The sequence below is a fragment of the Lynx canadensis genome, chromosome A3 (assembly GCF_007474595.2).
Source record: "Lynx canadensis isolate LIC74 chromosome A3, mLynCan4.pri.v2, whole genome shotgun sequence".
NCBI classification, from domain to species: Eukaryota; Metazoa; Chordata; class Mammalia; order Carnivora; family Felidae; genus Lynx; species Lynx canadensis.
This window is the reverse complement of record NC_044305.1, coordinates 109,824,623-110,109,442: the sequence shown is the minus strand read 5'-3', so window position 1 is coordinate 110,109,442 and position 284,820 is coordinate 109,824,623. Positions and strand designations below refer to the sequence as shown.

General features: G+C 38.0%; 4 protein-coding genes, 1 long non-coding RNA gene, 1 other non-coding gene and 2 pseudogenes across 12 annotated transcripts; 3 read left to right on the top strand and 5 right to left on the bottom strand.

Annotated features, from left to right (window-relative positions):
- Nucleotides 1-4,756: 4,756 nt before the first annotated feature.
- On the bottom strand, nt 4,757-15,683 carry LOC115510938. The gene is made up of 3 exons (XR_003967896.1): nt 13,548-15,683; nt 12,788-12,881; nt 4,757-4,985 (listed from the first exon to the last, which is right to left on the bottom strand). It is a non-coding gene; the product is annotated as an uncharacterized LOC115510938 (long non-coding RNA).
- Nucleotides 15,684-26,529: 10,846 nt separating this feature from the next.
- On the bottom strand, nt 26,530-117,883 carry STRN (striatin). 4 transcript variants are annotated; one of them, XM_030311312.1, is made up of 19 exons: nt 117,545-117,883; nt 87,126-87,229; nt 78,974-79,047; nt 70,336-70,414; nt 67,336-67,503; nt 65,326-65,461; nt 60,069-60,204; nt 57,179-57,289; nt 55,023-55,109; nt 54,415-54,558; nt 49,807-49,943; nt 44,285-44,460; nt 42,128-42,175; nt 41,219-41,340; nt 37,726-37,893; nt 35,883-36,023; nt 31,343-31,447; nt 29,636-29,722; nt 26,530-29,521 (listed from the first exon to the last, which is right to left on the bottom strand). In XM_030311312.1, exons 1-19 carry the CDS (start codon nt 117,776-117,778, stop codon nt 29,352-29,354), a joined length of 2,427 nt encoding a protein of 808 aa, XP_030167172.1. In that variant the 5' UTR covers nt 117,779-117,883; the 3' UTR covers nt 26,530-29,351. The 4 variants fall into 4 exon arrangements, with proteins under 4 accessions (XP_030167172.1, XP_030167174.1, XP_030167173.1 ...); XM_030311314.1 differs by lacking the exon at nt 117,545-117,883 and adding an exon at nt 97,261-97,323; XM_030311313.1 differs by lacking the exon at nt 55,023-55,109 and having other exon boundaries at nt 117,545-117,882.
- Nucleotides 117,884-133,019: 15,136 nt separating this feature from the next.
- On the bottom strand, nt 133,020-232,326 carry HEATR5B (HEAT repeat containing 5B). Of its 2 annotated transcripts, XM_030311309.1 has the most exons (36): nt 232,270-232,326; nt 231,151-231,298; nt 228,040-228,251; nt 225,558-225,666; nt 223,849-223,998; nt 218,262-218,433; nt 216,464-216,621; nt 215,284-215,533; nt 211,835-211,990; nt 211,090-211,340; nt 209,391-209,502; nt 208,070-208,222; nt 206,799-206,898; nt 206,377-206,486; nt 204,293-204,456; nt 203,564-203,739; nt 199,891-199,996; nt 197,085-197,275; nt 192,718-192,877; nt 190,918-191,107; nt 188,680-188,849; nt 181,235-181,379; nt 176,059-176,298; nt 175,310-175,561; nt 169,938-170,119; nt 167,368-167,436; nt 161,563-161,742; nt 156,436-156,673; nt 154,500-154,754; nt 152,147-152,274; nt 148,583-148,727; nt 147,132-147,398; nt 145,844-146,068; nt 139,729-139,880; nt 138,308-138,521; nt 133,020-133,932 (listed from the first exon to the last, which is right to left on the bottom strand). In XM_030311309.1, exons 2-36 carry the CDS (start codon nt 231,274-231,276, stop codon nt 133,628-133,630), a joined length of 6,213 nt encoding a protein of 2,070 aa, XP_030167169.1. In that variant the 5' UTR covers nt 231,277-231,298; nt 232,270-232,326; the 3' UTR covers nt 133,020-133,627. The 2 variants fall into 2 exon arrangements, 1 of the variants encoding a protein (XP_030167169.1); XR_003967895.1 differs by lacking the exons at nt 133,020-133,932; nt 138,308-138,521 and adding an exon at nt 144,647-144,743 and having other exon boundaries at nt 139,794-139,880.
- LOC115510933 lies at nt 194,830-195,371 on the top strand (annotated as a pseudogene).
- LOC115510934 lies at nt 213,362-213,771 on the bottom strand (annotated as a pseudogene).
- A 108-nt stretch (nt 232,327-232,434) lies between the features above and the next one.
- On the top strand, nt 232,435-244,483 carry GPATCH11 (G-patch domain containing 11). 2 transcript variants are annotated; one of them, XM_030311310.2, is made up of 9 exons: nt 232,435-232,572; nt 236,777-236,848; nt 237,403-237,629; nt 238,433-238,474; nt 239,325-239,445; nt 239,574-239,664; nt 240,740-240,856; nt 241,766-241,847; nt 242,546-244,483. In XM_030311310.2, the coding sequence occupies exons 2-9, from the start codon at nt 236,790-236,792 to the stop codon at nt 242,599-242,601; spliced, it is 795 nt and encodes a 264-aa protein (XP_030167170.1). In that variant the 5' UTR covers nt 232,435-232,572; nt 236,777-236,789; the 3' UTR covers nt 242,602-244,483. The 2 variants fall into 2 exon arrangements, with proteins under 2 accessions (XP_030167170.1, XP_030167171.1); XM_030311311.2 differs by having other exon boundaries at nt 232,439-232,509.
- A 6,765-nt stretch (nt 244,484-251,248) lies between these two features.
- Nucleotides 251,249-284,577, bottom strand: EIF2AK2 (eukaryotic translation initiation factor 2 alpha kinase 2). Of its 2 annotated transcripts, none has more exons than XM_030311297.2 (16): nt 284,522-284,577; nt 278,318-278,449; nt 277,334-277,454; nt 274,247-274,404; nt 271,729-271,855; nt 270,427-270,506; nt 270,173-270,266; nt 267,501-267,535; nt 265,903-265,965; nt 263,728-263,850; nt 260,676-260,792; nt 258,537-258,717; nt 255,910-256,038; nt 253,465-253,566; nt 252,397-252,450; nt 251,249-252,320 (listed from the first exon to the last, which is right to left on the bottom strand). In XM_030311297.2, the coding sequence occupies exons 2-16, from the start codon at nt 278,434-278,436 to the stop codon at nt 252,198-252,200; spliced, it is 1,626 nt and encodes a 541-aa protein (XP_030167157.1). In that variant the 5' UTR covers nt 278,437-278,449; nt 284,522-284,577; the 3' UTR covers nt 251,249-252,197. The 2 variants fall into 2 exon arrangements, with proteins under 2 accessions (XP_030167157.1, XP_030167158.1); XM_030311298.2 differs by lacking the exon at nt 284,522-284,577 and adding an exon at nt 284,310-284,397.
- On the top strand, nt 259,990-260,062 carry TRNAK-UUU. The gene has a single exon. It is a non-coding gene; the product is annotated as a tRNA-Lys (tRNA).
- Nucleotides 284,578-284,820: the final 243 nt, after the last annotated feature.

The window sequence follows — 284,820 nt, the reverse complement described above, 5'->3', positions numbered from 1 at the left end:
TTTCAAATTCATTAACCCTAAATTTTACTTCAAAAGCGATTACAAACAGATTTGTTCAAAAACCTCCAAATTCAAAAACATTTTCAAAAAGGAAATTATTTATAAAGATACCAGTGACACACACAATTAGTGAGAACTTCAGCTAAGAAACTAATTAAAGAAGTTAAAACAAGTACAAGGAAGTCTTATTCTGCCTGTTTTGAATATGCAGATAATCAATACAAAAGAGTTTTGTTTAATGTCCCTTCAATGTACATACATAAAAATATGTACACATACAAGTGTTTTTAAATTTTTTGTCTTTTTAAAAAAAATGTTTATTTTTGAGAGAGAGCACGCGTGTGCAAGAGAGCATGAGTGGGGGAGGGGCAGAGAGAGAGGAAGACAGGATCTGAAGCGGCCTCAGTGCTGAGAGCAGAGAGCCTGATGCAGGGCTGGAACTCAGGAACCGTGAGATCATGACCCGAGCCGAAGTCAGACGCTTAACCAACTGAGCCACCCAGGCGCCCAGTTATTTTTTAATTTTTGAGGAAAAACTTATTTTGGGAAAATAGTTTTTGAATATAATTATTTCATAGGGGCCTTAATATAAAAGCCAATTTGTCATCAATACGTAAATATTTGCAAAAATAATATAATCTAAACCACTTTGGTGTCCTCTTTCATTCACAATACTGTCCCAGTTTGGAAAATAAATTATATGATCACTCTAATTTAGGTATCATAGTTTTCAAGATAAATGAAACTTCTCCACGTGGGCGCATTGTCTACATGTTGCCAACAAATATTTGAGTGTATGTGTGTGGAGGAAGGGAGCATCAGAGGTGAGGTCGTCGAGGAACCTGGAGACTATGGAGTTGCCAGAATCATCTGAGTGGATGTTCAAATCGCCAAATTTGGTGGCGTGAGTCAGGATGGAGAGACCAGTAGTGAGCCAAGCTTCACCATCTTCGGCGAACGAGAGGTGATCCAGTTGGGAGAAGACAGCAGTGATGAGGGTGGAGGGCTGAGGTCAGATCTCCAAGGGAGCTGGAGACATTGCAGAAGGAAGGAGGGAGACTGGAAGGGCAAAGGAGGTGAGGAGCAGGCCTCTCCCCACCCTAGGCGTGAAGATCAAGGGATGAGAGAGCACGAAGAGCCTCCCCTTAGGGTGCAGATGAGCAGGGGCAAGAAAGCCCTGAGGCTTCTGGGAGCTTGCTGGCAACAGAGAGGAGTGGCCCCATGATGCAGTGGGCAGGCTGGCGTGGGAGTGGGCTGGGTCAGGTCAGGGTTGCACAGAGCAGTTTGGAGATAAGGGTCCTGGTGGTGATGGATGATGTGGGAAGCTCGGAAGTAAATGCTACCTTGCTCCACCCAGACTGTGCCCAACACTGCTGGGGCCAAGCCAGAATCTGAACACCGGGAACAGAACCTTACAGACAACTCACGTCAAACCCTCCTATGGCAAAAGAGAAAAACCAGTCTCGAGGAAGGTCATGCAGATACAAAGGGAATTCAGATCTCTGTCTTCCAACTGACTTATTTGACTGCCTTCCTGAGTGGGGGAGGGTTAGAAGTTAGAACCCCCACCCTCACCTCCATCTCTCTCTCTCTCTCTCTCTCTCTCTCACACACACACACACACACACACACACACACACACACACAATCTGGGTCTGCCCTCTGGGCTATGGTCCAGCCTTTGCAGAGCTCCTGGGTCCTGCAGACTCAGAGCCAATCTCCTAAGGCAACTTTAACTTTCATTCCGTGGTCTCAGCAGAAAAGCTTCTCTGTGCCCTTTCTCCTCCAAGGCAATCAAAACAAGCCGAGAAGGAGCATCAGGCCAGTTTCTCTGGGTGCGTGTGATGTCTAAACTCCACTTAACTTAATTTTCCCACCTTTCAGGAGTTAGGGCCCTTTGAAAGAAGTTTCTTTGCTAAAAGTTTTATAACAAGGCTCTGCTAAAAATGTCCAGCCAAATGGACAAGGTTCAGGGTTCAGATATTTCTTATTTCTCTGGGCTCCTTAAACCCTTTTGAATAGGACAAAACCTCCATGAAGCAAGTTTTCCAGCAACAATCTCAAGGGGCTGGCCTGGGTCCATAAAGAAGACAATGCTTCTGTGTGCAAAGATTTTCCCGCCTCGCAAAGGAGTTTCCAACTAAGAATGTTATTTCCCCCTCACAATCCTAAGGAAAGTTCTCCCCTTAGATTACCAACACATAAATGTAGTAAGTAGGAAATACGCTTGAAAGCATGAATTCAATTACTTTGGAAAGAGACATTTATTCAGCTAATGCCTTTGAGGAATTCACAGTCCAGCGGGAAACACCACCAAATGAACAACTAAAACCATGTAATTACTATCATGGGATCATGCACTAAGTGCACGGTTGGTGATTGCAAACAACCTTATGAGAAATGAAATCATACTAGTGCCTGACAGTTCGTGAGTGTTTGCTGCGCACTGGGCACTATTCTGCGGGCTTCTCATGTATTAACTCACTCATCTTACCCCTATGACTTGCTGAGAGAGGTACTATTATGCTCGATTTACAGACCATGCAACCAAGGCATGGAGGCGTCAAATAACTTGCCCAAGGTCACAGAGCTGGTAGAGGCAGATCTGGGAATTAAAGCCAGACAATCTGACTCCAGGGTCTATATACTTAACCACTTTGCTTCTTGTTAATGGTGGCTGCATAGAAGGTTCTCTACCAAGCTTAACAGTTTAAAGTATATGTATAATTCTGCAAAGTGTGCTCCCAGGGTCTATTAAATGTACAAAGTGAAGAGTCTGTTAAATGTCCAAGGTACACTGCACTTCTCCCCATTCCTACACCTGATTCTCTGGCCGGCCACCTTGCCCTCACTTAAGATGAGTGATTTTTTTTTTTTTTTTTTTTTTTTTGAGAGAGAGAGAGAGAGATAGGGGCGGGGGAGGGGCAGAGAGAGAGAGAGAGAGAGAGAGAGAGAGAGAGAGAGAATCTTAAGCAGTCTCCATGCTCAGCAAAAGCCCGACACAGGGCTCCATCCCACAACCCTGGGATTATGATCTGAGCAGAAAATCGAAAGTCAGATGTTCAACCAACTGAGCCACCCAGGAGACCTGAGATGAGTGATTTTAACCTATTATCCGCAGTCCCTGTAGCTCCCTGAACACACTGGGCTCGCCATCCTCTTGTTAAACTCCTCATTATGCTTCAAGTCTCAGGCCAAATGCCACCTCTTCTTTGGAGCCCTCTCCGATTTGCTCAGATAGATTTAGACTCTCTGGATACAAAATCCTGACCCACCCATTTTCCAGCAACCTCCTGAGTCCCTCTCTTTAGGGGATACAATTCACACATGTCACTAGGGACATGGAACACAGGAAATGAGAACTTTGAATGTAAATCACCCAAACAGTGTCAACCCCTAATACAATGGCGCTGGTAGAATGGGAGGCGGAGATATTTCAGGAAGAGAGAAACATGATACGATGGCAAGCGAAAAAGAAGATCTAATTCCGTCCAGTCTGCACCACTGTTTAGAACGCCCTTCCGACGTCTACTACTGTATGTTACAATCGCTCTTTTTCTAGGGCTAGGGCCAAAATCCTCTCCAGGGACCCACCCACAGGGTAACTCTTCTCCTCACCTTCTGCTCTCACTTCTGCAGAAACGGAAACCCTTTTTTTAGTTTACCCTCTTGAATCTCTTTCAACAAATATGTTTTCTTCCAACAAACACCTATCATGCACCAGGCACGGTAATAGACACCAGGGTACAGAGATGATGAATAAGATCTGGTCTCTGCCCAAGGAGCTTAGAGGCCAGTGTGGGAGACACAAAGATAAACAGCTAACATCTGACTGATAGGATAGTTGACAGGCACGCTTGGGGAGGCTTCCTGAGCTGGGTTTGTCTGTTTTAGCCAGACAAAGATGGAAAAGATATCCCAGCAGGGGGAATGACAGGAGCAAAGGCAAGGAGGCAGGAAGCAGCAATGCACAGAGAGAGTGACAGCATGAAATGTGAGGTGTCCAGGAACAGAGCTGGGGAGCAAGGCAGGGGCCAGGCCACAGGAGGCTGCATTGGTTAACACTCTCTCAGTTGCAAGTAACAGGAACTCAATTCACAGTAGCTCAAGCAAAGGGGCAGTTTTTGGAAGGAAACTGGAGTAACTCATGAAGTCCAGGGTTAGGGAGGCAGCAGTCACAGAAAGGGGAGGAAGGTCAGGAGCAGAATAGAACCAGGCAGCCCTCTCCCTCTGCTCTCCTCCAGAAAGATCTTCATCTGGAAAGTGTTGGGCAACCCTGCAGAGAGGGAACAGAGTGAAGCTTCCTGCCCATTAAGGATTGACCCCCTGCAGCAGCTTTCTTCAGCAAGGCCACTCAGGGAACCACACTGATGTGGCTGGTTGGGGACAAGCACCTCCACTGTTCTTTCTGATCACCTTACAGGTAGTAACCTCTTGAAGTTCCTTCATCAAGTTGTTTGGAATGCTAGTGACTGTGTGTCCACAAGTTCCTGCATTGGGAAAGAACCAACGACAGGCTGAATAAAAGCCTTCCAGCAGTGCAGTCTCCTTCTGTCTTGTTTAGAAGTTTTACCCCAGAGGGGTGCCTGGGTGGCTCAGTTGGCTAAGCATCTGATTTCAGCTCAGGTCGTGATCTCACGGTTCCTGGGGTTAAGCCCCACGTCAGGGTCTGTGCTGACAGCTCAGAGCCTGGAGCCTGCTTCAGATTCTGTGTCTCCCTCTCTCTCTCCCCATCCCTTGCTCATGCTCTGCCTCTCTGTCTCTCTCTCTCAAAAATGAATAACCATAAAAAAAATAAAAAATAAAAAAAAAGAAGTTTCACCCCAGAAAACCAATGACTGTCTTGCTAAGACTTTCACTTCCTTCTGCCTGGATGGCTACACTTACATTACTTGTTTACAGGCTGCAGCCTTCGAAGACTGTTATGACTGTCAGAGAGGCACAGCACTGCTTCCGGGATCCACTTCTGTTTTCAGTAGGAAGGCCTGACCAAGGAGAAATGTGTTGTTTAAATAACCATCTACATGGAAAACAAATCGGATTGAAAGACCACAGTTTCAGTGCAAGCTTTTTCTTTCTCTTTCTCCTTTCCTTCTTTCCTTCCTTCCCCCCTCCCTCCTTTCTTCCTTCCTCTCTTTTCTTTTCTTTTTTCTTTTCTTTTCTTTCTCCTGTAACTGAAAAATACTGAGCTTAGCTTTATTCCTGCCATCCCTTTTACACAAACGGGGCCTGCAGGCTAGAGGCTGCCCAAGTAAGCAAATCCTAAACTCGGCTTGGCAGCTGAGGCTTTCTTATAAAAAGTACAATCCCAGCTGAATGGCTTCTTTCTGTGCCTCCTCTAGTTTCACACTCAGTTGAGGTGAGCAGGGTGTATTCAGGTTAATGGCAAATTTGAATCTGGGTTCTCAACAAAGAGCCTTTACATGGCTGCCCAGGGCACAGAAACAGGGAAGGTCTGGAAGCCATGGAAACTGCAAACACCAAAACCAGACCCCAAATCAATTTAATTGTTGTTAGCCTGACATCCCCAAGGCATCTGTAAACCTGTATCCTGATATTACAATATCGATTTTTTTTTTCAATTACCCTAATAGTCTGCAGGTTTCTCCTTGAAACCCCAGTGAAAGGGAGTTTCTTTCCAACCTCAATAGGCGGGGGTGTGTGTGGCGTTTGAAAGCCAAAGAGGGAACAGGGGCAAGTCGAAGGCTACAAACCACTGTGGTAATAACTGTCTAAGATATGCACCAAGCAAAATAAATGAGCAGACAGAAATTTCTAAAGGGCAAAGCGGCAGTACAGTTTGGTTCTCTCCTAAGAGAATACCCTCATTGAACCAGGAGACAACCAGAGTGTGGAAACCACAGGGGACCCTTCCAGCTCCTATGACCTACATGCAAGGCCTGGAACACCCACAGGCCTGTTTCTCTCTGCAGAGAGGGGGCATTCTCCTGAAGTGAAAAATCAACCTTTTCATCTGGGAGCTGCTCCCATCCTGGACATCAAATGCTGGTGGAGCTGTGGCAGCCTCAGGGGGGAGGGAGGGATGCCCACAGGGGCAGCGGCCAAGAGTGTCTTGGCTGGACCACAGGCTTGCTCATGAGAAGATCTGAGACAACCCTCAAGACCCCAGAAATGCTTGGTCCTGCAGCATGCCCATGAGGATAAGCCAGTACTACGGAGCAGTTATGTTCCTATGATTGCCTTCATACACACAGGCTGAGGAGGCCTAGGGAAATTCCGGTGACAGAAGGAAAACCAACCATTAGACATCAATGACAAAGTCCCAATGTGCCACCAATTGTGCTAGCAGATTTATATTCACCACATCATGCCTAGGACTTACTTTCCACCTGGGCCCTCCCTAGGGTTGAGCCATAGCTTATAAAGAGAATCCACTGCCCTCTGGTATTGGTGTCCTGCCATGCACGTTGATGTCCCGTGGGACAAGACAGCCTATGTAGTAGGCTGTCTTAAGCCACTTGGGCCATTTGTGTCCTTACCTGCCAAACCTGTTGCAGTGTGGCAAGCCCACCTGGCCCTGGCAGTAATTGCGGCTGCCTGGGGCCTGCTGGCCACTTGACAGCTGCTGTTTTTTTCAAGTTGCCCTAGGAAGCCCTTCCTACCGCAGTATCACCCTCAAAGAGGTTTCTAGATGCCCCAGATCTTCCACACCCACAACAATGCCAAGGCCTACCCCAGTCACCTGTCCCAGTTCCCAGTTGCAAATGCTCTGCCAGGGGTTGGGGAACTTTTTCTTCCTAAGAGTAAAGTACAGAACAAAGAGTTCTCTTTTCAGATATACACATGTTTGCAACCACACCACCTTCACCACACTGGGTTGATACCCTGAAAGCTTTGGGCTGGGATGGTATATAGGTTTCGTCTGGGTGTCTGGTAGGAGTGACTGCCTAACGGAGCATATGAAGAGAGACTCTGAGGCCAAAGGGCCCTTAAAGAAAGAGACACTAGAATCAATTCGTGGTATCTGTCACGGCAGTGGGATGGGGGAGTTGGGATCTATCCATCTCCATAGTTTAAAGAGCAAAGCTGCATCTTGAAAAGCACACTTGGGGAATTAAAAGGGAGCGGTTTTAGATTTTTGCTCCTAAATGTGGCATTGCCTATAAATTCTTTTGAATAAATCTCATCATTTTCTGGGGAAAATTAGGAATGGAGAAAATTAGTTTTATTTTAGTGTGACTCCTTTCCTAAGAAGGTTTCTAAATAAATCACCTGGAAAGATTCAGGTTACGAATGTTTTTAAACCAAGAGGTCTTTGTAATGTGTTGCTTTTGGTTACCAGGTCCAGAATTCTCCACAGCAAAGCTTCTTGCAGCAGGCTGGACACTGTGAGCAGCTACCCTAGGTTTGCTGGGGTGGGAATAGGAAAGAGCAGAGAACCTGGCCCTCCTGAGGGGCTTTCAGATGCCTGCTACTATCTTTGCAGGACTTAAGTGGGATAAGAGATGTGAAGCCACCATTTCTTAGAGGGAAAAATAGACTCTCAGAGAATCTCTTGTCTGGGCCCACATATTGGATAAATGGCTGGTTTAAACGCAAATCTGCCTCAAGAAAAAAAAATCATTTAAGTAAATACAACATACTTTAAGTAAATGCAATAAAATTATGCACCAATACTTTGGGGGGAAACAATTATTTAAGGTTTGCTACCTATAGAAGAAAACAGAAAGCCAATAAGCTGAAAAGCCATGGAACAAAATAAAGTGAAGATACGAAGAAAGCTCAAAGTTATAAATTCTGAATAAGAGGGAGGATGAGAGAAAGATGTCTACCATGAAGTCGGAAATACAGAATTATTTGAAGAAATATTGTTTTCAAACTTTCAGGCATATATAGAAACTTCTCAAATGACTAGATAAGAACAAGTTTCCTGGATGAAAAAAGAAATCCTGTGTTTTTCCCTCACTGAAGAACACAGATCTTACTTGATTTTAGAAGATCAGCCACCCACAGAGATGGCAGTGGGTATTTCTCATCACCCAGAGACCTTTTTTGTCATCTTTCTTGGGTGTGAGAAGGCATTGCAAGTCCCTGCCTCCACCTATTCAGGTAGGAGCTCCCTGGAGAACCTGCCAGAATAACCATTTTATTCATCTTCTCAAAAATACAGCTTATGTTTTCATTGACTTTCTCTTCTGTTTTTCTGTTTTACATGTTACTGATTTCTGCTTTTATTTCCATCATTCCCTTTGTTCAACTAACTTTGGGTTTATTTTACTCCTCTTTGTCTAGAGTCTTAATGTGAAAGCTGAGGTCATTTAATTGAAAGCTTTCTTCTTTTCTCATATAGGGGTTCAGTGCTATAAATTTCCCTCTGAGTACTCTTTATTTTGTATCTCACAAATGTTGTTGCATTTTCATTTTCATTCAGATCAAAATATTTGTTCACAATATTTTTAATAGACTTTATTTTTTTTAGAGCAGTTTTAGGCTCACAATAAAATTGAGCAGAAAGTATAGAAATTTCTTATATACTCCCTGCCCCCCACCCTCCACAGCCTCCCCCACTATCAAGATCTCATAGCCAGGTGGTACATTTATCAAAATAGATGAGCCTACTCTGACACATCGTTATTACCCAAAGCTCACAGTTTACCTCAGAGTTCACACATGTATAATGACATATATCCACCATTATAGTATCATACAAATAGTTTCACTGTCCTAAAAATTTTCTGGGCTGTCTATTCATCTCTCCCCTCTCCCAAGTCCCTGAAAAACACTGATATTTTTACTATCTCTATAGTTTCCAGATTATCATATAATTGGAATCATATAGTAGGTAGCCTTTTCAGGTTCATTCTTTCACTTAGTAATATGCATTTAAGTTTCCACCATGTCTTTTCATGGCTTGACAATTCTTTTTTTTTTAAATAAATTTTTAATGTTTATTTTTTAATTTTCTGATAGAAACAAAGAGAGAGCAAGCCAGGGAGGGGCAGACAGAGAGGGAGAGAGGGAGAGAGATAATCTCAAGCAGGCTCCTCACTGTCAGTACTGAACCCAATGCGGGCCTCAAACTCACAAACCATGAGATCATGACCTGAGCTGAAACTAAGAGCTGGACGCTTAACTGATTGAGCCACTCAGGCACCCCAACAATTCATTTCTTTTTAGTGCTGAATAATATTCCATTTTCTGGATGTACCACTATTTATTTATCCATTCACTTACCAAAGGACATCTTGATTGCTTCTAAGTTTTGGCAATTATGAGTAAAGCTTCTATAATATCCTTATTCAGGCTTTTGTGTGATTATAACCTGTCCACTCATTTGGGTAAACACCAAGGAGCATGACTGCTGAATTGTATACTAAGAGTAGGTCTAGTTTTATAAGAAACTGTCAAACTGTCTCCCAAAGTAGTGGTACCATTTGCATTCCCATCATCAGTGAATGAGATTTCTTGTTCCACATCCTCACCAGGCAAAATACTTTTTAATTTTCCTTTGACCCTTTGGTTATTTAGAAGTGTGTTATTTGGTTTCCAAATATTTGGAGATTTTCCAGACACCTTTCTTTTATTGGCTTCTAATTTAATTTTACTGTGGTCAGTGAACATACTTTGTATGATTTGGATCCTCTTCAATTTATCAAGACTTGTCTTATGGCTCTGAATATGGTCTATCTTAGTAAATGTTCTTGGCACTTGGGGAAAAAAAAAAAAAAGGTGTTTTCTGCTGTTGTTGGGTAGAATGTTCCATAAAATGTTAATTAAGTTGGTACTGTTACCCAAGTCTTCCATATCCCAGTTGCTTTTCTGTCTACTTGTTCTTAGTTATTCCAAGAAGACGTTTGAAATCCCCAACTATAATTGTAGATTTGTCTATTTCTCCCTTCATTCTATTAGCTTTTGCTCCACTTATTTTGAAGCTCTGCCATTAAGGGCATACACTTGCAGGACTGTTATGTTCTCTTGATGAATTAACCTCTTAATCATTATGAAATAAACCTCTTTATCCCTGGAAATATTCTTTTCTCTGAAATCTATGTTGTCTGATGTTAATATAGTCACTAAGCTTTCTTTTGGTATGGCATATCTTTTTCTATCCTTTTACTTGTAACCTATTTGAATCTTTATATTTAAAGTGGATTTCTTGTATGCAGCATTTCATGTAGGCAAGGTCTCATTATTTGTATATAATCTGTCAGTTGTGCCTTTTAATTATGGTGTTTACACCATTTACATTTAATGTTACTTATGTCGTTGGGTGTAAATCTACCATCTTGATATTTGTTTTCTATTTGTCATACTTGTTCTTTGTTCCTCTTTTCCTTTTCCTGTCTTCTTTTGGATTAATTGAATTATTCTGTTATTCTATTTTGTCTCCTTTATTGGCTTTTTTAAAATGGTTGCCTTAGATTCAATGGTATACATCTATAATTTATATTATACTACTTCAGAAATAGTATAAGAACCTTGCAGTCTATTTCTATTACCCTCTTCTAGCCTTTGTGTTATTTTCATTTGTTTCCTTCTACATTTGTTTTATAACCCTCTGTATATAATTTTTTGCTTTACTTTTTAAAATAGAGAGAGAGGGGCCAAGTGAGCAAGGGCCAGAGAGAGAGAGAGAGAGAGAGAGAGAGAGAGAATCCCATGAGGGACAGAGAGAGACAGAGAGAAGTGGGGCTCACCCAAAGCAGGACTCAAACTGACAAGCCGTGAGATTATGACCTGAGCCTATGTCAGATGCTTAACGACTGAGCCACCCAGGCGCCTTATTTTTTGCTTTAAACTGTCAATTGTCATTTAGCAATTTAAGAAGTAGAAAGAGTAATTTTTTATGTTATTATCTTGCATCAATTACATTTGCTATCAATTTCCTCCTGCCTGAAGGACTTGCTTTAGTATATCTGCTAGTCATGAATACTTTTGGCACTTATGTGTCTTTGCCTTTGTTTTTCAAAGATATTCTTATTGGGTATAGAATTGAAAGTTTACAGAGTTTTTTCTTTTCAGTGTTTTAAAGATTCTTCTCTGTCTTCTAGCATATCAACATAGTTATAAAAACAATTAAATGGGGGCGCCTGGGTGGCGCAGTCGGTTAAGCGTCCGACTTCAGCCAGGTCACGATCTCGCGGTCCGTGAGTTCGAGCCCCGCGTCAGGCTCTGGGCTGATGGCTCAGAGCCTGGAGCCTGCTTCCGATTCTGTGTCTCCCTCTCTCTCTGCCCCTCCCCCATTCATGCTCTGTCTCTCTCTGTCCCAAAAATAAATAAACGTTGGAAAAAAAAAAAACAAAAAAACAAAAAAAAAACAATTAAATGCTATTGTTTACTAATTCTGTATGTATTCATTCTGGGTTATTTTTAATTTATTACATTCCCTCCTCATTTGGGGTTGTGTTTTCCTGCTTCTTTGCATTCCAGATAATTGGATTCCAAACATTCTGAATTTTACCTTTTGGGGAACTAGATATTCAGGGTGTGTGTGTGTGTGTGTGTGTGTGTGTGTGTGTGTGTTTGAGCTTTCCAGATCTTACTTTTAAGCTTTAAGACAGAGTCAAAGCAACCTTAAGCCGAGGGCTGAGTTTTTCCACAGTGATAAGACAATAATATCCTTCTGAGCCCTCTACCTAATGCCTCACATTTTATATTATTCCACTGTGCCTGGTGGAAACAAACTATTCCCAACCCTGTGTAACACCAGAGGATTGTTCTGCCTATATGCTGGGTGACTCTTTCCTCAGCCTCTCATAGTTTCCTCACATGCTTGTACATACCAATAGTCAGCTGAAGAGTTGGAGAAGACCCAGTTCAGATCTCCAGAGCTTTCCTGTAGTATTTTGTCCTGCAAACTCTAACTATCTTGGACTTACCAAACTCCCAACTCTGAGATCTCTAAGCTCTGCCTGGGTTGCCCCTCCTTGCACTGATCATGGACACTCTCTCTAGGACACTCTCTCTAGGCAAGAAATTTGTTTTCCTCTCTCTCAGGGATTATTGCCTTGTGCTGGCTGTTGTTCAATGTCTGAAAACTACTGGGGTTTTTTTCCCCTCTATTGCTTAAAGGGGGACGGTAAATCTGATCTCTGTTACTTCACTTAGTCAGAAGCATAATTTGGTCTTCAATTTTAAAGAGCAAAGGAGGGGTACACTTTTTATATCAGAAGGTTGAAATTTAGGGGGTTTTTTGGTACTGGTTGGCCCAAGAATTTATGTGTAAGGATGTTTATTTTTTATGACATTTCTTAAGGGTTTTTTTTTTTTTTTTTTATAGCATCTTTAGGAAAACAAACCGACTTCTTCTAAGATGTAAAAGGTAATCCTCTTGGAGCAGAAAGAATTCAAGAAGAGTTATGTACCAACTGATATGAAACTTAACCTTAGAGACAAACTCCAGGCTATATCTAAGACAACAGGGTTCTTCAGGATTTGTGTGAAAGGAAGCCTACTTATCAGGGTTTGTTTGATGGTTCTTCAGAGAGTGAGTGAATTCAAAACCGGGAATGAACAAACAAGATTAGAATGACTGTAATATCCCATGGAGAAAGCAAATGTCTCATTTGGAAGGTGATTTGAGGCACTGTTCTCAAGAATTGGAAAATTAGGACTCAGCATCCACAAACCACATATATTTCTTTTCATAATCAGGGTGAGAGAGGAGAAACGAGGGCAAATGCAAAATAGAAATGAGTGATTAAAGAGGTTCCTGGCCAATGGGGTAGTTGTGAGAGGGAACATTTGTTGTCTAACCCAAAAGCCATTTGAAATTGACTTCTCACTGCCATCTCCTACTACAGAAGCTGAACAGTGAGATACTCACTTTCTCAACATCCATTAAAGGTAGAGAGGCAATGTTGTGGCCAGTGAGATACATGGAGAAATCTGCTGGAGGGCCACTGGGCAGATTTCCTTTGCTGTCAAAAAAAGAAAAGTCCTAATTAGTTCTGCCCTTCCCCCCTTTTTACCTTCTTCTTGCCTTGAACTTGGATAATATGACTGGTATTGTGGGCGCCATCTTGAGACCAAACAATAGATGAAAATCCAATACTCTCAGAAGGGGCAAAGAGAAATAAAAAGAGCCTGGGTCCTTCTTGACATTTTGAACAGTTGGACTAATGCCAACAACTCCCTTACACTGGGCTTCTTATAGGAGGGAAACAAACCCTATTTTTTAGGCCATTATTTGTTGGGTTTTCTCAAACTTAAAAGCTAATTCCATTTCTTGCTGATACAGAAGCAAAAGGCAAATTGGCAGGGCTGTACTTTGTACATTGACAGCAAATAGGCCCCAGTAACAATGACCAAACACAAAGGGAATAAGATAGGAAAGGTGGCTAATATCCATAGCCGATTCCTAATTATTCCTTGCCATTTGTTTCACATGTTTGTACCTAGAAAGACTGTTTACGTTAGTGGAAACAGACCACTGACTATAATATCAGGAGCCACACTACTCTTCCAACTGACACACAAAAAAGAGATGTTTGGGTAAAGCAATAGACTTGGGGAGAGGGGAAAAAAGAATTGGTGTCCTGTTTTTCCAGGAAAGGTAAGGGACATGGAGAAGCTCAGTAACACACCTCCTCTGATCCAGGAATCTTCAGATGGGATTCTGAGCAAATTCTTGATCCACCTTGATTGTTTCCTCCTCACCCTTCAACTTGCCAAGAGGAACTGAATGTGAAAAATTAGTACTGCTTTTCCTGAACTCCTTGAAAATTAAGAAACACAGATAGATAATCTTTGGATAAAAAGAATAAAAACCATAATACCACACACTGAAGAAATTACAAGAAACATAAAAACACAGATCTATAGAAAATGTGAAAACCTACAAAAAAATGAAGTATTTCCTACAAAATATAAATTATCAGAATTAATTCAAGAAGTGAATATTTTGAACCAAAGGTATTAGAAAAGCAATGAAAAATCCTACCTCTAAACAAGAAGGCCTCAGGACCGAAAGTCTCTCAGCCAAGTTTCATCTAATCTTTAACATATAATTTCAAAGACCTCTTAAACAATTCTAAACTGTAGAAAAAGATGAAATCTCCCCAATTCATTCTATGAAACAAGTATTGCTTTCTAAAAACATTTTATTCAAGTATAAAATACATACAGAAAAGTGTACATGTAAGTGTAAAGTAGATGAGTTTCCATGACCTAAACAATCGAACATAAACAGGCACCTAGACAAAGACACAAAATGTTACCAGCACTGCAGAATCCCCCTCAAACTCTTTCAGACACTACCTCCCCCTCTACTTATCTCTCACTGAAGATAACCACGTTCCTGTCTTCTAACAGTTAACAGATTAGTTTTGCCTGTTTTTGCACTTATAAAAAGGCAAGCACACAGTATTCTTTTTATATCTGCCTTTTAAGGCTCGACATAACATTTCTGAGATTCATCCATATATTGCATGTGCTTATAAACTGTTCATTCTTGTTGCTGTATAATATTCCACTGTATGAACACAAAAATGTATTTATCCATGCTATAGTAGATGGACTTTTAGGTAGTTCCTGGTTTGAAGCTATTGCTAATAATGTTGCTATAAACATTCTAGAACATGTCTTTTGGTAAACATATGTATGCATTTTATTGGGTGTTTGCCCAGAAGCAGAATTACTAGATTTTATATTTTCACGTTAGTAGATTCAGCCAAGTGGTTTTCTAACACATTTGAATAAATTTGCATTCTCACCCACAGTGGGCGAGCCTTCTGATTAGTCCCACATTTTGTCAACCTGCATAACTTTTTATACCTAATAAAAACAGACCACTAAAGAAACCTATAGACTAATCTCATGTATGAATATGCATGCTGAAATTCTAAATAAAATATTAGCAACTGGAATACTGATTTATAAAAAAAAAAAAAAAAAGAATAACACATTATGACCAAGTAGGTTTTATTCCAAGGAGACAAGAGTGGCTTAATATCAGCAGCTCCAATGTAATCTAAGTAGTCAACAGATTAAAGAAGACTAACACAAAACCACATCAAAAAAGGCTGAAAAGGCATTTGACAAAATTCAGCAGCATTTTCTGATAAAACGTCTTGGTAAAACAAGAATTTGTTTAGATAAGATTATTTACCAAATAGCAACATGAATATTCGAAACAGCTCAATAAACTACTTCAATTAAAATCCGTGACAGGTGCTGGCTATCACCATTACCATTCAACACTATAATAGAGTTTCTAGACATTAAAGATTCTAGAGAGGAAAAGAATATTTCAAATATTTAAAAAAAACGAGTTATTTTTGTGATTTCGTGTATCATAATATTTGTATCATCATTATATTTCTAAAAGTTCCAAGAGACTAGTGAAAACTTCATGAGAAAATTTAGTAAGTATATATATTTGTTACATATAAGGTTTAAGCACACAGAAAAAAAAAATAGGCTTTTTATTTGTAATAAGCCTTTAGAAATGAAAATGGGAAAAAAAATCTGTTCTTAATAATGACCAAAAAACTAAGGAACAAGACTACATTTAGTAAAAAAAAGACACAGGGCTTAAGTGAAGAAAACTCTCAAATCTTAATCATACTAATGATATAGACAAGATCTGAGCAAACAGAAAATGATATAATTTTGTTAGTTCTTAGAAGACAATATCATATGGCGGGGAGCCTGGGTGGCTCAGTCGGCTGAGCGTCCGACTTTGGCTCAGGTCATGATCTCACAATTTGTGGGTTCTGGCCCCGCATCAGGCTCTGTGCTGACAGCTCAGAGCCTGGAGCCTGCTTTGGATTCTGTGTCTCCTTCTCTCTCTGCCCCTCCCCCACTTGTGCTCTGTCCCTCTCTATCAAAAATAAATCAAATTTAAAAATAAAAATAAAAACAGAAGACAATATCATATGTCAAATTTCCCCAAATTAATTTTTAAATTTAATGGAATTTCAACCCCTAATTGGATAAAATGATCACAAACTTGAAATGCCTGATAATAGCCAAGAAAGGTAGTAAAAAGAACAGTATGCAGGACCGTGGGGTGGGAAAAAGTTCTGCCTGACCATTTTATGAAGCCACTGTATGACTATACATAAAGCCACTGTAATTAAATCAGTGTGATATTGCCACATATAAAGAGTACTATAAGTGAAACAGCACAGTATATTGAGAAATCTCATTATATATGAAAATTTAATATATGACAAAGTTGGTATTTCATTTCATTGTTAAAGGATAATTTAATAAAAAGTGCTGGAACAACTGGCAACCCACGTGGAAGAAAGGAGAGTTGGGTCCATAGCTGGCGTTCTATACAAAACCAAATTCCAAATGGAGTAAAAACAATGTGAAAAAACACTAACAACAACAATGAAATGTAGAGGACATTCTAGGAGACTACACACGTCACCCAGAAGTGAAGGCCTTAATCAATACAGAATACTTTGAAATTTTTATGTATTTACAAGTGTTCACATTTCATAAATTAATATACTTGAGTATATACTAATATAAAGTTTTTAATGGGAAAATGTATTATAAATATGGTAAATGATGACAGATTTGGAGAAAATTTGCAAATAATATGATGAAGCATTTACATATAATGATTGAAAGAGTGCTTAAAATTTTTTTAAAAGACAGTGCACATATGGGCAAAATGTTAATAAAAAATCAAGTAAATGAAAAAATGAGTAAAAATTTTAAATGTGAATTAAAAAATACAAATATGCAATTCACCTTAAGAGGGAAATCCAAATGGCTAAGTTTTCTGTGGAAAAAGTACTTAATAATATTAGTGGTCAATAGACAACTTATAAATGAGTTGGTAAAACTATTTGCAACCAAGAGTAGGAAGGCTTAATATATGTAATATACAAAAACCTCCTACAAACTAAATAAAAAGGCAAACACAATAGAAACATGGACACAAATATAAAGATATAAATAAAAATATGAAGATTTGTGGTAGGGCAGAATTCTAAGATGGCCCCCATAATCTTTCACCCTGATGTTCCTCCCATGATAATGCTACATTTACAGAGCAAAGGGAGTCTGTAGACTTAATTAAGGTTACTAACCAGTAGACCTTAACATACAGAAATTATCTGGGTGGGTTCACCCTAGGTACATAAGTCCTTTAAAAGCAGAGTTTTCTCTGGCTTGCAGCAGAAGAAAAAGCAGAGAAAGTCAAGCATGAGAAGGATCTTGATAAATCCTTGCTAACTTGGAAGATGGGAGGGGTCATGTACAAGGACTGGAGAGTAACGTCTAAAAGCTGAGATCAACCTCTGGCTGACAGCCTGCAAGAAAACAGAGCCCTCCATCTACAACCGTCCTACAGTTTTAAGGATTCAGATTCTGCCAACAACATGAATGAGCTTGGAAGTGAATTCTTCCCCAGATCCTTCAGTTAAGAGCTCAGACTGGCACCCACCTTCATTTCAGCCTTATCAGACAGTAAACAAAGAGCCCAGTCAAGCCTGCTTGAAGTTCTAACCCATATAACTGTGAGATAATAAACAGGTATCACTTTAAGCTGCTAAATTGGTGCTAATCGGTTATACAGCAATAGAAAATACAAAAGGTAATTTAATTATGAGTGAAACCCAAATAACCAAAGAACATATGAAAAGTTATGCAGATTTACAATAATTAGGTAAAATGCAAATAAAGTAATACTGAGAAATCATACACACCACCAGTCTTTTTTTTTCTTCTATTTTTTTAAAAATGATACAACATCCCAAGTGGGGATGAAGGGCATGGGTAATTTTTATACTGTACATTTACTGATGAAGACATAAATTGCTCCAGCCTTTTTGGGAAATAATCTGTCAATAGTTATTTAAAAAATTTAAATCTATGTAGCTGTCAACCAGCAATCCTACTGCAGGCAATCTACTTCACAGAAGTGACACCATCATGGTCATGAGTATGTGCACAGGCATAGTTACCATAATAGTGAAAATCCAGTAGCAAAGTAAATGTCCATTAATTAGAGAAGAAGTTTAAGTCATCATCATAGAGTATTATACAGCATTCAGAAGAATGAAATAACAGCTATGAGACAGACTTGGAGGGATTTCCATCACACATTTTTGGATGAGAAAAGATGCAGAGGGTATGTGTTATCCCACTTATTTACAGCAAACAGACGCACCAAAAAAAAATCTCATTTCATTTACACGAGAGTGTGTGTGTGTAGATTAAGGAATTTAAAAGAAGTCTATGTATGGACTTGAAGGTGCTCAAAATACACATTAAATTTTAAAAGCAAGTTGCAGAGAACATGTAGAGTAAGACAAAACCCTGTGTAGTATTTGTGTACACCTATCTGGATGAACAAATATAGGGATACATAGATCAGGCTGTTACAAAATGGGGTGGGAGTAGAGTGGTATGGTGGGATATGAGTTCTGCCATTATGTCTCTTCATTACTTCACTTGTTGCTTTTTTTTTTTTTAATTAAGTAATCTCTACAGCCAACACGGGGCTCAAACTCATGACCTCGAGATCAAGAGTCGCATGCTCTTCCAACTGAGCCAGCCACATGCCCCTTGTTTCTCTTTTAGTTAATTGCAGTAATTTAAATTGTACCCCTATTTACATCTGTGAAACACCCATCTCCTTTCCTTTTAGCACTTATCACCAATATTCGATATTTTTTATTGATATTATTTGTTCCTCCCAACTGGAACGTAAGCTGTATCACGTAAAGGGCTTTGTCTACTGCTGAATGTCAGCACCTCGAACTGATTGACACACAGCAGGCACTCAAATATTGAGGAAAGTAATATTTTAGGAGTAACTTCTTTAGGGCTACTCAATGTTCATTTTAACCTCATTTCTCCTAAAACTCTGATATTCTAGAAGTTACCAGGAGTGTGACAGAATTACATGGACAAGAAGTCTGAACTCAGGGTGTGAATAATTATTTGTTGGATGCTTATTAAGACTGCCCAACATTTTATCAGGTGTTTTTATCTCTTTTCTCAAACCAATCTATCAGGCAGATGTATAATCCCCTTTTCATAGATGAGAAACCAATTCATAAGAGTTAGTCTCACTAAAGTTTCACCGACAATGTCCTGTGTCCAGGTCAAAATCCTGTTCTTTCCTTTGTCCTGGATTGATCTTAAAATAATCCTCTTTTAATAATTTGAAGAGCTAATAGTTCTTACATAATATATAGATTTAACATTATTTTGAGATTTAATTGAACATTTCACACTCAATTTTATTTATAATAAACCTTTAGAAATGGAAATGTGAAAAATTCAATTCACTACTCTTCTGATGATTCTCTTAATTATTTAAAAGTCATTTGAGGGGCGCCTGGGTGGCGCAGTCGGTTAAAGCGCCCGACTTCAGCCAGGTCACGATCTCGCGGTCCGTGAGTTCGAGCCCCGCATCGGGCTCTGGGCTGATGGCTCAGAGCCTGGAGCCTGTTTCCGATTCTGTGTCTCCCTCTCTCTCTGCCCCTCCCCTGTTCATGCTCTGTCTCTCTCTGTCCCAAAAATAAATTAAAAAAAAAAAAAAAAAAGTTGAAAAAAAAATAAAAGTCATTTGATTGTTAAAATATAGTCTGTCTCTAACTTGTTGACTATTTTGCTCCTGAAGCAATTCAGCTTTTCAGCTCAAGGCTGCAAGCCACTTGGGCCTTGGTGGAATGGTAGCTGCAAAGCAAGACAACACAGAGCTCGGTCCCAGGAGAGTTAATAAACATTTAGATAATTACCATCAAATCTTCTAGGCAAAAAGCAGCCCTGAAAACATCCCGAGGGATTTGTCCTAGATTCTTCAAATCCAAGGCAAGTTCCCGCAGAGGAATGCCTTTCTTGACAATCTTCTACTGGGAGGTACTTCCTACTTCTTTGGGGAAAAAAACAGCCAGTTAGGAATAGCTGGACCGTCTGAGGGTTGCAAGGAAAGGGTGGTGGATCTGGCCTGGGCCCAAGACAGTCCCGGCAGGTTTAAGTTCCAGACTGGAGGAGCTGCCCCACAAGAGATCAAAGGCCAGTGGGTTGGTGCTAGAGAGGTTAGGGAAAGAAGATGCACCATTAACAGTGTTCAGACACATGTCCTTATCCCCCACATGCTCTGCTTAATTCCCACGTAGGCAGGACTGGAAGTGTGCAGGAGGGTGGTGTCTTGGCCATTCTGCTGCCACCTTCCAGGTGAGATCCAAATTCCTCCTCAGTTAGGGTACAGACCTCAATCTTAGGATCAGCCTCACAGATCTAAATATATCTGCGATCGGCTAGGAACCTGCAGGGATGATTTATTTGTTTTTGAAGATCTGGATAGATTTAGAGTTTTGAAAATGTGCTTTCTAATTTCTCAACCCACAGATAGTATTTGAGTACTTTTTATATGGGAAGGCACCAGGAGAGGTGCTAAGCAGAATATAAGAAAAACAAATGAGCTTATAGAGACTGAAGCAATCATTTACCTGTTTTAGTTACGTGACACTGAGCAATACATGATATGTAAAATGTGAGTTGAGGATGGGGTAGAAACAAGGCATTCATAATAAAATTCATCACTACATGCTTCCCATGCAACACAAAAAATCTAAGATTTTGAAAGACAGTATATAAAATAAACTTATCACATCTTCCTTGCTGATTTTTGTACTTCCAAAATAACTTTTAAAAATCATACAAAATAAAATTTGTGTTTTTCTGCAGAGGCAAGCTGTACATAACTTGCATATATCAAGGAGACAAAACTGCATGGATCTCTCACCTTCATTTTCTGAAGTAAAATAATTTCTCCTCCAGAAAGCAATGATGTTCCTAAAGACGGGGAGGGAGGGTGGGGGGAAGCCTGCTTGCAGGGTTTATTTTTTCTTAATTGGAATCATTAGATGTGTATTCCCAAGTATAGTAGGATATGAGAAATAGGAGTTTATTGTCTTGCTTATTTAAAAGGCTGACCAAAATGAATAAAAGAAAGCCTGAATGTTTTAGAGTTGGGAGAAAGCCTGATTTCTTCTGACCCTGAGATCTACAAGGAAACTGAACACGTACTGTTTCACTGAAAAATAAAGTTTCCATTTAAATGAATTAAGTGGTATTTTAGCTCAATGTGCATACTTTCAAAACTCCTGAGTGGTAATTGGCAGAATCTAACCTTAATGTTGTTAGCTGAGGGGACACTGCTAATTAACATTATTTACATGATATTCACAATCATTTTGACATGTATCAAATATACAAGGCTCCATGTTTATCTGCAAACTATACAACATGCTGTTTTTCCAGGCAGCCAAAACATGGAGACATATGCTACTGGTCTACATACCAATGAGTTCCAGCGGGGAGGGGAGGAAAAGGGGAGGGAGTGTCAGGAGTTTGATCATTAATAACTGTCAAAAGATGTGAGACCATTGAATTCTTTTTCTAAAATACACACTGAATAAAATTATTCCACCAACAGGATATTCTGAAATATATGGGCTCAAAAGTCTGTAGAGAAACATGCAAATATATTTTTAAATGGTTTTGAAAGCATAGTAAAATCACTCAAAACAACTCATCCTACAAAAATGACTTTCTGATCTTTTCATGGGATTATCACTTGGCCTCATGAGAACATTTTTACATTTCTGGTCGTCATTCTGACATATACAAGTGGCACAACATACTTGGGTCTATGTTAATATGGCTTCCTAAAATATAATAAAAGCTATGCTGACACTTTACCTGGGAGCTCTAGAATACTTTTGATGTACTTCCTAAAAATCTTTCATTTAGGTAACAGGGAGCAATGACAAGGCAGAATTGGAACTATTCACTTTTAGAGGTCAAAAGATCTCAGAGGTCATCGTTCCAAGTCATTTAAAGAAAAAAGGGAGCCAATGGGTGGTGGGTCCAGATGGCAGGGCTGGTGGCTTTTCCTTCTTGGTACGGTAGTTTTCCCCCACACTCTCACCCAAGTTAGCCAGCACCCAAAGTAAACTTTCTGATGAGATTTCTTTTGCTCTAAGTAAGTTAATCTTACTTATGAAAAACTACTGCCTTGGTCCATTTCACTCAGAAAATAGCTAGATGTCAGTGTACTTTAACATTTCAGCACATCTTACACAAGTCACAAACTCCTTGTTTTTACAACTCATACTAAACATAAAATTTTTGCATTCCATGCAGTGTTTAATTAAAGGAAGTTTTTCAGTTTGGGAAATTTCATTTGTAAATGATGGATTTCCCTTACCATTACCCTTAACTTGGTGATGCTATTATATGAGGTAATTCAAAAATATCTGTGGTTTGAGGTTAGAGATTGGGAACCTGGTATATATACTGCAGTTTATGAGAGCACAGAAAACTTTGGCACATGAATTAGCCATACTCATTCCAGTGCTCCAAGTGCTATTTAACAGATGTTTTATGGTGGGTTCTCCTTTACATTACTGGATTAATTATATCTTTAAAGAGGCACACAGGGAAAGTCAATGCAGAGTTAGCATCTGGACCAGCCTGCAATGTAAGGTGAATGGCTAAATCATCGAGGACAAGGGAATTTTCTACAAAACAGGCCCTTCCTGTTAGCAGGATATTGCAGATTTTGTTCACTCAAATAGATCCTTCTTCAAGTCTGACTAAAACCACCATTACCCTTAATTAAACCACTAGGATGGAGAAAGGACTTGGGGTTGTAGGATCTAAGTGAAATGCAAAGTGAGTCATTTTGTGGTTGGTGAACTTTGAATTCTGTGGTTTTGAAAGTATACAAACTATACTAAGTTAGTGTTCCAGAAGACAGGGTTTCCAATTTTTAGAGGTGCATAACAGTGATTCCCCATAAAATCAGAGTATCCCGATCACTGTAAGCAACAGGTGTTAACTAATAAGGAACAAGTGGAGGGGCACTTCATAGCCACAGTGTTTGAGTTACATGGCGCTGCCAGATTCCTAGGTGTTCCTGGGGACTATCCTAAGTGCCAGAACATCTCTGGGGCCCCTCAAAACCTCGGTGATGGTTTTGGGGAACCCAATGCAGGTCAGAGGAACACTCTGGGGCACCCCAGAGGGCCCGTTAATCCATGAAAAAACTTTTGGCATCTTCCTAGCCTTCTGTACTAGATTACTCAAAAATTACTCCAGCAATGTCTCAGTTCTTATTAAAAGGCACAAAAAGGGGTATTTCTGACGCTGCTGAAGAATGTGCACGTGCTAAAGGATATAAACTCATCACTACAGCAGAATACAAAAACATCAGAGAACAGCAGATAGTTTCAAGGACACTTTCAGATTCCACATAGTATGGTGGCTTCAGATTGGAACAAAGAGACTGTGAGCTGTGGGCAGAGAGAGCTCTTGAAAACTAATGTTGATCTGAAAAGGCAAGGGGGAGGGGAGGGCTTATGTTTGTTAAGTAGCCAAACAAAAAATTAAATAAAAATAAAAACACATTAAATTTATATATGTGTGTGTCATTTTTAAAAAATATATAACTAAACACTTGAAAAATATATGTGTGTCCCTGAAAGTATCAATTATCCAATCTCATGGGGTATTTTAATTTTACTGGCTTTCCAAAGGTTCACACTCTATAATGATAAATTTCTCTATCTTCCTCACAATCAATAATTAAGACTGGCTTATTACTTTGGACTCACATCTACTTTGTCTAATACTCCTTCATTCCTCTGCATGCCTCTTCTGCCCCACCCCTACTGGAAAAAACAAAATCAAGTTGTATTAAAGTATTTTATAATAAACTGCAAATCCACTAGATTCCAAAATATTTCAATTCATGAGACACCTATAGCACATTATCTATATTTGTACACTTTATTTAAAAACAAATAATACACTTAGAGCCACCAAATAAAGATATCTTAATTAGCTTATCCATACCCTGAATTTACAAAAGAAACTTCTTGCACCACAAAAATTAGCATTTGGATTAATTTACATTAATTGATATTATAACTAAATTTAAAAATACCTGAAGATCAAACAATCTGGTCCAGGGCCCACCAGTTGCGGGGAGGGGGTGGGGGGGAGGTGGAGAAAAGAAGTTAGTAGGAATCTAAACTGATGATGCCCTGGAGTCAGCTCTAGTAAACTGAAGTTAAGAAGGACATAAAGTAACCAGTAGATTTCAGGATTACAAAGAAGTGGTTCCTCCTAAAAACAGATATTAGATCATACAGTTGGAATGCATGTAGGGAATACCTCTTAATCTGGATTGAAAAAAGTGTGTGGAGAGGGGGGTCGAATTTGTTTCTCACAAGAGGCAAACTTCAGCCAAACAATGAGAAGAAAGTAGGGAGGGAGGTACATGGTAGACTGAAGGCTTTCTGACTGCTGATAATACCGAACTTAGCAGATCTGTACAAGTCAACTAAAATACCATTCTCTGAGACATTTTCAGAAAGGAGCTAACAACCAGGGAAAATCATTCTACATTAACAAGGCACTCACTGGTTCACAGCCTGTTAAAAATCCAGGCAGACATTAAAGTTAATCTAAATTAAAATGAACTTTCTAATTTGCATCACAGGGATGGCAACCATGTGGTCCCAGTTAAATCAAATCTAAAGCTTAACTAGCAAAGATCCAGAAAATTCTGACCCCTAAGCACCACTTCAGGAATACTGCTAGAATAAGTAAGTGGAATCTAGGGATCTCTGTTTGGCCTAGATTAGTTTTTTGGTTTTTGTTTTTTTGTGTTTTTTTTTTTTTTCCGATTAAGAAAAAAAACGAAAACAGAAAAACAAAAACAAAACTGATGCAATCTGCTAAATACTTTGTCAATCTGGTGTCCCTTACACTGACATGGAGGTCCAGCTAGATGATGGATACGGCCAATTAAAAAGCTTCCAGTGCTGAAAGTAAAAATGATTCAAATCATTTACCAATGACCTGTCCTTTGTTTTTAAAGATGGACATGTTTTCTGGACCTTCCCCTAAAAGGAACTTCTGGAATTGATACATTTCACAAAAATATACATATAATTTTCGGTCAGCTACTACTTTTATACAACCTGAATCCCAGTGTCAAACACATAAAGTACTGCAATTATATAAATAACTAGACAAGTAACAGTAACAAAGGCAACTTCTGAGTACATAAAATTAATGATTATGTACTTAATAGCCTTGAAATAGCTTTCAAAGAATAAAGTAAGCTGAAGAAAACTGTACTTAGAGCTCTTTTTCCATGTAAATTCAGTAACAGTTTGGCTCTTGGCTGAAAATATCACAGACGTATACTAACCAGAATTGAACTATATCCACTCACTATCAACACTGATGATAAATTTTAAGCAGTTCTTTCAAAAGAAAACCAAAACTCTGAGTCTTTCAATCTGATTTGTGACATCTTAGTTCAATATAACTTAAATGACAAAGCCTGAGAAAAGCACCAACAGAGAAATTGCATCCAGTCATTTCTGATGTCATAAAGATTTGCTTTCATTAAAATGGCAGCAATGACAACGAGGTAGATATGAAAGATGCCATTTAAACACTATTCTTAGGTGGTATTTTAACTAGTTCAGGTGTTTAATCTAAAAATAATTTTTACTAGTTGGATCTTCATCACAGAAGAATTTCATGGCATGCTCTTGTGTAAGAGGGAAATATATGAAGTACTAAAAAAGTAAGCCTTTAAAAATTACATTTTTACAAAATTACCTAGCCAACATTAGAAGATCCCATAATTTTGGTGAATCAATAATTTCTCCTTTTACCTGAACTTAACTATCATGAAAGAATAGTTATTTTCCTGTCTACTGAAATTTCTAGGAATTCACATTCAAAATCCTTGGAAAGTACACGTGGTGCTCAGAAGAGCACGAAGACAGTGCATGAAATGTCCCTTGAAATCCTAGAAGTTGAGCAGATACACTGAAAAGACATTGATGGTCACAAATCAGGATCTTCACAGACTGGCAAACACACACGCACACGTGCACACACACATTCACTCTCTCTCTGTCTCTCAATCTCTCTCTGCCATAGCCCCCCCCCCCCCCAGCTCAATCCTCATCCTCACTGTAAGGCTGCATTTGTATTTTATTTTAAAGGCACCTCTCATTCTCTAGCTATTGCCTTCTTGATGATATCTGTTTTGTTAAAAAAAATCCTGAATGTTCAATGGAAATAGTTCAGTACTGAGAATGAAATATTTTTCAATTCACATTTGAATAGCCAGGTTTTCTTACATTCAGATTTTAATAAACTAGAATGACAGTCTTTAAAACAAGCATGCTAGCCTATAATGAATATAGTATATACAGTAATTGAAACATTTAGAACTATATATTATACTGCAAAAGCAAACAGCACAACACTCATCATACTCATCATTACCTGTGGTGTACACGACCTCTAAGAATGAAAATACAAAACAGTAAAATGCACCTATGGTTTATATATATATATATATATATATATATATATATAAAATATATATATAATATATATAGTCTATATATATTATATATATTCCTACAATATATATAATATATATTTATAAAATATACATACATTTTAGACATTTTCAAATAAATCTTTATCATTATCTCCAAAAGAAATTTATAGCAAGAATACTGAAGGAATGAAAGTCAGATAAACAAAAATTTTTCACAAAGTTCATTATCAGTGATGCAGCATAATTTCCCCCCTTTTAGTCATAACTAAAATGATTATAAAAGCTAAATACTTTGCATAACTAATTATCTGTTTAATGGCAAAAATCGCTAAACTTGTTCAATAGAAAAATACTGAAGGTCATTATATCACCTATGTTAAATACCTGTCTAGGGTTCGAGTAGCAAATGAGCTCCATATGACATCTGGGTTTTGAGAAGGGTGCTGCAAGTCCCAGAGATGTATTCATAGCATATGAAAATAAGGCAGGGACCATGTCTCCTGCTGATTTTCATACTCTCCCAATACATTTCACCCAAAATATTTACAAACCAAGCACTATGAAAGCATTTCAATGACTGTGTGAATCTTGAATTTGTTCATTTGGGGGATTAAATTTCTGACAGGCTGGCGGGGAAAGCAGATACATGTCTATGCTTCTCTCTGGCTGGAAGACAGCTTTGGCTCATTTCTAGGCTGTGATCACACAGTGCTAGTGGAGAGGAATCTGTTTCTGTCTAGGGTCTCCAATGGCCCGGCACTGGCTGGCTAAAGAACTTCCAAAGCTCCATCATCTGCACCACAGTTTACCTATCTCATGGTCATTTTCCACTCACGAAGAGAGAAATTTCAACCAGGAGGTATAAAACGTAAGGGAAGAGACTTTCTTGGTTTTGAGAATTTCAGTGATGTAAGTAAAGCAGGCACTGGAGACCTTGCGAGGTAATTTAAGCAGTAAGTGGTAAAACAATAGCTTAGTCCATCATAAACATGCCAAGTAAGGGCACCCGACTGGATTTTCCAGTATACTTATATAAATGTTAGGTTAGCAACACCATTTTTTTTTACTCACTGAAGAACCAAAAAGAGGAATGAACCAAACACAATGTGGACTTCTATATCTGCATGGGAATATAAACATTCACCTGGGAGTTCAAGTCCAGGTCAATTCATTCGATTATAGAAAGGAGTCCCTTGAGCCCACTGTGAACCAAAGCACAGATGAAATGACAAGGTAGCTGTGTCAAAATATTAAAGTATATCTGTCTATCAACCAGGCAAATCTAGCTTGTATGCTGCAAAACTCTAGAGGCAGAAAAGCAGAAATTTTAAAGAAAAATTGTCAATTACTATCCATATCACCACCAGAATACTTTTTCAGAGTAAATATACATATCATCAGAAGTGTCATTGTTACGACAATGGAATATGTTGGGAGAGGAATGTAGGAATTATATTAAAAGATTAAAACATTTATGGATATGGATTTTAAGTATGAAAACTACTATATATACATTTTGCTGAAAAGTTGGGCATTAATAATTTATTCCTAATTTCTACACTGGTCTCTGACATTTGGGGCAAACAAAAGAATGTGAAGACACTAGGTCCAAAGAGTGGGGTCATGGGAATCTTAAGAGCTGGTCACATGTGGGTCACAGGCTAGGTGAGCTCAAGGAACCTAGGTGAGCTCAAGGAACCCTGGTCCTTTATGACAGTTTTCCACAGAAACAATACTGACACACTGCCTATTAAAACACGCTGTGTACTCCAATTAAAGAATGGAGGGGTAGGGGAAGGGAAAGAGAAAACTCTTTAACCAAGGGATGCACTGAACTCTTCCATCCAGATTTCCAGCGGGCTCTTCTTCTTGGATAGATTAATGGAAGACTTCTGGGGCACAAACCAGGTGCTTTATTTAGTACTGCAAAAGCAGCTGCCTGACCTTAACCATACCCTTTGGACTGTCAAAACATAATTATAAACTGTTTTTGGTAGGTGTCAGATAATTTGAATATGAGAGACAAAGAAAAAGCAAGAGGTCATCCGAAGCATGGTTATGTGGATTTTGAAAAACAAGTACTCACAGATAACTTCCATCTTTTCAACCACTAAAAGGTAAGATTTCATCAATATGAGATAACCACTCTGGTACTAGAAATATCACATGAATAAAGTGAATTTTAAAATTAATAGAAATTATCAAGATATGCCCTGCTTGCCCTTAAAAATAAACAGAATCTTGAACCTGAATAAGTTAAATTATTTAGTAAAAGCAGACTCTACTGACTATTGATAATGGTGACTGTTTTTGACAGCTTAACTTTACAATGGTACCAAATCTATTTTCAAAAAGGTAATACAATATAGAAATCTGCTTACAAACTAAATATTTGTTTAGCATTTTTGAATAATAATATATTTAACATATTATTGCATTTCTTTTTTTCCCCTAATGGTAAAATGCTTTGCCAGGTGCTTTTATGTGCACAGATGAAAGGAGAGCTAAATTAAAAACTCATTTGAACACTGCCTGCTCATTATGCACATCGGGGTTAGTACAGCAGATATGGTAAAGATTACTGTTTTGACTACCTAATGTGGTTAACAAGATTTCTCAGGGGAGAACTGGGTCTAAATTTCTGTTCTTCCTCTATCATTCCCAGTCATCAAGCTTTTTAATTATCCCTTATAGCATGCCCTATTTACTCAATAGGGACAGGCTAAACCTATGTTCGCTCAGGCCTGCCTAGCGAATTAGAACAACCTCAGAAATAATAGCTCCTATTGGGGGAAATTTTGAAACAGGTTTCAGGCTCACAGATTCAGCTGAGCTTGCAGCAACCAGAACAAACCTTAGTTTTAGAAAACAGTATACGAATTGCAAAACTATACTTTAACAAATGTTCTCTGTGCTCCTTCGGCAGAACAAAAGGGCAGGACAGGTTGATTCTTGCCCTGGTCTTCTGTATCTCTTTTGTGCAGTTGATTATTTATAAAGAGCTAGAAGGTGAAGATGATGCATTGTGTCATACAAAGACTTTGGCCAGTGCATCAGCCCCAGCACTGGCTATATAGCATTTGGATGGGTGGAAAGCTACATCGTGAATTGATTCTTCAAACTTTTTCCGATGAGCTGTAAACTCTTGGATACACGTCTTACTTTCTAGGTTCCATAAACGTATTGAACAGTCATGACCTGTATCAAAAGAAAAGAAAAAAAAAGAAGAAAAGAAAAAGAAATTGAAAGGAAAAATTACATTAACATGAAAATAGTAAGGATAAATAAATAATCCATAGTTGATGTACTTACTCCCAGACATCAAGTACAGGCCATTGGGATCAACTGCTAAACTTGTAACAGCTTCTAGATGGGCTACCATGGAGTGGATGAGTTTGCCTTTGGGAAAAAGAGATTGTTACTCTTTATTAACAGCTTTCCTCATCCTGAACATACGCCAGTTACCATGTTACACTGATTTCTCCAGTCACCCCTCTCTGTGTACTTACTGCATCAATAGCTTTTTCCATCACAGCTAAAACAATGGGTCTCCCTCCTGCTCTAGCCATGGTAATGAGAAACAAAAGCTTAAATTTCAGATTATACTTCTGTCATTCAAATAGCAATATAAAAGTCAGTCATTTATACACAAATATTCCCTTAAGCCATGTTCATTAACTAAGACTAAGACATGAATCACCTACTTTGCATCCTTTAGCTACAGGCAAATTATATGGGTTGTGAGAACAGAAGAGACGGGAAGACAAAGGAACGGAGGGAAAACCTGGCCACAATATTGGTGGAAACAACATATAGAAAGGGATTAAAATATTAAATTACTCATTACTCACAGCTAAGCAAAGTCAGCAAAAGTTAATATATCTACAAAGCTAATAGCAGATACTCAGGTAAATATGGCTGCCAATATGGAGTGTTTTCCTCTGAACACAGCTCTTCAGGAATTTCCTTCTGACTAGTGAATGAAAGCTAATAAAAAATGGGAAAGCCCACATACCCTCCCCACCTTACATATAGTAATTCAAATCAATCAGGACCAGACAGTCAATATTATAATACTGAAAAGAGTAGTCTATGGAAAACTGAATCAAAAAAACAAATGACTTAGGGGTTTCTATCTCCAACACTAAGGCTCTCCAACATTGGACAATTTTAAAGTTTATTTATTTACAGAGAAACTGTGAGCTGGGGAGGGGCAGAGAGAAAGAGAGAGAGAGAGAGGGAGGGAGAGAGTGAGGATCCCAAGCAGGCTCCGCAGTGTCAGTGTGGAGCCTGACATGGGGCTCAAACTCATGAACCGAGGCTCAAACTCAAGAACTGTGAAATCATGACCAGAGCTGAAATCAAGAGTCAGATGCTTAACTGACTGAGCCACCCAGGCACCCCAAACTTGAACAATTTTAAACAAAATATAATGATCATATGCCTCTTACTTCTAACATGTTTCTACTTTTCCCCAACATATTCACAGCAAGAGATCAATTTTATTGGTATTTGAATGACCTTTTCAATTGTGTCCCTAGTGATAACCTTGGTGCTAGGGCCAAAACATAGTATCTACTTATTATTAAATAAACTAAGATGAGGGGCGCCTGGATGGCTCAGTTGGTTAAGCATCCAACTTTGGCTCAGGTCGTGAATCTCACTGTTCGTGGGTTCAAGCCCTACATCGGGCTCTGTGCTGACAGCTCAGAGCCTGGAGCCTTCTTTGGATTCTGTGTCTCCCTCTCTCTCTGCCCCTCCCCTGTTTGTACTCTGTCTCTCAAAAATAAATAAAACATTAAGTAAATGACTTAAATAACCTAAGATGATTTTATATGCTATCATGAAGACTAGTTCTTAGCAGATTTGGACAGAATGAACAGAAACTGAGCTGGAAGAGTGTTTGTTTCCATGCTTATTCCTAGACTATATAGCCACTAACAGACACCCAAGTCAGCCTACTTACAGTGGGTTTTATTTATTTATCTTAACACTGATCACTCTGTAATAAACACTTACCTGTGTTGTTATCATAGAATTTGATGTGCCTGTCTTCATGAGCAGTGATGCTGATGGGAAGAGTAGGATGGCTGATGACTCTATTTATTTGACAGGAAGAGGTGGCTGCGAAAAAGAAAAAAAAAAAAGAGCAACAAAGTTAGTTAACGCTACTATTTCTTCATTTAAGAGGACTGAATGCTCACCTATGAGACTTTGTGACTTTAATATGTCTTTAGTTAATTTATTCTGTGACTGTATTCTCAATATCAATGTTAGGAAAGAAAAAGTGCCTGAACAATACCATACTGACAAATGTAGAGGTACTTACAAATGAGAATTTTCTTTTCCACCACCTGCAATCAATGGGTGCCACCTAGCGCTGAGCGTGGGGCCACAGACATTTCTCATTCTCTGATGATCTATGATATTTCTGCAGCTTTAATAAAGTTCCATCATTACTTACAAGTAGATGATAACCAAATTTAAATCTCCACTCTTTCTAGATATTCTTTATCACATGGTTATCATCTGAAGACAAATATGACAAAGAGAGCTTCTGAAATGTATAATCTTCTCTTTCTCATCATAATAGAAATGGTTATCATTTGACAGTCTACCGTGTTTGGAATCTTCAAATAGTCAGCATCCTAACAGTATTTTTTGTGCCCTATACAGTAACTTTCAAAGAATTTCAATTATACGCACAATGAGAGAAGCAGGCCACATGTCATTAGGCCCGTATCACAGTACATGAACTGTTTCATGGTAGAAACTGATGAATCCGTGTGAAATGTAACTAGTTCTTGTACTATTTTTGAAACTCTGCATATTTAAAATTATTTCAAAAAGAGTTAAACTTTTTTAAATCTTAGTAAAGTTATTACGAATTTACATTCACATAATAGAAAATATAGCTAAATATAGATAAAAATAATGGTAATATTAGGGTACTCTATTGGATTTTCTTGTGGTCCCTAAAAATATGACATCTTAAAAACTGAAGGTAATCTTTTTCCAGTACTAAGAGCCTGTTATCTAAGAATAAAAGAAAAAGTCACTTGACCACGTGGAGTAAGCTCAGTCAGTTATACTCAATTTAAATGGTCCTTAACAAAGACTTTAGTTTCAAAGCTCAGCCTGTAGTTGTTGTTTTTTTTTTTCTTTCCTCCAGAGATAACATACCACTGAGCATTATCCTCTGTAGGATCTAGCAGGAGAGTAACAAAAGAAAAGAAATACTTTAAGTAAAATATCCCATGTATTCTGAGAGAGAGGTTTCTGAGAATAGCTTCAATTACGCTGAGATCTAGAAAATAATTATGATAGAAATCAAATGATGGAAGGAAGCAAAAGAGTTTTTACTTAGTAATACTTTTAAGGAAGTTTCTCCACTTAATGGTAAATCAGACATGTAAGCAAAATGCAAAGAACACTAGGAATAAATTGAGCAATGAATCTAAAAAACTCCTGCAAGTATTTGTATTCAGCTTGTAATGTAGAAATGGCTTACTTTTCACTGGACTGACAAGACCTCAATTACCTGCTTCAAATACCTTTGACTTTATCACAAATCACCACTGACATTAATGAACAGAAAGTGAGTCTACTCTGATTTTTAAAACAAAAACCTCCATCCTTTTTAATTCTATAAGAAATTTACTTTTACCTTGAAACATGTTTTTGGTCTGAACTTTAATTTTTTAAAAATCTGCTAAATTACAGAAAAGAACAATGTAGTAAAAAAATAAACAAGCAGGGGTAGTCACAGTAGAAAAGAATAAAAGTACAGCTCTGAAGTAATAAAACTGATAATTTATACAACTCTAAAGTAATCAAACTGATAATTTAGGAAATGTCAGGACAGGGGCACCTGGGGTGGCTCAGTCAGTTAAGCGTCCGACTTAGGCTCAGGTCATGATCTTGCGGTTCGTGGATTTGAGCCCCATGTCGGGATTTGTGCTGACAGCTCGGAGCCTGGAGCCTGCTTTGGATTCTGTGTGTGTCTCTCTCTCATTTCTCTCTGCCCCTCCCCTGCCTGTGTTCTCACACTCACTCGCTCTCTCTCAAAAGTAAATAAACATTTAAAAAAAAAAAAGGATATATTTAAAAAAGAAAATGTCAGGACATTATTATTATAACTCAAAGTAATTATCACTTATTCCAATAATGTTGCCTTTGTTCAAAACATTTTTGGCAGTTTTCTTCAGAAAATGTTTCTAGTATCAGGCAAAAAGTCACATGACTTTATTGTCACACACTTAAAGAGAAAATTGGGATTGCCGAGTTTAGTTCATCCATCTCATCCACCAGACTTGACATCTTATTAATTTGTAGCAGTCATTAAAGTCAGTATTTACCACTCAGGACATTCTAAGAATTGACTACAATTTCTGAAGGTAATTCCAAAAATGTTCACATCCTTCTTAGTTTCATATTGTTATCTGTATTTTACTACTGTACCTTTAAGTCATATATTTAAATTGATTTTAAATTTATTGAGAGTCTAAAACCTATTATTTCTTGACAAAAAAAAGTTTCTCCTTTTCTTATTCCATAATATCAGTTTTTATTTTTTCACCCCTCTCTTTTACATCCAAATAGTTCAAAACTCTATTCGTGTGTATTTCTCCAAACAATTCTCCTAAGACCTCAGAAAAAAACAAAGGCCAACAGATCGGGAAGAGAAAATGAAGAAAGCCAAAATGGAATGAGGGAAATTTTTGCAAGGAAAAGAGTGGGGGGAGGGAGGGAGGGAGAGGGAGAGGGAGAGGGAGAAGGAGAGACAGACAGACAGACAGACACACACACACACACACACACACACACACACAAACACACCATGGTAATTATTTTTAAAGCTAGTTCTCAGATTAAAACAACAATATATATGTACACAGCTTCCTTTGTCAACTGCAACCTAAAATGTAATTGTCTGGATTAAGCCTAAAGACAGAAAGCAGTGGTTAAAAAGCCAAAAATCAAAAAGATTCTATAGTATCTTTTTCACAATCTGAGAAATTATTTCCTGACTTTCTGTATCCAATGAGAAGCTTCATATTTGAGATTTTAAGAGACACAACTTGATTTACAGTCTAATCAGTAGTGAGCTGTGTCAAATAATATTATTAATACAAAACTAAATTGATTTAAAAAATGAAATTATGAGAAATGAAAAACAGATTTATTTTATATTCAGAATAAATATTACTTTCTTCAAACAGAATTGAAAACTAATCATTTGGTATAAAACTTGACTCCTCTTTGTTTTTTTATCCCCATATTATTTTTTAATATGAAATTTATTATCAAATTGGTTACCATACAACACCCAGTGCTCATCCCTCCCTGCCTGCCCACCCCCCATCAACCCTCAGTTTATTCTCAGTTTTTAAGAGTCTCTTATGTTTTGGCTCCCTCCCTCTCTACCCTTTTTTTTTTTCTTCCTCCCCCCTCCCCCCCCCCCCGGCTTTGGTCTTCTGTTAAGTTTCTCAGGATCCACATAAGAGTGAAAACATATGGTATCTGTCTTTCTCTGTATGACTTATTTCACTTAGCATAAAACTCTCCAGTTCCATCCACGTTGCTATAAAAGGCCATATTTCATTCTTTCTCATTGCCACGTACTATTCCATTGTGTATATAAACCACAACTTCTTTATCCATTCATCAGTTGATGGACAGTGAGGCTCTTTCCATAATTTGGCTTTTGTTGAGAGTGCTGCTATAAACATTGGGGTACAAGTGTCCCTATGCATCAGTACTCCTGTATCCCTTGGGTAAATTCCTAGCAGTGCTATTGCCGGGTCATAGGGTAGATCTATTTTTAATATTTTGAGGAACCTCCACACTGTTTTCCAGAGCGGCTGCACTAGTTTGCATTCCCACCAACAGTGCAAGAGGGTTCCCGTTTCTCCACATCCTCGCCAGCATCTATAGTCTCCTGATTTGTTCATTTTAGCTACTCTGACTGGAGTGAGGTGATATCTGAGTGTGGTTTTGATTTGTATTTCCCTGATGAGCATCTTTTCATGTGCCTGTTGGCCATCTGGATGTCTTCTTTAGAGAAGTGTCTATTCATGTTTTCTGCCCATTTCTTCACTGGATTATTTGTTTTTCAGGTGTGGAGTTTGGTGAGTTCTTTATAGATTTTGGATACTAGCCCTTTGTCCGATATGTCATTTGCAAATATCTTTTGCCATTCTGTCGGTTGCCTTTTAGTTTTGTTGATTGTTTCCTTTGCAGTGCAGAAGCTTTTTATCTTCATGAGGTCCCAACAGTTCATTTTTGCTTTTAATTCCTTTGCCTTTGGGGATGTGACTTGACTCCTCTTTGGAAAAGCTCAAATGCTATTCCAAACAGTATAGTTATAAATGTGCATAAATTTAAAGTCTTAAAATCAATTGTAAATCATTTTATCCAAGTAACTGTGTTCTGTGATTTAAAAGGCAGAACTCTTTATAATAACAAGTATTTTTTGTAGTTGACTCTAGTAATTATAATTTTGAGAAAGTTTAAAAATTTGACCCAAACAAAGAATACTTAAAATTGGTATACATACTTGTATCTAGGTTGGATTCTAAAGTGAGAATGCGCTGTTGCGTTTCCATGTTAAAGATGCTTGTATATCCTTTGCTGAACGATGCTACCATATGGCTCGGGTCACTGCTCACTAGATCCACAGACGCAGGGATTCCCAATTCTAAGAGAGTCAGAACATATTCAGAGAATGGCGATCAGAGGGTCTAGTTGAAAATGTCCTTATAATATAGCAAAACAAATAGTCACAAGATTTCCTTAAGAAGTAAAGAAGGCTCAACATTAGAATAAAAATTAGCTCATTAGCCATTCAGTAGAGATTATTTCTTTTTTTACTGTTAGCCCTAGCCTATTTTATTATCTTTACCTGTTCAGCAAGTCTTCTACCTGTTACTCAGCTAATATATTCACAGAATGCAGGCCTTTACTCAGAAAATAAATGGAAAACATTCCTGGACTACAAGTTTTGTTGCTTACACTTTTACCTGAGGCTTAGAGTGGCATTGTGGGAATTCTTTAAGAGACCATCTCTTATGAGGAATTCTAACTCATCAAAAATACGGAATTAAAAAAATAAAATTTCAAATTATTATTTACTGGTAGAGTCATGCAAATATCAAATGCAGGCAACTCATCAAAACCCAGACACAAGTTAAAACAGCTCAAGAATAAAGAAGGTACTTTATTTATCATCTAGAATAGGATAAAACTTGGTTAAACTTACAGTGTACTTACAAACATAAAAGAATAGAATGATATGTATACATATCATGTATACATATACATGAATATAATCTGATTTTTTTATATGGTTGAAAATCTAAAGCAAGCAAGCAGTTAAAAAATCTGTATATTATAGAAGAAGATACATTAATAGCTAATAAGCACACACACACAAAAGTGCTCACAATAATTAGCCACCAAAGCGATGCAAATTAAAACCACAATGAAACACTGCTACACACCCGCCAGAGTGGCTAAAACTAAATGAACTGATAACACCAAATGCTAATTAATTAAGAATGAAGCGCAGCTGGAATTCTCATACATGCTGTCAGTGGTATAACATGGCACAACCACTCTGGATAAGTTTGGCAATTTCACATAAAGTTGAACACACAAAACCACTTCTAACTCCCAGCAATTCTACTTCTAGCTCTTTACTAGCTCAATAAATAAATAAATAAATAAATAAATAAATAAATAAATAAAGAATGTTCATAGTAGTTTTGTTCATAATACTCAAAAACTGGAAACAACCCACATGTCCATCAAAAGGTAAATAAATAAACACACTGGTTTAATGAAATACTATTAAACATAAAAAAAAATAAGTTGATATGTAGAACACAGATGAATCACAAAAACATTAGAGAGTAAAAAGCCAGATACAAAAAGAGTACATATTATATGATTTCACTTCTATGAAATTTTAGAACAGATAAAACTTATTTGTAATGAAAGAAATCATACCGCTGGTTGGAAATGGGAAGAGGGGCTGGGAAGGACCCAAAGACACTTTGAAGAGGTGAAGGAAAGGTTCTAGATCTTGAGAGGTGTAAGAGTTATATATTTGTCAAACCCAGTAAGACATGTCTTCAATATCCATTTTTACTGTAGATGTTATATTTTGATTTAAAAAACATTTTTTAATGTGTGTTCTTTCACTGAACACTATGCTTTTAAAAATCATAAGTTGGAAGTTCAAACAAATACGCTTTCATTACTTTAAAAAAAACCCTTCAAATTAAATTTAAACTCTAAGAGTTTATAGAATCCTTTACTTATTTATTTGCTTGTTGTTAGAATTAGACACTTTATAAAAGATTCAGTTGAATGATAAAAAAAAAAAAAAAAGCATATACCTTGATTATCATTAAATACACTTAGGGCTGGAGCAGCCTCGGCTGTATTCCATAATCGGAGAGTGCCATCTGCTGAACAGGACAACAGGCGCTGATGGGCAGCACTGTAAGCCAAGCCCCAGACAGCATCGGTGTGGCCCAGCAGAGGGCCCCTTAAAACAGAAGGATCTACACAAAATAGCAAGAATGCAAAATCAGGAGAAAAAAACAAGTCATAAAGGTAACTCAGATTCCAGAGAAAGGAAATACAAACAAAAGCGTCTAATAACAGCACAAAATATGCTTCCTAGTTTCTATTACTCTTCTGAAATGTTGCAGTAACTAAAAACAGGCTTGGAAATACGCACATGCAGAGTCTAGGACTTATAAATTAAAATTTTAAAGTACATATTTCTCTCCTTAAAAAAAATCAGGTATTTCCTTCTCCTTCCCTTCTTTCCATTTGTCTAGATTTTTTAAAAAGCACGTTAACACACATCATTTGAATTTAATCTGCGTTCAGAGAAGTCACAACTATTCCTCGAGGAAATGAACAGAGATCCTTTCCTCGTTGAGCTCTGTCAGCACTTTGGATACGCTTCTTCAGACCAGCCTCCTGTACCTCCGCAATACGAATGGCAGTTATTCCTGGGAGCAACAGGTCCCTGGAATTCACGGTGGACACGAACTGAGACATACAGGTATTCCCCTCTAACAGCACTAACCGACATGTGAATGATGTGCATGAAGGGAAGGAGGCTCACTTAGCACGGTTTCGTGACAAAAGTCAAACTGGAAACTGTAATTATCAATCCTCACAGTGACTCTATGAAGCAGTACTTTCAAGATGGCTCACACATGTTAAGTTTAAAATGTCAATGTTATCTGTCCTCTACTCTCTGTCATATCATAAAATAATTATTGTAGGGGCGCCTGGGTGGCGCAGTTGGTTAAGCGTCCGACTTCAGCCAGGTCACGATCTCGCGGTCCGTGAGTTCGGGCCCTGCGTCGGGCTCTGGGCTGATGGTTTGGAGCCTGGAGCCTGTTTCTGATTCTGTGTCTCCCTCTCTCTCTGCCCCTCCCCCGTTCATGCTCTGTCTCTCTCTGTCCCAAAAATAAATAAAAAAAACGTTGGAAAAAAAAAATTTTTTTTTAAATAAAATAATTATTGAAGACACGGTGTGTTAGGCACTATGCTAGATGCTGGGGCCACACAGATAATTAAGACACAGTGCTATCCTGGTCTCAAAAGATGTTGTGATAAGTACAATAACAGTGACTGACATTGTATCCATGGAGAGTAACAGGGTTGAGTGAAAGCTTCCTGGAGAGAATGACACCTAGAGTCTACAGGGGCTGGCCAGTCAAAACTAGAGGGAAGCCACTACTGGCAAAGGAGGCGGCACCTGCAAAATCACAAAGGAAGGAAAGCACGACATGTGAGGAAATTTACAAGCAATTCAGCACCACTGAAGTGTGAAGTTGGAGACAGAAAGATGAGAGGAGAGCGGCTACTTTAAGGTGGGATTTCTACAGCATATCAAGGTAGTTAGGAGTTATTCTGAAAGCAAAATGAACCACTACGGGGTTTTCCAGGAGCAGTAGGATGAAGTAGGTATTTAATAAGGTAGCCTTCACTGTAGTGCAGAAGACAGACTGGACAGAATCCAGATGACGGCAAGGGAACAGTTCCAGCAGTCTGGGGGGGGTGATGATGAACACCTAGGGGAGGGCATTGGGAAAGGGGGCAAAGCAGAAGGGCTATATTCAAGGAGTATTTAGGTAATTAATATTAGGTAAATACTAGTTACTAGGAAATTAATAAGGTGCAGATAGCAAACAGAACAAGGCAACAAGGATAACTGTTAGGTTTCTAGCTTGGGTAACTGTGGTGGTGCCACCATCTCATAAAGAATATATGGGAGAAGAAACACAGCACTTGCGGGGATTTATGGACAATGAGATGGTGACTTTGAAATGTTCTGTAGGCAGTCTGAGGCTTACAGAAGATATTTATGAGTCAACAGCATATAAAACCATAGAGGTGGATTCAGTCTACCAAAGAATATGCATACAAAAGAAGGAATGAATAGGGTGTGGGCCTTGATAAATGCCAGTATCTAAGGTAAGAAAAATAAAAGTTTATGAAGGATAGGAAACAAATTGTCACAGAAGCCAATAGTGGACAAATTTCAACAAGGATGGAATGTTCTACAGTTTCAGATAGCCAATACGTCTAGAAAAACAAGGACTGGAAAATACCCCTTGGATCAGCCAATCAGGTAGTCACTGATAATCTTGGTATATTTAAGGGGAATGACCAGAAGACAGACTGCAGAGGGATGATGCCCGGGGAAAGGACATGGAATTAGTAACTCCAAATTGTGTATTCTAGTCACAACCCCCAAAGAGACACACACACAGATGATGAGGGAAACAGAGACTAAACAGAAGCCAGGGAGGGAAATGAAGTCAAGAAAAGGCTTCCCCTTGCCCAGGAGAGGAGCTAGCTGGATTTACTTATATGTGGAGGGGGTGGAAAGGAGAAAAGAGGGCAAGGCTTAAGATGAGAGCAAGAGAGACAGCAAGAACGAATCAAGTGCAGTCTCAAAAGAAACAAGAGAGAATGAGGTCAAGAGCCAAAGGAGAAGGGCTGGTTGCCTTGGGACAGAACAACTGATCCTCTCATAGAGAGATAAAGGAAGTAAGGAAAAATATGGAACAGATCAATTTTTAAGAGACCCGGGGAGAGAGAGGGGGTTTACCTTTCACAAAATACATGTTAAATGTTTATTAAATATATGTTGGGAAAATTTTTTGTTTATCGAATTTATCTTTACTTAGGTTTGGTGGCAAAATTAATCTAAAGTGAAGAGGAAAATATGGTTTTAGGACAAATATGACACTTCATACCATTCTAAAATCTGAGAATATAAGAGGAAACCAAAAGAGTCAATTCCTAAACAGTTTTTGCAAAAAAATTTATGGTAAAATCTAGAGATAGATTATCATGTGGATTTATGTTTCACAGCACTGTTCCCAAGACTAAAGGCACTTCTTAATTTTTAAGGCCTTTCAAGTATTTTGGTGTCATGGAGCTTAAAAATCATTACCCTCTACACACTCCAGTAACTGATCAAGAAGATGATGCCAACATTAATTTTCCTTAGGCTGTTTGTCAAGAACAGTAATGAAATGTGTAATAATGTCTCAAGTAATGTACAGATGCCCAAAATGAAGAAAACGATGGTCAGTCATAGCCACCATTTCCAATCAACAAAACTCTGGGAGGGTGGGAACTGTTTTTTTGCAGGAATAACCCATTTTGTTTCTTTTTTCTTTTAACATCATATATCAAATTGATTCCTAAATACAAGAGTCCTTTTCAACCATATAAAGACCTTGTTGTCTTTTACCAATTTATTAACATATCTCATTTTATCCTTATATATGCTATGTAAAATGTGTAAAAGGAAGACAAGTTATTCTTGCATATCCTGGGGGAAACACCTACCGTAGGAGTCATAGGGATCGACGTTGGGGTTGGTGGTATTCCAGCCTTGGATCAGTCCGTCGGCACCCCCACTGTAGCACTGCTCGCCGCTGCTGCTCAGCACCACACAGAGCACTGGTCCTCTGGGAGAGAAAAAGCAATTTCTATTCCCCCAAATCAATCTGATAATAGGACTTGTTAGAAATAAGAGTGCTTAATTAATATGGTTTCTATGTTTCAGCTTTTTACGATGAATAAAAATACTATCGAAGCATCGCACATCTCTCTTCTGCTGCTAAACCAGAGGTTGGCAAACTATGGCCTGTGGGCCAAATCCAGCCAATGGTCTGTTTTTGTACAGTCCTCAAGCTAAAAATGGTTTTTACATTTTTTTTAAAGGGTTGTAAAAAAAAACTGAACTAAAAACAAAAATATACAACAGAAAATATATGGCCTACAAAGCTGAAAAAGTATTTACTATCCGACCCTTTCTATAAAAAATGCCAATCTCTGTGTTAAATCAAGTGAATAAGTATAACCCTTAAGCTTATGTGGAAATATGAGCAGCATGCAATATGTGTTCATAATTTTAAAATTCTTGGGTTTTTTTAATCTATATTATCTTTAAGGAAAACAAAGGTCAGGATTTGTAATATTTAACCCTTACTGCATCAACTTATTTTAAGCAAGAGAGAGATCATATTTAAACATTATCCAAATAAAACCTAATTTTAGCAAGGATCTCTGGTAGTGATAAACTTGTTTTTAACACTGTATTATCTGCCAGTTTCTTTTACATTTACAAAAGAAAAAAGCTACTAAATACAAAAAATATATAACACAAATATTTAAGGGAAAGAAAATAAAATACTCTAATCAGGCTGATGTACAGTGATGCTGACTTAAAACAAAGAAAAAGCATATACTTACTTATGAGCCCTGAATGTATAGATAGGCTCCACATCAAGAGATGTACTCCTAAATCCAAGAGAGAGAGGACTTTTACCACTCTAAGTTTCAGTAGTAAACAGTAGCCCTGAATATATGCCACAAAATTGCCTTTAGAAATACCAACACTGTGGTAATATACCATTCTCAACCTAGGACACCTAAGACAGCTTATCTGATATCAATCACATATTTTTGTGGCCTCAAGAAACACTTGTTTAGTAGTAGTTTAGTAATAATACCTGATTGTAGTGTTCTCAGCATTATCATAGTCTATTTGACTAAAGGAAGAGAGAGTCACACTCAAAGAGCATCATAGGCTTTGAGGAGATACATTTCTGGATTCAATTAGCTGGCTAACTTCAGGCAAATTATTTATTCTTTTGGAACTTCAGATTCCTCTACATATTTAAAACAAAACTGAAAAATCAGGATAATACCAAATACTCACAGGATTAAATAAAAGTCTACATGTAAAACAGACTAGGCTAGAAACAGGCATTAGCAGGATTTCAGCACATGGCACTTTAATTTCTTTGCATTTCCATAAAGGTTAAGGTATCTGTCCTCGATACTTGTAAAAGTTGTCCAAGTCATCAGTTTATTCATTAATCAGAACACTGAACATATAGATACTCTACACTAATACTGGCCATGACTGTTAATGGAAACTGGATGTAAAGTCAATTACTTACCATTTCTTATATTGTATTACAGTTTTTTATATGATTCTCTCCTCAAGCATTTCCAAAATTTTATGCTCAAAGGTAAGCAGGTCACTGTTATTTACATGTGGAGATATTGTTCCTAAGCTATCACCAGCTAAGAAACTTGTTTCAATATTTTTCTAAGTTTTAGTCAAGAATATATGAGACATTGACATTCTTTGGTCGAATGAGATGCCCATTGTGGCCAGAGAACTAAAAAGACAAAAGGCATGATTTATAACAAAGAAATAATTACTCTCTGCTGAAGATACCTGATCCTTATGAGAAGTCACTTGGTTTTAGCAAGATCTGGTTGAACTGGTTGATGAAGACTGATAAATCAAGTATTTTATCAAGTTTATGTAGGACTCACAGCAGGAATGTTCACTGATCTCGTTTAAACTTGGCAATAGATATCCTCTATCAGTAGTAAAACTTCTATAATCTTTGCCAGTTCATGTTTATTTCTCCTTCCAATAACAGAAGTGCCTGACACCAGAGAAGGGCCATTACTGGCACATGCTAGGTTTGGACCATCTGATTCAAGGACACAGGAGAGCGACCTCCAGTAAGTACCCTACCAAGTGGGACCCGGACTAGCTTGGTCACTGATAAAAGAGATTATAACAACTCATGTCTGTTCATGCTTAAGAGAGGAACCGAGGGGCTGAGGGAAGAAATAGCAGTTAAGTGACAGGAATAACAGTGCTTTTCAGTCTATACATGTTGGTAGGTATGGAAAGTACCTAAAAGGTCAAGGCCAAAAGACAATACCAAAGAACAGTCCTTCACCCCTCAATCAGCCTCCCTTCCACATCATTAAGTCCAAACCTAATAAATAATATGGCAAGGTTGTGCTGGGGAATGATGACACGCCTACACCTCTTTACAACAACAGTAGAAACCTTCAATATAGACAAGGGAATCCACAAATATGACAACCATTTAAAATACTGTGTAAGTATTGTAAACAGCATTCACAAGCTCTGGGAAACTATCAGATAATACTATTTCTCCCTCAGTGTCAGTTTTCCAACCTGATATCAGATTGTGAGTAAGAAGGGAAAAATTCTAATTATGTGACATGGTAAAGAAGAAAAAGCTGGAAGGTATACTTGAGAAATTTAATAGCAAATAATTAAGTACTTTTCTGCTGAAAACTGATAATTAAAATACTCAAATACAGGGCGTCTGGGTGGCTCAGCTGGTTGAGCATCTGACTCTTGATTTCGTTTCAGATCATGATCTCACCTTTTGTGGGTTCGAGCCCTGTGTTGGGCTCTGTGCTGACAGTGTGGAGCCTACTAGGGATTCTCTCTCTCCCTCTCTCTCTGCCCCTCCCATGAACGCTCTCTCTCTCTCTCAAAATAAATAAATAAACTGAAAAAAAAAAAAAAAACCCTCAAATACAGTTAAAGTAGAATATTCTCACTTTTTGGCTGGGGCTGTTTTCTGCAAATTCCACATTTTTAATGTGTGATCCTCTGATGCTGTTATCAAAACGGGCTCAGTGGGGTGGAAAGCAAGGGCTCGAATGCCATCGAAGTGACTTCGTAATGTAAACTTAGGGTTCCATGTCTTCCTCAATGCATCTTTATTGTTTGCTATCTATTAAGGAAACAAAAGAAAGATACCCGGACATCTGGTTCAGGACATGAAAAAAATTATATTTCAACATTAATTCCTGCTGATTTGTCATTAAATCATCACATTGTGCAATTGTCAAAACAATATAATTTCTAAATGCAAATAATCAAATCAAAAGGCAAAATTAACAGTACGTCAACAGTGGTTTTCTTTGAAGAAATATGAATGAATACACAACATAAAAACAAGTAACATAATTCAAAATTGAAAGAAGACTAAATAACAAGAATGGGTCTTTACTAGGATGACTTAAAAAAACAGACAAGTAATTTCAACCTAAATTATAGAACAGAAACTATTTTGGGATAAAACCTGAAAACTAAGTTACCTTTAATAACCTATTAACATTATAGAATATGATCCTACTTCTAGATTTTCAGTACTTTCTATGAAAAGCTAAATTTTCTTTGTCAAATTGGTAACAACGTTTATAAACTGGAAACATAAAATGTTAACCCTGGAAGAGACAATCAGATGTTACAAAACAATAAATTCCATTTGCAAAACACAACATTATCTTGCTTTTCTCCACACAGACTCCATCTCAACAACTTAAAAAATGCAGTTTTTCATTCCAAGAATATTCCAACTTTTTTTTTCATTTCCAACTAACAGCAAAGCCAAAGAGGTTCATGTTTAACTTTACACTAGCACCACATATCCTATCACATATTACTTTACACTCCATGACTAACAAGCATTCTAGATTTAAGCACGAGTAGGGCACATATTGGTTAACACACTGAAGAAATATTGCCATACTTACAATGACAAAAAAAACCAATACTAATAATAAGTGCTATTTTGAGCATTATTCATTACTTTATACATTTTTCAAAAACTTAACACGCATTAACTCACTTAAGTGTCACAACAGCTCTATGAAGGAATCAACATTATCCCCACTTTAAGGACCAGACATGTAAAGAAAAGAGAAGCTGAATGAGTTCCCTCTAGTAAGTGGAAGACTCAGGATTCAAAACCAAATAGCCTGACTTAAGAGGCTACACTCGTAATACAAACTATTAACTTAGGACCCAGAAGTTTAAAAGTCTGCAGAAAAATTTGGATAGAGCAGGTCACAATTGGAGCAGTAAGAAGACAGAACACACGATGCAAGGAACTACTATAAGATCTGGGGCTGGTTATCTTTGCGTGGGGGTTGGGGGTGCGTGGAGCAGGGGGAGAAGCAGAACAACTAAGTTGACTCTTGTCTGCTCTTATTGAAGAGCTGAAAAGATTTTCATATACAAAAACAATTAGATTCCTTCTGAATGTCTTAATGTGGTAGACAGCCACTAAGATGGTTCCTGATCAGCCCTACGTCCTCATATTTACACCTTGTGAAGTCCCCTGCCACAATACAGGGTTGCTCTGTGTGACCAATAACATATAGCAAAAGTGGTGGCAAATTACTTCCAAAATCAGGTCATAAAACCTTGCATCTTGGGTGTTCTTGCTCACTCTCTTTTCAAGTACACCCACACTGGGAGAAGCCAGCTGCTCCACCGAGAACGCCACACAGAGGCTCCTGGGTGAGAAACTAGTCCCCAGCCAATAGCCAGCAAGGAACCAAGGCTTTTGAACAACTGCATGAGAGAGCCTGGAAGGAGATCTTCCCAAGTCTTCATTTAAGACTGCAACCCCTGCTACATGCTTACTATAACCACATGACAGACCAGAACCACACAGCTATGCTGCCCCAGATTGCTGGCCTCCAGAAACTGTAACAAATGTTGTTTTAAGCTGTGTCGTGTGCAATTTGTTACACAGCGGTAGGTTACTAATATGTTTATTAGAACTAGAGACTTCTTTTAGAAACACAGACATAACACTAAGTTTTTAACAACAGCTAAAAAAAAAAAAAAGAAGAATGACATTTGTCTAGAGACATGACTGAATTCTGTAACATATGGGACAAAATCTTTGTGAGGTACGTATAGAGAGGACAAAAGTATCTCATGGGAACTTCTGCTTTTAGCCATGATGTAGACTAGACCATTAGGATCAAGTCTGTACTGAGGACAAGTAGAAAAGCAGAGCTAATAATTTTTAAATGGAGAACCAGAAAAATAGTGAAGAAAAAGGAGGCCAGGATTTAGGGGAAGACAGAAATCTAAAAAGGTGAGCCTGATATTTGGAGTTGTTTCTCCCCAGAGGGTATTTACTGATTCCAGAGGGGATGGTTGAGAGGTCAGGCTGTGCTTTTGACGCTTGGGCAGTGCAAGGAGATACAGACTGGTGTCCAGGGCCTGCCAAGAAGGTGGGGCTTGGTGAACCACTGTGCTTTGGGTTTTGAGTCCAAAGGGTTGCATCCTAGACAGAAGCGTGAACTAGAACAAAAGCCCTTGCAGAGACTGCAGATCAGCTTTAAATCATCTGAAAAACTGAAACTGAAATGAGGTGATCCAGATTTCTACTGGCTACAGACATTTGAGAGAAGCAAATTAAAATATACTCCCTGGGGGAAGGTATCATCCTAGGCCTAAAGTTATTTCTATAGACATTTTTTCAAGTATGGCTATTTGGACACAATAAAAAATAACCATGCCCACACAAGATTATACAGCTTAATGAAAACCACTGGGAACATAATCATGCTTACTGTGTTCAAGAAGATAAAAGACAACATTGTAAATTTTGGAATAAATCTATAGAAAAAGAATTCTAGAAGCAAACAAAGTAAGACCTAAGTAGATAGGTTTAATTACACATTACACATAACTGAAGAAAGAATTAGTTAACCAGAAGATGGGTCATAAAAACATCTAGAGTGAAGTACAGAGACAAAAGATGGAAAATACATAACAAAGGGAGCAGGAGACAGAGGATGTAGAGAGTTCTAACAATATAACTAGAGTTCCAGAAGGAGAAGAAAGAGAGATGTGTAAAAGCAGTATTTGAAGATAAATAGCTGAGAACTTTATATAAAACTGAGAAAAACATACTAAGCCAAGAAGGTCTAAGAACTTCATGAAGGTTAAATAAAAAGAAAACTAATCCTTGGCTAACAGTCAAGACATAGGAAGATTATGAGTCATAGAAGAAAAAAAAAAATCAGACTAACATTGAACGACCAATAAAAGAAATGACAGCTGACTTTAGCAGAAAACAAAGGAAGAAAATGAAGTAATATATTTAGAATGTTTAAAGTGAAACTAAATACAAAACAAAACAAAACAAAACAAAAACCTTGCCAACTGGAACTCAATACCAGAGATAAAAGTTAACCCACTTTTATTTTTTTTTTTTTTCAACGTTTATTTATTTTTGGGACAGAGAGAGACAGAGCATGAACGGGCGAGGGGCAGAGAGAGAGGGAGACACAGAATTGGAAACAGGCTCCAGGCTCTGAGCCATCAGCCCAGAGCCCGACGCGGGGCTCGAACTCACGGACCGCGAGATCGTAACCTGGCTGAAGTCGGACGCTTAACCGACTGCGCCACCCAGGCGCCCCAAAAGTTAACCCACTTTTAAATAACAATTAAATAAACAATTTAATAAAACCAGAAACTGAGGGAATTGGGAATTCCGAAAACCGAGGGAATTTCTTAGAGTAAAAGAAAAGTGTTCCAGATGGACAGTCAGATGCGCAGGGGAGAACAGAATAAAGCAAAATGAATCATGTAAAACGGATAACCCTAACTGAATGTTGAGTGTATAAAACGTTATCTTGTAGGAGATAAATGTCGAGACAAAATATATAGTAATAGTAACATATATGTACAGTAGGAATTTTTTAAGTATAGTTAAAAGTGTTCTAAAGGTCTGTGCATTAAAATTTTGATAAGGATATGTGTGGTAATCTCTAGGGTAACAATAGAAAGAGTAATGAAAGACTGCATAATCTCCAAATAATGGAGTGGGGGTGACTTATAAAAAAGAATCCCAATATAGCTAAAAATAGGAGAAAAAAGAACACAGAACAGGTAGCACAAATAAACAGTGGGTTTAAATCCAAATATATCAGCAATTACTTTAAAAAGAAATGGACTCAATGCTCCAATTAAAAACGTTGTCAGGGGCACCTGGGTGGCTCAGCTGGTTAAGCATCCGACGTCTGCTCAGATCATGATCTTGTGACTCAGGAGTTCCAGCCCCTTATGGGGCGAGCGTGAGCCCCGCTTCTCTCTCTCTCGCTCGCTCTCTCTCCCTCGCTCTCTGCCCCTCATGGGATTCTGTCTCTCTCTCTCTCTGCCCCTTGCTCATTTGCGCCCTCTCAAAAATAAGTACATACATACATAAAAATTAAATAAAATTAAAAAAATAAAAAGGTTGTCAAATATTAGATGAAAAAACAAAAGTCAACTAAGTTGTGTTTTTATACACAACAGATGTAGAATATAAGGATACAAAACTACTGGAAACAAATATTTTTTAAAAACCTGTATCATATATGCAGAGAATGGGGAACCAAGAGCCCATTTAGATGAGGTTATTGTAGTAGTTCCAGGTGAAGAAAACAATGGAGTAGGATGAAAAGTAAAAAACAGCTAACGATTTTAGGTATTTTTGGAGGAAGAACCCAAAAGACTTACTAATGGACTTAGCAAAGAGTGAGAATTTTGATTTGTAGGAAGAGGAGTGAGTGGTGAGGTTCCTCTTTGGAGCACATCCTTCTCATATCCATGGTTTGCTTAAGCATCCATCTTTACAGCCCCCATGTGGTAGGAGCTATACTGTGTTCTCCAACAAAGATAATGAGGTATCAAAGTGAGACCATTTTCATCAAGACAAGACAGGTTGTAAATACTTTATAAAACAAGCAACTGTTTTTCTGACAATTTAAATGTAGTTATAAAACAACTGTGTTTGGGATTAAGTAAACGCATGCATGTGTAAAGGTATGACGATTTCAGTTTTGGTCTAAATCACTGATGGGTCGGCCTTAACATCTGCAAGACACCCTGTAGACATCCCTGCCTAACAATAACTAAAATCTCCTGTAGACCAAGTATTCACTGATAATGTACTGGAGAAGAAACTCAAATGTTGCCATTAGGGAGGCATGAATTTCAAGTGATCTCTGGTGCCTTAAAACATAAAACCCAAACTTGGTAACAGAAAGGGAATTCTTTCCCTTAATCTAAAACCAATAAACAAGATATAAAAACTTACGGATTTAGGCAAAGACCATAATTTTAATCTCTACACAATGTGAAAAATACTGTATTTTCAAAGTTTGCAATTAAAACAGAACCAAATTCTATACCTGTAAAGAAATTTTACCACTGTTATCTTTTTCTATTAGGTTAACTTTTTATTTTTAAGAAATGAAAAAACAACAAAAATAAAAGCATGACTCACATCATAAGTTAGTGAATCTGCTTCATTGGCCACTGTAAGTCCAGCCAATTCTCCAAGTCCCAGTTCACTTTCAAGGGCTTCATCTGCTCCCATGATGAAGGACTTCCCAGAAGAAGGAGGAAAGGTCAATGCTTCCACTGAAGGGGGAAGACAGAAGACACATAAAAAAACTTCTAAAGCGTAAACAGTCTCTTAAGGGCATGTCTATATTTGATTATTTTTAAATGCATTCAAACACAGTAAAATTCAGTGAGCAGAAAATCCTCAAGAACTGGTTGCTTTTTCCGTATCTTAACCATAGGCAAAGGTATCTAATTTGAAAAGTACAACACAAGGGGCCTGTGGGTGGCTCAGTCGGTTAAGCATCTGACTTTGGTTCAGATCATGATCTTGCTGTTTGTGGGTTCGAGCCCCACATTGGGCTCTCCGCAGCCCCTGTAGATCCCACATTGGATCCTCTGGCTCCCTCTCTCCTCTCTCTCAAAAATAAATAAACATTAAAAAAAAAGAAAGAGAAAAAAGAAAAGTACAACAGGAAACAAATCCAATAGACCATTGTCCCTTCTTTTTCAATATACAAAAATATAATACGACTAAAGCAAAGTAGGCTTACCTCGTTTGCTATTTCATGTTAATTACTCAAATTACTTCTATCAAATATTAAACATAAGTAACAAGTGATCTGAACACTCCTGATCTTATTCAAAATAAAATTGCTTAATTCTGTAACTTGGAAGAATACAGAAAATTTCAAACGAAAATGGTTATTACAACTGGGGTGCGTGGGTGGCTCAGTTAAGCGTCTGATTCTTGATTTCAGCTCAGGTCATGATCTCACAGTTCGTGAATTTGAGCCCCACATTAGGCTCCATGCTGACAGCACAGAGTCTGCTTGGGATTCTCTCTCTCCCTTTCTCTCTGCCTCTCCCCTGCTCATGGTGCATTCTCTCTCTCTCTCTCAAAATAAATCAACATTAAAAAAAAAAGAAAGAAGTAAAATAGTTACAACTATAAAATATGCCTATATGAGGCAAACTTAATGTTGGTGTTAGAACTCAGGACTGTGTCTGGAGAGAAGAGGAGAAGCAGTAACTTGAAGCCCAAGCAGCCCTTCAAGACCCTGGTAATGTTCGGATTCTGACCGAGGGAGTGGTAACACAGCTGGGTTCACTTTGTGATAATTCACTGACCTGCTCCCTTACCACTTCTACAGTTTTCCACAGGTATAGTTCAGTTAAAAATGTCTGCTTCAAAGACATTTTCTTTTCACTATAAGTGGATTTTTATTTCAAAGACGTTTTTTTAACGAAGTGTCCGTTTGAACAGTTTCATTAGCCGCGAGCTGACGCCATATCTTCTTTGTAATAGATGACACTGAACATACCAATCCAATTCCTCCAATCACCATCATAGAAGAATCAGTTAAAAGCAAAATGCCAGGGGCGCCTGGGTGGCGCAGTCGGTTAAGCGTCCGACTTCAGCCAGGTCACGATCTCGCGGTCCGTGAGTTCGAGCCCCGCGTCAGGCTCTGGGCTGATGGCTCAGAGCCTGGAGCCTGTTTCCAATTCTGTGTCTCCCTGTCTCTCTGCCCCTCCCCCGTTCATGCTCTATCTCTCTCTGTCCCAAAAATAAATAAACGTTGGAAAAAAAAAAAAAAGCAAAATGCCAAAGTAAAACAGGAGTTTTACCTAATTTGGTCAATAGTAAATTGTTGATTTTTATAAATGCAATTATGCTGGCAAACTGTCAAAGATAGTCTTTGAGTAGTTTTCTAGAGGTGGTTACTTTACTAATAACAAACATTTATAAGTTGATAAGACGAATTTAACAGTTTAAACTCCGGCTGCTAAAAAATGTTTTGTTTCCTTAAGAGAAACAAGTCAATATATTAATTAGCATATGTAGAAAACTGGATTTAAAGGTGTTTTTCAGCTTTAAATTATGTAAGTTTACATTCAATCATAAGTATTTGTTGAAGAAATGAAAGAATAGTTATGTCTTAAAAATAGTAGACATAAGAGTTATGTCTTAAAACCCTTGTAAGAACAAAGGAGAACATAAATTAAGACCTTATGCAATTAAAACCACCATGCAATAAAGCAGCAATAATAAAAATGGGTTTTACCCAAACATACCACATATCCTCTGAGGGGTTCGAGCAGCTCTCACATTAACTACTGCAGGGTGGAGACTGTTTAGGTTAGAATAGCAATTTTCATGCCAAATTTCAATCAAATGACTCACAGGAGACTATGAGACTGGGTCTTCAGCCAGGTGTTTTGTTTGTTTTCATTTCTACTGTATCCAGACAACTTTGTTCAGGTGTGAAATAAAAAGGACTCTTAAAAACAAGACTAAGATTCATGGGATTTGAGCATACACTCTGTTTGGGCTAATTTAAACAATGCTCTAAAAATGGCCATGTAAAACCTTGAAACAAAGGCAGAGCTCCTTCCAGCACACTCCCTGGCTAAGCCAGCAGACCCGAGGGCCAGAGGGAGCGACCATGGGCAGAACTCTAAGACTCCTTACAACTTGAGACGATAGGCCACATTTCTTCAGCTTTTACAAAATTATTTAACTGTGCCTCTTTACTATTTACAGTTAAATAATTAAAACAAAACCATTAAAACAAAAATAAAGTGATAAATATTTAAAGCACACACAGGCTATGGACACTTTTTCTGAAACTAAACTGGAGACCAAGAGGCATCATTCATGGGCAATTAAATACACCGTGTATTTCTTACATACTTCTTATATTTTTGAAAACCTTTCACTGAGGAAGAAAGCTTATAGGACCCATGTTAGAGACAGTAAGTTAGATATTCAACGCTTCAGTTTTAAGGTTCTTCAATATTTTTTTCCATGAAGGGCACTTTCTGTGGCTTATGTAATGCTTCTATACATTTGTCATTTAGTATATAGTACTTATTCTGCCTCTGTTATTAGAATTCTGCAAGATGAAATCTCTGATAAAACTCTTTAGGAGTTACTAGAACAAAAGAAAAATGAACCTCTTATCTAGACTTGATCTTAGAATAACAAACTGATTAAAATTCTCACATGGATAGTGTCAAGTGAATGTATCTCCTAGAGGACAACAAACACACCTAATGAGGTCCATGACTTCACATCTTTAATTCAAAAGACGTCTCTATATCAAAGAAATTGTGTATTTAGAGTATAAAGGTGTAATGTACAAGTCTTCATTATTTAATGTATGAGTAATCAATTCCAGGTATACTATGAATAAAATTAACTCTAATAAATAATTAACCATGTGATGGTCAAAAGTTTCATTTAAAAAGTACTCCGACCATGAAAATCTGTCCATCAAGGTTCTATCAGTTTATGTCTCTCTAAAATGTAACTGAATTTAAAACCCAAGAAGGAAAAACACTTATGATTTTTCTGTGGCTTTTTCCCAGTCTGTTTTATTCAATAAATAGTAATTTGAAGAAGCATATTCACTGCAAACAATTACAGTATTTAAATTCAAGGCAATTTTAAAAAATAAATATTGAAAGATATTTATTAATCATTAGGTTCCTTTTACATCATACTGGATTTTCAGCTAATGTAAATACATACTTTAAAATCAATTTCTAGGGGTGCCTGGGTGGCTCAGTCAGTTAAGCATCTGACTCTTGGTTTCGGGTCAGGTCATGATCTCATGGTTCGTGGGTTCAAGCCCCCACATCATGCTTTGTGTTGACAGCATGCAGAGCCTGCTTGGAATTCTCTCTGCCCCTCCCCCCACTTGCACATACACTTTCTCTCTCTCTCTCAAAATAAATAAATAAACATTAAAAAAAAGTTTAGATCAATTTCTACATATAAGCATTTTATCTATTTATAAATAGATAAGTCAGAGCTTATGTCTAGAAAACAGGCAGAATTGTATTTAAATATCGTAAGACGGTACTGTAAAAAACTGGGAACCTAAATATCCAAAAGGGATATGGTGAAGTATCAAGTCTAAAATATAATGTGTAATCTCAAAATTATAATTATGAAAGTTGTTTTGGGACTTTGTTACATAAATAAAACAAGATAGAATTATTCTACGTGGTGACTGTAACTTTGTAAAAAAAAATACACACAGTTAGACAAGGACTGAAAGGGAACAAAGAAACACAGTTGCAAGTGTGAGTAGACTTTCAGGTGTCCTTTCCCCCCCCCCCCACCCCGCCCCGTTTTCACTTATCAATGACAGACTTTAAAGAAAACATCTGAAAATATTTATGTGAATCTCGAAGTAAACATTTACTACCTATCATATGGACTTAATTTTCTTCTTGTTGCAGTAGGGTGAATAAAACAGCCTGTACATACCAAATACACGGCTTCTAGGGAGGTGGACTAGAATCTGGAGTTGGACTTGCCGTTTATCCACCCTTTTCAAGTCTAACAGATTGAAGGGGGAATCAAACCCCTTGAATGTAAGAAAGCCTACATTTGGGGAACACCATGTCGATCAAACATACGTAAAATAAAGTTATTTTCTTAGGAAAGCCTTTCTAATAACTGAATTTAGATATGCATTTCCCAGTAGTGTGTGTGTGTGTGTATGTATGCGCGCACTCGGGAGTGTCATATACTTACCTTCGTCTGCCCTATTTATTTCGTGTTCTGGAAGCCTGGAGCTGGTGGGTCTGGAAGGTGAACCCACAGATGGCTGTAACGAGGGAAGTTCATCAACATCTCTCAAGTTAGCAAGCATATCTTGTAGTTTTGACCTATTGGGCCCTAGCCCAGAAACAGGGAGGAAGAGAACAAAAAAGAATGGAATTATCCAACTGTATCAAAATGGTGCCATAAACCTTATTCACATTTGCTTACATTCACCTTTAAAACTACCCTACTATGTTAAAAAGTAATTACTTTCCAAGTTTTCAAATTATTTTAAAAGTTTATCTCTTGAGAAGAATTATGTTTTACATATATTTTAAAAATTAAGCTAATGGAATAATATCGCTATTTCAATAAAAAATCATGTTCATATGCAATTTGGACCATTAAAAATAATAGCATTCTTTTAATCCTTATATATTGCTCTAAATGACGACAGATACCAGGGATTGTGAAGCTACTGTGTACTGAGTTAAACGGCAACATTCCTTTTTGTCCATTTATGTGAAGTTGCATTCACTGCCTTACATCCTGAAGCTATGGTACCCGAGGTGAAGTCTCATACCCTACTGATTACTTACCTGAACTTTGATTCTTCATTCTCCCACATCCCTGTTTTGACTGTTTTATATAGGATAGAGGCTGAAACAGATCTTCGGTAGTTTTTCCTGTTACAAGTTTAATTAAGAATGGGAAAATCTTACCCATAGTCCATTATGGTTTTTTTTCCTATACCAGCAAAGAATACAACTATTTTTAAGCAATTTTAACTACTACCTAGAAATATATTTCAAGACCGTATGATTGGAGTACACGATTTGACTGGAAATATTTCTACTGGCCCATATCAATAGGAATCAAATTTTTCCAACAGTAAACGTTCAATTAAAAAAATATTTGTGGGGGTTTGTAAATTTCTGCTTCATACCAGGTCAAAGTTTTGCTTCAGTTCTGTTTTTACCATGTCTTCACTTGTTCCCAGATCACCATTTTATGAAAACAGTGTGAACTGATGATGATAAACAAAATGTGTGGAGCCTCACCCTGCAGTCCCTCTACCCTAAGATATTAAAATTTCTCCCCCTGTAGTCATTTTTCTTTGTCATACGAAAAAACTATGTGCTATATACCTGCATGCTGATCATAATCTCCAGATTCAGGAAAGCCAATAGCTTCCATTAGTAGGAATACGGTTCCAGTCAAATGGTGCCATTTTAGATCGTAAGTGCTAAATGCCAACTATAGCAATGTCTTGATATTTGACAAGAACTGAATAACCAGTATAATAGTAGGTGGATTCTACGTAAATCTTGGATACACTTCCAAATGAGAGATTTTTTACATTTCAAAACATTATTGTAGCATAATTACTTAAAGAAATATCAACTTATGTCAACCTGAAAATTAAAATATTCTCCTTTCTCATTTATGACATTTGCATTAAAATTTCAGTGTAACTGGTTTTGCCATGGCTCTGAAAAGCCCTAGTAAATCATGTCTCATTACTGTTCAAGATCACATTTATTATCCATACATTTGGATAAAAAGTACAAAATGCTCTTAATGTTTTAATATTAATATTTCTCATTATAATTTAATTTATATTGAGAAGGCATCAAATAATAGTTCTTAGTTATGTAATCGTTACAAGTATAACATCAAAAATAGCCACTGACTTTTTAATCCATTCAAGTTAAATACTTGTAACTCCTAGCATATTTTAAATAAAGATTTGAATTGTTTATCAATAACAACTACGCTTTTTCCAACTTTTAAATACATGTTTCACCAAACTGGATTTTAATCCCACTTTAAACTACTTTAATATCCCAAAGGATGCAATTCCTTTTGCCATAAAAGGGAGACCCATGTGCATATGGTCAACGGGAGTGGAAGCACAGGAGGTAGTTTAGCTTTGCTGTCCTAAAAAGGTGTTTTAGATGGTTTTCAGGGATGCTTGAAAGCTTCTTCAAGGTTTCTACTTTACATACTTAATTAGACCTACTGCTAAACCTAGTAATTTGCATAATGATATATATATATATAGATATATAGATATATATATGGTTATATATGGTTCACAGGGCTAGCAATTTCATTTTAGCTTTCAGTTTTTATATGGCAGACATCTTATTAAAAAGAAAAAAGCTAATTGGCAATATTATTATAAATGAAATTGGCCAAAATTCTTAAATTAGAAAATAAATACTTTTAAAAGTTGTGTATTTGACTCTCTGCCCTGTATAGCATACAGTAGTGAGAGCAAATGAACTGTGTGTTATGAACACACAGAATATTCAGGGGTAGAAATTAACTTTCTGTCTCCAAGGTCTAAAATTATATGCAGTAATTTTGGTGGATTGCCAGAGGGTCAAACTAGATGAGATTTAAAACTGTCAACAGTGAAAAATCATTGTGGTAATTAAGCACATATACTTTAAAGATGAAATTATCACTATGTTTTGAATATATAGTTCCATATTCTCACAAGGCTCTAGATTTATTATTGGGATATATTATGATTCCATAATCAGAAGCATGGTTGTTTTTATTTTTTTAAGGTCACAATCAAATAACTAACCACTTAATTTCAACCCCTGAGAGCAGATGAAAACGAAAGAGACCAGGAGCAGAAAAGAAAAAGAGTAAGTGGTTTTAGGAAAACATTGGGGAAAAAAATTGGGGGATATAAAAAAGGAAAGATTTATGGTTTACAGATACAATGTTTTCCACTTACTCTTCACCCCCTTTTTCCCCTTTCTCTCCTTTTTGTATTGTTCCTTGAGTTTGGTAATTACTCCCTGGTCCACATTCCAGGCTTCAGGCATGAGACACTGGTCTTCCTTTTCTAAATAGAGTAAAACAAATGAAATAGCCTTTTTAAATAAAATATTGAACGCTATAAGTCAATTCACTGTTGTGTCACTGAATGACAACAACCATTTTCTTCAATGTAACACTAATTTTAAAGTTATTGCTTATTCTTTAGATATATAAGTCATACAAAATGTAATATCTAAGAAACGACAATTCAATTTCCTAGGTAATAATATTAAATTTCTCTTGAAAGAAACAGAAAAAAACACTAGAAGATTTGAGTGACTTTTATTAAATTAAGCCCCACAACTCTATAATGAGAAGCCCTCATTTTCATTCCATTTTCTGAATTCAGTTATGACTGACTCACAAAAAAAAACACTTATTAATTTATGTAATGAGAGAAGATTATTATTAAGAGATTATACAAAACAGTCTTCAATGATCTTTCCATTTCAAAAATTTTATATTTTTGGCATGTGTTCATCAACTAATCATTTTTTTTTACAGGCCTTATAAACAGCACTTTGTAAACTTATCAATCAACCTTCATTCAAAATTTAAAGCAATTTAAGTGATTTGTTAGCCTATAAGTTCTTAAACAGGAAACTGAGCTTCTAGCAGATAAGAAATTCAATCATTAATTTTCACTATTTCAAGAGAAGAAAATTTAAGGAGTAAATATGTTACATATTTTATACTTAGTATAAATTTATATACTATATAACATTATGTGTTAGCTCAGAACTCTTGCTTGAACTCAAGACTCATATCCAACTGCTCACTCTACATTTCCACGAGAAATTCTAAAAGATATCTCCAACTAAACATATAAAATCAAATTCCCTCCTTTTCCAAATCCAATGTTTCATCCTGCCATTTGCTCAGACCAAAAAACTCCCTTTCTTTCACACCTCACATCAAATATTTCAGGAAATACTGTTTTTTCTACCTTCCAAACACATCCAGAATCTGACTACTTAGCACATACACTACTTTTCTAATCACTCTGTCTCTTGCTAGAATTACTACAATAATTGCCCCCTTTCCCCTAACATCAAGATTATTACCAAAAATGGCTACTATAGGTAGTCTTTCTCAATACAGCAGCCAGAATGATGCTTTAAAAAAGTCAGACCATGTCACCCTTCTGCTCAAATTCCCCTGTGGTTCCCCATCTCACCAGTGGTCTATGGCCCTACACGATTTGATCATTTGTTACCATATTCCCCTTAGAATCACTCTGCTTCAGCCATTCTGGTGTCCCAGAATTCCTCAAGCATATGAGGGCTACTGCTATCCTGGGGCATTTGCTGTAGCTTTTTTTTCCCTGAATATTCCTCCCCTAGATATCTTACTGTCAACCCATCAATCCACTTCAAGTCTTTTGTCCAGATGTTACCCCTCAATGGGGCCTACCCCATTACAATTTTAAATTGTAATCTGTCTCCTCCAGGCCACCCTGAGCCCAGCACTCCCTATCTCCTTTACTCTGTTCTACTTTTTCTATTCCCATAACACTTATCACCTTCTGACATGCTCTATCATTTATGTGTATTGCTTACTGGCTATATTCCCTTAGCAGACTATACGGACCACAAGGGTAAGGATCTTCACCAAATGACTTGGCACATAGAAGGCACTTTATCAATATTTGTTGGATGACTGGAATAAATCTAAATGAATCAGAACAAACAGGAATCTATTTTTAACAAGTTTAAATTTCAATCTACAGTTTTAAAAACTTTACTGGGCCTCTGAATATACTAAACACAATAAATTTTAAAACTCTCAACATTTTTATAGCTCTAACTATAATCTATCAATAATAAAAATACTCTATTTTTCCAGAAAGATCTAACAATTTAAAATGTTAATATTTCAGGGCGCCTGGGTGGCTCAGTCGGTTGGGCATCCGACTTCGGCTCAGGTCATGATCTCACGGTTCGTGGGTTTGAGCCCCGCATCAGGCTCTGTGCTGACAACTCAGAGCCTGGAGCCTGTTTCAGATTCTGTGTCTCCCTCTCTATCTGCCCCTCCCCCACTCCAGCTTTGTCTCCCTCTGTCTCAAAAAAAACATTAAAAAAAATGTTAATATTTCATCAATCAGCTCTTAGTAATAAATTAAACTGGGTAGCTTTTGGATCCTAGAGTGTCTTCCATTTTTTTTTTAATTAAAAGTTAAACCTTATTGTTATCTTCACTAGACTCACAACAATAGTAATGGAAGGTCACAGAAGATGTGTGGTGAAATCTATTACTTGCCAGAAACTAACAAGATTCTTTTTTTTTTTTTAATATATGAAATTTATTGTCAAATTGATTTCCATACAATTGGTTTCTATGCCTTGTACAAACTGATGAAATCTGCCTAGAATGAGTAACTACAATTTTTTAAATCTGTACTTCTTTTTGCACAGAAGATGCCAGAGATGAGTCTCTAAAACCCTCTATTACATTCTCATACTCAATTTCTACAAAATCTAGATTTACAAGTTCTACTATCTAGGCAGAAAACACAGAACAGTCTGTATACAGATTCAAATTATTTTCATGGATATTGCTTATATTTAAAAAAAGAAATAAGATAACCAATACAACTTTCTTTAAACAGACACACACATGCACACACACACACACACACACAGATATATACACCGGATAAAAGGTGACAATAGTAAAAAGTTCATAGGATGTTCAACATTTCAACATTATGAGAAATTTACAGTGTTCTTCAAGATGTTGCCCTGCTGGTAAAATACTGGTTTCTTTTACTTAACGTCTCTGGTGGGATCCATATGCTTCCTTACCCCATTCTGTTCCATCGCCTGCACTTCTAGACTCACTGTCTCCTTCCTCTGACGTAACCAAGAAGTCAAACTCCTTTAGGGCTTCTTTTGTATCTCGATCTTCACTGCTATCAGGCAATGCTTTTTTCCTAACAATCTAACGAAAAAAACATGCTAAATTAAAATTTTAGGATATATTATGGAATTTCTTTATTTTTTTTAACGTTTATTTATTTTTGAGACAGAGAGAAACAGAGCATGAACGGGGGAGGGTCAGAGAGAGGGAGACACAGAATCTGAAACAGGCTCTAGGCTCTGAGCTGTCAGCACAGAGCCCGACGCGGGGCTTGAACTCACTGACCGCGAGATCATGACCTGAGCCGAAGTCAGCCGCTTAACTGACTGAGCCACCGAGGTGCCCCTGGAATTAATTTAAATAAAGAAAAACAGTATCCCTTTCTCATCGAATGAGAAAACCCAACTATTGGTTTCTTCAGAAAGTAGATCTTTGTTATGTTAAATAGCTGCAATAACCTAACCAAATCAATGGAAAACAGGGGTCATTTTGAAAAGATACACATTACACATTTAAACTTTGTTCAATGATGGCTTGTTTTAAATAAACGAATGAAATCAGATATTGAAAACATTGTTATAGTCGATGAAAAATGTCCCTGACATACTACAGTACTAGGAGAACTACAACCATCTCTTACATTTCTTGGATGCAGCCTGTGTAACGTGTAGACATTCTATTCTAACCAAAATGAGAAACATTTCACACAACAATGCAAAGGTTTTACAGAATATAACCATGATAAAGGTTAGCTCTACTACATCATTCCCTTAAAAATCTAAAATCCCAAAATGCATGCCTTAAGACTTAGAAAGTATTTGGTTAGAGGGGGAAAAAAGGTTCCCATTACTATTTCTACTGTTCCAACCTGGCATCAGTTTTCTCCAATAACTCTCTACATACTTAAACTTTTTCTAAAACCTTGATCTTTCAGAATGTGACTTAACTTAGATTTACTAGAAAATCTGGCAAGGGCTGTTATGTCTCATTCTATCTATTTAGGAATGTCTCTGGAATCACAAATCCAGTTGAAGGATTAAAATTTAGGCTTAAGGCATGCAGCGGTAATTTTTGAGATCTATATGCCAATACTCGTTATGAATCATCTTCTTTTTAGTCACCTGCACCACTAAGAGCCCAAAGAAATTAGGATGACTGGTTTGCAGTTTCTTTTGCTACAATGGACTCGGTATGTCAACTTCTCCAGACCTCAGCTTCTTCATTTCATGCAAAATGGAAATAGCATGAGCTGATCAAACTGTATCAGTGGGTTATTGTGAGTGGTTTAAAATTTTAAGGGTTCAACAGACTCATCAATAGGACAGACTAGAGTCTAGAAACAGACTCTAAGAGATAACAAATACCTGACTTGTATTACCCTATTCTCCTGCTCATTCCTGGTATCAGTTACCAATCATAGTGCTTTTCATCTAAGATCAGATACAGTCTCAAAAGTCCTTCTCAGTGCAGCACTCCAGGAAGCCACTATCAGAAGAAGAAAGCTGGTGCAATGAATGAAACCTTATCTGCCTTAACTGTCCTGGTGTGTGTGTGTGTGTGTGTGTGTGTGTGTGTGTGTGTGTGTGTGTGTGTAAACTGAATAGGAGAAATCAAGGATTCTTTAATGCTGCTAGAATAAGTGGTTTAACTATTCAGAATATTTCCCTAAAATCAAGACATACTTTTATGTTTACAGCATATTCCAATCTCCCATCTACGAATCTATTAAACAAACAAAAAAAGCAAGACCAGTTTGACATACTGTGGAACAGAAAACCCATGCTGAAGGTGAATTCTTTTGTAACCACATGCCAATAATTTGTTCTAATTTTCCCTGGGCGGCCAGACCAAGGTCAAAAAGTATCTCTCAAGAGTTATGCCAAGAGAAGATGCTAACCTTCATTGCTCCACAAACACACTGCCTAATCCCTCTTCTTTTACCCTAGAGGCTTGATCCCTCTCTTTCCTTGACCCTAATGGGACACCAGATATAAATTAGATAGGCCATCACCAACATCTTGTAGATAGAGAATTCTTGTTCTCGATGCTTGACAAAAAGGGCAGAGAAAATACAGACTTACATTGAAAGTCTGAATGTATTTTCAACATTCTTATTACTAAATATGGTATTAAGTCACAAAATTAACTCCTAATCTGTTCTAGGTTTCATCTCCTCCACATAACCTTATGAATGAAAATATGGCAACCTGCAGATCACTGTCTATCAAGTCTCCCCAACCTAAATAAATTAAAACTCCTCTCGGGTTTTTTGTTGTTGTTGTTCTTACTTTTTTTTTTAATGTTTATTTATTTTTGAGAGGGAGAGAAACAGAGTATGAGCGGGGGAGGGGCAGAGAGAGAGGGAGACACAGAATCGGAAGCAGGCTTCAGGCTCTGCACTGTCAACACAGAGCCTGACGAGGGGCTCGAACTCACGAACTACGAGATCATGACCTGAGCCGAAGTCGGATGCTCAACCAAATGAGCCACCCAGGCACCCCAAAACTCCTGTGTTTTTAATGGTTAGGCATAGAAGAAAAGTATGGTTACCAACAAAGAGTAGGATTAGTAAATGGGAAGGGGTGGGGTTTGTTGTAATAAGCACGTATTACTTTTCCTTACATCTAAGGTTCCACTCCACTCTTACCTTCAGTGAGTTTACAAATCAGCTTAAGAAATTAAGGCAGATACAAAAAAGTTAGGAGTTGTACAGGGTGCCACAAAGATTAGAAAAAGGGATAGAAGGTCCCTTTTCAAATCATTAGAAGAAATATAACATAAATAGGGACAAGACTGTGACTAACACAACAGTTAATGATTCTTAATCCCATTACTTTTCTTCCTAAGTATCTGAATGTGGAGACTAAATCTTGCTGGTGAAGTTACCCTTCAAAATTTTAAAGATAATCACTTTATATATACGTGTATAATTTCAAGATCATTATTACACATAACTAATGGTACTATGATAAGAATGAAGACCATGATGGTAAAGAAAAATAAGATGAAGAGGTTGATCATGAGGAAGAAGAAGGAAAGAGGAGGAAATGATCCAGAATGTAACTCAAAGAACAATCAAACTGTAATAGAGGGTAAAGAGCAAGATAAGAGAACACAGCAGTTTTTTGAAGATACCACAATACTATTTTATAGCCTACACACAAATAAAAGTTACTAATGGCTTTGTTCCTATATTTTTGTAGTTGAATCTATTAAACGATTTTGATTAAAGAAATAACAGTTTAAAAACCTGTTTGTTCACGAAACATTTTAATAGAATAATTTTCAGCCATTCTCTATATAGCTTCATGATACGTTTTCTAAGTCATGCTTATTCATTGCTACATAGAGTTAGACTTTGAAAGTCCTTTTGGTATGTGGCTATTAACCTGCAGCCATGAAAATGAGTGTACAGTATCCTAAAAATTAGCAAAGCTTTACAAAGAAATGATTTGTTTAGAGATGTTTTTTCCTGAAAAGCTAAAAGGATTTTTGAATCCAGTGCTTAAGTGGGGTTAAGTATTTTATATTAGCTGTGCCTTCACTGCTTGGTCACAGAATTGCTACAATCTGCACTAACTGGAAGATAGGAGATCTTTATGAATTTGATTACTTAAAAATTCTTGAAACCAGTTTACGGTTAGGAATTTCTAGGAAGACCATACTTAATACTTAGAATAATCAACTTACAGATTTTCTTAATATTTAAATCAATATAATGGCTAACAAATAATGTAAAGCATCATAATCAGCGATCATTTACCACTGAGTTACAAATAAAGTATTTTGATGGGAAAATATGATCTCAATGCAATCAGCCCATAAAAATCACAAGGCAGTAGAAAATTTCCAAATGACTAGGACAGAGAAAAGGGATCATACAAGTTTAGGCATTTTCTTTTCATATAGGAAATTAAAACACATGCTATTACTACGTATTTGCATACGAAAAATTGGGGGTGACTACTTGAAGTTCAAATAATGCCCATGACAAGCCTGTACCAGCAGAATGCTACTGAACAGTGGCTCAGGGAAATAAGAATCCGGAAGTAATAATTTGAGAGTCTCTGATGGAAGCAAACGGCATCAAGAACAGAGGAGTTACACCCAGAAAGCGTATACATCATTTTCATATACACCATCTCATTTATTCCTCACAAAATCCTCTGAGGATAAGATGGGTATTATGACCTCTGTTTTACAAAGTATAAAACTAAGCCTGAAGGATAAGAAGCACAGGTAACTAGTAACAGAAATGGAACTTAACCCCAAGGCTTTCAATTCTAGGTCCAGTCAGCTTCCCTACCTTGCTTTCTACCTTACTCTTCTTAAATACACATGGAAGAGGAAATGTAAACATTTTTCTAAACAAAGCATGACCTCATCTATTACTTAAAAGAGGAGAAGGATGGGAAGAAGAAGAGAGAGAAGAGAGGAGGAGGAGGAAAAAGAAGGGAGGAAAAAAGAAGAGAGGGAAAATAACAAGAGGGGCTGAAGGTGACAGAACGGAGAAGGGAAGAGAAGGGAGAAGAAGCAAGAGACACTTCTTATTCCAGGAAACTACCATGGGAAAGTCAATAAATTTATGAAGATCTAAACAAAACTGCAGAATAACTTAAATCTGTTTGAAGAAATCTAATGGAAGAGTTCTGAGAGTCTGTAACATTTGTCTACCAAAGCAACCCAGGCAAAAGTCACAAAAACCTCATCAATTAGAGGTGATACCAGTCGCCATCAGGCACCATAATGGGTCTGTCAGTTCTATTGTCTTATAGCACCAATAACGCTGCACTGGTATAACACACACATTTTTACCACATTCACCAGCTCTGCAGAAATACTGAAATGTTTAATGAGCTAACAAGTCAAAGAGTAAGGACATTTCAAGATTTTTTTTTTATATTTTAAGTAATCTCTCCACCCAACATGGGGCTCAAACTCACAACCCTGAGATCAAGAGTCACATGTACTACTAACTGAGCCAGCCAGGTGCCCCAAAGAGTGAGGACCTTCAAGAGAAAGCTGCCATCCTAAAAATATTCTTGAATTTTAACTCAATACTAAAACTAAAACCTCTTAGATTAAATGTCCCCAAATTCACACACACAAAAAAAGTTAAGAGTTTAGGTTGAAGAACACAGATTATTTTTAAAGTACACATAATGATCCCTAAAAATATTAATATCTGAGTAACCAACTCACCGTTGAAGTATCAATGATGCTTTTTTCTCTTCCATCAATGTCATCATCTTCATCTTCATCACTGAAATCTGCAGCTGCACTTTCAAGGAATTTGAAATTATCCAGCACGGAGGCAGAATCTGTTAACTCGGATTTTCTGGTTTAAAACATGTACGTCTTGCTCAGTTCATTTTTTAAACTTAACATAAGAATTAATCCATGATATGCTGCATTAACTTGTCTATATTATAACTATGACCCCTCAAATCATGTTATGAACGACACTGATTCTTATCCATTACATTTCCATGGATTTTAATTGGAAAAGCACTATAGGAAGTGGTTACTCTTAAAGTACTTTACAATCATAACTATTCAGACTAATGGCCCCTCCTGATTCAGTATTCTTTTGATCCTTAAGTCAAACTTAATGTATTTCTTTTTAAAAATATTTTCTTTTTAAACATTTAAAAATATTTTCTATTTTTCTCTATTCTTTTACTCTCTGCAACTCTTCCTCCAACAATATAAATTTCTATAACTAAAAAAATAACTAGTAGGTCAATTTTCTCTGATGCAATCTTACATTTCTGCTGAACAGCTAAGGAGCTGAAAAAAGTAAATGTGCACATGAAATAACTTATTAGTCAAACTAATATTACTACAAAACTTGATCGTGTTAATGAATAAACCATTCATTTTCAAAATGACTGACTTTTCAAACATATACAATTTTAATTTAGTCCCTCAAAATAAATCTAGTAAATAATTTTCTAATAGCCAGAATAGAATGATTTCTCTCCAGTTCATTAGGAAATGTTTTAGATAAAAGGCATTTTCTTAAAAAAAAAAAAAAATTAACCAAAACTATGGACAAAATTTTCAAAACAGATACATCTCAAATTTCAAATCTGTTGAGAGCTATGTTTTTGGTTTTTTTCCACCCTATTCTCTATCCCTACATAAATCAGACAGATTCAGAATAATACCCTTTTCAGTTTCAAAACACAGGTCAAGGACAAAACACAAGACAATTAGAGTGGTCTTTTCTGAACATCTTTACAATGACTTACAATAACCCTTTAGGTAAAACTATAATCAGGAATAAGGCCTGCATTGTTTGTATCTACACAAAGAAACAATCTAATCTTACATTTATAAAAACAAGTTAATGTAGTCTTAGTTATTACTGAATACATTTAAGAAGGCTCCAATGACATTTCTTTAGAGAACTTATAAGTCCTATTTTTGAGCCTTTATACCCATATCCCATAATTTTAACGTTCCAACTAACAGAAACGATGTTCCTACTAGAAAACGTATAGAGTTCAATTTAAACCATTCTTATGGCTTTAACATGCATTAAAATGAAGTAACATAATATTTAGACTTTCATAGAATCTTTGGCTTTTTATTTAAGAATCATGCCAACATTTTGTTCAATAAAGAATCTCCTTATTTAACTGTTCATGTTCATTTTAAACAAAATTACGTGTAATTGTATGACATATGATCCAAAATGCAAAACAAAATATTTCAAATAGCTATTGAATTTCTCACACTGATTCTATCAATTAAAAACATAAACTTAAAATAGATAATTTTTCAAAAGAAAGAGGGGTTACAGTATTATTAAATACACAAACATGGTTAAAAGTTTTACTTCTAAAAAATTTGAGGAATTTATAGGAGTTCTAGATCACCAGGAATGAAATTTCATTTTTACAGATTTGAACTGAATTTTGAAAGATGATCTTTTGTGAAGTTCTAACAGTAAGTGACTGAGCTTCAAGATATTAAAATCTGTATTAAATCTATAAATTTCAAGCAAATAAAAATATCTTAAACAAAAAATATTATAATAATCACAAATAACTCTAATCCCTATAGGTTATCTTCTACCAAATGAAATTTCCATTTTTTAATTAAACTTTATAAAAAAATTATTCCTGTAACAGTATCTAAAATTGCAAGTATCACAAGTGTCACCCATAAACCAAAATTATTTAGTAACCCAGACAAAATACTCACCCAATCATTGCTGTCTCTTTAACTTCAGCCTCTGTGCCATTTATAACTGAGTCCTGATTTCTGTCATCTTCCCTGTCCGTGACGTCACTTGAAAAGCCCAAGAGAGCTCGTACTCGTTTAGATTTCACATCTAGAATAGTATCCGTGTAACCCACCTCCTGTAGATACCTGTGTGCGAAGAGGATTCTTACAATCCAGTCATTTTGGAATCAGTATTCTATAACTTAACATGTAAATAAAAGTATTTCTTTAAATCCATTGCCTGCAGAAGACTTAACAGTACAGTACTATGCTGGTAAGACTGGCTAATAAATAATCTTCCAGCTGCCAGATGGAGATGTCTCTTGCAGTACCAGCCTCTACGGTCACTGAAAAAAATCAAAGAACTATACAATACACTATTCATTACATTTATCATAAGAAGAAGCTGTTCCTTAATATACCTAATAGCACATTCTTTCTTCTAGGCAGGATTGGAGCAAACTCACTCTCAGGTCCTTAATAAATTACTATTTTATAACAGTAATTATTATAACCAGTACTCTTTTTACATTTCTGCTATAAAGTGTTTTTGGATCAACTGTCTGAGAGCTAGAGAGAATATTTCTAGCATATCTGCTTTCCTCCAAGACATACAAGAAGAGTACATTCCAAAGAGTCATTTCTACAGAAAGGAAGCTTTTATCCTAAGCCAACTCTAAAGTAAAAATAGCCCACAATTCAATTGTGGATGTGGGATGCGTGTGTGCACGTGGGTGTGTGTGATACTGAGAGCCAGCGGCACAGAAAAAATAGGTTTGTACTGAGAGCTAGACCTGGTTCTAAAGCCCATTTCTGCCACTTTCTTCCTGTGTAACTTTAATTCTCCTGAACTTCAGCTTTCTTCCCTCCTAAGAGTGACACATCTAGTACATTGGGTGGCATACAGAAGGCATTCGTTATCCTTTAACAGCAAAGATCGATCAAAAAAGACCAAAAACGGTAGCAGCAAAAACATGAAAAAGGCAAACGTCATGCCAAAATACTGTCATTAACAAATGTGACAGACAAATATTAGGCATGAACCTATAAGTAAGCATCAAGTCTATGAAATGAAAGAGAAAACAAAGGTGGACAAGATAATTAGTTTCGGGTCAGTTTATTTCAAGATCAGGTATTAACAGATTACAGCTCAAAGAGATATTTCACAAAGATGTGTGACTGAAATGGAGTAAGTGTATCTTACCAAATCAAGACACTCATTTTTCAATACTATCCAATATTTATAGAAAGGTTTTGATGAGGGGCACTCAGGTGGCTCAGTAGGTTAAGCGTCTGACTCTCGGTGTCAGTTCAGGCAATGATCTCACGGTTAGTGAGATCAAGCCCCGCATCAGGCTCCATGTTGGCGGCACAGAGCCTGCTTGGGATTCTGTCTCTCCCTCCCTTTCTGCTCTTTTCCTGTATGTGCACGTGCACACTCTTGTTCTCTCTTTTAAAATAAAATAAACTTAAAAAAAAAAAGGTTTTGATTAAAATCTGAATAAATGTTTAACTTTCCTGAATTTAATTAGTTGTTCTTACAAACCAATACAAAGGTGTTATATTTTTCTGTTTTTAACACTTGATACATACCTATCTTTGTCAACAAAATCACATTACAAGTAACTGTTTTAAAAACTGCTCTTTCCATAGGTAAGTTGGCTTTACTAAAGAAAACCTCTTTATTCATTGATAGAATGTCACCTTTTCTTTGAGGGGGCAGATTGTGAATCTTTTAAAAGTTTTTGAAAATTCTCTCTCAGATTGCTCACTATGATAACCACTTCTCATTTAAAAAATCATCACTTTAAGAACACTCATTTATAAAAAGAAAAATTCATAATCATATTTAAGACCAAAGTGAGGGCACCAGTGAAAACCACTTATTAAATATTAGTGAATTCTCATTTTCTTTAACTTTGAATAGATAACAAATACATAAAAGGACACATTTTAATATTCTCTCTGCCATTAGTCAAAAGGAATGGCCGGCACAAATCCACTCTGGAAACCATAGATGTAGACTATTCACAGGAAACCCCAAAATCCAAAACAGGTAGTAAATTTCATTTTACTCAAGCACAAATTAGAATACCAATTTCAAATGTGATATGCAAGAACCAGGCAGTGAGCTGGTAAAGCGGGTTATAGCCTACCACCTGACATCTGAACCTCATTCCAGCTTTGTTTCCTCTTTATAGTCTCAAAACACATTTTATAGGAGAAAGTACATGTTAGTGCAATATCTGCAAATTGGGAAAATTAAAGAAGTTCTTCAATTTATTTAAAATAGAAAGTTTAAAAAACAACCCAAAATTTTACATCTTAATATTGATTAGACTTCTATTAGGACACACGTATATTCACGTACAAAAGATGCAAAAATAACTTTAGGAATACAGAATTCTTTAAAATGTAAACATAAGCATATATTAAAATTTAGAAGCTTAAAATTAATCTCTGAGGGATGCCTGGGTGGCTCACTCGGTTAAGCATCCAACTCGATTTTGGCTCAGGTCATGATCTCACGGTTTGTGGAATTAAGCCCCAGGTCAGGCTCTGCTCCCAGTGTGGAGCCTGCTTGGGATTCTCCCTCTCTCTCTGCCCCTCCCCAACCCCCCTCAAAATAAATAAATAAACACTTATTAGATATACTCTTTGATAAAGCTAAAATTATAAAATAAAAGAATTTATTCTTGGTAATTCTTGTTATATTTAATAAAAAATGAATTCTACCACAGGGGGAAAATGTATAATATGAAAAAGGAACAGTAATTCAATTAAGTTTTTTCATACCAGCAGTCTAACAATAAAAGAGATAATATTGTACTGAGTTGCAAATGCAAAAAAAATATATGCATATATCTATATATATATCTATATATAGATATATCTATAGATACATATATAGATATATAGATATATATACGTGTACCCTGATGAAATATACTTCTCTTTGTTTAACCACAGGATACTTACTGTCTGAGTAGTTGTCGACCTTGTTTCCACATTAACTGGCTGTTTTGTTGTGGCTGTACCTCTGTTTCATTACCTTCATCTGGAAAACATTAAATCATAATAAAAATGCCTTGCTTTGTACATTAGAGAGTATCTCAATTCATAAAATATGTCCAATAAAAATTTATTAGATCAGAATATGCAAAACTACACTGTAAGGTATGTTTTAGGACAATGTAAATTCTGTTTTTTAAATCTAATTTCCATAACAAAATATAAATTCATTATAGCTACTAGATTCCCCTGAGAGTAGCAGAACTAAAATAATGACATTTTCCCAATCTCTAGTAGCCTAAGAATTTTCCTCCAGGACAAAGACTGACTCAAATCAAGTCATACAATAGGAGTCCAATGAAAGTATTATGGAGCACCACATCAGAACTAGAACAAAGTACTCAGGAATGATGACAGAAAAGCCAGTCTGGTAAAGAGTAGATATAGGTAAGAAATAATTTCAATCCACATCTATTTCCTTCACTAGTTATTAAGTAAAAACCTCAAGTATTCTTTTGAAGACGTTCCTTGAATGAAAACCACCTAAGCCCCGTAAAGCTTTAATTCATCATTTGGTAGACGCTGAACCCTTTTAAGATAGTAAAATGAAAAGAGCCCTCTCTGTGATAAATCTGGACTACAGAATTTCCAAACTATACTGACTCAACTTTAAAAATACAAAAAAAAAAAAAAAAAAAAAACCAAAAAGTTCACACTGTTCATCAGCCCTTGATCAAACTGCAAGAAACTGTGATCTCTTACAGGGTTTTATTCAAGTGGAGATATAAGAGAGATTGGGAAAATTTGTTTTATGATTTTGATGTTAAGCATTTACTATGTTCCAGATGCTATGTTAAAAACACATATGTTATCTTTTTTAATCTTTACAACCCCAAATCCCCATTTTAAAGATGAGCAAGATGAGTTTTACAAGTTAACTGTAAGATTCCCAAGTTAGAAACACAGTTGTAAGGTGCTGAAATCACATGTGACTCCAGAGTTCTGTTTCCCTCTACATGCTCTCACTACAGCGAGAAGAAATTAAAGAAATAAGTAAATGAGAATCTGGTCTTCCATTTTCGATTTTCTCCTAAAATAGTTAGGCCAAGCTCTGTGATATACCAAAGAAATAGCAGTCCAGTGGGGGGTGGGAGGGATTAAGATACCTTAAAAAGATAAGAGTACTGTGGGATAGGATGACTTCAGAGGGTATACTTTAAAAAAAAAAAAAAGAGGGCAAAATGATGTCCCAATATTAAGGAAAAACAACACATCTGCTTCCATTGACCCACAAATTCAGGAACTATGGTTCACAAATGGTTCCACAAATTCAGGAATACACTATGGTATGTTCTAAATATATCCCCTTTTTAAGTGAAGTAAGTAACCTATACCTGCCAAGTGAGAACATGTGCATTGGCATTTCAAAAGACTAAAAATTTCAGATGTGAAAGAACTTTTGAGATCATTTAATTTCCCATCATGGCCCGAATTCTTTCTATACTATCCTCAGATATACTCAACTGTCTTTGCCTACTTTGGCAGCTCATGATGTTATTACCAAAGTGTGACACATGCACTCAATGGAATACTACTCAACAAGGAATGAACACACCAACAGGAATGAATCTCAAATGCATTGTGCTAAGTGAGAAAAGCTAGAATCAAAAGGCTATATTTATTCTGTATGATCCTGGAATTCATATGAGTTTCTGGAAAAGGCAAAACTACAGGAACATAAAACAGATTAGCGGCTGCTCAGGGATTAGAGTGGGGAAGAAGGGTAGTAGGAACAAGACCATATATGTTTGTGAAAACACTAAAAAAGGTAAATTTTGCTTATGTAAATTATATCTTAATAAAAAATAAATTAAGCCAAATCAAATAAGAATGCATCTTCACCCTCTTTAAAAAAAAAAGTGTATTTGTATACTGATATAAAATTTGACTCCCTGGGTAACGTATTTTTTTTTAAAGTCTTGGATTAAAATAAAACTTCTGTACATGTGAACCTAAATTTTCCCACCGTTCTTTATCCAAGTTAAAACTCACAGTTCTCTCAATCAACTATCAGAGTCACTCTTACCTTACCAAGTTTAAAAAAAAATGACATCAAAAAAAGTGAGGATTTTATCTAAAGTGGTAAGAGTTGAATTGCTTGGTAATATTAAAAGTACTTGAGTCGTACTTCCAGTGCAGTTGGAGAAGAGGGACCCAATTTACCCTCCTGCTTGTAACAAGTACAAAACAAATTAGATGAAATCATGGTTAAGACACTGGACATCAGGCAACAGAGGAAGATGATCCCTGAGAGAAGAGAAGCACGGTGAGCCCTGTGATTATTCCCGCTCACTGCCTGGACAGCGTTTCTAGATCACAGCATAGGGAGGGAGAACAAAAAACAGTATCTGAAGAAATGATGAATGAAAAGTTCCAAGTTTCATGAAAACTATAAACCCACAGATCCAAGAGACTCCACAAATCCCAAGCACAAGAAATATAATTGGGGGGGGGGGGGGACTATACCATAGCACATCATAATGAAATTGCTTAAAACCAATGATCAAATGAAAACTCTTCAAAGCAGCCAGAGAAAAAGGTCACATTCTACATACAGAGGAATAAAGGTAAGTTTGATAGAAGGTATCTCATCAGAAACAATGCAAGCAAGGAAAATAAAGATGTTTCAGACACACAAAGGCTGGAAGAAGTCATCAGCAACAGCCCATACTACAGGATACATAAAAGCCCTTGAGGCAGATGGAATATGATGCCAGAAAATATGGATCCCCACAAAGGAATGAGGAGCACTGGAAATGTATACTTTTTGTATTATTTAAATCCCTTTAAAAGAGAATCGATTGTTTCAACAAATAATGAATGTAGTGTGTGACTTATAATATAATACAAGAAAATATGTGAGAACAACTACCAAAGAGAAATGGAAATACGTGGGTTCTCACGCTACAAAAGAAGTGGTATACTGTCACTCAAAGATAGATGGCGGTTTAAAAAAAAAAAAAAAAGAAGTATACTATTAACCCTAAAGCAACCACCAAACCAGCAAAGAGTTATAGCTAATAAGTGAGCAAGAATTTCTTGGGGCGCCTGGGTGGCTCAGTCGGTTAAGCGGCCGACTTCGGCTCAGGTCATGATCTTGCGGTCAGTGAGTTCGAGCCCCGCGTCGGGCTCTGTGCTGACAGCTCAGAGCCTGGAGCCTGTTTCAGATTCTGTGTCTCCCTCTCTCTGACCCTCCCCCGTTCATACTCTGTCTCTCTCTCTGTCTCAAAAATAAAAATAAAAAAAAAAAAAAAAAAAAACTTTAATAAGTGAGCAAGAGAGAAAATAGAACCATAAAAAAAAAAAAAAAAAACTAGATGAATCCAAAAGAAATCTAAAAGGAAAAGGGAGCAAAGAACAGACTGAACAAACAAAACAAACAGCCAAGGTGGGAACTTTAAATCTAACCATATCGATAGTCACGTGAAATGTAAATGGTCTTAAACATCGTGATGAAAAGGTAGAATCTGTCACTCTGGATAAAAATACTCTATTTTGGGGGCGCCTGGGTGGCGCAGTCGGTTAAGCGTCCGACTTCAGCCAGGTCACGATCTCGCGGTCCGTGAGTTCGAGCCCCGCGTCGGGCTCTGGGCTGATGGCTCAGAGCCTGGAGCCTGCTTCCGATTCTGTGTCTCCCTCTCTCTCTGCGCCTCCCCCGTTCATGCTCTGTCTCTCTCTGTCCCAAAAATAAATAAACGTTGAAAAAAAAAAAATTTTAAAAATACTCTATTTTTAATAAGTACCTGCCTTCTAATATTAAATAGAAGAAACTGAACTATGGAAAGATAAATAAGATTAACATAATCTGGGGTAATATTCTCCTAAAACAGAAATGTGAAGGTTTGGAAATAGAACAAAACAGGAAAAAAAAAAAAAAAAGGCAGAAAGGAAACGAATTTTACAGTGAAAAATGTTTCAGAAAATGTCTGGATTATCAGTTTGAACAAAAGTAGTATAAATGGATAAAAGATCAAGCACTAGGAAAATTCCTGCTTCTTTAAAGTTTACCCTGTGGTGAACACACCACCTTCGACCCTCTCCTCGTCACTGTCCTCATCACTGTCACCTACGAATCCCTCGATAACGCTCAGAACCAGGCTTACATGCTTCCTCTGCAACCAAACGTTTACATCATCTTGAGCAGTTAACATTCGTGTGGGTGATCCACCTTAGCCTCCCCACAACCACCACCCTCTCTAGCTGTCAGACCTCAGATCCTGTCATTATGAAGAACAGACACAGATGCAAACTCACTCTCTGAGCATATCCTTCAGGCTCATACTCCCACCTCACTAGTTCTTTCATTTAGCTGGGACCTCAGATCAGGGGCCAGCAAATTACAGCCTGCAGGTCAAACGTGGCCCGCTGCACTCATTCATTTCTATGTTGTGGCTACTTTCATGTTAGGATGTCAGAGCTCAGTAGCTGCAACAGGTAACATATGGCCTAGAAAGCCCAAACATTACTACTTGGCCCTTTACGGGACACCAGTGTGCTGGCCTGCTCCAGACAACAGCCCATCCCCTTACTTTTACCCATTAGCCTCCTTTTTGTCTTCACTTCCTTCCCTCCCTAGTTTTAGTTCACGGTCTATCACTGCAACTGTTCTTTAGCCAATATCCTCAAGTTACTCCTTCCTTTTGTCTCTCCATAAATTCAATGAATTCCATTATTAACTATTTTCATCCTACTTAACTTCCACCCAAGCTGTCAAGGGTGTAAACCAATGCTTCTATATAAACTCATGATCACACACCTTGACTGGACCCTTAGCTTTTCTCAATCCTACTATTTGTTATCAGTTTGTCCTCCTGCTCACTATTATGTTAAACCTTCTCTACTTTTCTTAAACCTGTCATACACTCTTAGCAGATAATCCAGTCTTACACATAAAGCTATCATATTAAATACCCACCACCAAACTGAAACCCAAACTCACAAACCCAACACCTAACTTCTAAATTCGTTCTTGGGAACAATAAAAGACATACTCCTCCCAGCATTGTCCAGCTAATTCAGAATCCAGTCCCTATCACTTCTTCAGATACCTTCCTATTTTAAATACCTCTTCTCTTTCCTTTTTATTTGCTCCTCTTCTAAGAAACACTTGCACACATGTACACACACACACACACACACACACTTTCCTTGACCCCATGGATCCTTTCAGCTGTCCCTGTTCTTCACCTTCACAATCTAAACTTCCTGAAAGATGACTACACGGAGTCTTCATTTTCCATTCATGTCTTTGTTTCTGCCCTCACCCTTCTCCTAAAACTGCCCAAAATAATGACCCATGTATCACTAAATCTTAAGGCTACTTCTTCAGAACCTCTGGCCATTACTCACAGTGCTGTAGAGTCCTTTCCTGTGAAATCCCTCCGTTCTCCTGGTTTCCTTCCCACCATTAAGATAATTCTTATCAGTTTCCTTTCCAGCTTTCTACTCTTCTACCAGTTTTGTATTAGAGATCCTGGTCCTCCTCTTACTGTGCCTTAAGTCCCTGGGTGAGTTCTTCCTCTCCAGCGACCTGAGTGCCCTTGGTACTGCATGCTGAGGCCTCCCAAATCTACATATCCAACCCAGACCTCTGGTTGGAGCTTCAGACCCACACAGCCAGCTGTCTACCAGCCAGCTTCACTTGACTGCCTGACAAATAAATCCAAGAGTGAACCCATCATTTTCCAAATCTACATCTGAGCTAGTTCGCAAAACTGGCAGTGTGGGGGCCATCTTTGAGTTTTGAGTGTCCCTGTTTTTCATCCCTAACGTAGAAACAAGAACGAATTCCTGCAGATTTTACTTCCTAAGTACTTCCTGAACACACCCACCCTCCTCATCTCCACTGTCAGTGCCCTGTGAAGGCAGCTTTCCACACTCAGCCAGGTGTGTCCCATCACCCATCCAGATCCTCTCTCATATGCCTGCTACACCTGCCGCCCGTGGGGTATAAGAGCAAATCTGATCACAAGAGTTAAGATCCTTCAAATGCCTTCTCAAAACTCTTAGGATAAAATGAGAATCCTTAACATATTTTACGAGACGCGTGTAACATACTTTACCATCTGCCCCTCTGGTTAACTCTCTAGCTGCATCTAGAAACACTCCTTCCCCGGCCTTCCTCTACTAGCCGGTTATTTTATTTCTCAAATGTGCCATATATCTTCCCTCTGTCTTTCTCCTACCTCTCATTCAACAATAATTTAGTAAGTTCACTTTCCCTGGCCAGTTCTTACTTGTCCTTCAGACGCTAACTGTTCATTTCCTGCAAAAAAGCCTTTCTTGACTGCTTAAGCCTAGACTTGGTTCCCCTGCTATTGTGCTTCTTAACACCTATTACCTTCCCCATTATACAGGTCATTTTATTGTAATCACTTTTTTCTTATCTCCCCTGTAAAAATCCAGTAAGGCACTGTTATCTCATTCACTGAATCTGGTGCTAGGTCTGACAAGCACTACATATTTAATATTTGTAAATAAATAGTTTGAAAGATCAGTAGATGAACTCACCCTTGGTACTATGTGTTGTATACTAAGAAAATAAACCTGAAAGTTAGGAATTATTTCCTCTATTTTTCCCAGTTTCAGATAAGGAACAGAACAATCTCAGAAAGATTAATACCACAGGTATTTAAAGTGTCAGGGCAGAGTTAAGAACTTACACGCATAAAAGTCAAACTTCTTCTAGAGCCACTTGTTCACTTATAAACATGTTGTATATATTGCAACTAGACCTTTACTAGGTGCAAGTTTACTCCTAAATTAATATTGAAAACATTAACTAAATTAAAAGTTTACTCCTAAATTAGTATTGAAAACTTAGGAAATAAACTACTTTATATAAAAGTACTGATTGTATCCCTTCTGTGAATCAGACAAGGTAACTTTTAGGACAGCCTTTAACAAATAGCCTACATTTAAAAAAAGAAAACAAAATTAATTTAAGTGTATCTCAAGTCAAAAGAAGAGACACCAGAGTAAGACAGAACAATTTAAAAAAACAAAGCAAAAAAACCAAACCAATGATCAACTGGTACCACTCTAAATCTCAAGGACTCAATATTCAGCTGTGGAAATGCGTACACTGAATTCAATTATAAAATCAGTGGCACGTTCAGAACTTACTTTGTAAATTTTTTTTCATACATTGTCAAATATACGAGCAGTGTGGTTGGGGCGCCTGGGTGGCTCAGTGGTTAAGCATCAGACTCTTGATTTCGACTCAGGTCGTGATCAAACGGTTCGTGAGTTCAAGCCCCACATCGGCCTCTGCGCTGACAGTGCAGAGCCTGCTTGGGATTCTCTCTCTCTTTGTCCCTCCCCTGCTCATGCTCGCTCGCTCACTCTCTCTCTCTCTCTCTCTCTCTCTCAAAATAAATAAACAAACAAAAAAAAGCAGTGTGGTAAAATAGGACTAATATGAATTTTGGATTCTATACATATGGGGCACCTGGCTGTCTCAGCGGAAAAAACATGCAACTCTTGACCTTGGGGTCATGAGTTCAAGCCTCATGCTGGGTATAGAGATTACATACATTAAATAAATAAACTTAAAAAATATATATGTGAATTTTCGAGTCAACAGACCAGGGCTCAGATCCATATTCCCATTACTTAATAGTTGTGTGACCTTGTACAAGTTTCTCCACTTCTCGGGGTTCAAATTTCACTTAGGTAAAATTAGAGACATGTCATCTTTACGAGTAACTATTTTATGAGTAACTATCTGAAGCTAATATACACAAAGCACCTAGCCCAAGGCATGTATTTCAGCAAATGATATAAACAATAATTGAGATCTTCAGATATTTGATCTTGAAATTTAATCTGAAATTATGTCAAAACATTCTCATTTGAAACATAGTAACTTTTGAACAACTTTTCTTACTATCCCTTATACCTACTAATGTGTCATTTACATCTATATTCCTTAATATCTGATTGCTTACAAAGTGCTATTTTTGTAGGGATGAAAAGACAGGAAAAGAAAAAAGAAGAAATAACACAAAAAGATAATAAAAGTTTTAGCTGTTAAAAGATGGTCTGGCTGCAGAAAACTCCCATGGGTAAGAGAGTCCAAAAACAATCTTGCACCTGCAGCTGAGGGATGAGGTTGAGGAGATTAGGAATTCTCTGTTACTTGAGAAGTCTCTGAACTCCATCATCCCTTCTCTTTCTCTCAGGATTTCAAGGGCATGATGTACTTTAAAAAGCACATCTCAAAGTTCCCATTAACATCGGGGAAACCCAACAAGACACAGTTATGTCAGTGCATTACTCCATGAATTCTGGTCCTTCCAGTAAGTGGAGAACAAAGGAGAAAATGGGAGGACGAGGAGGAAGAAAGGGGAAGAGGGAAAAGGAAGGAAGGTGTTGGAAAATAATCTAAATGACACTAAATGTTTGGTGCCAAAAATGAGGTCAGAAAAAATAACTAATATGCAAATAATTAGAAATTAACTTGCCATCGTAAGTATTATTGCTACAAAAAAACTAGGTATCAACTTCTTTTTAATCACTTAAACTTCCTTTAAAATTAGCTTACCAGAATCATAGCTTGGAGGCTTCATATCTCCCTGATTCAATTCTGTCCCATATTTCAACTTGTGGTATTTGGCTCTAACAAAGAAATAAGAAAATACAAACCATCTTAAAATATATTTAAATTAACTTTAGGATATGTAATAGGAGTAGTCATCATAGCCTTCCATGGTGTCAAAGTAGTAATAAAAAGTGCTTGTCATTATTATTATTTTATTGTTGTCATACCATCAAGTGCCATCATAACAAATAGAATAACACTGAGAACCACAAATCTTTGTATAATTACAAATGAACGATATAACATTCTAATTTCTATAGTATTCAAATTTTCTTGATGATCGCCAAAGTACAATTCTATTATAAAAGCAGTAGATAAGTTTGGATTGTGAAATAAGCCTATAGAAGACTAACCTTTCTCAAAATTTACATATTTAAAAAGAAAAGTCATCTAGTGGTATGCATATACAATGGAATATTATGCGGCCATAAAAAAGGATGGGATATTGCCATTTGCAACAACATGGATGGACCCTAGAGGGTATTATGCTAAGTGAAATAAATCAGACTGAGAAAGACAAATATGGTTTCACTCCTATGTGAAATTTAAAAAACAAGTGAGTAAACAACAAAAAGCAGACTCAGACCTATAAATACAGAGAACAAACTGAGGATTATCAGAGGAAAGGGGGCTGGAGGCATGGGCAAAATGAGTGAAGGGGAGTAGGAGATACAGGCTTCCAGTTATGGAATGAATAAGTCACAGGAATAAAAGGCACACCACAGGGAATATAGTCAATGATATTGTAACACCATTTATGGTGACACATGGTAGCTACAAATGTAGTGAACATAGCATAACATATAGAGATGGTGAATTACTATATTGTACACCTGAAACTAATGCACCATTGTGTATCAACTATACCCAAAAAGTGTTTTAAATCATCTGTAATACCCCTTGCCTTATCAGGCAATTATGATTTGCCAAGTATGCATTATAGTAAACAATCCAAAGGAAGGAGGGGGAACCAGCCCAAATCACTCATGTTGAATAAGCTATTTCAGTAGGAATGAATAAATTTTTTTTTAATAGTCAAGATATCCTTTGCCTTTTCAGGAAGCAATCAGGAAGAATTATAAACAGAAATTCTTATCTATTCCCCTTTAAAAGCTAGCTAAATGTAATTATTTATGGCTAACCTGATTTCACTATCTCAGATTTAATCATCTGAGATCAGAAAAATAATGCAGATAAGGTAAAAATTGTAAAGGTCAACAAAAATGTCCATACTTACTTTGTGTACTTCTATATTTTGATTGGTTTGCTTCCCGAAAATATTGAGGCCATTTGTAATATTCAATGTAAAAAGGTTACACAATAATTTGAAAAACCAAAGTAATGAAGAAGGAATGAAGGGATAATATAGCCAAATTGAAAGTTAACTTTTTTATAAAACTAATTGAGTACTTAACATAAAGAAGTTTAAATATTTCAATATTTAAATTTAAAGTTTCAATATTTCAATATTTAATATTTAAAGTTTCAATATTTCAGTATCATTTCAAAAATGATATAAAGGAAAATTATTTACTCAAACGTGCAAAGTACTGGATTCATATTCATTTGCAGTTACAACAGAAAAATCAAAGTTTATATAGAGGGGAATCTTAAGAAAACGTGAAAATTACAACAGCTGATGTTCTATATAAGGTAGGCGGTGGGTATATGAATAGATTTTATAATAGTCTTTATATGTTTTACATATGTATAAAATGTTTTGTGATAATATATACCCATTAGAAATAAAAAAAGGATATTTGGTTTATATATGTATGTTCTATGTATTTAATATGCATAGAAAAGTTCTGGAAGTATACACAATACATAAGCCATTAGTTACTAAGATTTCCTTTTGGAAAGGAAATCAATGAACTGATACATAAAGGAGACCAAATTGTATTATTTGCTTAATTAACAATATGCATATATTTCTTTTTTTAAATTTTAGTAAATATTTTTGTTCCAAATTAACTAGAGTATGTTTTTCTCTATTCCTAATGCTTCTGTGAGTCACAAAGATTTCATCACCAGATTAAACATTTCCCAGTCTATTTCAATGTATTTGTAATAATGTTGATTATTAGACAGTGATATTTAAAGCCACTTTACTTACAGTTACCAGAAAGTAAATAAGGTTCTTAATGTAACTGTCAAGTTTCAGATTTTTCATCTACAATGAAACAAAATAACAATACCTCCTAGAAGCCAAATAGCAATTGAAAGTATCTGGTCTGAGGGCAGAATAAAAGCATCAACAAAGTATTACGGAGTACATTTATATACATATATAGAAAAACATTTCAAACGCAAAATACTACACTATAGTGCATTCTAGTGGTCTTAGGAAAAACTGCAACAGAGTTTATGTAAAAAAGGGAATAGAAAATATTCTTTACAATATACGTAACAAAAACAACATATTATAAACTGACATTTCATAAAAAATTAGACAAAATAAATAAAGAACTGTTGTGTTTACCACAGGCTGTGTTCCCTTAAAGCAGGGTCTCTCTACTGAACTGTTAAATTCACTGAAAAATAATTTACTCCCAGAACTCTTCTCAACTTAGTAACATTCCTTTTGAAGCCAATATGCTAAATTCACTCATATTGTTTCCTACAGTTTTAATACTTGATCTGTGTTACCTACCAATCCTCTTGTTCCCTAATCTTTTTGTCTAAATCAGATTGTAAATAAATAGCAGATCTCCTATCTAAGAACTCTACGTACGATACGTGGCTAGGCCTTCCAACTGGCCTTTATTGGGTTAAAAAAGCATAAAAATTGTATAGTAATTAAAGAAGTCCCATTATACTTTTGTTTCAAAGTCTATTATAATGTGCTAGGAATATGACATAGCATCCAAATCACATTTTAAATGTTCATGCTCAGAATAACTTGATTAAATCAACGGACAGGTTCTGAATTCTCGTGACAGGTCCGGTGGTGTGCTGGCTGATGGGAAAGACCTGCAGTTTACAGTCAGTTTAGGGCAGAGCAAGGAGATGCCTAAGAGACAGAGATTAAAATAACTACAGCACATTGTGTTAAGAGTTAGGAGTCATATCAGGGGCGCCTGGGTGGCTCAGGCGGTTAATCATGTCATGATCTCATGCTTAGTGAGTTCAAGCCCCACATGGGGCTCTGTGCTGACAGCTCAGAGCCTGGGGCCTGCTTCAGATTCTGTATCTCCCTCGCTCTCTGCCCTCCCCCGCTTGCGCTCTCTCGCTCTCAAAACTAAATAAACATTTTTTAAAAAAGAGTTATGCGTTACATCAAATGTTATAGGAATTCAGAAAAGGGATTATCTAATTCTGTCAAAGGTGGTGTCAAGGAGAGCTACCAAAAAGGAGGTAACATAAGAGATTTTAGCTAAACCTTAAAAAACCAGTGGTTTTAGTCAGACAAATAAATTGATGAAGAGTATTTCTGTCAGAAGAAAAAGTGGGGGAAAAATACACAATGGGTCAAAAAAAATGTGTGTGTGTGTGTGTGTGTGTGTGTGTGTGTACAGGACTAGAAAGGGGCCTGGCTGTAAAAGGTTCTACTAAGAACTTGGGAAGGAAAAAACAAAATTCAATCTGGAACTTGAAGTCCCAAATAAAAAAAATAAAAAAATAAAAAAAAAAGAACTTGGAAATTAGCTAGATATTTTAAAGCAGGGATAGAACAACCTGTATTTCAAAAAGTGAATCCTGTGAACGTGGAAGATGAATTAGAATATGGAATTATTACAGGCAAAGAGGACATATGGGTTTTTACAGTAGTGCAGATGTAAGAGAGAAACAGGGAAAAATGGAATGTTTCAGAATTGTATTTTATATAGTATTTAAGGTTTTTCAGTATAGAAGTTCCAGAGTAAATCTTGAATTACACACTGTGTACTCTTGAAAAATTAGATATACATTTGCTCATTTTGCATATTCTATTATACTTTAGGGAATGCCTTAAATAAATTCATTGCTAGGTGAGTAATCTTTCTGTAATGTTAAAGATTCAGTTTCACTTAATTTTGGATCTTTTTAAATGGGACTACTCAGAAAATCAATAACACAGCAATTCTAAATTATGATCCTTACACTTAGGTGTGTCAGGTTAAATGACAATGTGTCAGGTTAAAAGACGTCTAGAATTTGCTGTTCTAAAATAGATCAGGATGAAGCAAGACTGACAGGAACATTAACTGCTAAGGCTTGGAGGTGTATATAGAAGATATTACTCTCTTTACATTTATGTTTCAAGTTTTCCTCAAAAAAAAACTTCTTAAAAATTCTTTGCTTAAAGCATTAGAAAAATAATTTCAGAATCAAAAGAACTGAAATGTTCTACAACTCCAAAATCTGTAAAACTTCCTGGCGTTAGGGCATTAGAAAAATAATTTCAGAGTTAAAGAACTGAAATGTTTAAGACTCTAATCCACAAAGAAATGCTCTGTTACTCCTTAATTTATTACACTTAAATAGTGCCATAGGATCAGGAATAACCTCAAATCATTCCATAAATCTCAGAAGATACAAAATCTTTTCCAGGAGAACTCCATTAGTTGAAAGAAAACAAAATGTCTTCCCCAGACCCACCCAGTTCTTTATCTCTTCTGTTCTTCAAAGTCAAACTACTTGAAAAAATAAGCGACTATATCTGTCTCCACTTTATCTGACCTTCTCACCCCTCAAGCCCCTGTGATCTGGTTTGTGTTCCTGCTACCTCCCTGAAGCTCTTCTGGCAAGGCCATTTACAAGCTCTGACCTGGCAAATCTGGATGACTACTTTCAGGTTACAGCTTACTCAGAGTCGGTGTGGCATCTACAGTTGTCAAACCCCCACTTTCTTTAGCTTGCTTGCAATATACTGCTCTCTCCTTCCTTCTCCAACTGTTCCTTTGCTGGTTCTTCTTCCTCTCCCTTTTCCTCAAACTTTTCCATTTCCTGGGGCTCTGGCTGATTCTTCTCTTCCCACAACACTTGTTTCAACTACTTGTTGAACTTGTTCAACTGCTTGTTTCAACTACTCCTGCAACTTTATCCACAGTATTAATGAGCCCCAAGTATACATCTCTAGTCATGAGCCTTACTCTCATATCTGCTTTTCAACCCTTCTTTTTTCTTTTTTTTAATGTTTATTTATTTTTGAGAGAGAAAGAAAGAGACAGAGCACGAGCAGGGGAGGGGCAGAGAGGGAGGTACAGAATCCAAAGCAGGCTCCAGGCTCTGAGCTGTCAGCACAGAGCCTGATGCAGGGCTCGAACCCACAAACTGTGAGATCACGACCTGAGCCAAAGTCAGATGCTCAACCGACTGAGCCACCCAGGCGCCCCTCAACCCTCATTTCTTAATCTTTAATTCATTTGATAATTTAACAAAACTTTGACTCAAGCCAGGAACCTGGGAATCATTCTTGAATCATCTTTCTTCCTCATCCCCTATATCCAGTCATCTCCAATTTTTATGGATTCTACTTAAAATGTTTCATAGCTGATGCCTCTTCTATTCTAGCAGCTACTATGTTATAATCTCTCATCCTAGACTATTAGAATCTTCCTGGTTCTACTAACAGATCTTTCCAGTCCATCCCCATATTGAGGTCAGGGTGATCTTTCTAAAATCTACTTCACACTATTCCATGCTCCTTTCAACTGCACAACAACTAAATGCAACATGCATTCCTAGACCAGGAAAAAAAATACTATAAAAATCATTACTGGGGTATTTGGTGGAAAAAAATGCTATAAAGATCATCACCAGAACATATGAATATGGGCTATATTAAACAATAGAACTATATCAACACTGAGTTTCCTTAATTTTGATAATGAGTTGTAATTATAAAAGGGAATGTCCCTGTCCCTGTTCGCAGAAGATATATACGGAGGTATTTAGAGGCATGAGGGGTATAATGTCTTCATCTAAGTAGCAAATGATCCAGGAAAAAAGCAGTATGTCTACAGAATGAGCATACCAGTAAATATAGCAAAATGTCAACTGGTGAATCTGGGTAAAGGGCATGTAGTTCTTGAAACTTCTATAAGCTTGAGAAATTTTATAATAAAAGGTTTTGAAAAACCTTCAATGTTTCCTATTATATGTAAGATAAAATTTTGAACTCCTTAGGCTCTCCATGATCTGGTTCTTGCCCACATCTATCATTATCACTTATCAAATCACAACTAACATCTTACCCTCCTCCATACACCGTGACTGTAAATTTCTGAACGCACCAAACTGCTTTGTTCCCTGCCAAACATACACTCTCTACTTCCTGAACCTTGCTTATCTGGCAAACACCTGCTGTTCAAGTCTCACCTCCTCTTGTTACATCCTCACTTCTACTTACTTCTACCTTCCAGATCCAAATAACCACTCCCTTCTTTGTGACCCCACTGTACCCTGTACAGACATCTTCCATAGCACTCATGATACTGCACTGCACTTTTGTGGTTTACAAGTCTGTTTCGGGCTACTCTGAGCCCTTAAGGACAAGGACAATGACCTTGTTTATACTCAGCTCCAACACAGTGCTTAAGTTGGATGGATAGAGCAATGACTATATTTAATGAGGAGGGCCTCTCTCTCTCTCTCTCACACACACACACACACACGCCTCGCACATGCAATATCCTTGGTTACTTGAGTACCTGTATATTTTAATTCTACTGTATTATGATAGATGGTACAGAGTACAGACTTCAGAATCAGACAGACCTGCAGGATCTGAATCACAGCTGTACTACAACTTTGCAACTCTACATACTCAAGTTACTTAGTTTTTAAACCTCAGGGCCTGGTGCACAGTACTTAATAAAGTTGCCATTAATGTTATTATTCTTTCTCTTTGATGACACCTGTAATTTAAATTGCTTAAAATCTCAAATATTCCCAAATTGCACACTTTTAAAAGTAGTTCCTCACCCACACCATCTCTCCAATACAGCTTTCAATCAACCTCTCAAGGAATAAAAAAGAATCATCTCTTTTTTACCAAGAGGTCAATGTGTTTTCAATTTCTTGTGCCATTTAAAGATCTCACGTAAAGGTGAAAATGAGTTCTAATAAAGTTTAATCTATTTCTTGATATCCATAAATATTATCTGTTAAATGCTATTTTATGACAGTTTTGCAAACAGCCCATTCATCAACTTAAAAAAAAGTGAGAAAAGCATGTGATCAAAACAAGCAAAATAGAGAATTTCAGTATCGCCTATCAAGTACTCAATTACCTAAAACAAAAAAACTGTCTCATGTTGCTGACAAAAAATTCCAAAGACCACCTGTTAAAACATATACACTTATAATTCACACAAAAATCTCCTAAACTCTCATCTATGACCTATTGTCCTTTCCCTGTGAACCAAGGTTAAACACTAGCAACATAGAAAGAGAAGATTCACTTCTGGAGAGATATGAATAGCTCATAGCAAAGGAACAAAATACCAAAAAAGTCTAGAAAAGGTTCTCAATCCAGTCTGCTTTTTCCCCAAAGAAAATACACCGAACTGAATACCAGATGATGAGGAAAAGGCATTAGAGAAATTTCCTTTACAACTCAAAAACGAGTTCAATCCCATAAAGAAATGGATCATGACAGCTCAGGAAGCACATAAGTTTCCTTAGAAAGGACAGGGCAGGGGGAAAATGTTACTAAACTTTTAAAAAAATCATACAAGGGGCGCCTGGGTGGCGCAGTCGGTTAAGCGTCCGACTTCAGCCAGGTCACGATCTCGCGGTCCGTGAGTTCGAGCCCCGCGTCAGGCTCTGGGCTGATGGCTCAGAGCCTGGAGCCTGTTTCCGATTCTGTGTCTCCCTCTCTCTCTGCCCCTCCCCCGTTCATGCTCTGTCTCTCTCTGTCCCAAAAATAAATAAACGTTGAAAAAATAAATAAATAAAAATAAAAAAATCATACAAATCGATTTATTGTTCATGACCATTAAACAGTCACGATAACATTCAATATTACAACCATTTGTAAATGTGCATTACAGGTACTATTTCTTTAATTCAAAAGTATAAAGTATTAACATTTGGATTAGTTTTAGGAATAACAGAAAAATTAGTCCAGTCTTTAAAGAGAACACAGCCTTCCATCCCACTGAATTACCTTTCCTGTTTAAGAGCATACTCCAGCATTTTGATCCTCCTCACAAGATCCTTCTTCAAATTTTCTTGACCTTTTCTTTCCCCCTGAAGGAAGGCAATCTGGGCCTGAGTAGATAAAAAAGAAGAAGACAAAACTCAGTTTGGACCAAACAAAAAAAGTTTTTAACTCAGCTGAAGAAAGAACCCTTGGAAGATAGGGCACTTAGAGACAAATATGCTTCCTTTACATACATGTCACAAAATATGTAAGCATATAGAAAGGCACTGATTGCAAGGGGGAAAAACTTTTTTTTAAATACACATTTTACTTCAGACTAGGGATGTTAAAACAGGTAATGTATATCCTCTAAGAGTCCATAATCTAAAACAATCAATATAAATGCAGACATATGCAAAGGATACAGTATAGTTTGCTCAAATGTTTGTGGCATTAAGGGGATTTCTCTTTTATAAAAAATGAAGATGGGGAAAGTGGGAAAATAAAATCATGAGTTCTTATAATATCATCGCAAAGTAACAGTTCTCACAGCTTCACTACATATTTAAATCTTATGATGGATTTCAGATTGTCTTGAAAGACTTTATTCTGGACCTCCCCTACAAATGAAAAGTAGCTGCCTTTTCTCAATCCCTACCTTTCACCCCACCTCCTTTTAAGAGATTTAATATGCAAGGTAAAAAGTGAAAGTTCAAAAAAGGAAAATCAGAGACAATGGCCCTCCAGAGGTTCCTAGCCCCTCCAAGGAATAAAGACAAAAACAAAAACAAAAACAAAAACAAACCCTACGGTTTAATATGTAAACAAACTGTAAAACTCATGTCTTCAGAAACACAGCTTGGGCAGAATGGCTCTCCAGAATATCTAAAAAGACATGTAGAATTGAAATAGTAACTTCCACTTAAGGAACTGAAACTGTGTTGCAAACACTAACTAGTTAAAATAATACATAGGGCATTTAAGGGCCCTCAAGGATTGCTATATCAATTTCACTGTTCTCATGTTTTCCCCTCCCATTTCTATTACATTAACCCAGATGACAATGTTATTTATATTTCCACAGTGCTTTAACAAGCAATAACTTGTATCTAATGATGACCTTACCACACCCCTAAGAAATTGTGGATTGTCCAACCAAGGTTTAGTGAGTGAGCCACTAAACTTACTTCTACTCCATTTGAATAACATTCCTTTCTGGTTTTTCAATGCCATAATGAACATAAAATCCAATTTACCAAGCATCTTATAACCTTCAAAATGAAGGTAGTGCTGTTTTTGTTCTCGTTTCAGTAAGCTCTTAAAAGTTACAAAGCCTAAATAAAAACATTGAAAAAAAATTAAAAAAAAAAAAAAAGTTACAGAGCCTAAATGTCCATCAACTGATGAATGGATAAAGAAGATGTGGTTTATATATACCACAGAATACTACTTGGCAATGAGAAAGAATGAAATCCTGCCATTTGCAGTAACGTGGATGGAACTGGAGAGTATTATGCTAAGTGAAATAAGTCAGTCAGAGAAAGACACCATATGTTTTCACTCATATGTGGTACTTGAGAAACTTAACAGAAGACCATGTGGGAAGGGAAGTGGGGGGGGGGGGGGGGAGTGACAAACAGAGAGGGAGGGAGGCAAACCATAAGAGACTTAAATACAGAGAGCAAACTGAGGGTTGATGGGGGTGGGGAAGAGGAGAAAGTGGGTGATGGGCATTGAGGAGGGCACTTGTTGGGATGAGCACTGGGTGTTGCATGAAAGCCAATTTAACAATAAATTATATTTTTTAAAAAGTTACATTGCAATTAAAAGGATTATTTCCATCTTATTGAATTAAAAATTGTCCAAAAACAATTGTATACACAAGGAAAAGGCATCAAATATCTACACTACCTACACTTAATGATCATAAAACCTTTTGAAATTATGTACTCTACAAGGCAATCATTATTTTATGTAAGCATAATAATAATTTCATCTAAAGCTGACAAAAATGGAAGTCCTGACAAAAGGATATGATAGTCCAACTGCTTTGACCAAACAGTGCTTTGGCATAGAATTCTTCATACTCTTCAAAATGGCTTTAATAAAAATAATAATCTAATCAGCATAATTATGTAATCAAAGTAATAATAACATCAACGATCAACGTCTTCCACTATATATCCTTCGGCAAGTTTTATACTTCTGTCTCCATCGTGGTCCCTGGATGCTTCTCAAACTTCAGTCCATAATACTGGAAAAGTCTTTACTGTGACTCATTTCTGAACCCACCAGCCACTCCTTGTGTTCCCAGTACACTTGCTTCTCCATCTTCCTGTCAATTCACATATCGGATTAAATATTTAATAAAAATAAAAGACCCAGAACTGTTAAAGAGAAAGATTGCAGAGAAGATAGAGTTACCTGGAAAGAAAAACAAAAAAGATTAACAGGAATATCTGTGTTATTTCTTGGTGATCACAGAACACCTATGTGGTATTTCTGCCGAAGATGCATAACCCGAAATGCATCATAAGGAAACACAGGCAAACTCAACTTGAGGGACATTTTACAGTAGATTTCTTGTAATGTTCAAAAGTGTCAAGTCATAAAAGTCAAGGAAAGACTGTTTTAGATTGAAGGAGACTAAAAAGGCATGAAAGCCAAGTATAATGTATGATTCTAAACTGGATTTGGCTATAAAAGGACATTATTAGGACAACTGATGAAACATGAACGGGGTCTGAGGATTAGATGGTAGTAATATATCCAGTGTTAACTTCCTGATTTTGATGGTTATATGTTGTTACATAAGATAGTACTTATTTATAGGAAATAAACACTTTTAAAGTATTTGGTGGGAAACAACAGGCTATCAGATTACCTGACAACTTGTCCTCAAATGGTTTCTGTGGGGGCGTCTGGGTGGCTCAGTCGGTTAAGTGTCCGACTTCAGCTCAGGTCATGATCTCACAGTTTGTGAGTTCGAGCCCCACATCGGGCTCTGTGCTGACAACTCAGAGCCTGTGGCCTGCTTTGGATTCTGTGTCTCCCTCTCACTCTGCCCCTCTCCCGCTCACGCTCTTACTCTTTCTGTCTCTCAAAAATAAATAAATGTTAAAAAAAAATTTTTTTTAATTCTGTGTATTACCCTTGCGACAGTTCTGTCAATACAAGATCTAAATTTTCTTCTTAATTTTGAAACACTATGCCAACTTCCTTAATATGATAAGATACAAGTTCAATTCAAAGTTAGCATCATGCATAATGGAAAAACCCAAGAGGTACTGACAATCAGGAACAAAACAAGGATGTCCATTTTTCATCACAAATATTTAACCATATTCTGGAGGTGGTGGCCAATGCCATTAGTCAAGAAAGAAATGTTTAAAAACAGAAAAGAGGAAATAAAATCATCATTATTTGCAAATGATACAAGTGGATACATGGAAAATCCAAGGCAACTGACTACAAACGTATTTAAGAAAATAGAGGAATTTTAGTAAATTGGCTACGTATTAAAATAAATTAAAACCCATAAAGGGCACCTGGGTGGCTCGGTCGGTAAAGCATCCAACTCTTGCAGGTCATGATCTCACTGGTTCATGAGTTTGAGCCCTGCATTGATTGAACTCTGCGCTCAGAGTACAGAACCTGCTTGGGATTCTGTCTCTCCCTCTCTCTAGCCCTCCCCTGCTTGTGCATGCATGCACATGCTCTCTCTCTCTCTCTCAAAATAAATAAATAAACTTTAAAAAAGTTAAAAAAAAATTAAAACGAATGAGCTTCTATAAAAAGTTAACATAATTATAGAAAACAATCCTATTTATAACAAAAATAAGCTGATTACAATAAATCTTTCAATAAAAAAATAAAAGCCATGCAAAGAATACAGCACACAATGACTCTAAAGTATAAGTGGAAAACTAAATAAGCAAAATAAACAAATTATTTAAAATTCCTGAAATATTTTAAAACATATTTCTATAGTCACTTAAATGGTGGTACTGATGCATGAACAGAGAGCTATGGTATGGGCAATCAAAAAAAAAAAACCTAATATATATAGGAATTTGGTATAAGCTAAAGGGGACACTGCAGATCACTGGCGGAAACATGGATTATTCAATAAATGTTGATGGGCAGCTATCTGGAAAATATTTCTCACATCAAAATATTAAAAATTTTTCAAAGAACCCCGAAGTATGTGAAAAAAAGGTAGGGTTTGCTTTTGTTTTAATAATCTCAGGGTTAGGAATGCCTTTCTGAGGATAAGACAAAACCCAAAGCCATAAAAGACTAATAAATTTTATCTCAAAAAATATTTACACATATAGCAATTAAAAAGTTACTGAAAAACTATTATGAGAAATAAGATAATTCTTTTTTTGACAAATGTCAAAACAAAATAGAAAATGTAGTCATATCACAAATCACGAGAGTTTGCTTTTCTTAATATAGTAAGAGCACCTACCAATAAGATAAAAATCAAGGACTCCAAGGACTCAACAGAAAAACATACAAAGGACATATTGATAGAAAGGAAATACAAAAAGCTCAAACTTATTAAAAAGATGTTTAACGTCACATGTACGAGAATACCAATTGAAATTATAATCAGATTTGCCCTTTTCTATCAGACTAAGTTCAATAATGTAATAAAACAATATGTCAGGGGAAAAAGGCATTTGTCAGTTTCACTACAGTGGACAATTTGGTAACATCCATCCACTCTGCAAATGCACACACTCTTTACTCAGCAATTCTAATTCTAGATCATTACCCTTCAAATATATTTGCACATGTGTGAAATGATATATTGAAAAATTACACCCAAAAATGTATGCATAATCCAAATGTCCATCTACAGGGAACTGGTTAAATTAATTATGAGTAAAACTAATAGAAAATCAGGTCCTCAACTAATATCTTAAAAAAAAAAAAAAAAAAAAAGGGGGCGCCTGGGTGGCGCAGTCGGTTGAGCGTCCAACTTCAGCCAGGTCACGATCTCGCGGTCCGTGAGTTCGAGCCCCGCGTCGGGCTCTGGGCTGATGGCTCAGAGCCTGGAGCCTGTTTCCGATTCTGTGTCTCCCTCTCTCTCTGCCCCTCCCCCGTTCATGCTCTGTCTCTCTCTGTCCCAAAAATAAATAAACGTTGAAAAAAAAAAAAAGAGGAAGAAAAAGCCAATGTCTTAAATTTTTTTCCCTCTGGAAAACGCTACTCAAAAAGTTAGAAACAAAAGATCTGAAAACACATGTTCTGACAGACTAATTTCTTCTATAAAAATCACCTGAGTCTAAAACATAATAACTGGCATAAATTCTACCCTTTCAAAATAAAAGGTAAATCCCAGGTAAAGGTTTTTCTAATATGGTAAGATACTATTGTTTGAATTGGATTATTTAACTGAAAAAGGCAGGAGGAAGACGGAGACTGAAGGGAAGAAAAGACTGAAAGAACGGAAGGGAAGGAAGAAAGGAAAAAACAAAGAAAATAGGAAAAAAAGTGGGCTACATCTATACAAAGGAAAGCTACGCATTTGTTACAAAGAAGACAGTTCTTATTATATTGATATAGAATGAATTCCAAGATAGATTAAATGAAAATAAAAGCAAAACACAGAACAACGTATGTAGTTTGCAACCATTTGGCTTAAAAAAAAAAAAGGTAAATATACTATTATGCTTCTCTGTATAAGTAATAACCCTGGAATGATTCACAAATATGTATCCATTCTGAAGGTCCTCAAAGAAAACAACCGGGTGGCTGAAAGAAGAATAGAGCTAAAACTACCTTTAAATGTACATGTCCCTCCTTACGCCTTCTGAATGCTGTCCTATAGGCATGTTACTATGCATAAAAGTCCCTTAACTGAAAAACTTAAAACGATTACAGCCAAACTAGTTCACTAGATCTGGCTCCACAAGCCACCAGTTTGTAGACTTGGTCTTGGATGTTTCAATCCAAATACATTATTTTTATAAAAGAGAAAAAAAAAAAAGCACCAAGAGATTGAGTTTATGCCCCTAAAGAGCACAGCATTCTCACAAATGAACTAAGATGACAGTCCAAGACCATAAATGAATCACCACCTGGAAAACTCAAGGCACACATGCAACATAGAGGGAGTATTACAACAAGGATATGACAGACAATACATTGTCCAAAGGGCCCCTTAAAAGTTCTCCCTGCACACCACTATAGAAGAATTCCTTCTAAACTAAGAGAGACAGATTTCTAGGGAGCAAATATATTCCGATACTGTCCAGTAATATGGAAGTGATGCATTCAGTTATTGAATTTTTCATTGCATAGGTTCACTTCTCTCTGAACTACGTAAGCTACAACTTGCCTACTTTCTAAAACTCTCACTTCTGCCTTCACTAATGTCACCTCAACATTCTTGGAGTGAACTCTTTTGAACTTTCCAGAGTTCCAGGAACAAAAGATTATGACATGCAATTGAAATCTTAAGAAAAAAAGTAGAAAAATGAAGTAAATTCAACATGATCAAGTAGATAAAGTATGAAAATAGCTTTCAAGTATTACAGATAGAATATTTTTTAAATTGTAAATCATCATACATCCATTTATGTGTACAGGGAAACCTAATGGTAATGGCACATATTTGTGAAAAGAAAACTTTGGAATTACCTTCAAGGAAAATAAAAGTTAGAACGCATACAAGCCTTATTAAGATTTTACATTATTTACCTAAAATTAGGTCTTCATTTCCTAACCATTAGAAATACAAAACATAAAAACAGCAATAACTGGATATTTTACAACTTAAGTCTACATGGTAAACAAAAATTAATTTCTGTATTACTTTCCAATTCCAATTTGTCAAGAGGACATATATAAGGAATATAAACCTGCTATATCTAAGGTTTATCTGCACACACAGGAATATCTAAAAACAAATTATTTTAAATGTACCATTTAATTTATTGAAACCATTTAAACTATCTTGTACTCTAAATCTTAAAAGGTTTCAAATTCAAAACTGAAATCACTGTAAAGCATATTCAAAAAAGAAAAATACGCAAAATATTAGCTTGGGTTGGACACTTTTCAGTTGTTTCTTGCTCATCTGCAATGGGCAGAGCACTCACTTTTGCAAAAATCTGAAGTATGAGAAAACTTGACCAATTTAAGCTTCTCACTTTCCATTTGAGCATAAACTCACAAATAACAAGAGAAATCCTTGAAAAATAAAAGTGAATAATACAGTTTACTTAAGCTAAGTAAAAGCATACAATGAAGTTTCAATAATTTGCTTTATATCCTAACACCTTTATAAACTACACTTGTTCCCTCTGAAAAACTTTGGATTACATTGCTCTCTTAAATTCTGGCTGCAAGTTGGTTTTCTTTGGCACACAACTGTTGCCTCTAGCAGCCCTCTCTCCTAAAGACAGTGTGACCACTCAGAGACATCAAACTGTACTGCAAAGGAATCAAAGAGAGGACTTGCTATAACACACATTGCTCGGGCCAGGCTCCACCCTCAGTCTGGAATGGGCCTGAGAATTTGCATTTCTAGCAAGTACCCAGGTGATGCTAATGCTGCTATTCTGGGACAACACTTGGAGAACCACTGACCTACACCATCTGTGACATAGTTAGAAAGCCAAAAATAAAGCAAATAGGCCGTTAAAGAGCAAGAAACAGAGCTGTCCCAGAACCCCAGCTCTCTATGCCACAGAAGTACAAAGTGTTATATAGGCCCTCAAGCTGACAGACAAAGACACATTAGCTGTTTTCTCTGCCAAATTTCTTGTTTATGACTGTATTTTTGTAGTCTCGTGATAAAAAAAATAAAATTGATCATTTTTCATTCAGTTAAAATCACATCTTTAGAGAATACCTATTACCCACCACAGTCCAAATTATTGTAAAGAAAAAAGGAAAAACAAATAAAACCAGGTTCCTACTCACAGTGCGCTTCCAATCTAGTGATGGTGCAAGACCAGAACACGTATGTATAGAAAAAAGCTAAGGGGCACCTGGGTGGCTCAGTCAGTTGGGCATCCGACTTTGGTTCAGGTCATGATCTCACAGTTTGTGAGTTTAAGACCTGCATCAGGCTCTGTCCTGACAGCTCAGAGCCTGGAGCCTGCTTCAGATGCTGTGTCTCCCTCTCTCTCTGCCCCTCCCCTGCTTGTGCCCTCTCTCTCTATCTCAAAAGTAAATAAACATTTAAAAAAAAATTTTAAAGAAAAAAGCTAAGACCAGAAAATGAGGTCTCCTAGTAACTGAGGATTTGAGTAGTAAATTTAGTAAAATATTCACATTTATTCATTTAACAATATTAACTGAGCACCTACCTTGCACCAGGCACAGTTATTGACACTAGGGCTATGATAGTAACAAAACAACAAAACAGTCTAGTAGAAGAACCATTGTATGCCGAATACAACACAGATGGACCAGTAGCATATGTTGTATGTAACTAGAACCAGAAACACAATTATAGGCAAAAGCATTGAATATAAAAAATAAACACAAAATACAGTGGGACGCCTATTCAATTCTGGGGTCAAGTACAAAACTGATGTTCATCTCAGAAACTGTATTTTAATCTAGTATTAACTTTACAGCTAGCTTTATCTTTTAACAAATGAATGAGTTTCCTGAAATTTTCCTCATAAAAGCTCCATGCTATTATTTTTACTTATCTAGTATTCCTTTCCAGAAAAGATGAGGAATTTTTTCTAGATGACAGATTATGTCTGAAGTTCTACAAGAGACAGGGGTGTATTCTTTCACAGCAATCCCACCATCCCTAAATACATGATTACAAATATAAACTGTCCTACACAAGAAACTCTCCACTGGTCAAATTCACATTTAAAACACTAAATTAATTACATACACATTATCAGGTGATGGCAAAATATAAATAATCGTACATCAGGTTTCTTGACTCCTTATAAAGTTTCCTCTATCCTTCAACCAATCAATTCTCATGGCATGTCCTCCTATATCTCAAATCTTTACAAATGTTTCTAACATTTGCACAAAGAAATGGAAACTTCATCTACATATATATGTGTGTATATATACATGTGTATATTACATGTGTAGACACACATACATGTATATGTAATATACAAGTGTATTAGATCAACATATTGTGCACTATAACTTGCACAATGTTATATGTCAATTATATCTCAATAAAGCTGGAAAAAGGAAAAAGAAAAATATGTACATATTCATATACATACACAGAGTGAAGTGAGAGAATAAGATATCAGTCAAGGGATAGATCTGTGAATGTGCAGTATAATAAACTTGACATTCAAAGATGTAATATTCACAGTTATCATTGTTTGAGAACCACCCAGAAAACATTCCATTAAGACGATGTGAGGCTAGAGGCCAGATCCAGAGTAAATGCTAGCCTAAACAAGCATTCACATCTCAAAGGTCGAAAGCAATAACTCTAAAATAATTTTTTAAAAACTAAGCTTATCAAAAATGTCTCCTCCCAACCCCAAAGAAAGCCAAACGGCTAGCAGTGGTGTTGGAAGTGAAGAAAAACATAAGTACTAAGAAAGTGACAGCTCTTAGTCAGAAAATGTCAAATTTGGTAACAGCTTGTAAGTATGAATGTGAACAAGTCCACCAACTGTTCTATACAAAAAAGAAAAAAAATCATTAAACTGACTCAGCAAGTGTTCCAACCTGAGCAAAATCGATTCATCAAAAGAAATAAAACTTTCATTAACACTGAGAAGACTATTAACTTAACAGGAATTCATATATACATATGAAACGTGACTCTCAAAGGAAATAAAATTCAGAGGAAGCAAGGATCCCACACAAAGAGGTCTGAATTTTAAAACCTGAGGATTCACAAAAAGTCTCAGAAAGTATTCCTTGCATATGAAAAGTTTTCTATAATGTATCATTTTCTTTATGGTCAGAAAACTTCAAAGCAGTTCTGAACATGTTTTACACCAATCGAATTCCCTTTTGATTGATATATAATCTCTAAAGAAACAGTCTTCAAGAGGCAACACTTTTCATATTTAAAACATTCATTCATTATGTCTACATTGTGGACCTATAAATCTACAATGCTATGTAACTAAAGCCCAAAATCTTCCCAATGGAATTTAAGGCTATCTACAATCTGTTCCCACCTCACCTGTCCAGCTTTGTCTTCCACATTCCCTTCTCCTGAACACATCCTGTATTCCAATCAAAGGGGACAGTATTTTAGTCTTCAAATATGGCCTGAACTTTCCCAGTCCCACACTTTGGCTAATGTTCCTCTCTTCATCCCCACTACCTCCCCAAACGCTCTTCTGAAATTTCAAATTCTACCAATGCCAAGTCTTGGCCTATTTAGCTCAAAGTAATCTCTCCCTTCTCTGAAGCCCAAGAGTACTTATTATTTTCTATTAAAGAAAAACTCCTCTGTATGTAAATACTGTTTTACTACTTTATGGCACTTAAATTAATGTTCAGTCAGGAGGCAAGAAAATAAGGGTTTTTGAGAACCAGGCATTCTGCTAAACACAGTATGTAACTAATCTAATTTTCTGTGTTATTACTGTTTTTATACCATCATTTTCATGGAGTTTATTACAGACCTTCAAGTTACCATACTTACTTAACCATTGCAACAGATCTTCTGGACTGGCTACTCAAAATACACACTTCCAACCCCTTTCTACCTTGTAACTTCCCACTACAGAGTCTAGAAAGCAAAAGTCATGCTTTCTTAGATTCTGTTGTGGCCAAACATGGCTATGCAACCAATGAGATATATATATATGGATACCTGCTGGGCATGGGGATGGTACTTATGGGGAAGTTTATCATTCACTGATAAAGGAGACACAACAAAAAACACCCAAGCAAACCTTTTTGCTACTTTTCACTTGATGTCTGTAACTATGGCAATTTTATAACCATAATGCAACAAAGAAGACAATAAGCCAACACACTGGGGGTGAAGGATGGCAGAAGAGAATAACAGAAAAAAGCCTAGTTTCTTTACGTCATCGCTGAATAACTGCACCAGCTTATGTCAGAGAAAAAGACTACCCACCACCAGACTTGTGACCTTTGTTAGGTCACTGTTAAAAGGGTTTACTTCCTAATACTCATTTCACTATAGTTGGACATTCAGACTGTAACTTTTCACTATTACAAAATAAATTGCTAATGATGTTCTTCATGCATATAGACTTTTTTTAAGCTTTTAATTTTAATTCCAGTGTAGTTAACATAGTGTTCTATTAGTTTCAGGTGTACAATATAGTGATTTAACAGTTCTACATAATACTCAGTGCTCACTATGATAAGTGTACTCTTTAATCCCTATCACCTATTCACCCATCCCCACATACCTCCCTCTGGTAACCATCAGTTTGTTCTCTTATAAAGAGCCTGTTTCTTGGTTTGTCTCTTTTTCTTTGCTTTGCTCATTTTGTTTTGTTTCTTAAATTCCACATATAAGTGAAATCATATGGTATTTGTCTTTCTCCGACTTTTTTCACTTAACTTTATACTCTTTTTTCACTTAACTCCATCTATGTTGTTGCAGCTTTCATTCTTTTTTATGGTTGAAAATATTCCACTGTGTTTACATATATATAAACACATCTTCTTTATCCATCATCTACTGATGCACAGTTGGGCTGCTTCCATAATTTGGCTATTGTAGACAATGCTACAACAAACATAGGAGTGCATGTATCCCTTTGAGTTAGTTTTTGTATTTTGGGGGGTATATGCCTAGCAGTGCGATTAGTGGATCATAAGATAGTTCTATTTTTAACTTTTTGAGAAATCTCCACACTGTTTTCCACTGTGGCTATACCGGTCTGCATTCCCACCAACAGTCCAAGAGGGTTCCTTTTACTCCACATCCTTGCCAACATCTGTTGTTTCCTGTATTTTTGATTTTAGTCATTCTGACAGGTGTGAGGTGATATCTCATTGTGGTTTTGATTTGCACTTCCCTGATGATGAGTGATGTTAAGCATCTTTTCATGTGTCCATTGGCCATCTGTACATCTTCTTTGGAGAAACATCTGTTCATGTCTTGTGCCTATTTTTAATTAGATTATTTGTTTTTTGAATGTTTAATTGCATAAGTTCTTTATATATTCTGGACATTAACCCTTTATTAGATATGCCATTTGCAAATATCCTCTCCAATTCAGTAGGCTACCTTTCATGCTTATAGACTTTTAAGGGAATTATTTATTTCTCTGGGATAGACCACAACCAACTGAATTACTAGGTCAAAGTATGTTTCCTAAGAGATACTGACCAGATAGATACTGTTGATAATACCAACAACAATGTATGAAAGTGAAGTTTAACACCTCTCCCCCCGAGCATTGGGTGCTGTCATTGATCTTTAAAAATTCATAGATAGAAAGAAGTATCTCATTGCTTTAATGAGTACTTCTTTGATGACAATTATTAATATTGACTATTTTGCCATATGTTGACTATTGTCCTATAACAGAACCATCCAAGTACTCATTAAGAGAGTAGTTCAATAAGCTGTATTTTGATAGCTTTAAAAAAAAAATTCTTCTTCCTCATTAAAAATACCAAAACCTGGGGGAAAATATTCAAACTTTACATGAACATATAAAGGCAAAACCAGCAAATCCATTCCTTTACCCCCATTCCACTACCTAGAGATAATCTTACAGACCGTGAGATCATGACCTGAGCTGAAATTGGACACTTAACCAACTGAGCCACCCAGGTGCCCCCAAACCAATCACATTTAAAACATAAATGTGTACACTAACAGAGATCTGAAGAAAACACAGATGCTAGAGAGTTAAATTTAAAGACCTTGTAGTGAAGTAGGGTAAGACTGAAATGTAAATTTATATGTTGCTGATTGTATTATTAAGGTGGTCACGCCCTACAGGCAGTAGGCAAGGCAGGACTGCAGCTTTCAGACTAGAAATATATTTTGGTAACCTTGATTTTCATATACACAAACCTATGACATGTCCCAAATCAGCTAAAGTAGCTACAAGTATGTGTGTGTCTACAGATATATGTATGTAGATACCTCTATGAGTGTGTTTATATATATTCCTTCTTTAATTTGTAAGAGAATAAGATCCAGAAAACATGCCTTTTTAGAATTAAATCCATCACATAAAACAATGCCTATTATTTTAAGTAATATTCCTAATATAAATACAAATCCCAATGACTTTATCTTAACCTACTCTACAAGTATTAGATTTATTTAGCTTTAATAAATAGAACTACCATTCTGTTTCCTGCTAAAACTGTAACACTAACCTGAAAAATTACCAAAATTATAGAAAAAGAAGAAAAACTAATCCTACTTTTAATATAGACAGAAGATGATCTCAAGAAATAGATATTCCATGCTCTCATAAAGGATATGAATAAGCAATTTAGAGAAGAGGAAACCCAAAAGGCTAACAAGCTCAGAAAGAGATGCCTGATCTTGGTGATAACCAGAAAAATGCAAGCTAATATAAGTAGGAGATATAACTTTATATTTATGAGATTAGCAAAAAAGTAGAATTCTAGATAATGCCAAGCTATATGTGATCATGCTCTGGTAGGTAATGTAGAAAGGGCAGTCATTCTCAAAAGCAATCGGCAATTTAGCCAAATTAGGTTTATGCATGCCCAACAAACCATTACTATGTTAAAGAAATTCTCAAACAGTTCAAAGTAACACAGTTAATGTATACAAAATATCACAAATGGATATTTCTAAAAAGAGGAAAAAATGACATAGTTTGATTTTTGTAAATAAAAAGCACATGTACAGAAAAAATATTTTACAAAGATAAAGAAAAATGAAAGGAGAATACGAGAATGGAGATAAAAATAGATTAAACAAGAAAGGCAGTAAGTGATCATTGCCAAGTAAATGCAAGTTCAATGAAAAGCCCAAGTGTGTGTTTGTGTGTGCATACACATAAAATTCTGTAGGGACACAAACTAAATTGTTAGTAGAATTTACCTCTAAAGAGTACATTTGTGACAAGGACTAGAACGAGGGAGATACCAGAGATATGGCTGAGTATCTTGTATTTCACATGTACACCTAGTCTTATTTTAAAGAAATCATTTCTTCTGACAAAGAGTCTCTCCTCAACCAAACTTCAGTCAGGCTCCTGTGAGCCCTCTGCTCCACGAGGCCAGATCTTTAGACTTCCACGTCCACCTTCACATCCCCCAATTTTTGCAGCAATCTCACTGTAAGTCATTTTGGCAAGAATCCCTCACCTTCAATATCTCCTCACCCTCAATATATCTGATCAAATGCCTCAACCCCCCCGGTACCCCAGGTGACATTTGGTCACTCTGGCCTGGATTCAGCAAGAATCCTGTCAGATTCTGTCAGTTTAGCCAGAATCCCCCTACCTCTGATGTTTACTCTTCATAATTTACATCCACTGACACCACCACCACCTGGCCCTGGCTATAAATTCCCAATTTTCCTTGTTGTATTCAGAATTGGGCCCATTGAGATCTCTTTCCCCCTATTACAATAGTCTCTGATTAAAATCTGCTTTTACCACCTTAACCACTGTCCAGCTCTCGATTTTTTTTAGTATTGCCACATGTAAAATTTAGACAGTTTCTAAAAATAAAGTCTAAGTTTAACTCTGAATTCTAAATAAAGTTTAAAACTCTCTTTTTGGGGGGCACCTGGGTGGCTCAGTTGGTTAAAAGTGTCAAAGTCTTGATTTGGGCTCAGGTCATGATCTTACAGTTTGTGGGTTTGAGCTCAACGTCGGACTTTGCATTGATGGTGTGGAGCCTGCTTGGGATTCTCTCTCCGCCTCTTCCCTCCCACTCTCTCTCTTTCTCAAAATAAATAAACTAAAAAAAAAAACTTTCTTGGGGTGCCTGGGTGGCTCAGTCGGTTAAACATCCGACTTTTGCTCAAATCATGATCTCACAGTCGAGAATTCAAGACCCATGTTGGGCTCTGTGCTGTCAGCTCAGAGCCTGGAGCCTCCTTTGGATTCTATGTCTCCCTCGCTCTCTGCCCCTGCCCCACCCTCTCTCTCTCTCAAAAATAAATAAACATTAAAAAAATTAATAAAAATTTAAAACTTAAAACTTTTTTTATAGAAAAATTGGTGGTTTTTAGTCAGTGATTCATGCTCTAAATCTCTAATTCACAATATAGCAAACTTACAAAAACATTTAAAAAAAATCAGCATAGACTCCTTAACTAGGGAAGTCAAGTTTATTAAAAACAAGCTTTTATTAACAACTACCTGATTTTCATAAAACACTCATTTCCTGATTTAAAAAATGTATATATAAAATAAGGTCAAAATATCAGTAACCATTTTTATTCAAACAAGAAACCAAGAGAACACAAAGTAGGGAAAATAGTAAAGACTTACTAGACACACATAAAAAATACCTGGGATAAACTTAAGCTTTGATGTACACTGAATCTTAAAGATCAACAAATTCCTGCTTTTGTTTTGGGGGAAAAAAAAAAAGCCAGGGAACATAATTTTTCTTGGTAACTCAGGACCAGAACTACACACATCAATTATTAAAATATACTATACAAAACTTCAATGTTCTTTGATATGGGAATTGGGAGATTCCTACTCCTGGTTCTCTCACTAATCTGTATGATCTTATTAAACTTTTCTGAGCCTCAGTTTCCTTAACTATACAAGGAAACAGTTTAACACTCTGTGATTATACGGAACTGAAGGTGATATGTGGAAAACAAAATGATATGTGAGTTAAGTCCTGATTCCAAGACAATGAGTATTTTTTTCTATTTCTGTTTGCATTCTGTTTATTTGTATGGGGGACTAATAATATACAGTTGAATTACTATCTTCAAAGGCAGTATTACTTTGGCCAATTTTTAAAAAAACTTATAATTGAATTCAAAGAGAACAGCCACCTTCCAAAAGATATCCTCACTCTCCAGAAAAATTATCGATTTCTCTATAGTTATCAGTGGTTTCTGGTTGGCAGCAAGGCAGGGTTTTTTTGTTTTATTAGTTGGGCTCCGTTTTGCAAAACTGAACTCAACTGTAATATTATCACTATTAACACATAATGTTAATACATACTGCACTAGGTATTAGAAGTAAATTAAAAAAAAAAAAATGTGGTACAAAGGAAGCTGCTAAAGCTCCAAGAGGGCAGAGACTGTGCAAGTGATTGCTATATTCCCAATGCCTACAACAATCACTTGCATGTGGAAGATGCCCAATAAACATTTGTTAAATTAATCGAACAGATTCATAAAAAGCAGTAAACAGTAAAAGATAGCACATCCTAAGTGCCAAATGACAAAGCAAGTATTAAAAAAGGAACAATCGGGGCGCCTGGGTGGCGCAGTCGGTTAAGCGTCCGACTTCAGCCAGGTCACGATCTTGCGGTCCTCTTGCGGTCCGGGAGTTCGAGCCCCACGTCAGGCTCTGGGCTGATGGCTCAGAGCCTGGAGCCTGTTTCCGATTCTGTGTCTCCCTCTCTCTCTGCCCCTCCCCCGTTCATGCTCTGTCTCTCTCTGTCCCAAAAATAAATAAACGTTGAAAAAAAAAAAATTTTTTTAAATAAAAAAGGAACAATCAAAACCAAAACCAAAAACTTTTCATGTTGGAAATGAGATTAAGCTAAATCTGAATAAAGAAATATATAAATCTGAAAGAATAATACAAACTATGAGGTGGTGGAAGGACATTCCAGAATGATGAAACTTTTTGAGCAATGATTAAAAAAAAAAAAAAAAAGTAGACGTGGCTTATGTGCAAAGCAAGATTAAACTATGTTGGTTTAGGAACAGTACCCTAATAGGTAGGAAATATAAACAGTCTAATCATGGAAGAGATTTGAAACCTACTATAGGCAAAAAGAAAAAAGAGTACCTTTTTTTTAATGTTTATTTATTTTGAGAGAGAGGGAGACACCGACTCCAAAGAAGGCTCTAGGCTCCGAGTTGTCAGCACAGAGCCCGATGCAGGGCTCAAACCCACAAACCACGAGATCATAACCTGAGCCAAAGTCGGATGCTTAACCAACTGAGCCAGCCACCTAGGCGCCCCTAGAGATATAATTTTATAAGACATCTATCTATATAAAAGCAATCAATTGGAGTGGGAAGATTCAAATCAAAGAGAAACAGCTGGGTGGGGGGGTGGGGGACAAAAAACAAACAAACAAAAAAACAAACAGTATAATCTGGCAAACAAGTATCTGAACAGTGGCCTGAAAGCAAGATCATAAGAGACTGAGGAATAAATAACCCAAGAGAGAGAAAGAGAACAAAGAAACTGAGAGGGAGGAAAATGAGACTAGTAGAAAACCAAAGGTCCTAAATGTGGTCTGTACAGAGAAATTAACAGCGAAATGAAAGAGAACAAGATAGGATGTTGAGAACATCCTATCGAAATGAAAGAGAACAAGATAGTCTACTAATGGGTAAGACTGCTGACAAAGGGGTTTCTTTTATTATCCCTATCGGCTTGGTTGGTTTTTAAATGGGAAAAACTAAAATGGCCTTGCCACAGTGGATACTACCACTGGAATAATGGATTCAGGTCTATCTAAATTTAAGAATCATCACTTGATGATAAGCTCTACAGGAGCTGGAACTATATCTGCTTGTTTTCCACTGTTAAACCACAACGTATTTTCTATGAAGCTTTGGCAACTTTGGTATTTCCATACTTCAGCTTTTTTGTGTTCATTCTCACTTGGCTAGCTATAAGGATCTGGAAAACCAAACGTTCATCTTTGATGAAAAGAAGCAGGCTTAGGGGTTAAAAAAAAAAAAAAAAAAAAGTCCGAATTTTAATTCTAAATTATGGATAACTGGGGCATTTCTATTTTATTAAAGTAGCAGAGTTCAAAAAAGTTTAAAATCACAGTATATTAATAATGCAACTATAAATACAACTGGAAAAGTAGAATACAAAGTAATGAAAACTATATATTTTATTTAAAGCAAGATTCATCTTCACAGAAAAAAAATAATTCCTTATTTATTTAGAAGGAATAAGGAACGTGTATAAAATTTGAACGCATGGATTTTAGAAAAGAAAAAAATGTTATGTGACCCTGCTGATTGTAAAGACTTTTCAGGACACCATGCCAAAGACACTTCCTGGCAGTCAGTGTTTAACACACAAAGGGAAAAGAAAACAAACCTACACTCACAACTACCAAAACCCAAGCACCATTTGCTGCAGCTAACATCAACCTGCAATTATGAAGCCAGTGGCATCCCTAAAAATGAGCTCTGTCAGAATGACTTGGCAGGGCCCAGGCAATGCTCTCTACACAACAGAATACAGACACTACTTGCTCTAAAAGGCCCTTTCCAAGGGAAGTCATAAGACAGAACTAGCTAGCAGAAAGAGGGACAGACCCTCTGCTCCCATATACGCCAACATATATTGTACACTCACAAAATTGACAAATGCTGTAAATATCAAAGATGTCTGAGTCACAGGACCTGCCCTTATGACAATTTAGCTGAGAGACATAATATACATATTTAAACACATATATTTAATACATATTCAGTAACAGTGTAGTCTAATATATGATTCGTTCATTCAAGAACCATTTAGTAAGCAGCTACTATGTGCCGGTAACTGCTAGACCTTAAAACACCCTTAAGTGACTCAAAACCTAGTGAGGAAACAAACACACAAAGCAGGAGACAGGTGGTATAACTGAGACACAGAAGTTCTCAACACTAATCCTCTCTTAACCAAACCTCTGGATTAACCAGTATTCTTCAGTCCCTTGGTAAAACACTGCCCAACGCCCAGGGCACATTAAGTATTCACAGCTAGAGTATGCTATTCTTTATAATTCACCCATACACTGCGTTTTCAGTCAAGTTGTATAAGCTCACCAAGAGTCAACCTGGTTTCCTCCCAAACCTGTTTATGCCAATTGCACTTGTTGCTTTGATTACATAATTCAATTAAACATTACATAAACCAATAAAACATACGTATGAAAAGAAAAACTAAGTTGAATGCTTTGGGAAGACAACACAACAAAGGAGACCTACTAAGCAGGAGACCTGCTATCAAATTAAATGTGGGTGACACAACTGTGAAAGACTAGGGAAAAGTCATAAAAATCGAGGATTCTGTACTGTATACTTTACTCAAGGAAAACCAAAACCAGAAATCATAACCAATGTATTGTAATTGTAGCTTTTTCAAGAAAGACAACACACAACTCCAATCAGTGTTCTTAAAAAAAAAAAGTGAAGGGCAGGTGGGCTTGGTCTTACAGTGACAAATGACTATGCGTTTATATTATTTTTAACTTAAATGACTTGGTATCATTTCAACCAGATTAACTGCCCAACCACTGATCAGGATGGTGTTTCTGTTATTTATACAAGCTCTTAGGGGAGCATGAAACTTCACTGTGTCTGGAGGTTTCCCAAAGACAGTAAAATGAAACTTGGAAGAGGATTAGAAATTCACCAGGCAGACAAGGGAGTGAAAATATCCCAACCCTATACATTGACTCAAAAGCATGAGAACAAGAAAAGTGTCAAAATATTTTTCCTTCCATTTACCATGCCCAGTCCCACCACTCAAACTTTTCTTATGGCAAATTATTTATCTTTTCTATGAGTTAGGGAATAATTATTACCTACCACAAAGAGCTTTGTAAAGATTAAAATCGATCACACGTGTAAAGTGCTCTACACTGTACCCAGCACATGGTAAGGGATCAACAACAACAATAAAAACTGTTATTATTGTTGGAGGGGAAAGAAGAGGAAACAAAAGCTAAAGTACTGGGACCATGGTACCATCTTCCCCAAGTAAGGACTCTTTGAAGTTCAATAAGTGTGCTGACCCAGATCTCCAGGCTCCTCCTTGTTCCCTTTTAGCTTTACATGAATCCACATTCCTCAGGAGCAGGTTTTGGTTGTGCATATAATTTAGGCTTTGCTTACTGCTGAACCTTCTCATTTAGGAAATACAAACAAAAAAACTGAGAGCAAGTCCCAGACTGGGCTGTAATTTTCCATCAGGTGAAATTGTTATCACCCTTATGGAATCTGACATCTTACTTATTTCTCCTAACTAGATATGCTGGTATTGGATCCAATTTCTGTCATATGTAAATGAGTGCTAATGAAGCCTGTGTGTAACACTCCCCCGGCCCTTTCCTTGGATCTCTGTAGTGCAGTCATGCCAAGAACCTATTCACCACACCCAAAATACCTATTCCACCCAACCTTCTTCAACATTTCCCAGCGCTCCCGTTAATTCCAGGGCTTCTACTCCTTATTCTTCTCCTGTTCTTATCTAAAACAAAACAAAACAAAACAAAACAAAACAAAACAAAACAAAACAAAACAAAACAAAACAGGGGCGCCTGGGTGGCTCAGTCAGTTAAGCGTCCGACTTCGGCTCAGGTCACGATCTCACGGTCCGTGAGTTCGAGCTCCGCCTCGGGCTCTGTGCTGACTGCTCAGAACCTGGAGCCTGTTTCAGATTCTGTGTCTCCCTCTCTCTCTGACCCTGCCCCGTTCATGCTCTGTCTCTCCCTGTCTCAAAAATAAATAAAACGTTAAAAAAAAAAAATTAAAAAAAAAAATAAAACAAAACAGAACACTACTCATTTTTCCTTGAGCCATACTGCTTCTAAGCCAGTCTACAATAAAATTTCCTTCTTGCATATCAGTATTTTCGAATATTCCATCATCTTATTTAGATAAGGTACTTTTGTTATAAAAGTTAAATAGCACTGTCTGCCAAAGAAAGTGATTTTATTTCTTTAAATACCTTAATGCATAACAGCAAATACATGGTTGACATTATTATTCTGTTCAAACAGCATATGTAAAACAGATGGGCTGAGAATAACCTAATAACAAAAGCACTACACAAAAGGTGATATACAATCAATAAACACTAACTATATTAAAATATACATACATATGTATAAAATATGTATAAAATATACATGTATACATATTTTAATATAATGTTTAGTATATATAGTATAGCATATATAGTTAGTATATACATATATGTGCCTGTATATAGCATAGTTAGTATATATATGTATGTATATAGAGATATACACATACACACACACAGACACACACACACACACAACATAATTAGGCTACCCTCAGAACAAGCTGGAAAAGATCCGAATTTGCAGACTTTTTTAAAGAAATAAACATTTTACATCAGTATTCTCTACACAAAAATAAAACGATTCGAAGAAACTAGAGTGACACATTGTTAAACACCTTTGAGGAACACAAATCATTGAAAACTTTCCTGAGCCCCTTAAAATGCAATCATTTCACTAAGTTGTTCTGCTTGAAGTTTGAAATATATAAGAATTTACATTATGACAGCTACTCAAAGCATACTTAATCATCTAAATATTGTAATTCACTTGGCTACTTCAGATCAGAAGCAGCTACACAGGGTAAGGGACCAATAAAAGGAGATGATGTATGGAGAACAATGTCTGGGCTTGGGTAGTACGACTCGTGGGTTCTAAAGTCAATCCCCACCAATTCAGAGTGATCAAGGACCATTTACTTATTCTCTCTGTGGCCCTAACTGATACAACAAGAGATGAGATGGGAATGCAAGCTGGTGCAGCCACTCTGGAAAACAGTATGGAGGGTCCTCAAAAAACTAAAAATAGAACTACCCTACAACCCAGCAATTGCACTACTAGGCATTTATCCATGGGATACAGGTGTGCTGTTTCGAAGGGATACATGCACCCCCATGTTTATAGCAACACTATCAACAATAGCCAAAGTATGGAAAGAGCCCAAATGTCCATCAATGGATGAATGGATACAGAAGATGTGGTATATATATTCAATGGAGTATCACTCGGCAATCAAAAAGAATGAAATCTTGCCATTTGCAACTACATGGATGGAAATGGAGGCTATTATGCTAAGTGAAATTAGTCCATCAGAGAAAGACAAAAATCATATGACTTCACTCATATGAGGACTTTAAGAGACAAAACAGATGAACATAAGGGAAGGGAAACAAAAATAATATAAAAACAGGGAGGGGACAAAACAGAAGAGACTCATAAATATGGAGAACAAACTGAGGGTTACGGGAGGGGTTGTGGGGGGGATGGGCTAAATGGGTAAGGGACACTAAGGAATCTACTCCTGAAATCATTGTTGCACTATATGCTAACTAATTTGGATGCAAATTTTAAAAAATAAATAAATAAAATTAAGTAGAAAAAAATATATATCACTTTTGTAAACCACACCAAAAAAAAAAAAAAAAAAAAAAACAAGGGATGAGACTATGCAAGTTCTAAGGTCCCACAGGAGGTAAAATATTCTTAGTCTAATGAAGGGAATAGAAAATTGGGAGTCGAGCTATGCAGGGCAAAGAGAGGGGACGTGCACACGCGCATCCCTGTCAGCCCTAGAATTCTACAGTTACATGTGCTAAGATGAAGACTACAGACAATACATACTCTAGGAATTAACAACAGGTTCATGTGTACAGTTTCTTCCTCCTGTCTGTCTCTGCTCTCCCCATCTCTCTTCCCTCTCTGTCTCTTCTTTTCTTCTACCCCCTTCCTTAGCTTCTTCTCCTGCCTCAGGTTTCTCTCCTGAACTGCAAAGTTCCTCTGTTCCTATCTCCAGTCCTCAATGCTTTCCAGTTATTACCATCTACTACTGCATCTCTAGCCTGCTCCTTACTTCCGATACTGTCGGTTTATTGTCAGTATTATTAAACTGTCAGTTTTACTATCACTATTAACAGTGGCATAAGTAGCCACTATGCCAAATGCATCACTTAAACTAGTTCTTGGCTCCTAAAGTTTAATTTAAATAAATAATACCAAATAAGTAAATAAATAAATAAATAAATAAATAAAACACTTAAAAGTATTCTCTCCACAGAAATCTCAACCAGCAAAAGCAAACCACTTATTGGACATTTATTATAGGTCACAAACTTTGCATACTCTATCTTTTTAAAATTACAACTACTCTGTTTGGTGGCTATATTTACAAACAAAGATGGGGCCCAGAAAAATTATATACTGGAAATGATGGAACTAAGGCCCATACTTTCCACAGCCACACTGCAAGAGACAATGACAATAGACTGTTGTGTCAAATTGACCACTAAAGCAAGAAACTCCAAAGATCCCAAGGGCAAGTTTATTTCTAATGGCCCAGAATTGAAACCTGGAATCCATTAATAACATTCATAAATCAAAAAGTATGCTGGGGCACCTGGGTGGCTCAGTCGGTTAAGCATCCGACTTCGGCTGAGGTCATGATCTCATGGTTTGTGGGTTTGAGCCCCACGTTGGGCTTTGTGCTGACAGCTCAGAGCCTGGAGTCTGCCTCAAACTCTATGTCTCCCTCTCTCTCTCTCTCTGCCCCTCTCCTACTCACGCTCTGTCTCTCTCTCTAAAAAAATAAACATTAAAAATTTTTGAAAAAATTTTTAAGTAAAAATAATTAAAATAAAATAAAATAAAACAAAATAAAATAAAATAAGCCTGACATCAAGTAGAGAGTAAGCTGCTGACAAAGGGAAATCAGTCCAGATTATTTGGACTTTCAAACACCAATCAAGGGCTGATTAATAAAGGGGTTGGTTTGTTTGTTTTAAATTCTGCTTTAATTTTACCAAGATTTTGGAGAGAAGTTGTAGTCTCCCCCCCACCACTGGGACTCAAAGAAAAGTAAACTTAGATAGTAAATAAAGTTTAGGGTCAAATAAGGATATCTCTTAATAGAGAAAAAGTATCAATTATATTTCTCTACAGATAATTACTGGGCCATTCTTATTTGTCAATTTTTCAAAGTAAGATAATTCAGTTTTCAGTAATAGTGCCTCAAATTAACTCTTCTACTGAAAACAGTTAAATATTCTGGACAAAATATTTTTACATATTTAAAAGGCAAAGCTGATAAGAAGTAAGGAATTATTTGGCCAAAATTGAAAGGAAAATGGGAACCTAGTAAGGTAAGAGAACAAAAGCCACTTTTGCTCTAGAGGTACTAGCCAATCAGAACAAATCTGAACCTTAAGTTTGGACAGCCTTATAGGACCCAAAGAGCAAAAACTAAAGACCAGGACCATCCGGAGTAAAAAGTCTAACAGGTGATATGTCCCACATTTAGCTAAGACCCTGTAGCATATTCCTTCAAGGCAAAGGTGAAGGATGCTGGTCCTCAAATGTATTTGTGGCCAAAATTTGCATCAGCTGGGTGGTCCAAAACCTCAAGCAATGAATTGGTTTTAAAATGGTTGTGGATTGTTAATGCCTCCAAAAACCCATCAGAGCAAATGCAAAGACCTTCTAAAGAAGACACCTTTTTTGAGACCTCAGATTAGTCTTAACACCTTTCCAAGGACAGTGAGCAGCACACAAAAATAACTATGCATACAAAGAAATAAGTTACCATGAACAAGGACCGGCAAAAACAAGAGACCACAGAAAGAGATCTCCAAGACTTCATGCAGAGGAAGTACAGATATACCACCTATAAAAACAACTATACTCACTCGGTTTAAAGAAAAAGAAACTTGAAGATATCTTCAGGGAACAGGAAACTATTAAGAAAAAATCCAGCAGATTTAAAATGCAACCAAACTGAACTTCAGTAATAATTAAAATTAGAAACTTATCAGATGGCTTTAAAAGATTAAATTCAACTGAAGAGAAAATTAATGGACTGCAAATAAGTCAGAATAAACAGATAAAGAAGGTCTAAAATACATGTAATCAGAGACCTAAAGATTAAAGAAAACAGATTGGGATAAAGCAGAAATCTAAAGAGATAGTGACTGATGATTTTGCAGAAATCTAGAGATAATGATTGAGGATCATGTAGATTTTTCAAAGAGCCTAACAAAGTCACAAATAAAATAAAAAGAAATATATACCCTGAAACATCATAATGAAACTCAGAACACAAAGTCCAGAAAAAAATATTAAATGTAGACAATAAAATAAGCTAGAAAACAGTGGAACAGAGTAAAATCTCCAGGTCTGTTGTTTTAAATAAAAAGAAAAATGATAAGTAAGCATTAGTGTGACTGATTATCTCAGAAGGGTCTAAGGATCAAGCAAGATAATGAATTTAAGGGCTTGGAAAAAACTGTACAGGTATCTGGAGACTTAAGTGACAGTCTGTACAAAAACCTGTTTCATTCTCGGTCATTCAACCTCTCTGTGGGCCTCACTTTACCTGCGGAAGAAGGTTGCAGCTGATTTTTTCCAAAGTTCATTCCAGCTCAGAAATTACTCTATCATTATCTCTCTCAGTCAGAGGGAGGTGAATCAAATTATAATATTCTACTGGCTAAAAATAAAATGCTAGCTATCATCAGAAAGAATAATAGAAACGTAACAAAAATTATATCCCAATTCTATAAAAAGCCATCCATATCTGGAATACTAACAGATGTGTCCAAACAATACATGTAAAATCAGAAACAAACAACTAAAGCAGTGGTTCTCAATCCGTGCTCCCTTGAGGGAGCTCAAAAAAACACTAATACCAGGGGCACTAAATCCTAAAATTCTGATTAAACTGGTCTGGGGTAGAGCACAGGAAATGAAGATTTTTAAAAGTTCCCCCAGATTATTCTAAGGTTGAGCTAAAGCTAAGAAATACTGAACTAAAGTGACAAAATAATTTTGAGTCATACTTGACTCCTTTTTCCTCAAACGTCACATCCTATCCTTCAGCACATCTTGTTGGTTCTACCTTCAAAAATGCATTCAGAATCCATTAGATTTTGAATACGTATCAAAATAGACATTCACATATCTCATCACTACCAGCTTAGTTCATCTCCAGCCTGGATTATTAACTAGACTCCATGACTCTCTTACCATTGTCTTCCGTCCAAGTGCATTCTAAACCCTTGCGATGCTGTTCCTTTACTCAAAACATTTCAACTGTCACCCATCTGGCTGAGGTACAATCTAAAATCCTTACAATGGGCAAGACCCAGTATGGCATTTCTTCCATTCTTCTCCTCTACTCTAGCCACATGTGCCTCGTTATTCCTCAAACATTCCAAGCATGCTCCTTTCCCCCCTACTGTTCTCTCTGCCCTCCCAGAACACCCCCTCCTTAATTTCACCTTTTCAGGTCTTGCTCAAATGGCATCTCATCAGGTAAGCCTTTCTTCCCCACTCTACCCCACCAAGCACTCCATATCCCCCTTATACCAACCACATGACTGTGGTGCTTACTACCACCTAACATTTTATGTATGTAAGTATTCATTATTGTCTGCCTGTAGGATCTATTTTAACCATCTTGTTTCTCCAGTGCCTAGAACAGGAGCTGGCATAAAATGGGTGAATAACATTTGCTGACTGAAAATATGAATCAATAATGCCAAAATCCAGATTAATAAATACTCCAGTCTCTATGCCACATGCCCTAAGCTACTCAATCATATCACCTTTTTCATACAATTCTAACATTTCCAGGTAAATAACAGAGCCTCCCCTACTACACACACCCCCCAAAATCTAGGGCCAATAGTTTTTGTTTTGTATTTACATGCCTGCTTTCTATTAAGTCAGTAATTTTCAAATAGGTTCTCATTACTTCATTAAGTTCTTTCTTCTTGCTATTCTCCCTATTCACTGCTAGCTCTCTTTTGTGCTATTCTAAGAAAATCTAAGCCCCCACAATGATAAACACTCTGATTTTTCTACATCTTGCTTGTCTATCACTCCAACTAGACTGCATACTTCTTGAAGGTCATCTAGCTCAATGTCTCACATAAAGAAATTTCCCTCGATTGTTATGATTAGTATTCCAACTCCAATTCCTTTCACAAATATAAAGCTCAGTAATAACCCTAACCATTCTTTTCCCACGAACTGCCTATTCTCATCTGAATGGTGGTAGTGAGGCAGGAGGGGGATTATCAAAAATAAAGAGAATTCTAGGGATACCTGGGTGGCTCCGTTGGTTGAGCATCTGACTTCGGCTCAGGTCATGATCTCATGGTCCGTGGGTTCGAGCCCCACGCCGGACACTGTGCTGACAGAGCCTGGGGAGCCTGCTTCAGATTCTGTGTCTCCCTCTCTCTCTGCCTCTCCCCTGCTCCCGTTCTGTCTCTCTCTCTCAAAAATAAATAAACATTAAAAAAATTTTTTTAAAAAGAGAGAGAGAATTCTACATTAACTGAGATGGGCAAGGAGGGGAAAATGACAAGTTTACAGCACAGTATAACTGGTTCCTTCCTCCCAAGACCTGAAGAAGGGAGGAAGTGGTAAAGGCAGACCAGGTAGGTGACAGCTTGGATTGCCTTGCACAACTCTGTCCTGACAATCTGAAAGAGCAAGACTAACAGGTTCCTGAAGAGACCAATTAGACTTAATCTTAAAGGTATTTTTGTTGACTTCGGTGTTAATGACTTGAGAAGAGATTTAAAAACCAAAGAGAGGACATCAATTAATCCAAATTTCATCACCACTCATTCTCTGACTTCCGGATTTCTTCTAGAAAAATTTAAATGGCAAAAGAAAAATGAAGGGGTATGTTCACATTTAATGATGTTGATAAAAAGAAATTACTTTAAAAATATGTTTTCAGGGGCCCCTGGGTGGCTCAGTCGGTTGAGCGGCCGACTTCGGCTCAGGTCATGATTTCACAGTCCGTGAGTTCGATTCCCGCATCGGGCTCTGTGCTGACAGCTCAGAGCCTGGAGCCTGTTTCGGATTCTGTGTCTCCCTCTCTCTGACCCTCCCCCGTTCATGCTCTGTCTCTCTCTCTCTCTGTCTCAAAAATAAATAAACGATAAAAAAATATATATATATGTTTTCAGTTGTGAGATTCCCACAAACTCTCTTCCCAAAAAGTATGTTATTTGTTCTGTTTGGAAAATATGACACATTTTTAAAGTTCCTCCCTGGATGCTTAATTTAGTGTAAGCACAAACGAAAAGATACTGTAAAAATGTAGTGCTTTCAGTGTGAGGAGCACCAATTGGAAACCTACCTGAGCTTTAACATTTGCCATTAAAAATCCCAGAAATAGCATGTGTGCGCGTGTGTGTGTAAAACTGAAGAGTGACTACAATTATAGGTAAATTGAAAAGTTGAAATGGAGGGGTGGAAGGGGAGAACTGGGAGATAGGGCAAAGGTTAGACGAGCTGCAAACTCCCGAACCTCCACAAGTAAAAAGGGAAGAGTTATTATCTTGTTTGTTTTTGACCAAATTAGTGTGACTCACCTTCCCTAAACTGGAAATTAAAATTTAAGCAGCCACATAAAAAAATCATTCTCCACACCCGAACAACGTTAACGCTAAAGCCTGCCTTTAACACTTCCTTGAAGTCTGAAATCCACAATTTCATTTATGGAATGCACTGTCTAATAAAGTGAATTACTAATAAATTTAAATGAAGCATTCAAGTCTGCTTATCACTATACAGACATGGTCAGATTCATTTTGAGAAAAGTTACAAATACCAACAGACTAGATACTAAAGTACATAACGGCAGACATAAAAAAAGTTGCCAAAGAATACACACATAGAACTGTGGAAATAAAGAATGAGAAGAAATTTTAGAAACTATGGGTCACTGCCTCGCTTCACTCAACTCCTCCCAAAGGCCTTCCTCACCCACCCCATCTAAAATAAAAAAGCCGCGGGGAGCCTGGGTGCTCCATCAGTTAAGCATCTGACTCTTGGCTTCAGCTCAGGTCATGATCTCACAGTCTGTGAGTTCGAACCCCAGATGGGGCTCAGTGCTGACTTGAGATTCTCACGATCTTACAGTTTGTGAGTTCGAACCCCAGATCGGGCTCCGCGCTGACGGGATTCTCTCTCTCTCTCTCTCTCTGCCCCTCCCCTGCTCACTCGCTCTCTCAAAATAAATAAACAACCTTAATAAAAAAAATAAACAAATAAAATAGCTGTCCCTATCACATTCTATTTCTGTACCTGATTTATTTTCCTCATCCAAGGTGCCATTATGGTTCGGTACATTATGTACTTACATTTGCTGCTTCTTTGCCTGCCGACTAAAACGTAAGCTCTATGAGGGCCGAAGCTCTGTCAGTTGTGTTCATCCCAGGCCCTCGAGGCACACAGCTGGCACTCAATAAAGTGCTGAATAAATAAATGATGAACCTGAAGTTCACAGAGGTTAAAGGATTTCCTCAAGGTCACAGCCAGCAGTAAGCACAGCTGGTACTAAAACGCTGTCTACTCCCTCTTTCCATAGCCACTTCCACGAGGCCAAAGCACCCTGCTCCAGCACATGATTTTCTATTTAACAGATTCCTTCTTTTCTTTTTTTAAGTGCCAAAGAAAATACCCGTTACCAAAAAAAGTGACACGCTGGGTAGCATTTTAACTTCAAGTGTTTCACCAACCAAAACTATACTCAGATTTCAGAAGTGTACAAGATTAGCCAGTAAAACAGCAAGGCACAGCCACTCAGTTCTTCGAGTTCCTTGTGAAATTGGTGTGTGCCTTGGAAGTTTTAAGATCAGCTTCGGAAACACACTTAGCAATTCAGAATGGCCTGTAAAGTATCAGCCTCACTTTCTTCTAAGAGCCCACAACAGCTCCTTCCTGGATATGCTTTATCTTGCAGATTATGCAAGGAAATGTAACCAACTTTAAAGTCCCTTTTAGTTCCTTTCAAAGTACAAGGCAATCTCACAAAACATTGGGCACAAAATTAACCCTTAGGAAGTTTCAGATTCTGAGAATAGGAAACCATCTCCGAACCATCACCTGACGGTGATCATCTAGGTTCTTCATGATCTGAAATACCTAAAAGAAACGCGGAGGTGGGGGGTTGGGGGGGGTGGAGGAAGAGGAAAAGAGAAGAAACGTTTACATACATCAAAAAGGAGCTGATATCCCTCATAATACTTTAGCCCAACATCAGCTTCTTGCCTAAAGTCAAGGCCCCACGCACACAACTTCGGTTGTCTGCTTTGGTCACCTCCCTTTCAGAGAGACAGGAGCCAACTACCAATACCTTTCGCAGGGAACATCTCTAGACCTAGGATGGGACTCACTAGGGCAGAGGATGATTTGCTAGACGTCTCTCAAAACTACTGTCAGCCCAATTAGTTAACTGAAAGGGACGACCTAAAATGTGGGACGGCAAGAGAGTTGAAATGAGACTGAGTTAAGAGTGTGAAGGAGCAGACGAAAAGGAACGGGGAGGGTAAACAACGCATCAGGGGCTGGAGTGGGAACCTAGGTCAAGGCAGCGGGGTCAGGGAAAGGCAAAGGTGAAGGGGGGAAAGATGCGGTTTCTGAGTGGGATGGGCGGGAGCAAAGGGGGAGGGGACGAGGGGGGCCGAAGGGGGAGGGGGGGAAGGGTCCTGGGCGGGGCGGAAGGGAGCGAAGAGGCGGGATGAAGAGGGCCAGGCCGGGAGGGTCTTTACCTGCAGCTCCGCCCGCTCCACCTCCCACTGGGCTCTCTCCACCTCGAAGCGGGCCCACTCGTGCTGCAGGAAGTGCAGGATCCCAGGGAGGCTGTATTGGGCTCGCGCCGCCCCCGCCGCAGCCGCCCCGTCGCCGGCCGCGGCAGCCTCCGCCAGAGGCCCGAGACCCTTGGCACCGCCGGCGCCCGGGTGGTTGTTGCTGAAGAAGACGCCGGGACCCGCCTGCTCGTCCATGGCGGCCGCAGAAACCCCGGGAGCTGCCCAGGAGCCCAGCAGCGGAGGCAACGGCGGCGGCCAGCAGCGCCTCCTCCTGCCTCCGCCGCTCCCCGCCCACACCCCAGTCAGCAGGGAGCAGCCGCCTGGGCGCGGGGGCCGGCCGAGCCCGGGACGGGCCGGGAAATGGGTCAACTGCGGCGCGCGGGCGGCCCAGGGCTTGCTGGGAGTTGTAGTCGCGGGGCGGGGCGGCGGCAAGCGCGGTCGCGGCGGCCTGTGGGGCTGCGAGAGACTCGGGCGCGGCCGCAGCTCCGCCCCCGGCCCGCCCCTGCCCGCCCCTGCCCGCGGCGGTGGGGGCCGACTGGGCCGGGAGCGCGGGTTTCCTCACCCGCCGGTCGGGCGCGAGCGGGCTGCGCGCCAGTGCCCCCCTCGCACGCGGAAGTTCTCGGGCGGCGCGCCCTGTTGCATACACACACACATACACACACACGGAAGTTATCGCGCCAAGATACCAGTCCGAGCAGCACATCTTTCAGGGCTTCCTGGTGGTTGTGCTAAGAAACAAGCTCAAAGCGAGGTTCGGAGGTCCAGCTCCTGGACGGCTCCAGCTAGTTGGATCTAACCCTCTCCCTTTGGCTCCAACTTAAGTGTTTCTCTGGCCCCAGACACTCCTCAAGTTCTGGCAATCTGCTTATCGCTATCGCTCCTCCCTTTTTTTTTTTTTTTTTTTTTCTCCCTTACGGATTCAAACCTGTTGCCTGATCAGTTTTCACTTATAAGGAACTCTGATCACCTCTCTCTCCTGGACCAGCCCTTTTCAGCTTCTACATTCTGGATTGTTGGCACTTCATCTGAAACACTGCTCCGCTGAAGTCCCTTTCTCCTGCAGTAAATCTTGCAGTAGTAAGTCCTGTAGACGTTTCAGATATCCAAGGGTGTTATTTCGGTGTCCTTTTTTTCTACCTTTTCCCGCGCAGTTTTTACTCAGTTCAACTCAACAAATATTTGATTGTCAGTTATTTCTGTCGCTGGGGACATAAAGATAAATGGCACAGTTCCTGTCATCAAAGGGAGATTGGCAAGTATATAATCAATTCTCACAGTGCCTTAAATCAACACCACCTGAAGGAACAAAGTCCCTTTCTCTTCCCTAGAACTGTCTTAGGTATCCAGGCACTTCTCCCTTTTCACTTGTCCCGGTCCCAGTTTCGTCCACGGTTCACCTGCAAACCCGCCGCAGTATTAGCCTTCAAAAGCACATCAAAGTCCTCTCAAGTGTTTCTCCAAATCTTATCCTCCGAAGTCCCTGAAAATATGTCACTATGAAGTCACACTACAACAATAATGAAAGGAAGGCGCCTGAAAAAAATTTAACAAATGAAAATGAAATGAAGCACTTATCTTGTCCCCATAACGAGTTATCTGTAATTCTTTTATTTTGTGGGATGGATTTCCGGGATATCAGACCTGATGGCCATGAAAAAAAATGTAAAGATTTAAGCTGCCTGGTGACATGTCAGGGAAGGACATCCTGTTCCTGTCCTCCCCCAACCCTTCCCTTCCCATGGCTGCTTGTGGAAAAGACAGGAAACACACTGTATCTGCCCTGGTTGCAAATAAAGATGGCAAGCTCTCTTTTCTCATTTATTGAATGTTTCTGCTTCATGAATTCATTCTTTATTATAATAAAAGTGTGATCCAGGCTTGGCCAAATTCCCTGTGTCATAAAGTAGTTTGGCTGTTCAGTGTCCTTTGAGACACTGCCCAATCCTCTCATTTTACAGCTCAAGAAACTTAAGTCCAAAGAAGTTGAAACTTGTCCACAATGAGGCTTTGAGTGAGTGGCACAGTCCAAATGAGAAACTAGAATTCCTGACTGCTAGTTCATTGATCTTTCCATTAACACGTTGCCTCCTCTCTTATCAGACCTACCAGAATGTGGAAGGGACAATAATGCCACTATGGCATATTTTCTCATCTGGAAGATTTAAGTACTCTCACAAGTTTAAAATGTTAGAAAGTTGTTTTTTTTCTCTAATAGAAGACATGGCTGACAATTCCCTGAAATAAATTCATAACACACTACAAAACAATTACATTTAATGGTAGCTGTCGAAGAACCCATAAGTCCTTTAGCTAGACTATCAAGAAAAAGGGAGAGGACTCAAATAAATAAAGTCAGAAATGAAAGAGGAGATATTACAACTGATACCATAGAAATACAAAGGGTCAGGGGTGCCTGGGTGGCTTGGTCGGTTAAGCGTCCGACTTCGGCTCGAGTCATGATCTCACGGTCCGTGAGTTTGAGCCCCGCGTCGGGTTCTGTGCTGACAGCTCAGAGCCTGGAGCCTGTTTCAGATTCTGTGTCTCCCTCTCTCTCTGCCCCTCCCCTGTTCATGCTCTGTCTCTCTCTGTCTCAAAAATAAATAAAAGTTAAAAAAAATTAAAAAAAAAAAAGAAATACAAAGGGTCATAGGAGACTGCTATAAATAATTCTATAACCTAGAAGAAATGAATAGATTCCTAGAAAACTACAACCTATCAAGACTGAATTGTGAAAAAATAGAAAGTCTGAATAGACTGATTACAGTAAGGAGAAGCAGTAATCAAAAACATTCCAACAAACAAAAGTCTAGGACCAGATGGCTGCACTGGTGATTTCTATCAAACATTCAAAGAAAGATTAATACCAATCTTCAAACTCTTCCAAAAAAAAAAAAAAAAAAAAAAAAAACAGAAAAGGGGAGAATTTTCCCAAACTCATTTTATGGGGCCAGCGTTACCCTGATACCAAAACCAGACAAGTATGCCACCAAAAAGAGAAAATTATAGGGGCACTTGGGTGCCTCAGTCAGTTAAGTGCCTGACTGCGGCTCAGGTCATGATCTCGTGGTTTGTGGGTTCGAGCCCCACGTAAGGCTCTGTGCTGACAGCTTGGAGCCTGAAGCCTGCTTCAGATTCTGTCTCTCCCTCTCTCTATGCCCCTCCTCTGCTCACGCTCTGCCTGTCTCTCTCTCTCTCTCTCTCTCTCTAAGAATAAATAAGCATTAAAACAATTCTTAATAAAAGAAATTATAGGCCAATATCCCTGATGAGCATAGATGCAAAAATCATTGACAAAATATTAGCAAACCAAATTTAACAAGACATTAAAAGGATCATACACCATGGTCAAGTGACATTCATGCTAGGGATGCAAGGATAGTTCAACATCTGCAAATCAATAAGTGTGATACATCATGTTAACACTCAACAAGGCAGGTATAGAGGGAGTGTACCTCAACATAATAAAGGTTACCTATGACAAACCCACAGCTAACATCATATACTCAATGATGAAAAGATGAAAGCTTTGGGGCGCTTAGGTGGCTCAGTCGGTTGAGCGTCTGGCTTCAGCTCAGGTCATGATCTCGTGGTTTGTGAGTTCGACCCCTGCATCCGGCTCTGTGCTGATAGCTTGGAGCCTGGAGCCTGCTTCGGATTCTGTGTCTCCCTCTCTCTCTGTTCCTCCCCCGCTCATGCTCTGTCTCTCTTGCTTTCAAAAATAAATAAACACTTAAAAAGTTTTTTTAAAAAATGAAAGCTTTTCCTCTAGGATCAGGAACAGACAAGGATGTCTACTCTCAACACCTGTATTCAACCCAGCACTGGAAGCCCTAAACAGAGCAATTAGGCAAGAAAGAGAAATAAAAGTCATCCAAATTGGAAAGGAAGAGGTAAAACTGTCACTATATACGTGACATTATATATAGAAAACCCTAAATACTCCATCAAAAAACTGTTAGAATAAATGAATCCAGTAAAGTTGCAGAATACAGTCAATACACTAAGACATGTTGCATTTCTACACACTAACAATGAACTATCAGAAAGAGAAATTATGAAAAAGATCTCATTTATAAGTGCATCCAAAAAAATAAAATACCTAGGAATAAACTTGACCAATGAGGTGAAAAACCTGTATGCTGAAAACTACCAGATACTAGGAAGTTGAAGAAGACATAAAAACATGGGAAGATATTCCATGCTTATGGATTGGAAGAATTAATATTTGTTAAATCTCCATACTACTCAAAGCAATCTACAGATTCAATGCAATCCTTATCAAAATTCTAAAGGCACTCTTCCCAGAAATAGAACAATGAATCCTAAAATTTGTATGGAACAATAAAAGACCCCAAATAGCCAAAGCAATCTTGAGAAAGAAGAACCTCAATTTTATTCCTCACTCTACAATTATCTAAATCTGGAAATCTTGGACAAATGGTTTAACTTTTTTGATTCACTATTCTGTCACTTTTAATATGAGAATAATATTCAGCTTTTAAGTTACCACAAAGATTAGACAAGAGAAAAAATGTAAAGCCCTTAGCATAGTGCTTGACCAATAGCATATACCAAATAATGATAGCTATTATTATAACAGAGTTCACAAGACTGAGTAACATATAAAGACGATAAATACTGGGGGGAAAATAATTGTTCTTTTTTCTTTCTAATCCCCTATGTAGAAATTCAATTCAGCAGAGTTAAAATAATCTTTAAAAAATATTAATGTCTATGCCTTACCCTTAAGCCTCAGACCTTAAGGTGGTACTGATTTCCTGATCATTTCATTTGATAATTGATAAAACCTATGACACAAGAAATAAAGTTTCATTTCCAAGCACAGAGAGAGCTGTCAAAATGTTGTTTCATGTATCAGTATAACCAGTATAAAGTGAAAAATCGTGAAATGCTAAATGTTTATTTAGATAATTAGAGTGTTGGCTTTTAAAATGAGTGGGTATTTTTAAAAAACTGTGCAGGAGACTGACCGGCTCCGTGGTAGAACATGTGACTCTTGATCTCAGGGGTTGTGAGTTTGAGTCCCATGTTGAGTGTAGAGTTTACTCAAAAAAAATTTTTAAATAAAATAAATAAATAAATGACAAGTCACTTGGGTCTCTGATTTTTTAACTGCTCCAAGAATAGTCTTCAAATTGAGCTTCATGGCTTTTTCAGGATTCTGGCCAGAGAATAGAGTGGACCACTTGAGTAGAGATAGGCCTCCACTAGCATGAAGAGAACTTTGGGGAACAGACATGTTCAACAGCTCACTGTTTGCCAGCCTCTGTACTATCTGGCCACTACCTAATTTCCCTCACCTCTCCTTTCTGCCTACCCTGCTTCTACTTTTCCTCAGCTTCCAAGCTCCCTCTTAGATTGGAAGTCTGAAAAATGACTGGGTTGGGAGAACAGCCAATAAAAAATTGGGCAGTAAAGGAACTCCGTTATTTGAAAATGTTCTTGGAGTCCAAGAATTAAATCTACCTCACAGTCACGTGATAGGATGGGGAAAATCGCCTCTACTATTATTTATTATTACTACTATTATTTTCTTTTGGAAGAGTGTGGTTGAAATTAGAGAGTTGCCGGGGCGCCTGGATGGTTCAGTTGGTTGAGCATCCAACTTCGGCTCAGGTCATGATCTCACAGTTGGTGAGTTTGAGCCCCGCATCAGGCTCTGTGCTGACAGCTCGGAGCCTGGAGCCTGTTTCAGATTCTGTCTCCCTCTCTGTCTGCCCCTCTCCAGCTCACCCTGTCTCTCTCAGGAATAAATAAACATTAAAAAAAAATTTTTTTAAGAAATTTTATGTTACTAACACATTTTAGTAAATTCAACTATTAAATAAAATTTCATTTTGAAATTAAAATTAATTTTAATTTTGTAGTGGCTGATATATGGAGGAATAGATACTTAAAACCTAAAGTCAGGATTACTTTCCCTGATCTAAATAGCTAACACTGCAGGAGGCTAAAATGATAATACAGCTCTGAAGCTGTAGCAAGACTTCTCTCAGAATATCAGTGGTGACCAACTTAAGATTCTGTTCCTCTCAGCAAAGATCAACTGGTTTTTGAACATTCTCTTTCATCCTCTCCATCAACTCCATGCCTTGCTTCTCTATCCTTGTCTCTTTTAATATTTCCAGGGAATGAAAGCTCTACTCAACTGGTTCTTGCCTTCCTCCTCTTTTTCTCCTTAATAACTATGGTGCCTCTATTTCTAAAGCAGGAATTGAACTTTAAACAATTCACAGAACTTCGTTACAATTCACATAACTTCTTTACGTAAAAATAACCGTTGTGAGGCTTGAGGTGGGGAGAGAACCTTTTTATAAGCTGACTCTCCTTGCCAACCATGAAACAGAGATATACTGATTTCCAGGTGGAGCCTGTGCTCAGAAGAAGACACCCAACCTTCATTTAGATTTGAATTGCTCAGAACAGCAGCTTCCCCTCCCCAAACTCCTATCTGATAGTCCTTAAATATAAACTAAGTCAGTTCTCAAAAGAATTTAAATGTGGTGCATCATCAGTATTATTTGTAAACGTGATGGGAAATCTGGGTATTGTGCCAGAAAAATAAGAAAAATGAGTGAAGTTAAAGTCTGATACGTTTTTGTTTTAGGGTTTGAAGACCCCTGTTTTCTTAACTTTTCCCAAACAAGATACACGGAGTGTATCTCCCTCCCTCTCCCCTGCAGGCCCTCAATTCGCTACTGCTATCCAGTCAGTATTAATTTTAGCACTTGGAGTTGTTCTCTGTAATGGAAAATTCTACCCATTATCTATGTTATCTCCTTGCCCAGATTTCCCCCCAGCTGCAGGACATGAAGTAACGAGAGGAGGAGGGGTTTGAACCAGCTCAAACACACTTTCACACGAAATCATAATGTGCAACATTACCGCCTGCGAGCTGATTGTATTCAAGCTGAAGGAGCCAACACATACATTTTCATTAGAGGAGAAAAAGATCATTTAAATAATACCATTTTTAGGATATTGCAATAATCAAATTAATGCTGCAACATTTTTATGAGAATACACCAGATTAAAACATGAAGGAAGAGTATAAATTAGCTAGCACCGGGTGGAATGGAGCTTTTTCGGCCAAATTCAAACACCTGAGGAAGAAAAGTACATCGTGCATTTGAAAGAAGTCCGATATACCTGACATAAAGAGCAAGAGGAAAGTAATAACAATTATTACTTTTATTCACCGCTTACTAAAATATATATATATATATATATATATATATATATATATATATATATATATGCGTTTTCTATGCATTAACTTGATCCTTACAATGTCCTTAACGGGTAAGTACTAACATCATTTTCACTTAACAGATAGGGACACTACTATATGGCCGTAAGACCAGGATGAAATGAATGGGTGAAGTAGGCAGGGGCCAGATTACTCGAGTCCCCTTAAAGAATTGGTCTTTAGCTAAGGTAAGCAACTGGAGACTTTTCAGCAAGGTATCAGATTTGAATTTATAAAGATCATTTCAGTTTCTCTGTGGAACACATAGTATTAGTTAACACTTCTAAACTGTTTTCTAAGAGTCAGGCACTGTTTTCAGGACATTTGCAAGTCTTAACTCATTTAATCCACAGCTGCTCTATAAAACGGGTATTGTTATTTTCATTTTGCAAAAGTGGAAACTGAGGCACGGACAGAACAAGTGACTTACCCCTGGTTGCACAGTTTGTGAATAATAGAGCCAGATTCCACCCCAGGAAAGCTGACACTACAGTCCACACCAGCCACTTTGGTATACTGCAACCAGATGCTGTGATTGGGACTAAGACGACAATAATGGCAATAAAGACATGTGAAGGGATTTGACAAGATATTTAGGAAACTTGATGAACTAAGCATAGTGAGGGAGAAGGTGGCAAGTGTCAGGGATGACATCACAATCTATATTTTACATGACAGGACATAATAATTGTATTACTTACTGGGAGATCACGAGTGCAGAAGTTGGTTTTAGATACAGGTGAAGAATTCAATTTAAAATTAATTGGGTTTGAGGAATCTCTGAGACAACCAAGGGTGGGTAGTCACATTTAAGGTGTGAAGAGTAGATGAGAGTCTGGAGTTCTGAACAATTCTACATAGAAATCCCCGCCTGTTCTTTCTCAAACCATACTCCATACCATTCCCTCCAACTACTTCTCACAACCTGTGACGATTTCATATCTCTCATGTAAACATATCATGGCAGATTCTTTGCTTGACTCTTCGCTATTTTCTTCCCAATGCCTGGAATAAAGGTGTGCCATAAATAATTGTCCAATGAGCGAATGAGACAGCATCAGACAACCATATCACAAAATCTTTGACCAACAGGAATTCAAGTTCTCCTTGTACATGTCCAGTGTCAAGGAACGCACTATCATAAGGCAATCATTTTTAACGGTTCTCTTCAGAAATTCTCATTTTATATTCAATCGCACACCACTTATTTGAAACATTGACCTTTTGGTGCAATCCACTATCTGGTACTGCTATCTGAAGATTAATGACCAAATTGCCCATTTTATTCTCAGTTCCTCCTTATCACGTGGCTTGGATACACCTTAGTCTGTCATTGCTCTTGATACATGGCATCTGAAGCTGATCCTCTAACCCCAAGCCCAGGCCTCACACATACACACTGGGTCCTTCAGGGTACAGAGTAGGACTGTCACCTTTCTTGTTTCAGCTAGCATATTTTGACTAAAAACAGCCAAACTCTATTAAGTGTTTCTGCTAGCTTCATAATGATTTACAGTCAACTAGAATGCCATTTTTAAACAATGTCTAGGGAGGCAACTGGGTGGTTCAGTTGGTTGAGCATCTGACTCTTGATTTGGGCTTACGGCTCAGGTCACGACCTTGAAGTTTGTGGGATCGAGCCCCACGTCAGGCTCTGTGCTGTCAGCTGAGCTTGGGATTCTCTCTCCTTCTCTCTCTGCCCCTCCCCCCTCCCTCTCTCTCACAACAAATAAACATTTAAAAAAATGTTTAGGTACAACCAAATATTTGTGATTTAATGATACTCCCAGGTATATTCTCGACTTTGGAAAACAATGGCCCAGTTTCATATTCACATATTTTATTTCAAAAAGCATCACTTTCTAAGACTCAGCAATGTGTATCAAAATTTAAAATCTGTCATCTTTTTATAACCCCTTTAAAAAGCAATCTATCCCAAGGAAATAATCTGTGAAGTTACATTTTTTAAAAGTCAAATGCAGCATTATTTAGAAAAATGTAAAAACCAGTACCCAGCATAGGTCAGTAGTGGTAGAGCCACCATTAAGTAGCCATCAAAAAATGATGGTTACTAAATCTATCTCATTTTATTATTAGAGTGATTCTAAGGGGAAATGCTTATAAAATAAGTTGGCAAAAGCAGGATACAGCATTCCATTTCAGGATGATTACAAATGTAGAAGGAAATAGACTAAAATATCAACAGTATTGTCTCTGTGTGGTGAATTGTGAGAAGTTTTCCCCAAAATTTAATGAATGCACATTTTTTAATTAAAATCAATTTAGAATAATGTATAAAATTATTTTCCTTTTTCCTCCTGAGTCTACTTTTATGCTCATTAGACAAGGTTAAAGTCCCACCCACCTCCCCCCTCCATTTTCTTCACAAATAAGAGAGGTATTTTCCTATACAAATGGAAATAAGTTGGAAAGAAGGAATAGGTTTAAAGAAAGAATGAATAATCAAAGTTAGAAGTTGGAAAAGCCAAACAAACTCACTTAAATTTTCATGTATTCTTTTTTTTAATGTTGATTTATTTATTTTGAGAAAGGAGTGCACACACACGCACCAGCTGGGGAGGGACAGAGAGAGAGAGAGAGAGAGAGAGAGAGAGAGAGAGAGGGAGAGAGAATCCCAAGCTGGCTCCACGTTGTCAATGCAGAGCCGGAGGCAGGGCTTGATCCCACCAACCATGAGATCCCGACCTGAACCCAAATCAAGAGCTGGTGGGCCGCTCAACTGACTGAGCCCCCCAGGTGCCCCTTCATGTATTATTTTGACTTGCATTGAAAGTTGGGGGGGTGGGGGGGGGGGGGGAAGGGCAAACAGGGCATATGGGTATGAGAAAAACGATGCCTGAAATGGAAACCCTGACTTCTAATGGTAAAAAGAGACAGGGAATTGTGAATAGGGGCCCAAGGCTGTAAACAAATGCTCTGGAAACAAAAGAAAAAATGGTTGTACTGTTACTTGTGCATGCATGGTCCTCACATGTCTGTTTAGTGACAGCACCAAGAACTTAGCTCAGGATAATTTTTCTAAATTGTGATTAAGACATGAAATTTTTAGGTAAAATTTTGTGAAGTCTGTCAATAATAATTTCATACGTTTTTACAAGTAGAAATAGATTCGTGATGATTAAATTAAGTTTTTGAAATAATCCATGTGATGGAAAGCATTAAGGCAAGACATTTATTTATAGCTGGACTCTAGCCATTTCTGGCATGGACCTAAAAATTCCAATTAAGAAGGAAGAAAATGTGAGGTATAGTGATTCATACAAGTAAAGGTGTTTTTGAAAATTGTGCTAATTGCATACCTCATTCAGCATTGTTTGCGTAGAAGGAAATAATGGATATAAAAGTGCCTAGCACAGTGCCTGGCACACAATGGGAATGGCAACTCTTCTTGATAGTGATAATCTACAATATTTAACTGCTCTCTGGATTTAATGTATTTTATACTGTCTTACCATGATAGCTATTTTATATCCACTTAACAACTAATCAGACGAAACAATATTATGCGCTAATATTAAAGGATCAGCCAAAGATTCCCTCTCTTGATAAAAATAAGCAGGATAAACATACAGACATACGTACTTTTTAGATGTGCAAAAGATCATAGAGAGAATACCCAGTAAATTTTCCTCTCATTTTCTAGAGGAGGGAACTGAAGCCCCTAAGAGGTTAGGTTGTCCAAAGTTCTATCCCTAGTTGATGGCAGAACCTATTTGGAAAAGGGAAACCTGACTTCAAAGTTTTGTTCTCTCTCATTAGATTCAGAATCCAAATGGACAATATTAACAAGAACCTGGAAAGGAAATTGAAAATACTGTATTTCTTTTAATGTTAACAGTGCTCAAACTACGCTTCAGAAAGAATCCATTGGCTACCACGATGCTTCTCCTTTTAGCTTCTTGATACTGGATGTTTGTAAGCAAATAGATACAATTATTCAGGTTGAGAAGAAGCTCATGGATTGGGCGGTGAAACAAATTAATAAATATAATTCTTCAAACCAAACAGAGCTTCTTTTATAAATATTATCACAGAAACCTAGACGTTAGGTTGTAAGTGGCTCAGAAGAGTTTAGGGAAAGTATAAAAAAGAACTGGGGAGAGGGGGAAGGAAGGAAGATACTGAGGGAGAGAGGGAGGGAAAAAAGAATCATTGCCAATGCATGATGCACCCTACCTCAAAGTACGAAATGATGGGAAAAGTCTGGGAGGTACCAAGAACAGAAGAAAACAGCCAAGGCTGAAATAAACTTTATTCTCTACACATAGGTGAGTGAAAAGGGGTTATATGCGCCAGAAACAAGGGATTGAAGAACAGTCTGGCAGTTCCTTAAAAAGTTGAAGAGCTACCAATTCCGCTTCTAGGTATATAGCCAAGAGAAATGAAAACACACATGTCTACTCAAAAACTTGCACACAGTTGTTCGCAACAGTATTATTTACAATAGGCAAAAGGTGGCAACAGCCCAAGTGCCCATCAACTGACGAATGGATAAACAAAATGTGGTCTACGTGTAACGGAGTGTAATCCAGCCATAAAGAGGGATGAAGTACTGATGTGTGCTACCACGTGGAGGAAGCTTAAAAACACGAAGTCAAGGGAGGCGCCACATCCGGGTATCTCCGCCTTCGGCTCCTTAGCTGCGGCCCTTGCGTCCTCGTACCTTCCACTTGCAGAGGGGGCCATGTCATGAGGGGCCTGGGACCTGGAGTCCGGCGGCTTTGCGCATCCTGGCCATGTCCAAGGCAAATATGTCGGGCATTGGGACTGGTTCGTCGCCACTGTCGTGATGCCCTTGGTGGGCAAACTCAGTCTCATCAGCCCTCCCACTTGGCACCGCTCGCTGCCCACAGGAGGGGAGGGGTGTGAATTTGGCGTGCCCCCGCTAGCATGAGGCGAGCTGCTGATCAGAACGGTGGAGACGGGAGACACAATTGGGGACAGGGTTTGGGGACCTATGAAAGAGTGGCCTCAGGCCAGTCCACCAGCCACTGGCTCAGATGAAGTTTTCTTCCCAGTGCTGGGTGTGCTTAACAACCAAGTTCTCATAAACGCTGTTGGACCTGACCCACGCTGAAGTAATCTTTCAGTACAGGAGAAAATTTTTTAAATCCTGAAGACAAATGTGTGTTCTTCAAGTTTCCGGATTCTCATTCAAAAGTCCTTACTGTTAGGAACAAGTATCACTTGTGCAAATTTCTGGACTGTGTGTGTGTGTGTGTTTCGCTTCCTTTTCCATCTGAATAATGGGCTTTGGTGGGCCCTGGTCTGTGGGCACCAAGATGGGCATCTGGGGATGGGTCACCAAACCCTTGACAAAGGGACTCTTACCTCTTTCTTGCACACACGCCTGGCTCCTTCTTTTCCCAAGCCCCAAATTTGCAGCTAGAGGAGGTAGCCCATATAATGGTTCTGCCTTTGACAAGCTTTCTTATTTATGGACTTTTGCCAAGGACTGGTTGCAAAGAAGTTGTCCACCATCTTTCCCCCGTTGGTGGCAAAACTAGTAACAATAGGGGAGAAGATTGGACCAGTGGATGGAGAGCTTTTTCAGCTTTTGGAATTGCTGTAACCTGATGTCTGTTGCAACCATTTGCCACCTCTTTGGTTGTTTTTATAAAAACAAAAACAAAAACAAAAACAAACAAAACCAAAAAACAAACAAAAAAAGCACCACGGAGTCAGTGAGGGCCACAGATTGGTGTTAATGAGGCATAAAGGTTGTTCCCTAAGGGCAGTGATCAAAACTATAGTGGAGCTACACCTTGCACAGGGGCTAGGTGCAAACTGTGTGTACCCAGAGTAGTTGGGATGTATTATGCTAGAAAGTTCCAAACCCCATGCGCCACAAGGACTTGCTCTCTTTGAGAGGCACCTGGGCATTGATTCCATTTCATTCTCATTCTGGATATATGTTTATTGGATAGTGTAGAGAGGAGGACCTTATACTCTATTTGTCATTTTTGCCCTCCCTCCCTTTAATGGCCCTGTGCTTCAGTTAATTGTGAGGAAGGTATAGCTCCTCTGTACATAGGTCATATTTTAGGAGCCAATATAAGTGAATCACATGGGTTGTAATGGCTTTAGAATCATTTGTATTTGAGGGTCCTTCTAAAAAAAAATTTTTTTTAATGTTTATTGTTGAGAGAGGGACAGAGCATTAGCAGGGGAGGGGCAGAGAGAGAGGGAGACACAGAATCCAAAGCAGGTTCCAGGCTCTGAGCTGTCAGCACAGAGCCCAATGTGGGGCTTGAGATGAGATCATGACCTGAACAGAAGTAGGACGCTTAACTGACTAAGGCACCCAGGCGCCCTCCTTTTTAAAAAAGATTATTTATTTTGAGAGTGACAGAGGCAGTGTGAGCTGGGGAGGGGCAGAGAGAGAGAGAGAATCCCAAGCAGGCTCTGTACCGTCAGCACAGAGTCCGATGTGGGGCTTGAACTCATGAACCATGAGATCATGACCTGAGCCAAAACTAAGAGTCAGACGCTTAACTGAGCCACCCAGGCACCCTGAAGGTCTTTATTTTGAGCCATGAATGTATAATTCATAGATGTACATCAGACCAACTTAAATAATCAGTCTTCTTTCATAGGTGGGCTTTTTCCACTAGAGCTAGGCTTATCCCCCAGTAAAGTTTTTTGAAGGCTAATAAACCCCCACCAAAACCAACAAAGAAAGAAACAACCGTTAAGTCAAGAAGCCAGTCACAAAAGACCCCATTCTATGATTTCATTTATACGAGATGTTCATAATAGGAGAATTGATGGAGACTGAAAGTAAATTTGTTGTAGTGACAGGCTAGGGAGAAATGGAAGGATTGTAGGGTGATTGCTAAAGGGCGTGAGGCTTCTTTTTGGAGTAATGAAAATGTTCATAATTGATTGTAGGGATGGTTGTTGCACTACTCTGTGAAAATATTAAACACCATTGAATTATACCTTTTATTTTTTATTTTTATTTTTTAAAGTTTATTTATTTATTTAAAGTTTTTTTTTTTTTTAAACATTTACTTATTTTTGAGACAGAGAGAGACAGAGCATGAACAGGGGAGGGTCAGAGAGAGAGGGAGACACAGAATCTGAAACAGGCTCCAGGCTATGAGCTGTCAGCACAGAGCCTGACGCGGGGCTCAAACTCATGGACCGCGAGTCATGACCTGAGCTGAAGTCGGACACTCAACCGACTGAGCCACCCAGGCACCCCTAAAGTTTATTTATTTTTGAAGGAGAGAGAGAGAGAGAGATCGTGAGTTGGGGAGGGGTAGACAGAGAGGGAGACCCAGAATCTGAAGCAGGTTCCAGGCTCCGAGCTGTCAGCACAGAGCCCGACGTTGGGCTTGAACTTAAGAGCTGTGAGATCATGACCTGAGCCAAAGTCAGACGCTTTAACCGACTGAGCCACCCAGGTGCCCCTCAATTATACCTTTTAAATGGTGAATTATATGGTGTCTGAATTACATCTCAATAAAACTGTTACAAAAACATCTCCCCTGAAACAAGAATAACTTTGGAAAAGCAAGTTTGAGATGAAACAACAACCCTGTAGCCATAAAAGAAAGTAAGGAATGGGCAAACGAAAGCCCCCTCTGAGAGGCCTAACAGACTGAATAAGGAAAGCCAGCAAGGAGATGGGAGCTGCCAGCTGGTGAGAGTATGCAAGCCAATAGAAGGCCAGCCGATGAGAAACAGGTGTGCATCTGGAATATTCAAAAAGGTGCTGTTGCTACTGCAGTCTATGTGACACCTGCAGTCTATGCGATACCTGCAGTCCATGAGACACCTGCAGTCTATGTGACACCTGTAGTCTACGTAACACCGTCTGGTAAAACTTGGTGTTTAATATTTGCTCAACACTGTGCAAATGTTCGTTTCATCAATTATCTATTTGATGCGGTAAAATTCCCATTGCACAAAAGACTGGCATAATCATAATTATGACTAATTCATTTTTGTATGCCCTGCAGCGCTCAGCTTGAGGCCTTATATGCAGCAGGCACTCAATAAATATTTGATGAACAAAAGTAACCATCATAGTCAGGGCTCAAGACTCTGCACTGTAATTATAAAACATAACCAAGGCCAAAGTTTTAGCCATCAAAAAAAAAAAAACAAAAAAACAAAAAAACCCACAGAACATTATTCCACATTTGAAACATTTTAATGGACCTTTAAATGAGAGTTTTAATTCAGTTAACAATTAAACTACACACAAAGCATAATTTAGTAATCTAATATGAAAGTAAAAAGATCTATCAGAAAGGTAAGGACATTCTGAGAAATGCTAAGAAAATGGGATTTTATTCATATTATATATACACCGCAAAACAGATAATTTCCGTTATTCTGGTTACTTCAAAATTTAAATTCTGCATGTTTTTCAATTAAATTTTTTCATGACAGATGCTGAATACTGACCTGTTTTTTCCTGACAATATCAATAGGCTGCCCAACTACATGATATAATTGTTTTTAGCATTTAAATTTAAGAGCCTATGGCTCAGTGTTTAAAAATAAATTAATTAACAAAAACAAAACATTATTAGGAGAAAAATGAAAGCACACCTACCACATGATAAAAACAATCACTCCTTCAAAATCAGAAAGCGGCGGCATGAGCATTACTTTACTTGTCCTGCTCATCTGAGGCATACAATTCAAATGACGCAGAACCTATAGCTTGGAATGATACAGTTGCTATCGCTAATTAGGTGCCACTAGGTAGTATAAATAAAAACAAATGGAATATCAAGTTAAAAAAAACTTGTTTTTAGCTTAATCGTTGGTGCAGAATGTACGGTCGGGGCTGGCTGCCTGGTAGCTGCTTTAGCTTTGCTGGCTTGGCTTGCCCGAACAGCAGTTTCCAAACGCACTTTCAACTCAGGCGCTGCTCCCATTACTGTCTTGAAAGCATGTGGATACAGAGGTCCAATATGCATTAAATTCTGGAGTGCAAACTCATGAAGATCTTTGGAAACCGTGCTTGCTGAGGCAAAGGAATTTTCATCCAGCAGGTAGGAGATCAAAGTGGGAACTAAAAGGGCAAGTAACTGGACTCCTGTAAAGAACAAAGATAAAGTCTGAAGATCATCCCGGGTCTGTCAATTACAATAAACTTTAATTTTAAAATTATGCAATTACCATGGTGGTCTCACTCATAATACAACATAAGCAAATACACGTACACAATCTGTTTTAGACTCAACAATAACTCATAATTGATATCAAATATTTACTTAATGCTAAGCTATCTGGCTGAGACCAGATTTGTTACACTGTAAATCTTAGGTTTATATTAATTTGTTCTATTAAAAAAATTACTGCCTAAAAAGGTTAAAAAGGAACAAGCATTTTACAACTGCCATCTGGTGGAATGTATTCGGCTAGTAAGATTATGACATCTTTAAGGGTATTCCAGAATAGGGAGGTTCGAGTAGGAAACAGATACCGGAACAGCATCCAATTACTAACATTTAACTAAAACTAAGTATTTCTTTCTTTTTAAAATGGAAATATAACTCTCTCCCATTTCATTATCTCCCCAAACGCACAGTAAGTGAGGGAAAAGAATCTCACAAAAATAATGGAATATATAGAATTTAGGGTTAAAAACCAAGAATTTAGGGCTAAAGAGCAAGGATCTTTGTGTGTTTACTTCATGACTAGAACACACCTGGTGCATAGCAGGCATTCAGTAACTATTTGTTGAATGGATGAGCAAACACATAAACACCCTTTCTCTTGAAAACCACTCAGAGGTTCTTATCAATTGGATTTTTCCATGATAAAATTTCAGAAGAAAGAAGACAACAAGCTGATATTTTAAAAGTCCCAAGAATCCTCAAATAAGGTAGTTAGCTGAATGTTCCTCACACAGAATTATAACATTACTGTTTAATAAGAACTTTCATAATGAACATATAATAGTAAACTATCAAATAAATATGAAATTATCTTCAGCACACTGTGCATACTAGAGCAGACAAGGCTTTCCACCATTACGTTGAAAAGCAAGGTTTGGTTTTAACACTTAATTAACTGGAAAAAATACATTATAAATTATTTACCCATTAAGTATCTAGAAATGTGCTAAGCATTCTAGGAAATATTTAATAATTCATCTATACTTAAAACTGTTATTACCTAGCTGAAAAGACTATACAGCACAGGGTGCCTGGGTGGATCAGTTGGTTGAACATCTGATTCCAGACTTTAGTTCAGGTCATGATCTCACAGTTCCTGAGTTTGAGCCCCGCATAGGGCTCTGGGCTGACAGCACGGAGCCTGCTTGGGATTCTCTCTCTCTCCCTCTCTTTCTGTCCCTCCCCTGCTGGCACTCACCCTCTCTTTCAAATTAAACAAATAAACTTAAAAAAAAAAAAAAGAGTATACAGTACACCAAACAATTATAGAACTAAGTGCTAAAAATCTGTGGTTGGCATCTGAGCTAGAGTTCCTCAAAAAACTCACACAGCTAAGGAATACTTTGGGATTTTATACTTTTAGTGATGATCTTAAAATCTCAGGGCCATAGAATATGGTTGATCATAACTGCCAAAGAAATTGTATGAAGGGAGAGGTCAGAGAGGGCTGAGTAATCAGGCAACATTTCCCTAAAGAAATGAGATCTGACACAGGTTGAATCCGTTTGTATAACGAGAAAGAGGGGGAAGAAACACACCCAAGAAAAGGGAAAACAGAATGCCGACTGTATAGAGATTAAAATAAGCTGAAGGAGAAAACTGGACTGGTCAGGTTAGTGAGTACACATTAGGGAGTAGAATAAAGTTTTGAGAACAGCAAGAATATTCAGACTTGAGGCAGTAATGCAAGAGGAAACTACGCACAGTTCTTAAACAAAGAAGAGTTAAATTGTTCTAGGTAAAATTGATGGGGAATACTTTTAGGAAATTATTATAGTTATCTAGTTATGAGATGATTAGATATAAGAATAGGAAGTCAGAGTCTCTTGAATCCTAGAGAAGTTTCAAAAAAAGATAGGATAAGTTTTGAGTAACAGATTGGATAAAGATGAATAAAAATTAAGACTCAAATATAAATCCAATGTCTTTAGCTTGTAACCCTGGTCATGTCGGGTGAAAAAACTTCATTGTCTATTTCTGTAATGGATACTATCAAGTTAAAAACAAAAATTAGCATTTGGAACTGATGTGAAAAACATTGAGTGATAAAGCAAATTTAAAAGCTGAAAATTTACACTTTGGGTTTTATAGTACTGTATTTTCTATAACTATGTATTGTAGTATTAAGTATAACTTTATACTATATATTATATATGTAAATTGCTATATATTCTCATAATAAATATTAGTGAAATATCATCAACAATAAGTATTATCATAGTTTCTTCATTTTTTAAGATTGCTTCATTCAGATAACAGATGCTGTGTACTACATCAAGACTTAAAAAAATTTTTTTTTAATGTTTATTTATTTTTGAGAGAGAGAGAGACAGAGACAGAGCACGAGAGGTGGAAGGGGGAGAGAAAGAGGGAGACACAAAAGCTGAAGTAGGCTCCAGGCTCTGAGCTCGAACTCACAAACCGTGAGATCACGAGCTGAGCTGAAGTCAGATGCTTAACTGACCAAGCCATCCAGGCACCCCTATACCAAGACTTTTAAGATGTACAATAAGACTGGTGTATAAGATCAATTTCTTTTTTCAGAGGCACCTGGGTGGCTCAGTCGGTTAAGCATCCAACTCTTGATTTCCACGCAGGTCATGATCTCACAGTTTGTGAGTTCGAGCCCCTAACTGGGCTCTGCACTGGCAATTTGGAGCCTGCTTGGGATTCTCTCTCTCTCTCTCTCTCTCTCTCTCTCTCTCTCTCTCTCTCTCTCTCTCCCCCTCCCCCACTTACTCAGTCTCTGTCTCTTAAAATAAATAAATAAATAAAATTAAAAAAAACCTTTTTCTTCATAATCACCTTTACGTTTATCCTTTTTCACTATCATAGTTTTGGATTATTATTTAGAAAATTTTTTTGGTATTTATTTATTTTTGAGAGAGAGAGAGACAGAGTGTGAGAGGGGGAGGGTCAGAGAGAGAGGGAGACACAGAATCTGAAGCAGGCTCCAGGCTCTGAGCTGTCAGCACAGAGCCCAATGTGGGGCTCCAACCCACAGACTGTGAGATCATGACCTGAGCTGAAGTCAGATGCTTAACTGACTGAGCCCCTGGTTCCAGGTACCCCTGGATCATTACTTTATAGGGAAACTGTAACAATAGCTTTTTCAAAATCTCTCCTATCTTCCCAATTTCCTGTAAAAATTTTTTTCAAGGGAAGAAGAAAAAACTTATGATAGAAAAAATGGATATAATTGTTATCTGGAGCATAAACCAGCAATATATATTAAATGCCTTAAAAATGTACATTTCCTTCAACCCAGTCATTTCACTTTAAGGAATTTGTCTGAGAAACAGAATAAAAAATCTGTACAAAGATACTTAGAATCCCAAAGAAAGATACAAAGAATACCAAATGTGTGCAAGGATACTTAGCTCAATTATTTATGATTTTAAAATTGGAACTAGCTTAATATTCAATCATAAGGTACTAGTTTAAAAGGTATAGTCTTTCTGCAATAATTAAAAGTCCTATTTCTAAAGACAAATTTTAGATTGTGATGAAATCAAGGGAATAAAGAGTAGGTATTAAGCTAAGTCTGTGATTAAATTGATGTATGTATGTGGTAGCTTTTCATTAAATAAAAATAATTTTTAAATTTCAAAATTGGAAGGATTTTAGTAATGATGTGTGGTATTAATACTAATCTGATCATGTTTGTTATAAAGCTTTTGTACTTCTATTATGAACACAACAATAAATTATTTTTATAAATCTATTAAACATCCATAGTTTTCCTAGTTCTTTTTTTTCTTTTTTCCCTAGTTCTTAAAGAGTACATTCCTGGGGCGCCTGGGTGGCGCAGTCGGTTAAGCGTCCAACTTCAGCCAGGTCACGATCTCGCAGTCTGTGAGTTCGAGCCCCGCGTCGGGCTCTGGGCTGATGGCTCAGAGCCTGGAGCCTGTTTCCAATTCTGTGTCTCCCTCTCTCTCTGCCCCTCCCCCGTTCATGCTCTGTCTCTCTCTGTCCCAAAAATAAATAAACGTTGAAAAAAAAAAAAAAATTTAAAAAAGAGTACATTCCTAGGAAAAAACATCAATGTGCTGTAATGCCATCAGTAATTTATTTTAACCTCTTGCTCATAAAAAAATGAATATAAATCAACTCAATACACTATATTATTAGCACCCTAAGAAAAATATTAAGCTTTCCGATAGTAACCACTCCTAGTAAACTTACTATTGCAATGGCCTGTGTCCGATATCAAATTTTATATATATATGTATGTATATATATATAATACAGTTCCTCATTTGAGACTTGGATTTTTATACAAATACTTACTGTTCTGTTCTTCCCCAAGAGCAACTAACGTTTCAAGAACTTTGATTCCTTCTTGAACAGCTAAAAGTTCTGTGCTACTGGCTGGTCTGTTTCTTTCAACAGCTTTCAGCTTTTCAACTACTATTGGAGCTAAGGAATGGATATAAGGAGTTGAAAGGGCACGATTGGAATGTTGGAAGACTGACAAGAGAAGCTGGTAACATTTGGCTTGAACCTATAGAAGAAAGTAATTTCATTAATTAACATGTGCAATAGTTCTTGTTTGTGTACACTCACACTGCAACTTAATATAGGAAGAAAAGATATGACACTATAGGATGAAAATTAAAGTGTAGGATGAATTAATGCCATTTACTATTTATAGAAATGAAGCTAAAATAACAAAATTGCCAATAAGCTAACTAAAAAAAAACTAACTTAAAAGAAATTAATCAAAAAAACATTCCTTATACGGTAACTGCCAAATTACCAAGCCTATATAATTTGTATATTTCAATAGTGTGGAAGACGCTAGAAACCAGGAATTCCAATTTCTGTTTTTAATTTTTTCTTTACTCGACAATTGTCCCTTCCACTTTAACCTAACATATTTAGTAAGGAAGGCAAGTATCTAACTGATGTCAAACAATGCTATAAAAATACACTGGCAAGACACCTCACATTCATTTGAATTCCCTGGAAATAACTGCTTATGACAACTTAAGTTTTTTAGGTCTCTAGAAAGTAAAATCTCATTGACTCCACTTTAGCTTAGAAATACTTCATATTACCATTTAAAAAAAAAAAAAAGGAAGGAAGGAAGGAAGGATCAAAGGAAGGTCCATCACCATATGGGACAAATAGTGGAATAAAGCTGTTTCAGCACTTTGGTAGCAGAGAAGTTACCAGACCTTGCTGGACATAAATACTTGGGCAATATTTTTAAAATACAGATTTATGATTCAGGAAGACAGTAGCAGAGTTCTAGGAATCATGTTACTAAACTGGTTTTTGTTTTTTTTTTCTGATACGAAGCAGGTTTGAGAATCATTAGTTCAGACTTTGACACTGTGAAACCAAAAAAATTTCTTTTCTAGAAAAACTAGTTTCCAATAGGTTCATCAAAACATGTAATAATACAAATTTATTTTTTAATGTTCTTGGTGCCATTAAGTAAACAGTGAAAAATATAATCGCAGACTCATGTAAAATTTCTACCAATATAAGTCAGAGTTAATAAAATATTTTAGACATTGGAGAATAAACATACACATAATGTGTCTCCTAGTGCTTAAACCCTGTGATCTTTTCCAGCTTTTCTATTTAAAAACCACATAGCAAATATTTAGGTTCTCATTTGATGTATTACCCCTTTTAGTGAACCAATCTGAAATATTATTGATAAAGTGGAATGTTTACCTCTATGTTTAAGTGTAACTTACCCATGGGTCACATGAATTCAATGCATTCTTAAATCTGTTCATGCAGCCATTCTGTAATGACTGGACTCCTATTATTTCACTACTAGCAGACCACAGGAAGAGTGCAATCGCTGTTAGCATGCTTACTTCATCAGGCATAGGCATGGAATCTTCTGAAATATATGAATAATATTAAAATACGTGAAAAATGAAAGCAATGTCTTGTTTCCAACATGCTTTGGAATTCCAAACATGAACAATAACCTTCTCTCCCCTAAAAGACATTTACAGCAGCATGTACCTCAATCTAATGCAGTCCATAAACAACTTTATGGATAGAACTCATCTACTACTAAGGAAACAGGGATACTTCCTGTATTTAAGGTTTTTTTCCTTGTTTTTCTGGATGATACAATATTAACTGAAAAAAAATCAGGCATAAATCCTAATAAGAACTCTACAAGGGAAAGCAAATTGGAATAGGAAAGATAACACCGTAATGTAAAATTACTTAAAAGTTACGTAACTTCCTTGTAGTTTAGACTGATCAACAATTTCCAAATACAGCTATTCCTTCAACAAAGCCAGGTGATTATAAGATATTCTAAGTAGTTTAAAAATCCAGAGTGTTCTTTGTTAGTGATATCACCTTTATATTCAGTAAATATGAAACCTTTAAGTTCTACACAACCATAATCAAAAAAATCTCGTACAATTTCCTGAAGGCAGTATTCTCATAATTTTAAAGAACTTCTTGCTATTGCAACCATTTATTTGGGAATAGATATGACTTTAACCTAATGGAAATACAGTATGTTATTAGAAACACAGGAAATATATACATTTTTTTCTGAAGAAAAGTACTATTAAACATATAAAATAAGAAAAAAAAACATAAGAGACCTCAACTATTTTGTCATTATCATTTCTTCCACAGCTGAACTTACTAACATTCTTTACATATGAATTTGGACTAATTTGGAAATTGCAAATACTCTAAAATCAGTAATTTATCAGGATTATGAATATATTTAATATGCTAACACTATCTCCTAATTAGGGTACCAGCATAAAATAGAATGTGCTACAAAAATAGTTGAGAAGAAGCCCACTAACTTGAAGAAAAGGAAGAGATGTAAAATCTGGATTCAGCCAATCTATAATAACCTAAGTCACAGATGTTAAAAACCTGAGAACTCCATCATAGGAATATTACTGTATTATTGTAGTAGGAATATTATTGAACAATCTCTAACTCAGAGTTTGTGACACTGCAAGCAATTTTTTGTTGGAAAATTAACACTTTATTTTAAAATTGCGACTTTAAGATTTGCTATCTAAATACCATTTCCTACTAAAAGAAACCAGGGCTTTTTTAGAGAAGTGACTAATTCCAGAACAGTAATAGGGAAAACATAAGGTAAGTCTGCCACATCTTGGTGCCAGAAAGTAAAAATGTGCTCAGGAAATAATGGAGATATGTCAAAATGACATTAATGGACCCACTGAACTAAAAAAAGAATCATAAGTCTGTACTGATAGTAATAAACAATAACCATATAAAAAATAACAAATGAAGGCAAAGAAAAAGCTCTTCCTTTCAGAGAAATGCCAGCTAATAAATGTAAAAGGAAGAAAACTAATGAAGAAGTTAGAAAATTATCATTTTGACATCATCACAGTAAGAACTGGTTCAGGTATAACAGATATCAAAACGACTGGGTATGGCACGCCTGGCTGGCTGGGTTGGTGGAGCATGTGACCCTTGATCTCAGGGTCATGAATTCAAGGCCCACACTGGGGGTAGGGCTTACTTAATAAACAAAAACAAAAACCATTGGGTAAAAGCTTGATGGGAAACAGATAATTGATAAAGTTTCAAAGTATCTCCCTACAAATTCCTTACTAATTGTAAAAGGGAAAAATGTAAACTTTATGGTGGAGAAATATGGCAGACAGCATCTTAATCAAGTTATTAAAGTTAAGACTCCTAATAATGGGGGGGGAGGGTGCCTGGGTGGCTCAGTCAGTTAAGCATCTGACTTTGGCTCAGGTCATGATCTCATGGTTCGTGAGTTCAAGCCCTGCATGGGGCTCTGTCCTGACAGCTCAGCGCCTGAAGCCTGCTTCGGATTCTGTGTCTCCATCTCTTTCTCTCTCTGCGTCTCCCCCACTCATGCTCATTCTCTGTCTCTCGCTCTCTCAAAAATAAACATTAAAAAAAAAAAGACTCCTAATAATGAGACGAAACACCATTATATGCCTCTTTACATGATGCACTGAGAAAGACCTAACAAAATCATACAGTATTCCTGCCAAAAAAGCATAACCTGAATCTAAGCACAAGAAAAACACACACACACACACACACACACACACACACACACACACACACAATTCCAAACTGAAAAACAATCTATAAAATAGATGGTCTGCACTTTTAAAGGACAATATCATGAAAGATAAAGAAAAGCTGAGAGACACTGACTCAGATTAAAGAAGACTAAAGCATTAAGACAAGTACAATGCGTGATCTTGGACTGTATCAAAAAGAAAAAGAAAAAACTTCTATTCAAGTCATTATTAGGACAACTGGTAAATTTGAATATGAATAACAATAGCATTATATCAGTGTTAAATTGCTTACATGTGATAATTCTTCTGTGGTTATGTAAGAAAATGTTCTTGTTCTTAGAATAGCCATAAAGCATTCAGTAGTAAAGAGTCATGATGACTTCAGTGTATTCTCAAATGGCTCAGCATAATTAACAACGATAATATTAACAATAACATGTGGATTATAGAGTAATAAGATACGTGGCAAAATGTTAACAGCTGGTGAATTGAGGAGAAGAGTATACTGTAGTTAACTATGTTATTCTTGTAACTTTTAAAAAGTTTGAAATCTATTCAAAATTGAAGTTTTTAGAAATGAAAAAAAAACTGTAGCAATATTAAGAGTATACACTACATCCAAGGAGATTTCTATTCGTGGGTGTATGTGTTCACATACATACATATGTACATTTTTTCTAAGTGGAAGTCTCAGATTTTATACTAGGAAATATGATTTCTATAATAAAAATTCTCAATTACGAAACTTTTCTTGTAAAGCAAGGGATTCTGCTTGCCTTGCTTACATATACTATACATATATTATACACAATGGTACTTGCGGCCTTGATCCCATTTTCATATTGACCATCTCCTAAGAGTTCAGTTCTGGACAGAATATCTTAGGCAAGTTCATTCTTTTATCATACTTTTGAATTAATTTAATATTACTAGACTGATAAAATATCACAACCTTCCCTTGTAACTGACAATTTAGAAAACATGATTATTGACTATGGAACTGCCCCATGAAAATTAAAACAATATTTAGATTTTTAAACAAATTCTTAACTATTTATCTTGTTACTCATATCTATTTATGTACTTACACATATATACATACACATACATATATAAATATGGTATTTAACATTTCTTTAGTTGGTTATAAACATTCACTCAAGATACAGCTAAAATAGTTCCAGTAGCACTAATAAAACTAATTGAAGTTTTCCTTTCCAAATAAATTTTTAAAAATTCAGATAATAAAAATAACACAAGGTCATTGTTTAACATATAAAAATGGTCTAGGGAAGGAAATAAAAGTAATTCTACCATCAAGTGACAGTTTAATTTCTAGGTACTGTTTTAAATCCTTCTGGTCTGCGTTCTTTTTGTATGTATTTATAAATATGATTTTAATAGATATAATGGATATATAATCCAAATTAATATATAATCATGTATTTTATAATTTTTCCCACTGCCAGGTAATTATATTTATCACATATTTTCACTATTGTAAAATAGACTGTGATAAATAACCTTGAACATAACGAATCCTTGAAAACGCTTTGTACATTCTATAGAATTGATTCCCTAAAAGTTTAAACTCCCTTCAGCAAAGTATGAAAATGTTCTACGGGTACCAATGCCAACTGTACAATCACATTTAAAAAAAAAATCAACTTTACAAGAAAAATTTGATATTACTTCATTTTTGTTCATATTTCTTTGCTTATTAATGTGGTTGATTTTTTTTTTTTACATGCTTGGTGGTCATCTCTACTTTTCACTAATGTGTGTTCTTTCCCCTTCTATTGGGTGTTAAATGTTTATCTTACAAGACTTCTTTGTATATTAATGATATTAACACTAACATAAATATTGTTGTCAGTTTTTCAGCTGTCTTTTTTTTCAGGTACCTTTTAATGTAAGAGGTTTTGACAGGTAGAAGTTACTCTATAGCCTAGTATGTTGATATTTACCTCTGTGATATTTTCCGTTCTTACGCTTACATACTCTGTTGCCATCCTTACATAAAAGTTGTACATGCATTTTCTGTAACAATTTTTAAAATGTTATATTATCATTTTAATTTATCTGGTATTTATTTTGAGTCATGATCTAAGGTGAGGGCCTAACTGGAACTGATATCTCAAACAGCTACCTGACACAAACCATTTGAAGGATAATGAATGGTCTTTATCATGTATTATATTCTCATGTGCATAAATGTCTGTTTTAAAGCAATTTGTGTGTTTCGTTGTGCTGTCTGTTAATTCATGGGCCTGCTCCACAGTTTTAATGTGGAAATGCGTGAAAGGTGACATGGCAAATTTTAATACGTGAAACGTGACATGGCAAATCTTTATTATTCTTTGTCTTCCATCTTTGTTTCTGTCTTTACAACAGAAATAAAATGAAAGAAAAAGTCAAACACAGAATAGAAATGAACAGAAGTGCAAATAAGCATTTCCCTCAAAATTAAACACAAGCATGAAGAATGCTTATTATACTCACTAGGAAAATGAGAAATGCACATTAAAACAACAAGACAGTACATTTTACTCATCAGATAGCAAAATTTAAAAGTCTGAAATACCAAGTCTTGGTGAGGACATGGAGAAACAGAGATTATCATCCACTGCTGGTGGGTGTTTAAATTCACATGGTTACTTTGGAGAGCAATTTGGCCAGGTCTGATAAAATTAAAATTAAAATATGTCATCAATTCCATCTCTAGCAGTGTACCCCAGAAAATCGCATAGCACAAGTGTGTGAACAATTTATAAAGATGTTCATGGCAGCAATTTTTATAATGGGGAAAAATCTGAAACAGCAGAAATATCAGTTGACAGGGAATGAATAATAACTGAAAAATTCATATGATGGAAACTATATAGAAGTTATATAGAAGGAATAAATGAGAATTTTATATGTACACATTAATAGCTCCAAAAAACCTTACTCTTGAGTGAGAACGTAATGGCAGAATGACATGCTGTGACATTACTTATGTCGATTGAAAAACACAAAAGAGGGGCACCTGGATGGCTCAAGTCAGTTGGGCGTCCGACTTCAGCTCAGGTCATGATCTCACACCCCGTGAGTCGGGCTCTGTGCTGACAGCTCAGAGCCTGGAGCCTGCTTCAGATTCTGTGTCTCCCTCTCTCTCTGCCCCTCCCCTGCTCATGCTCTGTCTCTATCTCAAAAATAAATAAAAACATTAAAAAAATTTAAAAACACAAAAATACTATATATTGCGCATGGTTATTTATCTCATTTTATATATAACCCATGTATACATTTATTAACATATACATTTATTTTTATTATTTATTAATAAGGACCTATATTTATTAGTACAAAAAGTATATTTACATATAAAAATATTTCTGGAATGAAATATATCTAAATCAAGGCTGTGGTTTCATTTGAGGATAAGCTTGGTGAGTGACAGATACTTCAACTTTCTCTATTTTATTATATTTATTTTAAAAAATGGAAGCAAAAAAATATTTTAACACATATCAATTTGATTCTGAGTATGTTTTCTGAAATTTTCTGTCCTTTTTGGCCTGGGGAACCTCCAACATGTATTTAAGTGCTACGACAAGGACATTTACAGTCAATATCCAAATATCCAGAAAGGGGTACTAACATTCCTATCTAACATGACTACAAGACATCTCTGAGTTGCTTCAGTGTTCTATAGCACTTTTCTGATAAGCTCATTCAACTACTTATTGGCATACAGATATCCCAATACATTATGGATTTTAAGCCCTGTTTAGGTTACCTGGCTGAGAATATTCCAGGATGCATGCAAGAGTGCTGCGAATTAGAGCTGTCCACTGTTTCTGAGTGTCCTCTGTCTTGGCCATCGAGAGTGTCACGATGCTTTTAATCCCTTGAAGAGCTGCACTGACTGGTGGAGGAACCTGATTATCTGCCGATTTTATTGCTGTGTCTTTCAATATTCTTGCAATTAAAAACAGAATTGTGGGCAGGATTGTCATACATCCTGAATTGAAAACAAATCAGATTACCTCATAACTACTCAGTTCTCATATTACAGTTCTTCCAATTGTTTTCACATTTGATTGTGGTTTAATATTATTTTTTTTCCTTGTTGTTTTACAAAATGTGCTGCATTCCTATTACTTAATTCAATGTTAAAAAAGAAAATGAGAAAGTGGCAAGTTATTTCAAAGAAGACAATATTTTCTTTCTTATTCTGGCTAGCCTTATTTTTATTATTTCCAGTATTTCATCTAATCATGCCCTTCAAAATGAAAATGAGAAAGGAAGATAGAGAACCAGAAGGGAAGCACTACCATATCCTTTGAGAAGCATCTGAGTAACTTATTGAATCATGTAACAATTCTAAGACATGTAATCAATCTTCAGTGTATTCAAGTCAGTCTTAACCATGCTGGGAAAAATGATGAAAAGACTATATGGGTAAGCAAAGAAGAAATGAAAAAAATTCCAGAATTTCTAGCTAAAAGAACTCGAAGGTCATTGAATGCATTATTTTTACATCCACAGGCTTGCATTGAGCTGAAATTTGCCTTTACATCTCCTGATACTATTTCTCCTATTTCTCCCTCCTAGATAAGTAGAGGGAAAGTCTAAGTTTCCATCTGGTATTTTTCAGGTATCTGCAGACAGCTATAATCTGTGCAGCTATAATTTCTCTAGTTACTCCTTACAGTTGGTTGTCACAGTCATCTGACGTTTAGTAGTTTGTCAGTGTTACTCAAAAGTGGCAACTAGACCAGAAACTAACAGGTTTAGTCGTCCCGCCTTATGTCTATCCACTAACATTCAGTGTCTTGCTTCAAGCTGTGCTTCTATCTCTTTGCTGGTTTGTCTGAAATATATCTGAAGAGCATCTTGAGTTTTTGGTTTTTTAAATCCTTAACCTTTATAGGCTCCAAAAGGTAAACGTCATAAAAGACTGACTTCTTCCATACTTGAGATTTAAGAGGGAAAATAAGTCATAACAGCACTTAAAAACAAAGGAAGGCTCATCTTTGTCTACTGCAATATAATGCATTTGCAAATAGTGTTCAATACTGTACCAGCAGGCGAGCAAAGGGACGGTAAGTCAGAGAGTATGGTAACTGTGGCTGCCACCAGACGAGCACTTTCTTCTGACAGTCGAGTTTTAGTGGCTACGTGACTGGGGGAGTCGGACATCTTGGTACTGAGATGTGGCATATGTCGCACTAAAATGAACATCAACAGCTCCATAGTTGCAAACACAAGAGATTTTCCAGGAACAAGACCACCGCTGTCACCTCCTTCTCCTACTACAGGACAGGGTTCTTTTTCCATATCATCTTCATCTTGGGGGGAAAAATGGGTAAAATTTCCAGCAAAAAAAAAAAAAAATAGCACAGAGTAGATAAAACTACACAATAAGTATATTTGAGAAATTCTTTCAAAAGAATTTATAACTGAATGTCTGATAGCACATGTCTTTCAGAATAATTCTCTGCCTTCCTAGAATTCTGTTTATTGACCTCTCCTTAAAGGTAAAGGATAATTCAGGGGTGCCTGGGTGGCTCAGTCGGTTAAGCGTCCGACTTCAGCTCAGGTCACGATCTCGCGGTCCGTGAGTTTGAGCCCCGCGTTGGGCTCTGGGCTGATGGCTCAGAGCCTGGAGCCTGCTTCTGATTCTGTGTCTCCCTCTCTCTCTGCCCCTCCCCCGTTCATGCTCTGTCTCTCTCCGTCTCAAAAATAAATAAAAAAACGTTAAAAAATTTTTTTCAAAAGGTAAAGGACAATTCATTTTTGACTTCAAAAATTCTTATTAGGTATTTTTATTTGGAATGTATTTCATATTACGAGTTACGAGTAACACACATGTTAGATTGAACCATATCAACTTGACACTTTTGAAGGTGAGAAATAGCTATCAGCAATTTCCTTTGGGTTTTTTGTTTGTTTAGCTTTTTTATTTTTTTTTATTTTTTATTTTTTTAACATTTATTTATTTTTGAGACAGAGAGAGTCAGAGCATGAGCAGGGGAGGGTCAGAGAGAGATGGAGACACAGAATCCGAAACAGGCTCCAGGCTCTGAGCTGTCAGCCCACAGCCTGATGTGGGGCTTGAACTCACAGACCACGAGATCATGACCTGAGCCGAAGTCGGACGCCCAACTGACTGAGCCACCCAGGCGCCCGTTTAGTTTTTTGAGAGAGAGAGCACAAGCAGGGCAGAGGGAGTGGGAGAGAGAGAGACTCTTAAACAGGCTCCACACTCAGCACGGAGCCCGACAGGGCTCAATGCCACAACCCTGGGATCATAACCGAGCTGAAACCAAGAGTCAGAGGCTCAACTGAGTGAGCCACTCAGGTGCCCCTCATTTGTCTCTTTCTAATTAAAGCAAAATCAACTGCAAATCTTCTATATATATGGTTAAATTTTTTGATTAAAATTTTTATTAAAAACTTGCTGGCATTGATACTTAAAATGTCAGAGTACAATAAGATCTATTTCAAAGTTAGCATAATTTCTAGTACTTACTTAGAGTGTTTCTTTTTTCTTGCAAATAATCCTGAGCAGCTCTTACTATCTGTTGTACAACTCCAGTAACCAGCAGTTGGACAGATGGGGGGTTCCAGGTCAGCAGGAGGCGGTGCAAAACACTCAGCAACTCTACGCCAATCAGCTATTATAAATTCATTCAGGTAAACTTAATTTATCTTAATTTCAAAGGATAAATTTAGGTTATTAAAATCTAAGAAAATATGCGTGTAAAAATAAAGTTGGTAACTAAAGTTAACATTTATGACTACGTAACAAATAAGAAAATTATAACAATCTTGAGACATGGTCATATTGTATCCCAACACCTTTTCAGTCAACAAATTATTTTTGCGTTTAAATAATTTTTATATTAAAAAAATGATCATTCTCCTATTTCTTTCCTCCATTTGAACTAAATGGCATTGCTAAAGTACAATGCCACTAAATGTATGATTTCCAATCCTAGCTGAGCACCAGGAGTTGTCTATCAGGGATTCTAAGCCCTTCTAGTAAGTCCCTGTCCAATTCATCTCAGCAATTATTACAAACTTTCACCACTCATTTTAAGCTTCTTACAATCTTCCACATCAAACCCATCCAATGACCCTGCCTCAGATTTCAAAGGGGGAAAAAAAACACTTAACTATAACCAAAGCCACCTTTGCCTTTTTCCTTAAGACTAAGTATCCAGGCTCTACCCAAGGCTGGTTCATCTTTCCTCATTTGTTTCCTATCCTATCCTATTTGACCTCCCAAGGGTTCTTCAAGGACCTTGATTGTACTTCATATATCATCAACCTCTCTCCCTCTGGTTAGGCTCTTCTCCCCAGTATAAGGAAAACACTCAAGTCTTTCCTGTCTAATTCGCCCTCCTCCCCTGAACCCAGTCAGATCCTTCTCTCTTGCCTCTATGTCCTTTCTATCTCTTCCTCTGTTCTCAGCCTAGATAGATGCTTCCACTTCCTTCACCCTCTCATTTACTCCTCACTCTTCCACTGTCTGGCTCTGCCCAAAGTCACCAGTAATCTCCTTGGGACTCTCTTATGTCCTTATATACTGGATCCTGTTTCTTCTGAGACTTGTCTATCTCTGAAACTCTCTCTTGCCCTAGTAACTCTGTTCTTAGTTCTCCTCCTACCACTCTAGTGATCTCCACTGTTGACTTACTTCCCTCATCTCCATCCTTAACTTGCTATTTATCCCTCAGGCTCCAGTCTTGGCCCTCTTCTTCTTCCTTTGTTCAGTTTCCTAGGCCAGTGTAATTCATCACTTCTTTGGAATTATGAAAAGAGCCTCTTAATTTGGTCACCCTGCCTCCCTTATCATCTCTTACAGACCAATCTCTACGAGATTGATGAAAGTGATCAAATCTATATCTACCATATTCTTTTTTTTTTTTTTTTTTCAACGTTTATTTATTTTTGGGACAGAGAGAGACAGAGCATGAACGGGGGAGGGGCAGAGAGAGAGGGAGACACAGCATCGGAAACAGGCTCCAGGCTCCGAGCCATCAGCCCAGAGCCTGACACGGGGCTCGAACTCACGGACCGCGAGATCGTGACCTGGCTGAAGTCGGACGCTTAACCGACTGCGCCACCCAGGCGCCCCTATATCTACCATATTCTTAAATATAAGTTTAATCATGTCATTCCTCTATTTTAACATTAATTTTTTTTTAATATTTATTTTTGAAAGAGAGACAGAGACAGAGAGGGGAGAGCAAGCATGAGCAGAGGAGGGGCAGAGAGACAGAGGAAGCCACAGAATCTGAAGCAGGCTCCCTCCAAGCTGTCAGCAGAGCCGAACATGGGGCTCAAACCCATGAACTGCAAGATCATGCTCTGAGCTGAAGTTGGATGCTTAACCAATTGAGCCACCCAGGTGCCCCTATTTTAACATTTTTAATGATTCCTTACCACTTTCAAGATAGATTTTAAATGCTTTAGCATGCCATAAAGGAATCTTCATGAGCTGGCCTTTTCCCCATTGTCCAGCCTCATCTAACAACCCCCACATGCTCCTTTTGCCTTGGCCATAGTAAATGATAGTAGTGTCCTTGAACTGGTCCTGTTCTTCATACCTTCTTGTCTTTGTATCTGCTTCTCTCTTGGAGAGGAAAACCCATTCCTCTTGTGCTGCCTCACTAATAACTCTTTTAAGATGTAATCCAACCATCATCTCCTTTGACAACCCAATCTTTATTTTCCTTGATAATGTCAGCACTCCTCCCCTCTGTCCTCATCAGACCGTTACATCTGCTAGCTCAGCACTTATCATATTGTACTGGTCTCCTAATCCAAATGCAGTGAAACCATTTTTGATACCTATAGCCTCAAAATGTGTCTGATGCCAGGACAGGCACAGAGTAAAAGTTGTTGGGTGAATGAATACAATTTTTGAGTCAATGTACTCTGATGATATTGAAATCATAGGAACCAACTCAGGAGAAAAAAAAAAAAAACAAAACCCATCCAAGTGTAAAGCAGTGCCTGCATAAACAAAACACTATTATGTGCAAAAAATAGCTAGGTAGTTAGGTATGGGACAAATTATGTTAACACCCAAATTACTGAGTGTAAATATGGTATTCCCTTTTCATTCACAGATTGAATTTTATATGTGTGACTATTTGAAGACAACCCTGAAGTTTCTTGCAGTAATGTGTAGTACAGCTGAGGAATAGCTTCAGGATGCGAGGCTGGGGTGCAATGAATATATAATGAAATGACAGCAACTTTGTTTTTTATCTGTTAGTTTGTGGTTTATAGAAAATTATCCCACATGGTAGTGATGGCAACCAAAAAGATGTTTCTTATGAAAAGAAAATAAATTTTTTTAATGTTTTTATTTTATTTTTGAGAGAGAGAGAGAGACAGACAGACAGAGCACGAGCAGGGGAGGAGGGGCAGAGAGAGAGAGAGAGAGGGAGACACAGAATCCGAAGCAGGCTCCAGGCTCCAGTTGTCAGCACAGAGCCTGATGCGGGGCTGCAACCTATCAACCATGAGATCATGACCTGAGCTTAACAGACTGAGCCACCCAGGTGCCCCCAGGGAAAGAATTTCGAATTAAAAAGAAGAGTAACAAATCCGCTGGTAGCTTGCTTCTGGAACATGAATAAAGGCCTCTAAATAATCCACACAGAAATTAGAAAAAGCAACTCATTAAACTGTTTAGAGGAGTACTTGAGCAGTACAAAAAACAATCTCATTAAATGAGAGATAAAACTTTATCAAACATTTAAAAGTGGTATAATTTACTTAATAGCCTTATAAATTACTTCAGCCCCTTTTTAGTAGAATCGTTAACTGGGATGGAAGGCATCTCTTAATTTTTAGTTGTACTTGACTGCCGATGAACACATCTACGAAGATATACTGACCACTCTCTATGCTGGCTGTGCCTGGTCATCCAACATTCAGTATAATGCCTTAGATAAAGCCAAAATCCTGAATAGTTACTACATAAGATTTATTTCGTAAGGTTGAAAATTATCTTAAGATAAATATGACGAAAACAAAGCATACGATTTATAGAAATTGTTATAGAAATACACTGTACCTGATCTTCTGCGATATGGACTCGGGCATAAGGAGAATCTAGCAAGGTGTGTAAGGCCTGTAGACATGCTGTGACGTGTTCAATAGGCTCCTCGGGTCTAGGGGAACAAAGGAACTGTATACTCACACCTGCGATGTACATAATAAAAATACACATTTGTCACCATCACACACTTCGTTGCTTCCGCATCAATTTTTTTTCTCTAGTTTTCCTATTTCTTTGTCAGATGCTTTAGCATATATTTAATGCTACCTTGAAGTAGACTTCCAAATGGTTACCAGAAGCAGCAGCCAAACTTTAGAATACAGATTCTAGCTTTTTAGAATACAAATTTGTAACTACAGATTGTAGCCTCCAATGAAATTGGAGGTTGGGGGAGGGAGGCAGTTCCACAGTCATCAGGTTGATTAAGAAGATATTCAATTTTTTCTTTCTAGGACTTTTAAAAATAAACTTATGAAAGTTATACAATTAACTCTCATTAAATGGTTGCCAAACAATTTTCATATCTACAAAGTTTTTTTTAGTGGCAAGCTACAGATGCACAACGGATATCTTGGGTAACAATTTTTTTTTTTTTTAATCTATTTATTTTGAGAGAGACAGCGTGAGCAGGAGAGGGGCAGAGAGAAAGGCAGAGAGAGAGAGAGAATCCCAAGCAGGCTCCACACTACCAGCTGTGGAGCCCAACGCAGAGCCTGAACTCATGAACTGTGAGATGGTGATCTGAGCTAAAACCAAGAATGAGTCACCCAACTGACTGAACCACCAAGGAGCTCCAGGTAACAATTGTTTTTAATTTGCATAAGGGTAAGGTCATAGTTCTAGAAGTCTCTCATATTTTCATGTATAAGATTTACTGACGAGTTCTGTAATTTCATCTTACCACTGTGTTCCTTTCCCCTCCCAGAAAAGATAAGACCACTTAAGAGCCTCATTAGAATCTATAATATCTTGGGGCGCCTGGGTGGCGCAGTCGGTTAAGCGTCCGACTTCAGCCAGGTCACGATCTCGCGGTCCGGGAGTTCGAGCCCCGCGTCAGGCTCTGGGCTGACGGCTCAGAGCCTGGAGCCTGTTTCCGATTCTGTGTCTCCCTCTCTCTCTGCCCCTCCCCCGTTCATGCTCTGTCTCTCTCTGTCCGAAAAATAAATAAACGTTGAAAAAAAAAAAATTTAAAAAAAAAAAAAAAAGAATCTATAATATCTTAATGTTAAAAGAACACCTATAAAGCAATTATAAATTGAAATTTATTCAAATTTGCTTTAACTTTGCATTTGTTATTTCCTCATGGGACAATTTGTTAAGTGCCAACTGAAAATAAAATCTGTTGTTGAAAAAGAAAAATGTAGCTTTTTTTTCTTGAAAATTATTCAGTACTGCTCTGTGAGTAGACACAACAGGTAAAATTTTTAGAGTAGTTTTTTTTGTTTTTTGTTTTTTTTTTTTAGAGAGAGAGCATGTGAGTAGGGGAGAAGGGCAGGAGGAGAGAGAGAGAGAGAGAGAGAGAGAGAAAGACAGAGAAAGAGACAGAGACAGAGACAGAGAGAGAGAGAGAGAGAGAGAGAGAGAGATAATCCCAAGCAGGCTCCACACTTAGCACAGAGCTCAACACAGGGCTCAATCCCACAACCCTGGGATCATGACCTGAGCCAAAATCAAGAGTCAGATGCTTAGCCGACTGAGCCACCCTGGCGCCCCAGAATATTTTTAATAATTAAATTTTTATATTAAAAATTCAGTTAGTAATTTAGAAAATGTACTTAAAAATTATTTTATTATTCCCTTTCTGAACTGCGATACATAAAACTTTTCTATGGCATTAAAATGAAAGATGGAGGAGTTCAGAACATGCCACACCAAAATATGCTTCTCTGGCATATTGGTTATTTTGAGCTGAAGGTACTTGATGAACAGCAGACCCCTTTCTACCTACAAGCAGGTCATCAAATTTCTCATGAGAAAGGTGCCCTCCCTGTATCAGGAAGACCAGACTGGGAGTCAATGCTGAAATAGACCTGTACGAACAAACCTACTAAAACCAGTTTCCCGCACATATTTCCTAGCCCTGTCCCACAGTTTACTGCCCCTGGCCCAAAGCCCTTTCTTGTCACATTCCTACCATTTACTGTTCTTTGTGCAGAACGGCATGTAAGTTTTTGGGCCTACTGGCTACTTCAGGTTGAAAATATTAAAAAAATCTGTGTGCTCTTCTCTTGTTAATCTGTCTCATATCAATTTAATTCTTAGGCCAGCCACAGAACCTAAGAAGATAGAAAAGAGATTTTTTTCTTCCCTACAGATATGAATTTTCAGAAATGACACATCTCGAAATACAGTAATATGACACACCTACCTAAAATCAGATGCATTCTATCTTTGTTAATTTCTGGCAAAGATTTAGCACTAGGTGTTGCTCCTGATGCCTGGTTTAAATTGACGGGTGTAGAACGTTTTTGTAAGCCAGGTATTGCTGCTGCTTCTGCAGACTCTGAACATGTGAATCCTGTGCTATTTAACCAAAGTGCCACTGCGTGGAGAATCGGGGCCCAGGAATTCCGGTAGTGAAGTCTAGCTGTATCAATAGTCTCAGGAGTATAAAATGCTCCGCCTGTAAAATAATCAAGCCAATCAAAGCCATTACTTTTTATTGTAAGTGTTTAACCATTTATCAACAGCTAACTTAAAAATACTCATTACTTACTGTGTTAGTCCATTTAGGCTGCTATAACAAAACACCACAGACTGGGTGGCTTATAAACAACAGAATTTATTTCTCACAGTTTTGGAGGCAGGAAGTCTGAGATCACGTGCCAGCATGCTCAGTTAAGGGCCATCTCTCTGACTCCATGTGGGGTCTCTTCTACAAGGGTACCAATCCCATTCAGAAGGGCTCCATCTCGTGACCTAAGCACTTCCCAAAGACCTCACTTTCTGATACCATCACCATGGGGATTAGGTTTCAACACGTGAATTTTGAGGGGACACACAATTCAGACACAGCACATACAAAAGAGCAATCTGACCAATTGGGATTCTCTTCATTACCAAGCCACCAAAACTAACGTCTTTCCTGCCACTGCTGAACTGGAGTGCCTGTGTTTTCCTCACCAATGCTAGGGTTTCCAGTCTTTCCTCTGCAACTGTGGATGCTGCCGGGAACCCAGTACCTTTCTCTACCTTGTGGCCACAGGCTTCCTCTTCACTGTTGCCAGACACTCCCTAAAGCCCTGGTCGCCTTCACTTTCCATCACTCTTTCTATCGCCTTTCTCTCTGTTGCAGAGACAGGGAACTCTGTCCCTTCTTTCTCTTTCTTTCAACTCCCCCCTGCCATTCTCCCTCATCTCCTGTTTACACTGCCAAACTGAAGATTTCCCCCATCTGTCCTTGCATTCACTGACCAGCACAGCAATAAACTTCATTATAGTTATGCATAATGACTTGTTATGCATAGTTATTTAGAGTATGTTAGCTCATAAAGTTATTATTATAACAGGGAGAACATGTTTGCTTGGGTTAACAAATAAGCTTAAGGCTGTATTTGAATTCAGAAATTCAATATGGAGAACAGGCTCCAAGTGAGAGAATGCCAAGTTGAAGTCCACAGAAATTGAAAATGTTATTGCTACATCTTAAATCACTTTATTAAATTATCAATAATTAAAAATTTAAATTTAGGATGTTATACTATCTTTATAAATTTAAGATGTAGGGGCGCCTGGGTGGCGCAGTCGTTTGAGCGTCCGACTTCAGCCAGGTCACGATCTCGCGGTCCGTGAGTTCGAGCCCCGCGTCGGGCTCTGGGCTGATGGCTCAGAGCCTGGAGCCTGTTTCCGATTCTGTGTCTCCCTCTCTCTCTGCCCCTCCCCCGTTCATGCTCTGTCTCTCTCTGTCCCAAAAATAAATAAACGTTGAAAAAAAAAATTAAAAAAAAAACAAAAAACAAAAAACAAAAAAACGGGGCGCCTGGGTGGCGCAGTCGGTTAAGCGTCCGACTTCAGCCAGGTCACGATCTCACGGTCTGTGAGTTCGAGCCCTGCGTCAGGCTCTGGGCTGATGGCTCGGAGCCTGGAGCCTGTTTCCGATTCTGTGTCTCCCTCTCTCTCTGCCCCTCCCCCGTTCATGCTCTGTCTCTGTCTGTCCCAAAAAAAATAAATAAAAACGTTGAAAAAAAAGATGTAAAAGTTATATCATAATATTATTAGAGATTGTCGCTAGCTTCCACCCATTACATTTTGTTTAATTACTACTCTGAACTCCATAAAGGCCAAACTCTGAACGCAGTACTTACCATCTGCGGGGAGCTGACTAGCAAATTCGGCTGGTAAAGTCAAAAGCGCGTAGTCTTTTAGTGCCGCCAACCACAGGCGGCTGAGTGTTGGCAGCTCGGGTTGCACAAGTGTGATTAAACTATCTGGCGGTAGTTCATCTATGGTACCAAAATCATCATCATCATCATCAGTGCTTTTAATTGCTCTTTTTGGTTTTGACTCCGCTTCCTTCTTAATATTCATAGCAACCACATATACCTAGTGCGGTATTCAGGAGAAGAAAATAACAAGGCATAATACTAAGAAATGACATAATCTAAGTTGCTATGATTATACAATTGAATTACCAAAAGTAGCTGAGTACAGACACTGGAGAGGATACAGCCTCATGAGTTCCTGAGAGCCTCCAAAGAATAATTCCACCTGCTTTGGAGGTAATTTGTTTTTATTGCTCTGACTTCTGACCATTCCTCTCATAAAATATTCCTTGAGTAGGGTTCTCTGAATTTCTTCTGGCTTCTCTTGCTATACTTTACAAAGCCCCCTTTTATGTGTGTCTTTTTTTAACTTTTTCTTTTCGTCATAGGGTATAACTTCCTGTTTACTATCTCTACTTTCACAGACTTATTAGACACAATTGGACAGCATTCAAAGAAAAAGGCTGGGGCATGGGGGAAGGGCCACAGAAAGGATTTCCATAAATATCCTTCTAACCCCTTAAGTGATAGTTAGCAATCTAGTCTTTATAACAGAGAGATGAGCATATAATTTACTGCTTACATATATATTATCCATATCCTTTCTCTCCACTTGGTAAACCAAAAGGATGTGTAATAGCAACTTCCTAAATCATAATTTAAAAAAAAATTGTTTTAAGTTTATTCATTTTTGAGAGAGACACACACAGCGTGAGCAGGGGAGGGAAGAGAGAGATAGAGATAGAGATAGAGATAGAGATAGAGACAGAGACAGAGAGAGACATGGAATCCAAAGCAGGCTCCAGGCTCTGAGTTGTCAGCACAGAGCCTGACGCGGGGCTCAAACTCATGAACCGTGAGATCATGACCTGAGCTGAAGTCGGATGCTTAACTGACTGAGCCACCCAGGCGCCCCTCCTAAATCATAATTTTAAAGATTCTTCTTTGTTACAGTTACACACGTTTGTTTTTGTACATGCATTTAGGCTTTGGCAAGTGGTACAGACCGAGCAGAGACTAGGAGGCAAAAGTAGGTGAAGGTTTTACTCTATATGCAATGGGGAAGAGAAGAGGTCACTACAGGATTTATAGACCAGATGTTATGTATCTTCCCTTAACTTTTGATGTTATTTAAAAAGTTATACTATAAAAAGTTTTGGAAATGGGTTTTTAAAATTACTATAATTCCAATTTCCAGGTTACCATATTCTGTCTTTGTAAGCTGGAATGCTGTTGTACAGAGAACTTTGGGTTTAATTTTATCTTCTAACATATCATAAGGTTTTCCCATGGAATCCTAGTCTTCATAACCATAACTCTTCATGGCTGCAGGGGGTGAGCCATAATAGGTCTAACAATTTCCCCATCGTTGAAATTTTATATTTACTTCTGATTCTCTAGCCAGCCTTCAGAATCTTAAAAAAGACTACTTATAGTTTTCAAAGACAAAAGGTGTTCAGTTCTTCACATTATAAATAATGTTCCAAGTAAACCTTTTTTGTAAACACTTCCTTCCCACACTTTGGATATTCTTCCCTAGATAAAGTCTCAGAAACAGAATTACTGCATTACTGATTATAAATCTTTTTATGGCTGTGAATAGACACTGTCAAAACCTTTCCAAAAGGGTTCTATAATTTATATTGCTACTTGCAATACGGGAGAATATATTTTTTAGGATTATTTTTTTTAACAAATTTTGGCTTATTTTTCTTATTAGATATCACACAAGAAAAATAGAAAAATGAGAAGCATAAAATGAAGAAAATAAGAAAATATCGTTAACATTCCAGATAAGTTGTATATACATATTCATAGTCTTTTAAACAATACTTGGCTTCTTCTAGCACAAGATAATATCTAAGGAGTGATCAGGTAGGGTCATCAGTTTTCCAAGACCACTGACTCCAGACACCTTGACACTGAGACCTCAGGCTCCAGGGCACAAGTGACTCACGGAGCATGTCTGAGCACTTGTTCTTGTTTTGACCGGTCCGTGGACGCCTGAGAATACATGTACACCAGACCACTGTCCTCAATAAAAACCCCAGACCCCAAGCAAAGATGAGACTCACTCTCCTTTCCTTTCCAAGTCTCCCAGAGACTTGGTATCTGTATCTGCTCTCTCTATATCTTCAGTAAACTCTGCTCCCACTTCCTCTCAGCTCGTGTTTGATTTCTATCCTGTGCAAAGCCAAAGACCCTCCTGGTTGGTCCTGTAGGGCCCCCTCGCGGTCCTCGGACCCAGCTAGCCTGCATCAGTGAAGACCCCAGATTGTGGGGGACTGAGAAGTGGGTGGCCAAGAGCTTAGGAAGTGGAGATACTGAAATTTCAGTGAACTGAGATGTGAAGAGGAGAGACAGAAAGCAGTGAGTAAAAGAGAATGCTGAGTTGGGGAGGAAAGCAGGTAAGAAGACCAAGCATGTAGAGGGAGAGGCTGAAGACACACAGGTGGGCAGGACTGATGGCACTGAGCTGGAAACAGTCTCCCCTTCCTACTCATGCCTAACGGGAAAGTTCCCAAACCATGTAAATCTAAAGATTTCAAGGAAACAATCTGAGGAGACAGACAATGGAAATCCTCAGCTTTCTGAGTGAAAAAGTATAACCAAAGAAAGGTCTTGAGGAGAGAAATCTAGAATATGCTGGCCATTTGAAGAGTATGATAAAGGAAAGGAAGATAAGCAGGGAAAGAATTGCTAGACAGCATTGAAGGCTGAGGCGTGAGGTGCAAATCATTAAATTATAGCACAAGTTACCCCCCCCCGAAAAATGTGTCAAATACAAATGTACATTGTTAATTTAATTATGTGAGGTTCTGGGGCGCCTGGGTGGCTCAGTCGGTTAAGCATTCGACTTCAACTCAGGTCACGATCTCGCGGTCCGTGAGTTCAAGCCCCGCGTCGGGCTCTGGGCTGATGGCTCAGAGCCTGGAGCCTGTTTCTGATTCTGTGTCTCCCTCTCTTTCTGCCCCTCCCCCATTCATGCTCTGTCTCTCTCTGGCTCAAAAATAAATAAACGTTAAAAAAATTAAAAAAAATTATGTGAGGTTCTGATCTAACTTTTTAAAAGTAATGATCTGTCTTCCATTCAGTCCCAGTCCCAGTGGTTGGTCCTTTTATATACATTGCCTTACAAGATATTATCTCCATGTTCTAATGAAAAAACTAAGGCTCTAAGAGGTCGAATCACTTGACCAAAATCACAAAGATGGTAAATGCCAGAGACAGAATTTGTTCTAGGGCCTCTGAGTCAATATTTAATGCTTTTTATACTAAACTATGCCAGGCTTCCTAGTAGGTGAATCAAGCATTATTAATGCAGGTCAGCAAAGAACTAGCTGACTGGCAACCAATGTGCTGAACTTCAGACCCCACAGTGGTCTCTACATTTGGGGAAATGAGTGAATGGGGTTGGAGAGTTCAGAACAATGCGGATTTTCAGATAAAAATCAATACATCAACTGCAATGTAATTTCTACAGACAAGAAAAGTAGCAGTTTTAGATAAAAACTCAGATACATGAAAATTAACAAAGAATTTTTATCATTTTCAAAGTGAGAAAACAGAGATAAGTCATATTATAGTAACTTTTTCTTATACTACTTCCCATCTAAAAAGGTTTGCATTGATTTGAAAAAAAAACTAAATTTTTATCAATAAGATCAATCATTTTATCAATCAAACAAAAAATATTATTTTGCTTTCTAAGCCAAAAATGGCAGCAGGGAAAAATAAGGGAACCTTCATGGATAATCTACTTGAAGGATAGCTTGATCTACAGTCTAAAAATCAGAGAAAACTGATTTCCATATCTTATTGAGCTCTGTATTTTTCCATTTTTATTTTTGTGGGGGGAAAAAAGTACAGCAAAAATTCAGAGGTCCTTTATCTGAACTATATCACGTGGATGCTGCATGCTCTGAGTCAGCAAGTGTCTACTGGGTAGTCATCAGCCACTGATACTAGAGAAATAGAGAAGTCAGGTACCGGTTGGCAGAGGGAGGGTTACTTGAAATACTGTAGGTCAGATAATAAGAATTTGAAAGCAAATGGCAGAAGGAATTTGGAAAAGTGAATTTAAAGCAATATCACAATTTTTAAAAAAATGGCTGTGGAATGAAAAAGGTAAAGCCAGCTATAGAAACAAAACAAAACAAAACAAAACAAAACAAAACACACAAACAGAAAACTGCAATCTTGGTATCAAGGAGCAGTGGCAAGTCTCTTGAAATTTAATCAGATAAAAGACTTTTTCTTTTTTTAAGTAAATTCTACACCCAACGTGGGGCTTGAACTCACAACCCTAAGATCAAGAGTCGCATGCTCCACCAACTGAGCCAGCCAGGTAACTGTCAAATAAAAGATTCTTGGCATAAAATATTTTATATTACTTATATTTGTAGTTTTCTCTGCCTAATTTCCACATAATTAGTTAAGGGATCAATTTCTCAATATCGAAATTTTGAAAAAACTGATTAAAAACTGTAATTTTCAAAGGCTTCATAAGAGCTCTTTTGAGACATAAACATATGTGTATTTCAGCGAGAAGGAGCAAATAATAGATTTTCAAAAAGCATTCCATACCAAAGATCAGTTTTAAAAGAACAATAACCAGGGGCGCCTGGGTGGCGCAGTCGGTTAAGCGTCCGACTTCAGCCAGGTCACAATCTCGCGGTCCGTGGGTTCGAGCCCCGCGTCGGGCTCTGGGCTGATGGCTCAGAGCCTGGAGCCTGTTTCCGATTCTGTGTCTCCCTCTCTCTCTGCCCCTCCCCCGTTCATGCTCTGTCTCTCTCTGTCCCAAAAATAAATAAACGTTAAAAAAAAAAATTAAAAAAAAAAAAAAAAAAGAACAATAACCAAATAAAATTTTTTTTTACCTACAGGAAGAGTAGGGGAACATTTTCTCATGGATGGGGAAACGGTTCAAAAACAATAGGCTGTGGTTACCTCTGCCCACGCTTTGAGAACAGCCAGTTTTTCCATGGTTGTGGCACTCTCTCGGTACAGTTGGCTAGAAGATCCTTTTCCAGCCTGCACTTTGTCCAGAGAAGAAACAAGCAGATTGTGCACTCGACGGAGGTCATTGAGATCACTGACAACTCCACTTCCAATCCACGTACTACACACCTGGCCAAAGAAAAACATTGTTAATGTTGTATAAAAAAATTAACACAAAACATATAAGAGTATAAATATGATTTTTTTCCTTGGGGAAGAAACATAAAATAAAACCAATGAAGAAAACAAAACAAAAAAACCCCAATGCTGTGCTTCAGTATTATTTTGAATCAGAAATCAATAGCAAGAGTAGGATTTATTGTACTCTTATGTGGAAAATGAACGGTGATTTACTTATGCTTCCATTTTCTAATTTGACAAAAATTTTAATAGAAAAAATTTTCTGCCTGTATCAGTTCAGAATCAGTTGTGAATAATCCTTCAATTCAACAACATTTCTGCTTACCACAGATAAAACGTTATTCTGAGTGCTATGGAAGAGATTAAAAAATAAATAAAGGGTTACAATCTGGTCCCTGTTCTCAAGGAAGAGAATGTAGATTGAATGAACACACACGACCATTTTAGGATTGCAACACTACACTTAAAAACAGAGAAGGGAGACATCACTTCCAGGAGGAGAAATGGGAATGTTTGGAGATCAGGAAGGTCTGTGTGTATAGATACAGAGGAGTTACAAGGGAAAAGTGATGAGATTAGCAAAGTTAAGTGGGATCAGATTATGGTGCAATTTAAATTCCAGGAGAACTGAATACTGACTTTGTTCTATGGGCAATCATAAGTTTCCAAGGTCTCTGGGCAGGGAGATTACAATTAGAATTATGCTTTAGGAAGATTGCTCCAGCATTTATGCCAGCAAAGAGGGTATTTAGATGGTTAGCCATGTGTTCAGTAAAGTGACTATTATAATATTGTGGGACAGAGAATATAGATGAAACTGGGAATGGAATAAAAATGGAGAGTCATCTGAGAGAGATTTGGAGGTAGAAATCACAGGATTTGGAAACCAATTAAATATTTTTAGGGGGAGGGGGCGGGGCCTTAGAAAAAGTGTGAGGACTCAAAGATTGCCAAAGCTTCTAACTTGGATGAAAGTGAGGAAAGTGAGGCCACTGCTTAAGAGACAAGAAAGGAAAAAGGAAAGGTTGGGGGAGATGAGAAGTTAGAGAGCATTTTTAACCTTGCACAGTTTAACATGCTGAGTTCAAAGTACTAGTAGGGGACCTGTGGGAAGATATTCAGCAGACAGGTGGAACCTTGGTTCTGGATTTCAGGAGGAAGGTAAAAAATAACGAAGTAGATGCTCAATATCAGTCACCATCAGGGAAGTGCAAATCAAAACCACAATGAGATATCACCTCACACCTATCAGAATGACTAAAATAAAAAACGCCAGAAACAACAGATGTTGGTGAGGATGTGGAGAAAAAGGAACCCTATTGCCCTGTTGGTGGGAATGCAAACTGGTGCAGCTACTATGGAAAACAGTATGGAGGTTCCTCAAAAAGTTAAAAATAGAGATAACTTATGATCCAGTAACTGCACTACTAGGTATCTACCCAAAGAATACGAAAACAATTCAAAGGGATACATGCACTCCTAGGTTTACTGCAGCATCATTTATAATAGCCAAATTATGGAAGCAACCTAAGTGTCCATTGACAAATGAATGGATAAAGATGTGGTGTATATGCATGTGTGTGTATACACACACATACATATATACACACATATCATATATGTTATACATGTTACATATATACACATTATACATATATACATTATATATATATATATATATAATATATATATGATGGAATATTATTCACCCATAAAAAGAATGAAATCTTGCCATTTGCAACAACATCGATAGATCTAGAGAGTATTATGCTAAATGAAATAAGCCTATGCTAAATGAATAAGACTAAGACAAATACAATATGATTTCATTCATATGTGGAATTTAAGAAACAAAATAAATGAACAAAAGAAAAAAAAAAGAGACACAAACCAAAAAATAGACTCTTAACTATAGAGCAACAACTGATAGTTACCAGAGGGGAGGTGGGTGGAGCTAGGGTGAAGGAGATTAAGAGTACGCTAATATGATGAGCACAGAGTGAACGACAGAATTGTTGAGTCGCTAATATTGTACACTGAAACTAATATAACACTGTAGTTAACACTGGTTATTATTTAGTAATAATAGCAATGTTACCAGGTAAATTTGTTCAAGGACTGAGGTACAAAAAAAAGGTGTTAAGGGCAGAACACAGGGCAAATATTTATACTTAAGGGACAAGTGGAATAAGAATAAACAATGAAAGAAATTGAAAAGAAAATTCCAGAAAAACAAAAGAAAAACCAGGCAAGTGCGGTGACACTGGAGCCAAGGGAAGAATGTCAAGAAGTAAGGGGTGGCCTGGTAGTGCCACATTTACTCCACAATTACAAGTCCTCATGTTCTGATTATCTGAAATCTTTGGGTCAAGATGTGGGTCACAATTCACAACTTTTTGATGAAAGGTAGTAAGGCCAGTGAACCTCACTAAGAAATACATCAAGCAAGACGTGTGGCAGCACCCCCCCAATTAACAGAAGGACACTTCTGTCGTGAAATGTAGTACAAATCACAGTAAGAGGGACGGATCAATACTCTAGCCCCACTCAGCTTCACATCAAGACAAATGAGGACAGTCAGCTCAGGTTTCACCAGCAAATAAATAATGAAAAAGCTTTTGTTTTTCAGAGTGTTTGGATATTAAATCATAATTAATGGATTATGTTTCTATATTTAAAATTTTTTTAAGCTGAGAATAAATATTTATGTAAATCATTTTATTCTCTTATAATCTTATCCTCCCAGAATTCAGAACTAAGTTTAATAAAAATTAAAAAGGACATTTTAAAATTGATTGTTATTAATTATGAACATATTGATGGCAAAATAAAATGCCAGTCAAAATATTGTTGGAAATATACTGAAACTTGAAGTAGAAAGATTTTAAATATGATTATGAAAATAGAGTTGCTATTCTTTAGGAAACTGAGCAACATATTGAAGAGATCTGATACACATTTCTCTTGAGGTAGAAATACAACTAAAAGTTGGGGGAAACTAAACACTGAGGATTTGGCACAAAGTTTAATTTATAAAAACATTAATTATCTCTTCCACTTTAAAGAAGATGAAACTAGATATTGCAGGTACTGCATTATAGGTTTGGTTTATCAAGAAAGGCATAGCAGCACTGAATCAGCAAAATCATTTTCAGAGAAAAGACCTTGGCTTTACATCAAAGGAGGGGTGCGTGAATGTACATTTATAAATTTTAATCTGAAATAAGATAAAGTATATATTATGTTTAAGATTGCTAGGCTGATTTAAATGATTTTTTATTAAGCCATTGATTACTTGTCCACATGTGTGTTCCACTTGAGTCTTCCTGTAATATCTAAAAATTGTCCTGATTTTCAGGTTTAACATAACATCTATTCCAGTAAATAGGGTGGGATGCAATGTTTCATGACCTGTCCAAAGCCAACTCCTTACTTTTCTTTAAGGAAAAGGAATTTGCAACCCACTGTTCCATTTGTTTCAAAACCAGGTTTCCTTCAAGAAACAGAAGGATAGGAGGTCAAAACGTAAGCCTGCCTCTAGATAAGCCTTCACCCATAAGATGGGTGAATCTTATAGAAAAAGCAGCTAGAGCCACATAAAGAATGAGACGTTGAAGGCAAATTCAGTAAGAGGAAATTTTCATAGTACTCATCCACAAGATGAAATCTGAATAGCCTTTGCTTTTCTATGAACAGGAGCTTTGTATGATTCTTCTGCTTAAATACTATGCTTTAAAACATCACCATGATACATTTATTTATACATACCTATGATTTCTGATTGTGTGTTGGTATCCCAAACAAAACGGCCTCCTCTAACTCTGAGGTTTGTATCATGATCCACAGACTTCTCTTTCCTTTTTAAAATTTTTTAAATGTTTATTCATTTTTTTTGAGAGACAGAGAGTGAGTGAGTAGGGGAGGGGCAGAGAGACAGAAAGACACAGAATCTGAAGCAGGCTCCAGGCTCTAGAGGCAAACCCATTCAGCCACAGAGAGAACACAGTAAGAACTTCACACTTACCATTGCAAACAGCAGAACATTCTCTTTCTAGAGGTCACAGCTTGATTATGGATTCTCAGCAATAATGATGGACCCAAACCCATACTCCAGAAAACTGGGAAGGAGAGGGTTGCCTCTCTTCTATCTTTAGGAAAGCAGATAAAGACTCTGATTTCCCGGGGGCTCCTGGGTGGCTCAGTTGGTTGAGCATCCAACTTTGGCTCAGGTCATGATCTTACAGTTTGTGGGTTCGAGTCCCATATTGGGCTCTGTGCTGACAGCTCAGAGCCTGGAGCCTGCTTCGGATTCTGTCTCCCTCTCTCTCTGCCCCACCTCCACTCAGCTGTCGGTCTGGCTCCCTCAAAAAGAAATAATAAACATTAAAAAAAAAACAAGAATTGGATTTCCTGAAACACGGGAGTTTAATGCATGAATCCTTTTTCAGAATGAGGCATGAAAAAGAGGAATTTATTAAAAGTGTAGGAATATAAGTGCTTGCTTTTGTGACTCTTTTCAAATGTAATAATGTTAGAACAATTCCCCTGCAATTAATTTTACAATTAAATTTCCATATTGTTAAATTCTCTTTAGGATAAGTGATTCCCAGAAACTTGTAAATTTTTCAAAACTTGTGATGAAAAAAGTCTTTTTTGGGGGTGCCTGGGTGGTTCAGTCGGTTAAGCTTCTGACTTCAGCTCAGGTCATGATCTCCCGGTTTGTGGGTTCGTGCTTTCTCTCTGTCCCTCCCCAGCTTGTGCTCAGTCTCTCACTCTTAAAAATAAACATTAAAAAAGTTTTTTTTAATTAAAAAAAAATCTTTTATGTTTATTTTTTAAGTTTATTTATTTTTGAGACAGAGCATGGGGGAGGGGAAGAGAGGAGAGGGGCTCCCAATCAGTCTCTGCCCACTCTCAGCCCAGAGCCTGACATGGGGTCTAATCTCTCTAACCATAATATCATGGCCTGAGCTGAAATCAAGAGTCAGATGCTTAACCGACTGAGCCACCCTGACGCCCCCCAACAATTTTCTATTACCTAATTATCATTAATAATACATTATTTAATTATTTTGTAATCTTACTTTAATTTTTAGTTGTTTTTATGATTTTCATACCTCTGTTTACTTCTGGATAATATAAAAGCTATGTATCCCAAAGTCATCTCCTCAGCTATGACAAAAAAAGGGATGCGACTAAGTTACTACTTCATCATTTGATACAGAATAAAAAAGGAAACTGTCACTATTGTGTTTTCAAGATAAAAAACAAATATTATTTGATTTTTCCCTCTTCTTTCTTAGAGGTGAAATTCTAAGGCATCTATTAACTTAAAGAAGGTAACTATAGGGGTGCCTGGGTGGCTCGTCAGTTACGTGTCCAACTTCGGCTCAGGTCATGATCTCGCAGTCTGTGAGTTCGAGCCCTGCGTCGGGCTCTGTGCTGACAGCTCAGAGCCTGGAGCCTGTTTCAGATTCTGTGTCTCCCTCTCTCTGACCCTCCCCTGTTCGTGCTGTGTGTGTCTCTGTTTCAAAAATAAATAAACGTTAAAAAAAAATAAAAAAAATTTTAAAAAAAGAAGGTAACTATAGAAAACCCTATTTTTCTTCTTACCTGGCAAGCTTTTGCTATTATGTCTGATGGGGTATCTTGTGAAAAGGCTGGTCTTAGAGCAGCTCCCACCTAAAAAAAAAAAAAAAGAAAAAGAAAAAAATGAATATGAGCGTTTTGTTTTAAAGATACGTGGTAAACATAAAGCCTCTTGTGTCCTTGGAGATGAAAACACACAAAATACATCATTGTTACTTTCCTTTTTATCACATCTCCCTTATCTCTCTTCTCAGTTACAATAAACTCAAACATACCGTTTTTCTTTTGCTTTCCAGGAGGTTATAATCATTATCAAATCTGTATGAATGCTATACCAAAGAGGCAATTAATCTTGTTTCTTTTTCCTTTGTTTTTGTTTAATAGTAAACAAGATTTTCTGACAAAGTCACAGGCTCCTAGAGATAACAGAAAACTGCTATTCTTTTTTATTCTGTCTATATTTTCCTGAATGTATTTCTTTAAAAAAATTTTTTTTATTATGTTTATTTATTTTGAAAGAGGGAGACAGAGTGTGAGTGGGGGAGGGGCAGAGAGAGAGGGAGACACTGAATCTGAAGCAAGGCTCCAGGCTCTGAGCTGTCAGCACAAAGCCTGATGCGGGGCTTGAACCTGTGAGTGTAAGATCATGACCTGAGTCCAAGTTGGATGCCCAACCGACTGAGCCACCCAGGCGCCCCTCCTGAATGTATTTCTACCAGTATTTACCTCATGGGTGAATCTCATATAACTGGATCAACTCCTTTAAATAACTGAGTAATACTAAAAATTCACATAGTCATTTAAAGACCTTAGAAGCCATTTTACCTCAAAAAGAGGTGCTTTCAGAGAAGGATTCTCAAGAAATATTCATTTGTGTACCATTGTTACAGTAATAAGTAAAGGAATATTAGCTTTAGTTTTCAAAAATATTTTTTTTTTACATTTATTTTTGAGAGAGAGAGTGAGTACGAGCAGGGGAGGGGCAGAGAGAGGGAGACAGGATCGGAAGCGTAAATGCAGAGCCCAACGTGGGGTTCAAACTCACCAACTGTGAGATTATGACCTGACCTGAAATCAAGAGTCAGCCACTTAACCAACTGAGCCACCTGGGTACCCCATGAACTTTAGTTTTAATAAGCTAACCCAGTCATTGATTTTTAGATATACTAAATTTAATGTGCATGAACTGAACAAGGAATTAGATATATTCAACTCCTAATTTGAGACATCTTCCCTTACACAAGAGTCAGTCACTAAGATATATCAGTAGCCATTTGGAAATGGATTGAGTCCCTCTCTGTGACTAAACACACATGGCAACTAATTGCAGTATTGGTGGTACAATCATCAACTAATCACAGAGCTGGTGCTGGATCCTGTACTGAAGGTGGAAGAGAATATACTATAACAGAGATTACTGGCTTGACTGATAAAAGTGGAATATGACAGACTATATAGAAGTAATATATCAATGTTGAATTTCCTGAAGTTGAGAACTGTTCTGTGGCTATGTTAGACAATGTTCTTGTCCTTTGGAAATACAGACTGAAGTATTCAAAGGTAAAGGTACATGATTTAAATAATTTATCTGTAAATGGTTTAGAGAAAAAAATGTGTATATAAAGAGAGAGAAATATAAAATCAATGCTAAAGCAAATGAGGCAAAAATAACCATTGGTAAATATGAGTAAAGGGCATAAGACAGTTTTCTGTACTATTCTTATAATTTTTCTGTACATTTAAAATTATTTCTAAATAAAAAGTCAAAATAAAGCAAAACAGAACAACAAACCTTCATTTGGATAGGTTGGGTATTTGGGAGTAAATAGTTGAATATGGATTTTCTATAGCCAGCTGGGGTAGAAGCTATAACTTCCTCACCAGTACTTATAATGGAAAAACAATGGATTAAAAATTATTCGTACTTTTTAATTTTATGTATGTTTGAGTATAGCTTTTAGATAAGGTGTTGTGTATTTGAAGCTAAGATTTTGATCACAGTAAAAAAAAAAAAAAAATGTGTATTCTTTCCTTGCTAACTTTGTCTTCATATAACCCATCATTACCAGGATTATATTTATTGTGCCTCATGCGAAGAAAACAAAGTTATAAATCTCAGGAGAAAAAAGTATCTCTGTTTAGAACAAAATAAAAATATTTTTGAAGGTATATAATTCTTTCAGTAATATTTTTAACTGCTATTATTAAAAGTTATCCTTCAGCGTACAAAGTTGCCCTTTGTATTTTTAAAAATGCTTATCAAGTCTTGACATATAAAAGTAATGTCAGCAAATCCACAACACTCTTTGAATGTCCTTTTATCTTTTAAATGGCATGGCTAAACATCTAAACACAAGACTGAAAAGCTAGCCTGCGATTTCTATTCTAGTTTTATCATGAATACGCTATCATAACTTAAAAATAGTTTTATCCTATTGTTTCTTCAACTGTGGGATTCAACTATGCAATAGACAATGGGAATAAAGACATATAGTTGAAGCTCCAAAGACATTTCTCCAGGGAATCCTTGCCCCCTTACTCACCACACAAAGAATCAATTTTAAGTTTTTAAGTAAACAGAGTATCTCACTCACATTAGCTTGATACTGCTCCAGAATCACTTGGCCTGGAAATTCTGGCTCAGGCACAGATGCAAACTTCTTGATAATGTCTTCAAGTGCTTGGAGCCCAGCCATCCGCAGCTGGTTACTATGATCTGTTGCAGCCATGAAGGCCATGCGAATCAGGTCGGAGAGATGAAGTACCAACAGGTCATCTAAAAATAAAATAGACGGCAAAAAGGAAAATTTCTTCCCAAATAGGTTTAATATGAAATGAAATAAACTTCTTTAAAAAAGCACTTATGGGGGTGCCTGGGTGGCTCAGTCAGTTGGGTGACCGACTTCGACTCAGGTCATGATCTCACAGTCTGTGAGTTCGAGCCCCGCATCGGGCTCTGTGCTGACAGCTTGGAGCCTGGAGTCTGCTTCGGATTCTGTGTCTCCCCCTCTCTCTACCCCTCCCCTGCTCATTCTTTGTGTCTCTCTGTCTCTCAATAATAAATAAATGTTTAAAAAATTAAAAAATAAATAAAAAATAAAAAAATAAAAAAGCACTTACATTCCATACATTTCACTGTGTTTAAAAATAACAAAGATACACTTTCAAGAACGCTTATCTATCATAATTTCTCAAGAACATTGGTAAACCTTTTACACAGTATGGTAAAATAGATGACATTATTATGCGATAACATTTGAAGCAAAGTAACTGATTATCCTAACTTTCCCCAAAGGAGTTTATAATTCTTTAGAATGGGATCGGCAGATTTTTTTTTTCTGTAAAGAACTAGATAGTAAATAGTTTTGGCTTTCCTGGCCATATAATTTCTTTTTATTTTTTAAATATTTATTTATTTTTGAGAGAGAGACAGAGCGTGAGCAGGGGAGGAACAGAGAGAGAGGGAGACACAGAATCCAAAGCAGGCTCCAGGCTCCGAGCTGTCAGCACAGAGCCCGACGCGGGGCTCAAATCCACGAACTGCGAGATCATGACCTGAGCCGAAGTCGTACGCTTAACCTACTGAGCCACCCAAGCACCCCTGGCCATATAATTTCTAACACAACTACTCAACTCTGGTGTTGCAGAATGAAAGTAGTCACAGTCCATGTGTATATAAATGGGCGTGCTGTGTTCCAATAAAACTTCATTTAAAAAAACAGGCTATGGGCTGGATTTAGACTGTGGGCAGTAGTTTCTCAACTTCTACTTTACGGAAAAGACTTTTGCAAGGTAAGATGTAGGAAGGAGAAGACTTTTTCCTTTTAGAATAAAGGCTGCTCCAGATCTGCCCAAACAAAGCTTAAATGCAAGTCTCCAAAGATTCAAAAGATAGCAGGTAATTTAACTATATCCCAGAACAAAGTGTAATACTATTTAAAGGAATACAACAAAATCCAGCACTACTACCATAAAATTTGCAATATCTGGCATGTAATAAAAAAATTACCAGGGATGCAAAGAAGCAGGAAAATATATTTCATAACAAGGGAAAAAACTCTCAGTGAATAGAAACAGATTCAGAAATGAAAGGGATGATGAAATTAACAGACAGGCAGCCTAAAACAGGTTTATTATAAACATGTTGCCTATATTCAAGAAAGAAAAGGAAAGCCCGAGCATAATGAAGACAGAAAAGAGAAAACCACAAATGGGACTTGTAAAAATTAAAAAATATATATATTGGAAATGAAAGATAAATTGGATAAGATTATTAGGGATTAGTGCCAAAGAGGAAAAGATTGGTGAACTTAAAGACACAGCAACTAAAATTATCTAAATAATTTATCAAGCTCAAGTACTCTAAAGTTCTTCAGGCTGCTGCAAGACTCTCAAAGTCTTTTTGAAGCAGTGGCAAGTCTGTGTTTCAGCCTGATTCCCAAACAGCTCCTATTTAAACAGGTTTTTGCTGTTATTCTTATTGTGAAGGTTGTAAGACAAGTTCTTCTAATTTTTTCCTGTGCCTACCTAAAATTCTTATTTTAGAATCTAAAGTTTAAAAAAGAATATCTATTGGTTTGGGGAAGAGGAACAGAGGAGAGAGAAAAAGAACATTTAGTCAGAAGCCCCCAGTGCTTCCTCACCTCAGGGAAACAAAAACATTCCACCAATGGGGTGCCTGGGTGGCTCAGTCAGTTGAGCATCCGACTTCGGCTCAGGTCATGATCTCACAGCTCATGAGTTCAAGCCCCGCATCAGGCTCTGTGGTGACAGCTCATAGCCTGGAGCCTACTTCAGATTCTCTCTCTCTTTCTCTCTCTCTCTCTCTCTCTGCCCCACCCCTGCTCACACTCTGTCTCTGTGCCTCTCAAGAATGAATAAACATTAAAGAAAAATTAAAAAAAAACCAAAACATTCCACCAATAAAAATCAGGAATAATGAAATGCTGCCAGAAGTTGGGAGGAAATTTCCAAGGTAGATGGAACTCGCTTAAAATGGGCCTATTCATATTATGCCAACCAAGAAGTAAATTAAAGGGCCCATTACTCCTCTGTTACTCTCTGCCACCTAATTAAAAAGGTCTAGAATGATAGCACTCTCACAACGAAAAAGTAGGCAATAATTCCTAAATGAAAGTGCTATCACTTCTCTACACAATTCTCTACCTCCAACTTTTCTTAAATCAAGACCTCTTTTTTCCAAATCCTAGGAGATGAACTCCTAAAGCAGGGGAGTGGGAAGGGACATGGGGCAGAAATTCTAAAGTGGGGAATTAGGGGACTGTTAGAGGTTTATTATATTCTGGGACTGGTAGTTCTGTGCAACGAAAGCACAGTGCATGCAAAGGGAGATAAGGATGATACAGGAAGAGCCTGGATAGCACATTTATTTGATCTGTAACTTTTCATACACACTGACATTACTGTTCAGGACGGCAGGCAATGGGAACTAGAAAGGATCCTCTTTCAGTCCAGCAGAACAAAGCATGTCAGATACTGAAATCTAGGTTGGAGAGCTGTTATATCAGCTCACCCTCCAGCTACCAATGTGAAGCACCCACTTAACAAAGACAGAGAATATGGGCAATCCACCCACACACAATGTGAGCAAATTCCAAATACGCACTCTACCCTTTCAAGGATATATAAACAAATAAGCCTGTGGAAAAAAAATACACCCAGGCAAAAGAAAGATTATGAAGATTCCGAAAGAACTAATCTCAAAAATAATTTTCTGGGGACACCTGAGTGGCTCAGTCGGTTAAGTGTCCAACTCTTGATTTAGACTCAGATCATCATCTCATGGTTCGTGAGATCAAGCCCCACATCAGGCTCCCTGCTGATCACGCAGAGCCTGCTTGAGATTCTCTCTGCCCCTCCCCCATTCATGTGCATTCACATGTGCGGACTCTTTCTCTCAAAATAAATAAAATGCACCTAAAAAATAATGTTCTATAAAAATCAGAATAAAATACAGAAAATCACTTGGCATCTCAACAGGATGCACAAAGTCACGGTTGCTATAGAATAAGAACAGAAAATCATAAGGAGCCCAAATGATATGATACGATGAAGGAAGAAGACAAAACAATTAAACGAAAACTAAAAACATAAAAGAAGACTTAAGATCTGCTATGGGGGGCAGAAAACAGTAAAACATTATATCCATGACATAAAGGGAAGCCTTGTGAGGATCTCTGAGAATGCAGGGAAAAAGACAAGATACAAATAATGAGAGAAAAAACAATTAAACACAAAGAAAGGAAAGCCAACTTAAGGATCTTCACCTTTCCTTAAATGTAATATGCATACTTCTGTGCCTTTACAAATTCTCTTACTTTCTTTGCTTATAATAAACCAGTGCGGTAGGCAGAATAATGGTGCTCAAATATTTCTACACCCTAATCCCTACAACCTGTGAATGTTAAAGGGACTTTGTACATGGAGATTATCCCAAATTTAACAGGTGGGCCCAATCTAATCACATGTGCCTTAAAAGCAGAGCACCTCTTCTGGCTGTAGTCAGAGAGAAGTGTGACAACTAAAGGTGGATCACTGAGACAGCCAATGTTGTTGGTTTCGAAGACAGAGAAAGGGGGCCACCAGTCGAGGAATACAGTCAGCTGACAGAAGCTATGAAGAAAACAGACTCCTCTAGAGCTTCCAGAAAGGGATGCAGCCCTGCTGAGACCTTGATTTTAGGCCAGGGAGACTCATGTTGGACTTTCTGACCTACAGAACTATAGGATAGGGCCACTGAATTTGTGGTCTTTTCTTACAGCAGCAATAGAACACTAATACAATCAGCTTCTTCTACCTGCAAAATCTTTTCTCTGTCTTTAAAATCCAGTTTCAAAATCACCTTTTCTGTGAGATCTTCCCTGGCTCTTCAGGAAACGAACACTACTTTTTTTATGTTCCCCAAATACTCCATCATACCACTATGGGACATGTAATTGTTTGAGACAAGCCTTTTTGTCTTCTAGACTAGAAATTCTTTAAGGATGTGGACTCTGTTTTCTTTTTCTTTGTATCCCCAATGTGTAGCAAAGAACAGGATTTGGTAAATATTTGATAAATAATGACAGGAATAAAGACACTGTGCTCATGATAATTGTGCTTTCCTGATAACTGTACCTTCAGATTCACATTCTATACATGGAGTACTGTTTTACCTTTTGTTTTTTAATCCATTTGTGAGCTCTAGTAAACTGAAAGGCATTTAGTAACAACACAAACTGGAAGGCATTTTCATGTACAGACTTCAATACTATTAACATATACAGTTTGTCTTTACATATGTAAGAAACTGACAGGGCAATGAAGAGACAACAAATGACGAGACAGAGTCTATTACTCTCTTACTGCCCTCAGCTTCTCTGATTCTCATTTGTAAAATGAGGATATTGGATGCGATGATTTCTTTGCAAACTCCCTATAATATTGGATCCAGGGAATTATGGGATATAAAAAAGGTCATAAAATATAAAAAAGTGACAGGTCTCAGTAACCAACAATTTTCACTTTTTTAAAACTACCTAGCAGCATTTCTGAAATCTGAGAGTTTGAGTTGAATTGAATGATAGCACTCATGAATTCTGACATTCTCCATGGCTGGGGACTGCAAAATTCACTTTGCTTATGCACCTTAAAGCGTTGCTCTATCTTTTACATTGAAGTGCTAAAACTAGGACAAGGTACAAAGGATATGTAAGTTACTGTCATTATTACCCTGAGGGGACATGATTAAGATACATCTACCTTAAGATAGGTAGACATATACCTTTGAACCACTTTCTTCAACTTATCTTCCAAATACAAAGCAGAAGATGGGTAGTATGTTTAGGGGACAGAAAACAAAGGTAAAAGGCACATGAATGCAAGACATGAAAGGCAAAATCTAAAGCATGTTACCTAGCAGCAAAATATCTCAAACCTATAGAAGAAGTACTGATTTTAAATTTACTTGTAGGGTTTCGTAGTTTAGCAGAACGTGCCATCGCAAGATCAAAGTGGGCCTGGTCCGCATTCTCACACAAATTGATGATTCGGCACAGGCAATCGGCAGCGAACACCCGAGTGGCCCAGCGAGGTGCCACAAAGGGCTTTGATTTATCTTCTTCGCCTAGTGTGGTGAACATGGTATCATCATCCATTTCATCTTTCTTCTCAGATTCCTCATCTTTTCCACTACTTAAGGGAGTTGCAGTGCTCATATCTATAACAAAAAACAGCATATTATGACAAATTTCCATATAGCAAAAATGATGTTATAGAACTTGCATTCATGTTAGAAGATTGTTAATAAAAAAGGACTAAATTCTCATTCCTATGAAAACAGTAGAATTGGTAAGTTAAAAAAAAAAAAACAATCAGAAACCAAGCAAAGGGTAACATAAAAGCCTTTTACATATTTCACTAGTTTTACATACTATGTTGAACTATGGAGTAACTGGGGGTTTTCATACATGAAAATTTAGTTTGAATTTAGCTGTTTCCCCCAAATCAAAGAAAGCATATTACTTTGTAATGTAATTTAACCTTCAACATTTATATAGGGATTTATAAATTAAAATGTATTAGTATTTTTAAATGCAAGCTCAAATTTAAATCTATGTATCTATATATCTTTTTATGTATCTGTATCCATATATTTACACATACAAATGTATATGAGAGGGAAAATATTCACTATTTTATATATTGAATACATACCACTAGAAGCTGCCAGGACATCTTTACAAAGCATTAGCCAATGCGAAAGTTTTTCTACAGCCAGTGATGACAGCATATGCCCCAAAGTATCGTGAATATCAGAACATAATTTTCTATCTGTCTCCCGGTCTAGCATTCCAAAAAGAAGCCCTTCAAGACCAGTTTCTGTTATATTAACACCTTGGTGCCGGCAATGGATATCACTTCGAGAACTAACTCCAGGTGCAAAAGGACTGACATCTGAAAAACAAATTTTATAAATGAACTTGTACTGGATTTTGTTGTACACTAGAGGTAACAATTACGTTAAATACCAACGCTTACATGTAAATTCAGGATTACAACAAAACAAGCTAGCTACACATACAATTTATGTTCTCCAGTTTACATACATATCCTTAGGTTTAGAATTTAATCTGACAACAAATCTGATCTTTAAGACTGATTATTCTGAGGTAGTTTAAACAAATCTCCAGGGAATGCTAAATAGATATATATTTCACGTAAAAAAGAAAAAGTGTTGGAAAGAGATATATTTCTAGGTAGATTGAATTTAATGGCCTAAAAAATAATTACTGCTATATTTGTTGGAAGAACAAATTGAAATTCATTCAGTCTTATAGTTCAGATTTTTAAAAATCTGGCTTTATAAAGCCAGAACACAAATCATAAATGGATTATATGCTACACCAACACTTAAAAACTGGGATAGTCCTTTCCAAGAAACATACAATCCAAAAGTAATACTGAATGGCGAGATGGATAAAATAGGTGAAGGGGATTAGGAGGCACAAACTTCAAGCTATAAAGTAAGTCACAGGGATGAAAAGTACAAACAAGGAATACAGTCAACAGTATTGTAATAATGTCATATGATGACAGATGGCGACTACACTTATCATGGTGAGCACTTCATCATGTACAGAATTGTGGATCTCTATGTTGTATCCCTGAAACTAACATAACATTGTATGTTACTTATACTTCAACTAAAAAAGCAATGTTATTATAAGATAGTAAATGTCTTGCTTTATCTGAAAATCTTTTTGTTCTTATAAACAGCAAAACTTGTACAACAGGTAGCCTTAAGAATGAACACCGTGGGGGTACCCAGGTGGTTCAGTCGGTTAAGCATCCGACTTTGGCTCAGGTCATGATGCCATGGTCTGTGAGTTCAAGCCCTGCGTCAGGCTCTGTGCTCACAGCTCGGAGCCTGGAGCCTGCTTGGGATTGTGTCTCTCTCTCTCTCTCTCTGCCCCTCCCCTGCTCATGCTCTGTCTCTATCTCAAGAATAAATAAACATTAAAAAAAATAATAATAATGAATACTGTGAGCTCCGAAGTCTAAAGTCCTCTGAACCTTGAAGAGAGTGAGACAGATGGATGGAAACTGAAAAGTGACTCTTTTAGTTGACTCACTCCAAAGACAAATGAGGGGTGTCTGCAGAAAACAGCCACAATGAAAGGAATTCAGACAGTAGGAAAAGTCAAAAGAAAAGGTTCCAAGGAAAGAGAACATTAGTGAGAAATTAGACACAGAAGCTTAATTTTCACTTAGCAGCAGGTAATATGTTCCCATATCAGGAATTATACTTCTATAACATGAATTTCCATAGCTACATAGCAAACCACTGAATTAAGAGAACATTGATTAACTCATTGAGGATGAATTCCTAAAAGGGGAATTGCTAGGTCAAAGGGTAAGCTGACAAAAAATACTGACAAATCCAAAAAATTTGTATGACTTTACATCTCTTCCTATCTGCAGTGTAAGACATTTGTCTTCTATTCATACCTCTCCCAACGCTAGTTATAATCATTATTTTTAATCTGGTCAGTTTCATAAAAGAAAAATGCTATCTTATTATTGCACTGACTTATAACTTAATTATTATTTAATCACTGGAGGTTGAAAATATTTCCTATGTTGATACTTGTTCTTTGATAAAACATGTTTCTTATGCTCTCATGATTTCTGTAGATGCAAAAGACAGTTAACATAGCAGGCCTGAGAATACTTAGTAAGGCCTGATATTCAGGTTAGCCGTCTGTTAGCATCTGAGAGAACTGGGTTTCAGGAGGGTTCCCACCATTTCCTGGTAAAAGTGGCTCACTATGCTTAACCTGTTTGTACAAACAGTATGGTTTATGCCAAACATCTGCCTGACTTTTGAACATCTGGGCTTTTGAAACATGCTAGGCAGACATACCCTGTCAACCAGTGCCCAATAAAAACCTTGGGGACTGAGTCTTGAGAAGATTCCCTGGTAGACATTTCGTGTGTGTTGTCAAAACAGATTGTTGGGGAGTCAAGCAGCTCCTGTGTGACTTCATGGGGCAGGGGCGCTTGGAAACCTGAGCCTGGTTTGCTCCAGACTTCACCCCAAGTACCTTTTCCCTCTGCAAATTTTGCTTTGTATCCAGTTGCTGTAATAAACCATAGCCATAAGCACGACTATATGCTAAGTCCTCCTACTGCATCATCAAATGTGGGGTGGTCTTAGGACCCCCAACACACTAAGCTTTTAAGCTTTAAAAATATTAAAACAGGGGCGCCTGGGTGGCTCAGTTGGTTGAGTGTCTGGCTTCAGCCCAGGACATGATCTCGCGGTCCGTGAGTTCGAGCCCTGCGTTGGACTCTATGCTGACAGCTAGGAGCCTGGAGCCTGCTTCTTGTTCTGTGTCTCTCTCTCTCTTCCCCTCCCCTGCTCATGCTCTGCCTCTTTCTCTCTCTCAAAAATAAATAAACATTAAAAAAATTAAAAATTTTAAAACATAAATATACACACTTCAATAAATAAAGCAATAAATATATTTTGCAAATATTTCCCCCTCTTAGTTTGTCTTTCAACTTCAATGATGGTGGCTGAATGTAAACGTTTTAAAATTTTGTATCTTGGGCAGCCATGGTGGGTCAAGAGGATCGGTACTGTGGGAGGTTCAGCAGGACTGAGCGAACTGGGAGTATACTGAGGTCATCAGCAGCAGCATCAACAAATTGTGGACTTTCTCAACTCATTCGATACATCTTGTTGTTCAAGACTTGCAACACTAAACGAGAAACTGACAGCCTTTGAACAGAGACTAGAGTACACTGAAGCACGGGTGACAAAAGGTGAGACCTAGCACCGTGCCATGCTGCTGCTGGGAGGCGTACCTGGGAAAGGCCCCAGCAGCCTCCGCTCCTTCCTCTCTCCTTAAAGAGCAACAGGGCTTATTCTGGTTTTACTTTTTTCCAAAGCGTGGCCTTTGGGCCCTGCCACATACGTTGGTGTGTGATGTGGCGTGTGGGAAGAAGTCCAGGGGCACTCTCAGAAACAACATTAGGCATTTTACCTTGTAAGTAACCATTTTGTAGAACTGTTTGTCAATGCATTTGAGGCCGTGCAGAGCCAAACACCTGGGACTCTTTGTTAAGGTCCTCCACCTCCTTTTCTCTCTCTCTCTCTCAGACTTTCCTTATAGCTCCCATTGCCTCTGCATTGGTTCTATAAACAGTCTTTGTCTCCTTTCCACCTTTGGAGGGGAGGGGGGTGGAGTGGAGCGGTGCTGGCTGAGAACACTTATGCCCTGGCAAGGTGGCCACCAGAGAATGTTGTTGGTAACCCATCAGTTTCTTGTCCTTTTGGGGAGGTCAAGGCCAAGCCCCCACTTGGCTTGAAGGGACATTTTCAGAATTTTCTTTCTGTCACTTGGGGTGTCTTTGCCTCTCATATTTCTCTAGTAAACTCCTCAATTTTTAAAAAAGATAAAAATAAAAAAATTAAAATAAAATTTTATATCTTATTCAGGAATATTCTGTAATTACTTTTGGTTCTATGTTTTCTCTCTTAAAAGCAATAATGTTTATTGTATAGCTTCTTTCACATTTCTACAATACAGTATATTTGTTAATAGAGCTCCTACACTATGCTAAAATTGAAGATATTTTAGTATCTTGCTTCTTAGTACCCAAGCAACTTCTATGCCTTTGAAAGCTCTTGTAAGTAAAGATTTTTCTCTCACAGTAAGGAAATATCTGTCAATTAAGCTCTGAAAAAGTTCCCAAGCAACCAATCCCTAGGGACCAGAAGACCAAGTATGAAATTCAAGTTATACATAAAACCCCCCCCAAAACAGAAAGAATTGAAGAAAGCAAAGATCTACCTTTTGCTACCCAAACATGTACTGACATTTCTTGTTTTATTGGTTACTCTAGCTTTACCTTCTTGAGGAAAAGTTGCATCACTTTTTAAAAGGGACCAAAGCTTTCAGGTACCCCCCAAATAGATCACTGCTCTTTCCAGAAGTCTATCAGTGATACTGAGCAACATCCTTAGAGTTAGTTATCCTTTATATATAGCTAAATCATCCTCAAGGCATGGCACAAGTATCTTGATATTAAATGCTGTTTAGCTCCAAACCTTAAAAAAGGTAAAAGTGTAAAATTACCAAGAAAACCATACTGGAATTTTTTGGGGCATGTGGGTGGCTCTGTCAGTTAAGCATCTGATTCTTGATTTCAGCTCGGTCATGATCTCAGAGTTGTGGGATCAAGCCCCATGTCGGGCTCAGTGCTGAGCGTGGAGCCTGCTTGGGATTCTCTCTCTTCTCTCTCTGCCCCTCCCCTGCTTATGCTGTCTCTGTCTCTGTCTCTCTCTCTCTCTGTCTCTCTCTCTCTCTCTCAAAAAAATCAATAAACATTTATGGGGTGCCTGGGTGGCTCAGTCAGTTGAGCGTCTGACTTTGGCTCAGGTCATGATCTCACGGCTTATGGGTTCGAGCCCTGCATCAGCCTCTGCCCTGACAGCTCGGAGCCTGGAGCCTGCTTCAGATTCTATGTCTCCCTCTCTCTCTCTCTGCCCCTCTCCCACTTGCTCTCTCTCTCTCTAAAAAATAAATAAAAACATGAAAAAAATTATAAATAAACATTAAAAAAACTTTCTAAAAACTACACTGGAGGTGTTTTCTAAGTGATAATGGTTTTATTTTATTATTATTATTATTTTTTATTATTATTATTATTTATATTATTATTAATTATATATATTATTATTATTATTATTTATTATTATTATTATTATAAGGACAGGAAGAATGACTATCCTTGAAAGCAAAAATGTTACTTAAAGAGCAATACTCCTGTGAAATGGTTAAGTATTTAAACAAAAAGAATAATGACCGATAAGGTAACTTACTAGTACCACTGTTCTCCTTGTCGCCTGCATTTTTGGCTAGGCTCATGGCATATTCACAGACTTCCGCAGCTTCTCTTTGGGCGAGCTGCCGGAGACAAGCCACGGCTGCGCGTCGAAGCAGCAAATGGGAACTACATAAGTGAACCTGTAAACCATAACATATTAGACAATTTTTTTTAAAAACACTGCGATCTCATTTACCTAATGAATATATATTAACACTTTACTTGGGAAGAGGCTCTTCGTTGAACAATATCAGTTGTTAAATATATAGCCAAATAAATGGCCTTTTGGAAAAATAATAATACCAAAAAGCATATAAGGAATATTTTAGTGGCCAAAATAACTGTCCCAAGACCTGGTCACTAAAGACCATACAATATACTTACATAAAAATCCAGATGGATCTCTTGCACGTCTTATTTTACACACGGTCCTACTAAATGTTGTCATCCAAAATTTTTTTTTTTTTTTAATTTTTTTTTCAACGTTTATTTATTTTTGGGACAGAGAGAGACAGAGCATGAACAGGGGAGGGGCAGAGAGAGAGGGAGACACAGAATCGGAAACAGGCTCCAGGCTCTGAGCCATCAGCCCAGAGCCCGACGCGGGGCTCGAACTCACGGACCGCGAGATCGTGACCTGGCTGAAGTCGGACGCTTAACCGACTGCGCCACCCAGGCGCCCCTGTCATCCAAAATTTTTAACTGCAGGGGTGCCTGAGTAGCTCAGTCGGTTAAGCATCCGACTTCGGCTCAGGTCATGATCTCATGGTTCATGGGTTCGAGCCCCGCATTGAGGCAGTCTCCCTCTCTCTATGCCCCTCCCCCACTCATGCTGTGTCTCCCTCTGTCTCAAAAATAAACATAAAAAAAATTTAAAAATTGTTAAGTGCATAAAGATTATATGTAGTCAATGAAAAGTTAGCAAGGAATGAAAGCAAAGAAGTGTTGTTTATTAAAATAAAAAAAAAATCAAGCCAATATTTACACCTGGAAAAAATTCCAAAATGGGCCCTTTTGGAAAAGAATTGTTTTTCATCTCAAAAGATCCTGAAAGACATTGAAAGAATCAATGTAGCACACTTCAATACATGAAGTATAAGACACAGCATAACATGATGATTAAGAGCTTGTGCTCTGATAGCTAGACTGGGTTTGAATCTTGGTTGTCATTTACTTCTGTGTGACCTTCGACTAGTTACTTAACCTCTCTGTGCCTTGTTTGTCCATATGCAAAATGTGGAGAGTAATTCTTTGCAGGAATATAGTGAAAATAAAATAAGTTAACACAAGTATTTTGCTTAGAACAATGATTGACATACTTACTCAATACAGATTAGTTATTACTATAAAGCTGATTCACCAAGAAAATATTAAATTAGGTCCCATGAGCTACTTCTTAAGCAAGGAGATAAGAAATGTAAGTAATATATGTTAGTAAAAAATCTCATCCAGAAATAGTGAAAGGGGGAATAATTATATGGAATACACCACCCCTTCACAATGCTAGATAGTATATTTTTATACTACCAATATAGCATTTTTAATTCCAGATATATTTGCATAAAATTCATAGCCCGTGAAACATATACCAAGTATTTAAAATATCTATCTATCTATCTATCTATCTATCTATCTATCTATCCATCTATATACATACATACATACATATAGATATATATAACTGAGGAGAGAAAACCTGACAGGTTTCTTTCAATAAAATGTTTTATTCACTCCATTTCCTTAAAATTAAGACATTTTGGAACTTTCAAATATCCTCTAATTAGAAAGCTTAAGTATGGTCACATGAGATGTGAAGAACAAGTCACTTAGTCTCTCAGAGTTTCTGCCTTTTCATGTGTACATTGGGGACAATACCCACCCTACCTCACATGATTGTGGTAAAAATCAAATGATTAAATATATATAAACAGAACATCATAAAAATTTAATTTAGTTGCAACTAAATAGAATTGTAGCTAAGAGGGGTGCCTTGCTGGCTCAGTCTATACACCATGCAACTCTTTATCTTGGGGTCGTGAGTTCAAGCCCCATATTGGGCACAGAGTTTATGTAAAAAAAATTTTTTTAATATTAAAAAAAAAGAATTGTAGCTAAGAAAATACATTCAACAAATGTTGATTGGGAGAGCTGAAGAGAAAAAAATAGAACACTTTTGTTTTCAAAGTACTTTGAATACTCCATTTTAATGATTCTGAGGCATATATATTTTTTTCCATTTTAACATCTCTAGTATTAGAGATGCAAATTACAATTGATGGTGTCTTACAGTCACTGTAAATCAGGTAAAACAAAGACATATTTGTTTGAATAAATATTTGATAAAAATATGTGGCTTCCTAATGTCCCTCCCTAGCTCCTTAGAGATAATGACAATCTATAGTGACATCTATCATTATAGTTTCATTTAGCCTGCTCTTGAACATTATATAAATGGAACTATGTAGTGTGCTCTTATGTCCGACTTCTCAGAAATTTATCTGTGAGATTCATCCAAGTAACTATATTTCAGTTTGTTTTTATTGCTGTGTAGTGTTCTGTTGAATATTATATCACTATTTATCCACTGCTCACTGGTAGACATATAGGTCATTTCTGGGTTTTGGCTATTTTGAATAACCAATCAATGAACATTCCTGCACATGTATTTTGGCACACATATGCATGTATTTCTTTCAGCTATTGACTTAAGACTGAAGTTGCTGGGGGCACCTGGATGGCTCAGTTGGTTAAGTGTCTACTTTTTTTTTTTTTAATGTTTATTTTTGAGAGAGAAACAGCGCAAGAGAGCGTGCACGCATGCATGCATGCATGAGTGGAGCAGGGGCAGAGAGAGGGACAGAGGATCTGAAGCAGGCTCTGTGTTGACAGCAGCAAGCCCAATATGGGGCTCGAACTCAAGAACCGTGAGATCATGACCTGAGCTGAAGTCAGACACTCAACTGACTGAGCCACCCAGGTGCCCCAAAGCGTCCTACTCTTGATTTTAGCTCAGGTCATGATCTCACGGTTCCTGAGATTGAGACCGCATCAGGCTCTGCGTAGACAGCACGGAGTCTGCTTGGTATACTCTCTCTCCCTCTCTCTCTGCCCCTCCCCGCTCACATACTCTCTTTCTCTCAAAATAAATAAATGTAAAAAAAAAAAAAGCCTATAAAAAAAAGAGTGAAGTTTCTGGGTCATAGCATATGCATATATTAAACTAGTTTAGATTATGCCTAATCGTTTTCCAAAGAAACTTTTTTGTCTTATATTTCACGAACTTCAGGAACATTGTGTTGCTTACTCCTACAGTAGACCCCCACCTTTCTATAAAAATGCCTGTTATTTTATACTTTACGTCATCTTGCTATCTCTTGTTGCACCCACCGCATATACATCCTGGACAACTGGACGTCCCCTGCTCTGACACTGATGACCTGGGCATTCAGTTCAAGTCTTTTTCTCACTGACATTTCCTACAACTATCCCAGATGACATCAATGCCTATGCGTGGAATACTTCTGTCAGGACGGGAGAATGAGGAACTGTGGTCACCTGGTAGAAAAGCAGTTGCTTGCCAAGAGGGAAATAACAATACTTCAGAGTGGTGGTTGTTCTTTCAAAGACACATTTTGAATAGTTCTAACATCACACAAATTTTAACACTTTTATATCACTTAAAGATTACTATGGTGAAACTCACCTCTCAATACATTTGCTGAAAAAATAAATCACATTTCATTTGTGTGAGGTATTACACATGGTATCACATAATATTGCCATTTCTGATGGCAATGATTGAGTAGGAATAAACACGAAATTTGTAAAAATCTGAACCGATTTCACTAATTTGGATGAACCCATGTGTGGACTAATTTTCAGTGTTGAAAGATCTGGTATGGAGACAGCACAGGGGCTTTTGGCAATGTGGAAACAAGACAACCCCTTGCATGGCCCCTTTTCTCATCGCTACCCTGCCAAGCCACCTCCTTCCAACCAACTACCTGGAATCTCACTACTTAGCCTCTTGGAAGAGGTTCAGGAAAGTGCTCCAACACACCTTGTAATAAAACCCTTGGTGTTCTGCCAAGGGAATCTGTTTGGAGGCTCATTGCACAGCCTGTGGCTTATTGATAACCTCCACTGAGATAAAGAAACTCATGTTATAACTTTACCAGATCCTCTTAAATGTGCTGTATTTCATAAGGTCAATGCCATAGTATAATTATGTTTCAGGAGAAAAAAATGGAGAGAGGAATCAGACAACCTAAAGAATACATGTCTGTGTTTTGTCAGTAACCTACGTTTGTCAGTAACCTAAGCTGTATCACATAACAGAGTCACCTTGTTCAAGAGATGCCATCAATGCCCTCGGAGCTTGGGCATTAAACCATGGTTTTTGGCAGGATGCCATGTATCTTGTTGCAGAATGCAATCAGATATGAACTATTAATCGACTATTTGCGGATGTTTTTTGTACGCATTTCATGTGCATCTGGTTTCTGCCCTGCAGCACTCTCAGATTCTGGGATGGTCTAGGACGGATTCACATTCCCCTGGTCTATGGTGAAACAAGAGCAAACCTTATTGCGTCCGTTAAATATACCACATCAGATCTAACAACTAATATGTTGGCCTTTCAGTCCCTTCACCTCATTCTGGGTAACCTCCTCCCCTTTTCTCAGCAATATCCTCCCATGGTTACATCTGTAGCGCCTTTCTTTCTCCTTGTGTATCAGCCTCGTACTGTCTTTTCCTTCCTCCTTTACTGAAGTGAGAGCTCATAATCTCAGCACTATCTTGTTAGTATCCTTATTTCTTTCATCCTGCTGTCATTTAACTGAACCTGCTTGGCCAAAGTCCAACCATGAATGTACCAAAGCATCTATCTGGCTGCTCAGTGCCTGCGCTCAGTTGATTACAGGTTTTGGAGAAAAATCCTACAAGGTGAACTGCTACCATTACAAATCACACACTGGAGCCAAAAGGGTCACTATTCTCCGCTGAAGCCTTAGTCCTACCACAGAAACTCCTATTTCTCCAGTTAGTTCAATCTCCCACATCCCACTCCTGTCAAATTTCTGGCCCTCTTCTTTGCTCTTTTGTTCATAAAACTTATCTTCCCTTTTACGTGAAAGTAAAAGTCATTGGATGATAACCCCCCAACTTCAAGCCACCAAATCCATAAACTCATCTGTATGTACACTCATCCTCTTCCCCTTTCTTCATGCTGTACCGGGAGAGAGATTCTCTTCCTTGTGCCCTGAGAAGTTTATCCCATTAGAAACCTTGGGTAATTATCTCTCCACTCTCCGTCCCACACCTTAAACTCTCCCACCCTACTGGTTCCATCCCCTCAGCATTTAAACCCTCACATCTCACTACCATAGGAGAAAAAGTCCATCTCCCCCTTGACCTACTGTCCTCAGTCCTCTCCTACAAAGTGAACTTCTGGAAAGAAGTTTCTATTCATATCCCACCATTAGCCCAATGTATTTGGGCTTCCATTGGTACCACTCTGCAAGACGAGCTCTTGCTAAAGCCATCATGTGACAAAAGTCAAAGGACACATTATAGCTCTCATTCTTTTAACAATATGTTATAGCAGCCCACTCCTCTAATCCACTTGGCTTCCGTGAACACTACAAACTCTATTTTTCCTTTAATCACTCAGATTGTTTCATATTTTTCCTGATTCTTTTTCTTTCCCTAAATGTTATATGCTGGGTTCCTCATGCAGCACTCTCCCTGGTGATCTTATCTACTTCTGTATTTATTGCCCATCTAAATGCTTATGCCTCCCAAATTTACCTTTCCAACCAGACTTCTCTTTTCTGAGCTCTAGCACATGAAACTAACTAAATGTCTAAAACTGAATTCATTACATCCACCTTTCCCAACCTTCTCCTATTCTGGTGTTACCAATCTCAGAAAATTACATTACTATGCGCAAGTCAGGAACTTGGATTATATCCTTCTCCTTTTTCCTTATAGCCCATTAATCAACGAATTGCACTGATTCTTTCTCTTAAACATCACTCAAATCCATTTATTTTTCTGCATTCTCATTGCTACTAATAGGGAGCAAGTCATTACCATCTCTCTCCTAGACTACCGTATTTCTCTTTTTAAAAAAAAATTTTTTAATGTTTACTTATTTTTGAAAGGGGGACAGAGTGTGAGTGGGGAAGTGGCAGACAGAGAGGGAGACATAGAATTCAGAGCAGGCTCCAGGCTCTGAGCTATCAGCACGGAGCTTGACATGGGGCTGGAACTCATGGACCATGAGATCATGACTGGAGCTGAAGTTGGACGCTTAACCAACTGAGCCACCAGGCGCCCCACTGTAATTTTCAAAGCCAAAAAAGTCCAAAGTTTTACTACATCTAGAAAGTCTGCATGATCTCTCACCTGGCTAACTGTCCAGCTTCATCCTGTGCCTGGGCCCTATCCACCCCTTCTCTCTCAGCCTAACCACACTGACTAAATAGTTTCTTGAATGTATCACACTCCTTCCCATCTTGGGGCCTTTCACATTTTTCTCTCTCCCTAAAAATAAATGCTGTCTATACCAATACCATGCTTTCTCTCAAACTAACTCTTATTTATCACACCTTGAATATCATTTTTTCAGGGAAATCTTTTCTGAATGCCTGGATTCTGACAGGCTCCCCTGTTACATGTTTTCCTATAGCCCTTTCTAGCAATTGTCATATTGGTAAATAATTATTATTGGCCATGTTCCCTTGTAAACTATAAATTTTATATGACAGAAACTTCATCTTGTCTCATCTATAAAATGTATTCCTAGTACTTTGCATAGTACATGACATATGGCAGTTTCTCAATAAGTATTTATTAAGTGAACAGATTAATGACTGTGATGACAGCAACTGCCCCTCAGAAGTTATCAATCAAACTTTAGGAGACAAAATTCTGAATGGGAAAAGCTAAAAATATGATACATCCTTAATCAAGACATAAACAGCTCATCAAAATATTTCTTAAAAGGTGAAAAAGGAAACCAGTAAATAAAACGAACAGTCATAAAATGACTACTGAAGCTGAATCTCTAAGATTCACAATCTAGGAAACTTCCATTTTTTGTTTTGGGTCTAGTTTAATCTTTTGGGAAACAAATCTGGGGCTCTCTAAATAAATCCATGAATGAGGGGTGCCTGGGTGGCTCATTCAGTTGAGCATCTGACTCTTGGTTTCGGCTCAGGTCATGATCTCACGGTTTGGGAGGTCGAGCTCCACGTCTGGCTTGGTGCTGACAGCCTGCTTGGGATTCTCTCTGTCTCTCTCTCTCTCTCTCTCTCTGCCAACCGCACCCCCTCCCCCCACCAGCCGCTTGTGCTGTCTCTGTCCCTCTCAAAATAAATAAACTTTGAAAATATTAAATAAATAAATATATAAACGAAGCAGCTTTATACTTACACACAGGCTAGGAACAAGACTAGATAGGTTGACATGTCGTGGTGCAAACATGTGAAGCTGCTGAAGGCAAGAAATGGCAGCAGCCTGAACAAGGGAATCTGAATGGTCCTGGGTTATGGCACAACCCACCAAACAAGAAGAACGAATGGTGGAAATTGTTGCTCCGTTCCCTAATCGAAAAATACAAGAAAATGCAAAACACAATTATTAGTATTACCAAAAATATTCCTAGAAAACAATTGTCTTCTAAATAACCTCTCTTTCTGATTACTGTACAGTTTTGAAGACAAAAAGTCTACGAAGCCCATAGAAATGATTTCAAAACATGATTGTCTATCAATGACAACAATATATCCCTCCAGGTTTAGCTAGGTTTACATATACTCCCTAGGAAACTATGTTGTCTTTTAAATCCATCATTGTTTTATTTGAAAGAGACAGAAAATTCCTCATTCTGTTTCTCTGTTCAACCAATATTATCACGACAGTATTTAATAACTTTAAATCGTATTTTCCTAAGAAGATTAATGGAAATTTTTACAGAGATAGGAAAAATAATTGTAGTATTATATACTATCTGTATAAAAATGGCTTAATTGCCGGGGCGCCTGGGTGGCTCAGTTGGTTGAGCGTCCGACTTCAGCTCAGGTCATGATCTCACAGTTCATGGTTCAAGCCCCACATCGGGCTCTGTGCTGACAGTTCAGAGCCTGGAGCCTGTTTCGGATTCTGTGCCTCCCTCTCTCTCTACCCCTCCCCCACTCATGCTCTGTCTCTGTCTCTTTTTTTTTTTTTTAATTTTTTTTTTTTTAACGTTTTATTTATATTTGAGACAGAGAGAGACAGAGCACGAACAGGGGAGGGGCAGAGAGAGAGGGAGACACAGAATCGGAAGCAGGCTCCAGGCTCTGAGCCATCAGCCCAGAGCCCGACGCGAGGCTTGAACTCACGGACCGCGAGATCGTGACCTGAGCCGAAGTCGGACGCCCAACCGACTGAGCCACCCAGGCGCCCCATCTCTGTCTCTGTCTCTTAAAAAAAAAATGAATAAACCTTAAAAAAAATGGCTTAATTGCCTAATATAAGTGATTTCAAACTTTTGCCAATGTAAAATAAAAAATAATTTTATAGACATAAGGAAATCATAGGGTCACTTCTAATTTGAAATACACATTGCCTCCTTATCACTGCATTAGAAAGCACTTGGTAAACACCTATGTTTAATCAAAGTTGTATATTTATCCTGTGTATATCCTTATGATAACACTGAAAGAAAGAATTATCAACTTTCTCAAGGAGGACACTGAGTCCAAGAAAAAAGACATGTCTAAATCATGTATTTTCCACTTTCTAGCATTCTTCATCAAGATCTTTTTATTTCGGCTTCTTTTTTTAAAATATCTGTCTGGATGGAGGCAACACAGACAGCAGAGTGGTTAAGAATGCATGCAAAGGAAACTGATCTGGGCTTCCCCTCTGGCTCCAACCACTTGCTGGCTATACAAAACTTGGAAAAGTTCTTAACCTCTCCCAGCCTTAGAGTTCCATCTATAAAATGGAGTGATATACCTATCTCAGGATGTTGTCAAAGTTAAATGAGATAATGTGCATAAACATCTTGACCCACTTAAAGCATTTACTGAATGATGGGAAAAAAGTGAAAATTTTGAAAATGGCTGGTACATTCAGGATAAATTCACAGTAATTTTCTGCCTTGTATGTTTCATTCAACCTTTAGTAAAATTATGTCGATGGAATTGTGTGGTTAGAATGCGGGCCTTAGGATCATACCTATCTTCTCTGAGTTTGCTTCCTCACAGAGAAATTACATAATATTATCCCCTTTATTGCAGTGGGTTTTCAAACTTTGATCCTGAGCTTTAGAGTTCAAAGAAAACAGTGAAGCAAAAGTCCATGAAGACAAGTGGATGGCACTCCGGGACACAGGGACTCCACTTTCATCTTGTCTTCATGGGGATCCAGGTAAAATATAATTTGGAAAGGCTGTCTCTGCTCAAAACTTCAAATAACAGTCAGTTATAGGTATGGTGTACGCATTAGATTAAATACCATATGTAAAAAGAAGAGGCACAGGTCTTTGGTAAATAACAAGCATTCAGTACATAGTAATTATTATTATTATTATTGTAAGTTTTCATTTAGCAACATGATAGTGACATGCAGGAAACTGAAAGACAGCAAAGTGTAGTTCCTTTCATTTAAGATGAATTCACTCACCTTGTAGCTCAGGGCCAACCGTAGTTATTATGGCACCCAAACATCTACCCAAACATTGATGAACTTCTGTATGTGAAGGTGGAACAGTCAACAGCAAGGTAAGAACTAGAGATAATGTTGGCTCCACATATCCACGATACATTGGGCCACTAGAATCCACTATAAGAGCGAGTGAATGAAGAGACCATGTCTGGAATGAAATATAATTTCATTTAGTTGTAAGGAATAATTAGAGTATACTGAGCTGATTTTTTTCACTTAAATTTTAGTAACTACTAACATCTTTTTTAAAAGTTTATTTATTTGTTTTGAGAGCGTGCACATGCAAATGGGGTAGGAGGGGGGGAGAGAGAGAGAGAGAGAGAGAGAGAGAGAGAATCTCAGGCAGGATCCGTGCAGTGCAGAGCCCGACACAGGGCTCGATCCCGTGAACCGTTAAGATTATGACCTGAGCCAAAATCAAAAGTTGGGACGTTTAACTGACTGAACTATGCAGATGCTCCTTGAGTTAGGATTCTTAAAACAGAAGACAAATTAAGGAAAACTTAAGAATATCTACTGTACTCTTCTTGTGCAGATATACAGTAGTGCTGAGGGAATGCAATTGATACAAATTATAGTAAAATGTCCTCTCATATAAAAAGAATCATGTAGGGGTGCCTGGATGGCTCAGTTGGTTAAGCCTCCACCTCTTGATTTCAGCTCAGGTCATGATCTTGCAGTTCATCTCGCAGTCTACTGTGAAAACAGAATTTTTTTTTTTTTAAAAAGTGTAGCACCTAACAAGTAATAAGCTTACTTAACTTTTGTTTCTAACCTTTTTGGGAATTTTGGGCTTTACACAGCTGGAAACTTTTACCAAGAAGTCAAAGGCAAACTAAGCCTGTAGACTGGAAGCCTCTACTAGATTTACTGCTTCTTGTCTAACTGTGAAGGAACTAATTTATCAACAAACTAATGGTATGTAGTAATGGCAACTGAATTGTTTCTTCTCCCAACTTACAGTCCCAGTATGAAGCTGGCAAGCTGAAGGCTACTATAGTCATATACTCTTAATATTTTTAGGTGCATCAGTGTATGGTGGCAAATCCTCAGTGTAGTATGTTTTCATACATGTGAAGCTCTTGCCTTTCGTTGTGGTTGTATTTATTTGTATATAAAATGTTCGAGCATAAACAAACAAAAATTCCAGGAGAACACTTGAAAATTCAACCAAAAAACCCAGACTTTGACTGGTGTCTGAGTGGAAAGAGAGACAGGATAGCCATTAAAACAAACTTGATCAACTCAGCAAATGTGGAGCGCCTGGGTGGCTCATTTGGTTAAGGGTCTGACTTCAGGTCATGATCTCAGTTTGTGGGTTCGAGCCCTGTGTTGGGCTATGTGCTGACAGCTTGGAGCCTGGAGCCTGCTTTGGATTCTGTGTCTCCCTCTCTCCCTGCCCTTCCCCTGCTCTTGCTCTCTCTCAAAAACAACAACAACAACAACAACAAAAACTTAGCAAATATAAGGAAATGCAAAAAAAGAGGAAACAAGTACAAAAGATAGTAAATTAATAAAAAGAAACTATATTTCGAGAAATATATGTGAATGGGTTAAATTCCCAGAATAAGACAGATTTAAGACTAGGTTAAAATACAAATTCCTGTTCTACAGTTTTACAAATAGAACTCATAAAACAAAGACTCTAGTAACATTTTTCCAAACAAATTATAAGAATCATTACTATTTTATAAAACAAATGACGGTCCTAAAAATATTATTTAAAAATGTCATAATGAAACAAAATCAGCATTATACCTGGACTTCAGAGGATGTTCCATCTTGTGCTAGAGCCAATAAAATGCTGACACTGGTTTTCAGATGTTGTCCTGAGCCGATACCACCAACATAACGATGCAAGCAACCCAGAGCCAATGAGTGCCCAGTTCTGGATACAACATCTCGGGCTGATTTCAACCTGGGAAAATAATTATATGCTTCAGGGACTGGCCTTTCTATTTCCCTATGACAATAACAAGCTCATTATGAGTCACACCATAAACGGGATTTATTGTGGAAATCAGAAAAGACTACAATCATGATTACTTCTTTATCCACTCCCTACCAAGAGTCAGAGATTAATTTAAAATGGTTGGCTAAAGTCATATATTTCATTTTAATTTCAGAGAAAATCTGAAAGAAGAATCACAACTTCTCAGTTTTTAACATTTATTATTCCTTGAAAAGAATCATTTGAAACATATTTTTATTATTGGTGTTTTAAATAAACACGAATTGCTTTTATAACTGGTTTTAAAAATCTAAAAATTTAGATTACAGAAATTACAAAATTACAGAAAATGTTAACTTAAGAAATTCTCTATAATTATGATCTGAACCTCTTTAACATGCATCAGTCTTTTTCTTTGTGAAATATATCTAATTAATTAAAAAATATAAAAAGAAGATATTGCAGATTACTTAAAAAATAAGCTTTATTGAGATATATTTATATAAAATAAAATTCACCAATGGTAATTCTTTTCAAGTATCCATAGAACATTTACCAAGATAGATAATTAATTGAGCCAATAAGGAAATAAAACATATCAGAATTTATGGTATGCAGCTAAAGTGTGTATCAAGGTGAATTTATAGCATCAAAATCCTTGTATTAGAAAATAAGAAAGGTTTTAAATGAATTATCTAAACCTCCACCTTCAGAATCTAGAAAGAGAAAAGTAAACTGAACTGAAGGTAAGCATAATGAAGCAAGTTATAAAAATAAAGCAGAAATCAGTGGAAGAGAAAATGGAAAGACAACAGAAAAACTCAATGAAATCCAAACCTGATTTTTTAAAAAAAGAATTATGAGAATAAGGAGAATAAGGGGGGAGAGAGGGAGAGAGAGAGAGAGAGAGAGAGAGAGAGAGAGAGAGAGAGAGAGAGAGAAAGGCAGAATGTATATTGCTTCTTTTGTAAAGTATTCTACAAATGTCAGTAGGCCAAGCTAGATGACAGCATTGGTAAAATCTACCTTTTTAATAATCGGAGTGTCTGTTCTATTAGTTACTGAGACAGGAATGCTGAGATCACCAAATATAATTTTAGACTTGTCTATTTTACTTTCACTTCTATTAGGTTTTGTTCCATGTATTTTAAAACTATATCATAAGATACATATACATTGAGAATTGCTATGTATTCTTGGGGGGAATTGGTCTTCTTATCATTATGAAAGCTCTCATTTATTCTGGTAACAATTTTTGTTACAAAATCTACTTTTTCTGATAATAACAGAGCCACTCTAGCTTCCTTTGAGTTAGTGTTTTCCTGGTATATTATCCCTATCCTTTTACTTTTAACCTATTTCTTTCTTTAGAGTTAAAGGGGTTTCTTGTAGATAGCATTCAGTTAGATTTTGCTTTTTATCCAATATGACAAATTCTAACTTTTACTTGTAATGTTTAGACCATTTATATTTAATGTAATTATCAGCAGGTTGGGTTTAAGTCTCCCATATTGCTATTCATGCTCTGTCACATCAGTTTGTTTCTTTTTCCTTCTTTCCATCTTCTTTTGGATTTAGTATTTTTTATGATTCCATTTTATCTCCACTATTGGTTTATTAGTTATACATTTTTGTTTTTCAGTAGGATCTCTGGAGTTTACATTATACATTTCTAACTCTTATGATATACCTTCAAAGAATATTATATTCTTTCATGTATATTGTACACAGAGTATGCCACCATTTCCTCTTCCCATTCTTTGCACTGCTGTCATGTATTTTTACTTCTCTATTAAAATCCTACCATACATTATCATTTTTGCATGAAAGGGTCAATTATCTTCCCAAGGCATTTAAAAAATGCGACTAAAAATAGCTTGCAAACTCTGTTGCCCAGGAGCTGCCTGTGCCACTCAGCCATGGTCAACTCCACCATGTTCTTCAGCATCGCCATGGATGGTAAGCCCCTGGGATGTGTCACCTTGGAGCTGTCTGCAGACAACGTTTGAAAAACAGTAGAAAATTTTTATGCTCTGAGCACTGGGGAGAAAAGATTTGGTTATACAAGTTCCTGCTTTCATGGGATTATTCTGGGATTTATGTGTCAGGGCGGTGACTTGGCATACCATAATGGCACTGGTGGCAAGTCCATCAATGGGGAGAAATTTGATGATGAGTATTTTATCCTGAAGCATAGGGGTCCTGGAATCTTGTCCATGGCAAATGCTGGACCCAACACAACAGTTCACAGTTTTTTCATCCGCATTGCCAAGAGTAAGTGGTTGGATGGCAAGTATGTGGTCTCTGGCAAGTGAAAGAGGACATGAATATTGTGGAAGCCACAGAGCGCTTTGGGTCCAGGAATGGCAAGACCAGAAAGAAGATCACCATTGCTGACTGTGGACAAATCTATTAAATTTGACTTGTGTTTTATCTTAACTACCAGACCATTCCTGCTGTAGCTCAAGAGAGCACTCCTTTGCCCTTGTCTGCTCTCGCTGTAATCTTTGTATCTCGCTGCAGTTCTGTGGGTTCCATAATTTCCTTATTCCCCTCCAAGTTTAGCTGGATTGCAGAGTTAAATTTATGATTATGAAATAAAAACTAAACAATAACTAAAAGTAAAATATAATAAAAAATAAATGAGAATAAAATAATAGGTCATTTTAAAACAGACATATAAAGAATAAGTCCTTATATTTATCTACATACCTACCACTCTTGGCACTCTTCACTTCTGTATGTTACACTCAAATTTTCATCTACTGTCATCTTTTTTTTTTTTGCAAAAAGCTTCTTTTAACACTTCTTATGGTACACCGTGTAAGCAATGAATTTCCCAACCTTTCACAGTCTGAAAGTCTTTATTAAAACTTCAGTTTTAAAAAAGTATTTTCACTGGCTATAAAGTTCTAGGTCACTCTACTGCCTTTTGCTTGCATAGTTTATAATCAGAAGCCTGCTGAAATTGTTATCTTTGTTCCTCTGCGTGATGTGTTCCCCCAACTGGCTGCTTTTATGACATTCTCTTTATCACTGGCTTTATGAAATTTGACTATGCTATGCTTTTCTTTTGTCTTTATTCCACCTCAGGTTTGTTGTGGTTATTGGATGTGTAAAACTCCTATTTACCTATTATTAACAGAGCACAAATCATTAAACAGGTAAGACTGGTTGTATATTTTAAAAAATCTTTAATGGAAGTTGGATTTCAGAATCAATGACATACTTGGAAAAGCAAAACTGATCTATTGTTAGAAAATGGTAAAAGTCATCCTACAGAAGATCAAGTGTCAGGGACTATTTTATCTTCTGCTTGCTCATATTATCCTTAGTGATTCAAACAACACACTGGGGCATTACCCTATAACCAAATTGTTGCTCATGTCTGAAGACAGGGAAAAGCCATTCTCATATAACCAAGAATTCAGAAAATACTTTTTATTCAGAACTACTGCTTCACAACCATTGCTTCCCCCCCACCTCTCTCGTTAAAGATAATGGCCTAGTTTGGTATAATTAGTACTCAAAATATACAGTGGTTAATTTACATAACTCAAGTATCAGTTCTTGACCACACTTGATTTTCAACTTGTCTACTTTAAGTACTTGATTAACAACCAACCAAGAGTCACTAATAACGGCATCATCTTAATCATACTTATTTGGAACTCTGAGATCACTGTTTTTAATTAATATGCAAAGAAATCCTTAAAACCTAACACCAACTTTTCCCGTTTCAGGGATAATTTAAAAGATGATAAACTTGCTGGCAGTTATAAAAAGAATGGCTTATTCCAAAAAATGAATAATTAACAAAAAGAGTAATGTAAGGAGCAGAGATAAGAGAAAGGGACTTCCAGAACACGTCTTCAGAGCAGAGTACATATAACTAAGAGAGGTCGTATTAACAATCTGCTTGATTCCATTATGTAATATTCAAAGGCTGAAACCTGACCACCTTAGAAGTATCTATAATATTACAACTTTCCCAGGTTCTGGAGTTTAAACAATTACTGTACTGAAAATTAAATTCATTATAAAAAAACACAATATTTTGTCATATGCTATACCATGTGGAAAGCGTATCACCCAGTTAATATAATTATTGACTACTAAAAAGACATCTTTGTCTCTACGAGAAACTTACTTGTCAGTAAAAAGACCCACTTACTTGTCAAAGCTATACTGGGCCATTCTAGCAATGAAGGTTGCTTCCCCAACCACCTGAGCCATTCTTCCAAGAGCTTCCCCTGCTGCACATCTTAAGATGGGGTTTGGGTTGTCAAGAGCGCCCATAACCAGAGTCAGAGCAGATTTACGAACTTCCTCAGGTCCTAAAGTACTTTTGTTTTCAGCCAGGCCCTATGGTTATTAAAAACAAAAAAGGGGGTGGGGGAAGGGGGCAAATTCAAAATTCACAGTACATAAAAGAAAAAGATGTGCTGCAATCTTTGTACATATACATGTATTTCCACCCACCTTTTTTCAACCATCTTTTATTTTTTAATTTTTTTAAGTTTTTATTTTAATCACCCAGTGCTCACCATGACAAGTGCACTCCTTAATCCCCATCACCTATTTCACCCATCCGCCCACCCACCTCCCTTCTGGTAACCAGTTTGCTCTCTATAGTTAAGAGTAGTTTCTCTCTCTCTCTTTTTCCCTTTGCTTGTTTTGTTTCTTAAATTCCACATATGAGTGAAATCATATGGTATTTGTCTTTCTCTGACTTATTTTACTTAGCATTATACTCTCTAGCTCCATCTATGTCACTGCAAATGACAAGATTTCATTATTTTTGATGGCTGAGTAACATTCCATTGTGTATATATACCACATCTTCTTTATCCATTCAACAGTTGATGGGCACCTGGGCTGCTTCCATATCTTGGCTATTGTAAATAATGCTGCTATAAAATAGGGGTATTATGTATCAACCATCTTTTCGTTTTAATTGAAGTACAGTTGACATACTGTACAAACCTAGTTTTAGGTGTACAACATCATGATTAGACAATTCTATGCATTAAGCTATGCTCATCATGATAAATGTAGTCACCATCGGTCAATGTACAATATTATTACAATATTAACTATATTTCCCATGCTGTATTCCTATGACCTATTTGTAACTGAAAGTTTGTACCTCTTAGTCCCCTTCACCTATGTTACCCATTCACCTACCTGCTCCCCTGCTTCAGCCATCTTTCATATGCATATATTATGCCTAGAATCAATACCTATTAAACTAATCATTTTCCTAAACATGATTCACAACAATATATAACAAGGTTATAGTCAATCAGCCCCAAGATGAACAATCCCTGGACGTGTCTTTATCCAAAGACTAATGCTTTTTATATAAAAGTATTGCTCTTATGTATAAAGGATGCTATACTATTAAGTCAACTGGTATTCAACTAACTGACATTTACCATTAGAACTTTAGGTAAGGAAAAAGGCTGATGAGTATGAAAATTTGACATGTTTCTATAAAAATTCCAGAGAAGATAATTATGTCATCAAGAGTACATTCAATATATATAAAAAGATAAAATAAGGTAAAAATAATCAGTAACTGAATATCGATACACTTTGTTCATCATATTAAATGTTAGTATCTCTGTTCTAGGTACACCTAGAACATGGAACTTAGCTTACATGAGACCAAAAATCCAACTCATGGTGCCGGGAGAAAATGTTAGCCATAGCAGGGGCATTAGCAAGCAAATCTATGAAGAAAAGTATACTGTAGAGCAATATTACAGTTGGTTCACTCACCTTCCAACCACTAAGGAAGACTGACTACCCAATTCTTTTTTAAAAAACTCAGATGTTCGTATTAGCTGATGGTCTCTAAATAGCGCATATACTAATAGTTATATAAATGATACAAACTTCTATTTCTGTATTCAATGCCTATGTCCCTTTTCCCTGATGTTTACAAAACACAACTTAATTCACGCCCATTTAAACACTTGTATTTGCTGCCATTTTAACGGTAAACCTTGTAACAAGCTTAGTGCTGAATAATATAAAAAAGTTTTCAAATATGTCACGAGAGGCTGTAGGCTGCATAGAACAGTGCATAAACTCTGAGAGATAGGCAAAATATTGGTTATTTCACTTCAAACATACAGAAACCGAGGTTCAAAAGGTTAAGGAACTGCTTAAGACATAAACCTATGAGATCTAAACCACAACACAGTCTCTAAATGTAGCCTTTTTTCAGCTGTACAACATAGTCTCTCCTGATTTATGGTCTAAACCACAAATGGAACTCAAACTTTATCCAGTTAACCTCAAGTAGAATACAAGATTTTATTAGTCAGACATCTTTGAAAATTCCAAGAGAACTTACTAGAACTTATAAAATCTGAAAGATCAGACCAAAAAATGAACTTTAACATTATTAAACTATAAAACACTTATTTAATTGCAATGAGTCTAATAAATAGTTTCTAATAACTTAGTTAAACTAATGTAAAAACACAGTTTTCAAGTGATATACATATAATCGTCATAATGGTCTAGATATACCTGCCTTATTAAAGGCATTAATTAAAATCTTAGTTCAGAATACTTATGTTTTTTTAAAATTTTTATTTATTTTATTTGAAAGAGAGAACATACACACGTGCTCAAGTGGGGGAGAGGGGCCAACGAAGGGAGAGAGAGAGAGAGAGAGAGGGTGAAAGGGAGAGGGAGAGAGAGGGTGAAACGGAGAGAGAGGGTGAAAGGGAGAGGGAGAGAGAGGGAGGAAGAGGGAGGGAGGGGGAAGGGGGGTGGGGAGAGAGAGACAGAGAGACAGAGACAGAAAGAGAGTGAATCTTAAGCAGCCTCCACATGCAGTGTAGAGCCCATCTCAGAGCTATTCCCACAATGGTGGGATCATGACCTGAGCCAAAATTAAGAGATGCTCAGCCAAATGAGCCACCCAGGTGCCCCCAGAATACTTATGTTTTAAAAGTAAATACCTTTAGTGCACTAAGAACAGCAGTAAAAATATTAAGCTGCACAGCCTGCTGACGGACGCCTTTGGCTTGTTTAACGCATTCAGCAAAGTGGTCCAACATTTGTAATCTATGATAATAGAATAAAGATCACATTAGCAATACTTTTTATTCAAATATGGCTCAAAAAAGATACATAAAAAGAGTATAAGCTAATTGGTAACAAATAATGCCCCATGCTGTCTCATTTTTATTTCATTCCTGCAGCTGGTTCAAACCCGAGCTCCTCCTGAATTGATATAGGGGCATGCGGTTTTTAAGTGGAACAAGGCAAGAGACTAAATATTAAGTTTCAATGAACAAAATAAGGTCATAATTTCAGTGTTAACATTAATGCCAGAATCTAATAAAGTGCCTGGTATACAGTAGGTGCTCAAGGTTTCTTGAACAGAATTAGCAATCATCAATTATGCATCTGTGTAGAAGATTCAGTTGGAAATTTTTAAATGAGGCATAATTTTTTTCTTCTTTTCAAAATACACTCACATGGAAGAAAATTGTACCTCACGTCCTATTCTCAGAAGCTAACTGGGAGGTTTTTATTTTATTTTTTTTATTTTTATTTAAAGAAAAAATTTTTTTTAATGTTTATTTATTTTAGAGACAGAGAGACAGAGCAAAGCAGGGTCAGGGCAGAGCAAGAGGGAGACAGAATCTGAAACAGGCTCCAGGCTCTGAGCTGTCAGCGCAGAGCCCGACACGGGGCTTGAACTCACGAACCGTGAGATCATGACCTGAGTCGAAGCCGGACGCTCCACCGACTGAGCCACCCAGGCGCCCCAACTGGGAGGTTTTTAAAGGGATTTAGCTTTGGTCATTTTTTTCTTTTAATGTAAAAAATCAGAAGTGAAATTTTTTTTTATTTCAAATTTTTTAAATGAGACAGTCAGCAAAAAAAAAAAAAAAAAAAAAAAAAATCACAGCCATTTGAGACTATTCCGATAAGAGAATGAGATCATTTCAGATTCTTCTAAAAATAAATCAGATGGGCAAAGGAATCCGGGATGTTGGATTCAGTACCAAAATAACTATGATCTAAAGTAGGAAATCAGGATCTCCCTAAGGTCACTATAAGGATTTAAGCTCAATTTACAATAGGCCATAGGTCTCAGGTCAAAGTATTCTTCAAATATCACCTAATCTTTCAGTAAAACTCCACTGAGAGTTACTGGGGGCTAAAATTGACTACTTAATACTTGCTCTGACATAGATCCACATCTTCTAAGGATGAGGAAACTGGGCATTGCTTTCAAGCATACACATAAGAAGACACACAGGGTCTCCAACATTACCAGAAGCATGATTTACCTATGACTGATCTCAAATACATAACCTTTTTAAAAACCTTAGTTTAAAAAATGGTTTTTTTTTAATTTTTTTTTTTTAACGTTTTATTTATTTTTGAGACAGAGAGAGACAGAGCATGAACGGGGGAGGGGCAGAGAGAGAGAGGGAGACACAGAATCAGAAGCAGGCTCCAGGCTCTGAGCCATCAGCCCAGAGCCCGACACGGGGCTTGAACTCACGGACTGCGAGATCATGACCTGAGCTGAAGTCGGACGCCCAACCGACTGAGTCACCCAGGCGCCCCTGTTTTTTCTTTTTTATAAAATGTTTGTTTCATTCAATTTGAAGATTAGTAACAAAAAATTACATCCAGAAATAACTACTCTTACCCTCAGATAGATTTTCTTTCAGGTCTTTTTTTTATCATTATTTTTAATGTTTGTTTATTTTTGAGGGGGGGAGGGGCAGAGGGAGAAGGAGGCAGAGGATCTGAAGTGGGCTCTTTGCTGACAGCAGAGAGCCCAATGCAGGGCTCGAACTCACAAACTGTGAGATCACAACCTGAGCCAAAGTTGGACTCCTACCCGACTGAGCCACCCAGGCTCCTCTCAGGTCTTTTCTTTAAAATACAGGACTGGGATCACTTCTTGCCTTTTATTTTACTTTTATCATTTAACGTTGTATAAGGAGCATATCAAAACATTGTCCATGTAAAAAAAAATTCTAACCTACTGACCTTCCATAATTGATTGGCTCCTTCCTCTATCACTGGATATTTAAGTTATTAATTGTTAATGTAATTTATTTAATTGTTCTACAAAAGTGAGTTAATATAGTCAAAATAATCCTGGACTCTACTTACAGCTCTCATAATTAGCTGTGTAACTTTGGGCAAACCACAAACTCTTAGACCTGGATTTCCTGATTTAAAACAAGGATATTAAAGTAGATGCTTTATGAGATTCTTTCCCCTTTCATATTCTTCATTTATGTGACAACGAAATGTTCTTCAAGATACCTGGGTAAAGTGAAATTTTACACGGAAATTTTTCTCCTCAAATTAAAAAGCAATTAACCAAGTAACCTATGCATTTTTTAAAGATAATATTTACATTATTTTTTATATTTATGTTATCTTTATACACAAACCTAACAATGTTCAAAAGCATTGTTTAAAAAGATTTTTTATTTTTTATTTATTTAAAAAAAATTTTTTTTTCAACGTTTTGTATTTATTTTTGGGACAGAGAGAGACAGAGCATGAACGGGGGAGGGGCAGAGAGAGAGGGAGACACAGAATCGGAAACAGGCTCCAGGCTCCGAGCCATCAGCCCAGACCTGAGGCGGGGCTCGAACTCATGGACTGCGAGATCGTGACCTGGCTGAAGTCGGACGCTTAACCGACTGCGCCACCCAGGCGCCCCAAGATTTTTTATTTTTAAGTAATCTCTATATCCAACGTGGAGCTTGAACTCACAAGCCCGAGATCAAGAGTCACATGCTCCACCGAATGAACCAGTCGGGCACCCCTAAAAGCATATTTTGTTAAACAAGTTACCTATGAGTGTCTTACACTAATTCATTTTCACTCTTCCTCTTGAGAAAACCACCATAAATAGATAAAATGCCTACAAAAATTAGGGATAGTGTCTGTGGACACAGAATACAGCAAACCAAAATGCTCCTATTAGAAAAACAACCTGTTACTTTAGTTTCCTAAGTCCCAGACTAAACCATATGACAGACAAACACTATTAGAGAATGGACCTCACATTCATTAACTTCTTCAGTAATAAAAAAAAGAGTTAGCAAAGTGATGTCTCTAATTAAAGATATGGAAAACCTACTTAAAAACTTGCAAACGAATTATTGAAATGAAAATCTTGCTGTTTTAAGACAGTCCACAAGACAATGGATGTCAGAGGCCAGTTCACAGAGCCAGATCTTAAAAAGTTTCAATTATGTGGAATTTTCAAGCAATTTTTTTCATCATGTATGTGTCACTTACATTATTAAATTTATAAGCCTATTATTTAAGTAGCAGTTTACCTTATTGCAGGTAACTGAGATGTTATTATGTTAAATACTTAAAAAGTGTTTTTATTTTTTATTTTATTTTTTTATTTTTATTTTTAAAAAGTTTTCATTTAAATTGCAGCTAGTTACCATAGTGTAATCGTTAGTTTCAGGTGTGCAATATAGTTATTCAACACTTCCATACAATACCCAGGGCTCCTCACAATACAAGCCCTCCTTAATCTCCATCACCTACTTAAACCATCCCCCCACCCACCTCCTCTCTGGTATAGTTTATATTAAACTACAATTATTTGATTGATTTTATACTAACCGGTGTTTGTAAGAAACATGAGGAAACACTACACCAAAAAGAGCCACGGAAGCATCAATGACGGAAACCCCAAGCGGGAGAGGACCAGGCACAGCTTCTCCAGCAGGGATTCGTAAGTAAATGGAGGATGGGTCGTGCTCCAGCGCCCCACTTCCAGATGCACTGTTTGGCTGGAGCTACAAAAAGAAGGACATAAAAATCATTCAAAATCTACTTTAAGAAACTCACTAAGTATTAGTTAGGCATGAAAAACAGAATGAGAGGAAGGAAAAAAGGTAACAAGAGCACAAAAAAACCAAGAATGATTGAATTTGAAAAAAAAGAAAAAAACAAAAATGATTGAATCTGAAAAATTTTAAATAGATAAAAATATTTGGCCACTAAAAAAAGCCATCAGTAACACCTTGTATAATTTTAAGAAAATACTTATTCATTTTAACATTTGTATATTGACCACCTTACAATGTGTAAGCAAAACAATATCAGGAATAACTTCAACTCACAAAAACTCACTAAAAGAGGCATTAGTAAGTCTTTTTTTAAAAGAACGTAAGAAATTCACCATTTTTCACTATTTTTTTCTACCACCAGGAAGCAATCTTTAAATGTCTAAGAAAGCTAAAATAAAATTAAACTTTAGTCTGAAATATTTCCTTTTTAAATAACAATCTGTAACAGCCCCATTGCTTTTGATGACGTAGTATTTCAATTCCCTGGGTAGTTTGCTACCTGGTCTTCAATTGATTTATGATCAGTTTCTTGAAGCCAGGAACCAAGAAGAACACTGTCATCATAATGGCAGAGGGATCTGAGGAGGGAAGTGGTTGTGTTGGCTGAATTGTCAGTCAAAGTGAATTCTGCTACCAGTTCTCTAAGAAGTGCGTTGAAAGATCCTAAAAAAACAGAACTTCAGATCAGACATGAAAGGATAGTTTTTATGAAAACTGCAATCATTGCCCACAAAAAGAAGCACCATGTTCAACAGGGATAAAATAATTAAGTCCCATCGCTTCTCAGCCTCTTGGCTAAGATCAAGTGAAATAATTAAGTCCCCCCGTTCTCTTTTTTAAAAAATCTGTATCAAATACTTTAATGCTGTTTTAAAATACAATAATGGTACTTTCTTTTTTATTATTGTATTATGAGTTTTAGCCCAAGTTATTTAAAGGAACAAAAAACTTAGAGAAAATATTTACAGTAACTATTACATTTACTATTTAAATTTAAAACATTTAAATTTAATAAATATATTAAATATTTTCATGCTTTAAATATTTATTTAAATATACTAAATATGACACGATTATTATTTATTATTAATTACCCAGTGATGTGCAGACAATGAAGCCGAGCACATCAGAATTCTTGGACATGGCTGAAGTGAAGACAAATCAATGGCTTATTTTAATATTAACATTTTACATAATATTTAATATCTATAGAGTACATTATTATTCTCTTTCAAGATTCCTAAATTATTGGCTATATTATAATATATATGAAGCAGTTTCAGAGAGTAATTAAAAGCAGAGACTTTGTTGTTGTTGTTGTTGTTTTTAGTGTTTATTCTTGAGAGAGAGAGACAGAGCATGAGCGGGGGAGGAGCAGAGAGAGAGGGAGACACAGAATCCGAAGCGGCCTCCGGGCTCCGAGCTGTCAGCACAGAGCCCAACGCAGGGCTCGAACGCACGAACAGTGAGATCATGACCTGAGCCGAAGTCGGACGCTTAACCGACTGAGCCACCCAGGCGCCTCTGTTGTTTTTTTTAATATGAAATTTATTGTCAAATTGGTTTCCATACAACACCCAGTGCTCATCCCAACAGGTGCCCTCCTCAATGCCCATCACCCACTTTCCCCTCTCTCCCACCCCCCCTCAACCCTCAGTTTATTCTCAGATTTGAAGAGTCTCTTATGGTTTGGCTCCCTCCTCTCTTTTTTTTTCCCCTTCCCCTCCCCCGTGGTCTTCTGTTAAGTTTCTCAGGATCCACATAAGAGTGAAAACATATGGTATCTGTCTTTCTCTGTATGACTTATTTCACTTAGCATAACACTCTCCACTTCCATTCATGTTGCTACAAAAGGCCATATTTCATTCTTTCTCATTGCCAAGTAGTATTCCGTTGTATATATAAACCACAATTTCTTTATCCATTCGTCAGTTGATGGACATTTAGGCTCTTTCCATAATTTGGCTATTGTTGAAAGTGCTGCTATAAACGTTGGAGTACAAGTGCCCCTATGCATCAGCACTCCTGTATCCCTTGGGTAAATTCCTAGCAGTGCTATTTCTGGGTCATAGGGTAGGTCTATTTTTAGAGGAACCTCCACACTGTTTTCCAGAGCGGCTACACCAGTTTGCATTCCCACCAACAGTGCAAGAGGGTTCCTGTTTCTCCACATCCTCTCCAGCATCTGTAGTCTCCTGATTTGTTCATTTTAGCCACTCAAAGCAGAGACTCTGACGTTGAACCAGTTGGGTCTGAATCCAAGCTCTGCCACTTACTAGATCTCAGACTTAGGTAAGTTACATCACCTCTCTGTACCGGAGGTTCTTCATCTATAAAATATAGGTGAATTACCTCATAAAGTTGTGGTTAGAGTCCAAGGAGATAATACACGTAAAGGGATTAGAACAAACCTGGAACACAGTAAGTGCTCAACGAGAGTTAGCTACTCTACATGAAGAAAAGTAAAATGGTTGTCTTCCTTTGTACGGTCAGGGGACAGCCTTGGTCAGAACTCTGTAATGTTGTGAAGAACTAGAAAGATACACTGAAGAATTTTTATTAGATAATGCAAATTTCATTTACCTTCATAAGTCTTTGGAGGTAACAAAGCCAAGATATCATAAAGTCTTAAACGGACCATTGCCGCACTAGCTTTCAGATGAGCTCCATGGGCTTTAATTACAGACGGAATGCTAAAATATCAAAAGTACAGTTGGTGTCAGCTTACTAGAATAAGTGTTATAGACATTTTCAGCAATGTATCGATGTACTGTCAAAATACATTGGCAAGTATAACATTTTCATCTTAGTTTATACTGTGACCTTTATTGGAACAGTATAAAATACAATTTTATTTCAATTCATTCCATGACTGTAGTTTTTAAGTTCATTTTAAAAAACTAAAGTTTTACATGTTTCCTGTATGACATTAGAGGGGAGTGCAAAACATGATTATTTATAAATACGTAAAACTGAACATTAACTTGTTATAATCGCTTACTTACTGTGACATCATGGTCATGGCACATTCAATTGGGGTCATCAATTTTCTAATCACATCTTCAGTCAGGAGCTCAGGGCAATGTGCGACAAAACTCCTCATCGCTAGATAAAATTTTTAATTCTTAATTATTATGAAATATAAGGTTCTGAAATCAGGTCAAATCAAACAAAGAACTAACTGCAACTACAGAGAAACATCATTAGAAAAGGCTAGAAGAAAGGTGGAGGGAGGGAAGATATCTGTTAGGGAGATTTCTGTGAATGGGAATTCAAAGGTCTGTTAACATCACTGAATTCAGATAACCTCAAAGAAAGCAAGACAGAACCAAGGGTGGACAAAGTGGCTCAGTGAGAAGGAATATCTTTGCTGCCTCTTCAGCAATAGAACTAAGACAAAAAGAGCTCTCAGATGTTTGGGAACAAAACTGACACCTTGCCCTGCCACCTTTATGATTTAAGCATGTATCTGTTTCCCACGGTTTGGAAAAAGAAGCACTTTCCAACCAAAAAAGAACAGAGTCACCCAGTGTAATTCTAGTTCCCAGTTGAAACAAAACTGGAGCCTTTCCTGTAAGTTGCTGACTTCTAAACAAAAACAATTTTATTCATAATTTTTGTAACGTGAATGTCTAAAAAAATGCATCTCAACATTTGCAGATTTGATAATGCTGGAGGGAACAGCTGTTTGTCCATCATGAAAAGACTCACTGTCAACTCAGTGACCTGGGAGATCCTGAGTGTCTTCTTCCTTTAAATACCTACTGGGTTTTCTATGTGGTGACAGTGCCTCTTTGACAGGTAGAAGACTGCAATAACTGGACTCAAGAGGCCTGGGTTCTAAGTCTTATCTGATGACCACTAATGCTAACCTCCTCTTTCAAGTCACTACTTCATTTCCATCTCAAAATTAGGTTATTTATGGGATGCCTGGGTGGCTCGGTCAGTTAAGCGTCAGTCTCTTGGTTTTGGCTCAGGTCATAATCTCATGGTTTGTGAGTTTGAGCTCAGTGCTGACAGGCAGAGCCTTCTTAGGATTCTCTCTCTCCCTCTCTGTCTGTCCCTCCCCTACTCATGCATGCGTGCACGCGGGCTTTCTCTCTCCCCACCCCCCAAAATAAATAAATTAGTTTACAAAGTTTCTTTCTAAATCTACAAGTCTATGAGTTCATCATTACACATTAACATAAAAATCTGAAGTAGTGATTCTCCTTAACCTCACAAATATTTTCGTAATAAAATTATATTCTGGGAGCACACCCCTTTCAGTTCTTACCACATAAAGCTCCGGCACGACCTTCCAATGTTACCTGCCAGGTAAAAGAATCGCCTCGGGCCTTTTCAGCCTCCAATTCCTTTAGAGAACGAGGGAAAACATTTCGCCACAATAACAACATCTTGGGCAGATGGTATCGAACTACGGATGGTCCTAATGGAGAAAAGGAGAACACGAAACCATACATACATAAAACAAACATTACAAACAAAAGTCAAAGAGCCCCACACAAGCTTTAATAATATCATTTCACTCTACCTTCATCTGTGACAGTAAGAGTTTCAAAATGTTTCTTTTATTTTCCAGTGTGATTGAGAAATAAGTGGCATACATCACTGTATCAGGTGAAGGTTTGGGTTACAAATAGTGTGAAATGAGCACCACAACAGGTCTGGCCAACATTCATCATCTCATATAGATACAATAAAATGAAAGAGAGAAAGAGAGAAAGAGAGAGAGAAAGAGAGAGAGAGAGAGAGAAAGAGAAAGAGAGAGAAGAGAGAAGAAAAGAAAGAAAAGAAAAGAAAAGAAAAGAAAAGAAAAGAAAAGAAAAGAAAAGAAAAGAAAATTAAAAAAATGTTCTCCCTGTGATGGGAAGCCTCAGGATTTACTACTCTCTTGACAGCTTTCCTGTCTGTCACAGAGCAGTATATCTGCATGCCGGACATCGCATCTCCGGTATTTACTCATCTCAGAACTGCGAGTCTCTACTTTTTGATCACCTTCCTCCACTTCCTCCTAACTCAAAGTGCTTCTTATTCAGTAAGTAAAACACATATCTACTACTAAAGTTGGAAGTTGGGCATGTGAACTAAAAAGAAGACATACGCCATCACCATGACAACAGTTCTGTTCTATGTACAGTGCTAGACTTTGCCTGCATGTCAGGTTTGTCATAGCACTTGGGAAAGTGAAGGGGAGAAGGGTAACTCCAGAAAAGCCTCACCAACAAGACCACTGGAATGTGACTTTATCACCCCACTAAAATCATGTCACTCACGTCACTTTGGGGATGGAATGGGCCCCATACTCTTATCTCATTTGGTTAACACTAAGCCAGTTAGTTAGACCAGGGCTATTCTGGTGACACTTCGTTATTTTTTAAGGTGAAACTTTGTTAACCATTTTCTCCTTAAATGTACTTAAGCAGAAGTTACCAGAAATAGAAATCTACTCCCAAATGAGAGGAAAAACACCTTCACCATTTTACCATGTCATTCAAAGTCTAGAATGTGAAGTTTAATACTTTTAAATTACATTTTATTTATAATCTACTGACACTTACAGAGTAAGACGACATCCTACTCAGATATAACTATACCTAAAGTCATAAGTGCTCCAAGTAAAAGCCATCCAGCTTGGGTGCGCTGTAAAGACAGCCTGCTATTTTGAGCAGCGGTTCGTAAGAGATCTTCAGCGATACTAACTACCATCTGCAAGAGAAGTTCAGAATTGGATTTTAACTGAAACAAGTTAAAGAAACCAAGTAAGAAAATACATAGCTAGTGCGCCTTATTAAAAAAGGAAGTTGTTCTTTTGTGTTGTTCCTGTTAACATGTTTTAAAAGATCCAACATCAAGACCTACTTCATCTCAATCACCCTGTCGTCTGTGAGGAGACCCTGAACAGCACAGTGGTTGAGAGAGAGCTCTAGAGCCAGACTGCCTGGGTTCACAGCCCAGCTTTGTCATTTCCCGGCTTTCTGATCTGGGACACCTTCACCTCCCTGCCTCAGTTCCTTCACCGGGGAAATAGGAATAATAGGAATGCCAACCTCACTCCAGCAAGGATTAAATAAGTTAATACAGCAAAGCACTCAGAACAGTTGCTGGGTCCATGAAACCACTTAATAAATGCTATTATTGGTAGCACCATTATCCTATATTAAAAGATTTGTTGAACTCTTAATATGTTTCTGCCATTAAAATAATCTTACAGCACTTATAGTCTTCAAGAAGTCACAGGGAAATGGGAAGTAACAAGCAGCACATGAATGACAAAAGAGTAAGCGGATGTAGTAGTGGTCCACAACGGCAAAGGTTATCGCAGACAGAGTAGCTCTGAAGAAATTTCATAAAAGAGATGGAACTTGAATTGGGCCTCTAAACAAACAGATACGTTTGGTTCATGTGACCAAGAAGGGGGATGAGATGCTATTGTGTGAACACAGGCATGAAGGCTGCAAAAGGCATGGAAAGAGAGCAAGACGACTAGTCTAAGCAGAGCAGTGGGAACGCAGAATGAATGGGTAGAATGACAGCAAATTGTGGAGGTGCCGGTTTACCAGACCGAGGGGTTTCTATTTACTCTCTGAGCACCGGGTAGTCCCTAAGGGTCTCGGCGCTAATGTGAAAAATGCAAGTGGTGTGGGGAGACAAGAGAAAGACTGCAGGCAGGATAATCAGAGAGGAGGCAGTTGAAGGACAAAGGGAGATGGAAGCCAATATTCGAGTGGTAGCTATGGAGCTCGTAAGAGTGAATAGATCTGGGCCTAATGTCCCAGAAAGAGTAAGAAGTTAAAAACCTAGCCCCAATCTACATATGTAAAGTTGCGGACAGTATTTACATAAATGTTTAATATTCTTGAGAAAAAAAACCATAATAGTGTTAGTAGGTATAGTAGAAAGAAAAAGAAAAAAACTGACTCATAATAACCACTGATTATTATTACCAAAATGCTAAATGCAATAGCATATTCTCCTGATATCTTTGAATAGAGCAATGTGAATTTTTATCTCTAAAAGCTGAAAGAATAGCTCTGATTTCTACATAATAGCTGTTAAGGGTTTGGGTTTTTTTTTTTTTTTTCTCTCTAAAATAAAATGATACTACCCCCAGACAACAGAATTAAAGAATTAAATATCAAATTTGAATTAGGGTCTGTCAACTCCATATTAGCATAACACTATATTTTATACTATTATATTAAAATTGTTTGATCACCCAGCTCAGCATCAAACACAGGAGGTGTTCCAATAAAGACTAAAGCCCACGTGACAGCACTCATAATTCCGTCATACCTTTCCCTTGGCATGAGGAATGCCCAATGGACACTGATGAACTCCACCTAACAGAGCAGCCATTGCAAAGCTGTATCCACTAACGGCTTCCGGTGATGTTTTCAAGTTGTTGAGCCGTTCTGCACACCTGTCTAGAAAGGGTGTCAACTGGAAAGGTAATGCCACTGCCACACAGCGCAAACACCATGCGGCAGCAAGCCGAGCAGCCATACTCGGATGAAGAAGCACGGAAGTTACAGTCTCCAAAAGTCCTAAAAAGAAATACTCAAAAAATTACTCTTTAACGAAGTCCAATGATTCCATGAACTAGAAGACTACGTGTAACACAATGATTAAAATCATAATCACTATGGTTTTAGTCACATACATTCAGAACTTTGCCACAAAACACATAACATCATCTCAGAAACGGCAGAGAACTTCAAAGAAACATTTTCTACAAAAGAGTATAATTACATCTAATAAAATACAAATGATGTAAAAATTAAATGAATATTTAACAAACGTTAGCCAATTATTACAAACTACCATGACGTCTTTGTCTCCCCAAACTTTCTTTCACTATTTATTCAACATTTACAATTACAGTGAATCTTAACTTAAATAAAACCCAACTGATCTAAATGATCTAAAAACTGCTAATTATGATGACAAGCAACTAATCAGAAGTTAAGTATCAGTCACACTTCTGACTTTCTTTTTTAAATAGTGAAAAGAATCCCAGCAAGTAAATGAATTCTCATACCTATAGATGCTTCCTGAATAAGAGGAGAGGCGGTAGCATTCAGGCTCTGCACCAGGCTCCCGAGCTCCTGGAGAGCACAGACCATCACATGCTGGCTTGCTGCGATGTCTGCCGCTCCAGATTTGTTTTCGCCGCTAGTATCATTCACGACTGCTTCTGGAAACACACAATCATGTGTTTGATGTGGGTGAGTTAAATTGTGACATAATGTTTTTGATTTATACAACTGATATTTATTTTAAGTTTATTTATTTATTTTGAGAGAGACAGAGATAGGGCGAGTGGGGAAGGGGCAGAGAGAGAGGGAGAGAGTGAGAATCCCAAGCAGGTTCTGCACTGCCAGCACAGAGCCCAGGTGGGGCTTGAACCCATGAAGTTCTGAGATCGTGACCTGAGCCGAAACCAAGAGTCGGATGCTTAACCGATTGAGCCACCCAGGCGCCCCCTACAATTGGTATTTTTGTATCAACATTTATACCAGTTGATGTCTGCGTGCTAAAAACTCTGTAATTATTTCTTAGCAGAACACTTGTGTAATTAAATGATGAAGTGACTTAAAAACACTGATTAATGACATCATGACAGTACTTCAATACATACTGGGATATCTTGTCTGCTTTCAGGAATACACCTAGCTCTAGTAAGCAGTAGCAAATCACATTGTACAAAGCACTGGCTCTGGAGAAAGGAAACCTGGGTTCCTGTCCCATCTCCACCAGTCACGTCAGCTATGTGACTCTGGGCAAGATACTCCGCTGACCCGAGTCTTAAATTCCTCATCTGCTGAGAGGGTTAAGGGCCTATCTCAACGGGTATTGTGGTGATTAAAGAAGACAGCACAATGCTGCCTGCAATACATGTTCAGCAAATGTCAGCAGTCATTACTGTCACTTTATTATTATTGCTATCTCAAGTGCTGCAACAGTGTCAAATTTCTGACTAGAAAGGAAGTAGATCTATAAGGAAACTGGCTTTAGAATTTCTTACTGAGATGTTCCTCAAAGCTCCTTTAGCTTTGCTGCCCCCTTCCCTGACCCTTCATTAGAATTAAAATGTATTTAGGGGCACCTGGGTGGCTCAGTCGTTTAAGCGGCCGACTTCGGCTCAGGTCATGATCTCGAGGTACGTGAGTTCGAGCCCCGCATCGGGCTCTGTGCTGACAGCTCAGAGCCTGGAGCCTGTTTCAGATTCTGTGTCTCCCTCTCTCTGACCCTCCCCTGTTCATGCTCTGTCTCTCCCTGTCTCAAAAATAAATAAAACGTTAAAAAAAAAATTAAAAAAAAAAAAAGAATTAAAATGTATTTAACATAAAGACAACTGAAGATTCCTTGCCAAATTAATTGAGAATATATTCTGGCCCATAAATCCCAGACATATAGCATTACATTCAGTTCTGCTTTTAAGATTGTTTAAATTTTTATTTATTTATTTATGTATGTATGTATTTATTTATTTATTTATTTATTATTTACTTATTTTTAAACTAAAACTGTATATAAAACATTTAATTTATTGGTCTTTCTGGGGTATTTGATGTATCACCAGTGTCTTACAACTGAGCCATTAATCTTGTCACTTCATCAACATTAACTGGCTCGTTTTCATGACACTGCTGAGGAATCGACTATTTCTGCAGAGGCTCAAGGGAAAGTCCTTTGGAGAAACATGCAAGTTCCTTTTGTATATCTACAAAAGCTTTATTCACTCTGTTAACTTTTCCATCATTCACAATGTTTATCTTCTTAAGATTAGTGGTAACTGGTTTTGCTTTGTTTTTAGTCTTAAAATTTGTTGGCTGGCTATATGAAATCCATTCCTGGACCTTTGCCCTCTTAGTTTGCTCTTGGCCATTGTCTTTGATAACCCTGTGCAGCAACCGAAGCTCCAAGTGATGCCATCTGCACGCCTTGTAAGATTTTTTTAAAAATCAAATGGCTAGTCTGTTGCCTTAAGATTAAGACCCTTATGTGACTGTAAAACTTCCTTACCTTTATTGCATTCATTGTGTATTGACAGACTATAAAAATATATAATACATAATTATGGAAGAGAATAGATTAATACACTACAGACTGTAATTTTCATTACGGACCTCTTTATTTTTACCTATTTCTAGACTTGGAAATGCATGAACTCCACCTTTTGATTACTAAACCATAAGCCCCTTGACCAGGTATTATCTATATCTGGTTCGCTATTTTATTCCCACAACCTGGCAGTGTTTCTGGCACTCAAACATTTCTTCCACACATCAATGTACAAGTATTTGTCAAGTTGTGAAACTAGGACAGACTACTATTTTAAGATAACTAAAGAATGATGCCTCATTCATTTAAACACCCTTCAATTCACAATTCATAACTTTTAGTTAACCCTATACATTTAAAAATGGTTTGCTAAGCAAGCTATTATAAACAATGAAAGCTAGGGGTGCCTGGGTGGCTCAGTTGGTTAAGCGTCCAACTTCAGCTCGTGTCATGATCTCAGGGACTGTGAGTTCGAGCCCCATATTGGGCTCTGTGGTGCCAGCTCAGAGCCTGGAGCCTGCTTCAGATTCTCTGTCTCCCTCTCTCTCTCTACCCCTCCCTCACTCATGCTCTGTCTCTCTCTTTCTTTTCCTAAAAAAATAAGTATTTTTAAAAACTTAAAGAAAAAAACAATCAAAACTATAACTATTTGTGAATTTACTTTTATGGATTTTAGAAAATGTTTAATATATATTCTCTAAATATAAGTTACCGAGTATTCTCTATTCATTAAATTCTTATTTCTAAAGAGCACTAGTAGGCAATATAATTTGCATGATTAGAATTAATAAAACTGAACTGTCTAGAATTTATATTTTACCTTATATAGTTCCCTAACTGGATTACAAGCCAACTGGATTGCAAGAAACTTTTATGTCACTCATTATTCAAACCCTGAATTACTGCTTTGCAAATCTCAGATACTCAATATTTGTTAACTGAAAATTTTATAAATGGACACTTCTTTGAAAAGGATTTCTTTTAATTATGAATTACTGAGGTTTCACAGTGTATCCTCTGGTGGGCTAATAACCACATCTTCACAGTAAGCCTAGTAATGGAGGGAAAACAAACAAACAAACTTGTGTTTATAAAAAAAAAGGGTCCAAGCAGAAAAATTATAATAGACTGTTCCTTAAAGACAGCAAAGCACAATAGAGCTTACCAGGAGAGCTCTAACACCAGTATAGGTACTGGAAATAAAACAGAAAACCTAACCTTTCAAACACGCTACCGAAATCAGTAAAAATTCTATTTCACCGTAATGATGTTGTTTGAGTAACAAAATAAGAGTCCTCAATAAAACTATTAAACACAGTCTAGAAAGTGACACGAATGAATCAGATCTATTATATTTATCAAGAATAATAATACAAAACTAAATGACTAATCAACCAGACACATCAAGATATCGATTCTTACCTACTGCTTTCATCTGTTTCCCAATAGCTTGGCATATTTCTTTGGCAGCTGCAATCTGGGCTTTTTCACCTAGCAAACTGCCCACGGTAGCTCTTAGGATAAAGGAGACACATCGTCTTGAGTACACAGCCTCTACGTGAGTTTGTGTTGCCCGAGGATGGGAGACCAGATCAAGTACGTGAGACAAGAATGTAGCAAAGCTACGCTCCAACCACTGACCACCCAACGTAGTCACAAAAACGACATACGCCTATAAATAAAGATACAACTTCAGATAAATTATATAAATGAACTGAAATTACAGATAAAGCAAACACAGAAATACATGATGACAGCACGCAAAATAACTTCTATTTGAGATGAAAGTTGAGAAAATTGAAAACTTGAGACCTGGTGGATTAAAAACTGTCCTGAAGATAATAGCTTCATGAAAAAACACAAAAAGAGAATGGGGAGGGAAAGCTGAATTCACCCTAATGATGAGGAAGGTAAAAGGTTATAGGACTAAGAAAACTCGCACATCCTAAACAAACATGGACCTGGAAAATAGTTGCTTATGATAGTAAGATAAAAATGGCTTACTATCATTTTATACTTGTTTTAGGAACAAGTATAGGAACAAGCTGGAGTGATTTTGACTAAGATCACAAAGAAACATTTTATCTTATAATGTATTAATTATTCTTGGATCATTACCCATAATACCTTATTTGGTTAATTATTATTTTGAAATTATAATTCCAAGTCAGGATTCATTTCATAATTACACTGGTGATTAATCATTAATGATAATCCAATCAAAGTATTAACCAATATGGTTGGCTACAGGGTAGCTGGAGAACATTAACATCTAAATGCCTAAAGCTATTTGAATATAATTTCAAATAAAACTGAATTATTTTACATCTGATTTTCTGCCAACTAAAATTTGGGAAAATGTTATTACATACTTATATAAATATAGTAGACAAAGGCTTATTTACACATCATTAAGAATCTATCTTTCCATATAAGTGTGTAATTTGGAATCTGAATGTAATTCATTCATTTGGTAAAATAAATGTTTTGAAAGAAACCAGACAAGGTTAAAAACTTGGGTGTACTGTTACTTAGTAAGAATGTTCCATGAGATTTCATAAGCGATGCAAACAGAATTCTTTTATATGTATACATTACAAACCTGTGTGACTCCAACTCTCACTTCACGATTAACAGACCCTCCGACTTTTAACATTTCTCCACCACTCTTTAGAAAACCTGACCCTCCACGTAGAAATCCTGTGGCCATGAGTTCTAAGACTTCATCAAATGTCGCTCGCTTCACATTCTGGCGCATTACTTTCAGGAAGAAAAATAAATTCATAAGCAATATATCTTGCTATTAGTTGAGTAACACTTTCTTACAAATCTAGCTTAAAATTCAAGGAATTATTTTCAAGGATTCTTTACTACAAAGGAGATAGGGTCCTTTCATTCTCTTACAGTCTTTACATTTACAATGTACTTGTAAAAATAAATTCAACTTTGAAGCTAAATGCTAGGAAATGGAATGAGCTAGATGTTAAAGGCAATTCAATAAATTGATGTCAAAAATAGCTTAATAATAATGTTAACCTTGATATATGTAACACAAGGACAAAGCACACCCACAGCCCTCATTGATCACAGCCCTCATTCCCAGCTGAGGTGGACTCAAAGAAACTTTGTCAAGTACATGCTTTTTACACAATGGTTAGCAATAAATTAAAATGTCACTGGACTGCCGCTGACTTGCCCTCCCTTATACAGAGCTTCATATTTTACAAAGTCCTTTCACAAACAGCTGCAAACATAATCCTCACAAAAAGTCTGTAGGAGAGGTATAAAGCTCATGATTAAGTATGTTAACTTTGAATTTGGCTGCCTGGGTTTGAATTTCAGTTCTGACACTTAACACTTAACAGAATATAAATTAATACAATCGCTCGACTTCCTTGTTTATAAAATAACAGTACTTATAGGGCCGCCTGGGTGGCTTAGTTGGTTGCATCCGTCTTTGGTTTCGGCTCAGGTCATGATCTCACGATTCACGAGTTCAAGGTTCATGAGTTGGAGCTCCGCATCGGGCTCTCTGCTGTCAGCACAGAGACCGTTTCATATCCTCTGTCCCCCTCCCCTACCCCTCCCATGTGCCCGCATGTGCGCACACCCTCTCTCTCAAAAATAAACATTTAAAAGTAAATAAATAAATAATAGTACTTATAATTCACAGAGCTTTTGTGAGGATTAAATAAAACAATTTTGTTGTACGCTTAATTCAGTGCCTGGCACAGAGAGCTTGGTAAATGTTACCTGTCATCATCATCTAATTGCACAGAGTGAAATAATTGAAGATAAAGAGAATACAGCTCAGAGGGCTTCACAGCTAATTAACATAAGAGCCTGGACTTGAATCTATGACATCTGATTCTCCTTCTACTATATAGAGGTGAAGTAGGGGTGGGGACAGTAGCAAACGGTGGCTCAGAGCATCTACTCACAACCCTCCCTCACTGAGGCATCTCTGCGGAACTGTGAGGCACAGCACAAATCACATGACAAATCAATGATGCCTCTGATTTTGCTTAAAATCGTCATCAAAACAAAAAAAAACAAAAACAAAAAAAAACCAAATACTGTACTATAAGAAGGGTCTACTCACAGAGATTGAAAGTAAGAAAGCATATAAAGTGCCAGACTCTGGTCCCTTGATGATTACACAATACCACTTCATAAATCTTATTTGCTTATATATCCAGTATACTTGATATATATTATCTTGTATGTTAAAACCATAAAAAATGCCTATATCAAGAAAAATTCCATTTGGGTAGTAGACAAAGATACTCAACAATTTAAAACTTTAAAGTGGCTTGCCTCTAAGCAAGAACTCTCTTAGATGAATTCCATATACCTTCAAGTATCTGTTATAATGTACATTAGGGGCTAGCAAACAATACCTGTTGCCTGTTTTGGCATCAATGCTGTAGCCATGACTGTTCCTAAGAGTTTAGACACTGCCACTCGAACCCCATAATTTGAGTTTTCCAAAGCCTTGAAGCAGAGAGTGGCAATATTTTCCAGTTCAGCAGTCCACATGAACACAGCTTCATTCTGTAGTTCTAGTAGACACTGGAATTAAAAAAAAAGAAAAGAGAAAAAAAATAAAGTACATCCTAGAACTTCCACTTCCATAGATATAATAAGAATCAGATTTACTCTTTCTCCTGAAATAACTAAAAAAATTAAATTAAAATATATGAAACAATAGTTTTCAAGACACTGGACATCAGGCAATGAAGCACAGTGAGCCTTAGGAGATGGAAAATAAAGTTAACCCTATCATTGTCCCAGCTTACTGCCTTGAGTTTTCAGTACTTTGGAGAACATATTTAACAGTAATTCTTATATTAGAAAGAAGAAAAGTCTTAAATCAATAGCCTCAGCTGGGGCGCCTGGGTGGCGCAGTCGGTTAAGCGTCCGACTTCAGCCAGGTCACGATCTCGCGGTCCGTGAGTTCGAGCCCCGCGTCGGGCTCTGGGTGGATGGCTCAGAGCCTGGAGCCTGTTTCCGATTCTGTGTCTCCCTCTCTCTCTGCCCCTCCCCTGTTCATGCTCTGTCTCTCTCTGTCCCCAAAAAAATAAACATTGAAAAAAAAATTAAAAAAAAAAATCAATAGCCTCAGCTTCCCCTTAAGAAACTAGATGATGCAGAGCAAATTTAGCACAAAGTAAGCAGGGAAAAAAAGAGAATAATAAGATAAAAGAGCCAAAGTAGAAAACTGAAAAGAAAAACAGAAATAAAACCAAAAGCTGCTTCTTTGTGATGACCAATAAATTTGACAAATCTCTAGCCAGACAAAAGAAGGAAAAAGGGAGAAGACACAAATCACCAGAATCAGGAATGAAAAAGGTCACATCATTACAGATTCAATATATATTAAAAGAGCAAATAGAATATTATAAACAACTTGATGCCAATAAATTTGACAACTTAAAATGAGATAGATAACTCACTGAAGAAGAAATATATAACCTAAATAGCCCAATATCTATTTTTAAAATTGAATTTGTATACAAGTAAAACTGGGAAAACTAAACAAGATCAATGGATTGTGTCAATGTCAACACTGTATTAAACTAGTTGTAATACTGTACTATATTTTTGCAAGATATTACCATTGGAGGGAACTGGGTAAAAGTTTATAAAGACTTCTCTATATTACTTCTTATAATTGCATGTAAATCTACAATTATCTTAAAGTAAGAAGTTTAACTCGAAAACAGTAACAACAAAAACAACACAAGAAATCAAGTATAAAACAAAAGGCATTTGACAAAATCCAACATCCATTCCTGCTAAAATCCCTTAGCAAGCTAGGAATATGAGGGCACTTCCTCAGTTTGGTAAAAGTCATCAAGAAAAACCAACACTTAACACTAAATGGCAAAGTACTTAATATTTTCTCCTTAAGGATCTGGAATAAGACATGGATCTTTGCTCTCATGTTTTCATTTTTGTTTTTAATGTTTTATTTATTTTTGAGACAGAGAGAGAGAGAGAGAGACAGAGAGAGAGAGAGAGAGAGAGAGAGAGAGTGTGTGTGTGAGCAGGGGAGGGGCAGAGATTGAGGGAGAAACAGAATCCGAAGCAGGCTCCAGGCTCTGAGCTTCAGCACGGAGACCAACGTGGGGCTCGAACTCAAACCATGAGATCACGACCTGAGCCGAAGTCAGACACTTAACCAGCTGAGCCATCCAGGTGCCCCTTTGCTCTCATGTTTTTAATTCAACATTGTACTGAAGGATTTTGCCAGAGCAAGAGACACCCATGTTGGAAAACAAATAAAACTGTCTTTATTCTTAGACAACATGATTGTCTATGTAGAATATCTGACAGAATCCATTAAGAGAGCTGACAGAACTTATAAGTCACTTAGCAACACTGACAGATACAAGGTCAATATACAAAAACCAATTGTATTTCTGTGTTAGCAATGAACAATTAGAAATTAAAATTTTAAAAATCAATACCATTTAAAATAGCATCAAAAATATAAAATGCTTAAGAATAAATTGGACAAAAGATGTACACGACCTACACCTAGACTCCACAAAGTGTTGTTAAGAGAAAACAAAGAAGACCTAAATAAATGGAGAGATATATCATAGTCAAGGGTTAGAAGATTTAATATTGTTAAGATGTCCACTCTTCCATGGATAAGGAAGATGTGGTTATATATATATATGTATATATATGTATATAATGTATATGTATATGTATATGTATAGGTATATGTATATGTATATACATATATATGGAATATTACTCAGCCAAAAAGAATGAAATCTTGTCATTTGCAATCACATGGATAGAGCTAGAGCGTATTATGCTAAGTGAAATAAGTCAAAGAAAGACAAATACCATATTATTTTACTCATATGTGGAATTTAAGAAACAAAACATATGAACAAAGGGGAAGGGGGGGAGAGAGAGGGAAGCAAACCATAAGAGACTCAGTGAGAGAGAACAAACAGGGTTGATGGAGGGAGGTGGGGGGGGATGGACTAAATGGGTAATGGGTATTAAGGAGGGTACTTGTGATGAGCACTGGGTGTTATATATAAGTGATGAATCACTAAATTCTACTCCTGAAACCAATATTACACTATATGCTAACTAACCAGAATTTAAATAAAAATGTGAAAACAAAAAAAAAAAGGAAAAAAAGATATCAACCCTTCCTAAATTGATCTATAGATTCATTGCAAAATACCAGCATGAATCAGAATCCTAGCATGTTATTTTTCTACAAACTGATAAACTAATTCTAAAATTCATATGGAAATACAAAGAGCCTAGAATACTATTTTGAAAAAGAACACAGTTGGAAGGTTAATACTACCTAGTTTCAAGACTTATGAAGGTACAGTAATTACGATAGTGTTATTGACATCAAAATAGATCAATAGAACATAAGAGTCCAAAAATAGACCCATACATATATGGACAATCAACTTTCAACAAAGGTTCAAATGCAAGTTAGGTGAAGAAAGGATAGTGTTTTCAACATGGTGGTGGAACAAGTGAATATACGTGTGCAAAAAAGAAAAAAATGAAAAAAAGAACTTTGACTCATACCTTGTGTCATATTTAAAAAATAATTCAAAATGGATCATAAAAGAAATAACTTCGATTCATACCTTCCACTATATTAAAAAATTAACTCAAAATGGAGTGTATATATAAGTATAAAACTATTAAACTTCTAGAGGGAAACATAAGAGAAACTTTCAGTTAGGAAGTTTTCTTAAGATACAAAACCAGCAGTATGGTCTATATAAGAAAAATTGGTAAATTGGACTTGGATGAAATTCAAAACTTCTCTTCTTAGAAAAGCACTATTTAGAGAATGAAAAGACAGTCCACAGCTGAGAAAAAAATATTTACAAATCATGTATCTGATAAAGGAATACATAAAAAAACTATAAAGTACTATCAAAACTCAATAATAAGAAAACTCCATAAAACAATGGGCAAAGGATTTGAAGAGGTTCTTCGCCAAAGAAGGTATGGATGGCAATAAGCAATCAAAATATGTGTCTGTTTTTGTGCCAATACCATGCTGTCTTGATGACTACAGCCTTGTAGTACAGGCTAAAGTCTGGGATTGTGATGCCTCCCACTTTGGTCTCCTTCTTCAATATTACTTTGGCTATTCGGGTCTTTTGTGGTTCCATACAAATTTTAGGATTGCTTGTTCTAGCTTTGAGAAGAATGCTGGTGCAATTTTGATTGGGATTGCACTGAATGTGTAGATTGCTTTGGGTAGTATTGACATTTTAACAATATTTCTTCCAATCCATGAGCACGGATTGCTTTTCCATTTCTTTGTATCTTCTTCAATTTCCTTCATAAGCTTTCTATAGTTTTCAGCATACAGATCTTTTACATCTTTGGTTAGGTTTATTCCTAGGTATTTTATGATTCGTGGTGCAATTGTGAATGGGATCAGTTTTTTATTTGTCTTTGTGTTGCTTCATTATTAGTGTATAAGAATGCAACTGATTTCTGTACATTGATTTTGTATCCTGCAACTTTGCTGAATTCATGTATCAGTTCTAGCAGACTTTTGGTGAAGTCTATCAGGTTTTCCATGTATGGTATCATGTCATCTGCAAAAAGTGAAAGCTTGACTTCATCTTTGCCAATTTTGATGCCTTTGTTTTTCTCTTGTTGTCTGATTGCTGATGCTAGAACTTCCAACACTATGTTAAACAACAGCAGTGAGAGTGGCCATCCCTGTCATGTTCCTGATCTCAGGGGGAAAGGAAATTTACCCAAGGGATGCAGGAGTGCTGATGCATAGGGGCACTTGTACCCCAATGTTTATAGCAGCACTCTCAACAATAGCCAAATTATGGAAAGAGCCTAAATGTCCATCAACTGATGAATGGATAAAGAAATTGTGGTTTATATACACAATGGAATACTACTTGGCAATGAGAAAGAATGAAATATGGCCTTTTGTAGCAACGTGGATGGAACTGGAGAGTGTTATGTTAAGTGAAATAAGTCATACAGAGAAAGACAGATACCATATGTTTTCACTCTTATGTGGATCCTGAGAAACTTAACAGAAGACCATGGCAGAGGGGAAGGAAAAAAAAAGTTGGAGAGGAGGGAGCCAAACCATAAGAGACTCTTGAAAACTGAGAATAAACTGAGGGTTGAGTGGGGGTGGGAGAGAGGGGAAAGTGGGTGATGGGCATTGAGGAGGGCACTTGTTGGGATGAGCACTGGGTGTTGTATGGAAACCAATTTGACAATAAATTTCATGTAAAAATAAATAAATAAATAAATAAATATGCTCATCATTAGTCATCAGGGAAATAGAAATTAAAGCCACAATGAGATGTGGGTACATATATACAAGAATGGCTAAAATGAATAAGCATAACTAACAAAATGTTAGTGAGGATGTGGAGGAATTAGAAATCTCATACATTGCTGGTGGAAATGTAAAATGGTATGATTACTTTGGAAAATCGTTTGGCAATTTTTTAAAAAGTGAAACACAAATCCATCATAGGATCCAGTTATTCTACTCCTGGGTATTTACCCAGGTAAAATGAATGCATATGTCCACACAAAAATTTGTACACAGATGTTCATAGCTTTTTTTGTAATAGTCTACACTGGAAGCAACTCAAATGTCCCTAACCAGTGAAGGAATAAACCAAATGTAGTACATCCACACAATGAAATACTACTCAGCAATGAAAAGAAAATGAATTATTGATACATGTGTAACAATATAGATGAATCTTAAAATAATTACATTGAGTGAAAGAAGCCAGACCCCCCCCAAAAAAAGAGAGAGAAAGAGAGAGAGCACATACCACATGATTCCATTTACACATAATTTTATAAAATGAAACTAACCCATGGGGACAATAAGCATACTATCATATTTTAAAACTTAAAAAAAAAAAAAAAAGAGCAAGCAGGAGAAGGAACAGCATTATAAAGTGGCCAAGCACTAACCTTGGCAACTGCACACCGAACAGCCATTGACCGGTCAGTCAAGAGGGATCTGGCATTCTTGTAAATATCACGATGAGAGGAAGCTGCCGCACCTCCCAGTCCATTCAGAACTTTCTGTAGACTCATTAGGATTTCACTTCGTCCTTGAGACTAGAAGTGAACATAAATCAAACTGAAAACTTTGTTGTAAAACAAATTCCATGTTTAAACAAGAACATACCAAAACACAACAGTTTTCTGGGCTTCCTGGTCTCATAGTCTTACCTTTAAATTGTAAACAGTAAGTAATGAAAAGCAAAATAAAATAAAGTATCCTAGAAAGTACCTGAAAGGTAAGAGTAGTTATTAACTTCAATTAAGTAATACCTTTCTGAGAAATTAGGTTACAACTAGAAAACATATTCTAATGTTTCCACAATATGCTGAAGTGCAGCTTAATGAGAACATGAAAACAAATTAAAAAACTTCACTATAAGTGTATCTCAAGGATTCAAAACCTCAGAATGTGAATGGTTAAGCAAAACAGTAGTTAAGTAATATAGGCATTCTAAGAGAAGAACCATCCAACACATTTAAAAAATGTGTCACAGAGATATGCTAAACCTTCATCTTTTTGTAGTTCCTGTTTTCATACTCTTACACTTATTCAAACACAGATCTCTTCCACTAGACTTGATGAGGTCAGGGACCACATCTTGTTCATCTTTATGTGCTTACTACCTGACAGTATGTCTTCAAACATTGTTTAATAAATGAATGGACAAATGATTCCCAGAAGAAGGGTTGTCCAAGAAATCTTTACCTTTCCGAGATGAAGGAATTAGACTGTGAGAGTCCAGGGTTTGGTCCAGTTTTAGTCAACACCAAGTTGATAAGGAACTTTCAGAAGTAACACGAAACTGACATCACAAAATAGAACTATTTTTACTAAATAGCAGCTGCTATGGATTGAATAGTGTCCTCCGAAAAGATTAGTTCAAGTGTTAAGCCCCATTACATGTGCAGACGACTTGATGTGGAAATAAGGACTTTGCAGATGAAATTAAATAAAAACAAGGTCATACTCTATTGAAGTGGCCCTACTCCAATAGTTGGCATCCTCATAAGAAAAGAAGAATTTGGATGCAGAACACAGGTATGGAGGGAGAACACTATGTGACAACAGAAGTAGAAATTAGAAATGTGTCTATAAATCAAGGAATACCAAGGAACAACAAGGGACTGCCAGCAACCACTGGAAGAAAGCAAGCAAGGATTCTTCACAAGTCTTCAGAAGAAGCATGGCCTTGCCAAACATGTTGATTTGGGATCTTAGCTTCCAGAACTGTGAGACAACAAATTTCTGTTGTTTTAAGTCCCCATGGTCATTCATTACCCTGGGAAACTCTTGGAGCCTAATACATTAATTATGACAAATAAAATGGCAATGCAAAAATATCCATAGGGCTAAATAAAAAATAATAAGTAAACCTATTTTTGCCCAGGTGCCAAGGAAAAGCATTCTTTTCCTTCACACTGAAATATAAGGTAATGTACATTAAAGAAGGGGCAAGCGATGTATTTTTTTGCAAGTAATAATCTTAAATTACCTTCTTGCTAAGCACTAGGAGTACCACAGTGACAGGAAAAAAAGGCAAACATATATTTTAATTGACATCTAACTCCTGCCAAAAGCAAAACATTTAAATAATATTTGTTGTAAAACTTACCTCTGCACTTTTCAGAGATTTCAAAAGATTATTCACTGTTTCTGGAAATGCACTTCCTAACATTCTCCCCATTTTTTCATAAAATGCTCCAACACAAGCCACTGCAGCCCTGTAAGAAGTGATGCTTTCACTGGTCACTGTTCAGGTTAATAAAACAATTTTCATGATACCTTTCTCATTTTCAGAAATCAGTTTGTATTTGTGCAGGACACTTTTGGCTACAAATCCTTAATTTTCAGCTTTCAAAAACACCTTGTTTACCTACCTATTCATTATAATCACAACAAATACTACCATTAATCGAACTGTATTGTTAGGAATACAAGAGAAGAAATATATTTATGTAAGAAATCCTACCCATCCTTTGGAAAAAAATGAAGTTTTCCTTTCATGAAAACTTCCCAAATTATGTCAATCCACAACGATTCCTTCTCTTCTCCCATTATATATAACACTCCATGTCAACCATTCATTTTCACAAAATTATGTTATTTACTGTGTTGTGACTTGACCATTTATGTGACGAGCATAAGCTTTGAAGTCTGGCAGATCTATGTCTAAATCCTAGGACCCGCCACCTAATAGCTATGTGTCCTGAGCAAGTTACTGAGGCAGAAACATTAAATATGCTCACCTCACTATCATATATGTAATAAATAACAGAATCAGGGAATCAACCTTCATCTGTTTGACTCTAAATCCTGTGCTTTTTTCAATACTCTCCAGGCTGATAACAAAACGAAAAATGACTGAGGTCACATGCCAGAATATTCAGGGAATTCCTAAACAGAATCCACGAATCCACTGGAAATACATATGAATAATACGCAATATGTAATAAATTCTACTTAAGCAGAACTAGAAAATCATGTGTGGATTTGCTAAGTGGTGGAGAACTAAACCATCAAAGTTTAGTTTCAAATTCCAAATTAAACTGGAAAGCACTGGTGCTCTCTAATCTCTTCCAAAACTTTTGAGATCTACATCTATCCCAAACAACACAGAATCTAGTCACAACATACCTATGCAGTTGAAAACAGACTTAAAAATCAGTGTCCAGGTTCAGAATAATGTCCTTGTTTCCTCTGTAAGCTATTAAACTGGCCCAGGCCCCTTGCATGGTGTTCTAGAGATGTATCTCTGGCCAGTCTCTGTTCTCAAACTGTAACTCTTTCTAGGTAACTATCCATACCAAAGAGTTCTACTTGCCAAAAGCTACGTTCTCAACTCAGAGCTCTGATATCCAGACCACGACTTCCAACTACCGACTATACATACTGTCCCTTGGATATTGCCTCCTGTCCTGCAAGTCAGCACACCCAGAGCTGAACTTCTCATCTTCCCCTCATGACTTGTTCCCTCCTCTACTTTGCATCTTTCTGAAAAGCTCTGTAAAGTATAAAGAACCTACTTCTGTTTCCAATGAGACGTTTCCTTTGCCTAGAAAACAGGTTGGCAAACTACTGCCTGCAGGCTGAATCTGACCCATTATCCAGCCTGCCACCTGGTTTTGTAAATAAAGTTTCCCTGGAACACAGCTATGTTCGTTTATTTACATACAGTCTTGGGCAGAGGCGAGTAGTTGCAACAGAAATGTATATATGGTCCTATAAGCCAAAAATAGTTATTACCTGGCTCTTTTTCATGAAGTCTGTCAATCCCTGGCCTATCACATCCACCTTCCCTTCTTCCCATTTAACCACTTACTTGACTACTTCCATGTGTCCTTCCCTGTTGTTGATCTTCTTTGGCTGACGCTTTGTTGAGAAGCCTTCCTGACACTGCTCTCCGCTCACACCACAGCTAAGCTTATTTAGGTGTCATTTCCCCCTCCCCACCCCACCCCGGACAACACTCCTCACTGTACTCTAACTGCTGATTTTCTTATTTGACCCTTTCATAAGACGTACCCCATTGCCATTATTCTTAAGGCTTGCTCTGAAAATGTCTGTCTTTGACCCAACCCACAAGTTCGAGCCACGAGTTGGGTAAGCCCTTAATTTAGAGGTCAGCAAATTTGCAGGCAAAATGGTCTCTGTCTCAGCTATTCAATTCTGCCATTATAACATGAGAGCAGCTACCACCCGAATGAATATGTCTGTATTCCAATAAAACTTTATTTACAAAATAGGCAGCAGGCTGGATTCGGCCTGTGGGCTAGTTTGCCCATTCCTGCCTTAATCCCATCACTTAGAAATTCTTGACTTTTCTTTCTATCTCAGTCAAGAATATTCTCTCCATCCAAATTTACCAAGCGATCTCTGTGCAAATTGCGGACACCACACCAATTCTCTGTAGTTTACTGAAAAGTCCCAGGGGCGATGAAACACATATTGAAAAAGAAACCCTTCCCCAGACCTACTTAGAGCTTTCATTGTCAAGCAGCATGCCTCAGGTTCCATTGACCTTGGGGTCTTTATGATCAGTAGTCCCTTAAGATAAGTTACTCTAAAAAAACCAAAACGTCAAATTAAGTACTTACAGTTTTGTTGGTAAGTAGGCTGCAGTGTCATCTTTATTTCTGATAATATCATTACATTTATCAAGTGTTTGAAAAACAGTAAAAGTATCCCCAATGCTATAAAGGGCTGCCAGATTTTTAGCTAACAATTTTCGTGTAGGTGGTCCAGGTGAACTACTTATTAATCCAGTTAATTGTTCAACAAGTTTTTTCTGTTTTTCCTTTACGTCAGTCTGTTATAAAAAATAAAGAACATTATCAGCTTTTTTCTTATGTGTGCTTTCATTACCTTTCAATCAAACTAAAAAATACTCAAAAGTTAAAATCTATATCACATTAGGCATAAAACCATAAATAAAACCATAAATGAAAAGATAAGGAAAAGTTTGATAAGAAATGAACCATTCTTGGGGCACCTGGCTGGCTTAGTCCGTCGGGCATGCAACCCTTGATCTTGGGGTTGTAAGTTCAAGCCCCACACTGGGTATAGACATTACTTAAAAATAAAGTCTTAAAAAGAATAAATGAACCATTCTTTCCTAAATGTTATCCTTCGTTCCCCTCCAATACCAAAAATTTAGCTGCTAATACAAGTGACTGCTCTAGATGAAAAAGTTTCCACACCAACTTACTAAGAAACCAACAGTCAAAGGATGTAAAATATTGGGTACATGGACAACTGACATCTTAGAACCTAGCTAGGCTGCCCTGTAAAAGCCAAGTCAGCAGTTCATAAGACACAGGTCCGTGAAGGAAACCAAAAGAAACTCTAGGAGCCCTAGGCAGTAAAAAAAGATATTCAAATAGACTCATAGTCAATACTGAGAGTTCATTCATTCATTCAAGAAATGCTTATTGTGTACTTATTATATGCCAAGCACTATTCCAGGCACTGGGATGAAACAGTGAACACAACAAAGTCTCTGCCCTTGTGAGTTTATATTCTAGTGGGGAGAGGCAAAGTTTACTGAATAAACAAATGAATAGTGTGAGTTCTTACTGTTTTGTTCAGATTAGTAAGAAAAGGCCTTTCTAAAAAGAAGCGAAGGTGTGAGCTATGCAGATATTGAGAGAAAAATATTCCAAGCAGGAGAAACAAGGGCAAAGGCCTTGAGGTGGGAACTTGCTTGGGCGAGGACAGCAAGAAGGCCAGTCTGGCTGGCAGAGAGTCAGAGAGAGGAAGTAATGAGAGATGAAGTCAGAAGAATAGAAAGGACCAGATTGTATAGCCCCTTATACACCATTGTAAGAATTTTCTATTTCATCCTGAGAATCTGAAGCATAAGAGGTACATGATCAAAATGTTTTAACAGGCACATTCTGACTACTGAGTGAAAAATACTCCACAAGGTCCATGGTCGGAAGCATAGTGAGCATTTAAGAAGGTGTTGCAATGATCCAGATGAGAGAGGAGGGTGGGAACAATGGAAATGATAACAAATAATTCAATTCTGGACACGTTTAGTGGATAGAACCCTTAGGATTTGCTGATAAATATGATGTGAAATTTCCAAAAGAGAGAAGAATGACTCTAAGGTTTATGACCTGAGCAACTGGAAGGAAGAAATGGTTGTTTCCTGAGATGGTGACCACTGAGGAAAGGACAGGTTTGGAACGGAGAAATCAAGAATTTAACTTTGTATATGTTAATTTTGGGATGCTATTTAAAAGAGAAAGAGGTAGTTGGAGATCTGCAAGTCATTACTGTATAGATGGTAGCAAAAATCATGAAATTAGATGATATCATTGCGGGAATAAATATTTGTATATACTCTTCACAACAAAATAAAATACCTATTAAGTGTTTCAAGGGAGAGGATCAACTATGTCAAAAGCTGCTGATGGTCAACTAAGACGGAATACTGACCATTGGCTGGAACAATGTGAGATCACTGATGACTGGACAAGAGCCATTTCAGTGAAATGGATGCAGCAAATACTCAGTTGGAAGGGGTTTAAGAGAAAATAGAGACTTCTAGCTAAGGGCCATAAGTGAATCCATGCATTAACTTTGTCTTTCCAGAAATACTAGTAAAACTATATTAAAGGGCAACCACACACACACACACACACACACACACACAAATGCACAAATCCACAAGAGCAAAGAAAACAGGAAAAAAATCAACAGAATATACAGAAGCCAAGTACCCCCAATGTGGAAAGCTGAGAAGAGACGCAACTTACAACACAGAATCCCATGAAGCTCATGTCTGTTTTGTTGTTGTTGTTTGAAGCTCCAGGTGCTTATGGAGGAGGGAGTGAATTATGCCTGGAACTGGAGGAAATGGTTGAGAGTCTAGAAGTTGTAAGACTCTCATACCTCTCTCCTCCATTCGGGACTTAGGAAGCTCCAGCACAGCTGTGGGCTGGAAAAACTGTACTGAAAACAGGGGATTAAACGAAAGTTTTCATACTGGATGCTGAAGCCTGGAGCCTTCTCCCCGAATTCCTAGAATCTAGGCAGCTAGTGATATGCCCTAGGACACTAGAGTAGAAAAGTCTCTTTCTGGGACTTCCTAGCCAAGGGAAATCTATGATGCCAATGCCAGGGGTTCCTCAAACCACAGGACTGGCCTACAGTGAAGCACAGTTAGCAAACTTCACCCTGCCCAGGAAACGTACTACTCATTCTTAAATTTAAGCAGACAGCCAAACATTATCAGATATTTGAGGAAAGTATCTAATTTTAAAGACAGAAAACAAAACACATAATGAAAAGCAAGAAGGCTAAAACAGACTACGTAGGAAGAAGAAAACAGAAAAAAGCCACCCCATTATAACTTCTCAGGGAGATAAGTGAAGATATTGGGATTGCTAGACAGCACGGAGGGACCACTTGCAAGGTGGAGATGAGTGAATTTAAAAGTCATATAATCATATTTTTCTCCAGTCACATTCAGTTGTCCGGGTAGAGACATGAAGTAGGCAAAGAGCTAGGTTCAAATGAGATTCTGGTTTTGCCACAAAATAGAAAAAGAACAGACAAAAATTTCTATTACTGTCTTATAGTCTCAATTCCATAAGTGACCCACAACCTTTCCAAAACATAATGCGTGCTCCCTTACAAAGCATGAACATACAATACTCTTCATTATGTAAACCCAGCTGGGAAAAAAAGCAATACTATACCTTGTTGGCAGCGACCAATACTTTATCAAGAAATCTCAACCATTCAAAGATAAAAACTGGTCTCTTTGCTTCAGTGATTTGAGCCAAAGCTTCTTCATTTAGCAATAAACTGTGGGCCAGCTCCATTACTGAAGTTTAAAAGTCACACCTTAACAAATCAAGAAATACTTGTAAGGATTTTTTTTTAATGTTAAAAGTCAAAGCTTAGTGAATGCAACCACTAAGAATTGAAAAGTGTGGTTTTACTTCTCATTTCATTTGCGGGAAATTTACATTTCTTCTTTGAGGCAAAACCCAAGAACCTAATTCTAAAGAACAAGGGTAAAACAAAAACAAACATAAATGAGTCATGCTTGGTGAAGAAGAATGAAAAAAGGACAATTTAAATCAATACCGCAAATAACAGGGCGTCTGCCTGGCTCAGCCAGTACAGCATGCGACTGTTGAACTCAGGGTCCTGGGTTTGAACGCCACGTTGGGCATAGAGATAGCTTTTTAAAAAAAATATTGCAAAGAAGACGTTATTCCAAAAGAAATATGCCTAGCAAAACATATGTCATTAACCCATTCCACGAATGGGAAAACCACGGCACCAAGATCATACACCGGTTGGGCCTGACAATCCACCCTCCTCTTTTCTCGCCCACGGCTCAGTGCACAGCACCCTTACCCTCCCCTGGCCCAGGACGACGTCAAAACTCCCAGAATAAAGATCTCACACTGGAAGTCTCCAACAAGAGTCTTCCTACGGTGACGGGATGGGGAAGGCCAGATCCCTGTGGCCGAAGATTTAGTGACAACCCCGGGCGGTCGGGGAAATGCAGCCCACAAAGGCTGCGCCCGCTGCGGGTCTGGGTTAGCCCGGCTACTCCGAGGACCGCCGTAGCGCAGCGCCCGGCCTGGGGGGAAATGTTAAGAGGCCGCCGCAGGCCTCGCAGGAGCCACTTAGGGCTGTCAACTACAGGAGGCGGTGGCTCGGAACCAAGCCCGGAGCCTGAGAAAGAAAAATGTTCCCTACGAATTCGATTTTCCTCCCCAGTCCTCTGAAAACCTTCCGGGGGACAGGGGTGTGTGTGCGTGTCACCGTGCGTGCTTTGGCCGCAACGGGGATGGCCTCACCTCCTAGTCTGGCAGGGGCTGAACAGCTGAGTTCCGGGGCCAGAAGCAGCTGCCAAACGACCCGGATGCCCCGCCTCCCGCACTCCTGCCAGCAGGAAACGAGAGGAGAGCGCGTGCGCGGAAGGCTCGTGTTGCGCAAGCGCACGAACTACATCCTCCTGGCTCCTCCCGCCGCAGGTTTCCAATCGATTGCTCGCTAAGAAGCTCAGGTGGGAGCTGAGGCTCAGAAGTCCTGTGCAGGTGGGTGGGCGCATGCGCAGCGCGCGCTCTCACAAGCCGACCCGGGGCGAGTAGAGCTACCAGGTAAGGGGATGGGGACAACTGATAGAATGGTAAAGGGCGGTGGTCTGTGCGCTGGTCGTGACTGACCTATCACACCATCACCCACATTCCTGCCTGTGACGCTTGCAGCTGGGCGGGACGCGAGAAGGGAGAAATCAGCCGTCCCTAAGGGGGGGTTTGGGGACTGAGGCTTTTTGGTTACCTTTCTACTGTATGTCCAGCTAATTAGCCCTTCTCTCCACTTGGATGTATAATGGGATTCTCCGTGTGTCTGAAGCAGCGTTCTTGTTGCCACCGCCTCTGCCTGCTCTATGTCAAAAAAACAAGAAAAAGACTTCACCCGAACCAAAACTACTACAGTCTAACCACTCTTAACTGGTAACTCCATTCTTCCAGGTGTTCGGGCCAAAAGCCTTAACATAATCGTTGACATCGCTCTTTCACACACCGCCTCCCATCCATCAGCCAGTCTCCTTAGCTCTACCTTTAAAACACGCTCAGGAGCGCCTGGGTGGCTCAGTTGGTTAAACGTCCGACTTCAGCTCAGGTCATGATCTCGTGGTTCGTGGGTTCGAGCCCCATGTCGGGCTCTGTGCTGACAGCTCAAAGCCTGGAGCCTGCTTCAGATTCTGTATCTCCCTCTCTCTCTGCCCCTCCCCTGCTCTCTCTCTGTCTCTTTCTTTCTCTCGAAAATGAACAAACTTAAAAAAAAATTTTAATATACGCAGAATCCGACCGCTTCTCACCACTTCCACTGCCGGTGGTCCACTTCCACTGGTGGTCCAAGCCACCGTCATGGTGGCTTTACAAAGTTTATCCTTATGCTTGATGCGAATGGATGATGTTGAAGTGTATTGTACCCACAAAGAGGGAGTTTTAAAAAAAAGCTGGAACCCCTTAGGCACCCCCCCCCCGCCCCGTTCCTAAGACCAATGGATTACTTCTGTCCTATAAAAGTTGAAAAAGCCATGCTTTTATGCATGGAGACATGAATTAGCAGTTCTTGCATACCTTTTCGGTAAATAAGAAGATTCAAACTTCTATTATTAGATTAACAATCTAATGTTTTTATTAAACTATATTTACAGTAAATAGGACCTAGAATGATTTGGGGATTTAGTGATAGAAGTAGGAGCGGGAGTAGGTGGAGAGTTATTAGGGCATTTTCTCATGTAAATGATGGTTTAGTGCTTTTGATATGGTGTGTGTATTTGCCCCGCTGGGTTGTGATTAGTATATAAAGGGAATATAGGGCTGTAATAATAATGTGTGTGCCTATGAGGATAATAGTAATATTGGATCATGAGAATGAGGCTATTACTACAGATAGTTCTCCAACTAGATTAATTGTAGGGGGTAGGGCTAGATTTGCAAGGCTGGCTAGTAGTCATCAGGCGGCTATTAAGGGGAGGAGTGTTTGCAGACCTCATGCTAGGATTATCGTTTGGCTATGTACTCGTTCATAGTTTGAGTTTGTGAGACAGAATAGTATCGATGATGTTAATCTGTGGGCAATTATTAGGGCTGTTGCTCCTAAATAGCTTCATGGTGTTTGGATAAGAACTGCTACAATAATTAGGGCTATATGGTCCTATACTTCTAAGAATTAACTAAATGTTTTGATTTATTGTTTTATGTTAGTTTAATTTATGGTTATTTGGGCTAGTTTTGGCTCAAGATGGCCAGTTTGATATGAAATCTTCTGGGTGTAAGCCAGATGCTTTGTTTAAGCTGCATCTCGTTTTATCCAAGCACACTTTCCAGTATGCTTACCTTGTTACGACTTGTCTCCTCTTGTGTTTTTTATAGTTTGAATAGATTGTCTTTGGGTTTTGTCACTTGAGAAGGGTGACAGGTAGTGTGTGCGTGCTTCGTGGCCCAATTCAATTGAGCTCTCTCTTCTCAATTTACTACTAAATCCTCCTTTGGTTCTTAATTTCATAAGGACTTTTTGTGGAAAAGTGTTCCAGGATAGAAAATGTAGCCCATTACTTCCCACCTCATAGGTTACAGCTTGACCTAACTTTTTTATGTTAAGATACTTGTGCTTACTTTTCTTCCTTTTTACGGTTTGCTGAAGATGGCGGTATACAGACTGGATTAGCAAGGGGTGGTGAGGTATATTGGGATTTATCGATTATAGAACAGGCTCCTCTAGAGGGATATAAAATAAAGCATTGCAAAGTCCTTTGAGTTTTAAGCTGTTGCTAGTTCTGTGGCAGACAGATTTGTTTAGTTAGCTATCTAAGTTTAGGGTTAAGCGTAGTGGGGTATCTAATCCCAGTTTGGGTCTTAGCTATCGTGTGGTCAGAGGTGTTAAGTTACTTTCGTGCCATATTTTTATGTTAACTGTAGCTTTTTACAGCTGAGTTAAAATTTAACTTTAGCGCAGGGTGGGGAGGGGTTCCTCTATAACACGCTTTATGCTGTGGGTCTATTAATTCGGGTTAATTGTATGACCGCAGTGGCTGGCATGAAATTTACCAACCCTAATTTAATACGGCTCAGCTGAACTTTCATTCATGGCTTAATTTTTATCGCTGCTGTGTCCCGTGGGGGTGTGGCTAAGCAAGGTGTCAGGCCTATCTTTGCCCATTTTTTCTATCTGGCTTCATTCTGCAAGTGGGATCTCTTCATATGGCCAGGAAGATGGCCCTTTGGAGCCCACCTTCACATACTCCCTGTTCAGAAACTCCAGTGAAGAGATCTCTTTTCCCCCATAAGGCATGCTTATCTGACCTGGTTAGGTCATCACCTCCTCTGTTGCTGGGACATAGTGAACTATAATTGGCCATCTTGTGCCCAGAGAAGTATAGAAGACAGAGCTTGCCACCCTCCACTAGAACCCAGTGGAGGGCAGAGGGTTGGGTTCCCAAAGAAAAGGATGGTGGGTGGGCCAAAACAGCCTGTGTGTACTGCAGCAAATGACTGCCCTCTGTAACTAGCTTCTGGACCAGAAGCATTGATATCATCTGGGAGCCTATTAGAAATACAAAACTTCAAGCTCTAGCTCAGAATCAGATTCTGGATTTTAAGAAGATCCTGAAGCAATTCATATACATAATAAAGTTTGAGATGTGCTTTTTTGGATAACTATTTTATCCCTGTAAGAGAAAATAATTACATGATTTTAACTATTTTGGATGGAAACTCTCCCCAAAAATGTCTCCGTATAAGTGAGATGTTAAGTATACCAAGTTCCAAGTGGACAGCTTGAACATGGAGTGCTGTAGAGAGAGGCCTGGAATGGTTAGGATGGGTTTCGTGAAGGAGGGGAGCTTAGGCCAAGGAGGAAGGAAATGTCTGTGTATGTTCAGAGAACAATGCGAAACCCATGTGACTTGAATATGGAGCCCTAAAGGAGCGTCAGGGGTGAGATTTTGAAGGATCCCTCCTGCTACAGTGTTAGAGTGACTAGTCCTCCAGGGCCTGCAGAGTAAAGTTTATTGAGGGATTGAGATAGACAGATTAAATGACCTGACTTATGTTTTTTATAAAACCACTCTGGAGAGGCTGGCTCAGCAGGAAGAGCATGCAACACTTGATCTCAGGGTTCTGAGTTTGAGCCCCACTTTGGGTGTAAAGATTACTAAAAAAAAATAAACTTTAAACTTTTTTTAATGTTTATTTTATTTTTGAGAGAGAGAGAGAGCAAGTTGGGGAGGGGCAGAGAGAGGGAGACAGAGGATCTGAAGGAGAACTCAGGAACCATGAGATCATGACCTGAGCCAAAATTGGATGCATAACCAACTGAGCCACCCAGGAGCCCCAAATAAACTAAAAAAAAAAAAAAAAAAAAAAAAAAAAGTCTTTAAAAAAAAAAAAACACTGCAGAGAGTGTAGGGGATGCACTGGAAGAGGAGAGGCCACACACAATGAAACTAGTTAGGAAGTTGTTGTAATAGTTCGGGTGAGAAAGAAATGCCTGAACTGAAGCAATGGTCATAACTATAGGAAAAAAGCTTTTGAAGAATATTGTAGAGGAAGAATTGGCAGAGGGCTATACGAGGTCAGGAATGGGGAGATTGTAGCGACATTTATTTGAAAAAATTAGGGGGTAATGGAGGTTTGGAATGGAAAAGAACGAGTCGTTGGAGAGCTTCCCACAGAAAGATGTCAGAAGGCACTTGAATGTGTGGTAGAGCTCCAGAGAAAGGTTTATTTCCATTGTCGACCAAACAACAACAAAAAAAGGTGCTGTTACTTTATCCTCTTTGATTTGTAGATACTTTTGCCATATGAAGTTGAACATGGCGGAAGAAGAGGACTATATGTCTGATTCCTTCATTAATGTCCAGTAAGTAAATTTGCACACCTCATGTAGTGATATATATAAGACATTAATGTAGACTCCTAAGTGATGACATTGATTTTAAATGTGAGTTGAAAAGTCAGTTTTGTTGCTTTGTGGAAACACCTCCTACATTTCTGTACAAAGATACCAGGAGCCTTTTCTTCCCTTTTAATGCTAAACATTTGACTTCTGCCCTTGATTCTTGTTATTTTCCTCTTCCAAGCAAGTTTACACTTTTGCTTTATTTCATCTTACTGTCTCTTCTAGCTCGTATTCAGCTTTGCTCTTTATTATTTCCAACCTCCTAGAAAAATTAGTCTAAAATTACTGTTTTTTCAACTCTCTATTTTCTTTAGCTTCCTACAATCTGGCACCAGCTTTCATTATTACTAAAATAGCCATTCTCAGAGGTCACTGATTATGTTCTAAGATCAATGAAAACAAAGGTGGTCATCGTGGTGGTGCTGAAATATTAAGTAGCGTCAGGTAAGTAAGTAGCAAAGTTACGAGACAACTGCATGTCCTCATCTAAAATAACCTTCTCCATTATTCTTCAGACAAGACATCAGACCAGGATTGCCAATGCTGAGGCAAATCCGAGAAGCCCGTCGAAAAGAAGAAAAGCAACAGGAAGCTAATTTGAAAAACAGACAGAAGAGTTTAAAAGAAGAAGAACAAGAAAGACGTGACATTGGATTGAAGAATGCACTAGGCTGTGAAAACAAAGGGTTTGCTTTGCTCCAAAAGATGGGATATAAAAGTGGTCAGGCCCTTGGCAAAAGTGGTAAGTTCCATCTGGACATAAGCAGGTGTTCCTAACCACCAAATGGTGCTCTATTGATGAGTGCCAGAGAGGACTCCTCATCCATCTACACAGAAAGTAAAGCAACATAGCTACTAGGTGTAACAAGCATATAAAGAACGGTGTCTTCCTATACCGCTTTAGACGAGTGTGTGTCATCAAGAGCTACTTACCAGCCCCACTTTGCCTTCAAGGCACCAACAGCGGGGATGGACGAGGCTTACAACGGAGGCAGCAGCTAACAATGGTGATAAGAGAAGGGTTGAGAAGTACAACAGCCAAAGGACAGTGAAGCAACATTGAGGATGATGGCAGGACACCGCCCTGCTCGCTCTGTACCTGTGCCAGGTACCCCAGTGAGCGCGTGGTTGGAGAAGCTCCATTCTCTCCTCCCTATTTAGGAAGGTGTAGAGGCCATACATTCATAGTAGATTCTGTAAGCCATTTTTCTTTTCTTCCTTATTATAATTGCTTTGATCTTCACCGAGCAAGGCTTTGCTTTCTCTGGAAGCTGCCACTTTCTTGGACATATATCAGTGTTTTCCCTTCCTGAAACCCTAACTTCAGATGGCATAAGAGGCTGTGGGTCAGTCTTACTGAGGAGTAGATATTTGAAGGCAAGGGAGGTGGTTGATTATAGAGTATTCATGTTCAGATTTCAATTTCAAATGGCATCGAAACTGGAAGGGATATGTATAGAACATTGTAAAGCTGCGTACTACGCTCACCTGTAGCTTGAGGAAGAAGTTCTAAAGTCATGTGTGTGTTTTGTTCTCTTTTCTTAGGAGGTGGTATTGTTGAACCAATTCCTCTCAACGTCAAAACAGGTATATAATTATTTCTGAGCATATTTACCAGTAATAATAACTTATGCTTAGATCTAGCACATAAACTTGTATACTAAATGGGTTTTTTTGTGGTAGCACTGTTACAGTTCTTATCCTAGGAAGCCCCCAGTAAAATATTTCTTAGTTAAACTTCTCAATATTTTAAACTAAAAATAACAGTTTGAGTATAAAATAAAATTTAAATCCTAAAAATATGGGGGGAAATCATAGCCATTAAAAATGCAAAGCTATTTTTTGCCCATTGAAATGTGCTAAGGGGTGCCTTGGTGGCTCAGTCAGTTTAGCGTTTGAGTCTTGATTTCGACTCAGGTCATGATCTCACAGGTTGTGAGTTTGAGCCCCGTGTCAGGCTTCCCACTAACAGTGCAGAGTCTGCTTAGGATTCTTTCTCTCTCCCTCTCTTCCCTGCTTGTGCTATGTCTCTAAATAAATAAATAAACATTTAAAAAAGAAAAAAAAGGAATGTACTGAAAGTATTCTGAGACAGACTTATCCATTCAATGTTTTTCTTAAGACTTTGGATGAATTAAGGAGAAAAATACATATTTTATTTGGTTATTATATTTATATGGAAGTATGATAGTTGATACTGTTTTCCCAATTTAAGGAATTTTGTATTGTGTGACTATCTCATTAAATCAGACTAATGATCTTTGTAAAACTCAAATTGTGTGTTTGGGTTTAGGAAAAAAAATCTCTAGTGTTTTCATGTCAAATGATTTCGAGTGATTGTACTCAAATCAGAATTGTGTGTAATTTGCACCTGGTTAGAGGTCATGTTTTGAAGTGTGAAGTCATCAGGTTCTAAAGCAGTTTGCTGTTTGAACAGGGAAAAGTGGCATCGGTCATGAGGCATTACTGAAGCGGAAAGCAGAGGAAAAACTAGAAAACTATAGAAGAAAGATCCACGTGAAAACCCAAGCCGAAGAAAAAGCCGCAGAGCAGTTTCGGTAACACTTGGTATTTGAGCTATTTTGGGTTTTACCCCGTGTTTATTGTGATGTTTTCTGGTAGTTGGGCATTTAAATGGATAAAGGGAGGGCAGACTCTCGGTAGACTATTGTTTTCTTTTGATTAGACTGCGATTGAAACATAAGCAGGATGAAGTGAAGCTGGAAGGGGACCTTAGAAGAAGCCAGCGAGCCTGCCAGCAGTTGGATGCTCAGAAGGCAAGCCTTTCACCTGTGTTCCGTTTGGAAAGGTTTTTCGGTGCCCAGTGTGATTTGCCACGTAATTAGGAAAAAAGAAAGAAAAGAAACTCCAGGCCTGTGGTATCTAGCCCGCTACCTATTAAAGCTTTCATTTAACATGCAGGGCTGATCTTTGATGGTTGACACTCAAGACGATGACCTGGTCGCTGCAGGAACCAGAGTAGTCTGAATCACCCAATAAGGCTCAAATAACATTTTTATATTTAATCGTTCTCTGCTTATTTGGATACTGGAGACTCAGAGCTAGTGTGTGTGAAAATTCTGTCCACCAGAATATTTGATGAATAGCCTATTTTTAGTCCATCTTCAGTACCCCTGTGTCCCTAACTAGTAAGGTCATGGTAGATTACTATATATTTTGGCTGTTTTTAAAATTCTGTTTTTGGTTTTATTTGTATTTCATTTTGCAATTTTTTTATTTTTATCTTTCCATTAGAATAAAATGACTTCAATTAAAGTCTCTAAAACATTTCCCTTCTATGTAAATAGATCTCTGGAAGCAATCTCTCACTTTTCTGTATTCCCATAGCACTTTATTTTGCGTCATGACACTTTCCTAGCTGATGTGTACTTTGTGTGTGTGTGTGTGCGTGCTCTACAAGTAAATCTCGCGAGATCTAAAACCAAATCTCATGAGATTTTTTTTTTTTTTTATTCAAGTTAATTAACATACAGTGTAGTCTTGGCTTCAGGAATAGAACCCAATGATTCACCTCTTACATATGACACCCGGTGCTCATCCCAACAAGTGCCCTCCTTGATGCGCATCCCCTCACCTACATCCCTCTTATGTGTGTTATTTTATTCCCATTAAGATGTGTATACCCATGGCTTATTTCCCTAATAGACTGGCAACCACTGGGGGACAATACTTGAACTGAGTCTTCAACCCTATGGTTCATGCAGCTCAGGGTTTTACTCTTGAAGCAGCAATCAGTAAATATTTCATTGAAAGAATCCATGTCGATATGAACGTACTTGTGATAGTCTTCTGGTTAGCTGTGTTTAATTGGGAATAATTCTTTATTTTCAGAATATTCAGGTTCCTAGGGAAGCATGGTACTGGTCGGGGCTTGAAGAGGAAACCGAGGAAGAGGAAGAGGAAGAAAAAGAACACGATGAAGATGAATATAAGAGTGAAGACTTGAGTGTATGTTTTGGTACCAGTTCCTCGAGCAGGGTGTCTTAAGTGTATGTCTTGGTACCATTCACATTTTGAGCCGGGTAATTATTTGTTGGGGCACACTGTTCTAACAGCATCCCTGGCCTCCACCCACCAGGTGCCTGTTGCACTTCCCCCTTGTGACAACCAAAAATATCTCCAGACATTGCTAAATTTCCCCGAGGGGAAAAATCACCTCTAGTTGAGAACTACTATATTATAGGGTTATTTTATTGACCCCAAACCGTTATATAATTTCTTCCTTTAGCTTCGGTTTACACTCAGCTTCAGTTTGGATGACAGATGAGCCACAAATATAAATTATCTTAATTTCTACTTTGTTGCCTGTTAAACCTCAGGAAGTGATTCTAATGAATACCCCTCTCCTCCACCCATAAACAAAGCAAAAAAACACAGCTCAAAGGAAGTGGAAATTATTCAAGAAAGGAATCCCATTTCTGTGTTTTTTTGTGTATAAGAATTTTATAGGAAACATTTGCAATTTGAAAAACCAGTGTTCCACTTAACTGGGAGACCGTTGATGAGAACTTTAATGACAAAGGGAGGCAGTATTCACTCTCATTCCATCTGGGGAGGTAGGTTCTTTGAAGTAGAGGGAGGTTTTTAAAGGATCCTGATTAAAATAAGAGCCAGCCCAAATGTATTTTCCAAATGTTAACAAGTGGTCTCTTTGTGTCTGTCAAACATGTGACAATATCAGGGTGGCTGGTAAACTGGGACATGTTCTAATATATTCTTCCCTTGATACCTATCCTACATGGTTAAGAGAGTAGCAGAAGATTTATGGCCTTGGGCTAATTTGGCAGGATCCAAGAGACCAGAATACCAAGATTATGTTCAATTTGAACTATTAATGTGCCTGTGTCCTACATGTAGGTACTGGAAAAATTACAAATATTGACTGGTTATTTAAGAGAAGAACATCTGTATTGTATTTGGTGTGGAACAGCCTATGAAGGTAAGAGGATACTTTGCACTTTTTAAAAATATTGAACACAAATGCTCTTTGATTTTTTAACTTCGATTTTGTGTGTGTGTGTATGCACGTGTGTGTAAGTCACATTTCCCATAGACAATGGACATTTCTTATTCCATCCAAATGGCAGTGTGGGGTCAATGTCTTAAAGCAGTGGTGCATATAGAAATAATTGAGGCCTTTTCAGAAACTAAATGTGCAGAAGGGAATTTTTCAGTTCTCTATTTCAAAAGGAAGAATTTTTTAGTTACTTGAGGATGAATTTTTTTCATGCTTTATTTTTAAAGATTCTTTCTTCAGCTGCATTACTTGCAAGATATTTCAGTTTTTTAGAATTAGCTTTTATGTAGACAGAATATTGTTTCAGAATACTGAAATCCACTCCATTTTTTTTTTTTTTTTATTATAAGGAAAGAAATGGGTTTAAAATTTGCCAGATACCTTATAGGGCCAAGCACTTTCCCTTCTAACACATTCTCCCCAAGTTGGCCCTGTTAACTTGAATTTAAGGACTTTACACTTGACAGTAAAGAATTGTTGGTTATGGTTGTATCTTTTCCCAGTTTAGCTCAGTAAGTAGCAAACACAGCTACATGTGTTTACATGTTATGTTGAACTAATTTTCTAGAGTAGTTTACTATACTAGTATTAATCTTTTATTTTCCTCACATACATTACAGATAAAGAAGACCTCTCTTCAAATTGCCCAGGACCAACTTCTGCAGATCATGACTAAGATTATTCTCAATAAAGTAGAAACTTGGAAAATGTTACTGTTTTCTAAAAATAAACAATTGAGCAGTTAGAATTCCCAAATTATGCCAGTTAAAGAAAGAGGGCCTTTTTATATGTTTTGTTCTTTTTGTGATTTTAGAAGCACTTTGTACTTTATAGTTGTTCATTGATTTCAAAAAAAAAAATAACAATGCTGTTTCAGAACGCAAGTGTTATAGACATGGGCAAACACAATTTGTGACTCTGTTGTGATGCTATGGGGCTCAAGGACACCAACAGGTAACTCCCTCATTCCTCTCTTCACTTTGGAACAAAGTGAGAAGTAAGACATGGGAGTCAGAGAGAGATCAACATGTCAGCTTTATTATCAGTGATGTTGAGATAGAGAGCAAGGTTGACTTGTTCTCCTATTAGGCTCCCTAAAATATCTCCCTGACTGGACACAATTGCAGACCTCTGCCTTGCCGGGGATGGAGCCTACCTTTGCCTTCTGAGAGCATTTAGCTTTCAAGGAGAGAGGACCCACCAGGGGCGGGGCCACACATGCTAAGTTCCTTCTCCCAAAATCACATCTCAGATAAGACACTTCTCTGTTGAGAAGGAATGAACAACGGTTCACAGAGCTTGCTCCCATACTTCTCTCTCCCAAGGAGCAAGAAAAAGTCCCTTCCCTCCATGCAGATAGGAGGAAGGAAAAGCATCCCCCTCAATAAGACTGATGTCAGGCCATGTTCCATTAACACTACTTCATTCTAGCCAATTTCAGAAACAAAATAATTATGATACTTGTGGGAAAATCATGAGTTTTCATGACAGTGTGTATATCCACTATAAGTGAAGATTGCAAGTTTTAGCTAAAGAAACTTTAGAATTGGAAGTAATCTTAACTATCAGATTATCCAAGTACTTTTTAAATTTGGGAGCCCTTGGACAACATTCTCAGCAGTTTGCAATCTAACCTCTGCCTTTATTTCTCCAGCCACAGAGAGCTCACTGCCTTAAAATGGATTGTTCCATTGCTGGGTAGCTATAAGTGATTTTTAAAGTTATTTTTCTAAAATCTGCTTCTCTATAATGTTACCACATATAGCTAAGGACATACCATGTAGCACACCTGTAGATATCTTCAGACAAAATTGGGCATCAAAAATCATGAACTTTTTTAAAGTTCACAAGCTCAGGTACCACCCCTAGTGATTTTGATTCGGCTAGTCTAGGGTAGTTTCTAGATATCTGTATTTGTATAAAGTGCTAAGAATACATCTGATAAGCACCTGTGCGTTAGGACTAGTGCTACAGGTTAAATACAGAGCACTGTTACATTCTTGGGGATCCAGTTTTATAGCTAACCTCTCTCTCAGTACCACTGAGCAAGAGATCAGCCTCTTTTATTAGAAACAGTATACACAAGAACAGAGCAAAAGCATAACCTGTATTTGCATAAGTTAAGATAATCAATAGCACAACTTGTATCAGCCTTTGCCCTAATATAACCTAATTCATTTGTTCTCAAGTTTAGCTTGGGGAGCTTTAAAAATGATAATACAAGGGGTGCCTGGGTGGCTCAGTTGGTTAAGTGTTTGACTCATCATCATCATAATTTCGTGAGTTGAAGCCCCACATCGGGCTCTATGCTGACAGTTTCCCATCGGCAGAGGTTCTGATGTAATTGGTCACTGTGGCCTGAGCGTGACCACCTTTGACTCTGAGATGCAGCAAAACTTGAGAATCACTACACTAGTTAACTTCTGGGCCTCCAGAAAATGAAGCATTATTTTTATGAATATAAACACACATATAAAATGCTAGAGCTTATACTGTTGTATAATAGTATTAAATATTTACTTTTTCACTTAACAATAAAATTGTATTAATAGCTGAAACAAAGGAGTTCATCTTTCCTGGTAATTACAGTCAGATACTCTCCCGTCATTTCAGCCAGTATACTGACATCCATGCAGTCATTCCCAAAGCCATATGGGTTGTTTCAGATGGAATGGAGTTAGTCACCAGCTTCCTTTTCTACTACTGACTGTGGGGACAACCATCCACCTGCCTAATGGCCAAGAATATTTTTAATACGTTCATGCTCAGAATACGGGGATAACTTTGATAGAATCCATGACTCCACCAGATTTGTGGTTCGCATTTCCAGGTCAAGGCTTAAAACTAGGCTTACCTTGGAGAGTGGGAAACATTCCTTATTCTTATCCATTAACAATTAAAATACAGGCTTCCAGGGCGCCTGCGTGGCTCAGTCAGTTAAGCGTCCAACTATTGATTTTGGCTCAGGTCATCATGAAATGGAGCCCTGCATCTGGCTCTGCACTGACATCACGGAGCCTGCTTGGGATTCTCTCTCCCTCTCTCTCTGTTCTTCCCCTGCTTGTACTTTCTTTTCCTCTCAAAAATACATAATAAACTTAAAAAACAATACAGGCTTCCAATATGAGTAAAAATTTATTTTTATTAACATAAGCCTTTACTGATTTCAAAACTAGACAATAATGAAAACCAAGATAAGCAAAACATTAGAATTTTTAAATTTGCTTTAGGGAATTTGAATTTGCTTCAGTGAAATTTATGTAAAATTTGAAACATAATATGTCATGTTGTCATTTACTTTTATTTATATTGTGCTTTGTTTCCTTTTTTTTTTTTTGAGTGCTTTGTTTATTTTCAAAGTCCAATCTATAATTTCTAAAGTCTTTCATTTTCCTAAAATATAAATCCAAAATACTGGAGCTTCTACAATTCAAAATGAATAGACTTTAATACATAAAGTTTGTTTCCCTTAAATACCTTTTTTTAAGTGTTATTTGCCATTTAACTGTTGAAATTTGAAAGTGAACATTATTATTTAGTATTAGACACATTTTGTAGGATCAAGCATATGAAATCCTTAATACTTTTATTTCCCACCGATTCAAAAGCACTTACAGAGTTCCTGCTTTACGCAGGTCAGTAGGCTCACTGCCTTGGGGTAAACAAAAATGAGAGAGCCTGTCCCTGCTTTCCAGAAATTCATCGAAAGAGCCACACAGGAAAAACTGAGCTCCCAAGGCAAATTGGTAAGCATAATACTGAGGCACTGGACAAGAGCAGAACTAGGAAACAGTTCCATTCTGGGTGGGGGACAGTGGAACATGATGAAGTCACACTGAATTTGATTCTGAATGTCATTTCAATACGTGAAGTTATGAGGAAAGGGTTACAATATAACCCAGCACTTTCACTCCCAGTATTTACCCAAGAGAAATGAAAACATACATCCATATAAAACTTGCACATGAATATTCATAGTAGCATTGTTCATAATAGCAGGAAAGTGGAAACAGCCCAAATGTCCATCAACTGATGAATGGATAAATACATTGTGATAGAGCCATAGAATTGATTATTAGTTGGCCATAAAAAGGAAGGAGGTCCTGATCCATGCCACAACATGGATGAACCTCAAACACATTATGCTAAATGGAAAAGACCACATATTGTATGATTCCATTTAAATGAAAGTCCAGATTGGGCAAAAAATCTCTTTGGGATTCTCTCTGTCTCTCTGTCTGTCTCTGTCTCTGCCCTCCTCTGTGCACTCTCTCTCTAAAAAAAAAAAAAAAAAAATTTAAAGATTAAAAAGATAACATCGTGGTGACGGTTGCACTCTCAACATGCATGACGTCACTGAAATGCATAGTTTAAATGGGTGAAATGTATGGTATGTATTCTATCTCAGTAAAATTGTTATTAAAAAAAGAAGGAGATTTTAGGTAGAAACCATAGTTGAGAGCCATTGAGTGCAAAACCTTATTCAGGTAACACAGCTGACCTGTGTGGCAGGAGCTTAGTCAAGTAAGTCAGTGAACATGGGTCATGGAGTGGGAACCTCCAGAGGAATGTGGCCCTGCCAACACCTCGACTTTAGCCCAGTGAAACTCACTTCAGGCTTCTGGCCTCCAGAAGTGTAAGAGAATAAATGAGTGTTGTTTTAAGCCCCCAAGTGTGTGGTAGTTTTTCAAAGCAGCCATAGAAAACTAATACAGGTCTCAACCCCTGAAGAGTCACACATATTTGAGAGGTATTTGCCTCACAGTTTTATCTCTTCTACTGTTTTTAGTCAGAGTTTAAACCAATAGTGAGAACACTGTACCTCTATCAACTGTAGTCCCTTCATCTGAGACTGTTCTGAGGACATGCAGGATTGGGACAGGCCATAGTTACAGACAGAGAATCACACAGACGTCAAGGACAGGGTTGACATTTAGATATAAAGAGTAAATACCTAAATGGAGTGTTTGCCATACTTTGTTCCTTAGTCTGCCTTCCTCTGCATAATCTCCCCTGGATTCAAAGTTGAGCCTCAGGGGTTACTTCCAGATAACATACACATCACTCTGTGTATGAATCCATCCTCTCTCTCATGTGTTTTCCACGGTCTGCTCGACCTCTTCACCTCAATATTCTGGCAGCAACACAAACAGCATCTCCAAATGAGAGCTAATATTTTACACCCCATACGTGCTCCCCTCATCACGTGGACAGATGTGCGGTGGCCTTCCTATTGGCTTAAATCCTAACGAAAAATTGTATAATAGATAAAAGTGTGAGACAAAATATCTCTCAAATATGTGTGGCTCTTTGGGGGTTAATCCTATTGAAGCCTACATCCTAATCTGGCTACTCACCTTCAAACAAACCTGGAGGTAATCTCTGGCCATACTTTCTCCTTAATCCTCACAACTAGTCACCGACTCCTCTTGGTTCCGTCCCCAGTATCTTTCAGGCCGTCTTAGCCTCTCAGCCTTCTGGTCTTTCAAATATAGTCTCCTCCTGCTCCAACCCATTCTAAACACAACTGTTTCAAAGAGCTGGCTGGGTCATACCGCTGCTCAAAAAACGAAAGCCTTATTTGTTGCCTTTGGGGGTTACCAGGGCACCAACTCATTCTAAAATATTTATTCCATCTATTCCATTCTGCTTTAAAGAAAGTTCTTTATAGAATAACCACAGATGATAAAGATTACAGAATCCAAAAATCTCTATTTTGCAACCCCTAATGAAATAATGGATCCAAACAACAATCTCCAACCATTAGGTGGAAGATTGGAAAGAAACTTTATAGTAGATTACACCACCAGAACCCACGGATCAATCTTAAGATCACTGAAAATGAAACAACCAAACATTATGTTACTCCTGAAGAGATGTCAAGGAAAGTATACACCATCATCTATGCAGTATTCTTGGGGAAAAAAACTTGAACCAGAATCAAATCAAGCTTCTAGTCCTAACTAGACACCATGGGGATACCATCAGTCAAGTCCTGAATGAAGGAAATTCCACAGGATATATGATCTAGTTCCTTCCTCAAATAAATGGCAAGAGGAAAGAAATTTAAAACGGGTAAATGTTACAAAGCAAAAGAGACATCAGCTAAATGCAATGTTGGATCCTGATTTAAACAACTGGCCAAAATATATTTTTGTGAAGAAAACTGAATACAGACTGGTTACTATACAACCATCAAGGAAATATTAATTTTGTTGAATGACAATGTATCATGGCTTTGTTAAAATTCAAAAGATGTTGGGGCGCCTGGGTGGCGCAGTCGGTTAAGCGTCCGACTTCAGCCAGGTCACGATCTCGCGGTCCGTGAGTTCGAGCCCCGCGTCAGGCTCTGGGCTGATGGCTCGGAGCCTGGAGCCTGTTTCCGATTCTGTGTCTCCCTCTCTCTCTGCCCCTCCCCCGTTCATGCTCTGTCTCTCTCTGTCCCAAAAATAAATAAACGTTGAAAAAAAAAAATTAAAAAAATAAATTCAAAAGATGTTAAGTCAGAAATACATTTTTAAGTATTTACAAGTGAAATGATACAAGGACTGAGAGTTGCTTTAAAATACTCCAGTAGAAGAAAATTTAAAAAAGGAAGGGGGGTTGGGACATCTGTGTGGCTCAGTCGGTTAAGCATCTGACTCTTGATTTTGGTTCAGGTCACCTCACAGTTCGTGAGATCGAGCCCCATGTCTGGCTCTGCACTGACAGTGCACAGCTGCTTGGGAGTCTCTCGCTACCTTTCTCTTTGCCCCTGCCCTGCTTGTACAAGCTAGCTCATTCTCTTTTTCAAAATAAATGATTAAACATTAAAAAAAAAAAAAAAGGAAGGAGGTATATATAACAAAGAAGGCATAATATTGATATTTGAATGAATGAATGAAACATAGAGTTTCATTATTCTGTTTTTGTGTATGCTTTAACATAAAATTTATTAAATTAAATATGAATAATATTAGAATCATTCAATATTCCATAATATCCCATAATGAAATATTCCACAATGAATTCCAATATTCCATAATGAAAAGTTAACATGCCAGGAACCTCAAGTTATGGTGGACACTCCAGTAGGGAATGGATGTTGTGAGTTTGTTTCTAGTGAGGGTCCTGGATAATCTGAGTCTTGGAGAAGCTGGTATTTAGACTTCTAAACATTTCATCTCAGATACATATGCATGTGCACGTATATATGTGTGTATACATATATATCTTCACATATGTCTGGCTTTACGGCTGTGGAACCTGTGCAGCTGTACAAAGCTCCATATTCAAGAAGTGACCCATGCTTAATTACTGAACAAAGTCCCCATGTGTTCATTTCACTGGGTCCCAAATTATGTAGCTGCCCATACACACACACTTATCTATGTATATGTGTATATATAAAAGCTAAATCACATATGTGCATAAATAACTTTATCCTCCTCCTGGATTTATCAGTCATTCAGTTGTTAACATTTTGCCCCATTTGCTTTTTCTCCCTTCACATACATAGTGATTTTCACTAAACATTTGAAAGTTGTCCCTATCATGCCACTTCACCCCTAAATATTTCCTCATGCACTGCCTAAGACCTCTTCCTGCATGACTGCAATATCATTATCACACCTAAGAAAGTTAAAAATTATTCTATAATGCCATCTAATATGCAGTCCATACCCAAATGTTAACTGTCCCCAAAACGTCTTTTATAATTTGATGGGTTTTTTTTTAATGTTTATTTATTTTTGAGAGACAGAGAGGGAGTGTGAGTGGGGGAGGGGCAGAGAGAGAGGGAGACACAGAATCTGAAGCAGGGTCCAGGCTCTGAGCTGTCAGCACAGAGCCCGATGCAGGGCTTGAACTCATGGACCATGAGATCATGACCTGAGCCAAAGTCAGACGCTTAACCCACTGAGCCACCCAGGCGCTCCAGGTTTTTTTTTTTTTTATCTCTTTTTTTTTTAACATCCAAGATACAATCAAGGTTCAAGTATCACATTTGGTCATTATACCTCTCTATTTAGAATACTTCCTCTACTTTTTTGTGTGTGATATTGACTTTTTGAGAAGCCCAAGGTAATTATCTTACAGAATGACTTAATTCAGGATTTGTCTAATAATTTCTTCATGATTGAGTTCCAGTTAAATGCTTTGGCAAGAAAACTAAATAGGTGATAGTACATAACTCTTACATCAGGAGAGGCATAATATTAGGTAGTCAGTCCCACCTTCAGTGATGTTGATTTAATCACATGGTTATTAAGGAGACCAGGAGGTCTTTCCATTGTAAAGGTACATTTCCCTTTCCCCTTTGTAACTGATATATCATCTGTGGGATTATATTTAAATCCTTTGAAGATCTTGTTCCCCAACACCTTTTCAACCAATGGTTTTACCCTCCATTGATAAACCTTGCCTTGATCAAATACTGCATTGAGAGTTGAAAACCATATTAACTGCCTTCAATAACTTTTTAGAAATAGCTATAGCCTTCATAAAAGCCTTTCTCTGTGACTTTTCTGCCTAGCCTAAACTTGGCTCACTTTAAAAACTGTAAAATTATATGACAGGTTTTTTCCCCTCAGGTTTTTTTCCAAGATGTGACCCAAATTATCTTCTGGTATTCTCTCCAGCAATTCAGGGAAACAAAGTATACCCAACATTCTTAGGTGTATCTTTTCCAGAACTCAAGCCATGGCTCTTGTCCAGACTCCTGCCCATATTTGCTCCTCACTACTTGTCTAAATCCCTAGCCTACTTAGAAGTCTCACCGGAATGCCACTTCTAAGCCATATGCCATGATACCTCAGTAGAAAGTGATCTCCTGGAAACTTCTCCAGACTGATTCTTCTCTGTGCTTACCTACTGCCTTCTAGCACAGTTATCTCTTTAAAGTGTTCTAATAGAGGGGCGCCTGGGTGGCGCAGTCGGTTAAGCGTCCGACTTCAGCCAGGTCACGATCTCGCGGTCCGGGAGTTCGAGCCCCGCGTCAGGCTCTGGGCTGATGGCTCAGAGCCTGGAGCCTGTTTCCAATTCTGTGTCTCCCTCTCTCTCTGCCCCTCCCCCGTTCATGCTCTGTCTCTCTCTGTCCCGAAAATAAATAAACGTTGAAAAAAAAAATTAAAAAAAAAAAAGTGTTCTAATAGATACAAAATGTATTTAAGATAAAAAGAGTACACAGTAAACAGTAGTGAATGCAACATCTGGTTTAAGACAAAAAAAGTGAGGAGTGCCTGGGTGACTCAGTCATGATGCTTAAGCATCCAACTCTTGACTTTGGCTCAGGTCATGATCTCGTGTCTCAGGAGTTCGAGCCCCACATCTGGCTCCATGCTGTAAGTGTAGAGCCTGCTTGGAATTCTCTCTCCTCTCTCTCTCTCCAAAGTAAATAAATAAATAAACTTAAAACAAAGTGAACTGTTATCTTTGAAGTTTACTTCCCCTATCACACCACTTCCATCCCTCGTCAGAAAACCACCATCAAAATGTAGAATTTCTTATTCCTTTCTTTCCCTTTATTGTTTTACCACATTTGTTTGGATTTCTAAACAAAGTATTTCATTTAGCGTGGTCTGCAACTTTATGTAAATAGAATCATTCTGTATATGTTTTCTGTAACTGGCTTTGTTGGCTTAACTTTATGTTCCTCAGAGATGTATCATGTTATTGCACTTAGCTATATAATTCGTTCATTTTCACTGCTATATAGTATTACAATGTATGAAAAAATACATTTATCCATTCTTCTTGTGATGTACATTGTTTTTTGTTCTTTTGGCTGTTATGAACAAGGTTTCTATGAACATTCTGGTAGGCAAGCATGTAGGAACCAAATTGATGGCTTTGAGGGTATATACACCTTCAACTTTACCAGATCATACCAAATTGTTTTCCAAAGTGATTGTATATCACTTATCTTCTTATGAGTACCATATTTCTCTAAATTAGCTATTTCAAACAGTGAGAGATCTCATATATTTTTGGCCTAGAAACAGTGGACATTTAATGAATATTAATTGATTTGCTAATATTTTAAAAATTTGAGAGATATTCTCCCCTATGTTTATAATAAGAAGATAAGCTCAGGAAAAGAAAAGTGTCTGAATGTTTTTGAAGTAAAAAAAAAAAAAAAAAAAAAAAAAAAGATTCAAACCTTCTTAAAATTTAGTGAAAAATTAAGAGGAAAATAAAAATAGAAGGTAAATACCCAATAGGTGTCCCTAGAAGATTTTAGACAGTTATAGAAAAATTGAATATCCAAGGCAGGATACTTTTTTTAGAAGAGCTCTAACATGTGCTTTGTTTCTTATTCTCTTTTACATTCCTCCACTCCTTCAAAGTCTCCAGTATTTCAGATGCATGAGGCCGTTTCGTGGGTTCGGGTGACAGTAATTTTTGCAGAAGAATTTTCTGTAATGATAGTGAGTCAATACTAATAAACAGAACGCTGAAATGAATGAAAGTCTGATTATTTTCAAGTACTTACTTCTCTGCCATCAAATACGTCTGAGAACTTGCCGTCCCTTAGCTCTTTAAAAATCTGAAAATAAAACACACACACACACACACATATATATATACACATATATATATATATACATGAGGAAGTTATTCACTCAGGAGGAAAACCAAACTTGCTTCTTGGCCCAGAAGCAAGCAGGACTCTCCTCTCCCGCCTTTCCCCATCCTTAACATCAACATGTTGAAGTGCTAAGAGCGTCATCTGCATTACTTCCCTTCATCCTTTTTGGCATCCTACGTGCTAGGTATTTTCATCATCCCTGCTGTCCAGAGAAGGCTGTTGGCTCCAGCAAGTCGGTTTACTGAGCTTCAGACCAAGATATCCCTCCGGTTGCCTAATACCTTTAGCAGCCCCCCACTGCCCCCATAAGAAAGTCCATAATCTTGCGTTAATTTAGTCCCAACACGTCTCTCCAGTGTACCAACCATCCCTTCCTTGTCACTTACTACTCCAAGAAAAATGATTCTGTCTGCTAGTCCCACCCTCTGCACAAGGAAGGCTGGAATGATCTTTCTTCTATTTTGGCCTATTAGAAGCCAACCAATCCTTCAAAGCCCAACTTAAATACTCCATGAAACCTAAATCGCTACAGCTAGAAAGATCTCTGTCCTGTTTCCCCAAGACTTCGTGTCTTTTCCCAAAAACATGTAGAGCATTCTCTTATAGTATCTTCCCTTCTAAAATAAAAGCTCCATGAGAACAAGGCTTATTCACATTTAAAACCCTGTAGCACTTAGCACAGTGTCTTAGGCAAAGCAGGCAATCAATAAAATTTTACTGACTGACTCAAATAAGAAGAAACAGCTTTAGTTTTGTGAGATGTACACACCTTCAAAAGAAGACCAAAGTTTCTGGTCTGAAGCAAAAAGTTTTGGTTGCCCAACTGTGTGAAAGATTAAATCCATATTTCCTTCTCAGTCAATACTAATATATTCAAGTCTATCCTCACATAAGGGCAGTTACTGTGGCAGCACTTTGGAGATGACTGCTAATAATTTTTGTTGCTTAATTCTTTTTTGTGATATTATTTACCTGTAATGTTTCTGAAACAGTGGGACATATGTAAAGGAGTTCCGCGAGAATTAGCCCCAAAGCAAAGATGTCCACTTCGTTTCCATATTCTTGTAAAGAAATCTAAAGAGACCAAAATATGTTTATATTTGTTACTGATAGATACCTGATATAAACATCCATGGCTTCTCAAACCAAAACAGCTATTTGACCAAACTATCTTATATCATGTAACAATGCGTGTTTATTAGCAAGATCTAAGGAGTCTCACTGCCCTGGTTCAAATGTGTCACTAACTGGCTGCATCACTCATGTAAATTAACCATCAATGGTGGAATAATCTCAGCCATAAAATGGGGATAACAAAAATATCAGCCTCAGAGCTTGACAGTAGTGTTAAATAAGATACAGGAGGCGAAATAGTTAAGAGTTCCCAGTAAGTGGCTTTCATGCAAATGTTCATATGTATTCATAATGTTCTATAACTGGAAGCAATCCAAATGACCATCAGAAGAATAGAGAAGCACACTGTGGTATATTCAGGCAATGGAATAGTACTCAGTAATGAAAAGGAATAATCTGCTGGTATAAACAACCACTAGAGGTTCTCCAGCAGACATTAGTTTGACTGAAGTAATCAAATACAATAAAAAAATCATACATAAAATATGATTCCACTCATATGAAGCTCAAGACAGGGAAAACTAATCTGTGGTGACAGAAATCAGAGCACCGGCTGCCTCTGGGAAGGAGGGAGGGACTGGAAAGGGCCTGAGGGAATTTTCACAGGCGAGGGAGATGTCCTACATTTTCACAAGCGTATGGGTTTCCCAGGTATATATGCCTTTGTCAAATGACAAATGTACCTTTAAAATACATACACTTCATGATGTACAAATTATTTCTCAATAAAATGTTTTTCAGTTTAAAAACCACTAAGGAAATGAAAAGAACAATGAGGAATGATTTTTTCAAAAATATTTTAGGGTGACAATACAGGGTGCAGGAGTTAAAGTTTGTCTTCCACTTTCCTATTCCACAAAAAAAAATTAAATTATGTTTTTATGCCACATGGTTCCCAAGGGGAAAAGGTGGATTTCCTCTCTACCCTAGGCTCTCAAACATCAAAAAGATGAAAACAGACAATAAGCTATCAACCAAAAATGGAGACTATCAGAGTAATGAAACTACACATAAGACAAACATTCAAATGTTCTCCTTGATGATGGTTTCTTGTTATTTCTTTTTTAAAATGTAGCGTAGAAGATTTTAAGTTGTCATACAAGAACATTTCTGTAATATGGTTAACAGATACAGAATCAATATCCAAAATATATAAATATTCCTTACAAAGAAATTAGGAACAGATAACCTAATTAAGAAAAATGAGGAGAGCACATGAATAGAAAATCTGCAGAAAAGCTGTAAGTACATACATATGTAGATGGCCTACCTTACTAAAAATCTGAAAAATGCAAACTAAAACATCAGGATACTCTCCATTCATCACCGAGGCCAAAATGCAGTCTGCTAGCACCCTAGTCTGGTTGGGAGTGTGAAGGAGAAAGCAGCATTGTCCTACACTTTGGGAGGAGGGCATAATAGAATCACTTTTTTCCGAATGACAGTTTCACAGTATTTACCAAATTTGAAATGCACCTGTCAGCCTACTCAGTAATTTCACTTAAAGGAATCGATTACAGATTATCATGGAAATACTCATTTTTAGGGGCACCTGGGTGACTCAGTTGGTTAAGTGGTGGACTCTTGATTTTGCCTCAGGTCATGATCTCATGATTGTGGGATCGAGCCCCGTGTCAGGCTCCACGCTGAGCACAGAGCCTGCTTGGGATTCTCTCTCTCTCTCTCTCTCTCTCTCTCTCTCTCCCTCTCTCTCTCTGCCCCTCTTCCTGCTCACTAGCACACTCTCTCTCAAAATAAATAAACTTAAAAAAAAAGAAATATGTGTTTTTAGAGTCAAAGATAAGGAGGAAAACACGTAAAAAGTTGGTAACAGCCTAAATAAACACTCATCAATAAGGGAACAGTTAAATAAATGATGGTATAGCTATACTTCAGTATACAATACAGTCGCTAAAATGGATGTCAGATCCGTCTGTGCTGGTACGGAAAGATTATGATACATTGTTGAGTGAAAAAAAAAAGCCACAAAATAACAGTACAGTCAGTTATAGAAACATCTCTTTATATTTTTGTGCAAAAAGTCTGCATATATATACAGATGTGTGTTTATAAATGTCTATAACTCACAGAAAATGATCCAAAAGGATAAACAACAGACTCTATGAGAAGAGTAGGAATAGAAAGTTGGGTTAAAGGGAATTTTCCACTTTCTTCCTATATCCTTCTGTGATGTTTTAATTTTATAAGAGGTGTCTGTTATCTTTCTAATTAAAAATACAAAAGAAATGAAAACTATATAGACAGAAAGGAAAGGGACCTCACCTGTTCTGGGCTCATGTATCGAAGAGTTCCTGTATTCCTTGTCCGATTTGCGTAATTTTTCAGGGATGTCACAAGTCCAAAGTCTCCTATCTTTACTTGTTTTGTATCTACCAAAAACACGTTACCTGGCTACAAAAAAAGAAACCCAATCTTGAATTTATAAGCACCAATTTGACAGACTGTTAACACATATCCAAATCACATTTAACAAGGGCTATTTTTATATTTCCTTATAAGACATTTACCCTTACACAGGTAGCCCCAAACAGGATATTTAATATCACAGGTCTTTAAAATGCCAGTTGAAGAAGTAAGGATTTCTCTGTCTAAGAGAAGGCTTTGGGCATTGCTGCCTTCAAATCTCTGAAGACATGTTTAATGTGAGGTGGATTCACTCTGTACGGTACAAAGGGATGGATCCAGGACTGGTGGGTAGAAAAAACCAAAAGGTTTGCTTTAATATATCCTAATAAACTAACAGTGTGGTCCAAGGAATGGGAATTTGAGAGTCCCCATGTCAGAGAGTATTCAAGGTGGGGCTGGACACCCACTTGTTAGAAATGTTGCAAATATGAGTCCAGGATCTGTTGGGGATTGAAGTCGACACCTTTAAGATCTCTTCTAAGTTTGAGATTCTCAGAATGAGTCTCTTGTCAATGATGTTGTAAGATAGTGCATGCAGCAACCATAGTAGAGAAGCTAGAAAAGTTGGAAGATGGAAAGAAGGCTCAGGAGTATTAAGGTCTGATCTCTGAGCAACTACAGACACGGAACAAACATCGTCTGCAAACAGACACAAGAAAAGAACACTGTGACACAGGGCAACAGGAAGTATGGGGTACAGGAGAGAACGGGCAAGAGACGTGCTAGAGAAAGGAACATCCAGTCAGCACCAGTCAGTTTCGAGAATTCATCCAGAGCAGGGAAGCCCGGGAGTTAATACCCAAACTTCTGCATTTATTTGCAGGTTACTTTATAAGTAAATAAATGTGCTTAATTTGTTACTTAACTATATATATCTCCTATTCCAAGGTGAAGGCATAGCCAATCGAAATGTATTTTTCTGAACACAGTTCTTACAACATTCCAACTTCAAAGAGCACCTTCAGATACTAAAGCAGATGAAAGTAGGTGGACTCCAACACTCCAGCTCCTGGGCAGACCAAAGACACAATATCTTTTATGGGCCAATTATTCCTATGTAGGCCCAACAACCACAACTGTGGGTCCTTCTTTTACTCAAGAAACTCTTTTGTTTCATCCTTATTCTTGACTATTTTAGATGGGTGGGGTAAGCAAACAGCCAAGATCTACACAGAAAAGGTGCTTCTCCTGGATCCAGAGTCATCAGGAAAGGCTACATGAAAAGCCTGAGACCAGAGAAGACAAGCAGGAGAATGTTCCACGCAAGAGGAAGAGGAGCAAAGCCTCCATGATAGGATTCAGCATGGCCAAAATGTGACGGAAGTAGGCCAATTACAGGGAAGAGAGAGTGAGGGAGGCTGTGAAAAGCTGTTCTGTCTTCTTTGATTTTGATGAGGAGGTAAAATGGGAAAACAGCTCATCTCAACCATAAAAGAAGCTAGGAAGCCAGCAGAAAATAAAAATACAAAGGTATGCTGTGTGTTCCAAGTTCTGGATTACAATTTTCCAGTCATGGGGTAGAAATGACTAACCAAATGCCAGGAAAGTTCTAGACTCTGGACCCAGTAGCTATGATTGCCGTCATGAATAATGACTGATAGGGGCGCCTGGGTGGGTCCATTGGTTAAGCATCCAACTGCATCTCAGGTCATGATCTCAAGCCCCACATTGGGTTCTCTGCGGTCACCACGGAGCCTGCTTTGGATCTCCTGGCCCCCTCCTGTCAGCCCCTCCCCCACTTTCTCTCTCTCTCTCTCTCTCTCTCTCTCTCTCTCTCTCTCAAAAATAAATATTTAAAAAAAGAGTAATGACTGAGAAATTGGGAGAATCATGTTCCCAAAGCCAGTCATCAGAGTCCCTTCTGCTTCTCAAACAAGCCTGAGTAGCAGCAGAGGCAATGACAAAGCAGCCCACTGGCTGTGGTAGCCACAGTAATTCTTTGCATGCAAAGGTAGTTTACTGAAGCAGTGTTTGCAAGCGGAGTATACAGAGCAGCCAGATAGGACCAGAAGTGAACGAGCTCCTTCCTATAGGGCTCACTGATTTGTCCTGAAGATCCTCTGAATGGTCCTATGGAATGGTATTTGGGGCAAGATCTAGATCCATTCTAACTTCAGAGGATCAGAGATATTATTTCCTCAGGACTGTTAATCAATTCTAAAACTACAGAAGATACGTTTTGGAATGACTAAACCATAGGGGCGCCTGGGTGGCTCAGTCGGTTGAGCATCTGACATCAGCTCAGGTCATGATCTCGCGGTCCGTGAGTTCGAGCCCCGCGTCGGGCTCTGTGCTGACAGCTCAGAGCCTGAAGCCTGCTTCGGATTCTGTGCTCCCTCTCTCTCTGCCCATCCCCCGCTAGCACTCCGTCTCTCTCTCTCTCTCTCTCTCTCAAGAATAAAACAGACATTAAAAAAATTAAAAAAAAAATAAAATTACTAAATCATATTTATCAATTCCTAACAAAGTACATTTTCATTTACCTTAAGGTCTCTATGGATTAACTGTTTGCAATGTATATAATCCACACCTGTTGTTATTTGTTCATACAATTCCAAAGCCAAATGTTTGTCTGGTGTCTGGCCTCTTCTGCTGTCAATCCATTGCTCCAATGTCCCTTTACCACAGAATTCCATTTGGATGAAAAGGCACTTAGTCTTTGGTCTGGATATAAAATTCACAGTATATTACAAATAGCAATAAAAAAAATTTATAAAAAAATAACATTTCTTTTTAAAATTATACTTCATCTTCTTAAGAATCCCAAAACATGTCTGAAGGCAGAAATCTAGGGGTGCCTGGGTGGCTCAGTCGGTTAAGTGTCTGACTCTTGATTTTGGCTCAGGTCATGATCTCACAGTTCATGAGATCTTGCTAGCATCTGGCTCTGAGCTGTCAGCACAGAGCCTGGTTAGGATTCTCTCTCGCCTCTTTCGCTGCCCCTCCCTTGCTCACATATGTGCACACACATGCTCTCTCTTTCTCAAAATAAGTAAATAAACTTAAAAAAACATGAAAATCTAAATGTAATAAACTTGAATCAAAATACAATAAATCATTTTTGATTTAAATTGTAAGTTCCCAAATGTCCAGAGCTTTATTTGTTAAGTAATTTACAAAGTATGAGACTGCCCATTCTCTAATGGTAAGGGTCCTTGATCACCTTTGCTAGTAGAAAGGAATAGGAACACCAATACAATGGAATTAAGGAAAACCAAATTGCATTACTACATAAAGTAATTCTGGAACATTTTAATTCACTATTGGCCTACTGAGCATCTGTTTTGTGAAAGGCCCAGAACAGTCACCTAGAGATGAGGAAACAAATTAGATACTATCCTTGCTGTCATGGGGGTTATTAGTTTAATGAGAGAGAAATACAGGAAAAACAAATCGAAAACAATAGTGTAAGGATCATTTCTCAAAGAGGAATGCCAACAAATTGCTATGACATATACTTGCGAGGACTAATTTTGCTAACCATGTTTTTATCTTGCTTTATAAACTAAGTTGGCTTCAATATTAATTTATTTTCTTCGAACTTCTGTTGGTTAGAAAATAGGAAAAGAAAGCCAAAAATCTGCTGAAAGCTGAAGAAGTCCTGTCTGTATGCTGATGGTGAATGAGTCCTGAAACTAATGATAAAGTTCTCAGTCCCATGGGGTGGATGGAGCTGGTGCTGGGGGTGGGAGTCGATGAATGAACAGACCCTCATTGTCCTCAGGATTTCAGTGAGGACAGTCCCCAAGAAACACCGGCTGACTTTTCAGAAGCAGATGCCAGGTCTTTAGAGACCTCCAGTCCTTTGTCAGGGTCTTACCTGAGACAAAGCATGAGTGATGCAAGGTGGGGTACCTCCTTGGTCTTAAATTATCTTCAATGCCCACCACTCCACTGTAAGTGGTGTGGTTGTATTCAAAAGGGACCCCTTGGGGTGTCTGGCTGGCTCAGTTGGTAGAGCATGTAACTTTTGACCTCAGGGTCATGGGTTCAAGCCCCACGTTGGACATGGAGCTTAACTTAAAATATTAAAAAAAGAGAGAGACAGAGAGAGACAGACCACTTAACTGCACCCCAACAATCAGGAGTCTCTGAGAGGGACAGAAAAGTGTTGGCAGCTGAGGAGGGGTTTCCAGCTGTAGCATCCATAATGTGTTCAAACCTTCTTCCTAAGACTGCATGTACAGCCTAGCCTGAAGCCGGGGTAAGTGAGCAAGCCTACAAATTAAACAATGGAGACAAAAAAGCTAAACCTGAGATTTTCAAAACAGATGAGGACAGGGATACCTGGCTGGCTCAGTCAGAAAAGCATGCAACTCTTGATCTTGGGGTTGTGAGTTCGAGCCCCACACTGGGTGTAGAGGTTACTAAAAATAATAAATAAACTAAAAAAAAAAAAAAAGTATAAATTTAAAAAAATAAAACAGTTGAGGACAATAAAAAAATTTTTTTAAGTAAGTGTGGAGCAAGGGATAGAAGCAAGGACAAGATTATTGTCTCAAACGGTGTTTGTGGTTGGTGATTATTAAATGTAATAACTAATGGCCTTATCTTCTGGCCTACACCAAGTAAATAACAGTTTCTTCCATCCTGTTAGGGCTATGAGAATTCTTTTTAGTTACCTTGAAGTGTTAATGCTGTCCACAGAATGGTAATCATCGCCAAACCAGCAGCTGTAGTAGTGAACGATATTTGGGTGATTGAGAGCTGCCAAAGCTTTTACTTCACGCTCTGCCTTCCTGATTTAAAGAAACAGGGAACATAAAAGTGTCAGCATCATCCCTGCTATGAACTACAAGTCAGGTGACAGAAGACAACTACCTACTCTCCCTTATGAAACAGTTGCCGTGGTTCCCACACCCTGAGTTTTTAGAATGGAGGCCAGGAGTACTCGAAAGGAAAACTGAACACACAGAAAAAACATGGCTGTCCTCACTCTCAACATGAGAAAAAGCAGTGACTTAATCAAGTTCAAGCATCAGACATTTTAAAAGCCATTTGTGGTCGTCTTTGAAATGCCAGTCAAGCAATTTTTGGTTGCTAATTCATACATCATATTTTGTTTAGCCTTGTGTTGAAATCACTTTGGATTTCATAAGCAAACCCTAATAGGGCAGCAAGGGTAACCCAGGCAACATGATGAACCTAACTCAAAATTTTAAATGTATAACAGAAATACACAAAGGAGATATCTACGCAGAGAAAGCAAGACTTCACTGTACGTGTGGGAGCTTTATAGTGATCTGGAGTCAAGAGCTGAGAAAATGCTATGCTACATGGAATAAATAAATTTGAGATTTCAATGAGGAGAAAAGATAAGCAAACATTTTACACTTCCATTTTTTAATTTGCAAAGTTCCATAACTACATGACATAACATTTATAAAAATAAAGGGAAAAAAAGTACTCATCCATCAACAGTCCTAACACAATCAGTTATCGTTTTGGATTGTTTCTTATAGTCTTTCTTCCTATACATTTTTATATACTTGTAATAATAGTATATAGTTTTTAACCTATTTCTCCATATAACAGGTTATCTTTACCATTTTCCTTGTTACACAATTTGTATAACCATCATGTAAACTTTTCAATGTAAGATTTCTAAAGTATAAAAAAGTAGAGCAAATAGATTCATGAACTGCTACCTAGCCATTACCCAAATGAAACTGTTATTAACTCCTGGCCAATCTCGTTTCATCTATACTCTCACCCACTTCCTCATCTTCCCTGGATTATTCTGAAGCAAATTCCAGCATCATATCATTTCATGTCTGAATATTTTCCGTATGTAAGCTTAGCCATCGAACAGGGGAGAGAACAAAACATACTTAATCATTTCTTCGTTGCTGGACCTTTAGTTTGTTCTAATTTTTCACTGTTATAATGACACAGTGATTTACATCTTCTTGTATAACTTTTTCCATAATTTGGATAATATCCTTAGAATAGGTTCCCAGATGGGAAATCCATGGGTCAAGGTGTATAAATATTCCAAGTATATTTTTTTTAATTTAATAATCATTTCTGAGAGACAGAGAACACAAGCATGGAGAGGCGCAAACAGAGAGGGAGACACAGAATCTGAAGCAGTCTCCAGGCTCGAGCTGTCAGCACAGAGCCTGATGTGGGGCTTGAACTCATGAACCACGAGATCGTGACCTGAGCTGAAGTTGAATGCTTAATCGACTGAGCCACCCAGGTGCCCCTCCACGTATATTTTTAACTGTGTTATACCAATTTATGAAGCTACTAAAAATGTCCAAGATACTGTACTCTTATCATCATTACATATTACCATTAAGAAAAATGCTACTGAATGGAAAGAACAACACTTCTTTCATGTTAAGCAAAATAATGTAACGGAAAAAAAAAGCCTTGTTTTGATGCCAGGTGGACAAGGCAAGGCATTGTCCGTGGGAAGGGAAGTAGGTGTGTCTGGCTGAGATGAGGAATGGCCAGGACTCCATGCCTGCTTCTCCTTTACTCATGTCATTTTCCATAGCTCGTATCTGTTTCCCATATCCTTCCCTAGTCCTTGAGGGATAGGTCTACCAAGTTATACATAGTCCAACTGTCAGAAACCAACAAGCAAGATTGGTGAACCGGTGAGCTTGTGATTTAATACTTCCTTCCCACATGTTCTCTTTTCTGAAGGAGTTCTATCCAGTAAGTGGGAAGGGTGGGAGTAAGTGGGTGCAGACAATACATGAAACAAACATGGGGAGCAAGGGGTTATAGTGGGAACACAATGGATCAGCATTCCAGAAAACAAGTTCTAAATCTCCACCTTGTTACCATAGTAGGTAGCATCCAAAGATGGTCATCAATTCGTGTCCTCCCCATACATACATCCACTCCTCAGATTAAGAGGTAGAGTCTATTTGCCCCCTACCTGAGTCTGAGCTGGCCTTAGTGATGTTGTTTAACCGATATTATGTGGAACTTCCAAGACTAGGTCAAAAGTAGCCTTTGCTGTTCCCTCTTGGGATGACTTTCGCTGAGGACAATCCTTCTTGGAACGCAGCGACTAGGTTGTGAGAAGCCCAGGTGACATAAAGAGGCCACGTAGAGGCGCTCTGGTTAACAGCTGAAATTCCAGCCCACAGCCAGCATCAACTGCTAGCCATGTGCGACAGCCATCACTAGCCAAGCTTTCAGATGACTTCTGACAGCAAATGCGTGAGAGACCCCGTGTGAGGATGGCCCAGATGGCCACAGCCAACTCAGAGGACCATGAGAGATAATAATACCTGTTATTTTTAAGCCACTACATTTTGGAGTGGTGTATGATGCAATAATAGACAAACAGTTACCTATTTACCTTTGACAAATCAGTTCCCAGCTTTGGGTCTCAGTCTCCTAGTCCTTCCGATAAAGGAGAGGAGACCAGAAAATCTCAAAGGTCACTGTAAGCTAGATGATTCTATTACTTCTGTTTTCATCAAGACAAGCTCAAAAGAATGATCAATGGTATATTCTTTTTTTTTTTTTTAATAACCACAGTAAAGTGAGGTCATTTCACAGTAAGCCAAGCCCCTGATGATAGAGCAACATTTTTAAGGAAGACTAGAAAAAACTAAATAATATGCTAATGAAGAAGAGAGAAACATAAAAAAAGAATAGTGCAGGTTCACACACCTCATTCAAAGAAATAAAACATTTACTACTTACTCGCTATCATATTTAACACGTTTAACAACGTAAGTCTTCCTATCAATTCTGTGTTTTGCTTTGAAAACTTGGCCATATCCACCTGAGCCAATCGGTTCTATTTCTGTAAAATCGCTGGTAAACCTTAAAAGATAAAAAATACATGGTTATTCTGAGGTTCAATGGTCACTGCCCACCCAGCCTCCCAACCCTTCCACTTTCCCTTAATGTCACTGGAAAAATGGACTCTACAAGAAACAAGGCTCTCTCCTTCTAAATGAGAAGAGTCTACTCCACAGAAACTCTTGAATCACAAAGGATAGCTACGCCTGCTCCTGCTCCCAAAATAACAGACCACCTCTGGTAATTACGTTCAACTTCTGGCTTTTGTACCAGCCAGATTTTATCTCAAGTATAAAACTTTAGAAAGAAGTGCCATGGGGCACCTGGGTGGCTCAGTGTGTTAAGTGTCCGACTTCAGCTCAGGTCATGATCTCACAGTTCGTGAGTTCAAGCCCCACGTCGGGCTCTGTGCTGACAGCTCGGAGTCTGGAGCCTGCTTTGGATTCTGTGTCTCTCTCTTTCTCTCCCTCCCCTGCTTGAGCTTTGTCTCTGTCTCTCTCCCTAAAAATAAAGAAAGATTAAAAAAATTTTTTTAATAAAAAAAAATAGAGAGAAGTGCTGTATTATGTTCCACAGCTATCACCAAGCTGTCATAAGAGAAATGAACATGTTCTCTGAGCCTGCCTAGGTCTGTAACTACCTGGGGTTCCCCTCTCTCTCCTGTCCTGCATTCCATCATTAAGCCCTGCCAATTCTACTTCCAAAACCTATCACTGGTATGCACCCACTTTCCTCATCTCCAACAGCTATACACTAGTCCAACCTTCTATCAGGCTCCTTCATGAGCCACACAGCAACCAGTGTGAAAAAATGGAGTATGATCATGTCTCTCTATTGCCTAAATTCTCCAATAGCCTCCTTTTCATTAAGCCAAAGCCAGAAAGTCCTTAGATGGCCTATAAGGAGTCTCCTACTTCCCTGCCCAGCCTGTCTCATGGCACCGTGTCCTTGTTCCCTGCACTCCAAGCACACAGCCTTTGCTCCTTGAACACTCACCTACCTTTCCTACCTTTACTTTTCCACATGTGGCTCTTTTGCAGAGCCACAGAGCTTCTCCACCTCCCTGTTGTAACTCATCCTCCAGGCGCCCCCACACCGGTGACCCTACAGGAAGCCTTGCTTCACCCCTCACACTAAACCCAAGGTTCCTATTTCCACTTCTTACCATGTCATTGCTTCTAAGACCATACGTGGTAATTACAGATTTTTCATGGAATGATTCTCCCCACAAAACTGTGAGGGCGGAAGATGTTTCTATTTGTTCCACTCTAAATCCAATGCCCAAAACTGTGCCAGGTGTGTATTAGGGACTTATGAAATGTTTGCTGATTCTTTTAAACTTGTATTCAGTGTCCTCCTATTGCAAATAGGCTTCATTTGTTTCAGATACTTTATTCAAACCCAAACATGCAATCTACCACAAGGGGAACCTTTTTCCAAAGTGAAATCTGGAATGGAGCTGGAAAGTGGAAAACATATTCAAGTGGAGATGTTCGGATTCCTGCAAGAGTCTTTTCTTTTTTTTTTTTTTTTTTTTTTTTTTTTTTTTTTTTTTCAACGTTTATTTATTTTTGGGACAGAGAGAGACAGAGCATGAACGGGCGAGGGGCAGAGAGAGAGGGAGACACAGAATCGGAAACAGGCTCCAGGCTCCGAGCCGTCAGCCCTGAGCCTGACGCGGGGCTCGAACTCACGGACCGCGAGATCGTGACCTGGCTGAAGTCGGACGCTTAACCGACTGCGCCACCCAGGCGCCCCCTGCAAGAGTCTTTTCTAAGAAATCATTGGTTTATAGAAATATTTACCTTCAATATTAAAAACGTCCATGGATGTCAGAAAAATTCACGTAACTATCCAGTAGATCTACACTTACCACATTCCACCTGGATTCATCTAAACTTTCCGTCTCCAGGAGACAATGATCCTTTGCGGATCTGAGTGTACTAAAAAATTAAACTGTTCAGGTAGAAATATAATTTAGCCTGGCTGACGAACAACAGTCCCTTAAGAAACTTTTGTCGAAGGGGCGAACATATCTGTAACCAGATTCTTTGTCACAGCTTTCCCTCTTACCTGAGTTCCACAGAACACCTGCTGTCTTTTGTCACAGGAGAGTTAAATGTAGGTGCCAAACTTCTAAGATTTAAGACAAGAATATGAGACTCAAATAAAACTGAAATCAAATATAACGTTAGAAGAAGTTTTATGTCACGCACTAGTTTTTTTTATATATTCAGTCAACTATTAGAATTACAGGGTTGAAAGCATTCACCTTTTCCTTTATAAAACAATAAACTTAACAGCTCTCCTCTGTCAACTAATGATTTTTCATTCCTTTTCTGAGTCCTTATTTATTTATTTATTTATTTATTTATTTATTTATTATTTTTGCCTGAACACATTTATTGCTGGTGTGCCCCAGCCTCCCTTTTTCTCCCTCCAGACTCAGAACCAAAGGACTTCTATCTGCTTGCACTGTCATTCCGGTCATTTTACCCTTTGTACTTTATTCCTTACTGGCCATGACACCTGCTTTTGGAAGTTCAAACCCCACTTAAAACTAAACCTCTTCAAATTGCTATCTTCCCTTTAAGCCCTCAGGTTCCTAACACCATCAGCTGTTAGGCCATCAGCCATGATGCCTGATTCCCGTCTACATCTCACCCACAAGGAATAGTCTTAAAATCCTTTCTCCATTGCTTCTTCCCCCAGTTACTGGAACCATACTCCCTCAAACCCTGCCCACTCTTCTTGTATGGTCTGTCTTGCAAATTCTCCTCACCCTCCTCACTGCCACGATAACCAATGGCTGATGTCTGGATCACCTCACATGTACATCTCTCTTCTCTCCACCCAAACACCCACATCAGGAATTATCTTTCCTTGACACACCTCCTACTCTTCAGAATATATCGATGGCTCATAATGGCTCCTACTGCCACCTCATCCTCACGGCTGACTTATAATTACGTCTTCGTTTTTCTCTTCAGGTCAAAAAAACAATCCATGTGGGGCGCCTGGGTGGCTCAGTTGGTTAAGTGTCTAACTTCGACTCAGGTCATGATCTCACAGTACAAGAGTTCGAGCCCCATGTCGGGCTCTGTGCTCACAACTCAGAGCCTGGAGCCTGTTTCAGATTCTGTGTCTCCCTCTCTCTGCCCCTCCCCTGCTCACATTCTATCTCTGTCTCAAAAATAAACATCAAAAAAAAAAAAAAAAAGAAGAAGAAGAAAAAGAAAGAAACCAATCCACCATCATTTATGTAACATTTGGTCTTTTTCTTTTCTTGCCCAAGTCATTACACCATCTCTACCCTACCTGGCTGTCTGTAAAATAACACACTTCACGGGAGAGTACTTCCCTAAGCCCACATCTGTCAGCCTCATCCAAAATAATGCCCTTAACCAATGAATGTAGTGACCCCCTACAGGCTTTATGTCCACAGTGCAGTATATACATCCATTCAAAGATTTCTCTACATATTTACAATTATTCGTTTGTAGATGTCAAGCTTTCTGTGATCCTCAACCATGCTTTCCACCTCTGAAACTCCACACAAATGACGATGTATAGTATTCTACAAATACTAAAGACTTAGTAAATAAGGCTAACAAACGAAGTCTGAAATAAAACTTCGTTTCAAAATACAGTCACTGCATAATGATACTCACCTTTTTACCTTCTTTTCACTATTTCTGACATTGTCCTATAATAAAAGAAAATGAAACATAGTTTCAGATGATTAAATCAATTCTCTTGCTTGACCTTGCTCTTCTTCCTGCTGTACTTCTAGATGGTTCTGTGACATTTTTTTGGTCCCTTAGATGAACAGCATCATCAACTTGTGTACTCTCGTCACGCCCTGCTTCTCAGGTTGGCTACATCAGTGTTCTCATCTATTATAGCAACCAGATAGACATGGTGGGAAGGGCAAAAAGGTCCTAGGGCATGTTCAGCAGAAGCACAGATTCCCCTGGTACAGAACGTGGCCTCCCTGGCGACGCCCCGGGCTGGTGGGTCTCACCAAGTCATCCACAGTGCTAATGAAGAAGAAATGGAGCTCAGGGACTAGTTTAAAGTAATACCCCAAGTGTTCCTGATCTGATCAGTTAAAAATGGCAATGCTGGGGCGCCTGGGTGGCTCAGTCGGTTAAGCGTCTGACTTCAGCTCAGGTCACGATCTTGCAGATCGTGGGTTTGAGCCCAGCATCGGGCTCTGGGCTCACGGTGCAGTGCCTGCTGGGGCTGCTCTGTCTCCCTCTCTCTCTGCCCCTCCCCTGCTCGTTCTCTCTCTCTCTCTCAAAAATAAATAAAATTTTTAAAAAATCCAAACTGTTTAAAAAAATGGCAATGCTGAAATATTCATTTTTAGCAAAAATTAACAATTTAATTTAAAAAAATTTTTTAACGTTTATTTATTTTTGAGACAGAGAGAGACAGAGCATGAACGGGGGAGGGTCAGAGAGAGGGAGACACAGAATCTGAAACAGGCTCCAGGCTCTGAGCTGTCAGCACAGAGCCCAACGCGGGGCTCGAACTCACGGACCGCGAGATCGTGACCTGAGCCGAAGCCGGCCACTCAACCGACTGAGCCACCCAGGCGCCCCAACAATTTAATTTTAATAGTTAAGAAAAAAAGAGGAGTCCTGGATATATCTCAAAAACTAATTTCACATAGCTATTCTTTATTCATATTCACTTTTATTCTGGTAGGTTTGGTAACTTTGTAGTTTTACCAAGTTGAGTATGTTGACACAGAGTGGGGAGCGTCGAACTAAACTTTTGAGCTCATAGCACCTACCAGCCTCAGTATTGTGTGATGACTAAGCTATGGTTAATTTAGCCATTCTGTTAATGGACAATGTTTTTCTTCTAATCTCCTCCTGTTACCAATGCTGTTGCAAAGAACGTGCTTATCCAATGTCTCTGTACATACGTATGAGTGTTTCTCTAGTATACATTCCCCAGGAAGGGAACTGCCTGAAGGCACGGCACACACACCCTCCACTTCACTACTTGTCGCCAAACCGTTCTCCACAATGACTGCACCAATTTATGCTTCCACCAGCAGCAGCGTATAGCGGTCATAACTGGAACACAGCTGTGCCAATGTTTAGTACTGCCAGACTCAAATTTTGCCATGGTAACGGGCTTAAAATGATACCTAACTGTGTTTTGATTTGCATGTTCACGATTACTATGCAGTGAAGCATCTTTTCATATGTTGGGGCCTATTTGGGTTATCTCTTCTCTGACCTGTTTGTTCAGATATTTTGCACATCTTTATACTGAGCCACTTTTCTTTTTCTTATTGATTTGTTCATCGCTCGTTATAAACAGGACACTTTTATAACACTAATCATCACCACAAAAATTATCTGATTTTTTAATTTACTTTTGAGAGAGAGACAGAGAGAGAAAGAGAGAGAGACAGAGCATGAGGGGGGAGGGGCAGAGAGTGAGCGAGACACAGAATCTGAAGCAGGCTCCAGGCTCTGAGCTGTCAGCACAGAGCCCCATACAGGGCTTGAACTTGTGAACTGTGATATTATGACCTGAGCTGAAGTCAGATTCTTAATCGACTAAGCCATCCAGACGCCCCCCAAATTATCTGATTTTTAACATTAGTTCTGATTTTTTAAAACAAGAGCAGAACTGGGGTGCCTGCGTGGCTCAGTCAGTTAAGCATCTGACTCTTAATTTCAGCTCAAGTCATGATCCTAGGGTCTTGGGATTGAGCCCTGTGTTAAGCTCCGTGCTGAGTGTGGAAGCTGCTTAAGATTTCTCTCTCTCAAGCCAAACCATAAGAGACTCTTAAAAACTGAGAATAAACTGAGGGTTGATTGGAGAGGGGGGTGGGAGGGAGGGGGGTTGGGTGATGGGCATTGAGGAGAGCACCTGTTGGGATGAGCACTGGGTATTGTATGGAAACCAATTTGACAATAAATTTCATATTAAAAAAAAAAGATTTCTCTCTCTCTCCCTCTGCCCCTCTCCCCCACACATGTTCGTGTTCTCTCTCTCTCTCTTGAAAATAAAACAGGAGCAGAATTATATTAATGGACCTTTCAAGTACTAATTGATAGAAGATAAGCATGATCATAGGAATATATGAAAACATGAAGGTGAGTAGGGAGAAGATGAGAGTGAATAGTGGAGGAATTTTGCATGTGAGGAATGGGAGTTAATAAAGGAGGAAGTTAAATGCTGCCACATATCAATATGAAATAAGAGTGCACCAGATAATAGAAAAATTACGGTTGGGTACGGGAGACACTTTTAAAATGAGGAAATACAAAGAAAATAAGGAAACTAATTAGGAAGCTAGAGGCTAATACTATACCATAGGAGATGAAGAATTGTTTACACGGCCCCTGTCACAACTTCCTCCTGATGAATTTTCCAAGAAATCATTTTCAGATGGTGATTCAGAAGCACTGGAAGAAAGGGGAATAATTGTTAATTTGTGAATTCTGCCTATTTTTTGTTGATCAGTAATTTCTTTCTCTAAATTCTCCTTCAACATTTTCATAAAATGTGCACTTTCAGGCAGCAATCTTAATTTGTTAAATATCACAGCTGTTTGCTCATACTTACGATATGCTTTTCACCAAAGTGTTCCTTCCAGAGTCACCAGGCGAAGTAATCAAAGAACCAGCTAATAACGAGTCAGCTTTCTGAAAGAAAGAGTACCCCTTAGGAGTTTGAAGACCAATTAAATTATTGCTCCATACTGACTCAGTGTCTGAGTGCTAACTACCACATTTATTTACGAATGCTTGATCTGGATTTACAAAACAACCCTGAGGGGGGTGCCTGGGTGGCTCAGTTGGTTGGACGACCAACTCTTGATTTCCAGTCAGGTCATGATCTCACAGTTTGTGAGTTCCAGCCCTGCATCAGGCTGTGCTACGAGTGCAGAGTCTGCTTGAGACTCATTCTCTCTCCCTCTCTCTGCTCTTCCCCCGCTCATGCACGTGCTCTCCCTCTCTCCCAAAATAAATAAATAAATATTCAAACAAACAAACAAACAAACAAACAAACAAACCCTGAACTGCTGACAGAACTTTGATCTCTGGGGCCTCATGGCCCCATGGCTCATGGCTCATGGCTCATTGGTGAAACACAAAATGGAGGAATCCTTTTGCTATGTTACTGGCTGTCCTGGCATCATCTAAACACAGTCTAACCTTTCCAGGGGAATTCTACCAAACACTTAAAGAAGAGTTAACACCTATTCTTTTGAAGCTCTTCCAAAAATATAAATGGAAAGAAAACTTCCAAACTCATTCTATGAAACCAGCATTACCTTGATTCCAAAACCAAAGACCCCACTAAAAAGAATAGACCAATTTCTCTGATGAACATGGATGCAAAAATCCTCAAGATATTAGCCAACCAGATCCAACAATACATTAAAAGAATTATTCACCACAACCAAGTGGGATTTATACCTGGGATGCAGGGCTGGTTCAATATCCACAAAACAATCAATGTGCTACGTCACATCAATAAAAGAAAGGACAAGACCCATACGATCCTCTCAATAGATGCAGAGAAAGCATTTGACAAAATACAGCATCCTTTCTTGATAAAAACCCTCAAGAAAGTAGAAATAGAAGGATCATACCTCAGGATCATAAAAGCCATATATGAAAGACCCATCGCTAATATCATCCTCAATGGGGAAAAGCTGAGAACTTTCCCCCTAAGGTCAGGAACACGATAGGGATGTCCACTCTCACCTCTGTTATTCAACATAGTATTGGAAGTCCTAGCCTCAGCAATCAGGCAACACAAAGGAATAAAAGCCATCCAAATCATCAAGAAGGAAGTCAAACTTGCACTCTTCAAAGGGAATTTTAAAATTTAAAAGTTAAATCCAAAGGCAGTACGTACCATTGAGGTTTTCTCTGAAAGTATCTGCTCATACGCAAGCTTAGCGGCTGACTGTTTGGCTTCTTGCTTAGTACTACCTACACCAATACCGTATTCTTTCTGGCCAATTTTGCATCTACAATGAAATCTAGGAGAAATGATGGAGAATATGTAACCCAAATACCAAAAAACAGTGAATCTAATTTATGATGTGGAAACAAACACATATTAACAAAGACCTTAATATGATGTGATAGGTAGAATTACAGTTGGTAGCTTGTATGATATAAATCTTCAAAACTGGCTGACCAGTTTCCCAGAATAACCAGGATTGGTTGACATCCTAGCTTGCATTTTCCAGCCAACTTCTCTTTGTTGCTTCACTGAAATTCTGCAAAGGTTGGGGCACCTGAGTGGCTCAGTTTGTTAAGCATCCAGCTCTTGACTTCAGCTCAGGTCATATGAGTTTTAGCCCTGCATCAGACTCCGTGCTGACAGTGTGGAGCCTGTCTGGGATTCTCTCTTTCTCCCTCTCTCTCTGCCCCTCCCCCCCTCATGTTCTCTTTCTTTCTCAAAATAAACAGATACAATTTTTTTAAAAAAACTTTAAAAAAATTCCTTGGGGCACCTGGGTGGCTCAGTTGGTTAAGCTTCTGACTTCAGCCCAGGTCATGATCTCAGCATTCGTGAGTTCAAGCCCCACATCAGGCTCTCTGCTGTCCATGCAGAGCCCGCTTCAGATCCTTTGTCCCTCTTTCTGTCTGCACCTCCCCTGTGCTCTCACTCTCTTTCAAAAATAAATAAACATTAAAAACATTTTTTTTAATTCCTCAAAGATCAAAAGATATGGAGGAAAAGAAGGACGAGAGAGATCTGGTAAATTTTTCAGAGATGCTCAAATGGAAAGAAAAAGCCTGAGTAGGGAAAGTAGGACCTCTACAGTAGAAACAATAAGGTTATAGTGTTTTGTAGGGAATGGGCAAATCATAGATTTGTTCTAACTTCAGCATTTTCTGTCCCCTGCTCATGTGCCCCCAAACCTAAGAAAATCCCCACAGTACAAAAGACAAAAGCCCCATGCTGAAGTCCACACACCCCTCATATTATATGTAAGAATATTTGTGGTTAGGCAAGGATACTTGGACAATTACATGAGAACTATATTTAAGGTAGCAAAGCAATGGACATGGTAAGTATCATCGAGTTACTATATATTACCGCAAAATTATTCTAGTATTATTTGCCATAGAGGCAAATACATCCAACCAGGGTGAGTCTTTGCTGCTGGGCCCTGAAAGCAGAATTAGGTTGAATGACTGGAGGGTTTCTATGGCTCTTATTCTCTCAGACACCTCTAACTAGACTTCTCTCTTTTAGGGAACTGACGTTAGAGCACTTAAGCCAAAGGAACCAAATAGATGAGCTATGAAAAAATAAAATGGCCTCTTACTTTATTGAGATTGACCCACACACTTCACTATTTCATGCCACTATCCTGCTTTTCTCATCCTGGTTCTGGCCTAAAAGCCATCAGAGTAAAATAGTCAATAGCTGAGTCAATTCAGAGGACAGTGGGGCACGTGGGTGGCTCAGTAGGTTGAGCATCCGACCTCTGCCCAAGTCATGATCCCGTGCTTTGTGGGTTCAAGCCCCCCGTCGGTCTCTGTGCTGACAGCTCAGACCCTGGAGCCTGCTTCAGATTCTGTGTCACCCTCTGTCTCTGCCCCTCCCCTGCTTGCACTCTGTCTGTCTCCCCAAAATAAACAAACATTAAAAAAAAATTCAGAGGACAGTATCCTAAGGTAGTTATTTGGGTTATTTGTCAGTCAGATTTTTTTTCTCTCATTTACCTGGTTGGTTGTAGCCAAGAAACAATCCCCTTCAGACTCATTTGCTTTCTGCTTTTCCTAGTTCTTATCTATTCTTTATCCTTACTTCCAAAGTCTTGGCAGCTCTGAAGCTCTACTCCATCCCTCAAATCATATTCCTAAAATCCTGGTCTCCTCACAGTCTACGACTAAAACCCATTTCTTTTAATACCTGGTATTTGTCTAGGGAGTGACACCATTTAACTGAATTTGTAGGACAAACACCTGGACAAACAGCTCTCTAATCTGATGATGGTAGAAGGAGAGTCATTTTGCCTACACGTGTGGCACAGCCATTTTCATCTAGCCACTCCCGCTGTGACCCCTGGGATGCAAATATCTCTGCACCCCCACACTCCCAAGCAGGGGCACCTCACACTCTCATAGGTCTCCTGCAGACTAAACCATCCAGATATATCTCAGAAACAAAGGATTCCCCAGATTTGATCTATTATGGTACGTGGGTCCCAAGTCTTCAGCAAGTAAGCACTTTAATATTTCAATTACAAAGATGTCCAATTGCATATGAGTTCTATAAAACCTTCCCTGCAGAATATACGAAAAAGGAAGACAAATATTTCTGGAAAATTAGACATGAAACAAGCCCGTTATATTGCTGTTATATTGCTTAGATACAATGAAACAGAAGGAAAAGCTGAATTACGTCTCACCTTTCAGGCCCAGGTTCTTTCAATTCACATTGTTCATAATTTACAGACAGTTGTTCCTTCTGGGCAAGCCTATTGATACGGCCTATGAAATTCCCAGTGGATCCTAATCCTAATCCTTCTGATGAATGTGTTGTTGGCAGTGATACAGAACTAACTGCCTACAAAGAAAGAAAAATCTTGCTTAATATACATGAAAACAGAAGTTGAACCATTTTGATAAATACTAAATAAAATTTAGTTTATTTAATAAAATTTAATAAGATTACTAGAAGAATAATTTGAAAGACAATTTAGATCTTATGTGTTGTCCTACTCTACTACCTTGAGTACAAGTCTAAGTATGTATCTTTTTCTACCAGAAAAAATCCACAAGGGTAAGTGTTAACCATAGGAGCCACCATTTTCCTTTGATAGTTTCCTAAAGAAAAACAAAGTAGTTAACTTTCTTGTTTATCCACGCAAAATACTATAACACTGTCTCACTCACCCTTTGTAAATCTCAAAAATGAAGACAACCAAAATTGAAGTAAAGCCATATCCTGGATCACACCTTAGTGGGAAAGATGAATATAATAGCACATTCCTTCCATTATAAGAATGGAATGTACTTTTTTTAATCTGACGAAAGCTTGTCCAAAGTTTTTCTATTTAATTAATCTTGTCAGAGAACTAACTTTTGGTTTTACTGACCATCTTTATTATTTCTTTGTTTTCTTGTACATTAACGTCTGACCTTGTTATTATTTTCTTCTGCTTCTTTAGGGGAAGGCATTCTATTGTTCTTTTTCTAACTTCTTGATTCGATTTTCTGGCTCATTAACAATTCATGAGTTCACAATTTTGCCTGATTTACTTTTCCCAATTTGAGTTACCAGGGAGACATCATCGAGTAAGATTTTTCAGGAAAGTATCTTGAAAGTCAATGTTTTCAAATGTTCAATATGTGAGAATGATCCTCTCTTGTCCCACATATAAACGAGCTCTTGTCTCATGTTACAGCCATTTCTCGACTATCCCTTGGCTTTTAACGTTGCTATGGACAGTATGATTTTTTTTTCATTTTTATATACTTTTAAAGTATTTATTTATCTTTGAGAAAGAGAGAGCACAATCAGGGGAGGGGCAGAGAGTAAAGGACACAAGAGGATCCGAAGCAGGCTCCACGCTGACAGCACAGAGTTTGATGTAGGGCTCAAACTCATGAAGCTGAAGTCGGATAGCTAACCAACTAAGCCACCCAGGCACCCCTTCATTTTTACATTAAAAAAAAATTGTTTTTAATGCTTATTTATTTTTGAGACCGAGAGAGACAGAGCGTGAGCAGGGAGGAGCAGAGAGAGGGGGAGACACAGAATCTGAAGTAGGCTCCAGGCTCCAAGCTGTCAGCACAGAGCCCTACGCGGGGCTCGAGCTCACGAACTGTGAGATCATGAGCCAAGCCGAAGTCGGACGCTTAACTGACTGGGCCACCCAGGTGCCCCCATTTTTACATTTTAAATAATTTACTTTTGGGGGTGCCTGGATGGCTCAGTCGGTTAAGTGTCCAGCTTTGGCTCAGGTCATGATCTTGAGGTTCGTGAGTTCGAGCCCCGCATTAGGCTCTGTGCTGACAGCTCGGAGCCTGGAACCTGCTTCAGATTCTGTGTATCTGTCTCTCTCTGGCCCTCCCCTGCTCATGATCTGTCTTTCTCTCTCTCTCTCTCTCTCTCAAAAAATGAATAAACATTAAAAGAAATTTTGAAAAAAAATTTTTTTTAAATAAAAGTTTTTTTTAAATTAAAAAAAAAAATTTCTTTTCTGCCTAGATGCTTGCAGGATTTTGTCATCACGCCTAGAGCTCAGGACTTTCCCAATGATTGATCGATCTTGTTCTTGGCTGCTCCGTATTTTTCTATGATCTGTTGTTTTAATCTGGATGCAGGTCTTCCTTTATTTCAGAAACATTTTCGGCTGGAATCTCTTCAGACAGCTTTTTCTGTACTCTTTACTCTGTTCTCACCTAGAACAGAGCTCTTGATCAGGCTCTCGATCACCTGCCCTCCTGATACATCACCCTCCTCACAGTCCCTCCACCTCTTTGTCCTTTCCCACTGCACTGCTCACTTAGGTGGAGGGGTCCTGCCAGGACCTGTCGGCTCATTTCACACTGTTTCCTTTCCCCATTCTTCCAACTTCGGAGGCTACCACTACCATTAGCATTCTAAATAGGTATGGCCAAGCTTTGCCCACTATCTCCTAGATATATCTTTCATTCAGGGCTTTACAGAAATGGAGACAGTGGGGGGGGGGGACTTCTGAATGTAAAAGAACTTGTGGGAGCACCTGAGTGGTTCAGTTGGTGGAGACCGACTCTTGATATCAGCTAAGGTAGTGATCTCTCAGTTGTGAGACTGAGCCCCTTGTCGGACTCTGTGCTGATAGTGTGGAGCCTGCTTGGGATTCTCTCTCTCCTTCTTCCTAAGCTCCTCCCCCACTTGCCCTCGCTCTCTCTCTCAAAATAAATAAATAAACTTAAAAAAAGAAAAAGATGGGGTGCCTGGGTGGCTCAGTCAGTTAAGCGTCCGACTTCGGCTCAGGTCATGATCTCACGGTTCGTGAGTTCAAGCCCCGCATCAGGCTCTGCGCTGACAGCGCGGAACCTGGAGCCTGCTTCGATTCTGTGTCTCCCTGTCTCTCTGCCCCTCCCCCGCTTGCACTCTGTCTCTCTCTCTCTCTTTCAAAAATAAATAAAACATTTTTTAAAACTTTAAAAAAATAGGGGCGCCTGGGTGGCCCAGTCAGTTAAGCGTCCGACTTCTGCTCAGGTCATGATCTCATAGTTCGTGAGTTCGAGCCCCATGTCGGGCTCTGTGCTGACAGCTCAGAGCCTGGAGCCTGCTTCGGATTCTGTGTCTCCCCCTCTCTCTGCCCCTTCCCTGCTCATGCTCTGTGTCTCTCTGTCTCTCAATAATAAATAAATATTAAAAAAAATTTTGTTTTAAAAACTAAAAAATTAATTAATTAATTAAAAAAAAAAGAACTTGTGAATGGCTCTACTTTGTATGGGTATTTTCTCACAGAGAAAAGTTAAAAAGGGCATTTACTCACCTTGTTTTCTTTATTAAGTATTTCAATCGCCAATTTGGCTGCAGCATTTCTGGCCTCCTTCTTCGATTTACCTTCAGCTTCTGGATATTCTTTCTCATCTATGATAACTTGGTATTTAAACCTGATTACAAAGACAATATTCATAAAATATTATAAAATTCATACATTATCTAAAGACAAGTGTTCTAATTACACTGCCTCTTGTGACTACCCTGAAGGTTTAACCCATTCCACATAGAATTTAAGCAGTCACCCCCAAACACCAAACAGCACATCATCTTTGTTCTAAAGCTAAATTATTATTTTTTTCTTTTTTTTAAGTTTATTTATTTATTTTGAGACAGAGACAGAGAGACAACAGGCAAGGGGCAGAGAGAGAGAGAAAGAAAGAGAGAGAATCCCAAACAGGCTCTGTACTGTTAGTGCAGAGCCTGACATGGGGCTTGAACTCACAATCTGTGAGATCGTGACCTGAGCAGGAATCAAGAGTTGGATGCTCAACCGACTGAGCTGCTCAGGTGCCCCCATAGCTAAATTATTGACTTCAAAATTGTGCCAGAGTGGCCATTTTCCCAGTTCATATTTTATGGAGATATACCTTTTAAAAACCCCAGCAATCAGATGTGCTTGGGTGGCTCAGTCGGTTAAGCATCTGACTTTGGCTCAGGTGGTGATCTCGAGGTTTGTGAGTTTGAGCCCCGCGTCGGGCTCGGTGCTGATAGTACAGAGCCGGGAGCCTGCTTCAGATTCTGTGTCTCCCTGTCTCTCTGTGCCCCTCCCCCACTTGTGCTGTGTCTCTATCAAAAATAAATAAATGTTAGAAAAAACAAAACAAACAAACAAAAAAACAGCAATTTGAAAGACCTAGTTGGCCCAGTCAGTCAAGCATGTGACTCTTGATCTCGAGGTTGTAAGTTCGAGCCCCACATTGGATACAGAAATTACTAAAAAAATACAATCTTAAAAAAGAAAAAAGCAATGTACCTTAAGTTATGTGGAGGTCCTGTCTTAGACAGTTCCTGATACTTAAGTACCATGTTGTGCTTCTGACAGTATACATTAAGTTCTTCTATAAAAAAACTTGGTGGACGATGATTGGCCATTTCTTCTAATAACCTAGAACAGAAGAGATGTTTGAAAAAAGTAACACAGAACATATTTAATCTGATTTTCCCAGTCCAGTTTAGGAGACAAAACAGGGTAAGAAGAATCTTCTTTAGAAGACTCATCTCTGGGCACCTGGGTGGCTAAGTTGGTTAAGTGTCCAACTTCAGCTCAGGTCATGATCTTGCACCTCATGAGTTCAAGCCTCGCAATGGGTTCTGTGCTGACAGCTCAGAGCCTGGAGCCTGCTTCCGATTCTGTGTCTCCCTCTCTGCTCCTCCCCCACTCGCATGCGCACGCACGCGCTCTCGCTCTCTCTCTCTTAAAAATAAACATTAAAAAAAGAGACTCATTTCAGCCCCACATAAATACAGAGAAGACTTTGTTACAAAACCTTTTTCTCTCATGAACTGCATACCAAAACTTTCTACTCTCATAACTCAACTGGCCAAAAAAGGAAAGGGATCTCTCTCTTCCACTCCACTCTCTGTTTCTAGTGAATGTCAGGTACAAGTTTATCTACCTTCCTGAGAAGGTAAAAAGGCTACAGGAGTAGAATAAGAATTCTTCATGCTGAGAAGAAAAAGGTCGAGAGTACATATATAAAGTGAAGTTTATGAAATCATTAAAGACTTTGCAATGCAGAAATAGACTTCCATATGAAATCTCCAAAATCTTTCTTTGAAAAGCCAATTTTAGGTAAGTTTACCTGGGTAAATTATGACCCCAGTTTATGGGTCTCATTGGACCAAGAGAGTAGCAATGACTTAAATCATAAGAAAAATCTAAAAAATATATAGAATCTAAATACAGGAGCTCAAACTGTAAAACTCGTAGAAAAAAAGACATAAGGGTAAATCTTTATGATCTTGGATTTGGCAATGGAATCTTTGTTATCACAGCAAAAGCACAAGCAGCAAAAGAAAACACAGATAGACTGGGTTTTATCAAAAGTAAAATCATTTGTGTGACACAAGCCACTATGAAGAAAATGAATGTACAGAATGGGATATCTATAAATCATATGCTGATAAGGGTCTAATATCCAGAATATATAAAGAACTTTTACAACCCAACAACAAAAAGACAACCTAATTAAAAACTGGCAAAGGACTTGAACAGACATTGCTTGTAAATATTCTAGTACCCCAGGGTCCAGTCCTTGGATCTCCTCTCTCTTCTAACACTCACTCCCCTGGTGATTGCCTCTAGAATTATGGCTTTAAATTCCACCTACACAATGGTGGTGTGCAAAAGAACACTTCTACCCCTCCCTCCTGACTCCTAACTCCTTCTGTCCAACACGCTGCCTCCTGAAATGTTCTTGGCTCTACCCCTTCCACTGCCTTCGCCTGGTCAGCTCCTATTTCCTATAGATCTCAGCTCAAATGTCACTTCTCAGACACCCTTGAAGAGGTCCTGGTTTGGTGCTCTATCACAGCTCTTGTCCCCTTTACTGCAATTGCTTATATAACTGTGCGCCAAAAGAGTTCACAAGCTGTAAAAGGGAAGGGGGCAGGCTGTTATAGAAGTGGCTCAATAATCAATGACTGGATGCCCAAGTATCTGCAGACCTCCCCCCCCCCCCAAGACCTCCCCCGCCATGACTTGTCACATGCTTTTCTCTTTGTTGTGAATGCAATATGTGAGCCCTCTGTCTACCAGGCAACTCCCACTCATCTGTGAGGCTCCACAAGTCTTCTTTGATGTTGGAGGGCCCACTAGTATTCCTCCAAGGCCCGGCCGCTCCACTTTGCCCAGCTCTGATAACAGCCCAGTGAGTTCTTTGGGAAGTAGGTTCTATGTCTTACTCATCTTTGTATATCAACACCCAGTGGGCAGTGGTAAGTGCTGAACAGGTGAACGGTATACAGGAGAATGAAAGAATGACTCATTAAAATTAAATACTGCACGTTCAATCCCCTCGTCTTCTCCTTTTTCTTTATCTGCTGTTTTCTGTGTATCCTTTCTTCATTTATTCAGTAAATGTTTATCAAGTGTCAGGCACTGTTCTGACCATGAGTATACAGATGTGCACAGGACAACTCTACCTGCATTCCACTGAGGGAAGACAGAAAATGATCATGTACAGAAACAAATAAAAGGAATGGATAATATGATGATCAGATGGCTGAAAGTGCCACAGTGAAATTAAATAGGGGTGCGGCATAGAGGATGAGTTCTGTTGGTGGGGACAGAGGGAGGTGGTTGTAGACACAGTGGTCAGGAAAGACCTTTCTTAGGAGGCAATATTTAAATGAAGACTGAGTAATGAGAAAGTCCATCATTTTAAGATATGGGGGAAGAGTATCTCAGGAACCAGCATGGCCTTTGAAGGGATAACAAAAAGATCAAGGGGACTGCTGCACATTGAATGAGGGGGAAAGAGTAGGAAGTGAGACAGAGAAGTGGGCCAGTGCCACCCACATAGACCTTGTGGTTCACGGTCAGAACTGGTGGATGTTACTACAATTGCAATAGGAAGTTAGTTACAGAAGGTTCTCTAAGTAGTGGGGGGATGTGATTGGATTTACATTTTAAAGGATTACTCTGATACTATGTAAAGAACAAGGTATGCGGGCAGGGACAGGTGTGGAAAGGGAAGCAGAGCACGTGCAGAAGTAAGGAGACCAAAGAGAGGCGGCTGCAGTGGTTTGGGCGAGGGGTGCTGGTGGCTCCCAGTGCCTGGAGCCCGAGCAAAGGTAAAGCCCTCACATGACTGCTTACTGTCGTAGAGACAGGCTTTACAGCCACACGGACCTGGGCTATACCCTCTCTGAACCTTTTATTTATGACTTGAAGACAGGAATAAAAGCACCTGAGTTCAATGTTGTGGGGAATAAATCAGATGAAAAGCATCCAGCAGAGTCCTTCCCACACCATTAACCTTCAATCAATGGCGCTCCTGGTCTGCAATTCCAAAATCCAAACGGCACTGAAAATTGAGGTTTATTTTGTTTTCATTTGTTTGTTTTGTTTTTGATAGGTGTGTAGCCCCCTGTCTAGACCTGAAATGACACGAGCTAGCTTTATGATACTTTGCTGTCCACTTATACAGTTCACTATGGAAACTGTTTTATTAGAGAGTGCTGCCCCCAAATCCCGCTGACAGCATGGTATAATAGACAGGATGTATGCTGCCCTACCTTTCTAAAATCCAAAAACCTCTGAATACCAGAACACATCTGGCCCAAGGGTTTTTTTTTTTTTAATTTTTTTTTTAACGTTTATTTATTTTTGAGACAGAGAGAGACAGAGCGTGAGCAGGGGAGGGGCAGAGAGAGGGAGACACAGAATCTGAAACAGGCTCCAGGCTCTGAGCTGTCAGCACAGAGCCCGACGCGGGGCTTGAACTCAAGGACCGCGAGATCATGACCCGAGCTGAAGTCGGCCGCTTAACCGACTGAGCCACCCAGGCGCCCCGAGGCCCAAGGGTTTTTGATAAGGATCTGTAGACGTACCATAGGAACAGTGTCATTTACTTTGGTCACAACTATGAGCCCATATGTCAGATTGGGAGGGGATCACAGACTTCAAAATAGCAGTTATGGAAGAGACCATAAGTTCTCTCAAATGCTCTAAATCCTCTGTACTCTTAATTTTAAGTAACTGCCCATCATCAGAATTTAAGTGAAATATACGTGCAACCTAAGAAAGTGCTGAATTAACATGTTTGCAAAAGTACTTACAAGCCTGGAAAAAAGAAGCAGCAGGTTTCTTTTCCAACTACTGTAAATTAATCTTGTTTTAAATCTATGTTATCATTTTCCTAAAAGAAATCCCCACCTAAATCACTGACGAGTGTTATGTATCCATCTTACTCATGCCCGGAAGTCACTATGACTGTGGCTTTGCCCCTTCTGGCAGACTGTTAGCTCCTTGTGGGCCCAGCCCCCTCCCGGGCCTCCACAATGCTTGCCACACAACACGTATCATCTAGTATCTGACTAATGAAATGAGTAAACTATAGGTCCAGGGTTATGGATCCTCAGGGTCAAATAAGCAAATGGCAGAAGAGCATAATCTGCCCCAAATTCAAAACTCCTAAGTGACAGCAAAGTCTATCTTTCAGCCCTCCTTCGGCAAGACATTTTTAGTGCTTAAGAAATCACAGGCTGGGAATGCAAACTGGTGCAGCCACTCTAGAAAACAGTATGGAGGTTCCTCAAAAAATTAAAAATAGAACTACCTTATGACCCAGCAATTGCACTACTAGGTATTTATCCACGGGATACGGGTATGCTGTTTCAAAGGGACACATGTACCCCCATGTTTATAGCAGCACTATCAACAATAGCCAAAGTATGGAAAGAGCCCAAATGTCCATCGATGGATGAATGGATAAAGAAGATGTGGTATATACACAATGGAGTATTACTCGGCAATCAAATCAAAATTTGCAACTACGTGGATGGAACTGGAGGGTATTATGCTAAGTGAAATTAGTCAGAGAAGGACAAGTATCATAGGACTTCACTCATATGAGGACTTTAAGATACAAAACAGATGAACATAAGGGAAGGGAAGCAAAAATAATATAAAAACATGGAGGGGGGCAAAACATAAGAGACTCTTAAATATGGAGAACAAACAGGGTTGCTGGAGGGGTTGTGGGGGGGGGATGGGCTAAATGGGTAAGGGGTATTAAGGAATCTACTCCTGAAATCATTGTTGCACTATATGCTAATTAACTTGGATGTAAATTTTAAAAATAAATTAAAAAAAAAACACAGGCAATAGGAAGTCTCGTTATTCTGTAATTCAAAAGAGAATTTATGAATTGCCATTCATTAAACAGATATTTAATGAGAACCTATTATGTACTAGGTGCCCAGGCAGTACCAGTGAACAATACTCTTGTGAACTTACTAATGGAGGAACTCAGACAAATCCATAAAAAATGTCACAGGCTGAAAACTACCATGTTGAAAACTGAACCAGAGTAAGGGGGGACTGCCAGGGAAGGGAGGTGTTTTGTTTGTTAATAATAGTATTCAGGGAAAGCTACTCTGATATAAGTGACATTGCAGGAAGCACAGGGTAAAACAGGGGAGTCTGGGTGGCTCAGTGGGGTGGGGGTCCAACTTCGGCTCAGGTCATAATCTCATACATAGGTCATGATCTCACCGTGGCTGGGTTGGAGCCCCGCATCAGGCTCTATGCTGATAGTGGGGAGCCTGCTTGGGATTCTCTCTCTCTCCCTCGCTCTCTGCCCCTCCCCAACTTGTTCTCGTTCTCTCTCTCTCAAAAACAAATACACTAAAAAAGAAGAAGTGCAGGGTAAGGTAAAAGAACGGCCCAAGAAGGTATCGGGGGAAGAGCTTTCCAGGAAGGGTAAACAGGCAGTGCAAAGGCCCAGAGGCAAGCATATGCTTGGCTGTATCCCAAGAACAGCAATGGGGCCTGCATGGCCGGAGTGGAGAGAGCAAGGGGCCTTGTCTGTGCCATTTACGGAATTCTGATGAGACGGTAAGCCATTGGGATGATCCGAGCAAAGGGCTGTCCTGTTCTGATTAAAAGGACCCCTGGGGCAGCGGCAGTGTTGAAAAAAGGCAAGGGGGAAAGGGTGGTAGGGAGTTGGGGCAGGGGAAGGAGGAAGGGATGGGGGCGGGGGGAGAGGAGGAGACGGGGCGGGGGGGGGGGGGAGGGGGGGGTTGGGCTAAGGCCAAGCAATCGGGAAACAATTAGAAGTGTCTAGGCAAGGGATTTTTAGCCAGGGCCTATTTAGCCAATCTATGAGAAGTCCAGGCCTCCGTATTTCCGATCTGTCACATTCCCCACGTATCTGTTTTCCACTAGATCCCCCCGCCCCCGCACCCCCCACCCCACCACCCCGCCACCCCGGCCTGGGAAATTCGTTACTTGCTCTGACCGAAATTCTTCGCGGAAAAAAACAGCTCTCAGTCGCCAGCGCGCTGAGGGATCCCCTCCCCAGCTGCGGGCCTCGGACAGCGCTTCCGCGCTGCCAGGCCGGGGGTCCGCGGCGTCTACCCCCGCCGCCACTTCCCGGGCCGGGGCCGCGCCCCTCGCCGCGCCCAGCACCGCCCCGCGCGCTCGCCGCGCTCCCGGAGCCCCGCTGCTCACCGTGCACCGCCGCTGCCGCTGCCGCTGCCGCTGCCCTCCTGCCGGGTCCGGGCGGCTCGCTCTCGCTTTCCTTTTCCCCGCCGGCTCCGCCTTCTATGACCGCGCGCGGCCCCTCCCGCACCGACTCGGGATCGCGGGAAACTCGAGTCTCCTTCCGAGTCCGCGCCGCGCGCGCTGCAGCCCACGTGCTGCCGGCTGCCCGCGGGGCGCGCGGGGACTCCCCTGCGGCACCCCCAGCTCCAAGCCCTCCGGCTTCCAGGTGTGTTTGTGGCCGGAAGGGTCCGCCGGGAGGAAGGGAG

Coding starts and splice junctions, on each gene's coding strand:
- HEATR5B (XM_030311309.1), bottom strand. CDS start 231,276: ATGGAGCTGGCCCACAGTTTATTGCTAAATGAAGAAGCTTTGGCTCAA. Junction 199,997..203,563: donor CATGTTTCTTACAAACACCG/GTTAGTATAAAA, acceptor CTATTATCATAG/ATTACAAATGTTGGACCACT. Junction 147,399..148,582: donor AGAAAAAAGAAACACTCTAA/GTAAGTACTAGA, acceptor TTTCCCCCCAAG/ATGAAGATGATATGGAAAAA.
- GPATCH11 (XM_030311310.2), top strand. CDS start 236,790: ATGAAGTTGAACATGGCGGAAGAAGAGGACTATATGTCTGATTCCTTC. Junction 238,475..239,324: donor TCCTCTCAACGTCAAAACAG/GTATATAATTAT, acceptor CTGTTTGAACAG/GGAAAAGTGGCATCGGTCAT. Junction 239,665..240,739: donor AGCAGTTGGATGCTCAGAAG/GCAAGCCTTTCA, acceptor CTTTATTTTCAG/AATATTCAGGTTCCTAGGGA.
- EIF2AK2 (XM_030311297.2), bottom strand. CDS start 278,436: ATGGCCAATCATCGTCCACCAAGTTTTTTTATAGAAGAACTTAATGTA. Junction 263,851..265,902: donor AGGTGTTCTGTGGAACTCAG/GTAAGAGGGAAA, acceptor TTATCTTTTAAG/GTTTACCAGCGATTTTACAG. Junction 256,039..258,536: donor TAATCCATAGAGACCTTAAG/GTAAATGAAAAT, acceptor CTTTTTTTGTAG/CCAGGTAACGTGTTTTTGGT.
- STRN (XM_030311312.1), bottom strand. CDS start 117,778: ATGGACGAGCAGGCGGGTCCCGGCGTCTTCTTCAGCAACAACCACCCG. Junction 65,462..67,335: donor AAAGAGACAGCAATGATTGG/GTGAGTATTTTG, acceptor GTTTTAAACCAG/AAAATCCGAGTTAACAGATT. Junction 29,723..31,342: donor ATTCTATGATAACAACACAG/GTAAGTGTTTAT, acceptor TTTTTCCCAAAG/GCAAACTCATCCACTCCATG.